At 42.0% G+C, this 230,520-nt stretch overlaps 2 protein-coding genes across 3 annotated transcripts; both read left to right on the top strand.

Annotated features, from left to right (window-relative positions):
- The first annotated feature begins 1,610 nt into the window (after positions 1-1,610).
- Positions 1,611-154,056, top strand: LOC137347995 (potassium voltage-gated channel subfamily H member 4-like). Its single transcript, XM_068013067.1, has 16 exons — positions 1,611-1,686; positions 51,056-51,289; positions 61,019-61,150; positions 68,538-68,668; positions 85,474-85,717; positions 88,536-88,693; positions 97,384-97,591; positions 103,530-103,724; positions 105,397-105,596; positions 107,357-107,606; positions 111,827-112,041; positions 123,440-123,478; positions 125,524-125,885; positions 134,267-134,373; positions 142,978-143,054; positions 153,067-154,056. Exons 1-16 carry the CDS (start codon positions 1,611-1,613, stop codon positions 154,054-154,056), a joined length of 3,618 nt encoding a protein of 1,205 aa, XP_067869168.1.
- A 29,832-nt stretch (positions 154,057-183,888) lies between these two features.
- LOC137348156 (ras-related protein Rab-5C) lies at positions 183,889-223,655 on the top strand. 2 transcript variants are annotated; one of them, XM_068013435.1, is made up of 7 exons: positions 183,889-184,040; positions 185,140-185,240; positions 208,969-209,239; positions 215,623-215,774; positions 217,130-217,252; positions 217,489-217,582; positions 222,057-223,655. In XM_068013435.1, exons 3-7 carry the CDS (start codon positions 209,074-209,076, stop codon positions 222,170-222,172), a joined length of 651 nt encoding a protein of 216 aa, XP_067869536.1. In that variant the 5' UTR covers positions 183,889-184,040; positions 185,140-185,240; positions 208,969-209,073; the 3' UTR covers positions 222,173-223,655. The 2 variants fall into 2 exon arrangements, with proteins under 2 accessions (XP_067869536.1, XP_067869535.1); XM_068013434.1 differs by lacking the exon at positions 185,140-185,240.
- The last annotated feature ends 6,865 nt before the right edge of the window (positions 223,656-230,520 follow it).

Genomic DNA, 230,520 nt, shown 5'->3' on the forward strand with positions numbered 1-230,520 from the left:
TGAGAGCAATAACATTTCTTCATGTGGAGATGGCAGTGAAACATTGGACTTAATCTCCACTAGCAACACAGCAATCAACGTGACCCATAACATGCTTGGAGCTATTTAACACAGTCGTTGGTCCATTTATTTTAAATAGATTAAGGGCAGTGTTCTAGAAGCGCAGGGGGGGAAATGTAAACTAGTTAAACCAGTATAAGACCAGAACCCTCGCCATTTCACAACCCGACCTGATGTGCCCTCGTACATTATGTTATCACGATAAAGTAACGCACGATCCTTTGCCAAAATGGTGAAACTGCGCCTTTGCAAAGAAACAAGTCCATGCTAAGCTGAAATTCCAGAAATTGGCACAAACTGCTAATTTCTGATGACTCCGGAGTGATTACGGTTCTAATGCCGTCTGAGATTTTCAATTAATTGAAACATTTCCGCATTTTATAGCGCCAGTTACCTTCACAACATTCAAAAGAAGATCAGGAAATATGTTGTTCATACGCTATTTTTACAAAATCCCCAGGCTCGAGCAAGCCCCAAAAAATGTACGATTGCGGGAAGCACTGACAACTTGGCTGCCTGTTTAAAAGTGGTTGTGTGGATATCTTCACTTACTTTAACAAAGGTTGAGAAATGTCGATTGAACCGCCTTTAAATTGGAAGTTGCAGGTTTACTGGGATAGTAAAGTACTTTTCTGCCAGTTATGCGTCTCGGGCACCATCTATAGATTTCAACCCTCTCTCTATTTCAGGCCATTCCGATTCCCCCCACCCCCGCGATGATCAACCCATAGATTACACCCAACTTCTCCGAAAGTTCACTAACTTGCATTTCATTGTAGGAAAACGGGTTTCAGCAGACGCACACCGGTTGTGATGTTGGATCTGATGGTGCAAATATATGAAGCTTGTCCCAATCCCTCAGTTTTATTATTAACAATTGTTCTGCCTCCAATCTCATCGTATATATTGCCTCTGAAAATAAGACGAGACTTTCGCTCAAAACTTTGCATACAAATCACATTGGGGCAACTCTTTTTTTTTTTAGTAATTTCACCTCACGAAACTTCATAGAAAATCCTTCTGTCTAAAATAAATCTTGATTTTTGTTTCCTTGCCCACCTGAAGTCAGGAAGTGCTGGGTTCAGGAGGAGGAGAAAGATTCCTAATGGTATAGAGCAGCCGGGTTAGAGTATGTGTTTGTGCAGTCCCCACTGTGCCACACTGTCATCGGGCAGATGCTCCGATTTATATGATTCGTGGCTGGTAGAGGGAGTGCGAGAGATTGCAGCACTGCCTGATGGACCGAATGAAGAGCTTCAGTGGAAATGTAAGAGTGAGAGATGGAGATGGGAAGAGCTCTGAATTATTGCGCCGAGGGGCAGCAAACGACTAATTGTAATGATAGATATCGAAGAGAAACATGTGATGTGGTAGATCAGTCACAACAATTGCACTGGTATCTCCGAACAAGGCTGTGACTGGGAGACGTGAGTTTGCACTACCTTACCGTGTGGATCCGCACAAAGTTCAGGGCTGTCGATTGAGGCAAACTTCCATCACCTACCATGGCATAGTTGTAAAGTGAGAAACTCTTAATCAACGGCGGGAAAATGCCTGTTATGAAAGGCTTGTTAGCGCCTCAGAATACCTTTTTGGACACCATAGCAACGCGGTTTGATGGAACACGTAAGTCTGAAAGAGACAGAACATTGTAAGGGACTGAATTTCTGGTTTTCCATAGGTTTGGGGTATTAGGTTAAGTTTATAAAGGCTGACCGGCAATGCCTTAGCATCAAGCTAAAAACGCGAACACCCTTCATTTCCAATGTTTTCATTTTTTTCAACTTGAAATTATGACTTTTCATGTGGGAGAGGGGACCATTATAAGCTGTATTTCTGACCCAGCCATGTCATGTAAAGTCTACAGCATCAGGTGAAATCTCGGGTAGGTGTGATACACTGAGGTCAGAAACTGGAAAAATAACCTGGCTTTGTTTGTTGGTTGGTTGTGGTCTCCAGGGAGACAGGAGGTGGTAAACATCCCAGAGCTCAGGGCTTCTGAGATATTCAAGGTTGCCTTTTTAAAGTTACATTTAGAAGGAACTCTTTAACGTTTTAACCTACAAAATTATCGGATGAACGCGACATAATCGTTCACAAAATATAACAGGAAACATTGGGTAAAATATGTTCTATCCCCCGCTCCACCCAGGGCCTCCCCTACTGAGCTGACAGATGTAGGGATTATAAATCCATGAAAGGTGGAGAGGAGGCTAAGGTATTTTCCAGGTCATTCCGCTCCTTCTCCGTGGTGTGAGGTTGACTGGATTCGTCCACGGACCTTTCGCACAATGTGGAGTGAGATGCGCCGTTTCAGCACCATGGACAACACAGCCTCTTTACAGTAAATGCGCTAGCCCGAAACTCATTCAAGCGAATCGAAGGAGCTTAATTAACAGTAATATGCCCCCAAAAATTATTTCTGTAAGATTTGCCTTCAGAATTCCCTTAATTCTTCTAGTTTCTATTTTTTTTTTGCATAATAAATAAACTTTGAAACCTCGTCCAGACACAAACACAAAAACTGCAACAGTTCGAGGCTCGGCAATTAAAGTCATTGAAAGTAACAATCACACTTGTTTCGGAGGCGCTAAAAAAAAAACTTATGGTTATATAAAATAGCACAACGTGGCTACTTATGGATCCAGTAAACTTTGCACATACTACTTTTTGTATCCAACATAATTTTTTTGTGCTTGAGATCCTTGCTGCAGGAGAGAGATATTGAGGTTCTAGTGTTGGTGAAAAATTTCAAAGGTACTTAACATAAATTAAATTTTCGTTCATGTTTCTAGCTGAAGGACAATTTTTTTTTTGCACTTCACGTGGGCTGACTCACAGGATTCGTTTTTTTTCCATCTGGAAAAAAAAAGCACATTGTCTGTGCTTCCTTCCAGAATCCTGTTGGGTTCAGGATTAGGCATCATAAAAATGATGGCACAGAAGAGGTTATTTTCCTCGTTGTGCCTCATCTTCTGGGGCTATCTAAGCTCATTTGATGTTGCTGCTTTTTCCCCCGTAGCTGTTATAGTAGGAATCAGGTCTATTGCATGTTGCTCTTCCATCACTAGTTCTCTTTCCAGTTTTAGTCCCTGCTCATCTTTCCCGAAGGCATTGACGACCTTTAGAGTATACTTCCATGCATATTTGTTGTCCTCTGATACCTCACCCAGGTGGTCAATATTCATAAGTTAGCCTTAATAATTCGTGTTATCAGGTGATTACGAACAATGGAAAACTCAACAAGACATTGTCTTGACTTTACAGGCAGACTCAAGTTGTAACTTCCACATATATATTGCATAAAGGTAACATGTGGGTCAGCGTATGTTGTAAACCAAGAATCCATGAGGAGTTCAGATGACATCTGGGAGGTGTGATGACGTGCTTTCTAGCTCAATACTAACGCTACAGAATACTTAGACATAGGTTCATGCCTGTAATTTTTGCATGTTCTCATTCTGCAAAATCTAGAAGGGGAAAAAATAAGGCCAGAATCATTTGGGGGTGGGTAGTGGTGGTGATGTGGTGGGGAGGGGGGATGGTGGGAATGGAGGGGGGGGGGGGGGGTAAGAAAGCTACATATATACAAAAACAAGCTGAGCCACAAAACAGAAGTTGAGTGGCTTATTAATGATCTGAACCCTGACATGCATTTGTTCTTTCGTTGGTATTCTTTATAATTTGTAGACAAATTTTGCAATTTTTACTTACATTTCATTCCAATGGCAGGCTCCAGCAGTTCAATTATATGACCTGAACTGAAGTGATAATCTACCAAATCATTCGCACTGCAGTGTTGTTTTACTTTGTGTTGTTGAAGTGATATTGAGTTGTATTTCATAGCTTGCTGCAGGAGAATAGTTAGGCATAGACTGTGTATCTTTCAGAGAATTAGCTTATACTGGAGTTACCTGCATAAATGTATTTAAAGTCTCTTTTGACTCACAATCTTGTCTTCATCAATGTTCATTGTGTTTTTTGGAAATTTAATTTGGATATTTTGAACAGGCAGCCCTTGGAAAATTAATTATAATTTTATCAAATTGTCTTTTAGTTGCAGTCACTGGAAAGGTTACTATTGTACTTTGCAGAATAAATTCTGATGGACCCAAGAGAGCAGGTTGTCAACTGTGTGAAACAATTCAGTCAAGGAATAACAGTCGATCCTGTTGACATCTAGCCCAAAAGTAACTCTAATTAATATGTCAATGTTCTTCTAACCCCTATTACAGTAACAGTACTTTATTTTGGTTTTACTTATCAACATCATGGGGGTTACCATTGACCAGAAACTGAACTGGAGTAGCCATATAAATACAACAGCTACAAGAGCAGATCAGAGGCTAGGAATCCTGTGGCAAGTAACTCACCTCTTGACTCCCCAAAGCCCGTTCACCATCTACAAGGCAGATGTCAGGAGTGTGATGGAATACACTCCACTTGCCTGGATGGGTGCAGCTCCAACAACACTCAAGAAGCTCGACATCATCCAGGACAAAGCAGCCTGCTTAATTGGCACCCCATCCACGAACATTCACTTCTTCCGCCACCGACGCACAGTGGAAGCAATGTGTACCATCTACAAGGTGCACTGCAGCAATGCACCAAGGCTCCTCAGACAGCACCTTCCAAACCCGTGACCTCTACCGCCTAGAAGGACAAGAGCAGCAGTTACATGGGTGCACCGCCCCCTACACATTCCCCTTCAAGCCACAAACCATCCTGACTTGGAACTATATCACCGTTCCTTCACTGTCGCTGGGTCAAAATCCTGGAATTCCCTTCCTAACAACACTGTGGGTGTACCTACCCCACATGGACTGCAGAAGTTCAAGAAGGCTGCTCACCATCACCTTCTCAAGGGCAATTAGGGATGGGCAATAAATGCTGTCCTAGTTAGCGATGCCCATATCCCATGAATGAATAAAAAAACTAATGATTCCAGGATACATCTAGCTAATCTAGGAATGGATTTATATAATACCAATGAAATTTCCATTAACTCCAGCATAAACAGTTCTTGAGCCAAACATGCAATAATGCTTCAAGTGCATCGGTAACTTTTTCACTAGATCTGTAATAGTTTCCTCTATTATGCAGGTGAGTTTCTGTGGTGTTAGACCTACATATCACAGCTTTGTGTACTTAGTCCCTTTAGAATTTGTGGGGGGAAAAAACTGGGTGAGGGAAGCATTATGAAAGGGCAGTAAAATGGAATTGGGACCTGTAAGTAAACAATCATCTCATAATAAACAGCGAAGCTTCGAAAAATGGGACTCCAGTTCTGTGTGTTCAGTTTCAATATTTTCACAAATTTACTAAATGAATAGAATATAGCTCCATGTTTAATAAACAACTCACCCTATTCTCCATTTTGTTTTAGAAAAATTGGCATCTGTGTATAATGCATCCCTTTCCTCATTTTGACTTTCAGACTGTTAATATAAATTATTTGACTTTGTACTGTTGCAAGTGCTGCAATGCAGTGGAAGATGTCGTTTGTTCAGTACATCAAAGTGCAATAAAGCCACTTAATGCAAGTTCCAGGTGTATGTAGTGAACATGCAAATTTAGCAAGTTTACAAGAAAACCTAGAGCACATCCTGCAAAGAAACATGACTGAATGTAGTCAGACAGCAGTATTTCTTGAGTTGAAGGATAGCTTACTGGTACGGGTCAATGAAAGGATTGATGAGGCAAATAGAAAAGAATATTAGTCAGTGAATTCCCAACTAGAGACATAAATTTAAGATCGGCATCAAAAGAACAAGGTGAGAAATTAAGGGAAAAATTATGCAGAGGATTGTTAGGATATGCAATGTCCAATGATGGAAACAGAATCCATAATATCGCTTAAAAGAAAAGTGAATAAATATTTGGAAATGGGTCTTTTTAAAAAAAAACGATTTGGGGACAGGGCAGTGAACTGGGACTAAGTGGATTGCTCTTTTAGACAGCCAGTTTAGGTATAATGGGTCAAAGGGCTTTCTTTTATGTTGTTATATTCTATGGTTGAAGAAGGAATTGGGTCCAACTTGACAAAATTCAGAGTCAGTTATGTCTCTGCCTAACAGGGCATATTATTCAAGGCATCCATGGACTGGAAGAGAAATTCCTGCAGTATGATAATCTGTTAGGTGATGCTCTAACACCCTGCTGACTTTGCTGCTGACTTTGAAGAGAACTTTAATCCAGTTTCCTATTGGATCAATGCATTGGAAAGTGTTATCTATGGTGTGGTTATCTGGCAATCATACGGTTATCCCTGCTAACACATTTTCCCCATTTTCCAAAAGAGAAGGGAATGACATCCACAACTCATTAGGCATAGAACAAGTGCCACCCAGTGATTGGACTGTATAAGGAAGCACCCAGTAATACAGGTAGTCAGGCATTCACATAGTGATGCCATCAGGACTGCTGTCCCAGCTTCCTTTTGGAAAAGATGCTTCAGTCTGGACTAATTGTCTGACAAAGTGGAGAATGTTCATCTCTGTCCACAGATGCGGGTGTGCAGGATGAGACGGGTTAGCAGAGAGAATCTCTTGTGCAGCCTCACCTATGTAGCAGCCATCTGTAGCTTCTCCTCCTCTTTGCACACACATCATCACTAGGAGGATTCTTATTGAGAAACCCTTTAGTGCCAGTAATGATTTATGAAGAAGCAAATAATTTGTGATGGTTTGCAAAAGGTCTCATGAGTACACGAGTGCCAAGAGCTGGAAAAATAAAGAGAAAGTGGTTAAAAATGCTTACCATTATTTTGATGTGTCCTTTCCATGGTCTCCCAGGATACGCATGTTGCCTAGATACCTATTTGAAATAGGTGATCTTTACAGTTGGTGTTCTGCGTATCGGAATGGCAGGAAATGGTGTGAAGGACTGACATGCTCACAAATCTATATATAAATGAGGCTTCTGCCCTTGCTGATCCCACTCATGGGAATGAAAACCTGGAGATTTCTGATGGGGAAGGACTTTCATGCATTTCTGATTCCAGCCACTGAAAACCACCCATATCTAGCAATATTTATGGGAAGGTACCGACTAGTGTGGTGCTCGGCTCTCTTCCCATAAAAACATAAATCAGACCTCTGTATGTGTATACATACGGGCAATTACTTAGCAATTTATCTCCGTTCTTGGTACATACTGGTATCAGTTTAGCTATTCTGGTTATGTGCAAGTTAGGTTTAATTTTATTATCCATCTAGAGCTAATGTACAGAATACAATTTTACTACTTCCACTGAAACTGTAACCTTATCCATTAAATTGATTTGGTAATCTCTATATCTTGTGCTGAAAAGAAAACATGTTTTACATGTAATTTTTGAGTAATATTACCTAATATCAAACTTGAAGTTATCTGATTTTCATTTTATATTAGATCCTGCATGCCTCTGTGCTCACCAACTTCTATTGACTTCCTATCTCATAGAGTATCAACTTAAAAATCCTTGTTTTTGTTTTCAAATTCCTCTGGGACCTTGCTCCACTGTACCTATACAATCTTTTCCACCTAGACCCAGCATCAAGCCTCAGCTGTTCAGACTCTAGTCTTCTGTGTTTCTCTCTTTCCCTACCCAATGCTTCATTCCTCCATCAGTGGCACAGACATGCAGCCACCATTCCTTTATAACCTGTGACTCTTGCCCTATATCCCTCTTATTGTACCAACTCTCTCCTTACTTTCAAAAGCCTAATTCTTCAACCAAACCTCTGGTCATTTTTGTAAATTCTCTCCCATTTCCTGCTCATTGCTCTCAACAACAACAACTCGCATTTAAATAGCACCATTAATGTAGTAAAACGTTCCAAGGCACATCACAGGAGCATTATCAAACAAAATTTGACCCTTTGCCACATAAGGTGATATTAGGGCAGATGACCAAAAACTTGGTCAAAGAAACAGTGTCTTAAAGGAGGAGAGAGAGGTAGAGAGGCAGAGAGGTTCAGGGAAGGAAGTCCAGAGCTTAAGACCTAGGTCACTGAATACAGAGAAGAAGTGGAAACTGATAGAGCTGGAAAAAAGATGTCTGACCATCCTCTCAAGAAGACAATGGTGTGAGGTGTGGTGCAAGCTGAGGATTAAAAACATAAAAAATGCATCACTACCAAAAAACTTGACTTGGCTTGGTTGATATTTGACTAGTCAGCCTTACACACTGTTGGAATCTGGAGGAATATATTTGTCAATGGTGGGGTTCTTCCCTTTCAGCTGAAGATAGCTCTGCAAACCAATATCCTAATGGTAGGGTGTTCTTTGCTGTTGATGCAGTAGGAAGCTTACCAGTACATTGGAATGCTACCTGGCTTTAGGTGACTAAATTCTAGCAGTCTCCTGTGCACACTTGATTGTTTTTAAATCTTGGCTCTGCCAACCTGCACCCAAGCTCTCTGAATTTAGGCAGATGGAGTGTTTCTCTGTAAGCAGAGCATATGCATACCCTATTAGGTAAACAAATTCATTACTCAATGGCTTGATATGCAAACATCTTGTTGACCAAATAAGTCAACTTTTTTGTATTTAATCTCTTGTATTTAACCCCCAATCTCCTGTAAATCAGCTTTGACTGTTTAGTTATGTGGAAGCCTCTATTTAAGTGTGGCTGTTTGATATTGCATAGTCTTCCATCTCGGAGGCCGTGTTAAATCACATCAAGTTTAAGTTACACTGGACTTCATAAAGCCGCAAGGACTTTCAGTAATTTGACTACAAGAAATTCAGGCATAGGAAAGGTGATGACATCACATGTGACTGGTTTCTTTATTGTTGTCCCAGTGGGGGAGGTGCTGAGCTCCTTTATCTCAAACCAGGAGTGCCATTTGACACATTTTTCCATAACAAACACCCTGCTTAGAGAAACTGGAGAAATGCTTGATGAATGTACAGTAAAATGAAAAAAAAACCCTGTAGTAAAATAAAATAAAAAATGACATTTTCAAATCAGTTGTTTACTAAGTTAACTACAGCTCGAATCAGACTCTAACTGCACATCCAATTATATTGTGTTCATCTGTATCCACAGGATTGCCTTCTAACTATAAATTGTACTGCAACAAGTTTTTTACTTTCTGTGCCTGATATTCATTTAGTGCAGGAAATATAATTTATGTTTGCCTTTAATAATATAATGGGAGTAATTGCACTGAAAAATATTTTGATCAAAAAACATCAATCTGACATAAAAAAAACTTTCTTCATCGAGGTTAAGCGACGTAATGGCAAAAGAAAGGAGCTCTACATTCATTTATAATCTACACAGAAAACTCTGGTAAATACTGTAAGATCCAGTGCTTCAACCATAGGTTTTATAAAACCACAATCCTTGTAAGGTGCATTTAATCTTTTAGCACCCTGGCATAAAGGTCCCTTGTGTGACGTTGCAATAAAATTATGTGCAGTTGGTCAAAAATGACTTCTATATTGACATTCCTGGTGCCTGGTGACTTATTTTAGCCTGAACCATCAAGAAGTATGACAGATGCAGCTATGGGCAGGAGGGAGATGAAAGTGGAATCTGCAGATCTTGTAAATGAACCTGAACAGAATGAACTAGATGGGTTCCATGGCACTTTTTGTTGTTGTCATTTTTATTGTGGTTTGACTAACTACAGTCAACCTGTAGTTACTTTACTGGTACATTATTGTAAGATGAGCTGAATTTCAAATCTAAGAAGGAAAGGACAGTGATCCAGAAACTACTGAAGTTTATGCAGACCACCCAATGCAACATAATTTCCATTATTTTTAAATTTTTTTATTGAGAAAGAAAGGTGAAGGATAAAAAAACACTGGAAAACAGGACTCATCAATGTTGAAAAGAGTAAAAGAGATGATGTAAACCAAGAAGTAGTGATTAAGTGACACCAAGCTTGGGTTTTAAGAAACAGGCAGGAAAGCGTAGGGAAGGTAAGAAATTCCCCAGTTTGGCGGCTTTGGGAAAGAATGAGTTTCAAAAGGGAACTGAATGGTGAGCCTTGAATTCATTAAAAGGCTCAATGTAGGGAACAAGAGACACCTGTGGGATGAGGTGTTATAACTTTAAAAGACATAATCCCGTCTTTGATACATCAAAAGTAAATATGACACCTGGCTTTAACATGTAGTTTGAGAGATCGTGTAGGCAAAAAAGTAGTTAAAAATTGAGTTGAATTTACAGAAGTCATGGACCGTTAATTATCAATTATATTTAATTAGAGTTTAGATAAAGTAAATAAAGAGAAACTGTTTTACAATGGTTAAAGGGTAAACAACCAGAGAGCACAGATTTAAGATGATTTGCAAAAGAACCAGAGGCAACATTACGCTAAACCTTTCTGATACAATGAACAGTTAGGATTTGGAATGCACCGTCTGATAGGACATGGGGAAAGAGCAGGGATGTGGGACTAACTGGATATTCTATGATTCTTGTTAGATCATGGGAACTAGAAAACAAGACCTGATTTTGAAATGGAAAGTTCTTAAACTAGATGTATAGCGAGACGATTAGGTGACAATTGCAGGATAATAAGAACTAGGTCCAACCACAACGTTATGTTAAAAAAGCCAAGATGCTGAAAAGAGAGGGAATAAATGTCAATAGGTGGTAGTAGTGGTCACTACGATTAATAAAATTAAAGTGTTTTACTATTCATATAAGGAGTACCAGAGACCAGACTATAGTGGAGTCTGGATGAGAAAATGAATATATTTGGACACAAGATCTTGCTGAAAGAAGAAGTTGGAGAGGAAGTGTGCCTCAATGAGTAAACACACCATCTGTTGTGGCACTGAGCCTAACAAATAAGGAAGTTCCAGATTCAATGCCAGAGTGGTGATAATGGCTTATAATTAGTCTCAGTAATGCAGGAAAGGAAGGGGAAAAATTAAACAGATTCTGATCACTATTGAGTGATCTCCGGAGGAAAGTGTGGACCATGTATGAAAATTACTGTGATTTCTCCCTGCTCCCCCTTTCCATGGTTTAACAAGCTGCTGACACTCATTTTCTAGGTTGATGCATAAAGAATGATCATAAGAGCTACCAAGCACGCATAAAACTGCATCTTGGAATGAATTACTATCTTTGGGTCAAAAGAAGAGAAAGGGAAATTTAAAATTAGGAGGAGGGCATGGCTAGTAAAGAAAGCTGCAGAAGATTATCAACAGGAAATGTAACTTTAAGAGAATTGAATCAATTTAAATGGAAGCCTGACACTGGAGGAGTTTATTATTCACTAGGAATGGGTATTGAACAACAAGACAAAAAAATAAATTAGTATGGAAGTCCTTGGCCAAATAAAATGTGCATTAGGGTAAGGAAGGATACCAATTATGGAAGGATTTTAATTATCCTGAGCTGAAGTGCACTGAAGGAACAGATCCAATAAGAACAAAAAAATGGAAATAGTACAGTATTGCTTTATGTTGAGCTTGTTAAAAGGAGGAGCAGGGGACAGGGAACAGGGCATACATAGTACAATGTTTAGTAATGAGCTTGAGGTAATGGAAGGTGTGAAGAAAAGATTTGATTATCAGTGATTATAATATAATTGGATTTAAATCTGTCATGTACTACCAGCCCACCAGTCCCTCAACCAAGTGAGCATTCTTCAGTGAGAGTTGGCAGACTGGCAGCGTATTGCAGCTGAGCCCAACCTGTAATCACCCATGCAAAGTTTCTCACAGGAGCAATTGGATAGCGACAGAAGCTGGCATCTTTTATCCCACTTTCCGCCATCGCCCCCATCCCCAACCAACTCCAACCCAGTGACACTATAGCCAATTATAGCTCCTCCACTACTGCTGTAGCTGCGAACAGGTCAGCCAGCACAGACTAATTATAGAACCTGGAGCTTTCCTTGGCTATGTGGCTCAGCAACAGACTGAACACCACACTTCCCCAGCCTTCCCACACCTATCGTCGTGAGCACGAGTACAATATTCCCTTGTGTACTTGGGCTTGATATTCCGAAAGGTATTGATACATGAGTACAAAGTGCATTTAGAGTTGTCTTGAGTGGAGGGTTAGATTTATTTTGATGCTGTTAGTTGTTAAAGGGTCACTGTGTTTGATAAACATTTTTGTTTAATTTTGTGCCAATGTCATTTTTAGTGACATGATGTCATATGATTCACATCATTATGTTTATTTACCAACAAAAGAGGCGAAGGGTTGACCAAATATATTTTCATTAAGTTGGTGCTCCTTCAATATACAAAACACTAATAAATTTGACACACATACCTATCCAGTTAAATAATATTATTCCACTGGCCATTGACCAGGTGGCATTCTTGGGTGTGACTTTGACCTGGAGCAGACAATAATTAATGAACGTTTGCCTCATACACCTGGGTTCCACTCTAGGGCTTTGTGCATTTCTTCTAGTACACATGAGAATTAGCCAAATCTGTGTGTGTTTTTATTTCAAAACAAAACCTTCTTACCCATATGAAACATATTGCGCTTCACACTTGCAGACTAACACTACTGGTTAATGCATGGTTTTTGTCCAAGGCTTTCTGATGGAGGTGCATCTCTGACCGGTAGGGTTCGTGCCCAACAAGTAGATCTCATCTACCTCTTGTCAGACACTAATGGTTTGACCAAAAATATTAACGTCTTGCTGAGGCTTGAACAAATCACCATCATACCTTGAAAGGCAGAGGACTGTTTGTTGTGAAAACCATTGGTTTCTGTTTAAACTTACTGAATGGTAGTATTCTGCAATAATTGTGTTTTCCCAGCCAGTGCTATCAAATTGAACAAAGCCATAGTGTTCAGAGATGAAACATCTGTGTTTAAAATGGGTTAACAGACCTTGAGAATTGACAAATTCTGACCATTTCAGCTGAGACACTAACAACCAGCAATGGCTGGTGGGCTAACGATACAAACTTATTTGGAAGAATGCCAACACAGCCAAGTCCAGCCGAACATCAGGGGGTAAGGAACCAGCCCTAGCACTGACAAATATGGAAACTTACTTAAGGAAGTTTCAAGAACAATGACACTGCCAGGGCATGCTTTTTCCAGGGCATGTGATTTTGCCAGGGTATTTTGGCCTGAAACAAATACTAATTGGGCTATAGGCCATTGTCAGTATAATATCTTGTAACTCCCCAAGCCCACCCTGAGAATTAAAGTATAAAAGGAACTGTTAAAGAAACTTTGGTGTTGCAACCAAAGGGAAGGAGTAACTTGGTTAGTTACTAGAGAGCTACAACCAACATGAAGTCGACTACTGTTGGGTGATTAGAGGTATTTCGCTTGCATCATATTTTGAACAATTTATTGTTCGTGCCAAGTGGTCCATAGTAGTGTATAGGTTCTTATTACATGTTTTGATATATTGTGGGTGAACCTAATTACGTTGGATAATTAATCCAGAGGTTTGAGTTCACTCCACTATTTCCTGTAATTCTCGTGTATGAACCAGAATAAGTAGACTAAAAGTTCTACTCTCTGGCTGATCTTCTGGTCATTAGCATGCCAGAGCTGAGCTCCTGCCCTCCACCAATGAATCACACTGATGCGGGCTAAAAACTTGCCACAGCAGGCTTTGGAGATGAAGGCAGCTTCTGCACTGTATGAAAAACTGATGCTTCTGCTTCTGGCACTGTGTACAACCATTGTATAACAGCGACTGCCCAGGCTTTTCCATGAAGAAATCTCTGAGGCCCCTCTGCACAACTCAGAGTGCTGGATGCCAAGGTCTAACCAGGGTCCAGTGTTTAAAGGAAAAAAGAAAATGGTGGGAAACATGATGGAGGCCCTGTTTCCCTCTTTTTTTATTCGTTCCTGGGATGTGGGCATCGCTGGCTGGACCAGCATTTATTGCCCATCCCTAATTGTCCTGGATGGTGTTGAGCGTCTTGAGTGTTGTTGGAGCTGCACACATCCAGGCAAGTGGAGAGTATTCCATCACACTCCTGACTTGTGCCTTGTAGATGGTAGACAGGCTTTGGCGAGTCAGGAGGTGAATTACCCGCCGCAGAATTCCTAGCCTCTGACTTGCTCTTGTAGCCACGGTATTTATATGGCTACTTCCAGTTCAGTTTCTGGTCAAAGGGAACTCCCAGGATGTTGATAGTGGGGGATTCAGTGATCATAATGTCATTGAATGTCAAGGGGAGATGGTTAGATTCTCTCTTGCTTTTCAACATGGATGAGTACTGATTCATCAGCTGAGAGGGGAGGCAGTAAGTGGTAATCAGCAGGAGGTTTCCTTGTCCATGTTTGACCTGATGCCATGAGACTTCATGGGATCTGGAGTTAATGTGGAGGAGTCCCAGTGCAACTGCCTCCTGACTCTATACCACTGTGCCGCCACTTCTGCTGGGTCTGTCCTGCGGTGGGACAGGACATACCGGGGATGGAAATGATGGTGCCTGGGACATTGTCTGTAAGGTATGTTTCCGTGAGAATGACTATGTCAGGCTGTTGCTTGACTAGTCTGCGGGGCAGCTCTTCCAACTTTGGCACAAGCCCCCAGATGTTACTAAGGAGAACTTTGCAGGGTCAACAGGGCTGAGCTTGCTGTTGTCGTTTCCGGTGCCTAGGTCAATGCCAGGTGGTCCGTCCAGTTTAATTCCTATTGACTTCAATGCGGTTAGATACAACTGAGTGGCTTGATAGGCCATTTCAGAGGGCATGTAAGAGTCAACCATATTGCTGTGGGTCTGGAGTCACATGTAGGCCAGACCAGGTAAGAACAGCAGATTTCCTTCCCTAAAGGGCATTAGTGAACCAAATGTGTTTTTACAACATCGGCAATGTTTTCATGGCCATCATTAGACCAGTTTTTTTTTAGTTCCAGATTTTTATTAATTGAATTCAAGTTCCACCTTCTGCCGTGGTAGAATTCGAACCCATGTCCCCAGAGCAATATCCTGGGTTTCTGGGTTACTAGTCCAGTGACAATACCACTACATCACTGCCTCCTCCATCTGATTTGCATGTGTCAGTCCCCATTTGAGTGGACGGATTGTGTGCTTCGAGACCCGACTTCCAGAGATGAAGGGAAAAAGAGTGCTTCCCACGCTCTCTTCTCAAATAATCCACCCCAAATCTACTGGAAAAGAGACTGGAAACTTTAGGCCTTTGTCTCTAATCACAAAGTAAGAGGTTGTATGTGCACTCGTAATGAAGGGCGTGCTTTCCCATTGCTCCCTGAGGAATAATCAAAAGTCTTTGAAATCTGGTTTTACACAGATGATGTAGCAGTACCCTAGGCATGGAAATGAAATAAAGCTAGCAAATATCAACAGAAAAATGATCTGGTATATTCACCAAGGAAAGGAGATGAAATCCAAATAACAAAACGAGCTGTCTATTCCAAACTGGCCTGGACAGACATGACATTGCCAGCAGTCATTAAGGATAGAGTGGCTCTTATATTTTGTACTGTAGAATTATTCCAGACTGCCCTTGAGGACATTGGCCACATACAGCAATGAGCTTCCCATACAAGATAAAACAAGTGACCCTCAAAAATAACCTGTAGCTACATGAGACAGCAGTACTGCTTTAAACAGTGGCAGACTTCCAGGAAGTGCAGGCAATTATGGATTGCATACATGTGGTCCGACATAGTCCCTCACAAAATGGCAATACCTGCATGAATCACAAAGGTTTCCATTCTATGAATGTTCAGGTCATTTCTAACCATCAGCTCTGGATAATGTAAGTCAGTATTTGCTTCCCAGTTGGCTGTTATGATGTCTTCATTTTAAGACGGTTCGGTTTCCAAACAATTTTTGACCCACAAAGGCAGGTGCCAATATAAGTCCTGAGTTATTTTTTGGGGCCATGGTTCATGGCACCTCAGCAATGTCCAAAGTCAGCAGCTTAAATTTTGGTAAAATGGGTATCATGAGGTCCCTAGAACAATTGTACAACATACCAATGGTGTGCTGAAGTAGTGTTATGAAGGTGCTCCGTTCTTAAGATGTTTTGAGGACTTGTGATAAAGATTATGGACATTGGTTCATTTGGTAAACTGAAAAGATTCCATGTTTTTTCCTACAAGGTTCACTGGGAAGACACTTGAGGTTTTGTTTGAAAACAAACCTTTACTGGATGTCACATGTCTTAAGCTAAATAAACAACCGAAGCCTTGGTGACTTAGGGGAGATGTTTACACAGAAGTGACATGTCAAGATTTCTGGTGGTCAGGAGGTTTTGACTTGCTGTTAGGTTGTGAACTGTTTTGAAGTCAGTTAGGTTTGTAACCTGCTGAAAGAAACACCCAGCTCATCTTTCTTCACCTCTCTAAAGAAATCTGTGAATCCAGTGTGATAGTTGAAACCCCTGATGCTGTATTTCTTCTGGAAAGCTTACACGACTAATTCTCGACATCTCCAGAATGAGCTGTTTCTGAAAAGATCCCAGTGACCCATCTCCGTGTACCTGGACGCCAGACCAAAGCACAACTGATATCCTTCCATATCTGCTCTGTTTCCTTCAAGAATTAACAAGTATTTGGCCAAAGTTTTTTTGTGTAAAACAACTGTGCAGTGAAAATGTCTTTATTTTATTATCTAACCGGTATGTGTGTGTATATGTGTGTTGGGTATCTAGAAGGGAATATCTGTTTACATTCATATTTCAATCTGTGTTAATGCTTTGCATCTTTACTAGATAAGTCTTGTTTTATAATGAACTAATAATTTTGTTGTTTATGAAAGAAACCTGGTTGGTGTATTTTATTCCGGGATAAAGGGTGGCACAGTGGCGCAGTGGTTAGCACCGCAGCCTCACAGCTCCAGCGACCCGGGTTCAATTCTGGATACTGCCTGTGTGGAGTTTGTAAGTTCTCCCTGTGTCTGCATGGGTTTCCTCCGGGTGCTCCGGTTTCCTCCCACATGCCAAAGACTTGCAGGTTGATAAGTAAATTGGCCATTATAAATTGACCCTAGTATAGGTAGGTGGTAGGGAAATATAGGGGCAGGTGGGGATGTGGTAGGAATATGGAGTTAGTGTAGGATTAGTATAAATGGGTGGTTGATGGTCGGCACAGACTCGGTGGGCCGAAGGGCCTCTTTTAGTGCTGTATCTCTAAACTAAACTAAACTAAAGAATAAGGTATATGATTGACTGTATCGGTACCTGGGTAAACATTTAAATATATGTTGTAATCTGTGGAGAAGTGAAACTAGAGAGACAGTGCACTCCTCCCACCATGTTCGTGACAGTAGAAAACTCTTTTTCAGGCATTCTTTCAAAGCAGGAAGTCTGGCTACATCATACTCATATGGCTGATCCATAACCAGAAATATGGTTTTAGAGCTGTTGTGCATCCTTGCCTGAGCTGCATGTCCGATCATAAGATCAACCCTATGGTTTCTGTTATAACAATACGTTGCCATGGTAGTAGTGTTTGGGTTCAGATTCCAGAACAGATTGGTTCAGTAGTTCTGAGAATTTCTCAAAAAATCATCTTAGTTCCTAGAAATATTGGGAAATTTTTGTAACACAATATGAATTTTAATATAACATTTGCATTTCTGCAGCACCTTTAAGGTAGCAGAACAAGCCAACGTTTTTCAAAAAGGCATAATCAAAAGCTTTTAGAACACACTTATGTCCACATATGTCACTCGATTAGCTTCTGTCATGGAGGAGGGGGAGTCATCAATATAATGTATTTTCCCTGATCTTAAAGAGATGTGATTCAACTCAGATACATATATAATTTGTTTATGGATGTTATGCTTGAATCAATATTTCACTTTTTTTAAAAACATCTTTCATGCCATACCCTCACATCCCATGAAAGATGTAAAAAAATGAATTGTTCTCCTCAGCTAGAAATGCCATTTGGTAGCTTCCCATTTGTAGCTATATGAAAACTGTCTTTCCCTGCAGTTATTTTCCTCCTTTCAATGGGCATCTGTCTACCCTAACACAGCAGCTTCCTAAAATCTGAATCTAGGACTAAAAAGAGAATCAGCTTTGTGAGGAATTGTGGGCTTGTCTACCATTCTGCAGTGCCACTCATTAGTGCCAGCACCAGACTGCGAGCTGCATCAGAAATTTCATAAACCTATGGATCGAAATAGCCAGCATGCCAAGCTTTCAATCATAACCTTTAATCACGGATTCAGGTATTCAATCTAAAGAAAAATGACAGGAAGCACTGAACCAAAAGCCTTACAGTGAAGCCTTTATTATGGGCACTCTCAATTATCCATAAAAACTTAAATTATTGTAAACCAGCTAAAATGTAGGTGACAGTTTTTGATTTCTTGCAGATTCTGGTGTCTTGATCTGACAGGAGAAGTAGTTTTTATTTGGGTGTCGAGTACCTGGAAGTATTTGCCATCCATGCCATTCTTGTGTTTAACTGCAGGTCTGCAAAACCAAACCAGAGTGGCCGACAGCAAATTTTTTCAATCTTTCCTATTTTAAAATATGGGATTCATCTGCATGTACTGGAAACCTGAAGAAATCTAAATAGAATAGGCAGCAACTGAAAGCTCACTGTGTCAGACAAAACAGAGAGGACCTCAATTATTAGTGGAGGGAGGGAGGGAGGCTCCCTCCATTATGATGCATAATTGAAATTCCACTTTAAACAACCATGCTGCCGTCTGTCTCTGGGCAGAATTTGCACTGCTTGGTTATATTTAGTTTTCTGAGCATTAGGCAATGGTAGAACACGTTGTGCTTGGATGAGAGTTCACATTACATAGTGTGCTTGAATCAGGAATTTTCATAGTTAGGAAGGAAATGTTGATAATTTGAAAGTGAATGCCAGAATCCTTTAATAGATTTTTGGCATGTATATTTTAAACAGTCTGTTTTACTGGAAGGCTTGGTAATCCTAGCCATTGCTCTTAAATTCTAACCAGCACTATTTGCTCAAAGTATAAACATATGCTTATTACAATATGGTATATGTTCTAGATCAGAAGGTATAGTAGTGCTGCAAGAGACTTTTGGGAATCTGCTGAAGTTCTCTATAGGTGTGGAATCTAATGTTAAACATCAGTCCATGTAAAGATAACCCAATTCACTAAAACCTAATTTATCATTCATTTAAATGCTTATGTTTTATGTTGTCCTATTTCTAAATTAGCCAGATCCATAAAGATCATAGCTTTGGGTCCTTTTTTTAAATAAAATGCTACTCAATATCAAAGGTTGCTTTGTGTCTTTCCAGCCTCCTCCACACATTCTACTAAGTTTAAAAAAAAGTCACAGCAATACAATGGATGATAAAAAAGATCTTCACATTATCAAAGCGACACTCTAACTACCCCTTTTAAGGATAGCATTATCACAGCAGACAAATTTCAAGCTGTACTGCATGCAATTATCTTTCTCTCCATATATCTGTTTTCCAGCATTAGCAGAAGCTCTTAATCATAATTAGTGCCCTGCTTTAATTGCAATTCATAATACTGGGCTGGCCATTGTGAAGAATGAAGACGAACTGCGAGGGCTTTTAGTTGAGTTCTTTAAAGAGCGAAAAGCAATCAGTAGGTCAAAGGCCCAGCGAGGATTTTGACTTCTCCCCAGTGGGTTTTATTTCAGTGGAATAACTAACAGCCTTTTTGTAGTGCAGGTGAGAGTTCAGACAAACATATCGTAATGATTTCCCAGTGTTGCATCAGGTCCCATCTTTCTAAGAGTAATTGGGGTAATTTTGTGAAGATATATTTAACCCTTTCACAACGGAGTGGTTTAACTGAAAGAGCAGAACACAATGGAGATGAGCAACATACTCTTACGCTGTGTCCTATACTGGATCACAAAGATACAGGAAACACAAAGTAGAAGACGTGCTACTGTTATCTCATGCTGTTATCTTTAAGTTGGGTTCAAACACATTCCCATCTTTCATGATTATGGTTTTTCTACTAAATACCCTGTGCCAATCTAGTTAATGTGTAATCAATGAAAAATCAGAAAATATTTTGAAAGAGAAAGCAATCTGAGTGAGAGCAATTTGTATTTACCAAATTCAGAACTCAAGAATAATACGGTTTCATATCCCTTTGTGAGCATGACATTCACTTGTATCCAGGTTAGGAATCATCGATGTTCTAATTCATGCATTTCTGACAACCTCTATTTTATATGCATTTTAGACATTTAAAAATGGAGCTCAATGAAATCTTACACCCTAAATTATTTTAAATATTCAGTGCAAAAATAAATTAAGTTGCATTATAAAAGATAACTTCATATAAGTGGGTTGTTTCGTATTCTTAATGAAGGTCACCCTTTTGGGATTAAGGAGCCTTGTTCCCAGCAAATCTATTGTATTTGACATTTGGAAAAAATTTGACAAAATCATGGGAATGGAGGAACCCAGTTGAATTCAGTAGGGACTCGATCGCAATACTATGGCATAAATGGAGTTTCCACTTTCAATTTCTGTTTTGTGCTCCAATCATATTTTTGCAGTTTTATAGGTTGTAGCTTCCTACATAAATTCTAAGTCAAGTGCTGGTTGTTGATGTGTACCAGTCTGTTCCACCCACAGTGTAACACAACACTGTCAGGCTAAAGGAGGCAACTAGTCTAAGCTATATAGTGTAGGATGTAAGTTTGGACTAGTATTCCAGAGTTTGGTTTGATTTACATTCGGAGAGTTTGGGAAGAAACTTTGGAAAACATTTTCTCAGGAGATCAAGTGAATTGGGATAGAGTCCATAACAGAAAGAAAGACTTGCATTTATATAGCACCTTTCACAATTTCAGGACATCCCAAAGCATTTTACAGCCAATGAGATAGTTTTGAAGCATAGGCACTGTTGCAATGTAGGAAACACAGCAGGGTCCAACAAACAGCAAAATGATACTGATCACATTATCTGTTTTAGTGATATTGATTGAGGGATAAATATTGGCCAGGATACCTCCCTGCTCCTCTTCAAAATAATGCCATGGGATCTTTTCACATCCATCTTAGGGAGAGCAGACTGGGTTTAACATCTCCAAGACGAGCAGCACCAACAGTGCACTACTAACTGGAGTGTCAGTCTTGATTTTGGCCTGGAGTGGGATTTGAACCTGCAAATCTTCTGACTAGGTGACATGAGTGCTACCAACTGAGCCATGGCTGACTGTACCTAGCATATGGAAGGAGCAGCACTGATAGGCTGAATGTCTTTTCCTTGTTTTGTGCTTTCTTTCCTACACACTCAGAACGAAATGTTCTCAAATTGCTTCAATCTGCACGCCGTCTAAATCTGAATGTGGACAAGACAATTGATACATTTCACATTAACTTCACCTTTGAATGCTCCTTTGGGGAAAATTGCCCCAAATTGGCTGATGCATTATTTTTTCACCTTTTCAATAACAGATTCAGAAAAACATAAATTTGACTTATTTTAGTGTAAGTGTAAAAGGATTAACACTGAGCTAGAGGCATGCATAATGTGTTAAATGGAGTAGAAGACAATTCGTGGAAATCAGTTTATTGAACAAAAGCCACATTGCGTCTGAATCAGTAATGCAGATTTGCAGTATCACAACCCACAGGGCTATGCAAGAGTGTTGCTACATTCTCCAGGCTTCAAAGAAAAGTCTCATATTTTATAACCTTTGCCCTCCCAGCACACATGGTTCCTTGAGAGTGTCTATCAACCAGTTAATTTCCTCTGCAACTGTAAGGCAGAAATTAGGATTGGCCCTGTTTGTTAAATGACTACTTAATGCACCCACTATCAAATTCTGTTTTTACTGGGTCTTCTCAATGTTACTTTCGGGTTTTGGCCAGCTATTTGGCACCTAAACATCAGTAGCTTGTACGATGAGCATGGGTCTTGATATAATGTAAAGGCAGCTTTACTCCAGATTGCGCGTTCCAGAATGTCTCATTCATTGGTTGTGACTATAGCACATTCTGGGTAGAATCATAGAATTTTACAGTACAATAGGAGGCCATTCAGCCCATCATGTCTGCACTGGCTCTTTGAAAGAGCTATCCAATTATTTCCACTCGCCTGCTCCTTCCCATAACCTCGTGGCAATGTGTTTACAATGTCAGTACAAAGAGGAATCAGAGGTGTGTTATCATGCTCACGAGAAGTGCAGTGATGAAAATACAGAACTAAACTGAAGAGTTATTTTAAAAAATTGACTTTTCCTTTAAAAAGTGGACAATGTGTTACAAAATGGCCATGATAGGTCATCTGACTTGGCCTGTATATTTGAACTGTCTCACTGTCTGTTAAGGACAAAAGGATACAATCCAGGCTAGCAGGTGTCAATTACATGCATTCTGAAATCAAGAGACATTCCTGAATTGAATGGGTTCCTCTGAAACAAAGAAGATGTGAAGTAGCCACTGGGCCATTGTGTGTTCACAAAAGTGAGGGGGCTATGCGTCTCCTAACAGAGGCTAATGTGAGATTTTTACCTTAAAAGGTAGCTCTCTGGAGCGAGAGAAAGAGAGATTACGAAAACATCACAGAAAGGAAATCCAATCAGTGGCTTTGGAAAGGCCAGCCAAAATGAGAACGGAGCCCTGCTGTGAATTCTATACTTCAACTTGGTGCAGCTGAGAACTGAAAGTGACCACCACCTGGAGTCTGAAGTCTTAACCACCAGAAAACTACAAACACCCAGGCCTCCAATTTCAAAAAAAAACTGTCCACTGAGAAGATTCAACAAGTGTACTGTGAACCCTGAATAGTTACCTCACTTCAAACTACCCTTTTCCTCTCTATTCTTGTGTATGTGTGTGTGAGAGTGAATGCGTGTGTGGGTGCAGTTGCAACCATTTTGGGAATGAATATTGTTCAATAAATAGTTAATCTTCTGTTTTAAACCTACAAGGAAACCTGTCACTGTCTGTTTATTTGACAAAGAAAACACAAGGGGTTAAAACCCGAGTATCAAAAACACTTGCTGTGGTCAGTTGGGAGGTGAACAGTGGGAACAAGTGACGCCATCACCCACCTGGCCGTAACCATGTACTCTTTCATACTCTCTTGCTTTATCTATCTCTCCCTCCTCTTCATTTAAATGGATTTACAATGTATGACCCTCTTACCTAAATCTTAGGTCTTAAAGGAAGAAAGAGAAGTAGAGTGGCAGAGAAGTATTGGGAGGGAATGCCAGAGCTTCAGGCCTCGGCAGCTGAAGGCATGGCTGCCAATGGTGGAGTCATTAAATTTGGGGATGATCAACAGGCTGGAATTAGAGGAGCGCAGATATCCCACAGGGTTGTGCAGCTGGAGTAGATTACAGTGTTTGGGAGGGGCAAGGTGATGGAGGGATTTGAAAACAAGGATTTTAACATCAAGGTTTGGCTTAACAGGAAGCCAGTGTAGGTCAGCAAGCCACAGGAGTAATGGATGAACGGGTCTTGGTGTGAGTTAGGGCACAGGCAACAGAGTTTTGGATGACCTCAAGTTTACAGATAGTAAAATGTGGGAGGCCAGCCAGGAGTGCATTGGAGTAGTCACGTCTAGAGGTAACAAAGGCACGGATGAGGGTTTCAGCAGCAGATAAGCAGGGATGGAGTCAGCTGATGTTACAGAGGTGGAAATAGGCGGTCTTAGTGTGGCAAGTCTTGACTACAATGCCCTATTCCTCTTATTCCTCCCACCCCTACCTCCCCTACCACCACCCATCACACAGTCACCATAAATAAACCTGGATGGTATGTATTGGCAAGATAATTAAAAATGAATGTTCAGAAAGCATATCAGAGAGGTGTTGATACCTGAGGAATTATAGGTCACTATGAGTGAACACCTTCTAGTGAAGAGAGAAGAAAATTGATATGGAATAAATGAGAAAATCAATTTCTCAAGATTTGTGCAAGACTGGACCTTATGTAACTATCACTGTTTCCTTTCACAAACACATGACGGCAGCAAAGAAAGTGAAATGGCAGAAGAGTCATGAAAGGTCACTGACCTGAAATGTTAACTCTGCTTCTCTCTCCACAGATGCTGACTGACCTGCTGAGTATTTCCAGCACTTTCTGTTTTAATATCATTCTGGATATTGGGCAAATCATAGCTGGTTATCAATAGAGTTTGTTTTAGATAAATTTGGAGTAATTGTGGAATATTTCCAAGGACTTTATGCAGAAGGTGGTTCAAATTGTTCTTTCAATACCCGTAATTAAAATAAATTAAATTACATCGGTCGTGAATATTTCAAACGGAATACATGTAGTTCCATTGAGATGTGAGTCAGCCTGCGAGACAATGGAAGTGCTCAGGCCCCAATACAGACAGATTTTTAAAAAATCTTGCACTTGTGATTGTACATAAAAATTGAGTATTTCTGTTTTTTCTGTGTTCAGCCTGGTAGGCTAGATGGATGGCTTTTAAACTCTGGGGCCTGGGTTTAATTTAGCCCACGCTAATGGGCTGACTCTCATCTTCTCTTTTTTGCTTGTAAAGTGTATTGGAGCAGACTCGCTTCCACATAAGTGAGTTAACAACATACTATTGTTTGTAGTCTGGTACTAATTGGTACTGATTTTAAGGTTATAAGTGTGGCTATTATTGAAATTGGAGAAAGTGACATTGGTGCCACAGGGACAACTCTACTGAGGTGAGCCACTGGAACTACCTTAAACATTCACTTTCCTCCACCACAGCATTCAGTGGCAGCACCTTCGACAGTACCTTCCAAACCTACAACCTCTACCACTAAGAACAAAGGCAGCTGGTGCATGGGAACACCATGGCCTGCAAGTTTCCCTCCAAGCCACACACCATCCTGACTTGGAAGTTTATCGCCATTCCTTCACTGTTGCTGGATCAAAATCCTGGAACTCCCCTTCTGCAGCACTGTGGGTGTACCTACCCGACATGGACTGCAGCAGTTCAAGAAGGTGGTTCACCACCCCCTTCGCAGTAACAATTAGGGATGGGCAATAAATGCTGGCTTTGCCAGTGATGCTCACATCACATGAACAAATAAATAAATCGCCTTGCGCTTAACCAATGCAATAGGTAACTTTGGGACTGCTCAGCAGATGCCAATTATAGAAAAATAATCCACTCCCTTGCATTGAGTTTCCTTGATTTGAGTTTTTAAAACATCTTTTAAAAACTATTTTCAGCCTGCTGAAGTTGTACTCATCCACACGCTACTTCTCCAGGTTGTGCTTGAGAGAAGCTAAGGTTAATGATCTGCGAGTTCACTCCTTTCCCTTCATTTGAAATGCTTAGCTTCCACTCTGAGCCTTCCTGTTGGTATGGTCAAAGCAGAAAGATGGGGAAGGAAACCAAATGTAGACATGATGGATTACAAATACTCTGTTGCAACATCTTCATTCTCTTATGCAACTTCAAATGCCAAATATTGTCTATATTGTCTATTGGTTGGAGGGCAAAGTATCTCATTACTGTATGATATAATTTCTGTAATGAGCTAGGCAATTATGGAGACAAATGCTACAGTGGTTTTCAAGACTGCTTTAATCAGTTTCAAATTTGTTAAGATTACCTTGAATAAGCTATGAAAATCTCAGCAATTTAATAAACATTGTACGGATCAGTGCAGACACAAACTAGCAGGTGTGTGGGTGGACAGTTTGCTGTGGTTTTAAACCTGGGTCAGAACGCTGTTTATTGGGGCAACAGTTATTCCCATATAATAATTCTGTAAGTAATGCATTTAAAGTTCTGCATTAGATATAATAACCAAGTTAAATTGACATTTTTCATTTATTTTAAAGGGCTGATCTGTCACAAGACAATGCCAGGAAAGTCAATTTCAAGGCTAGTCATATGATGGCAGTTTAGTAAACTCCTCCTCTGCTCTAGTTAGCCCTCAACTGCACAAGTGGGACATTTCTGTCCTGATTGCCCAGTAAGTGGGCCCCATAGTGAAGGACATTGCCAAGGTTGAAAAGAGAAGGTGAAATGTATCAAATAGTAGTGATTAGAAGATGCCAAATTTGGGATGAAGACCCTGTAGACTGTTAGAAGAAATGAAGACTGAGGAAGTTAATAAGGGGTTTCAGAAATTTGAATAGGATGCAGAATTGCTGGGATTCTTATGTTATGAATTCATGAAATAAGAACCTAAGAAATAGGAGCAGGAGTAGGCCATTCAGCTCCTCAAGCCTGCCCTGTCATTCAATGAGATCATGGCTGATCAGCCCCAGACATCAACTCCTCTTTCATGCCAGCTCCTCATAGCCCTCAACTCCCCGATATTTCAAAAATCTATCTACCTCCTCTTTCAATACTTTCAGTGATCTAGCCTCCACAACTGTCTGGGGTAGAGAATTCCAGACATTCACTACCCTCTGAGAGAAGAAATTCCTTCGCATCGCTGTTTTAAATGAGTGTCCCCTTATTCTGTAACTACGTCTGCTCGTTTGAGATTCCCCCACTAGTGGAAACATCTTCTCAACATCTACCCTGTCAAGCCCCCTCAAAATCTTGTATGTTTCAATAAGATCACCCCTCATTCTTCTAAACTGATGTAGAGAAGCTTAGTTACTGCTGTGCAAAATTAAGGTATTTTATGACCTTTTCACAGTCAGTTAATTCCCTGTTCAAGAAATGTCAGGACGCCTTGTTCAGACACCTCCACTCCAAACAATGTAGAATATCTTCTTCTGTTCAGGAGGGACAAATGAACAGTTATAGTGAAGAACATGGTTGGAATTGTATGCCTCCCTGCACCGGCACCCCACAGGAGCGGGCGGGCGGCGGTGGAGGGGCGGGGGTGTAAAATTGAATGGGAGGATGGGGGGGAGGCGGGGGGGGGTGCGGGGGAGGCGTTCCCAAAGCCTTCACGCCCCACTGCAATTTTACCGGGGTGGCGGTGGTGAGAAAAAGCCCGCCCGGCCCAGGCCAATCAAGGCCCTTAAGTGGCAAATTAACTGCCATTTAAGGGCCTTCTTCCGTCTCCACTGGTATCTTACTAGGTAAAACCTAGCGGCCTCCTTGCGGGCTGGGGGCGGGTGGGGGGCACCCTCCTGATCGGGCACCCTGTGACCCACGGAGGGCCCCCCGAGCCCCAACCGGCCCTGCTAAAATAACAACCCCCCTTCCAACCTACCCCCTTGACTCACCGGGGTCTGGCCAATTGACCCCAAGGAGGCCCCAAAACTTTTCTTTCTTCCAGGGCCGGCATCTCACTTGTTGCCAATGCTAGGTGCAGTTCCAGCAGTGGCCACCACTCCTAGTGGCACTGCTGGGACTAAGTGCTGCTGGCCCGCTGATTGGCCGGCAGCCCTAGGGAGGTAGAAGTCCCGCCCAAGTCCAATTAAGGGCCCAAGATGCGTAAAATCCTGGCATGTCTCCCAGGCCCAGTAGAGGCTGGTCCCCCACCCACCGTAAAATTCTGGCCCATGTCTTTTTTGAGAGAAATAATAAATGAGTGCCAGAACAAGTTTAGTTTAGTTTAGAGATACATCACTGAAACAGGCCCTTCGGCCCACCGACTCTGTGCCGACCATCAACCACCCATTTATACCAATCCTACACTAATTCCATACTCCTACCACATCCCCATCTGTCCCTATATTTCCCTACCACGTACCTATACTAGGGGCAATTGCTAATAGCCAATTTACCTATCAACCTGCAAGTCTTTGGCATGTGGGAGGAAACCGGAGCACCCGGAGAAAACCCACGCGCTAGCATTCATCTGGAAGACTGAAAATTAATAGCAACGTATGAAAAGGGGGAGGCATTTAGCCCCTTGAGACTGTTCTGCCATTCAATTAGATCATGGCTGATCTGCAACCTAACTTCATATCCCTTAATACGTTTGGTAACAAAAATCTATTAATCTCAGATTTAGAATTAACATTTGATCTAGTATCAATGGCTGTTTGTGGAAGAGAGTTTCAAACATCTACCACCTTTTGTCTTTCCTAACTTCACTCCTGAAAGGTCCGACTCTAATTTTTATACTATATTATTTTCTTGTTTATCAAATACGTTTTTTTCTTGAAGAAAATCACATTACATTTGAGAGAAAAGAGGGAAAGTGACGTTAAAGCTCTGCACAAAGTCTTCCAGGAAGCGTGAGAAATGATAGATAATCATTTATTCATTTTGATTTGATTCATTTCATTTATTGTAACTTGCTCAATATTACAGTAGATAATGTAACTGAAGGATATGAGTCCTGGTTACTCATCAATTAAGAACTGGAACAGTAAGACAATCACTTCTAGTAAATGTTCACTTTTCAAAAATTATCTTCTACATTCATGGCCAAAATGAATCATAAGTGAGACAAACTACATCTTAATGTAGCTAAATGAAGGGAAGCAAGATTCGGAGAGGTAGCAAAGGAAACAAAGAAAAAGACAAATAAAAGCAAAATACTGCAGATGCAAATCTGAAATAAAAGCAGAAAGCGCTGGAAATACTCAGCAGGTCAGGCAGCATCTGTGGAGAAAGAAGAAGAGTTAATGTTTCAGGTCTGTGACCTTTCATCATCCTATCCAGCATGCTCTAAGGCAGCTAAAGATAAGCGTAGAACGTTCTGAAGTAAGCTAACAGACATGTCGAAGCTTGTGGTTGGGGATATGTGACCATTAGACTAGACTGTCAAACAAGAATAGATAAAAGAAGAACAGATATAGGGAATGAACAGTGGTTATTGTAAACAAGTGTGGACTTCTGTCCAGGTGGCTAGTATGGCTAATGCTTGCCAAAGATAATGCTTGAAGATTTGTGCAAAACAAGATCATGTGAGTCATGGGTTGAGCAAGGAACCTTCAAAGAATATATAAGGATTAACACTTGAGGGTATGCTCAGCGAGAACCCGGGAACAACTCTCGAAGGCAGGACCCTGAGTCTGGAGGCTCAGTGATCAACCGTGACAAGAGACTGATCACCTCTGTGTTGACAGGTAGTATCTTGTACAAGAAGTGAGACTTGTACTTATTTGATGTCTAAATAAAACTGTTGTAAGCATTTGCATGCTTTAAGTGATCTTAGTACTAATAAAGTGGTTATACGAGACTTTGGTTTCAGTGTATCTTTGTTTGTCACATCAGTTGATACCCTACAGAGAAAAAGGGTCAATAAAAGAAACAGGATTGGAGCAAATGTGTTTGTCCTTCTGTGTGCATGTTGATTAGTTATGTTTCTCATCTCACAAATAAGCTAATTACCTTTCCTCAAGGTAGTTGACAAATGAGAAAACTGAAAATAGAATATTGCTTACCTTTCATTATTTATTCTTTAAGTTGTCAGCCCTGGCTCAGTGAGCGCTCTTGACTCTGAGTCAAAACATTGTGGGTTCAAGCCCCATACTGGAGACTTGAATACATAATCCAGATTATGATCTAGATCATAATTCTGAAGGGGGGTCAAGATCAGAGGGACCTGGATGTATGTGTGCATAAGTCATTGAAGGTGGCAGGACAGGCTGAGAGAGCAGTTAATAAAGCATACAGTATCCTGGGCTTTATTAATAGGGGCATAGAGTACAAGAGCAAGGAAGTTATGTTCAACTTGTACAAGACACTAGTTCGGCCTCAGCTGGAGTATTGCATCCAGTTCTGGGTGCCACGCTTTTGGAAAGATGTGAGGGCATTGAAGAGAGGACAGAAAAGATTCACGAGAATGGTTCCAGGGATGAGGAACTTCAGTTATGAAGATAGATTGGAGAAGTTAGGACTGTTTTCCTTGGAGAAGAGAAGGCTGAGAGGTGATTTGATAGAGGTATTCAAAATCATGAGGGGTCTGAGATAGAGAGAAACTGTTCCCGCTCATGAAAGAATCAAGAACGAGAGGGCACAGATTTAAAGTAATGGGTAAGAGAAGCAAAAGTGATATGAGTAAAAACTTTTTCACACAACGAGTGATTAAGGTCTGGAATGCACTGCCTGAGAGTGTGGTGGAGGCAGGTTCAATTGAAGCATTCAAAAGGGAATCAGACTGTTTTACAAAAAGGAAGAATGTGCAGGGTTATGGGGAGAAAGCGAGGGAATGGCACTCAGTAAATTTCTGTTTCGGAGAGCTGGTGTGGACACGATGGGCCGAATGGCCTCTTTCTATGCGGTAACAATTCAGTGATTCTGTGATCCTGTGATCTAGGCTGATATTCCAATCTGGCACTAAGGGAGTCCTTTACTATTAGAGGTGCTGTTATACTGAGACCCCATATGCCATCTCAGGTGATATACAAGGTCCTTTGGTCGAATACCAAGAAGTCAAGGCAGTTGTTCTTGTCAATATTTATCCCTCAATCATTGCACTTAAAAGGATTGTATAATCTTTTATCTCATTGCTGTGTGAGGGAAACTTGCTGTGTGCAAATTAGCTACTGCATTTCCCTGTGTTGCTTTACGCCTGGTCATAAATCTAGTGGATCGGTGGAATGTTATAGAAACTAACCGATTTTATTTATTTTAATTTTAACAATCCGCCAGTTTTACATATGGTTGGCAAGTTGAAAATCTACCCCAATACTTCAAAAAGTACTTCATTGCTCATGAAATACTTTGGGACATCTTGCAGTTGTGAAAGATGCCATGCAAATGCAATGCTTCTTTTATTGGTAACTCGTTAGCTTTTGATGTGTTTGGTACAGTGTAAGAGTAGTAGGAAGAGTTTAGCATGGTGTAGTGTTTTTTTTTTCACCTCATTTTGTAGTGATATGCAGAATGGTCCTGTTGAAATTTGCAGTCAATATATATGGAAAGGAGTGTGAAAGGGAACAGAAGATCGGCATTATCAGTGGCTGTTGCATGTGAGGATTGAGGAAAATTTTGGAAAATTAAACCTTTAGGTTTTTGGGGATTGTTAGTTCAATTTTATTTCGAGAAATTGCAAGTCGTACAATTCCTAGACTGATTATTTGCCAGTTCTGGCTGATAATACATCTCGAGGCTTTAAGTATTGCCACGTAAAATAATGCAAGGTGTACTAAGTAGCTGAAAGTACCTGAGAGTTACATTAGACCTTACAAGGGAGCTCAGATTAGTTGTTTTGAACAGCAACTACCAAAGCGGGAGTTGATCTAGCTTTTTTGTAATTTGTTTCGTTCAATGCAAAAAAACTTGTCCTGCATTGATAGCTGATGTGGGAATTGAAATAGCATGTTGGGGATTTTACCAGGAGCTTGTGGAGATTACACAATGGAGGGAGTTTGTTTTTAAAAATATCTTTTTCCTACTTTCTTCCCTCTTTTTTGATTCCTTGAAGGAGTTGAATTTTGCTGCTATACATTTTATGGCCAATGGCAACCCTTTGGTTGTTCTTATCAAAGGAGCCGTCCTTCGTACACAAGCCTAGTGGTGAGTGTTGCTGAATATTTGACTGTGGAAGGCATCATAGCATTTATCACATTTGCAATTTTCAGAGGGGGCAATGGATAGCAATTAGCAGTGAGAATTTGTGGCTCTTCTTCCACCAACCCCCTCCTCAATTGATGAAGCCCCCCGCAAATGTCAGCTGGTGGTATTAGCCAACTAGGCACAGATCAGGAAATGAACTTGGAACTTTCCTAATATAAAATAAAAACAAGAAATGCTGGAACCACTCAGCAGGTCTAGCAGCATCTGTGAAAAGAGAAGCAGAGTTAACGTTTCGGGTCAGTGACCCTTCATCGGAACACAACTTTCCTAGTCTGCCTCGTTCAGTATTAACAGCAGTCAGTGCACTTACCTACTGATTCATTGAGGGAATTCTACTGTACATCTAATACAAACATGATCATGAGTGTGACCAGGTCAGCATCTGCTCCATAATCGAACACAACTTGGTTAAATTCTAAAATAAAAACAGAGAAGTGCTGGAAAAACTCAGCAGGTCTGGCAGCATCTGTGTAGAGAGAAGCAGAATTAACGTTTCAGGTCAGTGACCCTTCTTCAGAACAGTTAACTCTGTTTCTCTCTCCACAGATGCTGCCAGACCTGCTGAGTTTTTCCAGCACTTCTCTGTTTTTATTTCAGATTTCCAGCATCCGCAGTATTTTGCTTTTATTTTATGGGTTAAATTCTACTTTGTTTATAACTCTGTCATGCCAACTTTAAATAATTGCATTTAATCTTCGCGTGAATATTGCCTTGCCTTGATCTGTATTGTGGAAAGTTTAAAGACTAATTCTCAAATTATAATCGCAATGGAATTGAAGCAAATTTGTACAGAGAAGAGTCTATGGGAAAATGTTTTAACACTCCATTGATGGGGCTGGTGGCAATGGTGCAGTGGGTTATAATATTCCTCTATTTTGTTTAGCTCTGTGACCTTGCCTTTAATGCAAACTGAACCGATGGGAAGAGGAGGCTCCTCCCACTGATAGTTGGCATAATGAGTTTGAACAGTTTCACATCTAGTTTCCAGTGATCAGGGCATATTGAGATGTTTACAATGGCGCTAACTGGCAATTTAACAAACAGGTTCAGAGAGTTGAAAAGATACAGAAGATCGGAAATTAAAATGTTCTGCTGTGATTACAATGTGGGTCATTGGGTTTATGTATCTGGGCTAGGTAATATAGACCGTGCCTGCATTACACCTTGCCCAGAGTAAATTTAACCAAGAAGTGCTTGATGCTCTCGCTGAGTGTAAAGTGGAAAAACATTGTATTCCCCAGAGCTCATTCTTTTTATTGTGATAATCACACCTGTACAAGAAAAATACATTTAAATTGCTTTCTAAATATAAACCAGCCACAGTAGGAACTGTGTATTTTTGCCAGATGTCTTTTTTCCCTTCATTCCTGGATGTGGGAATTTTATTGACGGCAAGAACCATTCAAATAAATGAACAGTAAAAATAAATTCAGCCAGTATTAAACAGCTTAAAGAAATTACTGACAAACAGCTTCTAGAGATGTTTCGCCAGACATCAATCCAACACGACCTACTCGAGTAATACATAGCACAACGCCCAGTGACTTTTTTTCTAACTGTATTGAGTGACCGTGACCATAACACTATGTCTGCTTATGATAGCTGGCCATGGGCGCAAATATTCATGATAGCATGTTCTACAAAATCTACTGCAAAGCTGGTTCCCTATTCCTTATGACTATATATGATGGAAAAAACATTTGGACAGATTTGGGAGTCAGCAAAATTCAGTAACATAGGAACAGGAGTAGGCCATTCAGCTCGTCGAGCTTGCGGTGCCATTCAATTAGATCATAGCTGATCATCTATCTCAATGTCACTTACCCGTGTTATCCCCATATCCCTTGATGTCATTAGTATCTAGATATCTATTGATTTCTGTCTTGAACATGCTCAATGACTGAGGTTCCACAGCCCTCTGGGGTAGAGAATTCCAAAAATTCATCACCCTCTGAGTGAAGAAATACCTTCTCGACTCAGTCTTAAATGGCCTGCCCCTTATTCTGAGACTATGTCCCCTGGTTCTAGACTCACCAGTCAGGGGAAACATCCTATCTACATCCACCCTGTTATGCCCTGTAAGAATTATGTAAGTTTCAATGAGATCACCTCTCATTCTTCAAAACTCTCGAGAGTACAAGCCCAGTTTCCTCAATCTCTCCTCATAAGACAATGAGTTGGTAAATGAAAGAGCCAGCAGAATTATGTGTATAATCATTTGTAAAACATTTTGTCACAGGATCATACATTTAAGAATAGACAGGTTGGCGGAATCAATGCAGTCTGCGTTGGGGCTGCTGAACCTGAGAGAAAGAATATGTTTTCCAGATAATAAGTTGTCGCTATAATCTGTCAGAAAGATCAAACCCAGTGTCACTTTTATCCCATTGCTAATGCGGCATGTGTTTTGATATTGACATTGACCTGATCTAGTTTTGCCTCATTCAGTGGTAAGTATCTGGAGAACTGCTGAAACTTGCTCACTATTACCAAACCATTTCCATTCTCTATAATGATGTGAACAGCACAGTAGGACGCCTGACTCTCAGGAATGTCCCTCCTTCCTTGAGTGACTTGTGTAAAATAACCTACCAATGATATCATACTCATTATCCTTTCATTGTCTGGGCTTTTTTCATGCACAGTTACTTTCTGTTGGATAATCTCCTTGTACAAGCATCTCTTCACTTGTAGCGAGGATATGAAAGTAATGTTAATGCAACCTCTTGGGGCTCTGCCAAGCTGGTGTAAATTGTGGCTTAGTTGTTAAGCTTTTAAGATGTTTGGTTCATGACTTTCCTGGAAACATTACTTTGCTGAGAGGCTAGTTGTTAATGGAGCAGCAAAATTGGAAAAGACCCTTGAAGAGAAAAACACTGCATATGATAGCCAGGACAGTGAGCAAGTTGGCTAAATGGACCTATTGAGGCAGATTTTGTCCTTCAGTGCAAGGGCATAATAGCTTGAAGTACCTCCAGCAAATTCAGCCAGGCTGCTTACGATTTTCTGGCTATAAACCTTAATATAAAAATCATGGAGAGCTTGTTGCCCAGATTTGTGATAAGACCCCAGGACCTGTCACAGCAGGAAAAAGAGGCAGCCAACATAATGCCTGTACAAAATATTTTTCTGATATCTTAAAATGTCTTCCTTTTGCGGTGGAGTCTGTGCAAAGCAGCACTCGGAAACCACTTGGACATGCCTGTTTTCTCTATTTGGCCTGAGACTCCCTCCACATCATGGGAACACATGGAAGTATTCTCGAGCCGCCAATCCATTCTTTCTGATGGAAAGACGTAGCAGCACTCTCATTTTCTGCAACGTCTGATATCCTACAGCATCTGTATTAGTCATGGTTTCCTTGTCAATCAAGCCGTATGAAAACAGCATATCTATAATGTGTCTCTTTGCTCTAATGTGTTTCATATAAAGTTTCAAAAACAATATTACAAAAAGAATTAGTTGTATTATTGCATAACATTTGCTTCAGAGGAAAATAGGCCGGGTGTAAGATGAACTGAAAGTTTTAAATAATTTCTCTCCAAAAAATCAGAAGAGAATGAGCAGGATTGAGATTCAGTTCTGAAAAGCATAATCTGCCCCATTGGTTTTATACTCTGAACCTTTAATTGACCCATGGAGATACGTATTCAGGTTCTTGAAGTTGCTTGAATTTTGCCTTCCACAGACACCGTAGTGCACAAGTGCATCATGTACCATTCCCAATCAGGAGGAAAGCAAGTGATTTGTTCCTGGATCTCTGTACCAACAAGACTATCTCTTCAGCTGCTACTGTCCTCAATGAGAACAGTTCAGAGCAAATTACCTTTGAATTCTGCTGAATTCATCTCTGTTCATCCAATGAATCAGAAATTGTCTTTCAGATTACTAAATTTCAAATTCAGATTTTGACATTTTGAAAAATATTTTGTACATTGCTCCATAATGTTACAGTATTTTATAACAGATTCCAGGATTTATCTTTCACATATACGGAGTACTACATTTTCCTCAAAAGTGCAGAGTTGAAAGTTAATTGACCAATTTCAGACCTTTGGATGCATCAATAATCCTGATTCTGGTTGTGGTGATTTCATCTGGGTTTGAATTTCTGTGTACAAGGGGATGAGGTTAAAGCAGTGGCCCTGTCTAGAAAAGATTTCTTAACAGAAGTAGAGTACAAAACTTTGCTGCTAGTACTTTGTGTGGACTACTGGCATATTCCCAACTCCCAACACCAAACACAGAACTCTGCTGTTCTGCAATGTTTGCAGTAGGAGAGAAGCCAAAAGATCCTCAACTTGGCAATCTTAAATTTCGACATAAATAAAAAATGGTAATTGGAGATATCTGAAATCCTGTAGAGCTCTCTGGGATGTGGGGGAGGGACGAAGAGAGGATAGCTCAATGTCAATTTGGTGTGATTCAGAAACAGAATTGGCTTTCAACAGGAGCAGAGACAATGTCACAAAGTGAGACCACTACTTGGGAAATAACCAATGTGCATCTCACTTTTTGGAATTACATGAATTGTTGTGTGACTTTGTTGGGGGAATTCATTGTTGCAATATTTTTAGCTTTTTCTACTGATTTTAGGGCAGTGCTGAGATTCAGAGATGAATCAGCTAATGAACTACTCAACAGGAATGCTGACAGAAACTAAACCTGTAAAACATCTCCAAGTAGTCCAGAGATTTATTTTTAGACCTTTTTGTTTTCCAAAAATACACAACGAAGCAAATAGCCGTGTTTAAATTGTCTTTTAAAAAAATCCTAATTGAGAAAAATCTAAGAGCCAGTCTGGTTGCACTCCTGTCTTAGAAGTTTGTGGGTTTAAGACCCACTCCAGTACCTGTGCACATGAGCTAGATGGGACCTCAGTGCAGAACTGAGCAAGCACTTCACTGTTGGAGATTTTGTCTTTTGAGGAAACATTAAACCAAGTCTATCTACCTGTCCAGGAGGACATTAAAGACACTATTTGAAGATGAGCAGAAGCATTCTTCCAGTATCCTGGCCAACATTTACCTCTCAAACAACAGCAATGAATCAAATTAACTGGTTATTGTGGACCTTGCTGTATGCAAGATGTTTGCCAATGTAACAGCAATAGATATATTCCCCACATTTGTCTGCAAAGCGCTTTGAGAGATCTTCAAGATGTGAAAAATCCTATAAAGTACAAGTCCTTTATAACATTAGTAAACTTAAGGACAAAGAGCCTCTGCCAGTGCAGCACTCTCTTAACACTGCACTGAAGTGTCAGCCTGGATGATGTGCTTAAGTCCTAGAGCAGGGCATCAATCCATGATCTTCTGATTCTGTTACTAATGACACAAGATTTATAAATAAAGGTTTAAATATATAGTTATACTTTCTTTAAAAAAAAACAAGGAGCTATATGTTAATTTTAAACCAAAACTTCTGAAGAAAGTCATTTTTAGTATTGTTACGACCTGGTGAGAAAGGGGTCTAGGGGTTCCATCTTAGCCTTTGCATGGTAACAGGGTTTAATTTTTTCAAAACACCATGTTTTTAGCTCCCCGTCAGTGGATCCTTGTTCACTGCTCTCCAATTGTAAGAAATCAACCAGACAGATTTTCTTAGATTTAAACAAGAAAGGTGGAAGTTTATTGACTTTAAACTCTAATTCGGTTAACGACTACGAATACGCAACGCGACCACACTAGCATGCATACGCGATAAACACACATGGAGATAGAGACAGAAAAGTAGAAAGAATAAAGGGGGAAAGATTGAGGCAATAGCTGGGATTTATTTACGGTCCTTTGAGTTCGATGTAGAGTCTATTAGAGAGGATTATTCGGGACAGGATTTACTCCCATTTGGAAACAAACGAACTTATTAGCGATTGACAGCATGGTTTTGTGAAGGGGAGGTCATGTTTTACTAATTTGATTGAGTTTTTTGAGGAAGTGACGAAGATGATTGATGAAGGAAGGGCAGTGGATGTTATCTATATGGACTTTAGTAAAGCCTTTGACAAGGTCCCGCAGGGCAGACTGGTACAAAAGGTGAAGTCACACGAGATCAGAGGTGAGCTGGCAAGATGGATACAGAACTGGCTCTGTCATAGAAGACAGAGAGTATCAGTAGATGGGTGTTTTTCTGAATGGAGGAATGTGACTAGTGGTGTTCCACAGGGATCAGTGCTGGGACCTTTGCTGTTTGTAGTATATATAAATGACTTGGAGGAAAATGTAGCTGGTCTGATTAGTAAGTTTGTGGACGACACAAAGGTTGGTGGAGTTGCGGATAATGATGAGGATTGTTAGAGGATACAGCAGGATATAGATCGGTTGGAGACTTGGGCGGAGAAATGGCAGATGGAGTTTCTTTTGGGCCTCCTTATCTCGAGAGACAATGGATACGCGCCTGGAGGTGGTCAGTGGAGTGACCTCTCCATGGCGCATGCCTGGGCAAATTTATGGAGGTTGAGAGTTGCCCAGTCGTCAAAACCCCCCTCTCGGCCTTTCTGGTGGGGTCCAAAGGAGTGCAGGACACGACGTTTGGCACCAGTATGGCTGCAGGAACTGCCGGAAACATGCCAAAGGTGACACATGACCGCCTACGGGGTTCCGCTCCGGATTTTCTGTTAGGGTTTACTCCCTTAGCCTTGGTCTCTCCCGAGACGCCCACAAGGCAGTGGGGTTGTTGGGGCCCCTACACAGGTGTAGGATGGTGCCGGTGGGAGGAGGGGATGCAAGGGGGAGGGGTAGAGGGAGGGGGTGGGGGGGGGGTGCAGGGGAAGGGGGTGCGGGGTGAAGATGGTGCGAGGGGGGGCGGGCTGGGACGGGGTTGTGAGGGGGTGAGCTGAGAGGGTGGAGCAGGGAAGGGGACGGGGGTGGGGGGGGGTGGAAGGGGGGTAAAGGGGGGGTGGAAGGGGGGTAAAGGGGGGCGGAGGGGGGGTGGAAGCTGGTGCAGATGGAGTTTAATCCGGACAAATGTGAGGTAATGCATTTTGGAAGGTCTAATGCAGGTGGGAGGTATACAGTAAATGACAGAACCCTTAGGAGTATTGACAGGCAGAGAGATCTGGGCGTACAGGTCCACAGGTCACTGAAAGTGGCAATGCAGGTGGATAAGGTAGTCAAGAAGGCATACGGCATGCTTGCCTTCATCGGTCGGGGCATAGAGTATAAAAATTGGCAAGTCATGTTGCAGCTGTACAGAACCTTAGTTAGGCCACACTTAGAATATTGCGTGCAATTCTGGTCGCCACACTACCAGAAGGACGTGGAGGCTTCGGAGAGGGTACAGAGGAGGTTTACCAGGATGTTGCCTGGTCTGGAGGGCATTAGCTATGAGGAGAGGTTGGAAAAACTCGGATTGTTTTCACTGGAACGACGGAGGTGGAGGGGCAACATGATAGAGGTTTACAAAGTTATGAGCGGCATGGACAGAGTGGATAGTCAGAAGCTTTTTCCCAGGGTGGAAGAGTCAGTTACTAGGGGACATAGGTTTAAGGTGCGAGGGGCAAAGTTTAGAGGGGATGTGCGAGGCAAGTTTTTTACACAGAGGGTGGTGAGTGCCTGGAACTTGCTGCCAGGGGAGGTGGTGGAAGCAGATACGATAGCGACGTTTAAGAGACATCTTGACAAATACATGAATAGGAAGGGAATAGAGGGATATGGGCCCCGGAAGTGCAGAAGGTGTTAGTTTAGGCAGGCATCAAGATCGGCGCAGACGTGGAGGGCCGAATGGCCTGTTCCTGTGCTGTACTGTTCTTTGTTCTTTGATTGCCAGTAAGTCTTGCAGTTTCGTTAGGGCCCAGTGTATGCTTTAAAACTTGTTTCAATGTAGGAGTCTTTTCCCTCTTGAGGTTTAAGTGACTTCAATGGATCCGGAGATTCGTGAGAGTGAGAGAGAGCTAGCCAGGAGACAGGCTCTCTTCTTCCAAGTTCAGTTGCAATCTGACCCAAACTGTCCTGTGAGCAGTTCAAAACCAAAAACCTGGGCCAGCAGGTCAGTCATGTGACTAGTTTTTTTTTAACAAACTCCTGCATTTGTGGATTCTCCATCTTAGCAGACACCCTGAAATGCTGGATTTCTGTTGGTGTTCTGATGAAAGGTTATTGACCTGAAACATTAACTCTGTTTCTCTCTCCATGGATGCTGCCTGACCTGTTGGGTATTTTCAGCATTTTCTGTTTTTATTCCAGATTTTTAGCATCTGCGGTATTTTGCTTCTCATTTTGTACTCGTACCCACGTTTATGGAGGCATTTCACTTTGGAGCCCCCATCCCCCCTTCCCAAATGACTGAATCGGTAAATGTATCACATCTTTACAAGTCCAGCAGTCGATCCAAGTTTGTTGCTTCACCTGTGCTGCATTAGCAATGCTCAACCTCAACAGCTGCGGGGATAATGTCCTTGGTCTGTCCATTGTTGGGTTAGTGAATAGAAATTTCATCCAGACATTCCACTCTCAAACATTATCTAAAGATTTAAAGGCTAATTTTGGAAAATGTACATGTGTGAAGGCTCCGATATAAACATTAACATTAACCAGTAAGGCAAAGCACTTGAGAATTACTCGCTTGTGTAATGTCATATCACAGCATGGTCTGTGGCTACAGGAGAGGGGAAGAAAAAATAAGAGGAGGGAGCACAAAAAAGATTACATTTATCCTCATTATGATCATTTATTTTCCTTTGAATGTTGAAGCATTTAAGTCGCCTTATCACAGGTTCTATTATGTTTCTATGGGAGAAGGACATTGGGATGTACTTGGGGTATGTGAGTGAATTTAGTTTGCCTATTGATGTTGTGGGTAACAATCTTCTGCTAGCTTTACTAATGCCTGTGGAACAAGATGCACCCCTTTTATTATTGTATGCTCATATTATGTGGTGTCAGGTACAGTGATGGACATACTGGTGAGTTAATCTTAAAGAAAGGAAGGCCTTACATTTATATAACAGCTTTTACGACCTCAGGATGTCCTAAAGCACTTTACAGCCGTAGAAGTACCTTTGAAGTGGTGTCACTGTTGCTTCCATTTCTGGACTATGTGCGGTTAGGGTATTAACGGCCAGTCTGTCAGGGAGGAATGAACAATTGGACCTTACAACCTTCTAGAAATGCAATGTTATCACTCTGAGTTTGAGTTTTTAATTCTATAAAAAGTGGTAGAATGTAGACAGTTTCTATTGGAAATATTTCCACAAAGGTAGAAGTAACTTTGAAATCAATAGAAAATGCTGTTTTAAGTTCAGCTTATGAAGACTGTTATGACTCAGTGGTTTAAATGAAGTAGGAATTTGACATATGCTAATGCCGATGTTAATGCAGACGGCTGTGTATTACTCACTGTGCATTAGAAGGTCCTTGTGCCATCTATTTTCTGAACATTATCTCAAGCACCTGTCAGGAGGAGTATGTTAATGTTCTCCTGAGATCCCAATCTGACACTCAGTTCTGAAAAACAGCTGCGTCTGAGCTGTTGAACATGAATGCATATCCTAGTTTATTGCAGGTTCAGATGTGTGAAAGATGTCCCATCAAATACTAAATAATCGTTCTTTTGTCCTTTTTCAGGAATATCTTAGCATCTCTGCAGCATTTGTTGTTTGATAAAGTCCTTTCGTTTCTCATTGGGATAAACAGATGGTGTCTGTGTGTATCTTTTTTGTGCTTTATTCCAGTTAATTTATTTTAACTAGGATACACCCACACACTTAATGTACCTTGAGCTGTGTACAGTTCTGTGGTGGGAGCATTATAACAGCCCCATCATTAGGAATAAGCACCAGAAGTTGGGCATTTGGAGTAATAGTATGGGAGAGTAAAGTGTAGGGACAGAGGTTTAATCATTGATTCCTTGAGGTCTAGATCTTGTCGTGATAATGAACAGTAAGTGAAGGGGAGCAGTATCCCCACACAAGGGAAAAACTGGATGAGACCTGTCAACGAGGCTGCTTTCATGCTTCTTGTGCAGCACCCAATGTCAATATTGAGGACATCCTGTCAGATATGAAGCAACCTTAGGTTTTTCTACTCAGTTCTAGCTTAACTCACTGTTCCATTAATTTAGCATTTCAGTTTCCTGCTGTGGACTCAGTTTAATGCAGGCTGGCTTCTTATTGCCTAATTTCACGTATGAGCTTGTGCCATCAAAAACAATTCAGAACAAAATTCAGTTTCATCAAGAAGACTGCCACAAAAGGATTGTCTTAACCACCATGCTCTGAGGTACTAATTGAAGAATTTATTACTGTTTGGGAAAAAAAAAGACTTGCATTTCTATAACACATTTCAAGACCACTGGACATCCCAAAGAGCTTTACAGCCAAAGTGTAATTGCTGTTGTAGTGTAGGAACCGTAGCAACCAATTTGTACAAAGAAAGCTCCCATAAACAGCAGTGTGATAATGACCAGATAATTTTTTTGTGCTGTTGAGTGAAGGATAAATATTGCCCCAGATAACTCCCCTGCTGATCTTCAAAATAATTAGAGATACAGCACTGAAACAGGCCCTTCGGCCCACCATGTCTGTGCCGAACATCAACACCCATTTATACTAATCCTACACTAATCCCATATTCCCAACAAACATCCCCACCTGTCCCTATATTTCCCTACCACCTACCTATACTGGTGACAATTTATAATGGCCAATTTACCTATCAACCTGCAAGTCTTTTGGCTTGTGGGAGGAAACCGGAGCACCCGGAGAAAACCCACGCAGACACAGGGAGAACTTGCAAACTCCACACAGGCAGTACCCGGAATCGAACCCGGGTCCCTGGAGCTGTGAGGCTGCGGTGCTAACCACTGCGCCACTGTGCCGCCCTAATGTCTTGGAATCTTTTACATCTCCCTGAGAGGGCAGATGGGGCCTCAATTCAACATCTCATCAGAAAGATAGTGCAGCACTCCCTTACTGGAGTGTCAGCTTTCATTTTTGTGCTCAAGTCCTGAGTGGTAATTGAACCCACAACAATTAGGCTTAGAAGGGCAAGTACTACCAACTGAGCTACAGCTGACGCTTTTTTTCCCCTTTTTTTATTACTGCTTGGGCTTGCTCACTATTAAATTGTGTTCATAGCAAGAAGACAGATTCGATAAGCAGACCCATGTCTCCTATGAATCAGAATCTACTAATAATAACCCTTTGATATGGTTTATTGGACTAGAGATCATGTTTGATACTCGACCTGTTTATCATGCTATCAGAACATGGCTAAAACGAATCAATCATTGAATAGAACTACCAGGATTGGAGAGGATTCCTAACTCTGCTCAACTCATTGCTATCCAAAGAGAGATCATCCAATTCCATTTTCATCAGATGGGAGAGCACTTTATGGTGAATGACCACGATGTTACTTTTATACTAAAAAGATGGAGCGTACCTCTTATTTTAAGTTTTTGAAGTGTGTCTGCCCAGCGTTCTTTAGATTAACGCATTGTTCCGCTTCAAGTGAGCAAGCTAAGAGCCTGTGGCAGCTGCAAGTCATGGGTTAGCCCCAAAAGAACCATTTCACAATGAAGGCTAATTTACTTCAGATAGGATAATCATTAATCATTCAAGTCTCTACAATGGTCAAGTCACAAATAAAATAAAAAAATCTGCAACTCTGAAATAGAAGCATGGAAGTGCTGGGAAAAACAGGTCCATCAGCATTTGGCAAAGAGAAATGACAGACTAATATTTTTGAGTATATAAACCTTTGTTCAAATTAAAATCTGAGAGATAACCATGAGGTTGGAGGGGGGAATAACAGATACGCTGATTGCAAAAAGCAAGTTAATGAATTGATTCACCCGCAAACTGCAGGAATCTGATGAATAATGTAAAAGAGCAACTCATGAAGCAATGGAAAAGTATTAAAAGAACAAATCAATATGGAAAAAGCTAAGGTGTCAATAAAGCAAAGGTGAGATTCACAAAAGGCAAAAAGTAAAGGTGAGGAATTGAGAAAATAGTTAAAGATGCAGGTCTGAAATGAGAGCAGAGATTGATAAGAGCAAACAATAGGTTCCAGCAGTCCTAAAAAGCAAAAGAATACATAAGCCAGTGCCATGGGCATAGACCCATCTCCCTCACCAGAACTGTATTCTGATGAAGGATCCACACTTAAAATGTTACTAAAATCAATACTCAGCCCAGAGGGCTGCAGAATGCACAGAAGACAGATTAGCTATTGTTCCTGGACCCTGCATTTAACATGGTTTGAAAAGCTGAGGAGGTTAAACATGGAGAGGTGAGAACAGGAATGGGAAGGCAAGTTAAAATCGCAAGCCACAGGGAGGTCAGGTTCACACCTGCAGACAGAATGGAGGTTTTTGGCAAAGCATTTATCAAATCTGTGTTTGGTGTCCCACACCTTGAGCAGAGAAGACAGGATACTAGATGAGAGGAAATTTGTTTTCTCACAGGAGAGGAGTGTGTGAACCCCTGTACAATCATGAACAGCTGTTGCAACTGGAACGGAAAATTCCAAGGGAAGGGAAGCTGGAATGGTGGAAGAATGAAAAAGTATTTCTCGGAAGGAATGAGTTCTCCATAAAGTAGAGTGAAGGAAGGGATGATGTCCTTGATTCCTGCTGTAGGTGGTAGAAATAGTGACTGGTGATCTGGGTGAATCCAAATGCTGGTGGGGTGGAAGATTGTTGAGAGGATGGTAACAGCAAAGGCAAAGAAAATTGTACCAATATGACCAAGTGTCTTATTGACCACAGCCAGGGAGAAAACTTTGGATGATGAAAGAGGACATTTCCGAAGCTCTGCTACTGAAGTTAGAGTCATCAGATCAAAAATGTCAGGGGCAGAGAAATTGGGTGAAGGAACAGAGTCCTTTGAAGAAGAGGTGTGCACATAAGTATAAGCTAAATAATTGTGAGAGTTGATGCTCTTTCAGCAGATGTCTGTGACAGAAGAAAAGGTCAAAAATGGGACTTGTGTAGGATTAGGACAAAACCTACACATCTTCCAAAATGGCAGACTTAGCTGGAACCCAAAATAAAAACAGAAAATGCTGGAAATACTCAGCAGGTCTAGTAGCATCAGTGGAGAGAAAACTGAGTTAATATTTCAGCTTGGTGAAGGGTCATCGATCTGAAATGTTAACTCTGTTTCTCTCTCCACAGAGGCTGCCAGACCTGCTGAATATCTCCAATATTTTCTGTTTTCATTTCAGATTTCCAGCATCTGAAGTATTTTGCTTTTGTATAGCAGGAACCCACATGGGTTCCCATAGCAACATCTATTTGGAAGAAATATGTGGAGTTAAGAGAGGTTGTTTAAAAATAGAACACGTTCAGGCAGGTGGAGGAGGTTAGTGCTAGATCTGGACTGAGTGGGCCACTGTTAATGGAAGATGTGGAGGAGAGTCTGGAGACTGTCCTGGTTGGGGAGGGGGCGGGGCAGTGAAGACATAGGGGGACATTATGAAAAAGAGATGATGGAGGCTGGAGAACTCGTAATCATCAAAGCAGCAGAGGCCATCAGAACATTTATGGATCTAGGTGGGCAGAGAATGGACAAGGCAGAGAACAGAGATCAATATTGAAATAAATTAAAAGCAAAATACTGCGGATGCTGGAAATCTGAAACAAAAACAAGAAATGCTGGAATCACTCAGCAGGTCTGGCAGCATCTGTGGAAAAAATTGAAACATTTAGTCTAACAGGCCTTTTTAGGGATTGGGTATAAATGGGCTGTATGGGCTTGGGAAACTTAAGTTAGAGGCAGCAGGGGAAAGTTACCTTCGGAGAACAGTCAAAGAAATGGCAGTTTGGTGTTCGGTAGTGGGATCGCAGTCACAGACAATTCAATCGCCTCTGATATCTGAATAGATATTGTGCAAAAAAAGGACTTCATAAACATCAGAGTGGAACAAGCCCTTACAAGTGTGGTGAGATACAGATGAGAAAATCAATAGGACTTGCCTTCTATAGAAATCAAATGCCTTTTTGTCCGTCATAACAAATTGAAAATAAGAGAGACATCAAACTAATGGGACAATTTCTAGAAATCACCACTGCAACAGGAATAGGAGGATTAGTGCATAAGCTGCAAAGACACCATGTGTGTGTGAATGAATATCTGCACTAATATGCAATACACTATTGAAGTATATAATAGCACTTTTACGTCAAACCCAAAAATAGAATCTTGCAAGTTGATTATAATTCTAAATTGTAACAGCATAGACATAGCAGAACATAAGAATTGATGGAGAAGCAAAGCTGCCTAATGTATTGATGCTGCAGATATGTTGTCTCAGGCCTATACATTCTGGTGAAATGGTGAGCATTCCTGTGAGCAGGGCTTGCCAATGCAATACCTTAGCACCATACCTCTAAATAACAACAACTTGCATTTATACAGCACTTTGGAAGTAGTAAAACTTCCCAGAGCGATCCACAGGAGCCTTGTTGAATAAAATTTGTCACCCAACCATATAAGGAGATAGGAGGACAGGTGGCCAAAAGTTTGGTCAAAGAGGTTGGTTTTAAGGACCATCTTAAAGGAGGAAAGAGAGAGTTAGGGAGGGAATTCCAGATCTTAGGCCCTCAGAGTGGCTGCCAATGGTGGAGAGATTAAAATAAAGGATGAGCAAGAGGCCAGAACGGGAGGAGTGCAGATATCTCGCAGTGTTGTAGGTCTGGAGGAGATTAAAGAGATGGGGAGGGCTGAGGCTATGGAGGCGTTGCTCAACTGAGAGCCAAGGTAGATCAGTGAGCACAGGGTGATGAGTGAATGGGACTTGGGCCGGAATTTTACGCCACCCACAACAAGCGGGATGGTGGTGAGGGGGTGGCATAAAATGGAGTGGGAGGCACCAGGAGACCCTCCCCACCCGCTCGCTGCCTCCATCGTCACTTTACGCAGGGTGGCAGCAGCATAAAACGGCCCGCACCCACCCCCCAGGCCAATCAAGGCCCTTAAGTGGCCACTTAACAGCCACTTAAGGGCCTTCATCCACTTCCACGCGGATTTTACGCGTGGCAAGCGGGTGTCCTGGAGCCAGGAGGCAGGCGGCTTATGAGTGTCCTGGGGTGGCCCTTGTGATCGGGCACCCTGTGCCCGATGGAGGGCTGCCCCCGCTACCCCAACCACTCCCAAGACCCAACATGCCCCCTTCCCCCCACCAATCGACCACGCTTGCCTCGCTGGGGACTAACCAATTACCCCCCACGAGGCAACTAAAACTTACCTTCTCTCCCGGCTCCCAGATATCTTGTCTTCCTGCTGGGCTGCAGTCCCAGCAGTGGCCACCGCTCCCAATGGTGCTGCTGGGACTAAGCGCTGTCGGCCCGCTGATTGGCCGGCAGTTCTATTAGGCGGGACTTCCTACCTCAAGCAGCTGGATGTCCGCCTCACATCAATTGAAGCCCAGGGACCCGCAAAATATGGGTCAGATCCCCAGGTGAGGCAGAAGCGGGTTCGCCTCCGTCTTTTCAGTTGGTGGCCGGCTCCTAAGCACCCACCATAAAATTCCAGCCTTGGTGTGAGTTAGGATAGGGCAACAGAGTTTTGGATGAGTTTAAGTTTATGGCAGGTGGAAGATGGGAGTTTCAACCTGCATATCTTCATTCCATTTCTCTGCTTTCTTGGTTACCTGCCAAAACTTTTGTGGGACACAACTTTCCATTGCACCATTGCACAGCCAGTAACATCAATCTCTTCCTGTCTGACCTAATTTTTTTTTTGTTTTGAGTGTTTTTCTATTGTGTGGATTTTGTTTGAATGATTTTATTTGAATGCTGCTGACCTCATTGGAGAAACCATTTGGAGGTGATGCTGAACCCAGCTGCGTAAAAGCTGAATAATCATTTACCTGGAGTGCGTCAGTGGCATTTATCACTTTAACTGAGTGTGCTCATTCACCTCCCACATGCTCACAGGCTGAGTAATCAGGCTAAGCTCGTTCCACGTTTATGTCATTATTCAAATTCTGAAAGTGTTCAAAAATGTTAACAAAAATCCTGAAAGGAATCTAAAAGAATTAACTGCTCTTTACCCATTTTGACACTTTTTTCTGAGGGATACTGATTACTGAACTAAATATATTTGATAAAGCAACCTCCACAGCACTTGGCTCCTGTTTAATACCCTTGCAGTGTGATATTGGTCATGAATGCAGGTTTACCATGTTGCTGCAATGCTGTTCTCTGCCAGATACTTTGCAGTGGGTGGGGGAGGGAGTGGGGAGAGATTCTCCTCGGGTGTTGGGCGCTGCAATTTAGTAACAAGTGTGTTAATAGAGGTGATTTCGGCAGCCATGCTGACCCTGCCCCTTTCTCAATGTGAATGCAAACTATGAGCCCGGATTCCAAATGGAGTATAGTGGTGATGTACCCTCCAACTAAAAAAAAAACCTTGCATTTATATAGCACCTTTTCCCGTGACTAGTGGACATCCCAAACTGCTTTATAGCCAATGAAGTGCCTTTGAAGTGTCATCGCTGTTGTCATGTTGGAAACATGGCAGCCAATTTGTGTAGGTAAGCTCCCACAAACAGCAATGTGATAATGACCAAATAATCTGTTACGGTGATGTTGATTGAGGGATAAATATTAAGCAGGACACTAGGGAGAACTCCCCTGCTCTTCTCCAAAGTATTCCAATGGAATATCCACCTGAGAGAGCAGATGGGGCCTCAGTTTAACATTTCATCTGAAATGGCAGCACCTCTGACACTGCAGCACTCCCTCAGTACTACATTGAAGTGTCAGCCTTGATTTTTGTGCTCAAGTTCTGGAGTGGGGCTTGAAGTCACAACCTTTTGACTCAAGCAAGAGTGCTACCCACTGAGTCATGGCTGACGTTGAACAGTTGGCAGCTTGCTGACGTCTTGTTACACATGACCATTATAGAATTTGAAGATCAATGCTGAGTACTGTATTTCCAATTTTAAATTTAACGGACTGCTAAACTCAATGAACATTTTAATATTATAAGTATCTAATATAATGTTTGCATTTGTATATTATGTCAAAGCATCTCTAAAGTGTGTTGTACAATGAATTACTTTCTGGAGTGCCGACAATTCCCACACATAGCCATGTCCCACACAGTGAGACTACAAATCTGTGTTTTATTTGTGGTATTGTTGAATGAAGAATGGTGATTAGGACACTGAGAGAGCTCTCCCAGCTCTTGAACTAATCTCTGGACTGTGAACCTGATACAGGTCCAATCTTAATCTTTAGTTTTGTGCAGGATCTAAAAAAGAGCATCTACATGTAACAGTGATCCTTTAAGACAGGTTTGCTATTTTCAATAGTTTGACCGTAATTTTACACCCCTCCAAAAGAGCGGGATGGTGGCGGGGGAGGGGGGTAAAATGGAGTGGGAGGCTCAAAGGGGCTGGAGGAGGCCACCTCGTCGTGCTGCAGGAGCACCTCTCTGTTCATTGTCATTTCCCTGCGCCTCCTCTTCCTCCTCCTCTCTAACCTCCTGCTCCTCCCCCGATGAGCTGTCTCCTTCCAGGGCCTCACTTTCCTCAAGGTACACACCTCTCTGGAGGGTCATGTAATGGAGAGCGCAGCAGACCACCAGAATGACTGGGACCCTTGCAGGAGCGTATTGGAGGGCACCACCCAACTGACCAGGCATCGGAATCACATCTTCAGAAGCCCGATGGCCTGCTCAACTTCTGTCCTACCAAGCAGATGGCATTGGTTGTATTGCCTCTGTCTCAGGCTCCCGTAGAGAGGTCAGTAGCCATATCTTCAAGGGATATCCCTTCTCCTATTGATTCCATTCACACACTTTGGGGGTTGGAGTAAAGACTTAGGCAGCCTGAACTGACAGAGGATGAAGAATTCATGGCAGCTGCCAGGAAAGCCAATGTACACATGGAGGAAGCTTTTGTTGTGGTCACAGACCAGTTGGATGTTGAGGGAGTGGAAGCCCTTCCTGTTTGATGGACCGCACTATGTGCCTTGATGGCCACATGGTGCAATTGATGATGTCCTGAACCTGGGGGAATCCAATGCCCTCTGTCCCTCCGAGCTCATGTCTGTCATTAAAAGAATGTGATATCTAACTCTGGCAAAGAGGGCATCAGTGGCCAGCGAGATGCACTGGTGTGCAGCCATTTTTGAGATGTCACTGAGGTCCACAGCTGATCTTAGGAAGGAGGCAGAAGCAAAGAAGTCCATGGCCACAGTGACTTAGATGGTGACTGGCAGGGCATGGTGCCCAGTGCTGATAGGTGCAAGGTCTTCGGAGTGAGAGCACAGATGTCAGTGACCATCTGCCTGGAGAGTCGCATTCTCCTGCAGCACTGGTTCTTGGTCATCTCCAGGTAGCTCCATCTTCGGCAGTCGATCCTGTGCTGAGGGTTTGGCCTCTGTTGCCTTCCTGCCCCTCTTTCCTCTCTTATGCCCTCCTAATTACTGGGGTTCTGCCACTCCTGTGGAGGGTGGTGCCCCTCATTGCCACTAGGCCCAAAATCTGACTGTTGTGCCCCCATTACCAGCTGCAGCCTTCCTTCTGGGTAGGTGTCTGCCCAACTGTCCTTGGCAGCCTTGCCCCTGCTCTTCTGCCCCCCTGATGCTAAGGGGTGCCAACCCCATTCAAAGCCCAGGCGCTGGGTGCCCACTCTCCCTGTCACCTGTGCAGCACCAAGGGCACCCCTTACTAAGTACCAAGTCCTCCTTTGCCCTGCTGACCCTCTTATGGGGCTGGGGTGATGCCCTGGGGCAGCCAGTCATGACTGCCCACTGCATACCCGCCTTCCTCCAGATGATCTGCTTCTGAAGGCATGGGTAAACTATGCGCCCTTTAAACATTTCAACATCAAACCTTACCAAGCGCTGAATGAACTTTTAAACAACTTTAATTGGCCTTAGTTGGGAGGAGAGCAGGATTCTTGTTCTGCCCTGGTGATTACTGCCAGCGCCGGAATCAGCATCTGGAAACTGTCATGCCGCTCAGCGCTGGGATTTTTGGGTGCCCCCCACCCCCCCCCCCCGCCACTGCTTCTGTGGGGATGGTTGGCTGCAAGGGGGGGAAGTGGTTAAAAGGAGTGGGAGAAAGAGTTTAGTCATTATGCTCCTGCCACCATATTGTGGGTCAGTCTTGATGGATCGGCTGGTCTTTCCCTGGCCTGTCAATATCATGCCTATCTATAATAAAAGCAAAATACTGCGGATGCTGGAAATCTGAAAAAAAAAAACAAGAAATGCTGGAAATACTCAGCAGGTCTGGCAGCATCTGTGGAGAGAGAAGCAGAGTTAACGTTTCAGGCCAGTGACCCTTCCGTTAACTCTGCTTCTCGCTCCACAGATGCTGCCAGACCTGCTGAGTATTTCCAGCATTTCTTGTTTTTATTTCATGCGTATTTATGCTGTGATCAGTTTTCTTCGGTGAAAAGCAGTCAAACCAGCGGCCTTTAAAAGGACCTCTGCCAGTAAAACGCTAAGTAAATAAAGTTGTACTTACCTGAATGCGGAGCCAGGAGAAGTATAGTTTTATGTACAGTTGTCAGTGAATTTAGCATCAACTTGTGTGTATAGACCCATGGTCATGCTCACTAATAAAAATATTAATATTTGTGATAAACCAGCAGAGTTGTATTTTTCTTTTAATTTCATTAACTTGAACATTCTAGCACAGTAAGATTGAATGGGTGTTTATTAATTAGCCAACAATGTGATTTTAGGACGTTAAAGTTGGCATTGTCATGAATATTATAAGTTGGAACATTTCCAATTGGTGTCTTCCTTTTACTTTTCAAATTTGCAGACAGCAATTTTATCCTTGCGAATGCTCAAGTATACCAGGGCTTTCCCATTGTCTACTGCTCGGATGGATTCTGTGACCTTACTGGCTATGCTCGCACTGAAGTCATGCAGAAGAATTGTGGGTGCCGATTCCTGCATGGAGCAGAGACTAATGACCAGGTTTCCGTGCAGATTGACAAAGCACTTGACAGCAAGCAGGAGTTTCAAGGGGAAGTACAATTCTACAAGAAATCTGGTAAGATGTTCAGTGTTGACGAGCGTTGTGTGCCCATGTACACCCATTTCATGATTTGTGATAAACTTGTTCCATGTTTTGTTAACCAGCCAAGATCATTTATAAAGGCAGCGTCCAAAGAAAGTATAAACTGGAGAGTGCGTGGTGAAATACACCTGGGCCATCTTTCATGGCCAATGCAATGGAAGCATTTTATTGGTGTCTACATTTTTAAACCATCATTCATGTCTTGCCAGAATGTGCAACCTTTGTTTCATGTTCCAAATATACTGGAGACAGTGTTCAGTTTTCTTGAGATCTAAACTGCTGTCTTTTGAGGCAGGTTTGCTGGCAATCTAAACTGTGTAATCCTTATTGCACTCATCCTCTTCACCAATGGTGGTTGGAGCAGTGCCCACTCTATCACATGTCCACAGATCCTGGTTCATGTCTCTGTGCTAGTTTTTTTTTAGTTCTTTAATTCTTGACCATCACATATTCCCACTTGCCCTCATTCCTAAACAGCCTTTGCAAAAGCTCAAAACCAATATGAAACATTTTTGAGCCTTTTGAAAAGCACCAACATTTTTACTGCTGCATGTAGCCACTTACATCTCAATGGGTGCACCTCTTTAAAGGCTGAATGCTTATGATGTTTTGTGGGGCTCTCTTAATCAAGCTCCCTGTGCAAGACTCCAGCAGTAGCAGCATAGCATTTAAATGATATTGGTGAACAGCATCTGGTAAGGCCAGTTCATTGTTCTTCCAGCACACAACTTTAGGCAGAATTGCTGAATTGACTCTAATCAAGCCCACTCTGTCCAGTATCTATGTTTTATCATCCTATTATGGACTCATTTCCCTTCATGACATTCCATCACCAATACCTGTTCAGCCCCCTATAAGGAACATCAGCTTTCATTCCCTACTTCCCTGAAAAATATCAACCAGAGCTTTCAGTTTCCCAATAATCTTCAGACCCCTTTCTCAATAGATATCGATCCAACTCCCTTTTAAAGATGTCAAACGACTTGAATCAAATTCCTTCTCCAGGAGTCCGTTGCAGTGAAAATAATTAATTTCATTCACTGAGCCTTTCTTGATCACTTAGTTCTCTAATGTTTGGGATCATCTTAACCCCTTTTGAATGCATCTGTGTCGTTTTCATGTCGGGGTGACCAAAACTATCGGACATACTACAGAACTGACCTCAACATTGATCTATAAAATGTAGCTTGTGAATTCTTTTGCCATCCAGTATTTCTGTTCCCTCCAAAAGACTTTGATATGCTGTTTCATGCATCTTTCAGAGGTATTCTCTCTATGAAGTATACGACAGAGAAAAACTGTTAAATGAATGATTGACTTTATTTGACTTAATTGCACAAGTAAATCGCTGCAGATGCTGGTACTCTGAAATTAAGAACAGAAAATCCTGAAAATACTCAACAGGTCAGGCTGCATCTGTGGAGAGAGAAACAGAGTTAACATTTCATGTCAATGATCTTTTGCCAGAATTTCTGCCTAATCTAAGTACTTTCAGCATTTTCTGTTTTTAATTTCAGATTTCCAGCATCTGCAGTGATTTGCTTGTGCAATTAAGACAATAAAATTTTTCAACAAAATCATTCATTTAACAGTTTTTCTCTGTCGCTTAAATCATACAGAGAATAGCTCTCTGGCATCTTTGAAAGAGCAAAAAGCAAATTGCATGAATACTTTGTTTTCCATTAAAATTGTACAACTTTTTTTTTTAAATAGTACCATAATTGCAACCCAGGTAGCTTTCCATTGTTAGATTCTGATGAAACTTGACGCCACAATTAAAATGGATAAAAGAATAGAACAGTTAAATCAATAATAAAAACAAAAATCCTGAAAATACTCAACAGGTCAGGCAGCATCTGTGGAGAGAGAAACAGAATTAACATTTCAGGTCAATGACCTTTCGCCAGAATTTCTGCCTAATCTAAGTACTTTCAGCATTTTCACGTTTTTATTATTGACTTAACTGTTCTATTCTTTTATCCATTTTAATTGTTGCGCCAAGTTTGGTCAGAATTAACAATGCAAGGCAACCTGGATTGCAATTACGGTACTTTAAAAAAAAAAGTTGTACAGTTTTCATGGAAAACAAAGTCTTTATGTCATTTGCTTCTTTCCAAAATACACATTCAGTGTGTGAAGCAGAGAATTCGTTCTCCCTTCCCCGCGGTAATCAGACGAGACAGAAGTTTCTTCCTCGACCGGTTTATTCAAGCATATGCAGGGGAACAGTAGCTCATTCAGAGACCTCACCAACTGTTCCCCAATCGTTAACAGACATGGGTTTAAGTATACATTGAAATAAATTGCTAAAACTCTATTCACCAATCCGGTGCAAACATCGTCTTATCAATATCCAATCATGGTGATCGGTTTACAGCATTGCTTGCAAAAATTACAATCCTTCAATCACTGTGCACGTACATTGTGGTTATACAATTCTGAAAATAGGCAGGACTTATCCTGTCAGGAGTTAAATTTTAGTCCGTGGTTTCCTGTAACTACGGTTAGTTCTTCTTTAATACTTATCAGATGTCTCCTGTCTCCTGTTTCTCGGTTACATATTTCCTATATTTATACATACTAGACATTGTCTCATTGTCCTGTTTCTGCTGAATGAGCATTCTATAGCATCTCCTGTCCATAGCCCTTTGCCTTTCCATTGTATGTTTTTACTGTTAAGGACATCTGCTAATCTCAGTTCTGTATTCTTGTTTTTGTAGGAGTTATTTCATACGACCCTTATGTTTTCTGCCTACATCCCATGTTTCTTCTATAGATGAGACCCTTGTGTGTTTTTGCCTAAGTCTCTCATTCAACCTATACTAAACTTTTCAGTCCTCAGGTTCCCTTTCAATCCCCCCTTTCAGCCCTTGGCTGATGCCCTTGGTTGCCAAACTCATTGAAGATTCCCCTTAGGATCCTTCGGGTGGCCAGTCCTCCAGATCTGGGCAATCCTAAATGATAGGATGTAATTTTGTATACCCATGTTTATCCATATTTTGATCTTTCCTCCGTTCATACATCCTCTTAACCTCAGTAATTAGTCATTTGAGTTTCTAAATAAGAAAAGCCACATACAGCACCATGGGACATAAGGCTATTATCAGGGCATAGAAGATAATTCTGAACCAAGAGTGGATTTGCACATTCAATCCCTAGTTCCACAGATCTTCCCACCAGTAGTATCACTTATCTATTTCTTTTTGTAGTTCATCCGACCATTATTCCAGGGTGTAGTATATCCTGGAAATTGCTTCCAGGTGTTCTCTTTCTCACTAGGTGGTTGGCAGGGGTGATATACTATAGTCGAACTCTCTGAGTACTGTGTCAAGTTTTACTTTATACCTTCAGTCACCTGTGATGTTTCAGCATTCCTTTTGTGGATAGAAGCATACCGTGGTGTTGTTTATTGGACATCTCTTATCATGTCCATATTGATACTCCTGTTATGTGGTGGTCGGACAGTCTCTCCCTTTTCCCATTTATGCCACATGGGTTGGCTCAGCGGACGCCCTTATGGCCTCCATGGTGCAGTTAACTGTGGCATTAAATCCACATTTTGATTCTCCAGTTTTATATATTGGATGAGGACATATGACACCAGGTTCTCCTTACTACACCCAGTCAGTTTTGTCCCTATGATTTCCCCATCCATTTCTACTGCATAGGGTGGTATGTAATGGTATCTTATATAATGGTCTCTTCTTATCACTCTTATGTTTTCTACTTTGTACAATATTTTCCCTCGGCTGTCTTCTGGAATCACAGGTATCGCCAGCACTAATCCAATTAGCATGGTACCCTTTATGACACAATTCTCAGTTTTCGAAACCCTGATTAATTTCCTGAGTTGACACGGGGTAATACCTTTAGCTTTGTGGCTAACTAAACTTGCCAGTTTGGTATTGGTTATCCAACTAGGGGTCTTCCCATCATCAACTTGTCTCAAGTTTTCCCTTGTTTGTTCCAGCATCCATGAACCGTAGGTGCTGCAAACACTTTCGTTATTTGAGATGTCATGGATGTCTTTCAATTCTTCACTTACCTGATTGATTGCCTGGGCATGATTCTCTAATACCTTTCTAGGTCCCTTCGCCCCCGAGCTGTTAACTCTTGTCCAGATGCGGCTAGGTCACTCTGCCCTTCTTGATTTCTATTCAAAATATGATTTACCAAATTGCTTAAAGTTCTGACCTTCTGGTCAACATTTTCTCGATCTGTAGAATTTACAATTGAGGTTCCCGTATTGAATACATTGGTTATAACGTTTACCAGACCACGTTTACGCCTCGTCCTTATATAATTCTTGTCCCAGTAATTGTTGTCGTAGTACCTTGTACAACTCTCGGTTCTTCTCAGGGCACCAGCCAGGTAGCTGGATAACTGAGATATTCTATATTGCTGGTACCAACTCATCCGAGTTATCATATACAATCTTATTAGTTTTTATTATCACAAGTCCATTTTCTGGTCCTGCGGTTAATGCTGGGCAAGGCGGAGGGGTGGGGGGGGTCCATTAATTGTGTCCTTGGCGTCGGTGTTCTGCTCGTTGATCCCTAGGGTCTTGAGGTCTGTTGAGCTATTGTGGTATGATCCGCTTGTCGCTTGGCGGGTTGAATCCACCAATTCCCAGTCTCAGGAGCATCAGTATTGTGGAAACCATTCAGTAAGATATAATGAGCCTTCCAGTTGTCACTGGTCAGCCGTGATTAAATTCTGCAAAACAAAACCAGTCACTTACATGTTTCAGCTGCGTCTGGTGTTTCCAGTGTCCCTTCCTTCTGATGTCCACACAGGCACAGGTGTCGCTGGTCATTATTACCTCGTAGGGTCCTATCCACCTAGGAGCAAATCCTGGTTTCTCAGGCATTACTTTTACCATTACTTTGTCTCCCACAACAGGCACCTTTGCCTGTTTCTCTTTCACGTCCATTTCTATATAACCTCCCGCCTCAGCTCCTGCAATTGTCTGCACAGCTCCTTCACAAATCTTTTAACCCTTTCTCTCCCGGGTCCTACGTCCTCACTACCTGCTACGACATACCTTGACAGTCTCATTACCCTTCCTGTCATTAGTTCAGTTGCTCTACATGTAACAAATCACATCTGCACACTTACATATCACACTTCAGTATCACAATATCATGCCACACATTCTCAATTCTCAGGTGATCTTATCAAAAGATCAAAATGTCGGGGGGGAGCTGGTGGTGTCTGTCTGAGATGTATCAGTTGCCTCCCCCTGCAGGGTCCTGATGTCTCGAGTGTCAGACTTTCAAATGTAGCTCTCTTTGAAAACTCATAGGCAAGGATACAAATATTTCCAACAGAAAACTATCAAAGTACCAGACTCATCTACACATTCCTGATTTTCACAGGAAAGTTCTAGGCTTCTTGGAACTTCTACACTATATTAATTTAATGGTTTGAATTCTAATTTCACCATTCTTTATTCCCAGAATTTCTTTATTAGCTCTTGCATCAGCCAGATCTAATTGCCAATTCCCATTAATTATATTTCTATTTCATTTTGAGCTCTAGAGAACCCTTACAGTCCAATATTCATACAGAAATTAAAACAGAAATCAAACATTCCCATTTGATTCCAGGCATTACTATATTTTGTTTGTTTTTTTTCCCTCGATCTTCCCATTTCTTTGTTTCACTGTCCAAGTCCCATTCATCGTTACCCACCATAGGAGCAGATTCTGTAGTGACCGGGGGCTCCTGGACGGGTTTCTGTTTTATTTTAATCTCTTGTAGATACAGGCTCAGAATTATTACGGCAGCTTTGCCACTGTTCTGTTCTGTCTGAGCTTCCCACCATTTCCTACTGGCGTTGGTGGGTCCTCTGCCTGCCACTCTTGTTGCATCTTATTTATAAGTTTCCCATGTTTCCGGGTGAGGTACAGGGACACACTGCCTTCCCCTCCCCATTGTTCCGCGAAGTCCAGCTCCACTTTCTCGGCTGCAGCCATCATTGTGCACTTATCTCCCTTAAGTGGCGCACCAGAAGACGCCTTGCCTCCCTTAATCTGCGCACACCAGCGCACCGGAGATCCCCTTACCTCCCTCAATCTGCGCACACCAAAGAACCCGTCATCTCTAGGTTACCACTCAAATCTGCCTTTTAACCCATCCTTACTTCACACGGACGAACCTTTAGGAGTACTTTTCAAAAACTTGAAATAATACTCACCAAAGTTTCATCCCGTCTTCTGAAGGGTTGGCAGATCCTGCCGACTATGCCAAACTGAAGCGGAGAATTCGTTCTCCCTTCCCCGCGGCAATCAGACGAGACAGAAGTTTCTTCCTCGACCGGTTTATTCAAGCATATGCAGGGGAACAGTAGCTCATTCAGAGACCTCATCAACTGTTCCCCAATCGTTAACAGACATGGGTTTAAGTATACATTGAAATAAATTGCTAAAACTCTATTCACCAATCCAGTACAAACATCGTCTTATCAATATCCAATCATGGTGATCGGTTTACAGCATTGCTTGCAAAAATTATAATCCTTCAATCACTGTGCACGTACATTGTGGTTATACAATTCTGAAAATAGGCAGGACTTATCCTGTCAGGAGTTAAATTTTAGTCCGTGGTTTCCTGTAACTACGGTTAGTTCTTCTTTAATACTTATCAGATGTCTCCTGTCTCCTGTTTCTCGGTTACATATTTCCTATATTTATACATACTAGACATTGTCTCATTGTCCTGTTTCTGCTGAATGAACATTCTATAGCATCTCCTGTCCATAGCCCTTTGCCTTTCCATTGTATGTTTTTACTGTTAAGGACAACTGCTAATCTCAGTTCTGCATTATTGTTTTTGTAGGAGTTATTTCATACGACCCTTATGTTTTCTGCTGACTTCCCATGTTTCTTCTATAGATGAGACCCTTGCGTGTTTTTGCCTAAGTCTCTCATTCAACCTATACTAAATTTTTCAGTCCTCAGGTTCCCTTTCAGTGTGACACAACAAATTCCTTTTTAAAAATGGCTGAAATGCACCAAATTGTTTAGCAATTTCACTCCGGAATCTGGGAGACTTTTGATCCTTTCAGCAACACAATTACTTTCACTTTATCAGCAGGAGAAAGGATGGCCTTCTTTTGAGGTAATGTATCCATTATTCACAGTAACGAGTTTCTGCTACAGCTTGTTGCCAAGAAGGTTTGTGCACCACTAAAATATGGGTAAGTTTTAAGTATCACAAAGCTTGAACATCAGTGCCTGATGAGGCAGTTTCACACCAAAACAGAAGCACTCTATATTGATTGCAAGAAAGACTCAGGCCCCAACACCCAATGAGATGATAAAGACAGAAACATCACTGAATCGGTTACTAGACGATTTTCACACCTGGACTTGTAAAAATAGCTCAATATATTGATTGGCAAAAGGAACTTTAGTGAGGCAGTACAACAGTTAAATGAATAAATCCAGACTTTTGCAATTCATGCAAACATTTTATTCATTGTGAAAGGGATATGTGCATGGAGATTTTATTCTCAAACATTTTATTCTTCATCATTAATACATTTTAAGTAGGCTTGACTGTACAACCTATATTTGTCTCTCCCATAAAGGAAATCTGGTATTTAAAATAGTGATGGTCATATTATGCTATATGCCTTAAAGCCCAACATCATTCTAATCCATCGCACCCAATTACCTGTAATGTTCATGAACAATTAAAAATACTGCCCCTTAAATATTAAAAAAAATTTAAAAGCTGGAATAAACAATGTCTGCTTCTGACCTGAGGTTAATATAAGTGATAAGAAACAGAACAAATGTGAGTTTCCAATGTGAGTTATCAATGCGGTGTGAGCCACCATGTGTTTTAAGTTTTTTTTCAAACACTGAAGTACCTCCTGTCTGTCTGTGCTATGCAGTATTATTGAGGGGTTATTTTTTCACTCCAAGTTTTGACATTTGAATTTGATGAGTTGGATTTGCAATGAGGATTTTTTTAATGTTGTCTGATGCAACATAAATGAAATGCATTTATAAACAAGTTTATTAAACAGCTAACACATAGAATACAGCTGACCATTACAGGAACAGAGTGAGGCAGGCATGTAGTCACATGACTACATCCTGGTACTTGGCTCATTAGCATACTAAGATCTTAAAGGGATTCTTATTGAGCCAATCTAAACAAAGCAACCAAACTTTAACAGGCCTGTGTCTATGCTAGCTGTTTTCCATAGCACAGAGGAAGGCCATTCAGCCTATCAGGTCTGTGCTGTTCCTTTGCTAGAGCAATCTAGAACTAATCCCACTGCCCTGCTTTCTCTCCTTATCTACTTCAAATACTTATACAATTTTTTCCTTAAATAAAATGGTCTGTACCTCAATCTTTCCCCATGGCAAAGAATTCCATGCTCCAACAACCCTCTACAGAAAGAAATTCATTCTAAACCCTTTTCTAACTCTGGTAGTGGCAATTTTAATTGATGATCCTTTCTCATTCACTTGGCAGACAGAGGAAATAATCTTTGCTTATTCAATCTTTCAGCCATCTTCCTAATTTTAAAACACTCTTTTTCAGTCTTCTGTTAGCATTCTCTATCTCTTTGGAAACAGTCCCTGTATCAGGAGGCTGCTGCTGGGAACTTAAGGAAAAGTCAGCAGCATTCAGATATGTCACCAGGAAGGGGGTTGTGTGGGCCTTGTGATCAGGGGAGGAGAGGAAGCCCATGGTAAACAGATGTCTAAACCTTCCTTGTGGTAAAGGCCTGCTCGGGTCTGCAAATGAGACCCGACCCAAGCCGGACAGAACCCCATCTGACCCCGAGCCCGACCCGGCCCGAGTCCTTCCATTATTTCCCGTACCCGACCCGACCATCAGTTAACCTACCTTCTGTTTTTCACTTTGTTCCTTAACTGCATGAGCTTAAAATAACTGTAGCAAAACCACCTTTAAAGTCCAAAAAGTAAATTAACATTAAAGTCACTTACCTGAGGTGGTGATAGAGTGTGTCCACCCTGGCCCGACCCGACTCGAGCCCGAATGCCTGACCCGGAAGTGTCGCCTGACCCAACCCGAACCCGACACATGTCATCGGGTCCCGTCGGGTTTGGGTCGGGTAGCAGGCCTTTACCTTGTGGGGCCTGGAGGAGCACGCCAGCCTCTCCTGATCCCACCAGGAAAGTCAAAACATTACCATTTTCATGCCTCTCCAAGACCTGAGTCCTCTTCCTACTAAGTTGAATTGGTGGGAAAGCCACAATGACTTCCCCACACAAGTCTCTGGTTAAAACAGCAGTCGGGCCCTGATGACCATTGGATCTTGATCTGCATATTTAAAGAAGGACCCCGCTGTTTTCCAGTGGATTTCCTTTCTGCCTGCTCCGAAGAGTAGACGACAAAGCAGGACATTGGTGTAACTAATTGAACCTGCTTAAAGCCCTGATACAAAGCGACAATAAACTCAACATCTGGAATGACCTTCACAGTTATATTTATGTGTAACCTATGCTAAACCATTCAATATATTATAATTAAGGGATAAATAACACTTCTGGAAGGAATAATTCAGACAATATTTCTACATGATCCATTATTGTAAAAGACTTTAACAGATGTTTGTTGACATATCCCTTGCTGAGATTGCCAAATCAGTTTTGTCGTCTTCTGAATGCAATGTCCCACTAACCTGCTCATTGTACTCTTCGCTGCTCTTCACAGGAGCTGCATTCTGGTGTTTGCTTGACATTGTACCCATTAAAAATGAGAAGGGGGAGGTTGTGCTGTTCCTAGTCTCCTTTAAGGATGTCACGGATACCCGAGGCAAAAACCACCAGGGAGACGGAAAGGAAGGTAAAAGCATTAATGGAGTTTGATATGATTACATGCTGTTTCTCTGATTTCATACAAAGACTTTCACTTCTGTCCAATTTTACAGCAATCAGTTCAATGGTCCCAGGAACTTACTTTGTTTCTTGGTAAAGTTTCAGTGATTAGATTGTTATCACTTTAGTACAGATATAATCAGTAGAGATTGTACTGAATGTCACTGTCAACGATACAGGACTGAAACCCAAACAGAGCTTCATATTATATATTATGTATTTATATCTCTGACTTGATAATGTTGTTATTTCTGCAGTCCATTGTAGTTAACAGTTTTGTAATGTTACAGCTAAATATCTCTCTCATGCATTAGATAGTGTTTGAGTGTGGTCGAGTCTCTCATTCTGTAATTGTGATGCTCCAAATATTAATATTTTTATAAAGTTGTTTTTCTTTAAGTTTATTTTTTGAAGGGATTTTTATTCTTTCCTATTCAACACATTTTTAACAGTGCTACAATTATCATCTTTAATTTCATACAAAATGCTGGGACCAATTTGGACCTATCACTTCTAAGAAGATACAGATTCTGGAAGACTGCAGCACAAAATCAATTACATTGAGACTGCACAGTACTTCTGAAGCAATTCTCCACTCCTAACATCAGCAAGCAGTGCTATGATGTGATATATCATCAATTATCACATCCTAGGAATTAATAATAGGCTCTGATGGTCAAAGGGTAATGCCATATGATGGAGTGTTATGAATAAAATCTAATGTTCTTGCTCTTTTCATGACATCTTGAATGTTTATTTATCTTTGACTCTTGGGGGAGTAAAATTGTGCTTTAGGTTATTAGCTTTGAGCATTTAATGAGTTTATAAGAATTTATCCATTATTATAATCTGTTTAACATGCAAATGTTAGTATCTCCATTAAAATATCAAATAAAGGAATTTGATATGAATGTTATTTGCTAATATTGCAAGGAGTAATTTCACCCCATCAGTGGCTGTTGGTATTTTCTGTTATGATGTAGCAGTTCAACGTGGATAGAGCTGCAATAGTATGGAGATTACTATGAGCAGCCGAGGGTGGATGTTACTCTTTGTACCACTCAATTTGCAGGTAGTACTGGGGCAGCTGTGGGTGGAAAATAGAGTGGAGACCCATGCACAGGCATACTTAAATGAAATGATAATGATATGGAGGTATGATCAGCCCTATTTTCTCTCAGTTACTCCCGGACTGAACTCTCACGTGTATTCAAAAACATCCAGTGCTGCTAGCCACTGCAGAAAAGGCAGAAGTAAATTTAAAGATACATATTAAAAATAAAATTGTAAAATGCTTATTTTTGCACTTGAACTCTGACAATTTTTCCCAACTTGATAATCCTGCCTGCCAACATGAAAAGTTTGGTGATGATGTCATTTTCTGTACCCCATCCTCCAGTGTTAAACTCCCAATCAGAGGTGTGATTACTTCCAGGTGCCTAGGTTAATTATTTTCCATAGTACTAAGCCTACTTCCATTCAGATTATAATTACTGCTGTTTTCTTTTAACAAAGTGAATCACCTCATAAAATAATTGACATTGAATTTTACCTGTCACTTTATAGCCTCTTTGCCCAATTTATCAATATCCCATTACAGTTTCCTTTTAGATGTTAGCTCAGTGGTTGTACTTTCACATCTGTGCTAGAAGTTTGTGGGTTCAAATCCCACTCCAGGACCTTAAACCAAGGCCGTGTCTGCCCTCTCAGGTGGACATAAATTATCCCATGCTACTATTTTGAAGAAGAGCAGGAGAGTTATCTCTGGTGTACTGGCCAATATTCATCCCTCAATCAACATTGCAAAAACATATATTTGGTCGCTATCACATTGTACTTTGTGGGAGCTTGTTGTGTGTGAATTGGCTGCCGTGTTTCCTACATTTCAACAGCAGCTACACTTTAGTACATCATTGGCAATAAAGTGCTTTGAGATGTCTGGTGAAAGGTGTTGTAGAAATGCAAGTCTTGCGTTCAGTCTTCTAAAGAATTAACTTTGCCTCCAATGTTGGTTTCATTTGCAACTTTTGCAACCTCTTGGCCTGTAACCTGAAATTTTCATTAGAATTCGGTTTTGCAATGGTGAACTTAGCTTTGCATTTTCGCCACACATCAACGGCTTGCAGACAGAACATCTCCCAGATCTGAAGCATTTTTATTCAGTATTTGATTAAAATCCATGATTTAAGGGATAAGTAGTGGAAAAATATGGTGTGTGGGCTTAGTTTTGATTTCAGAAAAATATCAATTAACTCACTTAAACATGACCTAACACTTGCCACTTATAGTGAAAGAGAAAGCAGTTCTGATTCTAAGGATTTGGCTGATAGTTTGTTTGAAGTATAAACACCCTCCACTTTGGCATTTTTGGTTTTATAAGGAACTTAGGTATTGCATTTAATTTATAGCTTAACTAGTTAAACTACAGATAACAGTTGAGTGTTATTTCTAAACTTGAAACCTAATTAGTTAAATAAAACACAATAAAGATGGCAGGGCAGGTGATGTGTTGCAGCTGTAGCATGTGGAAGCTGGTGGACATCAGTGTGATTTATGATAACCACCTCTGTAGTAAGTGTCTGCGGCTCGAGGAGTTTCGGCTCAGATTAGATGAGCTGGAGTCCGAGCTTCGGACACGGCACTGCATCAGGGAGGGGGAAAGTTACCTGGACACTTTGGTCCAGGAGGCAGTCACACCCCTTAGGCTAGGTACTTCAGGTCTAGTCTGCGGTCAGGGACAGAACGGTGTGACTATGAGTGAGGCAGGTATGGGGACCCAAAAGGTAGCAATGGAGGAGCCTCAGCCCTTGCAATTGTCCAACAGGTTGGAAGTTCTTTCAGCTTGTGTGGACAAGAGCAGACACTGCAGGGTGGATGAGCAAACTGACCACAGTACCGTGGTGCAGGAGGCCATTCAAGTGGGGGGAGTAAAAAGGAATGTAGTTGTAGTAGGGAACAGCATAGTTAGGGGAAAAATACTGTTCTCTGCAGCTGAGAGTGAGAGTCCCGAAGGCTGTGTTGCCTGCCCAGTGTCAGGGTTAAAGACATCCCTTGGGGCTGGAGAGGAACTTGGAGTGGAAGAGGAAAGATCCAGTTTTTGTGGTTCACATAGGTACCAACAACATAGGTAGGACTAAGAAAGAGTTCTGCTAAGGGAGTATGAGCAGCTGAGGGGTAAATTAAAAAGCAGAACCACAAAAGTAACAATCTCTGGATTACTGCCTGAGCCACAAGCAAATTGGTGTAGGGTAAATAGGTTAGAGAGTTAAATGTGCGGCTCAAAGGTTGGTGTGGGAGAAATGTGTTTTGATTCATCGAGCACTGGCACCAATACTGAGGAAAGAGGGAGATGTACCATTGGGATGGTCTTCACCTGAACCCCGCAGGCACCAGTGTCCTGGTGAATTGTATAACTAAGGCTGTAGAGAGGGCTTTGAACTAAATAGTTGGGGGTGGGGGTTCATGTGAGGGTAGATTTGGAAAGTTAAAGAGAAAGGACAAGGCAATAGTGCAGGGTAGCAATATCGATAACAGTAACCAGAGTGTGACGGGAATGGACAGAGCGAATAAATATAAGAGTGTACCAGCAAATATGGTCAGAGTAGGGAAAGAGGGCTTTAAATTAACAAAGAGGGATGAAGGTTGGGTGAAAGGAGATTTGGAAATCCAAAGATAATTGTTGAGGCAATAGAAAAGAACATTGATGGGGGTAAAGACAAGCTGAGTGGGACAGGAAGGGACAGAGAGTTTAATGGTAATACTGTATCAGAGAGTAAGTGGGTACATGCTGGGAATAGTAGTAAAAAAATAGAATTGAAGTCACTATCAGAATGCACACAGCATCCACAATAAGATAGATGAACTTGTGGCACAAATAGAGATAAATGGTTTAGATCTAATCGCCATTACAGAGACATGGTTACAAGGTGACCAAGGTTGAGAAATAAATATTCCAGGGTACACAGCCCTTTGAAAAGGCAGGCAGAATTGCAAAGGAGGAGGAGTAGCCCTGATGCTAAAGGATGACATAAGGATGTTAGTGAGAAAGGATCTTGGCTCAGAAAATCAGGAAGTAGAATCACTATGGGTGGAGATTAGGAATAACAAGGGTCAGAAAACTCTGGTAGGAGTAGTTTATAGGCCCCCTAACAGTAGTTATACCATTGGATAGAGCATTAAAAAAGAAATTATTGGTGCTTGTAACAAAAGTGATGTCATAGTTGTGGGGGACTTCAATCTTCATATAGACTGGACTAATCAAATTGGAAAAAGTGGTCTGTAAGATGTGTTTATAGAATGCATTTGTGACAGTTTCCTGGAGAAATATGTTGTGGAACCAACTAGGGATAAAGCTATTTTAGATGTAGTATTGTGCAATGAGGCAGGATTAATCAGTAATATCATAGTAAAAGATCCACTGGCAAACAGTGATCATAATACAACTGAATTCCACATTAAATTTGAAAATGACATACTCCAATCACAAACAAGAATCTTAAACTTAAGCAAAGCCAATCACATAGGTATGAGGGGAGAGCTGGCTAAGGTTGATTGGGTAAATAGACTAAAAGGTATGGTGGTAAATAAACAGAGGGAAATATTTAAAGAAGCAATTCAAGATGTTCAACAAAAATACATTCCATTGAAAAACAAAAACTCAGTGAGAAAGATCCATCTGTGGCTTACTAAGGAGGTTAAGGATAGTATTAGATTAAAAGAAGAGGCTTATAATTTTGCAAAGAATAGTAGTAAGTCTGAGGATTGGGAATGTTTTAGAAACCAGCAAATGGCTGCCACCAAGTTGATAAAAAGGGAAAAAATAGGATGAGTAAACTAACCAGGAATATAAAAACTGATTGTAAGAGCTTTTACCTGCAAGTATATAAAAAGGAAGAGAGTAGCTAAAGTAAATGTTGGTCCCTTGGGAGCAGAGACAGGAGAAATTTTCATGGGGAATAAGGAAATGGCAGAGACATTGAACAAATATTTTGTGCCTTTCTTCACAGTCGAAGATATAAGTTATATACCAGAAAGAGGGTAACATGGGGGCTAATAAGAGTGAGGAAATTGAGGGAAAAAGTACTGGAGAAACTCAAGGGACTAAAATCCGACAAATCCCTGGGACCTGATGACCTACATCCTGGGGTTCTAAAATATATAGCTGCAGAGACAGTGGATGCGCTGGCTATGATTTTCCAAAATTCCCTAGATTCTGGAAAAGTCCCAGCAGATTGGAAGTTAGCAAGTGTAACAACGCTATTCAAGAAAGGAGGGAGAGAGAAAACAGTTAACTACAAAAAAGTGCTGGAATCTATTATTAAGGAAGTCTTAACAATGCACTTAGAAAAGCATGGTTTGATTAGAACAAGTCTATATGGTTTTAGGAAAGGGAAATCCTGTTTGACAGATTTATTAGAGTTTTTTGAGGATGTTATGAATAGGGTAGATAAAGGGGTACTAGTAGATGCAGTATACTTGGATTTCCAAAAGGCATTCAACAAGGTGCCACACAAGATAAGGGCTCATGGAGTTGGCGGTGAAATATTAGCGTAGATAAAGGATTGGTTAACGGACAGGAAGCAGAGAATAGGGATAAATGGGGCATTTTCAAGTTGGCAAGCTGTGACAAGTAGAATGCCAAAAGGATCAGTGCTAGGGCCTCAGCTATTTACAATCTATATTCGTGGCTTAGACAAAGAGACTGAGAGTAATGTATCTAAGTTTGCTGATGATATAAAGCTAGGTGGGAATTCAAGCTGTGAGGAGGACACAAAGAGGCCGCAAAGAGATATAGACAGGTTAAGTGAGTGGGCAACAAGATGGCAGATAGAGTATAATGTGGCGAAGTGTGAGGTTATTAACTCTGGTTGTAAGAATAGAAAAACAGAATATTTTTTTAAAAGGTGTGAAGCTTGTAAATATTGATGTTCAGAGAGACTTTGGGTGTACTCGCACAAGGAGCATAAAAAGTTAGCATGCAGGTACAGCAAGCAATTAGGAAGACAAACGGCATGTTGGCCTTTATTGCAAGGAGATTGGAATACAAGAATATAGAAGTCTTGCTACAATTGTATGGGGCTTTGGTGAGACCTGGAATACGGTGTGCAATTTTGGTCTCCATTTTTAAGAAAAGATATACTTGCATTGGAAGCAGTACATTGAAGCTTCAATAGATTGGTCCCTGGGATGAGAAGGTTGTCCTATGATGAGAGGCTGAGTAAATTGGGTCTATATTATCTGGAATCTTGAAGAATGAGAGGTGATCTCATTGAAACATTCAAGATTATGAAGGGGCTTGAGAGTGTAGATATTGAGATGTTGTTTCCCCTGGCTAGGGAATCTAGAGCATGGGGGCTCAGTCTCAGGATAAGGGGCCGATCATTTAGGACTGAGATGAGGAGAAATCTCTTCACTCAAAGGATTGTGAATCTTTGGAATTCTCTACCCCAGAGGGTTGTGGATGCTCCATCATTGAATATATTTAAGGCTGGGATAGGCAGAATTTTGCTCTCTCAGTGAATTAAAGGATATGGGAAGAGAATAGGAAAGTGGAGTCAAAACCCAAGATCAGCCATGATCATATTGAATGGCGGAGCAGGCTCGACAGTCTGTTTGGTCTACTCCTGCTTCGAATACTTATGTTCTGACCGATAAATGTTTTGAAACATCTCCTTCATATCTAAAAGCTTGAATTTTGTTCTTGGAATGAACATCAGTTATGAATACCACATTCAGATTTGTTGATGGTTTAGTCACACTGCGACATGAATATTCATGTCTGATTTGCTTTGATAATTCTGTTTGTGTTACCTTGAGACACATATAGAAAATTCATTACTGACAAGCACATGGCAAGCTTAAATCAATTAGCATCAAAGAACGGATGTGAGGAAACATCAGAAAAGGCAACTGAGAGGTACATAAGGTATGAAAGGGTGTAGAGAAGGTAACCAAACTGCTTCAGTGATAGTAGAATAAGGTGCATTGTTCAGACAAGTTAAAGGTAACTTTAGGACTGGTGCCAAGAAGCTCGTCATCACACAATAGACTGCTAGGTAAGGTAGTGGAGGTGAAACACTGAAATCAATTAAGAACAGTTAATGTCATGATGTGGGTATGCAGGGCCTTTTTGAAGGGACGAGCTAAGAGAGCCTATGGCTTCCCTCATTCTTATCTATCTTGTAAACCTGTAGCACTTCCTCAAGCTATTTCAGATGACCTCACAAATAGAGAACAATAGCTTAGGAGATCCTAAAGATCTAGTGGCAAGGATGTCTTTTTTATTGTCTCCCCTTGAAATGCATTTGTAGTGGATGAGTTTAGTTTTAATTATTTTCTTCCATTGTTCACAACAGAGGAAAAGCGCAAGAACAAAAAGACTAGTGGGTCCCATTTTAGTGTTGCACGTAGACAGGGCCGAACGGTTCTCTACCATCTGACCAGCCATCTTCAAAAAGGAGACAAAAATAAAGTTACGCTGAATAACGTGAGTATGCCCCTTTTCTTTGAATTTGCCTACTTTATTGTGTGGTATATTACCATTACAAGCTGAGGGTGACAGTGTCTTCCACTTCTTTCCCCAACATGACGTTTGATAGTGTAGTTGTTTATATCCTAAAGTCACACTGATCTCAGTTGGGCTGGACAAAAAGGTAAAAAGTTGGTGAGGATCCTAAGACTGGCCCTGATACTTCACATTGCGGTGAATATTAATATAGTGACATACAGCGCCTTCAAGTACAGGGTGCAGAAAGCATCCTCTACTAGACATATAGTACAGGTCACTGGAGGGAGAGGCGAAGGAGGTGCCATGTCTGTTCCTGATGCTGGTTTCCTGGCTAAATTTTATTCGAGTGGCACAGAGCTCCTTGAAATCAGGTACTGAATGTATACTTCCCCTGAATGTATTGTGCAGGGTATAGATAACCGCTGGGCAGTAAAGTAAATATGCAGGCATTTGGGCCAGTAGCATGTGGTGAACGGAATTGAATGTCCTATTAGACTCTGAACTGCAAAGTGGGCCAGCTCTCATGAATAGTGAAATCAGTCATGGCATTCTTGAGAAACTTTATCATCGGTTCATCTTCCAACCAAGTATTGTGCAACACTGTACAATTATTCAACAAAAGTCAGTGATTCTCTGAATGTTCCTTACTTGTGTCAGGAATGTTTTACAACAGTGACTACACTTCAAAAATACTTCATTGGTTGTAAAGAGCTTTGGGACGTCTGGTGGTTGTGAAAGACGCTATGTAAATAAAAGCCCATTGTTTGGACACCCCTTTAAACTCTCCAATACTGGGTTATGGTGATGTCAACTGAGATTCAAAGCGAGTCCCACTGTATTGAAATAGTCAAAATAAACTGCCTTGAGTCAGAGAGAAAGCTCGGCTGGCCATTCTTTCCCTTAACCTTTACCTTACTTAAGGTTCCCTTTAACTTGTAAAGCTGTAAAGATTCTGTGTTTCTGACAAAACACTTTGTGCTGAGTTCATTCCTGTTAGACTTTGACAGATTGCATTAGTAGGTTGTATAGGGAAGTATAATTCTCCGTCAGCTTGAATCAGAGGGAACTAAATTGAAGCAGACAATATGTGATTAAAAGCAACTGTTTTCATTAACAGGCTGAGGCTTGAGTGGCCTTTTCTCCTGCAGTTTACGTTTCTGTGATCTGACTGTACTTGAATTGTTTAATTTTCTGACCATCTCTAGATAGGGGGATATTTCAAGAGGAAATTTGATTTTAATAAATTTAATTTATTTTAGGATTATACCTGTCTCAATCCAAAATTACAATTTTAAAAAGTGCCCCTCATTTTAGCAATTTTGTAGAATTAAATACATCGAATGTTAATCAATGATCTTTCTATCTCAGATCTTGCACAAACTAGAGATAATTTATCATTTTCTTTTTCCTTATCAAGATTTTGGAATAATCTACCGCTTCCTAAAGGCCAGCTCGGGTCTGCAAATGAAACCCGACCCGAGCCCGACAGAACCACATCTGACCAGAGCCCGACCCGGCCAGAATCCTTTCATTTTTTCCCACGCCCGACCCGACCCGACCCGACCCGACCATCAGTTAACCTACCTTTCCATTTTTCACTTTGTTACTTATCTGCACAAGCTTAAAGAAACTATAACTAAACAACCTTTCTAGTCCAAAAAGTGCATTAACATTGGAGCCACTTACCGGAGGTGGTGATACAGTGTGTCCGACCCAGCACGACCCAACCTGAGCCCAATATGCCAGACCTGGAAGAGCAACCTGACCCAACCTGAAGCCGATACATGTCATCGGGTCCCGTCGGGTTCGGGTTCGGGTCGGGTAGCCATGCTCTGCCACTTCCTATCAAACCAAAAATAATGAGTTTCCTGTTTTACATATGTTCTGCCAGTAACTGCCTAAAGAAGGCTTTAGAAGCAAATCAAGTTTCTAGAAGCTGTGATATCCCCTCTATCACCAAGTTAATTAATCCTGATATGATTTCTGTCTGACTATCTGCTATAGTTTCGCATCACACTTACATAGGGAAAATAGTAAAGCTGGGAGGTAGGCATGTGTGAGTGTTAGGTTTGGCATTGGTTGACACTTGAAAAGGGAAAATCTTCTAACTTGCCAGGCAGGAAATGCATGCGGTCACAAATAACACCAGTTTTATACCCTGCCCAGTGTTACTCTCTACTGACTTCACTGAAGAGTAAAATCAGGCAGGATGTGAAACCAGCATTGTGTCCGATCCAGTCCATTTCCCGATGGATAGGTTGGGTTAAAGTTGCCCCTTTGTTGTCTAAATTAAACCCATAAAATAGCTGCTTTGTTGAGGTGTCCAGGAGCTACAGCTGCTTGTGAATCCTTTCCCAGACTGACCAGAGGACAAGGAGCAAAAACATTTTGCTGCGGGTGTGGGGGAAGTGGGAGAGGAACGAAGGGGAAATAAAAAATGGAAAAGTTTTAGCATAGATTATTATTCACAGCAATGTTTAGCAAGTTCTAGAGTATATTCTAAGGCAGTGACACGTCTGAAATGAGACAATGTTGTTAAACAACACTTTGCCATCTATATTGCTTAATATATAAGTCCCTTATAAACACACTGCAGATTCTGTATGAGCCAGTTGCTGCCTTCTGATAAATAATACAGGATTATATTCATATATGTAGTAAATTCAGCATTTCTTTGTGTTGCGAGCTTCAGAACAATTTTAATGAACTAGTTTAATGCTGAACAATCAGTAGTTACTGTACTTGAGAGGAGGCTCCCTCCCCAAGGCTTTGGTCTGTTACAGTTCAGAGGAGCCTGTCCAGCCAGTTAACCATATGAGTGGCTGAAGCATACAAACAAAATCTCAGGTTGATCTGCATTCTATGTTTAATTAGCTAATGTCAGACAAGGCATCAGTTGAGGCATTACCATAGAAATCTTGTGTGAAGTGGGACAAATAAGCCAGTTCTGGACAGTATTGGATTTCATGGTGATGCCCTCTGCAGTCAAATAGACTTTAACTACACTTACACGTGAATAATGGCCACTCGGGCAAAGTACTGGAGGGTGCCTAGGGCCCATGAAGCTGTATTTCTGTGTGAGTCCACGACTTCATAAAAGGAGGAGGCATAGAGTCATAAGCAGAATTTAATTCCCTCCTTGGGAGTGGGCTGGGAGTCAGGGTGGAGCTGTAGAATCGGGAGGGAAAGCAGGGGGGTGGAGTGCCCATCACCTTGCTGACTCCCCCAGATTAAGTCAGGGGAGGGAAAGGTCGGGGGCAGCCTTCATGCCCAGAGGTCAATTGAGGCCCTTAAGTGGTCAATTAATTCCCACTTAAGGGCTTTATCCCACTGCTGGCATTTAACCACCAGCAGGGGGAGCCCTCCACCAGGTGGGGAGGCCGCTCATTAAAACCAGGCAGCCTTCCTGTGGGCTGGTGGGGTGGGGACCCACCTGCTTGGGCAATCTGTGGCTCACAGAGGGCCCCCAGCTACAAAGACTGCCCCTGCACCAACACCTCACCGCTGCCCTCAACAGCCCCTCCCCCATCCCCTGACCGGGGTTGCCTGACTGGTCCTGGTTAGCCAGCCCCAACTTACCTGCAGTCTGAGACTCCATGTCTGCTCCTTGTGTGGTGACTGCTGCAGTACCAACAGTGGCCACCTCTCCCAGTGACGCTGCTGGGACTGCTGAGCTGCCGGCCCTCTGACTGGCCAGCGGCTCGGAGGCAGGACTCCAGTCCTTAAAGGGGCACGATCCTGGCGCCAGGCAGTTAATTGCCTGAATGTTGTTAAATGCAGCTAGGGGACCTCCAAACAGCCAAGGCAGAGTTCCCCTCACCTTTTTGGCCTGGCATCGGGACCCCTGCCAGCTGCATAAAATCCAGCCCATTGAGTCATACCAACTCAGAAGGAGGCCATTTGGTCCATCGGAACCATGCCAGCTCTCTGTAGAGCAATCAATCAGTTCCATTTCCCCACTCTACCCCTGTAGCCCTGCAAGTTTATTTCCCTGAAGTGCCCATTCAATTTCCTTTTGAAATCATTTATCGCCTCCGCTTCCAGCACCCTCCTAGGCAGTGAGTTCTAGATCATTACCACTAGTTGCATAAAAAAAGTTCTACCTAACATTCCCCCCCCCCCTCCCCCGTATCTCTTGCACAAAACTTTAAATCTGTGTCCCTAGTCCTTGTACCATTAACTAATGGGAACAGTTTTTCTTTGTCTACCTTATCTAAGCCTGTCATAATCTTGTACACCTCTGTTAAATCTCCCCTCAATCTCCTTTGCTCCAAGGAGACAACCCCAGCTTCTCTAACCTAACCTGGTTGCTAAAATCTCTCACCCCTGGAACCATTCTGTAAATCTCCTCTGCACCCTCTTAAGGAACCTCTCATCCTTCCTAACGTGTGGTGACCAGAACTGGATGCAACTCTAGTTGTGGCCTAACCAGAACCTTAATGAAGGTCCGACATAACTTCCATCCTTTTGTACTCAATACTTCTATTTATGAAGTGCAAGATCCCACATGCTTTGCTAACTACTCCCTTGATATGTCCTGCCATTTTCAAAGATCTATGAACATGAACCCCCACCACCGCCGTCCACCCCGCCCCCCCCCCCCCAATTCCCTCTGTTCCTGCACATTCTTAAGAACGGTGCAATAGTCTATATTGTCTCTCCCTATCCCTTCTGCCAAAATGCATCATTTCACACTTATCTATATTAAATTTCATCTGCCCATTCTGCTAGCCTATATATGTCAATTGGTATCATGCTCACTGTCTGCCACACCTCCAAATTTGGTATCATTGAAAAATTTTGAAATGTTACTCTGTATTCCAAGATTAAAGTCATTTATATACAGCAAAAACAGCAGTGGTTCCCGCACTGACCCTTGGGGAACACAACTGTCTACCATTCTCCAGTCTGAAAAACAACCATTTACCCCGACTCGCTGTTTTCTATCCTTAAGCCTGTCCTTTATCCTATTCCATGAACCTCAATTTTGTTCAGCAGCCTTTTATGTGTCAAACGCTTTCTTAAAATCCATACAGACAACGTCCATTGCTTTCAACCTTCTCTGTTACTTCATCAAAACATTCAATTAGACTAGTCAAGCACGATTTCTCTTTTACATGCTGGCTATCCTTAATTACACAGAACTCTCCAAGTGCTAGTTAATTTTGTCCCGGATTATTGTTCCTAAAACCGAACCCACCACTGATGTTAAACTGACTGGCCTGTAGTTACTAGGAATGTTCTTGCACACTTTCTAGAATACGGGTGTCTCTTGCCACTCTCCAATCGTCTGGCACCTCCCCCATATCCAGGGAAGATTGGAAGGTTATGGCAAGCCCTTCCATTATCTCCACTCCCACTTCCTTCAGCAACCTGGGATGCAAGCCATCCGGACCAAGTGAATTATCCACTGTAAACATAGACCGCCTTTCCAGGAAAACCTTCCTATCAATTTTCACCTTATCCATTACCTCCACCATCTTCGCTTCTACTGATATTTTGTCAGCATGCTCTTCCTTAGCAAACACCGATATAAAGTAATCATTTAGTATTCTAACCTTGCCCTGCACCTCTAAACATATAGCACCCTATTTGTCTCTAGTAGACCCCACCCTGCCTCTTTACATGCCGATAGAAGATTTTTGTGTTCCCTTTAATGTTAACTGCCATTTTATTTTCACGCTCTGTCTTTGCCAGTCTTATTTTTCTCTTCACTTCTGCTCTCAAATTATTGTGTTTGTCCTGGTTCTCGCTTGAAGAAGTCACCTGACCTGCTTCATACACCTTCTTTTCTTTGTTTCATCATATTGTCTATCTCCCTCATCATCCAAGGAGCCCTGGCTTTGGTCACTTACCTTTCGCCCTTCTTGGAATGTATCTAGCCTGTAGATGAAACAGCTCCTTCGTAAAGGTAAAAGCAAAATACTGCGGATGCTGGAAATCTGAAATAAAAACAAGAAATTCTGGAACCACTCAGCTGGTCTGGCAGCATCTGTGGAAAGAGAAGCAGAGTTAACGTTTCGGGTCAGTTCCGAAGAAGGGTCACTGACCCGAAACGTTAACTCTGCTTCTCTTTCCACAGATGCTGCCAGACCTGCTGAGTGGTTCCAGCATTTCTTGTTTCTATTCCTTCTTAAAGATGATCCATTCTTCTGTTACAGTTTTTCCTGTCAATCTTTGTTTCCATTGTACTCTTGTGAGATCCCCTCTCATCACATTGACATTCGCCCTCTTCCAATTTAGAAGTTCTACTTTAGATTGTTCCTTGCTCTTCTCCATTATTAATCTAAATCTTGTGATACAATGGGCAGGATTTTATTCTGGCGATGGGGGTCTCGATGCCCAGAAAAAGCGACGCCAAGATCCTTGTGTTTCCTCTTCCCCAAAAGGCTCGAATCTAGTGCCAATCAAGTGCTTAAGTGGACAGCAGTGGGCCTTCTATGGAATCAAGAACCCTGTCACCGGAAGTCCTGTCCTTGGAGATCTGCCATCCAATCAGAGGCTAGCAGCTACAGTGCCACCACGGAGGCAGGAGGGGTCTCGCAGGGTGGGGGTCGCAGGGGAGTAGGGGGAAGGGGGTCACTAGTAAGTGCAGGTGAGTTGGCTCTCAGTGCCCCCCCTTCCCGATGCCGGGTCCCTCATTCAGGCACTAAGTGCCTTTTAATGAGGAACCACACTGCCCCCCACTCCCCCACCCCCCACCACCCCCCACACCCACCATTCTCCGAACCGGGAAGCAGCCCGCACAGTTTTTTTGTGCCGTGCTTCCCCTCTGAGTGGAGAAATTTGGTGAAAAATGGGGAGGAGAAATGTTAAAAAAAAGAGTTGAAGGGCATTGACCACACTTGTTACACCAGCCTGGTTTTGAGGTGTTGTCATTCCATAGCAGCATCCGAGTACATGATATATGTGATTTGGGGAAGTGCACATACTTCAGTACAGTGTGTCACTGCCAAAACCATCAAATAATGTCTATAAATACTCACTGAACGTTCTGTCCAATCAACTGTCACTCAAACTGATGGATGGATCTGGGAAGATTCAGCATGTCTCTCAAGGAAAATTCATTTAGACCTGGTTGAATAATAAAAACCCTTTATGTCTTTCCTTGTCTCTCGCTGGCTCCATTCTATTCATTCTTTATGTGTCTCCTCTTTATTTAAAAAAAAACACATTTATTTGAACAAGCAAATGAGGAGGAATTTCAGTCATGCAGGGGACTTGCAAATACTTTCTCAAATATACAGAAAGCAGATGCTGGAAATCTAAAACAAATAAAGAAAGAAACACTGGGGGAGTCTGGGGGATAAAACTCAGCAGGTCAGTAAGCATCTGTGGAGAAAACAGATGAGTTAACTTTTCAGGCGTGGACCCTGTGTCCAAACACCAGAGTCATCAACTCATCTCTTCTCTCCGCAGATGTTGACTCACCTTCTGATTCCAACATTTTCTCCTTTCCAGAAAATGCCTGCACAGATTTCACCAGTTAGTCACACAACACTGTCTGGTTCCCATCTTTCCCAGAACTCCATGATTGAATCCCTCCAATCAGGTTTCCGCCCCTGTCACAGTACCGAAGCAGCTCTTATCAAAGTGACAAATTACATCCTATGTGACTGTGACAAAGGTAAACTTTCCCTCCTCATCCTTCTTGATCTGTCTGCAGCCTTTGATATGGTTGACCACACCATCCTCCTCCAACGCCTCTCCACTGTCATCCAGCTGGGTGGGACTGCTCTCACCTGCTTCCAGTCTTATCTATCTAATCGTAACCAGAGTCTCTTCCTGCTCCTGCACTGTGCCCCTGGTATTCCCAAGGATCTATCCTTGGCCCCCTCCTGTTACTGATCTACTCACTGCCCCTCGGCGACATCATCCAAAAGCACAACATGAATTTTCACATATACGCTGACAACACCCAGCTCTACGTCACCACTACCTCTCTCGACTTCTCCACTGTTGCTAAATTATCAGACTGCTTGTCTGATATCCAGTACTGGATGAGTAGAAATTTCCTCCAATTAAATATTGGGAAGACTGAAGCCATTGTTTTTGGTCCCCACTCCAAACTCCGTTCCCGAGCTACCAACACCATCCCTCTCCCTACAACAGTCTGAGATTAAACCAGTCTGTTTGCAACCTTGGTGTCACATTTGACCCTGCGATGAACTTCCAACCTCATTTGCACCATCACTAAAAACCACCCCCCCACCCATTTCCAACTCCATAACATCGCCTAACTTCACCCTCGTCTCAACTCGTCTGCTGCTGAAATGCTTATTCGTGCTTTTTTTACTTCTAGACTTGACGATTCCAATGCACTTCCAGCTGCTTTCCCACATTCTATCATCCATAAACTTGAGGTCATCCAAACTCTGCTGCCCGTGTTTTAACTTGTACCAAGTCCCGTCCCTCTATCACTCCTGTGCTCGCTGACCTACATTGGCTCCCGGTCAAGCAACGTCTTTGTTTTAAAATTCTCTTCCTTGTTTTCAAATACCTGCATGGCCCTCACCTCTCCCTACCTCTGTAATTTCGTCCTGTCCTACAACGCTCTGAGACATCTGCACTCCTCTATTTCTGGCCTCTTGAGCATCTGTGATTTTAATCGTTCCACCATTGGTGACAGCACCTTCAGTTGCCTGAGCCCCAAACTCTGGAATACCCTCCCTACACCTCTCTGCCTCTCTACCTTGCTTTCCTCCTTTAAGACACTCCTTAAAACCTACCTGTTTGACCAGGCTTTTGTCATCTGACTCAACTTCTTACGTGGCTCAATGTCAAATTTTGTTTTATAACGCACCTGTGAAGTGCCTCTGGGTGTTTTATTACGTTAAAGGCGTTATTTAAATGTACGTTGTTATTGTTGGTATGACTAAAGTACTGGTGGCAATCATTCAAAGCTCTTGTTTTTCCATGAGTTGTTAGGAGCAGGGTTTCCTGTTGAGAAGGAAAAGAGTAAATCCCTCAATCACTCACTGACGCCACCTACTGGTAATGAGTTTTAGTTGGATGTTTCTGGTCTTGGATCCTTCTCTGGTAGGACAAAGTGATGTACCTATTTCAGAAACATTAAGATAAAATCCTTTCTGCAGACATAAGTACAGTGTTGGAGTCTTTGTTCCTGTATAGAAAAGAATTAGATAATTACATATTGACACACTCATCAAATAAATGAAATGAAAGTATAATTTTCTAGTACTTTCTTAGTATATTAACTGCAATGGTTCAGCGTTAATTGAGAGAGGGTTTCAGTTCTTCACCACTCCCCTAATCTTCTCTGGAAAAGGCCTGGCAATGTCACAATTTTATTGGGATCGGTATATGAATATGGATCCTTGTAGAATCATCAGAAGTGTTCTGTTGCTGTTTCTTTCTCTGTCCTGGCTGTTCGCTGTTGATGTAGTGTTGCTGAGTGACTCCTGTTGGTCGCTGTTGGTTCCTTATTCTCCCTTTATTATTGCTCCATTTGCCTGTATTCAATGGCCAGGAAACTGAAAGCTCCCAGTTGGGAATTTTTATAAGTAAAATTGATCATATATTGTAAGCTGCTACCTATCTCTAATGCTGCTATTGACAATTTGCTGCAAAAATCATGACTTCATAGTTAGGGAGCATAAAAATATATTTAAAATGTAGCTTCTAGACTGGATTTTGTAGTAAGACACTAACTCTGGTTATTCAATAGGTTGCGGCACCAGTGTAAAAATATGTTTACATGTGACAGATAAGAGAACAAGATGCACCACAACAATCCGGAATATAAGAGATCTCTGCTTATAATTTGCTTCTCAATTTTTACTGGTATTCTGGTATAAAATCTAAGATTTTGCACTGGTGCACTAGTTTCCCCCTCAGATATAAAACAACTTCAGTATCAATGCAAGACGATTTCCATTTTGCAGTACAGTACCACTGCAGTGTGACTCCAGAGTCGGTGCCCTGTCATTAGAACCCCCTGGAGTGATCAGATGCACACCTGCATAGGGTGTAACATTGTACTTTGCTAAAACTAATTTAGAAAGTGCTTAGGGATGTCCTGGACACTTTTAAGTTTAGCTCGATTTAAATATTTGAGGAATACAGCTTCTTCTGCCCATACTCCAACACCATTCCATTGTAACCACTGGGAGGGGGGGGCTTTATGCATATGTGTCAGCCATGGCTGAGGTGGAAGCACTCTCGACTGAGTCAGAAGGTGGTGAGGTCAAGTTCCACTCCAGAACTTCAGCTCAAAAGTCTAGGCTGACACTCCAGTGCACTACTGAGGGAGTGCTGTACTGTCAGAGGTGCCATCTTTCAGCTGAGATGCTAAACCTGTCTGCCCTCTCGGGTGAACATAAAAGATCGCATGCTACTATTTCAAAGAGCATGGGAGTAATCCTGGCCAATATTTATCCCTCAACCAACATCACAAAAAAATAGATTATCTGGTCATTATCACATTACTGTTTGAGAGAGCTTGCTGTGTGCAAATTGGGTGCCACGTTTCCTACATCACAACAATGACTACACTTCAAAAGCGCTTCATTGGCTGCTTTGAGACATCCAGGGCGGCACAGTGGTCCACTGGTTAGCACCGCAGCCTCACAGCTCCAGCGACCCGGGTTCAGTTCTGGGTACTGCCTGTGCGGAGTTTGCAAGTTCTCCCTGTGACCGTGTGGGTTTTCGCCGGGTGCTCCGGTTTCCTCCCACAGCCAAAGACTTGCAGGTGATAGGTAAATTGGCCATTATAAATTGCCCCTAGTATAGGTAGGTGGTAGGGGAATTGAGGGAAGTTGGGGATGTGGTAGGAATATGGGATTAATGTAGGATTAGTATAAATGGGTGGTTGATGGTCGGCACAGACTCGGTGGGCCGAAGGGCCTGTTTCAGTGCTGTATCTCTAAATAAATAAATAAAATAAAGGTGCTTTATAATTGCAAGTCATTTTCTTTTTTTATATGTGCTTGCACCTATGCCCTGGGCAGGAGAATTGTGATCAACAACAAATAGTAGAAATGAGGTAATGCCTGTTATAGCTCAGCATTTGAGTTATCTACTCTAATCCCAATTCCCTGCTCTATCCCTCCACCAGTATTTTTCCTCAACTGTTTATCTAACTTATTTGTGAATGTTGAGTAGCTTTAATTGAATAGCCACTTGTTGAAATGCCTTCAAAATTTGAAAGTCCTTTGTGTGACTCTTTTTTGGGAATGGTGCAAATGCTTCTTGTACAATATATTCTACATTCCTCTAGACAGGAAAAGATGGGGTGTCTCAACAATTCACTGGTATCAGGAAAGCTGCTTATATCTGAATTGTTAATTTTATGGATTTTGTTGTGTTCTTTTGGTGTCGCTTTAAACTGATATTTTCATTGTCCATTATTGGACAATGCCCCAGAACATATATTTTTTTTTATTCATTCATGGGATGTGGGTGTCGCTGGCCAGGACAGCATTTATTGCCCATCCCTAATAGCCCTTGAGAAGGTGGTGGTGAGCTGCCTTCTTGAACCGCTGCAGTCCATGTGGGGTAGGTACACCCACAGTGCTGTTAGGTAGGGATTGCAGGGGTTTGACCCAGCGACAGTGAAGGAACGGCGATATAGTTTCAAGTCAGGATGGTGTGTGACTTGGAGGGGAACTTGCAGGTGGTGGTGCTCCCATGCATTTGCTGCCCTTGTCCTTCTAGTTGGTAGAGGTTGCGGGTTTGGAAGGTGTTGTCTAAGGAGCCTTGGTGCATTGCTGCAGTGCATCTTGTAGATGGTACACACTGCTGCCACTGTGCATTGGTGGTGGAGGGAGTTAATGTTTGTGGATGGGGTGCCAATCAAGCAGGCTGCTTTGTCCTGGATTGTGTCGAGCTTCTTGAGTGTTGTTGGAGCTGCACCCATCCAAGCAAATGGAGAGTATTCCATCACACTCCTGACCTATGCCTTGTAGATGGTGGACAGGCTTTGGGGAGTCAAGAGGTGACTCCACAGGATTCCTAGCCTCTGACCTGCTCTTGTAGCCACGGTATTTATGTGGCTGGTCCAGTTCAGTTTCTGGTCAATGGTAGCCCCCAGGATGTTGATAGTGGAGGATTCAGCGATGGTAATGCCATTGAATGTCAAGGGGAGATGGTTAGATTCTCTTTTGTTGGAGATGGTCATTGCCTGGCACTTGTGTGGTGGAAATGTTACTTGCCACTTATCAGCCCAAGCCTGGATATTGTCCAGGTCTTGCTGCATTTCTACATATATCTTAATGTTAGCCAATGGGCCACTCTTCTAGCACCTCAGCTCTCAGTGTACATACTGCTCCCCGTGTCTCTAGATGTTAATTCAGTGCCTGCCAACTTGGAATGTTGCTGGTTAGAGAGGTAGAGCACTTTTAATGAAGTAAGTGTCAAGAAGTGAGTTGCTTGTTATAGCAACACCCCTTCAATCTGTCTTTACAAAGTGCAGGAAATGAAATAGTAATCAAAGCTGCTAACTCCACATTAGAAGATTTGAACCCATACCAAATAAAGCTCCTGTAAAAATATTTGCTGCCTAAAACTGCATGTGCTGTCTATCTATAAGCTAAGATGGTGGCTGATTTGTAGCAACGACTGTGACTTTCTATAATTGAATAGAGACCAGATATGGTGCATCTTGCTATGCTGGCTCAATTGGGTTATGTCACAGGAAAGAATGTATTGACATTTCTAATATGGATCACACTGGCAAGTTGCTCCTCAGCAAAACAGTCACAATTTTGTTAAATTTTACCTGGTTTATGAGTTGCAATGTTTCTACAGTCATGTACTCTACTGTTAAAAAAAAAAATCCCTTGCACAGATACAGAAAGGAATATGAGGAAGGCTGGGTCGAGGACAGAATGGTTACCAGTTGCAAAAATCAAGATGGGCAGATCTGAAGATGTACCAGCCAACTTTGAAAGAGCAAAATTCATGTTTGCAACCCATTGGGGAAGTGAATTTTGTGCAGTAATGAGGTGCACCAGTCTCAGCTGATATACTTAGGAAGTTACAAGGAAGAAAGGAAGTCAAACTGAATTTTTTCATCCAGGGGTACGAAAGTTTGGAAGTAAGTTGCCAGTTAATGGCATTTCAAGCAGAAAGATAAATAGTTTCAAGAAGCAATTAGAGGCATTTCTGGAAAGAGAAGGAATTGTGTGCTGATTTTGTTGTTAAAAGGGATAGGTTTTTTGGACTCGAAGGACCTTTCCTGCTCCTGGGGAAAAAAAATCATGCATCTTTTATTTGTTTCATGCATTCCTTAATGCATTTTCACTCCAAAGATGCATAAAGAAATGTGCAACACGATAAAGGAGCAAAAACAAATGTCAGCTGCTGACAAGGAAGTAAGCCCAAATATAACTGCTCTCATCTGTCTCCAAATCAGTCATTTCACAAAGAACATTGCATCTATTAGTGAGTGAAAAATATCCCAACATTTCTAGATAAATGCATTTGGCAGCAGCTCTTTTTGAGAGCTCTCCTCTGTTGTACAAGCCATTCCTTTCTAGCTGAGGAAAGGGAGAATATGTTGGAGAAATATATGCCCAACTGATGAAGATTTAGACAAGAAACCCATGCTACCTGAATAACAGAACTTAGCAAACTGGTTCTCTGTGCCTTAAAGGTCAAAAGGGGCAATTTCCCTGGGGTTAGCATGAAAATAGTTCCTGAAAAATTGGCAATATGCACAAGAAAAATGGGTGATAATCCTTTGCCTCATTTACGTCCGCCTCATAACTTCCTGAATGGCTTTGCAGATGGTTGCACTAGACTGCATCTGAAGGGGTGTGCCAATGTAAATGAGATAAGCATTAGAACTAGGTCAGATGTCAGGAGGTGTGTCAGAGGATCATCCCCCTTTGGAGCAAGTTGCTAGTTCATGCAGCAAGTGTGTATTTACTGAATGGGTTCAAAAGGCGACTGGATAGGTTCCTAGTTGTGGCTGACATCACAGTGTACAAAAAGTAGGTGAGATGTTGGACTATGCTTTTCGTGCTCACTGCTATTTTCCAGAACTTGTTTTCGATCACCTTAAAAAAAAAAATGGTTGGAGAAAGACATTCCGAGAATTTCTCCTCTGAATCAGGCTGGGTTCTCTTTTTTTTGCCTCTCTCAAGGAATTACATGGCTACGGTTGGATGGAGTCGAGGGGGGGGGGGTGGGGGTGGTTTATGAGGTTAGCATGCTTAATTGCCCCATGATATTATGGGACAGGCTCGATGTACTTTCCTGTCTTACATACAAGTGAATGTCAGAATTGGCACCCAGCTTTTCTGCTTCATGCCAGCTTGAATTCAGGAGCAATTTGCTTCCCCCACAAAACCTGGCACTATAGGTTCCTGAGCTGCTACTGAGGGAAAAGACTGCTCTTGCAAAGAAAATACTTTATTTTTTTGACTTTTTAAACAAAAAGATAAGCTTTCAGCCTTGGAAGCTCTTGTAGATTGCCGTAACTCTTTTTCACTCACTAATGAATGCCATGTTTGGTCGCTCCCCGTTCTTTGTGAGATGACTGATTTGGAGGTAGAGGGGTCTGAATATTAGTGACTGTGTGAACACATTCATATGAAATTCTTTTGTGCTGTATTTTAACCTGTGTTTAAGTATTAGACGCTGGAATTTTATATGAATATCTCAAATCCTACAGCAAAACCTTCAAGTCCTACATATGTTTTGAAGAAGTGCCTGTCAATCACTGCTAGACATGATGGCAGAAACCCTTAAATATGAAGACAGACAAAGATTTGGCACATTAATGTATAGATGCTAAGAATTAATATAAAAGCCCACATACTTGGAAGTGTTGTGTACTGTGAGAAGGATAGTGATAAACCTCAAGAGACGTAGACAGGCTGGTGGAATGGGCGGTCAAGGGGCAGATGAAATTTGATGCAGAAAAGTGTGAAGTCATTTATTTTGGTGGAGGAATGAGGAGAGGCAATATAAATTGAAGGGTACAATTCTAAAAGGGGTGCAGGAATAGAGGGACCTGGGGGCATATCTGTACAAATCATTGAAGGTTGCAGGGCAGGTTGAGAAAACAGTTCATAAAGCATACAGGATTCTGGGCTTTTAAAATAGAATCATGTAATACAAGAACAAGGGATGGTATCATAAACCGGTAAAAACACTGGTTTGGCTTCAACTGGAGTATTGTGTCCAGTACTAGGCAGCACACTTTAGGAAGGACGAGAAGGCATTCAAGAGCGTGCAGAAAAGATTCACGAGAATGTTTCCAGAGGTGAGGAACATCGGTTGCGTGAATAGGTTAGAGAAGCTGGGGCTGTTCTCCTTGGAGAAGAGAAGGTCGAGAGGAGATTTGATCGAGCTGTTCAAAATGGTGAGGCGTCTGGACAGAGTAGATAGGGAGAAACTCTTCCCATTGGCTGAAAGATCGGCACAGTGGCGCAGTGGTTAGCACCGCAGCCTCACAGCTCCAGCGACCCGGGTTCAATTCTGGGTACTGCCTGTGCGGAGTTTGCAAGATCTGCGTGGGTTTCCTCCGGGTGCTCCGGTTTCCTCCCACATGCCAAAGACTTGCAGATTGATAGGTAAATTGGCCATTATAAATTGCCCCTAGTATAGGTAGGTGGTAGGGAAATATAGGGACAAGTGGGGATGTGGTAGGAATATGGAATTAGTGTAGGATTAGTATAAAATGGGTGGTTGATGGTCGGCACAGACTCGGTGGGCCGAAGGGCCTGTTTCAGTGCTGTATCTCTAAACTAAACTAAACTAAACTAAAAGAACCAGAGGACATTGATTTAAGGTGATTGGCAAAAGAAGCAACGGCGACATGAGGAAAACCTTTTTTACACAGAGAGTGGTTCGGATCTGGAATGCACTGAGAGTGTGGTGGAGGCAGGTTCAATCGAGGCCTTCAAAAGGGAATTGGACAATTATCTGGAGAAAAAGTTTGCAGGGTTACAGGAGAAAAGGCAGGGGAGTGGGACTAGATCAGTTGCTCTTGCATTGAGCTGGCATGGACACAATGGGCTGAATGGCCTCCTTCTGTGCTGTAACCATTCTATGATTCTGTGCTTTGTATGGTGCCTTAGTCTTAAAAGAGACAAAGGTTTCCAAATAATTGGTATAAAAGCAAAATACTGCTAATGCTGGAAATCTGAATTTAAAACGGAAAATGCTGGAAATATTCAGTAGGTCAGGCAGTATCTATGGAGCAAGAAACAGAATGGATATTTCAGGTCAGTGATCTTTCATTAGAACTGGAAAAAGTTACAGATGGAACAGGTTTTAAGCAAGTACAGAGGCGGGGGAGGTGGAAGACAAAAGGGAAGGTCTGTGATAGGGTGGAAGCCGGGAGAGATTAAATGACGAAAGGGAGGATGGTGTAAGGTAAAAGGAGATGAAAATCGGACAAGTAAAGAAACAAAAGATTGGTCTAAAGAGGTGTAAATGGGAATTGCAGGATCATCATATCCCATCCAAAAAAAGGGAACAGAGTTAATGATCTGAAAGTGTTGACCTCAATGTTGTGTCTGGTAGGATGTAAAGTGCAAAGAATTGGTACTATCCACCTGTAGATGCTGAGAGGCTGTTTCCCCTGGTTGGAGAGTCTCGAACTGGAGATAGGGCGGTGAAGCGGATTTGATGTAGTTCAGACACAATCTTATTGAATAGTGCAGCAGACACAAGGAACCATGTGGCCTACTCCTGCTCCTATTTCTCATGGACAACTGAAAGATTGGTCAGAAATTATAGAACAATTTATTTTCATTTTATGAGAGGCCTATTGCTGTTGTGTGTAACTGCTTGTCTTTCTTCTTTGGCAGAACATGTTTGGGAATAAGCCCTCCCTCCCAGAGTATAAAGTGGCGTCTATCCAGAAATCCCGCTTCATCCTCATGCACTACAGCATGTTCAAAGCCGGCTGGGATTGGCTGATCTTACTGGCCACGTTTTATGTTGCTGTGACCGTCCCTTATAACGTTTGCTTCACCGAAAGTGACGACAGCTCCTCCACTTCCCGCAGCACGACTGTGAGCGATATTGCTGTGGAAATGCTTTTCATTTTTGGTAAGCCAAAAATTTACTCTGTCAGTCCTCCATCACAGAACACAACGGAGCAGAGTTTCTTCAGGCAGTGACAGTGGCCTCCCGCAGTGGTACTCTGGGGCAGGTAGGTGTGCATTAGGAATGAAGACTTCAACGTATCAGTGAAAGAAGACAATGAGGAAAAACAGCTGCGCAAAAGTCTCTCGTGACTATTCGTACTTTAACTGTGGAATCGGAGTGAAGCAGTTTCAATTTGTACCAACGCTCGTGTAGCCTGAATCAGGGCAGTCAGGGTCTGAGTTAATACCATAGTGGAGAGGTGTGAGGGAGGGAGACTCTCACTCCACTTTGCTTCAGAATCAATTCGGGCCTTGCCACCTGATTTAAACCAACATTCGGATTGCTGCCGAGCCAAAATCATATTGCACTAGCTTGAGGTGTAACTTGTAGTGTAAGTATATCATTAAATGATGGAATTACTTCTATATCACTGCTCCACTCTGTGGGTTATGCGATTTTGTATTATCTGTGCAGCCCCTGACATCATCCAGTGGAGCATCTCCTGTGAAAAGTTGGGATAACATCACTTTAGCTTTACAGTATAAGATATAAACTCAGAATGCACACCATTTGAACACTAGTTTTTAGCAATGAGTTCCATTTGCTCAAACGTTTTATTGAACAGTTTCTTATGCTTATTAAACTAATTCTTCATCTTGTCTGTTTCATCACCCTTTTCTGGCTTTTCTGATTATTTCTGTGTTTGATACTTCTGTTTCCAATACTCGTCTTGGGCAGTATCATTCACTTGCTTATTCTTTTCCCAATAATTCTGTTTCCCTAGTTCTTTAGCTGAATTACTAGTATTATTCCAGTCCGTAGTAATACTTATAATTAGAACAAAGAACAAAGAACAGTACAGCACAGGAACAGGCCATTCGGCCCTCCAGGCCTGCGCCGATCTTGATGCCTGCCTAAACTAAAACCTTCTGCACTTCCGGGGACCGTATCCCTCTATTCCCATCCTATTCATGTATTTGTCAAGATGCCTCTTAAACGTCGCTATCGTACCTGCTTCCACCACCTCCCCCGGCAGCAAGTTCCAGGCACTCACCACCCTCTGTGTAAAGAACTTGCCTCGCACATCCCCTCTAAACTTTGCCCCTCGCACCTTAAACCTATGTCCCCTAGTAACTGACTCTTCCACCCTGGGAAAAAGCTTCTGACTATCCACTCTGTCCATGCCGCTCATAACTTTGTAAACCTCTATCATGTCGCCCCTCCACCTCCGTCGTTCCAGTGAAAACAATCCGAGTTTATCCAACCTCTCCTCATAGCTAATGCCCTCCAGACCGGAAGTTAATTGAAGGATTACCAAAAGCTTCAGCATACTCTTGATCACTGTAAATCTCCTGATGATGTTTATAATATTCAATAATACTTTATGGAACATGGTCAGGCCACTGGAAAATTACACGCTGTCTTTAACACAAAATTCAAAAATAATCAGTCCTCTCTAGTCCCCAGAGTTGCCCCTCACCACCATGTCCAGCATGATTTGATACTGATGTTAATACAGATGTTGTTACTGTAGGTGATCAAACCCCACTGTATATTATAAGTGGGCTTTCGTAATGAGGCCAGCTGTACTGCCTCCATTGCAACATTGGCTGAGAACCATCAACTTAGCATAGCCTGATGATTGAACCTTTATTCTGTATGCCTCAGTTATATGCTGTCTGTACCACTTTCCCCATCAGGGAACTGAAACACATTGTTCCTCAAATATCTTTCAAACTGCAACTAATTTCTTTAACTTCGATTCTGTCTCGTGAGTCTTATTTGATGAATGTGATATGGTTACATTTTTAGTTTGATCTATACTTGTGTATTTGAAACGTCCTTTTTGGCTCTGCAAACGTCTCGTTCCTGTTTTATATTTAAAATGAAACAAATTATGCCAAGTAATGTTTGCAGATCTGTGTCTAAGGGGGGAAAAAAACTATATTAAAATATGAAAAGTTCTTTGCTGCACCAACAATCTGACAATTTTTTTTGTGAAGTTAATTTCCGGCTGATTTTACTTTTTATTTTAAATTGAGACCAAGCTGCTGGTCTCAATTTGCAAAGGCTGAGCAGTCTGGAGCTGTAAGTTGCAACCATCAGTATCTGTGTCTTTTCAACAGACTGCTGTATGTAGTAGATTCACTGCCATGCCTCTGATTGCAGTTGATCAGTAGTAGGCTGACAGGGTTAATGGGACACTCGGAAAAAATTATTTTTCCTCATCTCCTGTCCCTCAGTGTCACCTTCCATGTGTGAAGGTGCTGATATATACTGGAGAATGGCTCTGTTGCGTCTGCTACATTGATGCTTCACCTGAGGGGCTACACTTTGCATCCCTGCCAAGATAGTGGCTGAGCAAGGACACCTAGCTGAGCCCCATCTTGCCTCATCCAACATCCACATACATGGATTTTATAGCAGAGGTTGATGGAGAGTAATCAGGAGTGGAAAACCTGCCCTTTTAGCTGCCACTCCTGAGCCCAGTGTTACTGTGCTCAATTGTAGATCAGCAAACCTAGGACAGAGCAGGATGTTCCCAGGCTCCCCTTGTTCCATATAAGTCAGTACCACACTGGCTAATGCATTTAGCAACATGAGTTATCAGTACAGAACTTTTCAGTAATGCTCTCCATAGGAGTGAAATTGCTTTTTATTCTGCACTCAAGAATATCGGCAGTAAAGTACATTTTTCCATTAAGTCACTTGCTACTATGAAGGCTATTTTTACTTTTTTTCTTTGTAATGCTCCTTTCTCTTTTTTTTTGTCCAACAGATATTATCCTGAACTTTCGTACCACGTATGTCAGTCAGTCAGGTCAAGTGGTTTATGATGCTCGATCCATCTGCATCCATTATGGAACCACATGGTTTATCGTGGATCTAATAGCTGCATTGCCATTTGACCTTCTTTACGCCTTTAACATTACTGTGGTAAGTGTACATTTAACACCATTTTCCTTTTAACGGGCGTGCCATTCTGTTGACGAGCTTCATGGATACATTCGTTCCTGAAATGAGGGGACTAAGATCTTTCCGAATGGATAAACATGATGTGTAGAATGGCCTTTCTTATCTCATCTTTGGTTTCAGCCCAGTTGGTAACATTCTCACCTCTGAGTCAGAAGCTTATGGGTTTAAGTCCCATTCCTGGATTTGAGCACGCAAGTCAAGGCTGACACTCCAGTGGGGTAATGAGGGAGTACTGCACTGCCGTAGGTGCCATCTTTTGGATGAGATGTTAAACTGAGGTCCCATCTGCCCTTTCAGATGGACATAAAAGATCCCAGGGCACTGTTTTGAAGAAGAGCAGGAGAGTTGTCTCCAGTGTCCTGGCCAATATTTATCCCTCGATCAAAACCACAAAAACAGATTGGTCATTATCACATTGCTGTTTGTGGGAGCTTGCTGTGTGTAAATTGGCTGCTGTGTTTCCTACATTGCAACAGTGAGGACAGTTCAAAAGTATTTCATTGGCTGCAAAGTGCTTTGGGATGGCCCGTGCTATATAAATGCAAGTCTTTTTTCTGTATCTATCATTTATACACAACTCCTTTCAGATTTTAAGCCTCTTGGAAGGAAGGGAGGGTGGGACTGAAAAAGAAACAGAAGGTACAAACAACACAAAAGCATTGTGCATAGATCCCAGGAGCAGACACTATTGCTGCGTAATATTGATAATTTCGCAGTCCACACATATATAGCTCAAAATGGTGATTCACTTGTGAAATAACAGTCAACAGCTACATCTGGTGCTGCTCCACAATTCATATCAAGACATGTTTAGGGTTGTACCATCTTGCTACGAGCTTAGCAATAATAGTTAACGCCACTTGAGTGAAAGAACATCATGAGCCATTTGGGACTGCAATACTTCTAATCGGGCTGCCAGTGCTCCTTCTGCCAATAAGAAATGCCCTGTTTATTAAGCTTACTCTGAATTAAAAAGTTTCTCCAATTCCAATGTCTAATGGAAAGATAATGCTTATCGTTAATCAAATATGATTTTATCTGATTCATGTGAACTTCTGGCAGTTGATACCCAATTGGATTATTTCAGTAATTAGTTGATGGAACTGACTGTTATGAATCCAAGATCTGTTAAACGGAGAAGTGTATAATTAACAAATTTTCAATATAATTATTCTGTAACCACTTAGTTGCATATTAAACAGAGAAGCCTGTGTTGTTTTTCCACATTCTCCCAGGCCAGGACCTATTTGGCAAGCTAGTGTGTACTAATAACTAATATGAATAAAGAAAGATGGGATTTTTTTTAATATTAGACAGTAAAGGTGTAGTATCAAGTCAGTCACTGGTAGAAATTGCTTTGTATCAGTCTTCCCAACTCGGATATCCAGAGGTGACAGAGGCCAGGATTTTCTTCTTGGTTGGAAACCTAGACCATCTTCTTGAGATCTCCTGACACCAGCTGAATTCCCTGGGTGGGGTAATTGGCATATTTTAGGTTGACTCCTGGCAAATTCCCACCTTCATGGACACCCTGCTAGGGCTGGACATAAAATGGCTACAACAGGCCTTAGACCGTTGCCATAACACTGCACCGTGTCCATGGGGGGACGGCATTTTGAATTTTTAAAAATTGTGGTTGAATTTCACTTCAGCTTATACAATTGATCACTTGCATAGGCTAAGCAGCCATTTCATTTTTACATCCCTACCCACTCCCCACCACCATAGAAATGGTGAATGCCAGGAACATACAGGTGCCCTAGTGCTCAGTCTTTTGTGGCCTGCATTCTTCCCTGCTTGAATTGGAATTAAATCTTTGAGTCGTTCCATTGAGGGTTCTTGTCCTCCCACAATATTGAACAACACTAATCAAATACATGACTGTGGTGCATTATCCCTCCTCATCCTCTTTGGCCTATGCACACGGTTGATCACACCATCCTCCTGGAAGTCCTCTCCTCTGTTATCCAGTTCAGTGAGCTTGCCCTCACTTGTTTTCACTTTCCCCTGTCCAATCATAGCCAAAGCATCTCTAGTAATGGCTTCTGTTCACACCCACATTGTCGCCATGGGAATTCCTCAAGAATCCATCCCTACCTCTCACTTGTTCCTTGCCTCTATGTCACCTCTTGGTGACATCTTCTACAGCTAAGGAGTCAGTTTCCACATGTGCACTGATGACACACAGCTGACTCTCAAACCCTCTGTTCTATCAGACTGTTTGTCCAACAACCAGCATTAGATGAGTCATCGTTTTCTCCAGCATTTCAGAAGACTAACATCAAAGACTTTGACTGTCGGCAAAAATTCCATCCCCTCAGCACTATCCCAGGCCGAACCAAACATTGGCGGCCGGTTCAACTGTGAACTGAATTCTGACTTCTATCCTGTCCGTTCACAAGGATCACTTACTTCCACCTCCACCCTGTTTCCTCTCTTAGTTCAGCCCATCTGACATTGAAACTCCATTCTTGCTTTTGTCAGAACCAGATTTAATTACTCCAATGCTCTCCTGGCTAGCCTGCTATTCTCCAACCCCCCCAAAAATTCAGCTCATCCAAAACTCTGCTGTCATTCCCATCTTCCCAAACAAGTCCCACTGGCCCATCACCCCTGACCTCGATGACCTTTGGCTTGCCCCAGCTTCTACAGATTTAAAAAGTCACATCCTTTTGCTTAAATCCCTCCATGTTTCTCCTCTGTAAGAGTCCTACAACAACCTCAAGCTCTCTAGTCACCTGACTCCAGCCTATTGTGTATCCCCTTCCCTATAGGCCATCATTGGTGCTTTTGGCCATCAAGGCCCCATATTCTTGAATTCACTCTCTGAACTTCTCCAACTCTCCACTCTCTTTCCTCCTTTAAAACCCTCCTTAAAAACCATCTCTTTGGCTAAGCTCTTGGTCACCCTTTTTTAGCTCTGTGTCTATTTTACCTTGAGCCTCTGTAAAGTGTATTGGGGTGTTAAATATGCTATATAAATGGAAGCTGTTCAATTGCCTCTGACACTTGGCTTACACTCGATTCTCTGTGACTGCTTTCCTGCTAATTCAGGTTGCTCCAAAGTCCAAATGTGAAAAAAGGTGACTGTTGGTCTCCTGTAATTTTTTTAATCCTTAAACCTGTGTTCCATGTTGGGAGTGACCTGTTGTTAAGGATGATTTAAAGTGAGTTATAAAGTCACACAAGGAGAACATCAACCTTCTGAAGTTACTTCTAGTTTTGGGCAGTTTTCATGGTGATCCAAAGTGCTGACCCAGGACAATGCAGCCTTTCCTACCATGCCTTGAGGGAGTAGGCATGCCAGCTCTGGTTGGATGTATTCCTGGAGGTTTCTTCACATGTCCCTCCTGTTTCCAACCGCCCCGCCCCCGTGCTCCCGTCTAACTCATCCACCCTCAATTGGGAAACAAACGCAATCTTTACCCGATTGGACGATTCTTGACTCTCAGTCAAAACAGTCTTTTCTCCCATCTCCAATATATTTATAACTAATAAGGAAACAGTTCAAAGACAGTGGAAAACGAGCACTTTTTTTAACGCCCCTTTGATATTTCTTCTTGGTTGCTTGGAGCCGTGTCCTTGGGATTCATGTTTAATTCCTAGAGACTCCAGGTTGATCCTGAAGGGTTGGGAGCCTAATGAAAATTTAAGGTGAGAGTCAGCCTTCATTAAGCTATAGAAAGAATTCAGAGGTTGAGACAAAGTAAACTCAGAATATCTTTTAAACCAGAAAAATCTTTGCGGAGAATAAAAATTTAAATTGGTAAATATAAACGCAATATTAGGAAGAATAAACACTTGGAATGAATGGCCAGGCAGAATCGTGGAGCCAAAAATATTCGAAATACCGCTGGAAGCATTACAACAGGAGAGGGATGAGCTCCACTGAATGGACTTTTCTCACGCTCAGCTCTCTTATATTCTTGTGGCTTTCATTTTCAGTGATTACAGCTATTTTAACTATCAGAATTAAACCAGAAGGAAATAAAAGACAATTGCCTTGAATTTTCCCGACTCTGCAAAGACAGTGAAGTCCAGAAAACACATGGCACCGAGGTAGATTAGCTTTAAGAGATCTTGTGAAATGATTTACAAAATTCCAAAGTGTAATTTTAGGCGCTAAAAGAGCTGTGGAAAATAGGTAGCACATTATTAGAAAAGGCCACCTAATGATTGTTGAAAGTATGCCAATGGCTCACAGTATATCACTGGATAAAAAGAAAGAATGCAGCACATCAACCTGCCAAAGAGGAAGGTTTCAATGTTGGGAAATGAAGAAAGGCCAAATATTTCACCTCGTGGAATGACACCTCCTTTGGGTCCTCTAATTCTGGTGAGTGTTGCATTACTCTATCAAGACACATGTTACAATCTTGGCTATTATCATTACACATTGTATATCATGGGCGTTGTAGCAATTTACCTCCAAGTGCTCTGAGTAAAACATATTTAAATATTTCTGCTCCATTCTCAGACACTTTTGTGTAATGCCAACGTTTTTTGCTAAATTTTATGATCATCATTGTAAGGGATGGCAGCTCTGGAAAACCGATTGTTTTCCCATTTCATGCACTCGCACAGTGTCGATATCAAGCACTCCAAAGCCAGGTATGGAATGGCTAGAGGCAATTAAAGTCAGTAAGCTCTTCCTCCATGGTGTGATTCACCCTCAACCTCCTAAGAGCAACTAATGCTGAACTTTAATGTACCTTTTTTTTCCCAGTTCCTATATCAGCTATATGATTGCCTCGCTGAATGGGATTCCCAATTATAATGATGAATTAAGGCAGTTCTGTGCTCTTGGACCCATATCCACTAAGAACTGTATTGAGGCTGATCAACCTCACTTCACGTAGACCCTTGCAGCCAAGAGATAGAGGAGGCTTTCAAGCATCTACCTAGACTTGGTTGGCACCCATGTCCCACAGGTATAGGGGATATTTTTAATTCTTTGTAGTACCCCTTCCCAAAAAATTAACACCTTTATCTTGATGGTAAGAGTTCTTGCAATCCTTTTGTGATATAGTTCTTCAATTTATGCAGAGTCCAATTCGAATGAACATACTCTTTCTTATATCTCAAAAGATAACTCTACATCTTTGGGCTCACTGACAAGGTTATCAGCCTAGCATGACAATGCTGGTATAGCAGGAAAAGGCATATTTGTAAAGACGCAATGAACTTGTAGGCTGTGAAGGGAGGGCATCCTCTATTATGTAATCATAAATAACAGAGCACCTTGTAGGTGCTGTCCTTTCATCTCTTCCATCACAATTCCAGGTTAGCCAAGAGGAAAATCCTATCTCCCATATTGTTCGACAATAGTTACAAATGAGGGCATTATGCAATCTGGTTCAATCATAGCCAAAGGGTAACAAGTACAATACAAATTGTTTTGCAATATCCTTGGGGCTAGTTATTGTTGCATGTAACCTCTCTGCTTGATCTGATGTACAAGTTCTTATGATGTCCACAGCTCTAACCATTGCTGCACTGGGAAGCTACCAGTCAGCTGAAGATCTTCCTCTGGGAAGTTGGGGCATCATTTGGTGGCAGAGGCTGATGTGCAACTCTGTCCTAAGGATGACTATGTGGAGGGTATCTTAATTGAAGATTTTCCACCTGGGTCTCTTCAAACATAAGTATCTGAATTCTGTAAATTGAAATATAGCTGCTCTTAATGACACCACATTTTTACAGGATCATTTGATTTTGATTTAGATTTAGAGATACAGCACTGAAACAGGCCCTTCGGCCCACCGAGTCTGTGCCGACCATTAACCACCCATTTATACTAATCCTACACTAATCCCATATTCCTACCACATCCTCATCTGTCCCTATATTCCCCTACCACCTACCTATACTAGGGGCAATTTATAATGGCCAATTTACCTATCAACCTGCAAGTCTTTTGGCTGTGGGAGGAAACCGGAGCACCCGGAGGAAACCCACACAGACACAGGGAGAACTTGCAAACTCCACACAGGCAGTACGCAGAATTGAACCCGGGTCGCTGGAGCTGTGAGGCTGCGGTGCTAACCACTGCGCCACTGTGCCGCCCATAACTCAAAAAAAACGGTTTGTTGTTGTTTTCAGTTAATAATTTGAAATGTGATACATTGACTTATATTACACTTTAAAGAAACTGCTAATGTTTTAAAGAATTGATTGTTAATATATATTCTTAGGTTAAATTATGCAGCAAATTTAACTTTTGAGGATATATTTTCTTCCATTTTCCATCACCTTAAAACTCCTACCATATAGTGGGGCCAACTTTTTCAATAACATTAGTAAAGTGATCAATATGTGGCTTAAATATCCAGATCTTGTTTTGCTTGCCGCAGATGATGTTGTTTGTTGCTGGGAATAAAAGCTTTGCATTGACTGCTCCTTTTTACTTATGCCTTCTTTCTTCACTCACATTTTACATAAATGTTGGACACAAAACACAATTTGGTAGCATAACCTGCGCTAAGTGATATTGAAGAATTTCATTATTACGAGACACACCTTCACTAACATATTAACACAGCATGTGGTTTGGATTGTATCATTTTATAAGTGCAGCTAAATCAGTTGTTAACCATAAATTTTCACAAATGCATTTTGCAAAGATACGTTTCCATGTAATATTAGTCTATTGCTGGCAATATTTGCATTACAAAATTTTAGCACTCTGCAATATGTTCAAGTGTCATTAGTTTTTTGTTGTATTTGTATTGAGAAACAAATTGTATGATTATTTATCTTTACAAATATATTAGAATTATAAATTGTGGTAATAATACTTGATATGAATTTCATCTGTAGCAGGAAGTCTAAAGTCAAAAAATCCTGCAATTCAAAGATGATGGGATCTGTCTTGACAATCGGTTAAATTGGTGCATTTCATGTCTGTGGAAAAGTTATACAACTCAAATCGGCATTAGTGAACGTTGCAAACTGGAGAAAAACTCTTTTAAGTCTAGAATTCCCCCAAATATGAATCAATTGGCTGGTTCTATGATGATTTGATGATTAAAGGTACCACTCGGTTTAGTACTGAGTCATATAGACCTGAAGAGCTTGGTTCAATTCCCAGTGTTGGTGTCAGCTCCGGCAGTCTATGAGACTTGTTAATAACCCCTGGGACATCAAAGGGAAAAAGATAGTCAAGGTTCATGCTCCTAATCACTGTTGATTTACCCCTGCTAGAAATTGGATAGTGGCAAGAACAGGCTTGAATTGATAACTGCCACAGTTAATAGCTTACCAACCTTCATTGTCCAGGCTCCACATGAAGGATGGACACAGTTGAGGTACTACAGAGTTGTCTCTCTCAGGATTCTGTACCTCAGCAAGATTTTCCATCTTCAGGAGAGAGGACATAATTTCTTTTTAAAATCCAGTGTGTGGAAATTGAGCATGGGCTATAACAGGTGAAAACTCCCCTTTGTTTACATGTTTGTCTTAAAGACGCTTTACAATAAGAATTATTCTTTGTCAGACACTGGTAGCATGGAATAGGCATGTTACAATGCGTTAAACCCTGGAGTGAACCTACAATTTCCCACAAGGTGGCTTCTATCTCAGCCATATCATGATGCCAATATTGCCAAGGTTCTTTGTCAGAGGGTGAGAGGGGTAAAAATGGAATAAAAACAATAAGTACTGGAAATATTCAGCAGGTCAGGCAGCATCTGTGGAGAGAGAAGCAGAGTTAAAGTTTCAGGTCTGTGACCTTTCAACGGAACAGGGTAAAAATAGAAACTGAACCATATGGGTTCACTGTCACTCAGGTCCTTGCAGTTTGCAAGAAACAGGAATATGGTCAGGAGCCTGAAATCAAGTAGCTGACTCGACATCTCAGATCAAATGAGGTTTGGGGTGAGAAGATTACAAAGAGGAAGCAAAGCATATTGTAACATTAGAAGTCTATTACATGGAAATTTCATTTCTACCAGTAGCCTAATCAGCAGCATCCCACTAAATTTTGAATGTTTTTGCCTCCACTGTCTTATTTTTAAAAATTCTTTCTAATACCTGTTTTAAGTTTACCTTTCACTAATTTAAATTTAAATCCTTGGGTCCTATTCCCCTGCTTTATTCAGAATACAAAATATTTAATGGAATGAGATAAAAAAAACTTCAAGTGATGCCCCTTATAGTCAATGAATAGCAATGACATTTGGATATGGGGTATGTGCAATGCAAATGTTAAAGGAAGATATCCTTTGTCTACTATGTTTAACAAAATTTTATGGAGAACAGCTTTACATTAAATCTAAAACAATAGTTTCAGATACACCAGGGCAGTAGGGCAAGATGATTCAGGGTCGTGGTTATAAATGAGAGTGTAGCTGTGGCCTACATATTAGGCTTTTTTTTCCCCCTTTTATGGTTGTGGTGGTAAGGTGATTAATATTCTGGAAAGATGGGCTGAAGGGAACCCATCTTATGATGTTGTAAAAAATAGTGCACAGAGGAAATCTTTCCTCCTCTTGATTGTTCTGTTTTTGTTGACTATATCAAGTTATTGATCATTTAATTACTCGGAGTGCCCGCTAACAGTGTAGCGATCACTTTAAGTGTTGTCCCTCCCAGAAAAATTCAGTGACACCAGACAAACAACGTAACTGCTGTTGTTCTAATTTGTTTTCCAGACCTCTCTGGTTCACTTGTTGAAAACCGTACGCCTGTTGCGGCTGTTACGTTTGTTACAAAAGCTCGACCGATACTCCCAGTACAGCGCTATGGTCCTCACACTTCTCATGTCAATGTTTGCACTGCTCGCTCACTGGATGGCCTGCATTTGGTACGTGATTGGCAGGAGGGAGATGGAAATGAATGATCCACACACGTGGGACATTGGTAAGACTAGACAAATGTTTGACTCACATGGTTCGATCATGGTTGATTATTGGTTGGAAGTGGGGCCTATATTCATGATGGCATTATCCATGTCTCAATGTCCAGAAGCACTATGAATGCCGATTTGGGGATATATCATCTTGAATATTGGTTCCAGTTTAGTCCACTGCAGGAAGCTTCATTTAAAATATGAGTAGATCGTTGATGCCATTGTCATTGATGTTCAATGGTATTACCATCACTGATTCCCCTTCTATCAACATCCTGGGGTTAACATTGACCAGATACTGAACTGGACTAGCCACATAAATACTGTGTTTACAAGAGCAGGTCAGAGGCTAGGAATTCTACAACGAGTAACTCGCCTCCTGACTCCCCAATATCTGTTCACCAACTACAAGGCAGAAGTCAGGAGTGTGATGGAATGCTCTTCACTTGCCTGGATGGGTGCAGCTCCAACAACACAAGAAGCTCAACACCATCCAGGACAAAGCAGCCCACTTGATTGGCACCCCATCCACCACCTTCAACATTCACTCCTCCCACCACCGACACACAGTGGATGCAGTGTGTACCATCTACAATATGCACTGCAGCAACTCACACAGCACCTTCCAAACCCACGACCTCTACCACCAAGAAAGACAAGGGCAGCAGATGCATGGGAACACCACCACCTGTAAGTTCCCCTCCAAGCTGCACATCATCCTAACCTGGAACTATATTGCTGTTCCATCACCATCGCTGGGTCAAAATCCTGGAACTCCCTTCGTAACAGCACTGTTGGTGCACCTACACCCCACGGACTGCAGCAGTTCAAGAAGGCAGCTCATCGCCATCTTCTCAAGGGCAATTAGGGATGGGCAATAAATGCTAGCCCAGCCAGCGACGCCCACATCCCACGAATGAATATAAAATAAAGTCATGTTATGTATAATGAATTACTACCTTGCTAAGATGCTGTTGTATATGACCATCTGTATAACCTTTAAAGCCAAAAGGTCCAGTTGCTATTTCTTCCTGAGGTCAATTAAAGATTTTTAGCAAGACCCTGAGGTCACAGAGAGGTCAGAAGAAACCAACTGGAAACAAACCTGGTTTTCTTTACTTAGAACACAACTGTGACACAGACATTTGCTCATGTGGCATCTGCCTTTGCACTGTTGGCGCCCAGATTTTGCTATTGGTGATACTTCAACTTTAGTGACAACATATTTATTTTAAACAGATTGAAATCATATCAGTTGGAAAATCTAGGTTTGTATAGCTAATTATTATCCATTACCAAAGCCCTAATGAGTCAACACAACCTCATTCTGTGCTATTTTTTCAATTACTTATTTTGGTGAGGTTTTGTTGTCTTGCCAAGGGTTAATATCCTAACTCTGAGAGAGCAATGGCAGGGCAATAATCCAAGTGTAGTGTTAAACCTATTCAAAGTCATAGTATGGCACTGCCAAGACTGTTAGCTACATTCTGTCTCCTCCAGCAATCAAATTTCAAACCGGAAAAATGAAAATTGATTGGGCATAAAAGGCAGAAGCAATAAATTAGGCCAAGATGTTCCTTCTAACAATGATTGTACAATTATGCCCTTGTACCATATTGTGCCAAGCATCAACATCACGTTTAACACCATTAAAATTTCATTAAATTGAATTGAAAACATGAAAATGAATTTGCTCAGCTGTGTCAACATGACAGGAAATGTTGGCACATTGCATCTAAAGTTACTGAAGCATGTTACACACAATAATTCTCATTGTTTGATTTTCTAAGGACCATATTCTATACTTGTGTGTGCTATTGGAATGTGTCGGCTTCTCACAGCAGATAGATATGCACGGGTCTCATGCTCAACTATGCGTAGAGAATACTCAATTTCTAACAGAGTAACTCTTAATGCATGACAAGTTCATGAACTAGAAATAGTTAATTGTAGCCAACACTTTTTTTTGTGATAAATGAAAACTCACCCAGTTATTCCAAAGTTATTACTTGGGCTGCTGCTGCAAATCTAAAGATATATCAATCCATTTATTTATCTATCATCCGCCGGGTGCAAAGCTTGTATCCCCTGGTTGGAGGACGAGGGTTCATGATCTCAGAATAAGGAGTCATCCATTTAGGACTGAGATGAGGAGAGATTTCTTCACTCAGGGTTGTAGATCTTTGGAATTCTCCACCCCAGTGGCCTCTGAATGTTCAGTCTTTGAATATAATTCAAGACTGAAATTGATACATTTTTGGAAACAAAGGGAATTGAGGGTTATGGGGATAGGATGAGAAAGTGGCATTGAGGTAGAAGATCAGTCATGATCTTATTGAATGATGGAGCAGACTTAAGGGGCCCTATTGCCTACTTCTATTCCTATTTCTTATGTTCTTAAAATGTCCGAAGTATTAAATAAAAAGGAAAGAAAGCAAGTTGGGTTTTTTTCTGACTTTGATGCTGGAGATTTACAAGCTTCTCACAATCTACATACTTTCCTCACCAAGTAGCAATCAATTTCTGACCTTGTGATCAATTCTGATGGATTCTCCACCATAGCACAGTGGTGTTAAAGGAGCAGGTCAGTTTTGCATCGAAACACCATGCTCCGATCCCAATAACAACGTATATTTATATAGCTCCTTTAACATAATTAAACGTCCCAAGGTGCTTCACAGGAGCATTATAAAACAAAGTATGACACCAAGCCAAAAATGAGATATCAGGTCAGATGAACAAACGCTTGGTCAAAGAGATAGGTGTTAAGGAGTGCCTTAAATGAGGAAAGTGAGGTGGAGAGGTGTAGGAAGGGTATTCCAGAGCTTGGGGCCTAGGCAACGGAAGGCACGGCCACCGATGGTGGAGCAATTAAAATCAGGGACGCACAAAAGGCCAGAATTAGAGCAGGGCAGATATCTTGGACGGTTGTAGGGCTGGAGGAGATAGGGAGGGACGAGGCCATGGAGGGATTGAAAACAAGGATGAGAATTTTAAGAATCAAGACATTGCTTGACTGGGAGCCAATGTAGGTCAACGAGCAAAGGGGTGATAGAGGAACAGACTTGGTGCGAGTTAAGACATAGGCAGGAGAGTTTTGGATGACCTCAAGTTTACAGAGGAGACCAGCCAGGAGTGCGTTGGAATAGTCAAGCTAGAGGTAACAAAGGCATGAATGAGGGTTTCAGCAGCAGATGAGCTGAAACAGGGGCGAAGTCGGGCGATGTTCTGGAGTGGAAGCAGGCGGCCTCGGTAATGGCACGAATATGATGTCGGAAGCTAAACTCGGGATCAACCGTAACACCAAAGTTGCAAACAGACTGGCTTAATTTTAGAATGTTGCCAGGGTAAGGATGGAGTCAGTAGCTGAGGAGTTTGGAGCGAGGATCCTGCAGGGACACCAGAGGTAATGATGCAGGAGCTGGAAGAGAAGCCATTGCAGGTGATTCTTTGGTTACGATTAAATAGATAAGAATGGAACCAGGTGTGAGCAGTCCTACCCGGCTGGATGACAGTAGAGAGCTATTGGAGGAGGATGGTGTGGTCAACCGTGTTGAAGGCTGCAGACAGATCGAGAAGGATGAGGAAGGATAGTTTACCTTTGTCACAATCAGATTGGATGTCATTTGTGATTTTAATAAGAGCCGTTTCAGCGCTGTGGCAGGGGAGGAAACCTGATTGGAGGGATTCAACCATGGAGTTCTGGGAAAGACGGGAATGGATTTGGAAAGCGACAACACGTGCAAGGACTTTGGAGAGGAAAGGGAGGTTGGAGATGGGATGGTAGTTGCAAGGGCAGTGTGGTCAAACATTTTTTGAGTAGAAGGGTGATGAGCTTAGGCTACCTGTGAGCAACACCACATGAGATCAGATATTTATATAGCTTTTTAAATATAAATAATACTAGTAGATCTCCTGTGCCCATGGAATGTCAGGACAAAGCGAATTTCCTTCAAGAGTGGATTAATGATGCTGTAGCTCATATTACAGTAATCTGCAGTTTCTGAAGCTCCAACTAATGGTAGAAGTATGCAACTGTAGGTGTTTATTATCAATTCATTCTCAGCATATGTGAGTAAGGCCAGCATTTATTGCCCATCCCTAGTTGTCCTGAACTGAGTGATTTTCTTGTCCACTGTGACATGAGTGAACCAGTTGGGTTTTTACAACAATTCACATCCAGATATTTCTGGATACTGTGATTGAGTGTCACAGAATGGAGCTGCACAAATATGGAACGTGCAACATAGGCAGCAGATTTAATATATTATAGATTGCATCCAGGTCACATCCATGACAATCCAGATGTCACATCTAGTGTATACCCACTGCACCTAAAGCCCTTATCCCCACATTCGCCACCTTCAGACGTCATTTCTCCAGTGCCACCCTTGCTGCCCCTCCACCCAGTTCTACCCAAAAGCTTCAACTTGTTTAAAATCCCTGCTACCTGTCCCTTATTGCTGTTAGACCAATAGGATTCAGGCTAAAAACAATAGATCAGTTTATTTACAGTTAGCACAATTACACAGATGCAGGCAAACACAGCAGAAAACGAACAGCACAATATCTGAATTATAACATAAACTTTTTCAAAACAGTAAAAGAGCACAAACCCTTTAAAAATTCATTCCAGTAACTTTTAGCATATCATGGAAATAGGTACTCAAAGCAGGAAATGTAAAATCCGAGGACTACAATGCAGATTGTTCATTCTTTGATATGGGGGGTGGGGGGCAGGTTTCTTTGAAAAACAAACAGATTCTTTAATCAATATAATTTTTCGTTTTCTCAAGTAGATATTTTTGTTCTTAGACCCCTCCCTGATCTGCATATACATACAATCCACTTCTAAGGTATTATAATTAGTAATTTTATGAAATACTCCCGCCAACATTTTTTATCCTTTCCGATTCCTTAGCTTTATCCACAGCGATTCCGCCAGCTATATTCACTTATATTTTGCAATCCTTCCCAGATAGAGCCAGGCATTGGTAATTATTGTCACATCAAACCCCTCCAGTTCGATTTGTGCTTCCAGTTTTTCTATTCTATTTGTAGTATTTCTAGCACTGGTATAAAGCTTTCCAATTCATAGGGCTGGATGTTACCAAACCCTCAACGTTGGGATCCGTGGTGATGGGACTACAATTTAAATATGCAAATTAATAAAATTAATGAATTTACATACACTTACCTCCAATGTTGAAGGCCTGCCGCGATCTTCGGTGAAGCGGCCGGCACTCCCACGCCTTCAGATTCCCGTCTGGGGAAACACGGCACCACACTGGCGGGGAGGGGGGAGGAGGTAAGTTTGTTAGTGGGGGAGGGGGAGGCAGTGGGTGGTGAACGGGGTCACATAAACGTAATGGGGGTAGGGGATGGTGGGAAAGGGGCTGCAGAAATTTATTTATTTAAGATTGGGGAGTAGGACTTTAAAAATTTTAATTGGACAGCAGGGCTGACTGCCCTTGAAAAGTGGCACCAGCACCTCCGCACAGGCAGCTGAGGTCATTGCCGGGGATGAACAGCCTGCCCCCTCCACGCGATTGGTGGGGGCAGACTGCCTTGGCTATTTAAATGAGCCGCCGTGCTTGAGATTGCGGTGGCTCTTTGGCGTGCGGCCCTTTGAGCTCGCCACCGAGATCAGCAGGTGGGCTCTTAAAATCCAGCCCATTGCTTTCACATCTGTTACTTTACTAATTTGCTTCGCCTAAGGTGGTTTCTTTCATAAAGTAACTGCTGTAGTTGTGCATCTCATGGATGACAAAACGTAATTTAGAATAAATATTTTGTGTGTATTTAGCTTCGATTTTGTAACTTTAAATGCAGTGGCCTGCGTGTCTAGTTTTCTGTTAGTCTAAATGCAGGTTTGTGAACATGTCCTGCCTATACGGGGTTTTGTACATTTTAACACCATTTTTGAACTTTTGATTATCCTTTCCCCAGGGTGGTTGAATGAGCTGGGAAAACGGTTAGAGACGCCATACACGAACAACTCTGTTGGTGGTCCCTCTGTCAGAAGTGCCTATATTGCTGCCCTCTACTTCACCCTGAGCAGTCTAACCAGCGTGGGCTTTGGAAATGTTTCGGCAAACACAGATGCAGAGAAGATATTCTCGATTTGCACCATGCTTATAGGGGGTAAGTAACTTAGTCCAGCCATGTTCCATTACAGAAATAACAGGCAGGAAAGGACTATTTGGTCCATCAAGCCAGTCCCATAGATGCAACATCTAGCCAAGATACTTCAGCTACTTCCAAAACCCCCACCTACCATCTCGCCAGCCATTATTCTCTTGAGAGAGGCGAGAAAAAGAGGAGAACCCAGGGACAACTGGGGGGGGTGGGGAGGAGAACCATTTCTGGGAAATTCCTCTCTGACCCACTCAAGTGATCAAGAGCAGTTCAGGAGGTCACATGGATGATGCGCCCCTTATGCATTAATTTACTTACCTTCTATAAGATCTGGTCTCTGCTCCAACTAAGAACCGGTCCAGCTCCTTCTTGAAGGCACACAGAGGGTCAGCACCCACTACTACACCAGATAGAATGAGAGCAACAAGGTGAACTGTCTTGCAAGACATTTTACTTTGTTTGTAAAGAGGGGGCAAACTCCTCTGTATTCAAGTATGTAATGACCTCATCTTTTCAGTTATGCAAGACACGACTGCTTTATTATTTTAAGTAGTTTTCATAAAATACAAAGAATGTTTTGAAGAAGCTGCTGCTGGGGGACCTGTTGCAGCAGTTTTTGTGGCAAAATGGCAGCAGCAGAGCTTCCCAAGGAGTCGCTTTCTGGAGATCAGCTGTCTGATGATGGCATAAAAAACATAAGGAATAGGAAATACGAACCTTCGAGCTAGCTACACCATTCAATAAGATCATGACTAAACTTCTACATCAACCCCACTTTCCCGAATCCTCTATCCCCATATCCTTTACTTCCCTGAGTGTCCAAAAATCTATTGATCTCTGTGTTGAATATACTCATCAATTGAGCATCCACAGCCCTCTTAGGCAGAGAATTCTAAAAGAGTCACAAGCCCCTGAGTGAAGAAATGTCACCTCATCTCAGTCCTAAATGGCCAACTCCTTTATGCTGGGACTATGGCACCTACTTCTAAACATTCCAGCTGGGGAAACTGCCTCAACATCTACCCTGTCAAGGCCTCTCATCATCGATAGCCTTGAGCTCATCTAAAGCTCTGCTACCGTATCCTAACTTGCACCAAATCCTGTTCGCCCATCACCCATGTGTTCACTGACACCATTGGCAGCATCCCTTTAGCTGGCTAAGCCCTAAGCTCTGGAATTCCCTCCCTTAGCCTCTTTGTGGTCCTTTAAAGCTCTCCTTAAAGCTTACCTATTTGACCAAGCTTTTAGTTACCTCTCCTAATATCTCTTTCTTTGGCTCAGTGTCATTTTGTGTCTGATTATGCTTTGTGAAGCAACTTGGAATATTTTACTGCATTAAAGGTGCTATATAATTGCAGGTTGTTATCGTAGACATCCTGTCGACATGGTAAGACCATGAATAATTTATATATTATTCAAGACAGGCTAAAAGCATCAACTGTCCAAAAAACTCTACACTTTCTGACTGAAAGCAATGTTAAAACACAGGCCAACGTAGTGACCACAATGGATGACTATCACACCAATTAGATAATTCATCTATTGAACTTGCAGCTCACAAAGACATTGGGGAAAAGAATAGTCACGTAACTATGAACTGATTTTTGTACGGTGCTTATACGTCAGATTTTAATTTTCCTGCCTTTCACAGTTCTATCTATTTCATCTTTCTTTCCAGCTCTGATGCATGCCGTTGTTTTTGGGAATGTTACTGCCATCATCCAGCGCATGTACTCCAGGCGCTCACTCTACCACACTCGAATGAAGGACCTGAAAGACTTTATTCGAGTTCACCACCTTCCCCAGCATCTCAAACAGCGAATGCTTGAATATTTCCAGACAACATGGTCAGTGAATAATGGGATTGATGCCAACGAGGTAAAATATCCTGGACTTCTGCTTTTACATTCATCTAGTTTGATCTATGAACTTTTGATTTATCCAAAAGCTTCCATAAGTGGAAAAACTTTCAACGCGCTGATGAACCCAAATGTCCTGTTCACCAGTCTTGCTTATAGTCTCTATGATACAAATAGTGAATTCCAGTCTATCATTACTATTATGTCTCAATTCCTATGTTAGTGCAGCATTCCGGTGTGGTATTTCCATTCACACTCTCTATAGGGAAGGAGACAGTACCTGAGGAGCAACATCAGCTAACATGGGGGCCAGGAATGGAAGCTGGGTTGTCAGTGTTTTAGAGAGAATATAGTCAAGCAAGCACATGGATGAGATAGGCTCAGAAATATTCTGGGGAGATGAGAGTTCAGGGCTAAGGTAGAGATGAGCCTTGGAGGGGATGGGGGAAATGTTTGACTTAGAGGTCAAAGGGAAGAAGGTGATGCTGCAGAGGCAACTGTACAGATAGTCTTGATCTTAGTAACAATGATGTTTGTGAGTGCTTCAGATTTGAGGGTTGAAGGAGCAGTGGAGAGGGGTTTAAGATGATGAGTGGTAGTGAAGAAAAGAGGCTGGGGTTATTTTTGCCCTTTAGGATGTTGTTAGAATGATGAGGTCCAGTAGCATTTATTGTTTTCCATCCAGATCTGGTGATCGATGGCCAGTAATTGAATTCAGACTAGTCATATCAACAGCACTATTACTTGAACTCGGACTAGCACTATCTACCACACTAGTACTTGAAGTTAAACTAGTGCTACCTACTGCACTAGTACATTTCATGTTCTCACTGTTGTTGTGGAGACTGAGAAAGAAAATAAGTGTTGAAAGGTCTCCTGAGTACTGAAAGGGTCCAGTATAGGTTAGTTGCTAACTCATTTGCACTGAGAAATAGATTAACCTCGCAAAACACATTTGATTTGTGATTCTCAGTTAAAGGACAAGACCTTTGTCTAGACTGGATTCAAATTTGAAGTGAAAGGAAGTTGATGTAGTATGGGACTTCACTCCTTATTGATTACTTTACTGCTGCAATATGGAGATGTGGCCAGTAAAATTCCATCTTAATGGAGATTATTTTAAGGAAAGTCGAATCTCTTTTTCTTGGTATGAGTAAACTCTAATCGAAAACTGTCGAATCCATTTGGCATTATAAAATCCATTAAGTTATTTTTGATAATGCAGATATATTGGGCCGAATTTTCTCGATAGGTAAGTAGCCCCCTACCTCACTGGAAATGAAAGCAGGACCGAGCCTGAGCGGGTGGGCAGCGGGACCCTGGGTAGCAATTTACCAGCAGCGGCCAATTAAGAGGCCGCCCCCAGGACCTCTGTCCAATTAACAATGGTAGCTCGCCTCCCAGAGCTGCCGGAATTGTAAGCCTAAACCTGTATCACTTTGTGATGTTGCATGTTGGTGGTCTAAGTTGGGCTCAACAATGTAAAATCTGTGTGGGCTCTTTGGTTATCCAACTTCAGTGTAATGTTATACCGGTTAGCCTGCTAAAGAGTAAAAGACAATTAGTGTCTTAGGACTATTCTCCACTGGCATCAAATGTTTGAGGTCTATGAAAGGTACTCATGTCTTTGATAGGAACGGTCAAGTTGGAACACACCCCAAAAAGCCCTCTTAACTTCAAATTATGCCTTACATTTTCGCTACTGAGAATGTGTATTGAGTTCTGTACTGAAGCACATCCTGGGATTTTAAGTTCAAATCTTCGCTTTATGTTTTGCAGCTTTTACGAGATTTTCCAGACGAGCTACGTGCCGACATTGCCATGCACCTCAACAAGGAGATTCTGCAGTTACCCCTCTTTATATCGGCCAGTCGTGGGTGCCTGAGATCGCTGTCCCTCCATATCAAAACCTCTTTCTGTGCCCCAGGAGAGTACCTCATCAGACAGGGTGATGCACTGCAGGCAAACTACTTTGTGTGTTCAGGTTCAATGGAAGTTCTGAAAGATAACATGGTACTGGCAATTCTTGGTAAGAGCTAACAGAATTTGAGCTTCACTTGACATAGTTGACTATCATTTAAATATTGTGTTTTATGCCTCTTGACATATTCTTCACTTGGATGTGGTCCAAACATGGGGTCAAAGAGGTTGGTTTTAAGGACTATCTTAAAGGAAAAGAGAGAGTTAGAGAGGTTGAGGGAGGAAATTCCGGAGCTTAAGACCTTTGCAACTGAAGGCATGGCCACCAAAGTATACATTTATAGAACAAAAAGTAGTTTCCATTCATTTCTTTGACCTGGTTCTGGCTTATTAAGCTCAGGTGTTCTTCAGTGCATAGATCAGTTTTGTATTTCTCTGTATTTCAGCTTTAAGCAAACAGCTACTTAAATCAGTCTGGCATACATGCCAACTCATCTCGTTTTGGGAAGATATTCAGTGTTTTACACCTGGTGTCCATACTTGTAAGTAAGAATCAGCTGGGATTTAAATTTCATCCATTACAATAAGAATGGTCCATCACAGTTCAGATATCATGGTCCCACTTTAACTCCTGTTTCAATCTGATTCTTCAGATGCTGTGGATTGAATTATGGGTGATGAGGGTGGTCGTGGATGACCTATTTTCCTGCAATAAACTTCCGTGGATCTAGTTTTGGAATTTCCGCCCAGATATTGAATCATAAGATGTTACAGCACAAAAACAGCAAGCCTGTGCCAGGATTCTTCTCCACATGAGCTGCCGAATCTAATCACACTCTCGTGCTCACTGCCCATATCTTTTAATATTTGCTTTTTGGCCTTATTTTCTTTGAAGGACAGTTTGAGATGTTCATGTTTAGGGATGACATAAGGAATTGGATTCCTAAGCAAAGCAGCAGTGGGCAGAACCAGACAAAATGGGTGAAGAGGATTGATTCTGTGAACTGAGGGAAATGTGGGAAAGAGTTTCAATGAATGAGGGAAGAAGAATGTTTCTAATAACTAGGGGCTTGGCAGGGGTGCAGTTGAAGGGACGTGCAGGTATAGAGCATATACCCACTTTAAAGTTTTAGAGGCAAGCTTTCTTTTGGGTTGTTACAAATATCTTCATATGCCTCAAACACCTACCCAATGGAATTCCTCCCTTGCTGCCGAAGTGACAGAATGTGCAGCACAAGATGTATAGCTAGAGAATGGGTAGCAATAGAAGGGATTCAAAATTAGGAGAAGGGGTGTGTGAGGTACAGTTGATTTTTCGTATAATGCCCACTTACTGCTGCCTCTCTTACCTCTTCTTCCTTCGCCTGCTCCTCATCGGCTGCCTTTCTCACTGCTGCCGGTTCCTAGTTGAAGATGATGCCATTGCCTTTCCCACTCCTTTGGTTTTCCCACTGACAATTACTCTCCTGCTGCTGATTCTGTCAGTACATCTCCCATTCCTGTTACCTTTCCCACTGAATCGCCCTCTCCCACTGATGTTAGATTTCCTGCTCCCAATTCATTTACTGCAGTAACCTGGCGAACCAAACTGTACTATTCCCATTGTGCTATGGGGAGGGCTAGCTGTCTAGTGGTGGTGGCTGGTTAGCTTCTAGTGGTTACCCATTGGTTGTGGTTAAGCAGCAAATAGCAAATGAAATGAACAAACAACTTAAAAAATAAAGTCCCTACTGAAACAGTCCCTACTTAGCTAGCAAATAGTCTCATGGGATCTTTTACATCCACCTGAATAGTCTACAACTCCCAACAATGTCACACTTCTTCAGTATTGCCTTGAAGTGTCAGCCTCGGTTAAATGCTCAACTCCTGGCGTGGGGCTTGAACCCACAAACGTGTGACTCCAAGATGGAAATGCTACTAATTGAGCCAAGCTGACAACTATGAAGTGGGGGAAAAGAATGAGGCAAATTATTACTTGTTAACCATAAACTTAACGTCCACTAGTTTGTAAGAAGTAATCTGTACATAATAATATTTTATTGCTGCGGTGTGAAAATTGATGGAAATTTCCAGCTCTTGCTATTTTAATTTCGATTTCTAACTTTCATGGTTTTTCTTTATATCAGATTCTGAATGCAGTGTCCTTAAAATAATACCGTCTCATTTTGAACAACAATGACCCTGGAATAGGTTTAATTTCTACCAAAGCACCAATCAGTTTACTTTGTTTATGTACTGAAACACCAAATTGATATTGCTGCTGTTGCTAAGCTACAGGTTTATATAATATGAGTAGGAGGGAGTTCTTTCATTGAGGCTGTTTATGTAATATGCATTGCGAAAGTGAGAACTGTTTGCAAATTTTTTTGTAAACTAGTAGACAACCCCCTTCTCCAACTCAAATTCAATTGTGAGACAATTTGCCTCATTCTTTCCTTTCATCCTCTATGCCATTATTAAAATAACAGTGGCAAGCAGCTGATTACCAGGGGGTTTTGACTGAGAGGGTTATTCTGAAGAACGTCCTAATGATTCAAGAACTGCATCAGGCAAACAGCGCTCCTGATAGCCCTGCATGACTTTACAGCACTCAAAAAAAGATTGAAGTGAGATAAAATATTCTCCCCATGTTATCATTTGCAGCTCTCGTGGATGATGGGATTTTCTGTAAGATACTGTGTTCAATCAGATTTTTTAGAAATAGACCAGTTCTTCATATATTCACAATATCCCCTAGGTGTTTGAAGTCTGTAAACTCTAGAAACAGTAAATTAATTTACAAAAGAAATCATGTTTGATATTTACAGTGAAAAGGGAGTATAGTGGAACTCAAAGACATCAGCTTCAGTGGACAGTAAATACGTTAAACTGATCGGTTTAGATAAAGAACTTAAAAGATTCATATTTGCAGAAGTAAAAACTGGAGTGACAAAAGCAACTTACCAACCCAAATTAATAACTTCAAACATCCTTCTTAAAATGATTTTGAACATATAACTTCAATTTTATTGCTGTCCTCTCTGGTCTCGATGGATTGATCCATTGTTCAACCACAGAAATAGCAAATGTTGAAACAGCAATTGTCAACCAGTACTGGTGATGGAAAATTGCATCCATTAGGATGTAGTTTAGGGCTCAGTTAATGCAGGACCCTTTCAACCCATCAGTCTGGGCTGGATTTGAAAATCAGGCTCCCGTTGTGAAGAGACACTGATGTAACCCAAATGCCCAGTGCTCAATCAGAAGCGTTTCTGAAGAAATCTTAGTTTCAAAGGTATAAACTTTTTAACTAATCAACCATATGCAGTTTATCAGTAAGCTTATTGATCGAACTTGTGTAGACAAAATGAAAAGGTAGTTTTATGGATTCAAAGCATGCTAAGCAGAAAATATGTTTGTGCAGTCTGGAAAAACAAAGTGTAGGAAAATTGGAGATAATTATCTTAAGGTCAAATGTTCATGATTACCTAGTCTGAGGGGTGGTAGTTGGTGTTAGATTGGGGGAGAAGAATTAAAGGTATTATCAAGGGAGATAATCTAAAGACTGTCCTTGGTGTATCTATACAGAAAAAATGTGGGAATTGTCGAATTAAATCTCCATTTTCGAGGGAAGTTCAAATCTCCTGCCTTAGGTCTTCCATACCATATCTCACTAAACAGTCAGGCTCTCAGGCTTCAACAGTGGTATTTTGAAACTGGCCATTGATAGGTGCATCATATAATGCCTCGTGGCTTTGATTTACTGTAAGAAATACTGTGAGGAAGTGCTGGGTCACTACTCAGTCCCTCCTCTAATAGCAAGACTGAGACTGGAATTTCACCACATGGAGAGATCACTTGTCTAATGACTTGTGTTGGTGCTCCAAAGATCTGTTCCATTGTGCTGTCTAATCTCAGTGATTTTGACCAAGTGGAAAAATGAACTTTGAATTTTGATTGAACGGGATATGGATTCTTAAAAAGGCATATCCAGTTCTCACTTTCCTTAATATATATTGAGCAGAAATGTTTGTAATATATTTTGATTACATACGTAGAATTTGCAGCACAGAAACAGGTCATTCAGCCCAACCAGTCCAAGCCAGTATTTATGCTTCACACAAGCCTCCTTCCACCTTATTTCATCTAACTGCATCAGTGTAACCTTCTGAATGCGGTTCTGCCTTGTATAGACTGCCCATTTTCATTCCTGTTTTAGGTCCCTGCATACCATAAGTCAACCTCTGCTCATGATTACTTTCCCTAATTCCCATCCACCAAAAAGATTTGGATTTGGAATGAATTGATGTTACAGATACAAAAAGATTCTCTGTGTTGTTTTCCATGCAGGCAAAGGGGACCTGATTGGTGCAGATCTTTCGACCAAGGGCCGGGTGATTAAAACAAATGCTGATGTCAAAGCATTAACTTACTGTGACCTGCAATACATCAGTCTGAGGGGCCTATCTGAGGTACTGGAGCTTTATCCTGAATACTCAAGCAAATTCCTAGCTGACATCCACCGTGATCTGACCTTTAACCTTGAAGAAGGACGTGAAGCATTGGTAAGAGCAGACCTCTGAAAATATTTGACTTTTAGAAATCATACTTTTGAAGCACAATTGTCTGTTTGCATGCTTGAGCTCAGATACGATGGTTCGGAGTTTCTTCTGCATTTGCAGCCAGAGACCCATGTAATTTGGGCACAAACTAATCCCTGAAAAGATCTCCAAATTTTGGCATAAGTGCATTAAACATGTATTTACAATACTCCAAGTCTCCTTGATCTTTTACAACTGTCCATTTACCCCTCCATCCAAATTAGTCGTTGCCCACAAAACTGGCCACACCCCCAACTGATACATTCAAGTACCCCCAATGGTACTTAGAACATTGGAACATAGGAAATTGGAGCAGTAGTAGCCCATTCAGCCCATCGAGCCTACTCCGCCATTCAAACACATCATCTACCTCTACGTCAATTTTCCCACTATCCCCATATCCCTTGATGTCATTTGCATCCAGAAATCTATTGACTTCTGTCATGAACATGGAGAAAACAGTCATTATTCTGGCGGTTTATTGCAGTTTTTTTGAGTGTTTTTTTAATTACTCACTGAGACCTATTCTGTATTTTGTTTCTTTGAATGCATTGTATGGCATAAATATAAATTATATGAAAATTTGTAAATTTTCCTTGATTGTAGGTTCTTGATCATGCTCTGCCTGATGTGTAAAAATGATGGGTAAAAAGAAGTTTAAACTTAAATTTTCATACTTAAAAAAATATATATATTGTGTGGGTTTGGCATTTCCTTGGGTCCTGATTATTTACACTGATTTTCACCCATTTTACATTTTAAATTTGGGCATGTTCTAATGAGATTGGCAGGATACTTGAATATAACTTGACATCAGCAAAATGGTTGCATTTTCAGGTCTAATTTCTGGATTATGCCCATGAAGTAAACTCTTGGCCAATGTATCTGACTCTTTGCAGTACATTTCCAGAAGTGAACACAATTATCAATAGCAAATGTTCTTTTCTTCCAACAAAACTAATTAGAATCCAACCTAGAATGATGAGAATAAAGACAAAACAAAGACTGAATAGTAGTGAGTCATTAAAGTTATCAGAATGCATCATCACCAAATGTGTCACCCCATGTGTATTAATCCACTGATTTGAGTATCTCGCTGAAAATTTGGTTTACACTCTATATCCAGATGCATTTCTAATCAGTCTATGGTAAAACTGCCTAAATCCAAATGTGTCCTGATAATTCTGAAAAAATACATTGACCGGTCTTGGAAATTTATCCAATTATTCCAGCCCAAATATACTATATGGAGAATCATATGGTATTGGGGGGAAAAAGGTAGATTAAGAACACTGCTGCAACTAAATACACGTAAAAGATAAATTTACAGAATAAAATCATAGAATGGTTACAGCACAGAGGGAGGCCATTCAGCCCACCGTGTCCATACTGGCTCTCTGAAAAAGCTACTTATCTGGTCCCACTCCCCAGCTAGGACAGATGTCAGGAAGTTCTTTTTCACACAGAAAGTGATCACCACATAGAATGAATTTCTGCTTAGGGTAGTGAAGGCAGCCATTCTGGAACCATTGGAGGATGTGATGGGGGAATTATAGGATAATTCTGGATGGATGAGCTAAAAATGGCCAAATAACGTTCCCAACCATATCTATCTTGTGTTCTTATATGACTGCATGTCAGGCTCAGTAAATTGCCCATTAAGCCCCACGAGAAGCCATCTTATTTACAGTTTGCAGGTCAGAGATTTTGTTCATTTGTTAGTGAATCGTCTAGTCAATTTAATGCCAAACTGCTACTAATTAAAACAAGATTGGGAAAGACACCTGATGATCAATGAACGAGATAGGACCATCATCACAACACAGCATTGTGTTAAAGTCATCACATCTGGTATTCAACTGCAGGCATCCTTGCCGCATCATCTCACTGAAATTTCCTTTATCATGTGCTTACTCTTAATTGGATATTTCATTAAAGATATTACTTGCCAGATTACCTAGAAAACATGAGGATATTGAGCATATACTTGGATTTGGGGAATAATTCCAGATCCGGAATTCAGTGTGAAGAAACACTAAACTAAATGCAATCTTAGTCAATTTCTATGCAAATCTTTTTTTTTTAACCAAATATCAAAATGATGTTGCCTCACGGCCATTTTTGTCTGAGTGGGAGGGAGGGGGTAGGAGAACTGAGTTTCAATTGTATGATAAATTCAAATTCCAGCTGTTCCTGTTTGGTGTTGCAGAAGGAGAGCACAATCAATAACAAAAAGAGGTAAGTAACACTGTCTGAGCTCAAGTAAATGACAACCAGTCTTAATAAGTCACTAAATCCACGACTGCAGCAATGTATGTTTTGTGGCAACTGTGAAAAATGGCAATTAGTTTTATGGTTTTTAACTCCACCCTCAGCTTGTGTATAGAGACATAAAAAGCCGATTAATCAATGGATCATGGGAAAAGCATGGTCAACTTATCAGTAATTTTAAAAAGAAAGTTTGTGCCTGTACGATTGAAGGATCTTTGCTGCCTACATGCTGCACACTGATCAATCATCGTGCAAAACCACTAACAGAAAGCAGCCATAAGTTACCAATATAGGGACTGGTAACAAAGCACTTTTGACACTTGGCCAGTGGTAGCATGGGACCTCAACCCAAGTGATAACAGCAGGAGATCAGTGAGTGGAAGAGCAGGGGCTAAGTGTCCTGGCCCTGAGAGCATCATGAACAGAGAATTTTTTTTAAAATTCTTTCATGTGATGTGAGCATCGCTGGCTACACCAGCATTTGTTGCCCATCCCTTGCCCTTGAGAAGGTGGTGGTGAGCCACCACCTTGGACGGCTGCAGTCCATGTGGCGTAGGTACACCCACAGTATTGCTAGAGGGGGAGTTCCAGGTTTTTGACCCAGCGACAGTGAAAGAATGGCAAAATAGGACCAAGTCAGGATGATGTGTGACTTGGAGAGGAACTTGCAGGTGATGGTATTCCCATGCATCTGCCGTCCTTCTTCTCCAGACCCCTGGAATAACTGTGAGCAACATCACAGGAGACCGAAAAATATATATAAAAGAGAATCATACTTGCATCTTCGCACTGGCAAAATATAAAGGCCTCATTGCTGCATTAAATATCATTGGGCTGGATGCTAAAGTGACCACCCAATGGTTTTTCTTGAAGTCCACCAGCATTTTCTTTGGCAGCTAGTGTCAGCATTAAGCATTCACAGGTCAGGGACTTCACTAATTAGTTATGTCAAAAAATGCCCTTTACTTTATCCCTGCGATGTCCATCTTCAGAAGAGGAACCCCTACTGCACCAATGTGAACCTTTCCTATTTTCTACAGCAGTCATTCTTATGATCTCGCTGATTGATATTCATGGTTTGTTATCAGTTTGTGATCTACCATTTGTACTGTGAATGCATCCCCATGAGAAATCAGGTTGGGTTGCCTGATGGCTATTTCACATAGTAATATCATCTGGGCTTACGAAAATAAGAACATAAGAAAGAGGAGCAGGAGTAGACCATATGGCCCCGTCAAGCCTGCTTCGCCATTCAATACAATTATGGCTGATCTTGGGTTTCAACAACACCCTTACTACCTGTTCTCCATATCCCTGGAATCCCTGAGAGACCAAAAATCTGTATATCTCAGCCTTAGATATATTCAATGACAGAGCATCCACAATCCTCTGGGGGTAGAGAATTCCTAAGATTCACTATCTTTTGAGTGAAGAAATTCCTCCTCATCTCAGCCCTAAATATTTGGTCCCTTATCCTGAGACTGTGCCCCCTTGTTCTAGATTCCCCAGCCAGTGGAAACAACCTTTCAGCACCTATCCTGTCAAGCCCCTTCAGAATCCTGTATGATTCAATGAGATCACCTTTCATTCATATAGATTCCAGAGAATATAGACCCAATTTACTCAGCCTCTCATCATAGGATAACCCTCTCATCCTAGGGACCAATCTAGTGAACCTTCACTGTACCGCCTCCAAGGCAAGTATATCCTTCCTTAAATATGGAGACCAGAACTGCACACAGTATTCCAGGTGTGGTCTAAGCAAAGCTCTGTAAAATTGTAGTGGACTTCTTGTACTCCAATCCCCTTGCAATAAAGGCTATCATGCCATTTTCTTTTCAAATTTCTTGCTGTACCTTCATGCTAACTTTCTGTGTTCCTTGTACGAGTACACCCAGTCTCTCTGAACATCAACATTTACAAGTTTCACGCCTTTCAAAAAATATTCTGCTTTTCTATTCTTACCACCAAAGTGAATAACCTCACACTTCCCCACAGTATACTCCATCTACCATCTTGTTGCCCCCTCACTTAATCTGCCTACATTTCTTCGCAGCCACTTTGTGTCCTCCTCACAGCTTACCTTTCCACCTAGATTTGTATCGTCAGCAAACTTAGATACATTATTCTCTGTCTCTTCATCTTAGTCATTAACATAGATTGTAAATATGAGGCCCCAGTACTGATCCTTGCAGCACTCCACTTGTTATAGCCTGCCAACTTGAAGATGCCCGTTTATCCCTACCCTTTGCTTCCTGTCCGTTAACCAATCCTCTATCCATGCTAATATATCACCCCCAAAATCCATGAGCACTTATCTTGCATGTTAACCTCTTGTGTGGCACCTTATTGAGTGCCTTTTGGAAATCCAAGTATACTACATCTACTGGTTCCCCTTTATCTACCCTACTACTAACATACTCAAAAAAACTCTAATACATTTGTTTAACATGATTTTCCTTTTATAAAACCATGTTGACGTTGTCTGATCATACATAGCTTATAGAAGGGAATTGCTTGGTGCAGGAGGGTTTTACATACATCTAATTGGATCAGAAATTCTCTCTTTCTGTCTCAATAACAACAACTTATACTTGTATAGTTCCTTTAACATAATAAAATATCCCAGGAGCATTATAAAACCATTTATGACACTGAACCACATAAGGAGATATTGGGTCAGAAGCTTAGTCAAAGAGGTTGGTTTTAAGGAGTGTCTTAAAGGTAATAAGTGAGGTAGAGAGGCAGAGAGGTGTAGGGAAAATATTCTAGAGCTTGGGGCCTGGGCACATGAATGCGGGGCAACCACTGGTGGAACAATTAAAATCGGGGATGCTCAAGAGGCGAGAATTGTAGACTCTGGTTGTAAGTGGGTAATGCGGCTGGATACTTGGGGAGGGACAATTAAAGTATTACAATAACGGCAGAATTGTCTTCCTCAGTACTAGATCCATTTTCCAGAAAAAAACTAACTTGAAAAGTTATTGCATTAACAGACTTGTAAAAATCCCTTTTAGGGCATGTGTTTCTGTGGACTTCTGATGAGAGCCATCTGTTTATAGATGCATCGCACTGTGGCCTACTTACCTAAGTCAACAGCAGAAATCAGATTCAGAACATTTCACATGGGGCACTATTTTTATTAAGGAATCATCTCATGGGTATAATAATCTGGAGTACATTATAGAAAACTGTGCTTTTAACATTTGTTATCATGACGGGCTGAGAGCAGTGTGCATGCAAGATCGAAGGTTGTTGGGAGGTGATGCCTTCATCACAAAGCTTTCACCGCTTTTCAAAATATGTCTAAAAATCTAAACTGGTTGTATTTATTTGAATGTAAAAGGAATTGTTAAACTTAATCCACAAGATTATTCCAAGTTGCCAGGATAGATTAAAATTCATCATTTTATTATAAAAAGGATCAGAAGCACGATTAGAAATCTGATTGTGAGTGGATATGTGTGTGTGTGAGTGCATATGTAAGTACTTGTATTGATGGGGCTAAATTTTATCAACCCTCTAGGGATGGATTGGGAGGAGGTGGGGGGGCCCAAAAATGGCGACGGAAGGCGGGAGTGGAGTGTCCATTGCCTTCTCGTGCCATTGAACTTTGTCAGGGGCGGGGAAGGCCGAGGATGACCATCCCACCCAGATGCCAATTGAGGCTCTTAAGTGGCAAACTAATGGCCACTTAAGGGCCCCTTCCCACCACGATTGGCATTTAATCAGCAGCAGGGGGTCCCTCTGCAATGTAGAGAGGCCACCCAGTAGAACCAGCGGCCTCCCTATGGGTTGGGGGGGGGGTGCCCTCCTGCTTGGGCAATCTATGGCCCATGGAGGGCCTCCATGGCAAAGGTCACCCCCATGCCAACACATCCCCCAACTCCTGCCCTCACCAACCAAGCCCCACCCCTCATCGTGGACTGCCTGACTGGCCCCAGCGAGCCCGCCCCCACTTACCTGCAACCCAAGGCTCTATGGCTGCTCCTGGTCCCGGGCCTACTGCTGTCTCAGCAATGGGCACTGCAATCTGTGATTGGCCAGCAGCTCTTGGAGGCATGGTCCTGTCCTTAAAGGAATGGGAACCCAGACGACGGGCAGTTAACTGCCTGAGCACTGTAAAATGCAGCTGGGGATCTCCCAAATGGCCAAGGCGGGATTCCCCTCACCTTTCTGGCCCATCTTCGGGACCCCTGGTTCCTGCATAAAATTCAGCCTTTTGTGACACCTCCAAAGGCTTTGCAGCCCTGGAAGTAGTTTTTTGAATTATTAGTCAGATCTCTGGATTACTATTCCAGTAACATAATCACTGCACTACCATACCAAATGGCTTTATATATTACCTTTCTATTACTTTTCATAATAGTAATAGTTAACATTAAGTATTAAGTCCAGTGGTGGCTCTGTGGCATCCAGGTCTGTCCACGATTTTTGTTCTGTTACAACAAATACAATTTTAAAAAGCTCCAACTAACTATAAGCAAAATCGTGGGGTGGCGCAGTGGTTAGCACCGCAGCCTCACAGCTCCAGCGACCGGGTTCAGTTCTGGGTACTGCCTGTGTGGAATTTGCAAGTTCTCCCTGTGACCGTGTGGGTTTCCGCCGGGTACTCCTGTTTCCTCCCACAGCCAAAGACTTGCAGGTTGATAGGTAAATTGGCCATTGTAAATTGCCCCTAGTGGAGGTAGGTGGTAGGAGGATTGAAGGACGGTGGGGATGTGGTAGGGAGTATGGGATTAAATGTAAGATTAGTATAGATGGGTGGTTGTTGGTCGGCACAGACTCGGTGGGCCGAAGGGCCTGTTTCAGTGCTGTATCTCTATGACTATATATATATATATATATATATATATAATATTCAACATGTCTAGGAACTTAACTGTCTTTTCTTATACTATTGCAGTTTTTATTCAACTGCACAATGTGGCAAAAGTGCTTAGTTTCCTACAGAAAGGACCACCTTGCCTTACATGGTGTCAATCATGCCAGAATTCATCAAGCATGGGCTCTGCATGAACCATAGAGGATTGTGGAGTTTTGTCTCACTATCATGGAAATGCAGCCCTTTACATTTCACACTGGTATGAGTTCAGAGGCACTGGAGCATAGAACACATGGGCAGATTCAAGCTGGCATCTCTATTCCAGCATTTCTTCTTCTGATTCCCTGGAAACCAGAGACGCTACCAATACTTGTAAACTGGCATCCTGCCACACGTACCACATTCAAGTGTGCATTTGCTGCTGCAAACAGTAGCAGTAATGCTGCATGGTAATGATGGTGTAAGTGTTTCAGCATGATTTCAGCATTTAATATGGCTTTTCAATGATGGAATTGCAACTGGGCCAAATGTAAGTTTACTTGTCCAAATTTATTGCACAGCAATGGCACTTTGTGCCAGTTCATAGCTAGCTAAGCAGGAGATTACGTAAGCCTGCTCGTTACTAAGTCCTACTACTGTGCTGGACGCTTACAAGCTTGTTACTCTCCGGGGTTCAGAATGTTGGTAAGCTTGATGTGATCAAGGGTGGTTGACAGTTTGGAGGATTAGATGGAGAGATTGTTCTGGGCTCAATATTAGTAAAACATTTCTTTTGGTAGGATTACATGCGCTCACCTAGCCTCATAATTCCTCTGTGCCTACCAGTAAGAGCTAGCAGCCTATTGCTCATGGGAAGATTATGTTAATCAGACACAGAATGGGGAAAATTTCCATGTTAAAAATTGTGGTGATTAAGAAGCAGCTGTTCTCATCACACAATGTAATAAAATCAAATATATGTATACATTTCTGAATTCCCTCAGAACAGCTGGTAAGGAGAAGGACTTGAGCTGTTCAATTTCCGCTTTGCGCTTTGGTTATATTGTTTGTGATAAATTAATGTTTGTCCTATTTTAAAACAGTTGTTAACTGAAATGAAACTCCCAGATGTGTTTCACACTTTGCAGCAACGATAACCCCAAAAACAGTGTTTATATAAAATGCCAGAATATTCCGAGTGAGAAATTTTAACGTGTAAATGGGTTACTTACTGTTGTTATTAGGAAGCCATCACTCTGTCCCTTCACAGTTAAACCCTATCAACTTCCCACAGCACAATATTCTCCCATTTCTCCAGGAAAGGAAGTAGCCAGGCTTGTTGGAGATGACCTTTCCCATTCGGATGCTGCAGGTGGACAGGACAGTATTGACCATGAGGTTGTAGCATGCAATATTATTAATAAGGTTCAAGACATTATTTATGGATAGGTGATGGGTGGATTGATTTTAGTGCTTTTACTAGAAGAACAATATTGTCATGGTATTGTGTAATGAAGCAGGGTTAATAAGCAATGTCATCGTAAAAGATCCACTGGGAAATAGTAATCATAATAACATTGAATTTCATGTGAAGTTTGAAAGTGACACATTTCAATCACGAACAAGAATCTTAAACTTAAACAAAGCCAATTACGAAGGTATGAGGGGAGAACTGGCTAAGGTTAACTGGGTAAATAGACTGGAAGGTATGGCGGTAAATGAACAGTGGAAACATTTAAAGAAACAATTCAAAGGGTTCAACAAAAGTACATTCTGTTCAAAAACAAAAAACTCATCAATAAAGCCCCATCCGTGGCTCAGTCAGGAAGGTAATGAGAGTATTAGACTAAAAGAAAAGGCTTACAATGTTGCAAAAAGAGTAGCAAGTCTGAGGATTGGGAATGTTTTAGAAACCAGCAAAGGGCCGCCACAAAGTTGATAAAAAGAGAAAAATAGAATATGAGAGTAAAGTAGTCAGCAATATAAAAACAGATTGTAAGAGCTTTTATAAGTACATAAAAAGGAAGAGAGTAGCTAAAGTAGACGTTGGTCCCTTAGAGGCAGAGACAGGAGAAATCATCCTGGGGAATGAGGAAATGGCAGAGGCATTGAACAAATATTTTGTGTCTGTCTTCACAGTAGAAGACACAAGTTCAATACCAGTAACCTAGGAGCTAAAAGGAGTGACAAAATTAAGGATATTGATATCAGCCGAGAAAAAGTGTTGGAGAAACTTGAGGGACTAAAATCTGGCAAGTCCCTGGGACCAGATGGTCTACGTTCAAGGGTTCTAAAAGAGATAGCTGCCAAGATAGTGGATGCGCTGGCTATGATTTTCCATAATTCCTTAGATTCAGAAATGGTCCCGTCAGATTGGAAGTTGGCAAATGTTATGCCACTTTTAAAGAAAGGAGGTAGAGAGGAAACAGGGAACTACAGGCCAGTTAAACTAACATCAGTCATTGGGAAGATGCTGGAAACTATTATTAAAGAAGTCTTAACATTTCACTTGGAAAAGCGTGGTATGATTAGAACAAGTCAGCATGGTTTAACTAAAGGGAGATCCTGTTTGAGAAATGTATTAGAGATTTTTGAGGTTGTAAATAGTAGGGTAGATAAAGGAGAACCAATAGATGTAGTATACCTGGATTTTCAAAAGGCTTTCAATAAGGTGCCACATAAATATTAATGGGCAAGATAAGGGCTCATGATATTGAGGGTAATATATTAGCATGGATAGAGGATTGGTTAACAGACAGGAAGCAGAGAGTGGGCATAAATGGGGCATTTTCAAGTTGGCAGGCAGTGTATTGTGGGGTGCCACAAGGATCAGTGCTGGGGCCTCAGCTATTTACACTCTATATTAATGACTTGGATGAAAAGACAGAGAGTAATGTATCTACGTTTGCTGATGATACAAAGCTTGGTAGAAAGGTAAGCTACAGGGAGGATGTAGAGAGGCTGCAAAGAGATATAGACAGGTTAAGTGAGTGGGCAACAAGGTGGCACAAGGAATATAATGTAGAGAAGTGTGAAGTTTTTCACTTTGGTCGTAAAAAAAGAAAAGCAGAATTTTTTTTAAAAGGTGTAAAACTGGTAAGTTGATATTCAGAGAGACTTGGGGATACTCGTACAAGGAACGCACAAAGTTAACATGCAGGCGCAGCAGGCTATTAGGAAGGAAAACAGCATGTTGGCCTTTATTGCAAGGGGATTGGAGTACAGGAATAAAGAAGTCTTAATAAAATTGTACCAGGGCTTTGATAAGACTGCACCTGGAATACTGTGTGCCATTTTGGTCTCCATATTTAAGAAAAGATATACTTGCAATGGATGTAATGCAGCAAAGGTTTACTAAATTGGTCTCTGGGATGAGGGGGTTGTCCTATGATGAGAGGCTGAGTAAATTGGGCCTATATTCTCTGGAGTTTAGAAGAATGAGAGGCTATCTAATTGAGACATACAAGATTATAAAAGGCCTTGATAGGGTAGAAGCTGAGAGATTGTTCCTACTGGTCAGGGAATCTAGAACACAGGGACACCGTCACAGGACTGAGATGAGGAGACATTACTGAACTCAAATGGTTGTGAATCTTTGGAATTCTGTACCCCAGAGAGTTGTGGCTGCTCCATCATTGAATATATTTAAGGCTGGGATAGGTAGATGTTTGGTCTCACAGGGAATCAAGGGATATGGGAGTGGGCAGGAAAGTGGAATTGAAGCCCAAGAGCAGCCAAGATCGTATTGAATGCTCGATGGGCCATATGGTCTACTTCTGCTCCTATTTCATGTGTTCTTGTATGGTAAATTGTATTGCTCATTGTGACATTCCCATTTCCCACAGCAACCACGCTTATGGACTATTGGAGTCAGACTCCCAATTAGGCTGATATCTAGACATATTTGTACTGCAAGCTTACTCCACCCGGACCTGGGTTGAATCTGCTTAAGCTAATTTTAGATAACATCTGGCAGCAAGAGGAGACCTTCCTCCCACCTTTTTGGACAGAACCTGAACCCATGTGCTGGGGTTTGAAAGTACACATTGCCATTCAGTTTTTAACCAGTTAAAATCAAGGGTTATGATAATAAACCTATTACCTTCCTGTCCACCCCAATCAGCTTTAAGTACATTTCCAATACCAGTTACTTCAGATATTCTGGCTGCACCAGAATTATCACTGCTAGATCCTCTAAATATAGACTCAAATACAATTCACTCTCATGGAGCTGCTGATCTGTTCTAACTGATTGCACAATGTTAATTACATCTATTGTTTTCACAGGGAATCTCAAAGTTTGCCAAATCCCCAAGACTCTCTCAGGTAAGGTGGCTAGAATATTAGTGTAGAATGTTATTTATTGTGGTGTAACCTTGGGATGGTGATGAGTAATAAACTGAACTGGGAAACAAAGGGAATCATTTGACAATCCCGATAAAATTCTGGGAAATCTCATTCTGTATTTATATTGGAGCTATCAGTCTGAGATTTGCAGTTATCGTATTATCTCATTAGAACTATCTGGCTTCAACTGCAATTCTACCTCAGAGTGTGTTCTCAGTATTTGTGGTTCCACCTATTCACAAAGCTCCCCAGAATTCACAAAACAAATTAGTATTAATTAGCTCCATTAGTATGAAAAAGATTCCTTGTCAGCTCTAAACAGCTTTAAAACCTCGATTCTGGGGGTTCCCTCAACTCTTTGTACTCCTGGTTTGACAGGACACTGGCATTATACTTCATACAGTGACAAACCCCATATATTGGTTTAAGACTGACTTCTCACATAGACCCATTCCAGAGTCAAGTCAAGACCCGACTCCAGAGTTGACATGGCATTGTAACTCAAAGCCCTTCACTCCTTCTCTCACTTCAGCGCACTTCGCCAACAGGCTGTGGAGACATTCATCTCCTCAATCTGGACTGGATTTGAACCCAAGTGTTAGAATCAAAAAGATGGCGGGAGCATTTTTGCAGGGGGTCCTCATAATGCCTCACTGCAACTTTGGCAACAGATCAGCAGACACCTTGAAGGCACTGCGTAAATTGTTGCTTGTGGCCTTTATCAGCCATTTACTCTGTTCCTCTGGGACTTCCACTGATCAACTGCCAAAGTAGGGCAGTAAATTGGGAGAACGCCCACAGAAATTTCAGTCGAAGGATCCTAACCCACTGTGCCACACAGTTCCAATGCCCTAAATATTTTTATCACAAAGACCTAAGAAGTATTTCAGTTGACTTTTGAAGAAAGGTCCTTTTTTTCCCTCAGTCTAACCATCCAGAAAGCTTGACCACATCTTTGCTATATATTTTGGAACTACCTGCTTTACTCTTCCTTTATCGAGGCTGAACCATTCTTGTATTTCTTATCATTGTGGTCAGTTTTGCAAGACCACAAGCTGTACAATTGGAGATGAGTGATGTATCCTGTGAATTACCATCGGTTCAGGTGGATATTATGAGACCTCCAGGCTGAAAAGAGTTAAATATGTCTTCTGAATACATTAGCAACAACACCTCAAATTCACCCTCCAGTCCAGCAGTTTCATGTTTCTGAAACTGTCATGGCTCACATTCTGTCATGGCTCACATTCCTCTGTCAAGTTGCCCATCCAGGCAGTGAGTGTTTTTTTTTAATGTAATTGCTGAAGGTATTCAATAATTGGCTCAGTTAATTCAATCTCACTTTTATTCTGTCTGCTGACCACCCAGATCAGTGCTGGGTCAGAAAGGTCAGGAAGGGCCCAGGGCTAATTGTTGTTCCCTGCTGAGGTAGCTGATCTCAGCTGAGGAAGCTGTAGAGATGCTGCATTTGGTTCAGCGTTTCAGAGGGTAAAAGTCAGCTGGAACATAACCATATGTGGAAGTTGGGTGAGGAAAGGTTAGAGTTAATGCTCAAATAGTCTGCTTACATACTCAGACCAGTGTCACACAAGAAGAATGGCTACTTATTGGGATACTAGAGGACAGCCACTGCCTAAGCAACCATACCTCAACGTCAGTCAGGAACTCCAAGCGAGGAGGGAAGAAAGTAGGTGACTAAGATCATTTTCACCACAATATTTTTATGAATAATCTTTCTCCTCCCTTAAAAAGACTGCTGACACCCAATGCCAGAAATGTAGGTGCTTTTCCTACATTGAAATAATAAACAGATGTAAGTTGACTAGAAAGTCACACTGGGACTGCTTCACTCCAGTTCACCTCAACTTGGAGGTCAGCTCAGCAGAAAATGAGAAAACTTGTGAAACCCATCTGCGGGGGAGTTGGTGGACCAAATTCTTCAAAAGTGAAAGGCTTGGAGTCCTTACATTCCTCACTAAAAGAAATGCACAGACTAATGAGACAATTGTATTTATTTTTTTTAGAGTCGTTTGGAGAGCAGTGACAATTCGAATAAGAAACTGCCCTCCATTTTGGAAACTGAGGATGAACCAAATGAATATTCACACCTCTCACCAGCAACAAAGAGTCGGAGGAAACTCACGTTGCCTGGTTTGAACAGCCCGATCCGGCGAGGGTCACTTGGTAGCTTGCTCGGAGATGACCTCAAACATTTTTCGACAGTAAGGCTTGGCAGTCGGTCACCAGGGAAATGCAGAAGGGGAAGAAGCCCCCAACGCAAAAAGGAAGACACTGCATCCAATGGTGGAAATGGTAATGCACGAAAGCCAGCAAAACTACTTCTACCATCTCTAAACTGCTGTGGACCTCCTGACCTAAGTCCTAGGTATGACTCCAACAAAATGTTATGACAATGGGATATCTCAATATGCATTATCATGCTACACTTAAGATGAGAACTGCACTACACTGGTATACTTCCAACAACCCTATTTAGACAAGACCATGGGTGGGAGTTTCTCTGCCAGCTTCAGAACCCCAATGGGCGTCAAAAGCCCAAACTGATTTTCCCCGAATCGGTCAAATAATGGCCAGAGAGCGGGCTCGCCATCCAATTAAGGATGGTGGGTGGCCTCTCGAAGCTGGAAAGCCAATAGGAGGCCTTTGAATAGTTGAGTTGGCTACCCGGTGTTAAACTTCAGAAAGCTGGTTGTGGAAGGATAATGCTGGAGACTATATTTATTTAGTTTCACATTTATTGTGCAGATTACAAACATGAAGCTCCTCATTCAAAACCCTCCACCAGTCTCAGTGAGTGTCTGCTTATAAGTGCTCAACTAAGACCCCAATTAGCACCCTTCACCTGCGTATAATCAAACCATTGAAATACAATTAACAGAGTCACGGCCAGCACTTGCAGGTGAGTAGCCCTGCCGCCCACACCCCTATCCTACCTCCAGGAAAATGGCCCCAGGACGAGATGGGATTGGGGGGCTGGCACGCTGGCCAGCGGGGCAAAATTTGGTGCCTACTCGCCTCCATGCCCACCCCCATGATGGGCCTAAAGTTTCGGTCCGATGTGTTTTAATGGTAAATTTGGGTGTTGATCAGTTCAAATGTTGTGGATTGTTTTTAGCATTTCATCAATAGGATTGTAGCAAATTCCACAAACTAATTTATAGATCTGTGCCAGGATGAGTCTAAAATGTTCTTCTAGGATTTACAATGTTGATGAATGATGGAAATTAATCACTAAATGAACTGGCAGGCTCTGATTGAGACAGACTTTGGTCGATGCATTTTCCATCACAACAGACGTCAGGGAAGTTGTGGAATAAAATTTGGGGGTGAAATTTGTCTTTTTTAAAAATGGGGAGCTTACCTGATCTCTATAATTGTAGCAATGTGCAGTTTCAAAATGCAGAGTTTCTGAGCTGATTTCATTTGAGAGTTACCAATACAGAAAAAAGATTCCTTGTTTCTCTTGTTACGACCAAGGTGGGAGGAGTGCACTGTCTTTCTCCAGTTCCACTTCTCCACAGGTCACAAAATATATTTAAGTGTTTACCCAGTAATCGATGCGGCCAATTATATATTCTTTCTATTTTAGTTTCAGAATAAAATCCACCAACCAGGTTCCTTTAATAAACAACAAAAGTATTAATTTATTATAAAACAAGACTTAGTCAATAAAGATTCAAAGCTTTAACACACAGTTTGAAATATGGTGGCAAATATATACATTCCCTTCTAAATACCCAACACCCACACGCACACACATACCGGTTAAAGGAAAAATAAAGATGCTTTAGAGTATTTCCAGCACTTTGTGTTTTTATTTCAGATTTCCAGCATCTGCGGTATTTTGCTTTTATTTTACACTTTTTGAAAATCTGGTTTCAGTGTATAATTTTGGTCCTAATTGCTGATTACCATAAGAAGCTGCTAAACCAGACACCTGCAAGTTTAACTCGAGCACTGATTAGGCTGGGCAGCTGTGGTGCAGTTGATATGACTTTTACCTCTGAATTCCAAGGTTCCAGGTGCAAGTCCCACTCGGACTTGAACACACAAAAAAAAATCAAAGCTGACACTCCAGTGCAGTACTGAAGGAGTGTTGCACTCTCAGCAATGCTGTCTTTCAGGTGAGATGTTAAACCAAGGTCCCACCTGCCTTCTCTGGTTGATGCAAAAGATCCCATGGCACTACTAGTAATCTAGAGGCCCAAGCTAATGCCCTGAGACACTCGTTCAAATCCCACCAGAGCAGCTGGTGGAATTTAAATTCAATTAATTAATTTTTAAAAATCTGAAATTGAAAGCTAGTCTCAGTAATGGTGCCATGAAGCTATCATCGAGGGTCGTTAAAAAATCATCTGGTTCACTAATGTGCTTTAGGAAAGGAAATCTGCTGTCCTTACCTGGTCTGGCCTCTGTGTGACTCTTAACTGCCCTTTGAAATGGCCCAACAAGATTAAAGGATATTAATGAGCCAGATGGGCTTTATGACAGTGCAGTAGTTTCATAGTCATTGTTACTGATACTAGCTTTTTATTCCAAATTTATTTAATTACATTAAAATTCCCATTTTCCATGGTGGGATTTGAACTCATAATTCTGGATCATTAGTCCAGGCCCCTGGATTACTAGTCTAGTGATATAGCCACTATGCTACTGTACTTTATCTTATGTGGCACCAACCATCCGCTTCCATTGAAGGTGTGGAGGGGCTAGCACACATTGGTGAATTTCAGGATGACTCAGGGACTGACTGAAAGGATGCACAGGTTCTTGAATGGAGCACTGGAGATCCTGGTGAAGGAGGACCAGAGGAGGAGGAATGTCCTGTACCTGCAGGGGAAAATAGTCCATCTCACCTTCCTGTACCACCAGTCCCTCTATCCTGCAGCAGCTGGTGCTTCTCAACTGGCCTCATGTCCTCTTCCCATTCCTCCTGCAGACCAAGCAGGACCCCTAGCAAGATGTCAATGACAAAGCACTCCCTTTCTCCTGGTAACTCCTAAAACGTGTCCAATAAAGTAGAATAGTACAGTACTTACTCTTTTTAGGTGAAGACATCAGAGAATTTTGAATAAATGTTGATAGAGTGTTGGTGAAGTCTTGATAATGTGTCCCAGAAAGTCTCCTGATGTATTCCAAAAGTCCTCAAATCTCCAGGGGCAAGTGAATAGTTAAATGTGATACGCCTTTAAGTAGCACTTGAAATCCTCTGCAATGACATATTTACTCCCAATCAGCTGGCGGCTATTAGGAGAGAGTGTTTGGTCAAGTACTGTTCACCAAAATATCGTACAACCTCTTTAATGAGCACTAGCAGGCAATATAAATGGCAATCAGTTCCTTAACGATCCTCCATGCGGCCATTCTGAATGCCTTTACCAAGATGGAATCTAGTGCTAAACTAGCTTTCAGACCATGGTTACGTCAGAGGCTCTTAAGCACCTAGAGTATCTGGGGATAATCGCCCATTTTGCCTCTAAAGCAAAGAGAACACTGTGAACCTTACAAGTGGCAAAATCTCTAAGTGATACACAGGGTGTTATAAATACACAGAGGTAGCGACTGCATCATCAAAATACAGTGGGAGGAAAATGGGTGCCGGGAGGAAAGAAGTAGCAGAGATTAAAAATGGTGATTGAATGCCAAGGAAAGGAACAAAGCCTTATAATGCAGGATGTAAAACTATTCGGTGTTCTGAATGTTATATTGATTTTTGAGATGGAGCAAGGTAGAATCTTGGAGAACTTTTCCTCAAAAGATTTAATGGAGAGAGACGGGCAATGCTGCCAGTCTTTACAACAAAGAGGATAAGGTGACTGGAAGCTTAGCTCAGGATCAGATAGGAAGCTGAGATGGCTGAGATTCTGGTTCAACCTCAGACAGTGGCCAATGAGTGGGATGAAATAGGTGGCAAGGGACAGCTGTCAAGACATACACAGGAGTATCCCTGCCAATTTACTCCATGATTTTGTTTTTCTTTTCCTTGCTTTCTTTGGGGAAATCACCTGGGCTTGCCCTCCCTATCTGACAGCCTGACTGACATCAAAAGCTCGCTGTGTGGTGAAGCATGGAGGCATGACCCAGATTTCCACAGCTCAGCGCAGTAATGTTATTTGACACTTAAATAAATGTCTCAGTGTTAGGGGAAAGATGGAACTGTTCCCTCTGACTGTAATTATCAGATATCATTGTTGCAGAATCATCCGTTTAGAAACAGAGGAGAGATTGTCCGGGTTCTCCTCTGCCCCTTTACTCTAAAAGCAAGGAGACATCACTCCCACCATCACTTTGGGAGCACTTCAAACTGACCAAACTCTTTAATGGTGAATTCAATAATTGATAATTTTGCGATCTGAATGCTGCCTAATTGCCCAACGACCACAAGTTTACCAATAGTGAAAAATCATTGTTGCCAAATAAGAGACTTGGATCCCTTTGAGAGGGATGATCAACCATTTTAGTAATTTGTCACTTCCCCCCATCAATTTAATAATCTTCACTATTTTGCATCATTTTCTGCACGGTAAGAAAACTGGAACACAAGCAAGGACTGCAGGCCTGCTACATTGTTCAGAATGTACAGACCCTGCTAGCTGATCCCCAGCCAGATTAGCAGTTCCTCATTAATGTACCTATTTTGACATGCATCACTAAACTAAGCACAGCTTGATTTTATTTAATTGATATTGTAATCTGCGTCACTTTAACTGATCATAAATCTCACCAATCTTGTCAGTTCTAAAAATAATAAATCATGAACTTGCACTCTGAGCTACAATCCAACACATATCAGCAACGCCTCATACTGAAAAAAAAATGAAGTGCAGCAAGGTTTTACATAGGAATAGAGAGAAGTGAGTTTTTGGGGCAACAAATTACACATACCTGCCCTTTGCTTTTTCCTTTGCTAATCCTGAAAAAAGCATGGAATGCGGGTTAGAAAACTGCGTGAGTCACTGTCAGAGGAAGGTGTAAATATAAAATAAGCAAACTGCTAATTATATTTAATTATCTGGTGCTTAAGTTGCAAGGAAAACTAAGGTGACACTATAGACAAGGGCAGATATTAAAAACCATGCTAAAGTACAATTACTAATGTATAGGTGTGAATTTACATGTGTTTTTGCTTTGTTGCCTTTCTAGAACTCATCAGTGTGTCTTCACACTACAACAATAGCATTGGCCTGATCTGACTCCAAAGCAAAGTGAAAGTGTAGTGTAAGAGTTAGGAATGGTACATCCATTATCAATTTGCAGCCAGCCATTCTACACACACATCTTGGGCTAGCATGCTTCTGCCCAGTGGCTGATGGAGAAGTGTATAAATACATTTATAAATGTCAAATGGAAATTGGAATGGGAAAGAGCAGAACCGAATGTGAATATGAATGGGCAGGGGGGTGGGGGAAAGAGCCGAATGGGGATGGAATGTAAATGGAGGAGAGGAGGACTGACTAGGAATGCAAATGACGGGGAGCGGCCCGAAAGCTTATTCCAAAACTGGGACTGAAATGGAAAAGCACCTTTTAAATTAGTTACTAACTTCCTTTTCACCAAAATTGAAGACATGTATTATACAAGGCCAAAACTAATTCAGTCCACCTCCTGTAATATAGATTCCCCACATCAATTCTTGAATGTGTGAACTTACAAATAAATGACATCTACTCCATCAAAACAAAAGCAAAATGCTGCAGATGCTGGAAATATGACATCAAAACAGAAAATACTGGAAATACTCAGCAGGTCTGTCAGCATCTGTGCAGAAGGAAACAGAGTTATGTTTCAGGTCGATGCCCGTTCAGCAGAACCTCTATTCCATGTTGGTCACAAGAGATAGGGCAGCAGTGCTTGGACGCTGAACTCCCAACCCTAAATCCTGAGTTTCAATGCCAATTTCACTTGGGCCTCCAGTAAATGAGCTTTGTTGGTCCTAGTTGGTTCATCTAATTTGAGGTAAGCACAACATCCTATGCAAGTATTAACAGAATGAGCAGATATATTCTGTGATCTCACACTTCAGCAGATAGACCGCAGTCAAAGGGAGCACGAGGTGGAGATAAGAGTACAAACTGAATTCAATGCAGGGAATTTAATCTGTCTGGACAAAAAAATAAAAATGTTTTTAAATTTGCAAGAATATTGGTTAAAAGCACTGAATTTATCCTGGCATTGGCAATGTCTATGTACATGGGGATATTTCTTTCCCTAGGATTGATATTCACCCTAAATCTTGATGAGGCCAAACCTGATTTAACAAAAAGCAACAAAGGATTGTATTGGGCTTCACAAGTTGGATATGGCTGAATTCATTTAGAGGAAGATGAGGGCAGCACTTGTCGGACTGAGATATTTTAATACTTTAGAGGGCAACAGGGAAGCAGCAGGTCTAGAGATGTGGCATTGGATGACTTGTGACGATCCTAATTGTCTGAGGTGCTAGTGGATAATGGAAGGTGTGGAATCAGGCAGCAGAAAAGAGGGGCGTGTGAAGGAAACATGCTGAATCATTCATAGTGAGGGGAAGATAATAGTGAAAGAGTGGAGAACCTTGTGGCAGAAATTAGGAAACTGCGTGTGCAAAATAGAAGCTAAGGGCTGGATGTTGTGCAGAAGGCAGGGCTCCCAGCGCCGGGCTGAAAAGTCGGGGGCGGGGGGGGACCCCGCCTCTGCATTTTTTCAGCCCCTCCAGAGCGATCCTCCAGTCTTTTGCTGTCAAAGTTTAAGGAGGCGGGATCCCCATTCCTTTAAAGACTTTATAGGGATGGGGATCCCACTCCCAAGAGCTGTTGGCCAATCACAGGGCCGACAGCACAACAGTATTGGCAACGCTACCAGGAGTGTTGGCCACTGCCAATACTGCACAGTTCTCAGACCCAGGCCCAGCGGTAGAACCTCAGGGAAGAGGTAAGTGAGGCAGGGTCGCTGGGGCCAGTCTGGAAGGCCCCGAGGCTAGGGGGTGGGGTGGACATTCGGTCCAGGGGGCGGGGGTCCCAGGAAGTACAGTTGTTCCCAGTGGGGGACCTCCATGGGCCACAAATTGTCCACGAAGGAGGGACCCAATCCCAGCCCGCAGGGAGTGTGCCTCATTTTCCAAGGCATCCTCCCCATGTGGCAGTGGCCCCCTCACCACACTGCTGGTAAGATCCCAGCGGCGGTGGGAGGAGGCCCTTAAGTAGCCAGCAATAGGCCACTTACAGGCCTCAATTGGCCTTTGGGAGGGAAGGCTATTGTCAGCCTATCCCGCCCCGGGAGAATCAGAACCGGGATTCCCGGTGTTGAGTTCCTTGGCAGGTGATTCAGCCCTGATTCTCCGGCCCCCTCCTCTTTGCTCCCGCCACGAAACCTGCAGTCAGCTTGAGAACAAGATCCGGCCCGAAGAGCTGAGAGGAAGGTGTAGGCCTGGTAGGAGCTATTGGTGGAGTTTGGGCTCCTTACCCACTGGACTGTGCAGCTTCAGGATGGTCAGCTCCTGGTTGCCGTCTGTAAAGAATTTGTGATGTGTACTCAGAGTCTCCAGTATTCTCTGATTCTACAACCACTGAATTTGTCCTCACTACAGAATTTCTCCCCTCCTGCAGAATTGGCAGCAAGAGAGAATTGGGAATGAGAGAAACAGAACAGCTTTTGCAATAAACCAGTTAATCCAGAAGTCTTACTGAAAGGCCAAGAATTTTTTTTTATTGACTGATGGGTTTACTATGAAAACTGACGATATATATCATGTTTCAGTCATTCTCAATTCTCATCTTTCTGCACCTGCCAGGTCGCCTCTCCCACTCTGTTGTTGTTCCTGGCGATGATCTCACTGCTCCAGTTCCATAACCTGATCCCTCCTCTTTCTGAGAGTCAACCTTGGCTCAGTGGATTACACCTTTGCTTCTGAGTCAGAAGATTGTGGGTTCAAGTCCAACTCTGGAGACTTGAACACATGAGACAGGTTATACTTCAGTGCTGTACTGAGGGAGTGCTGCATTTTATGGAGGTGCTGTCTTTGAAATAACATATTAACATAAATTATCTGCCTTCTGAGGTGGATGTAAAAGATCCTGTGGCACTTTTGTGAAGAAGAGTAGGGTGTGCTGGCTAATATTTATCCTACAAACAACATCACTAAAACAGATAACATGGTTATTTATTTCATTGCTGTTTGTGGGAGCTTGCTCTGGACAAATTGGCTGCCGTGCTTCGTACAATACAACAGTGACTGCACTTCAAAAGTGCATCATTGGCTGTAAAACACTTTGGAACATCCTGAGGTCATGAAAGGCGCTATAGAAATGCAAATTGTTCTCGATCTCTTTTTCTCTTTCTCTTGTTCTTTTTCTCATTCCTTTTTTCTCTTTTTCTCTTGCAAGGCTGGCACAAGGCAATGTCAGTTGTGCAGCATATTTCCAGCTGGTCTATGCATTTTAAGAAAAGTATTACAGCAGCAATTTTTAGATTTAAAAAAAGCAAAAGTTTAGTGTAGGGCACTGCAAACCCTGTGGTACTGAGAGAGATGGAGCAGCAGTACAGCAGGAGCTGTCGTATCAAATGCAGCTCTAAAGATGAACCTGTTACTTGCTCCATGTCAAGGTGTCAGCCAGGAATACTCAGTCAAATCAGTTCCTGATATAATGAGGTGGCAATGGTGCAGTCACCAGTTAAAAGCCTCTGCTGTGTGTAACTGTATGAAATATGTGATAGATATTCATCACATTAACAAAATGTTTACATTTTAATCCTGCTCATTTATTTTTGCAGGATTGTTGATGGGATTGAAGATGATGGCAAGGCATATGAAACATCAAAATTTCACTTTAATGTTGATCAGAATTTTCAGAAATCCACCAAATTCTCTCCAAAGAAAGGTAATTCACCTCATTTACATTACATTGGGGAAGTTCATCCAAACTAGGAAAGCTTGAATGAGAGTTGAGAAACAGCTGTTCATTAAAAAGTTTGACTAGCATTGCAAACGTCGATTCTGAACAATATGTAGAGGCTACTGGATGATACATTGCTGAATTGATGTGCCCACTGGTGCCCTCCAGTGTCAGAATTTGCAGGATCACTGGGTAGGATGCAGTTCGTTTACATCAGGCTGGTGACCTCAAGTGCCATCAAAGGCCTTTCTCCAGTGCCCACCTCCACCATGTGGCTCAAAAATCTGACACCCACTCTGGGAAGATTGTGGTTGCCCAGGTCCCCAAAACTGGCCACATCCTCTGGCCCCCTAGGTAAGAATAATTAATCTTTGGGAGTTCGGGATATTTCCTGGCCAACAAGCAGGGCCCACCTTTGCCCCACGTCAGGTCCTGACAGAGCCAGGTCAGTGGGAACTCTTGGCATCGGGGTCCCTTTCTCTGACTCTGCCCTCAACAACAAAGGTAAGGAAGTCCTAGTCCTTACAAGTCAGAAATTCCTGAAAAGAGCAGAGCCCCAATACAGGCATGACTCCACTATTTTCTTGGTAGATTGGTAGAATCCCAGTGTTGAACCCACTTGTACAGATGCATGCAACACTGCTGCTGTTATTTTGTGCAGCACCACTCAGGAACGTGATAAGTTTTACATTCAGCAACTTGCAAGCAATGTAGTACAAAAGTAAGCTAATCTATAACTAAACATATTTCACTGACTAGAAGCCATCCTCATTTTGCTTCTCTTGCACAGTTACACCCAGCTTGCTGTATGAGGAATGAACTTGGGAACACTTCCCTGTGAGCAGCATTTAGTTCTAAGGTCATATACCCATGATTTTTAATTGAGATTTCAGTGACAGTAATTCAAAGAGCTACAAACAACGTTCCCTCTAATTTTTCTGTGTTGCGCACAGCCTGCTTACTGCACTACACGATACATTAAAAAGTGTTACATTGACCACACACTGTGCTGCTTAGAGGGAATATTGGCTATAACTGAAATAAAAAAACTATTGAGATTGATTATGTTCTGTGCTGTGACCAAAGCTCCAGCTGAATACATTATACAAATCAGATTATTTAAGAAAAGTGAATAGCTTACTGCAATGCAATGGCCAGCCAGCTTGTTAAGCCTGTTCTACCATCCAATTAGACTATATGTGATCTATCTATACCTCAACTCCCTTCAACTGCCGTTGCATCATAACCATTAATACTCTTACCCAACAAAACTTTATTGATTTCAGCCCTGAAAATTTCAATTGACACGACTGTTTGAGAGAGTCCCAGAGGGAGTTTGGAAAAAGTCTTTCCTCACTTTATTTCTGAATGGCCTAGCTCTAATTTTAACATTATGCCTCATTGTTCTGGATTCCCTCACCAGAGAAAATAGTTTCTCTGTATTTACCCAATTGAAACCCATTATATCTTTAATTCCTCCACCTTTGTGATGTAAAATGATATTTTAATTTACAAAACTATTATCAGTAAATAAAGCCTAAACATATCAGGACCAACATTTACAGCAACAAAGATTATGCTGAATTTTACAGTTGGCTTTGAGACCCCAATGTTGGAACAAAAAGCTGGTCCTGAGCCTGCATTTGCCAGCAGGGGGACCTGCTTCGCAATTTTACCACAGGTGGCCTCCTAATTGGCCGTCTGTGGGCCCGCCATCCAATTAAGGACAGCGGGCGGACTCTCTATGCTGCCCGCCCAATCAGAGGCCAGCAGCTCTGAAGCCTCAGCAGCACTGCTGGCTGAGATGGGCGCTGCTATGGTTGGCAGGAGACCCTGGGGCGCCTGCAGGTAAAAAATTCTGGGAACCGAGGTCGGAAGGGAAAGCCCTCCAGGGGGATCATTGGGGCCGCAGGGGCTGCCTTCCCCGCTCATGGCCCCCTCTTTGGGCCGTGATGGTCCCCCCATGCTGCCGTTAGGAAGCTGCCTCCATTAAGCTTGCAGCCTCCCCACACAGCAGTGGGGGCGGGCAGATGGGGTGGGGGTGGGAAAGAGGTTACCCCGCCATTGACAAAGTGCTGGCGGACCTGTAAAATGGCCTGTAATTGAACCTTTAATTATGCAAATCAGATGCCCGCCTACAAAGAGCTGGCAGACCATATGCCTTGTAGCCCGCCGCAGCTTCCCCGAGGGCAGGACTGCATCAAGGAGCCCCCCCAGGCAGTTTCCCAATATTTTCCCGGCCCTGCCCACCACCGCCTCCCCGCTCCCCCCCCCCACCCCCCCCTCAACCTCCAACGGCTGGAAAAATTCTGCCCAATGTAACTCTGAACAATATATAGATGATTCAGAGAATTATAGATATTTCTGGATAAAAGCAAGTAAGGCAAATAGAAAACCTTCACCGATAAATACAATGAGCTTTCTGTGTCTTGTACAGGCAAGGATTTGAAAAATATAATGGCTGTGCCAGGGCTAATTTGGAGTTTTAATGATTGTGGGGAAATGAAACTTGAGATTAAAAGCATGTTGAATTTAGAAATGACCAACTCCTGGCCCTAAAATGAATTTGCAGACCCCAAATAAGTTTTATTAACTTTTCGTATTTTATTTTGGATGAAACGGTCAACTGAAGCCCCATCTGCCCTCTCAGATAGACGTAAAAGATCGTATGGCATTATTTCGGAAAAGAGCAGAGAGTTCCTCTGGTATTCTGGCCAATATTTATCCCTCGACTAACATCCCTGAAAACAGATAAATAAATGCAAAATACTGCAGGTGCTGGAAATTTGAAATAAAACAAAAAATGCTTGGAAATACTCAGCAGGTCTGACAGCATCTGTGGACAGAGAAGCAGAGTTAACGTTTCAGGTCAGTTCTGATGAAAGTTAACTGGCCTGAAAAATGGACCCTGTTTCTCCCTCCACAGATGCTGCCAGACCTGCTGAGTATTTCCAGCATTTTTTGTTTTTAATCAGTGAAACAGATACCTGGTCATTATCACAATTGTTGTTTATGGGAGTTTGCTGTGCGCAAATTGGCTTCCGCATTTCCTGCATTACAACAGTGACTACACTTCAAAAGTACTTTATTGGCTGTAAAGTATTTTGAGTCTTTGTTTTTAAGATTTAGTTTTGAGCTTCTGCTTTTCATTCATTGTCTTTTTATCAACATTGGAGATCAATTTCCAAGGGAATGGTTTCCACAGGAACAGCCTTTGCTGGAGTGAGATCAGTCCCCCGTCTTTTGCCACCAGATGATGCTACACTGTTAGCTAAAGTAAATTGAGTGCCTGGTCTGAATCTTGGTCTGTGCTGAGTGGGCTGATCTCAGATGAGGCAGCACTGGAGACATCAAACTGGCTTCCATAACTTGGCCTGGGGAGAGAATAATTATCCAGGTTTCCTGAATATTATCCAGTGATTCCCCTCCCCCCCCCCCCCGGGAAGGAATGTATGGAGAAAGGATGAGGACGGGATCAAACTCCGCTGTGATGTTCAGCGCCAAATAGTTCACTAATTCTTACAGCCTGGCTTCACTTGGACGGTTATTGGAAAGTTGCTAGTCCCAATGCAACTGCATCCAGCATATGTCAAGAGAGGAACAGTGAAAAGGGGTGACAATATGCAAAAACTGGAAATGTTGACATTGGTGGGCATTTTTTTTTTAAACTAGGGTTTGTAAAAATAGAATTTTTACCAGTGAGTAAAGAGTTTTTGTGTGCTTTTTGGAGTGCTGGAGGCTTCCTTTGAGCACTGGATGTAAGAAGTCATTGTGGCTGGTGGTGGGGAGGAACAGGACGGGGCCTAGGACTTGTGTTGACCCACTCACCTGGTGAATAATGTGGGGAATAGCTGGGAAGAAAATTTTGTTTTTTTAAATAATTAATATACAAAGATATTAAAACAAATTTAAGATAATTGGGAAAGGAACCAGAGGAGGAAAGGAAGTGAATTTCTATCATGCGATGAGTTGTTGTGATCTGGAATGCGCTACCTGAAAGGGCAGTGAAAGCAGATTCAATAATAACTTTCAAAAGAAAATTGGATATAGACTTGAAAAGGAAAGATTTTTGCAGGGCTCTGGGGAAAGAGCAGGGGAGTGAGGGATTGCTCTTTCAAAAAGCCGGTACAGGCACAAAGGGCCAAATGGCCTCTTTCTGTGCTGTAAAATTCTCTGATAAATGCATTCATGAATACACTATCTTATTATTTCACTGCACTGAGCAGTCAGAGGAAATCTTCATCTTTATTTAATGAGCAAAACTGCTCACAATACACAGAACTTCTAGATCTGTGTATAATCTCAACAAAGAGCAAGACGTTGTGACAAGAAGAGCTGCTAATGTCCTCTAGGCTGCTAATTCTCTGCAAGAATGGATGGCTGCTCAGTAAAGGGAAGCATCCACTTTGAAAGTTGTTAGCAGTGTCTCGATGAACTGATAAATTTAATTAGTGCTGGGAAGCAGATAGTGGAAGAGTACTCTGTGTATGAAGCAGAAATTAATTGGAGCCAACAGCTGTCCTTTAAGAGTATTGTAGGTGGGCATATTCCACTGTGTTTTGAAGTGTGGAACACTTTCAAAGTTGCCTTTTCCTGGCAACTTATAGATCGCCAATCTATTATGTTTAAAATCGATAAGAATAAAAATACAAACAAATGCTTGGCTCAATTTGCAGTTATGTTGCCATTTTTGTGTTGAAGCAAAATGATTTTGAGTGTGAATTGATGCAAAACCTATCAGTATTACAGATATCTCGACCTGATCTGATGATCAATTGTAGTAAAGGGCCACAGCATGTCTTTTGAGTTTGTACCTGGTGTAAAAATGACAGACCTGCATTTATATAGGGCCTTTCATGACCACAGGACAACCCAAAGTGCTTTGCAGCCAACGAAGTACTTTTGAAGTGCAGTCACTGCTGTAACGTAGGAAAAGCAGCAGCCAATTTCTGCCCAGCAAGCTCCCATAAATAGCAAAGTGATAATGACCAGATAATCTGTTTGTGATGATTCACGGAAAAACATTGAACAGACACCAAGGATAACTCTCCTGCTCCTCTTGAAAATAGTGCCAAAGGATCTTTTACGCCCACCTGAGAGGGCACAGGGCTTCAGTTTAATGTCTCATCCAAAAGATGGCAGCTCTGACAGTGCAGCACTCCATCAGTACTGCACCGGAGAGTCAGCCTAGATTTTTGTGCTCAAGTCTAGAAGTGGTACTTGAACTGACAAACTTCTGACTCAGAGGCAAGAGTGTAGGATAGCAATAGTACGAAGTCTCACTTTAAGAGTGCCCATTGTACCTTCTGGGAACTTTTAACACATATTATGAAAACCTTTTAAAAGAGTGCATTATTCTCCCAGTCAAGGGAGCATAGTGCAACACTGTGCTGCGCATGTAACAATTGCTGCATGCAAACACTACCATTTTCATTCAATGTCATCATTAGAGAGGTGGAGGGGTTAGAAGTCCAAATTGGTGTGCTTTCCAATACAGGTCACTGGTTAGCAACTGAGAGCAGGAATCTTGGCATACTTGTCTCTTCCCTATCCTGGGCAACAGCCAATTGTAGCAGCTCGGCAGCTACCCCAGCCAAATCAGCCAGGATAACAATCCCATGACCTCGTTCTCTCTGTACTTAGGAGCTACACCCATTATGCTAACAGGGCAGTAAAAATATATTAATTTAATTTGAATGTGGCAATTGAAATGCAGCATTCTGGTAAACTGAGTTGATTTGACTGAGGATTTTGAGGCCTAATTAAGCATGTGACAAGACATCAAAAGACACCCACTTCAGCACAATTGAGAAGCGCATGTTACAGTCTGACATCAGTAATTTTTGAAAGCTGCAGAAGAACCAGAAAAACAAAGCAATGGCTCAGACTGATACATCTCTTTAATGCTCTGCCCTCCTTTAAGACGCTCCTTGAAACCGACCTCTGACCAAGCTTTTGGCCACCTTGTGCTGATGTGATCTTCTTTGGCTCAGTGTCAATTTTTGTTTGATTACAGTCCTGTGAAGTGCCTGGGGACATTTTGTTATGTTAACAGTGCTATATAAATGCAAGTTGTTGTTGTTTATGTTCCCATCCTCCATTCCAGGACACATTAGTTATTTTACATCATCCATTAAAACAATTAAGATTGTCCTTATGGAATCACTTGCAGGACATGTAAATGGCAAGCAGATTTATAGAGTGCTGTGAATATAAATTCTAATGGTTGGAAGAAAATGATTACAAATAATAAAAATCATAAATCATGTTATGAGAAAGCAAAGCATATTGTTTTCTGAAGACAGGTGCTATTTTACTCAAAAGATTGATGTAAAGTACATTGCCTGTTACTTTACACCGTGTTTCTTGTACTTAATGTTCTAGGAATTAAACAAATCCATTCATTTGTCTCATATGCTATTAGTATAAAAATGGGAGGAGAAACATAAGACAGGAGGAATAATGTGCTATCCACCATGTACCTGATCCAGTTGGCAATGATCTGCAATGTTTTACTCTTTTTGAGGCTCTTAACTTTTACAGTCCAATAATTCTGAAAGCAATATCGGACAAAAAACCGGAGCACCCGGCGAAAACCCACACGGTCACAGGGAGAACTTGCAAACTCCGCACAGGCAGTACCCAGAATCGAACCCAGGTCCCTGGAGCTGTGAGGCTGCGGTGCTAACCACTGCGCCACTGTGCTGCCCTTTTTGTCTAACTCAATCAGCATAACACTCTATTTTCAACTCCCTCATATGCTTCACTGCTAGGTGAGTAATGAGGGCCTTGCATATTGTCTTTTCCTCAATGTTTTCTTTCTCGTCTTGACACCTTCACTCCTTTCTACACCTCTTCCTGACAATCGAGCTGAAAGTAGGAACGTGTCCTGTGGGGAGTCACAACCAATGATTAGGTTTTGCCCACATTGTCCCCTCTCTATTAAATCTCCCAGCGGTGATGATAGAATGATCTCTGTTGCTGCTGTCGATGCTGCTTTGCAATCTGCTAGCAGGCAACATGAATTTGAATTTTTTCCTCTTAATATGGAACTCTAAAAGCCCCAACTGCTGCCTCTGGTTAGCAGGCTAAGAACATAAGAACAAGGAGCTGGAGTCGGCCATTTGGCCCTCCAAGCCTCCACCACCAGTCAGTAAGATCATAGCTGATCGTCTACCTCAACTCCACCTTCCTGCAGTATTCCCTTACCCCTTGATTCCTTTAGTATCCAAAAATCTATCGATCTCTTGTCTTGAGTATACTCAATGACTAAGCCTCCACAGCCCTCTGGGATAGAGAATTCCAAACATTCACAAACCTCTGAGCGAAGAAAGTTTAGTTTAGTTTAGAGATACAGCACTGAAACAGGCCCTTCGGCCCACCGAGTCTGTGCCGAACATCAACCACCCATTTATACTAATCCTACACTAATTCCATATTCCTACCACATCCCCACCTGTCCCCTATATTTCCCTACCACCTACCTATACTAGGGGCAATTTATAATGGCCAATTTACCTATCAACCTGCAAGTCTTTGGCATGTGGGAGGAAACCGGAGCACCCGGAGGAAACCCACGCAGACACAGGGAGAACTTGCAAACTCCACAAAGTTCTCCTCATTTTGGTCCTAAATGGCCATCCTCTTATTCAGAGACTGTGACCCCTAGTTCTAGACTCACCAGACAGGAGTAACATCCTCCCAGCATCTACCCCATCAAGCCTCTGGTAAGTGATGACACATGTCTACTATCCACATAATTTAAGTAGAGAGTCCAATGCTCTGTTGCCAGTGTTACTGGCTGGCTTTATATTTGATCAACCCCTGAATTCAGTAAGAAAATACCACTCTAATCCTTGGCTGGATAAGCATTCTTCCTTAAATCTTAAGTTGCAGTTATCACCAAAACCTGACATAACACCTCACAAAACTTGTATCGGAGTCTTCCCTTCCTAGCTCCTTAATACAACCAGGCAAATTGCATTGAAATGTATTTTTCCAGTAGTTTAGCCTGAAAATCACTGTTCAAGATAGTTGCATTTGTAAGTCCATGATTTCAGTAGAGGCATTAAAACAGCATGCAGAAGAATCTTATTTCAAAACACAATGCATTTGTATATCATCAGCAATGCTTTCTTTGCTTTATTTCTCAGTATTCCAGCCTCTGGTTCCCACTCTCTTCTGTGGCCCTGGCAACATTCCAGTAGGGCTTTGGTCTCTTTTGGCAACCATACAAAATGCTGCTAGAAGTGGGGACAGGCACTTCTCATGCTTGCCCCCTTCTGTGCAGACGTCACAGAAAGATGATGAACTGTTGGGATGATGTCATCCACCAGGTTCCTAGCCAGTTCCCCTTTCTCGCCTCTGCGCCCGCAATGGTGCACCTGTGACTAAGTCAGCCACCAAAGGTGGCTTTTCTCTAGAAATAAAGACACCAAACTGCAAATTCGCCCAAATTAAAATCGATAATCTCCAGTTTTCTCAGACAATTATGCTATATCTTCCAGCCTCCTCTGTGGCCCCTCTCTAATTCTTTTTTCCCCATTTCTCTTCAGTCCCTTTTAATAATACCATCTTTTTTGTTGACAGCTGCATCTCAGGTGAATCTAGCTGCAGCAGCTGAGGCACAGGAAATAAAACAGAATATCTGCAGACTTAACCACGAGGTAAAGTATGTGGAAAACTCTTATGTCATTGCATTTTATCACTGCTGAATTATCTGTAATAAGTTGTTTACTGTGCCATTTGACTGTTAGTACCCCAATATTGAGTCCCTTGTTACTTCAAGATGCACTGCATGAAAATGACTGTAGTCATAAATGGACCAAACCTTCAAGCTGCTCTTAAAAAATAAATACAGGTTGCTCTTTGACGCCTGAGTCCTTGGGCCGGATTTTCAAAGCCCATTGGGAGCGGAAGTAGGTCCGCGCGAGGTTTGAAGATCACGTCCTTGGAGGTCAGCGCAGGGTCCCACCGCCTCCGGATCTTGAAGCTATTTTTAAAGGGAGGCCAGGTGGGAGGGAACAGCAAGCCCGCACATCTCCAGCTAACCATCTGTTGAGCTCATTAACAGGCTTTTCAGCAGCAGTTTGGGATTTCAAAGGAAGGGCACTGGGAGAACGCCATGTCTGGAATACGGCAGGGTGTAGAAGCTGTGAATAATGCAGAGGGACATGAGGGCAATGGGGGCTGATTAACATGATGCAGAGGCACAAAATAAAGCTCAGTTGCTCCAAAAGTGCCACAGAGTAGCCATTACTGGAGCTGTAAGACATGCTTTTCTCAGTGGTGAGTGGTAGGAATCTGGAGAGGGATGTGAGCCCACTGGTATCATTGTGGCAGCTGGGATTGGCAGGGGAAGGCCTGATGAACATACAAAGCCCACCTGAAGGAGTTCAGATGGGAACAGGCTATTTTGACATTGGACAGAGCGGCTAGGATGAGCTTCAGCAGAAAGTCAAAGGAACACAGCAGGAGGCTGCAAGGGGAAGAAGGCACTACCCAAGACATCAGGTCTACTGCCCAAGAGTAAGCTAACTGCAAATGACAGAGCACCTGTGCCGTAGGAGGCGGCACCTATCCAGGCAGATAATCTCGGGCCTTTGTGCTCTGATCAACAATGACCTGAGGCCTCACTGACTCCATGGCAGTCTCTTACCTGCAGCTGTCAAGGTCTCTGTCGCTCTGAATTTCTATGCAGCCGTGTCATTCCAGAGATTAACTGCGGACCTAGATGGCATTTCGCAGCCAGCAGTTCATCACGCCATCAGGCAAGTCACGGATGCCATAGTCAGGTGGGCGGAGAACTACATCCACTTTGACGCAGATGGGCCTGCACAGGAACAGAGGGCATTGGGTTTTGACTCCATTGCTGGATTCCCCAGGTGCAGGGCATCAATTGCACCCATGTGGTCATCAAGGCTCCCAGTGACCAGCCAGTGAGATCCATCAACAGGAAGGTCTTCCACTCCCTCAACGTCCAGTTGTCTGCAAACACAAGAGCTACCTCCATGTGTGCGCTCGCTTTCCTGGCAGCTGCCATGCCACCTTCATCCTCCACCAATCCAAGCTACAGGTGAGGTCCCAGAGGACTGGAGAATAGCCAATGTTGTTCCTTTGTTTAAGAAGGGTAGCAAGGATAATCCAGGAAATTATAGGCCGGTGAGCCTTACGTCAGTGGTAGGGAAATTAATCGAGAGGATTCTTCGGGACAGGATTTACTCCAATTTGGCAACAAACAAACTTATTAGCGAGAGGCAGCATGGTTTTGTGAAGGGGAGGTCGTGTCTCACTAACTTGATTGAGTTTGTTGAGGAAGTGACGAAGATGATTGATGAAGGAAGGGCAGTGGATGTTATCTATATGGACTTCAGTAAAGCCTTTGACAAGGTCCCTCATGGCAGACTGGTACAAAAGGTGAAGTCACATGGGATCAGAGATGAGCTGGCAAGATGGATATGGCTCGGTCATAGAAGAGAGAGGGTAGCAGTGGAAGGGTGCTTTTCTGAATGGAGGGATGTGACCAGTGGTGTTCTGCATGGATCAGTGCTGGGACCTTTGCTGTTAGTAGTAAATATAAATGATTTGGAGGAAAATGTAGCTGGTCTGATTAGTAAGTTTGCGGACGACACAAAGGTTGGTGGAGTTGCGGATAGTGATGAGGATTGTCAGAGGATACAGCAGGATATAGATCGGTTGGAGACTTGGGCGGAGTAACGGCAGATGGAGTTTAATCCGGACAAATGTGAGGTAATGCATTTTGGAAGGTCTAATGCAGGTGGGAGGTATACAGTAAATGGCAGAACCCTTAGGAGTATTGACAGGCAGAGAGATCTGGGCGTACAGGTCCACAGGTCACTGAAAATGGCAACGCAGGTGGATAGGGTAGTCAAGAAGGCATAGGGCATGCTTGCCTTCATCAGTCGGGGCATAGAGTATAAAAATTGGCAAGTCATGCTGCAGAGGTTGGATAAACTTGGATTGTTTTCACTGGAACGATGGAGGTGGAGGGGCGACATGATAGAGGTTCACAAAGTTATGAGTTGCATGGACAGAGTGGATAGTCAGAAGCTTTTTCCCAGGGTGGAAGAGTCAGTTACTAGGGGACATAGGTTTAAGGTACGAGGGGCAAAGTTTAGAGGGGATGTGCAAGGCAAGTTCTTTACACAGAGGGTGGTGAGTGCCTGGAACTTGCTGCCGGGGGAGGTGGTGGAAGCAGGTACGATAGCGACGTTTAAGAGGCATCTTGACAAATACATGAATAGGATGGGAATAGAGGGATACGGTCCCCGGAAGTGCAGAAGGTTTTAGTTTCGGCAGGCATCAAGATCGGCGCAGGCTTGGAGGGCCGAATGGCCTGTTCCTGTGCTGTACTGTTCTTTGTCTCAGATATTCACTCCATCCCCCAAAGTGCATGGATGGATCCAAGGGAAATCTCTTGAAAATGTGGCTACTGACCCCTCTATGGGAGCCCTAGACAGAAGCACAGAAGTGATGCAACCAATGCCACCTGCTTAGCATGCCAATCATTGAGCATGCAGGTCATCGGGCTTCTGAAGAAGCAATTGCGGTGCCTGGACCGATCGGGTGGTGCCCTCTGCGCTCTGCATAACCTGGCCCTCGAGAGGTGTGGACCTTGAGGACAGTGAGGCCCTGGAAGGAGACAGAAGCTCATCGAGGCAGAGGGGGATAACATTGAACAGAGAGGTGCCCCGACTGCACGACAAGGTGGCCTCCTCCTGCCACCCTCTGGGAACACTATCTTCTTCACAGCCCCAAGCGTTAGATTCAGGTCGGCATTGATAAAGCGAGGGTCAGGCCTCCTGTAACATCTCAATTCTCTGCTGTGCAGTGAAAGGCTTTGGCACAAACCACAGATCTCTCCCTCAGGACAACCGGCAGCCTCAGTGGTGGTTGCTTTGGGGTATCTACATGAGTCCCACACTTAATCTGAACTACCTCCATTCCCAGCCCCACTGCCTTTAAGTGAACAGGAAATTCGACTCCATACCAATTAAGGGCTTACCCATTTGAAAATCTGAACCTGAATCAGTTTCCCACTGGAGGAGGGTTTCTGACCCAAAACCAGACCCAGCTTCTATTTCCTGCTTCTGTAACGAATATTCAGCCCCTTGAGTATGGAGATCATTCTACACTGTAAATATAGGAAGACAGAGTATCTGGGGAACCTTTAACCCTGATAAACAGGCGGCTTTAGGTTGAGTGGGAGATTAAAGTGTTAATCTGAATCCTGATCCCAACCCGCCCACTTTCGGTCTTAATGGAGGCAGGACAGGGATGGGTGGGGCAGTGAGAAGACAACTTGTATGCAGAAGGATCGTTGATTTTTAAAAGATTATCTTTCATGGTATGTGGATGTCACTGGCCAGGCCAACATTTATTGCCCATGCCTAATTGCCCTTGAGAAGGTGGTGGTGTGCTGCCTTCTTGAACCGCTGCAGTCCACGTGGTGTACTGACGGGTGTTGGGGCGGTAGGTGTAATCAGCAGGAGGTTTTCGTGCCCATGTTTGACCTGATGCCGGGTGGTCCATCCAGTTTCATTCCTTTTCGACTTTTCTCTAGCAGTTTGGTACAGCTGAGTGGCTTGCTGGGCCATTTCAGAGGGCATTTAAGAGTCAACCACATTGCTGTGGGTCTGGAGTCACATGTAGGCCAGACCAGGTAAGGAGGGCAGATTTCCTTCCCAAAAGGACATTAGTGAACCAGATGGGTTTTTACGACAATCGACAATGGTGTCTTGGTCACCATTACTGAGGTTGTTGAATCCACACCTTTGCACTTACCTGTTGCATTCAGCTTACCCACCTTGTCAAGCCCCTGTGATGGACACTCAACCTTCCCCGCAGCTCCCCCCCCCCCCCCCCCCCCCGCCCCTCCCCACCCTTCTGATCCTTCAGGTCTCTGATTCTGAAACATCTCCCCATCCCACCCCCTGCCACCTGGAACCTCTTCCCCCCCCCATCCCCCACCACTCCCCCCCGCCCCCCACACCCTGGTATCAGACCCACCCCTCTTTTCGCACCCCCACCACCCCCCCCCCGCCCCCACAACCCTACCCGGAGGTTGGGGATCGGATCTACCTACCCAGCCCTGTAGCCTCTCCTCCAGTGTTCCCAGCCTGACTGGAAACCAAGACTGTCAATCAGACTGACTTCCAGGCAGGGAACCTGTCAGTGAGTTAAAACTCCACAATTTGCAGGGAAACTGACTTTCAGATTTCCCAAGCACGCCAGGTCCCATTGCTCCCTTGCCCCCTCCCCCCATCCCCAATCCACCCCAATGGGTCAAAAAGTTAAAACTCCCCCCTATTAATTAGAAGAAAACAGTAATTCATGAGTTCCAAACGGATGAGGATCTTGCTGCTGCTTAACTTCCCACCAACCAATGGACAATAGTTACACTTGAAAACATCCTTCGATTATTGTGCAATCTTGTGGATGCAGCATCAAGCCTCCACTCACTTCATCTCCTGATGGTATGACCAAGATTATAGGGAGCCCACCTTTTGGGGAATTATGACAGCAAGTCTATATTCCATCACTCCAAAAATGTAGGAGTTCTCAACATCAATGAATTGCACCATTTCATAGACCATATTGGGTAAAGAATGCATGGTCCACGTATACTTGGAAGTGTAGAGTATACTTCAGTGTCAACTCATCTATGGAAGAACCAACACTTAGTTCTGGAAGGCGTCAGTAAACATGGGGAAACTATTGACTGGATGGTTGTGTTTCATTGATAACAGACATTCCTGGATTACAATTCAGAGCTGTGACATGAAATGCTGTAAAGCACCTTACAATTCCTTAAGGTGAATTGATAGAGTTCTGGGAAATGTCTCTACCATTTCTGATGTGGGAAACAAAACCCAAAAGCAAGAATTGTGTTTTCAAAAAGAGTGAATTTTATTTTTAATTTAATTGATAAATAATCTAAAATGTGGCCTAATCCTGGGTTCCCACTTCTGCTTGCTAGCCACTAATTTCTGCAGCAAAGCACACACACCTGTATTCATGCATGTATGTGAGGACATCAAGTTAGAACAGGATTGGGCTCAGCTGTGATGCTTTCCATAGTCGAATGGGTTATGAACAGTCAAAGAACAAAGAACAGTACAGCACAGGAACAGGCCATTCGGCCCTCCAAGCCTGCACCGATCTTGATGCCTGTCTAAACTAAAACCTTCTGCACTTCCGGGGTCCATATCCCTCTATTCCCATCCTATTCGCTTTCCAATTTCACATCTGAGGAACAATCACTGTTAGTGAGGTACCAAAGGGTTGGAGCCACCAATGGAATTATACCAGGCAACACATGGTAGTTTCTAGGAAAAGGAGAGAAAGATGGGGAAGACAGTTGGAGAATAAATGACCTTTTATTGTAAGCCAGTATCAGATTACATAAGATCACTTGTCTCCTTAATGTGTGAAACTATCATATTTTTGTGGTTCAGCTGCTGTGCAATTGGATTTCACAAATTTGTAGCCTCTGAGCTTATAAAGAATTCCTAAAATATCACTAATTCCCTGGAATTCAGTCACTCAAAGTCATAAAATATTCCTAGCAGTCAAAAAGCATATCTTTCTCATCAATACACAATTATTCTCTAATTCTATGCTCCCAATAACCATTTGGTTAAGGTTGCCCTCAGCTCCACCCTGTTGTCCTTCCTAATATTTATATAAAATGAAATTTTTTTTAACCTCATATCCTACTCCTTGTATTTTAGTTAAAGTGTAACTCCAAAACTGCCCCAAACCTAGAAACTCCCTTCAACTTTCTCATCAACAATTTGCCTTTATATAGTGCCGTTAATGTGATAAAACATCCCAAGGCCCTTCACAGGAGCAATATAAAACAAAACTTGGCACCGAGCCACATAAAGAGATATTAGAGCAGGTGGAAACAATTAAAATTGGGGCAGCTCAAGATGCTAGAATCAGAGGAATACAAATATCTCTGAGGGTTGTGGGGCTGGAGGAGATTAGAGATAGGGAGGGATGAGGCCATGGATGGATTTGAAAACAAGGATGAGAATTTTAAAATCAAGATGTTGATTAACTAGGAGCCAATGTAGCTCAGCAACACAGGGGTGATGGGTCAATGGGACTTGGTGTGAGTAAGGACAAGGACACCAAGTTTTGGATGACCTAAGTTTACAGACGGTAAAAGGTGTGAGGCCAGCCAGGAGTGTGTTGAAATAGTCAGAGGTAACAGAAGCATGGATGAGAGTTTTAGCAGCAGATGAGCTGAAGCAGGGGTGACTTCATGCAATGTTACAAAGGTAGCAATAGGCAGTCTCGATGGCGCAGATATGTGGCTAGGAGCTCATCTTGGGGTCAGTTAGGAGACCAAAGTTGCGATCAGTCTGGTTCTCAAGATATATTTTATTTATATATAACAAAATTGGTTTTCAACTTAAAAACCTCTAACCAGAGAAAGCTATTAAACGGTTTTGAGATGTTGCAAAATTGTAACTTACCAGTGCAAATATTGTGTATATCAGTGGTGGCTCATTGATAGCCTTCTCATCTCTTAAGTCAGAAAGTTGCAGATTCAAGCCCCATTCCAAGACTAAAGCACGTAGCTTAGGGGGACACTTCTAGTACTGAGGCAGTCGCACTGTCAAAGGTGTCGTCCTCCAGATGACATTAAACTGAGGCCCCTGGGCTGCCTCCTCAGACGGATGTAAAAGAAAATCCTATAGCACAATTCTAAGAGCAGAGGAGTTTTCCCCAGGGACCTAGATAATAGTTTTTCCTCAACCAACATCACTGAAGATGATCAACTAGTCATTCATCTTACTGCTGTCTGTGTGTTGCTATGTGCAAATTGGCTGCTATATTTTCCTACAATAGAAACAGAAAATGCTGAAACTACTTGGTATGCCAGACAGCATCTGTCGAGAGAACTGGTTAACGTTTCAGATCGATGACCTGTCATCAGAACTCTCTTCTGAGGCTGAGTTACGACTGAGGTATAGTGTGAAACAAGTTCTTCATTGCAACTAGGCTGAACGATGCCTGATCTGAGAATGGTTAATATAGAAAGTGGGCACAAAGTAAAAGCTGGTTTCACTTTCCAGTATTATCTGTTTTATATATTATCCTTTTCTTGCCAATTTATTTTCAAAGGCATTGACTACTTGCTGGATACAGTTCCATATCACTCGTAGCTGCCCTGCCCAGGCATTAATTATGTTTCAGTATATAACGTGAATGTCAGCAGGCGATTTCAACAAAGGGGTATCACTGTTGGGCCTGATCCTGTTCCATCCTCACCTAATATTCACACACTTCCAGGCAAAGTCATAATGATCAGGGTGGTCACTTTTCCCTCAGGGCTCTAAGGCAAAATTGTAGCAATCTCTGCTTTTGCCTGCATGAGGTCAGTTAACTTGTCACGGAAAGGGAATGAATCCTAGGGCTTTCCTGGTCTGTCTGACTCACTGCTCCATTAGACTAATTCGCTAAGCTAATAGGAGAGCCTTTATCCTTTACCTTTGAAAAATGGTGCACAAAACCTCACTTGCACGGGCATTTATTTTGCCAACTTTGACAAGGCACTCAATCAGTATTTCCCCCACAGTGATGCTCACTTATGGTGACAGGAGATGGCAGAATGCCTTAAAGGGAAAAGATGAAAAGAACTTAAATGAACAGTATCCTCCAGTATCTAGCTTACTACACTAATTACATTTAACAATTACACCCACACAGTGAAAACAAGTAGAAAACTTGACATTTTCCACTTGTTTGATAGCAGCTCTACATCTGAAGTCCTGTGGAGAAATCATTAGCTGGATTTACATGGAAAAGCATGCCTGGACTGATGCTTGCTGAATTCTCCAAAATAGATAGGGGAACTAGGAGCTCAATATATTCTAGTTTGTGTGTAGGGAGGAGATTATCCCCAGCTGTTTCTTAATTTTTGGACAATATCTCTGCTGTTTAGTTGCTATGAAAAAAGAAATGTATTTTGTATGACATGCCATAAATGTATTATTAACCTGTTCTTGGCAATTTTCTCTCCTCCTCTCCTGAAGATATTCCTTTCTTCAGTGGGACTGTCCTGCAGATACTATTAGATATTGAGTGCTGTCAGACGACTTGACTGTGTTGCCAGTTCTAATTTACCACGTTATTTTAGCCAAAAGAGTCAAGTTATTCAAGTAAAGAAGCGTGTACTTTAGAGGAAAGATATGTGAATTTAACTAATCTCAGAACTGCATCTATGCTGTTTCTGAAAGCATTCATGTTTTCCAATCATCCCACTGTCCCAACTGGAGGGCACTGGTAGTGAGCCTCTTAGCAAAAGTCTAGGGCATGAATATGAAGAAAGCAAATAAAAGCATACAAAAACTTTCTTTTTAATTCATTCATGGGATGTGGGTGTCGCTGGCTAAGCCAGCATTTATTGCCCATCCCTAATTGCCCTTGAGAAGGTGGTGGTGAGCTGCCTTCTTGAACCGCTGCAGTCCATCTGGGGTAGGTACGCCCACAGTGCTGTTAGGAAGGGAGTTCCAGGATTTTGACCCAGCAACAGTAAAGGTATGGTGATATAGTTCTAAGTCAGGATGGTGTGTGGCTTGGAGGGGAACTTGCAGGTGGTGGTGTTCCCAAGCATCTGCTGCCCTTGTCCTTCTAGGTGGTAGAGGTCACGGGTTTGGAAGGTGCTGTCTAAGGAGCCTTGGTGCATTGCTGCAGTGCATCTTGTAGATGGTACATACTGCTGCCACTGTGCGTCAGTGGTAGAGGGAGTGAATGTTTGTGGATGTGGTGCCAATCAAGCAGGTCACTTTGTCCTTGATGGTGTCGAGCTTCTTCAGTGTTGTTGGAGCTGCACCCATCCAGGCAAGTGGAGAGTATTCCATCATACTCCTGACTTATGCTTCATAGATGGTGGACAGGCACTGGGTGTTAAACAGGCAGACATCCAGTCACCAAAATGAAGAAGCCGATGACAGTCTCTGATCCACAACTGTTTGACTGGCAATTCATAGTTCAGTCCAAACATCAGTTCCCACTCTTTCCTGCTGGACTAACTCTCTGTCCAGAGGCCACTCCCCAACTGGGCAAAAACCCAGCCCTTAAATACAAAACTATAATGAACATCAGCTGCTCTCTGTTAACACTGAAAGAAGTCCTGTTTTATTAAAGGGACCAGCATTGTCAATATTGTCACTGGGGAGTCAGGAGGTGAGTTACTCGCTGCAGGATTCCCAGCCTCTGATCTGCTCTTGTAGCCACAGTATTTATGTGGCTACTCCAGTTCAGTTTCTGGTCAATGGTAACCCCCAGGATGTTGATACTGATTGATTGATATGGTGACCTATCGTGTATTAAATTTGCTGTATTTGTACAACACCATTCTGGGTGACAGTTATGCCTGTAGCTGCACATTTTACAACTAGATAGATCTGCAGAAGCTCCAGAAGCTGCAAGTCTTCACACTTGTACCTACAACATTCCTGCTGCACTCTGATGCACAGGAGATCCACCAGCCTAGTTTAATTTTACTCTGGGATTTTGTTGAACCTAAATCTACATTAATATTTCAATAACATCTGTTACTGCAGAAATTACAATGCAATCTTTGAAATAAATGCAACAAAAATCATTTGGCAGCTAAGAACATGTCTTGTCTATTTGCAGATGAATGGTCTGAATCAGGAGGTATCTCAGCTTGCCAAAGAGCTTCATCATATGATGCACCTTCTTCAAAGGCAACTGTCTGCTCAGCAGTACACCCCTACAATGAACTGCTCCCCATATGTTGTCTCCATGGTTTCTTCCTCAACTCCTTCTGTCAACAGCAGTGGGAATGAATGGCAACCAAGATGCTCATATGCTTTACAGCCATCTGCTTTACATGTACAGCCTGGGACAATTGCTGGAGCTCAGATCAGCCAAAGCACGAGAACTCCCAATTCCTGGAATTTCAACAATCCTTCAACCACAGCATGCTATCCAGGGAGCTCTGTGAGGGCAACAGTATCATGCCAAAGGACAGCAGATGTAGAACTTCATCAACCAATGGTGGACTGTTTCCATACAGTCTCAAGTCCTGTGACATCATTTCATTACCAAATACCTCTGGGTGATCAGAGAAAGAGCCCAGTGCAGCATTCAGACTTGAATCAAAATCCTACTCAATCTGTGGCAGTGTCTCCAAATATTGCGCGGTCAGCCTCACTGAACAGTGGTTGCTCTGTTGCTTCCTCTCCCTCTGGACGGCGTACATTAATGTCCCAGAACCTCAGTCTTGCAATATCTCCAAACCCTTGTCACACTCTATGTCCACCTATAAGTCCTAACAACTCTCCTTTGACTACTGCAAGTCCAGATCGATCTATTTTGAGAACTTCAAGCTCCGTGCAGTCTGTTCACAACACTTCAAACTCTGTACATTCTGTCCCAACCACCAGCCCACTTATTTCAATCATCCCAACGCCTTACCAGCCTGAAACTGCCTCGCTAAACATGTGTCAGACCTTCTCAGTAATTCCCAATCCCAGCCACTCCATGTTTGGCTCACCAAGCTCCAATCAGTGTTTTCCATCCTCTGCTGTTTCTGGCTTGAACTCTATGGAGGATTTGATGGGTTTGAACCCTAGGGGCACAAGTGATGAATGTACATCTTGAGATCAAGAGGATTCAGTATTGATTCAGAGACCCAGTTAATACACTACAAAGGAACCTCGTGGTTGGACTTAATTTCCTTAACTTTGTGTTACTTTTATCTATTAAACAAAATGATGCATTTAGGGAAATTAATACTAAAGTGATTACCTGGGCTCCCAGGTTGTCTAGTTTCAGGGCTAGATTTCTTTGGGCATGCAACAGTTGTTCACCAGGAATTAATTTGAAAGTAGTGCAATTCCAAGGCAGGTGTTAAAAACTGGGAGAGTCAATTGTGACTCATCTGCCTCCTTGCAAGCCTACATGAAAATAAAATACACCATGAGACAATTAATGAAAATAATTATCCTTAGGATAAGGAAGCCTTTTGCAGAGTTAATATTGCAACAACCTGAGAAACTAATCACAGCTTAATTTACAGAATAGGTCAATTGACTGAAGCTGAAGGAATTTGGTCCAAACTCTTACAGCCAGAAAGATCTATAATTTTAAAAAAAACTATTAACAAAGGGTGTTTGAAGACGAACTTGTGCCACAGTACAGTGTTGTTCCAATGTGCTGTGCCATGGAGATGTAGGGGATGGATCAGCACCCTGTTCCAGTCAGGCAACCAGAAGAGGTGCCAATGTATGATGAGCCGTTTATCCACAGGGAGAGATATAACATCGGAGAACAACTCAGCCCAAGCTGCTCTTGCTGGGTGGGTACAAAGCCACGTTGGTAGAGAATTGAGAACAGGCCATCTGCTTATCTTGATTCACAAATGGTGCTGGATGGCCATAAAGAGATGGAGGAAAGGAGACAAAATGAAACAGCAGGCGGCACACAAGTTGAATCCAACATAAAAACCTTTCTAAAAGGGGTGAACAAACCACAAGCTAAAATCAAGAAAGTGTAAATCTCAGGGGGACTTAGATTATCTGTTTATTTTGAACCAAATTGACAATTAACACCTGGATATTATATATTTCCCATATATAAACCCATGCCACAGTTAGGTTCAGTTCAGTTCAACTGGTTTCTGCATTAACTGGTATTCAGGTGCATCTTGCCATTATAGACAGTATAGACAGACCTGCTGAACCCTGCCCATCGCTGCTGAGGAATGGAGAATACCTCACAGATGGGCTGACTGGATCCAAGAAGCTTGGGTAGGAAGACTGAGGAATGTCAGTGTCTATTAGATGGTAAATCTGTGGTAATCCAGAGACCCTGGCTCAGCACATTGCCCCATTGAAATTACATTATCGTCGGACTCCACCTCTAAACCAAATGATGCACATGACATTTTCTGTTTACCCAGTTGATATGAAAAGAATGTGAACAATCAAGGTGGAATTTCTTTGAAAGATACTAAGCACTGAAGGAGGAACAATGCAAAGCTTTCTTTCATGATGAAGACAGTTGAATGTACATTTTAATGTATTTTTAAAATATGCCTGTGTGTTTTATTTGAGTTATGTTCATCTACTGTAAAGGGAAGGGCATAGGATCCTTCCGTCCAGACTGCAGGAATGAAACAGTACATTGTCACAACGTCATCATTCTACTTGCATGTTAATACATTTGAGATTTCTTGCTTAAACTTCTGAAAATTGCATTCTATACAAGGTTATCTTTATATAAATTCCTTTGAAATCCAATTAGTGTTTTTCACTATATGCAGAAGGTTAAATACCCTACATTTCTATTTCATTAGATAGATTTTTTGGTTACTTTACACCCATATTAATTTACAGAATGGCATTCTTGTTGCTACAGAACAAAGGAATTCTGTTTATATTATCAAAGTGCAAAATAAATCCAGAGCTTGCTGGGTTAAAGGGGCTGTGTTGTCATTTTAGGCTAATTTCCCACAGCATAAAAATTACAATGGTTGCTATTGGAGAAAAGGAAATAATGCAATAGTTTGCAATACAGAGCTTTACCAAATGAATTTTCTAGAACTATCCACTAAAATTAAGAAAAGGAAGCATCTAGCATGCATCTCCTGTCTGCAACAGTTTAATGTCACACTGAAATTACTTTGTCACATTATTCAAGAAGGGAAGGAAGGATAAACTAGGTAACGAGAAAGCAGTTAGTCTAATATCAGCTGTGGAAAAACTCTTAGAATCTAGAATTCAGGATAAATTAATGATACTTAGAGATGCATGGGGTAATTAAAGAGAACAGCGCTGAATTGTTGCAGGCAAGTCAGATTTGAAAATGTAGAGCTTTATGAAGAAATTATTGTACAGATAAAGGGAATGCAGTTGATGTGGTGTTCATGGATTTTCAGAAAGTTTACAAAAATGGATGCATTGTGTGTTACATAACATGATACTATCCTTGTGACACTGTGTGCCCTCTGACTCACTGTAAGCAATGTCATAAGAGATCCACTGGTATCTTACAAGAAACAATAATAGGTACTTCAGAAATTGCTATGTTGTATTGTGATGGAGTGATTGCAAAAGTGGCATGGGAAGGAGATCAGGACAAAATGGTACTGAAACTAACAAGGAGACAAAGAAGACGAAGATAAAATGATTGTGAGCATAGAAAGTGGAGAGAAAGAGTTTGAGACCAACATAGTCTTTGTTTGAAATTTTATCAGGTGATAGAGTTTCATATTTTCTCAGATAGTCTAAGTCACAGTGAGAGCAAGAATGAAAATCTGCAGTGATGGCAGGATGAACAAAAACCAGGGAAAGAATGGTCATAAAGGCTGAGTGAGAAAGGAGGAATCATGAGAAAGATAGAGTACGCATCAAGGCATACAAATCCTTAAGATGGTAGAGAAAGAGAGTCAGAGCAACATGTAAGAATAGTTAAGTGGCTGAAAAAAAGGGGAATAAAGCAACATGGGAACAGTGCTGACAAATGCGATTAAAACTACTGCTTATGTGGAGAATAATGGGTAAGTGATGGGCCAAATGGCATGCATCCCTGTTGTAATTTCTCTGCAATGCTATGTACATTGAGTGACTGTGACAGTAATGAAGGTAGTAGATAGGCAATGAAAGACTTGGAACAGAGCAGTGCCGCAGAATCATGCACACATTCACAGAAAGAAAAAGAGTTGTCACCTTATTGGAGATTTGAGAGACAGGCTGAATGTTAACATAGGACAACCAGGAAGCATTGCCTTCAAAATGTCCACTTGTACTTTGTTATGTTGGCCTCAGCTGTTTGCCAACAAATACATTCACAGTGGTTCTTAATACATTTACAGCAGCAGGCACAGTTAATAAGGTGTTAGCAATCATGCCATTGTGTTACCTCCATTTATAGACTGGTACAATGTCCTGCAAGATACTTTACTAATTGGTGGCTCCCATTAATTCATGCTACTGTGGATTTACAATTTAGTTATTGTTCTTTCTTTAATTATAATTTAGGTAACTGCAACTCTCTGTGATTCATTTCAATTAGTATTTATAGCCAAATAGTCCACTTATCTTGAATTTACTAATTAATGGCCATTAGTCAGATGATGATTATAATGGCTGCAGGGAACGTGGAGTTTGGCTTGCATTCTATTATTCAAATATGCACCAAAATTATATGGCAATAGATTAATCACAAAATGTTTTTTCATCCTCTTCAATGTTTCAGTCATAACATGGTGCTCATTTTCTAACCTTGCATTGGCCCAGCCTACGGCTGACCTGGGAGTACATAATGGCAACATAGGGTTTCCAAAGTGAAAAAATTATTTGGTTGCCCATCACTGAGGTCCCTCATTTTGATGACAACAAAAGCATTTTTTTTTTAAGTGATTCAGCCCAAAACTGATACTGTGATGGCCATTTCCTAACTGTGCTAGAAGCTGTTATATATTGACAATTCCATAACAGCTTTTCCCCGGATGGTTATCACAATTACACACGGGAGGTCTCGGACCTCTCTTCACGCTACAGAATTCCAGCCAGCAGGGACTGAGGTACGTGCAGAACTATAAAAGCTATTGCTAATGAGGGATTGAATTAAAAGGCAGCAGCATCAACAACATGTAAAAGACAGGAAAATATTGCTGTGGTTGGGGATTGCATGATTCTTGGAGTTGAATGTCTATAGATTGCTTCTAAGAAATGAACCTTTCATTCCCATTCAAATGTCTGTATTGTGAATTGTTATTTAACAAATCATTTTCCTTTTAAAATTTCAGGCTTTATTTTTAGTTCTTTGATTGCTTTTGTATATTGGCAAACCTAGGTGAAGGGCTATGAGCCACGGTATAGGACATCACCACAAGGAAAGACATTAGAAGAGATTTGCTAAATCAGAAAGCAGTGGTTACAACATATCAAGCTTGGGTTTCAAAAGCAAAGCAAGTAAGGAATACTGCAGGAAGTAAATAGTTCTGTGGTTTTTGAGGTCCACAGACAAACTTGCATTTATATAGCACCTTTCACAACCATCAGACATCTCAAAGCGCTTTACAGCCAATGAAGTACTTCTTGAAATGTAGTCATTGTTGTAATGTAAGAAACACACACAGCAAATTCCCACAAGCAGCAATGTGATAATGACCAGATAATCTGTTTTTGTGATGTTGATTGAGGGATTAATATTGGCCAGGACACCGAGGATAACTCCCCTGCTCTTCTTAGAAATAGTGCCATTGGATCTTCTACACCCACCCGAACAAGCAAATGGGGCCTAGGTTTAGCGTCTCATCGGAAGGACAGCATGGGAACAATGAGATAGAGCAGGAGACAGGGAAACGAGTCTTTGGCCGGAATTTTAAGTGAAGGCAGTGGCCCCACCTACTGGCTGGATCGGCTAGGCCCCAACGGTGAGGGGTGAGGGTGGATGTTCAACGGGGGTGACCCGTGCTGCTCAGGGGGAGTGCTCCATGGGACAAATACCAGTGGTGGTGGGAAGAGGCTCTTAAGTGGCCATTAATTGGTCTAAGGCCAGGTGGATCTCCTGTCACCTCCCCCACCACTGGTAAGGTATCAGTGGAGGCAGGTAGGTGACGTGCACAGCACCCCTGCATTCCTACACGATTTTATGCCCTCCCCCTGCCTCCTAGACCGATCCCAGGGGGTAGTGGGGGCGGGGTTGCATAAAATTCCAGCCTTTGTTTTAAAACATTGAGTTTGCAAGGAGGAGAAGAAGTGTGTGTAGGATGAGGCGTTATATCATATTTGCTCGTGTTATGTGCTGAGTGGAACGTTCACATTATAAAACATTTGATAGGACTTCTAATTTTTAGAATGAATGCTTATCAACTAAGCAAAAGTACAGGATGTTCTTCATAATGTGAAAGCATTGCTTTTTTAGGTCATTAGCTATTATTTCCAGTTAGGTAACAAACAGCATATGGTAATTTTGCAAATGAGTGACAGGCATTGTGTGAGAATCACAGATCTATACTTACGAGATCAATCACATCATTGAGGGTTGACTATTGCTAGTAATGTTACAGTATTCCTTTACAGTATTGCTTTTAATATTACAGTATTGGATGCTTTCGACTTACTTTTGAATTTAACCACCATTCCAGAATATGAATATCTATCTGAATGGTGTTTCCAGGTCCTTGTTTGCTTCCAATTCTTCTCAATCATTGTCAATGTCAAGGTCATAAGAACACAAGGAATAGGAGCAGGTGTAGACCATATTGCTCATCGAGCCTGTGCCGCCATTCAATATGATCATGGCTGATCTTGGGCTTCAACTCCACTTTCCCACCCACTCCCCACATCCCTTCATTCCCTGAGAGACCAAAGATCTGTCTTTTCCAGCCTCAAATGTATTCAATGATGGAGCATCCACAACCCTCTGGAGTAGAGAATACCAAAGATTCACAACCTTTCGAGTGAAGTCATTTCTCCTCATCTCAGTCCTAAATGATCGGCCTCTTTTCCTGAGACTGAGCCTCCTGCTTTAGATACCCTGACCAGCAGAAAGAATCTCTCAGCATCTATCCTGTCAAGCTCGGTGAAAATTTTGTATGTTTCAATGAGATCGCCTCTCATTTTGCTGAACTCCAGAGAATATAAACCCAGTTTACTCAGCCTCTCATCATAGGACAACCCTCTCATCGCAGGGACCAATCTAGTGAACCTTTGCTGTAATGCCTCCAATGTAAGTATATTCTTTCTTACAATGGATACCAAAACTACATACAGTATTCCAGATGTCATCTCACCAAACCCCTGTACAATTGCAGCAAGACTTTGTTATTCCTGTACTTCAATGCCCTTTGAATAAAGGCCAACATGCCATTTGCCTTCCTAATTGCTTGCTGTACCTACATGCTAATTTTCTGCATTCCTTGTATGAGCAAGCCCAAGTGTCTCTGAACATCAACATTTAAAAGTTTCACACCTTTCAAAAAATATTCTGCTTTTCTATTCTTACAACCAAAGTGAATAACTTAACACTTCCCTACATTATACTCCATCTGCCATCTTGTTGCCCACTCATTTAACCTCTCTGTACCTCATAGCTTGCATTCCCACCTAGCTTTGTATCGTCAGCAAACCTAGATACATTACTTACTGTCTCTTCATCTAAGTCATTAACATGGATTGTAAATAGCTGAGGCCCCAACACTGATCCTTGTGGCACTCCACTAGCCACAGCCTGCCAAATTGAAAATGCCCTGCTTATTCCCATTCTTTGCTTCCGGCCCATTAATCAATCCTCTATCCATGCTAATATATTACCCTAACTCCATGAGCCTTTCTCTTGCCTATTAGCCTTTTGTGTGCCACTTTATCAAATGTCTTTTGGAAATCCAGTTATACTACATCTACTGGTTCCTCTTTATCTATCCTACTAGTTATGCTCTCAAAAAACTCCAATAAATTTGTCAAACAGGATTTTCCTTTCGTAAAACCATGTTGACTTGTTCTAATCATACAATGCTTTTCTAAATGCATTGTTAAGACTCATGAAATGTATTGTCAGAAATCTATGAATGGAACCCATATGGAAAGAAGGCCTTGGTTGGGCAAGTGGAAACTTCAATCAAGAAGCATTTTCTTGAAAATACCTTTAAGCACAGTCCACTTACCTCTCAAAATATTTAGATCATTTTGAAATTTATACAGTTTCAGTTAAAACACTAATCGGACGATTAATGAAAATTAAAGTTACATCCTGAAATCAGTGACCTCCAGAATTGACTATTCCAATGCTCTCCTAACTGGCCTCCAATCTTCCATGCTCCACAAACTTCAGCTCATTGAATACTCTGCTGCTCATATCCTAACCTCAAAGTCCCACTCATCCATCACCCCTGTGCTCACTGGCCAACGTTGGATCTCAGTCCACCAATGCCTCGAATTTAAAATTCTCTTCCTCATGTTCAAATCCTATCATGGCCTCGTCCCTCCATATCTCTGTAACCTCCTCCAACCCTACAACTCTACAAAAGTTTTGCGATCTTCCTGCCCTGGCCTCTTGTGCATCCCCACTCCCTTTACCCTACGATTGGCAGTCGTGCGTTCAGCTGTCCAGGCCGTAAGCTGTGGAATTCCCTCACTAAACCTCTCCACCTCTCTCTTTTCCTTTAAGACCCTCCTCTTGACCAAGGCTTTCGACATCCTCCTAATATTTCCTTTGGCTCAGTGTCAATTTTTTCTAATTGCACTTCTGTGAAGCACCCTGTAATGATTGTCAATGTTAAACGCATTATACAAGTGCAAATTGTTATTATGTCTGTTTACTTTATTATAAATTATTATTGCATTGGAATCCAATTATATTGCTGATTTGGACAGTAGCCCAAATGATCAGGTAGATCAGAGAGTTACAACCTGCTATGCACCACCAGTTCCGTGGTGTTCCCGTGTTGTTCCTCCATTACAGAGCAATTCTGCTCAGCACTCACTGGATCTTCAAGCAGGTGATTAACTAGCAGCTCAGTCTCCCCTCTGCATCATACTGCTCAGCCTGTCAGTGCGGTAAAGTGATCGCCAGTGCTGTTATTCGGTTCCATTCATTGCTCTCAAACCAAAATTCTCCATTTTGAGTGCTTGTGAGGGTTCAGAAGCACTGGTCAGCAATGTGTTCCTTAGCTAAAGCTAAATGATATCCTAAAGGTAAATGAATTATTGCCAGTGAGAAGACTAACATCATTATTCATTCGCATTATATGCAAATAAACAATATTATGATTGAGACAATTGACATTCAATGGCAGGGAACTGCCCCTAATATGATCACTGCAACCAAACTGGAGTGATCACTGAATGACTGCTAGAAGATAGTATCAGCTAGTTTGTGGTTTTGGAAACAAATTTTGGTTATTATAAGAGAACAGTCTCTAGAAACAGATTTCCACCATGAAATATAGCAACTTTGAATTTTTTTGCTTGCAGCTTATCAGTGAATTTTATTTTTTATCAAGGTGGGCGACATCAGCATTCAGCACCCTCAAGTCATATATCACAAACAAGGTAATGTTGTACATTCTACCCCAATTCACTGTCATCCCAAGTCCCGAACAAAGCCTCCACTTAACATTGTGTGACATTTTCATTTTCCAAATCAGTCACTCTTTTAACCACTGTGAATGAGACGATCAATTTAGCAACAAATTATGGGTGCTTTTGTGCGGTAGACTAGTGCCCATTAGGAGCTGGATTGAGACAGCGCAAAAAATGTTTTGGCTTGTTACACCTATTAAAAAGACATTTTTATGCCTTCTTTCTGGGATAGTTTCCTACCATTTCCCCCACACATACATTTATCTATTGCTCATGTTACATTAGATGTGCCCAAGCCCAGAAAGGTCATCAACTTCACATTAAAATAATTAATTTCAGCCCGCCCCTGAAGGGATGATTTTGTGCTGTCATCAGCTTAATGCGAGGATGCTGCATTTCCAACATCCCCTATAATTGTAGGACAGGCACGGGCACAGCTGATGAACTGACAGAACAGAAAGTACTCAAGATGGGGATGAAAACAGGTCAAAGCTCAGATATATGCCACAAAATAAACAGCAGTAGGTGACTCACCCAAGCCTGTTAAAAATAGAATTGAACTTATACACAACCAAGAACATAGAATAAAGCAAGAAAGAGCTGAATAAAAAGGGGTTAAATTAAGAAGAAAAACTGCAAATGGTGGAAATCTGAATACAGACAGGTAGAAATACTAGAAATACACGCAAATGTAAGGTTTTGGGTGCCTATCCTTCAGCAGAACTGAGAGCTGAAAGATAGGCAGGCATTTTAGTAAGATCGGAAATAAAAAAGAATAAAATGGAAGGAGGGGAAGAGAACCATTAGATTCACCGGTCACAGAGCTGGATTTTGTATTCCCACCACTGGGAGCAGCAGTGGGTGTGGAACATGATGGCCACCCCCCATGGGTCCAGCGCCGTCTCGCTGCCGCGATTACGCAGCAGACGGCCACTTTACATATTGACCGCAGCCGCCCTCCCACATCAGGTTGAAGGAGCAGGTGCTGGGTGCCATTTTTAAAAGGCTGCCAGCCCTGCAAACAGTGCACCATAACGTAGCGTTCACCCGCTTCCCACCCGCATACCCATCAGAGTGCAGAGTTCACCCTTTCCCCACCTCGGCGGCGCCAGCTATTCCTGGCCAGGAAAGTGGAGGCGCGTGAGTACCGTGCGTTGCGCTGAAGTTCGGGAACTGAAGGTAAGATCACTGCAGTTCACATTTTAATTCAAGCAAATACGCAATTTAAATATGCTAACTCGGGTCCTGTTGCAGAGCAGTGGAGGGACCGCCACGGAGCTGCCTCGCCGCCGGGAAGATCGGGCCCAGCCATCCTGGCGCGGATTCCGTGGCGGCTGCTGCCCCTCCGGTTTTTCCGGACCCCCCTCCCACCACATCGGGCTGGGAACAAAATCCAGCCCATTGAGTGTGGGGGCATAAAAGTGCCTACAAATCACTGAATAGAAAATAAATATATGATATAAACGATCATCAGTGAGATGATGCAGAGGTATAAAAGGGGTAAGACATACAAATAATGGAGAGAGAGGATGATGGTGAGGGTGAGTACAAGGATGAGGGCGAGTATGTACAGATAATTCTTTACTTCAGAAACTTAGCATTTCATAGTTTGAGTGCGGAGGTTAAACGTTCCTTTCACAATCTGTCTCTGACAATGTTTCAATTAGGCAATCAGTTTGAAGCAGGTTGCAGTAGACAGGTCTGCAAGTTGAAATTTGTTTACAGAGACAGAGGGCTGGAGTTTCGCTCCGGGGGTGGGAAACCGGAGTCGGGACCGTTTCCAGGTCCCGAACCTGCCCCAGGGGGAAAACGGTCACTCTTTGGGATTTTCACTGGGGTGACTCCTTAATTGGCATGGAGACAGTTTTTCTGTCCAATTTAGAGTGGCAGGTGGATTCTTGAAGCTGGAGGGCCAATCAGAGGCCTTCAAGCCTGAGAGGAGCAGCAGGCTGTAGTACAGAGTAAGTAACAAAGTGGGTACTTCACATGAGGGCGCCCTCACACCAACTTTTTAAAACTTAGTTAAAAAGCAGAAAAAGCAGCCAGGCACCACCACTGTGGGGAGTGGGAATACCTCAACAGGGAGGCTTTAGGCTGCACTGGCACCTAGGCAGACAGGGAGGGCCTGTAGGCCTTCCCAGGAGTACTGCACCACTGCCCCCCACCCACCCCCAGCCTGCCACTGGGTGCCCCCCTCCAGCTAGTTAAACTGTCCCTCATTGTGTCAGGAAGCTGGAGGCCAACTGGAAAATCCCAGTCACCTTCCTTTGACAGTGCTTAATGAGGCTCTTAATGAGCCTAAGTGGCTACCTGCCTTGTGGGAGTAGGTATCCCTGCTGGGCCCCAAACCTGCCTTGGCAAAAAATGATCAGTACTGGGAATGGGGTTGTGAAACCAACACACTGGTTGGCGCTAGTATTTTCAGGCCCTGTCCACCTCCTTTACCGAGCTCGGTGGGGCCTGAAAATTCTGCCCAGAGAGTGTGCTCTTGTATATAAAGCTGTTTCAAAACCTGTGTTGCAGACAGGTGGTAAATGGTATGGGTGGTTCCCACTTTTCATCTTCCAATTGACCACAAATAGTGTTTTGTTAAAAATGGTGTGTTAGTTCCTGAGTGTTTTTAGGGTCAAATAAACTGACAAATGACAGGTTTTCTTATAAGTTAAAAAAAGAAAGATAACTAGTATTAAACAATTCCTGAAATGGTCGCAACCTCACCCACACACGCATTCACAAACACATGCATACACAAGAATAGATAGATAGAAAAGGGTAGGATGCAACTTAAGTCCAAATTACTATACAAGAGTCTGTTGCTTAAAGAACCTTCAGAGTTTCTTTCAGGAGGAAACTTTATAACGGTGTTACAGGCCTGAATGTTCCTTGACTTGGCATTTCTGAATTGTTGTAGACTTCTGTGGTTAAAACTCAGTCCAAAGTTGGTGAATTTGGTTCACTTTCACAGATGGAGAGTCTCAAAGTCACCTTGCAATTTCTCTGCTGCAGTGGTTGTTTAAGTTATTATTCAGCAGGGTTTTTTTTTTGCTGAGCTGGACTGTGTCTCACAGCCTCTGGCTGGAACTGGCTTTCTGTGATCGTTTGTTGATCTCCCCTTTCTCTCCAGAGCTATCTTTTAAAATAACAATCCATCACATTTGAATCTCCGTCAGGTGACACAGGGCCCTCTCCCCAGTACGACCACACAATGGTCCAGGATATGGAAACCATTGCTATCTGTTGGCGTCTGGATGGGGACTATTCTGTTACAATGATGCAACTTCATAGCTCTGCATCTTGGTTTGGACTATGGTGTCAGTTTGTCTACAGAACCATTGTCAGTCCTATTCCTGTAGATAAGAGTCGTTAACGTGAAATAGCTTCTTTCCATTTCAATGTGTTTTCCCCAAAGCTAACTCAGATGCAGTTAATGCGAGTTATCTTTGCAGACAGGCTTGTTTCGGGAGGGGTCACCTGATCTCTACTCCATTTTGTCTGTGGTACAAACGTGCCCATTTTCTTGTAGTTCAGTTCAACAGTTATCTTTTATTTCATAATTCCTCCAGTTCGTTGTTTATTTCATCACTGCTCATTCTGGGCATGACACGTAAATAAAGTTATTCATTTCATCAACTTTGGATTCTGACAAATCCGTAAACGTATGCAAAACAAGAACTCTGGCCAAGTGCTAACTGAAGTTCCAACTAAAATAAATGCCAACTTACAGCAAGTCTCTACTCTCCTTGATACTTTTCAAGATCATTGATTAAAAAATAATAACCATGGTCAGCACTTACTTTATTAAGAGGGATAGGACCTCATTCTGCTAGTGAATAAGAGGAGTGATGGTTGGATGGTATCAGATGCCTGTGTCTATTGAAGCTTAGTGTTCTGAAGGTGCAATGTCACCCACTTTGTTAGTACTTGAGGCCAGATGGGGGTTGGAATTAAAAAGGCAGTGTAGACATTATTCTTATAAGGCCTGGATTTTGGTGGTGTTGTCGTGTTTTGAAATTGCATTGTGCATTGTGTACTCTAGAGGCTGCTGTAGAACACACATGCTAGCAAAGTGAAACAAAAACAGACAAAATAAAAGGAGAAGCCTTTATGTTCAGCTGCTGCAGACTTTGTCTCTCTGTCTTTGCCTCAATCCTGTACCAAACTCGGCTAAACCTCACTCAAGCCCTGAGGACATCACAGTTTTTAATTCCTTTTTTTTAATCAGTTTTCTACATTTTTGTTTCCTAGGTATTTAATTTTTTTTTACTTAATCGCAAAGCCTTCTTTCAAGAAAATATTTCAAATCATTCACCTTTCATTCTTTCATCCTTCTAGTTTCAGGTACTATCACATACTGATCTTGAGGTCAGCAATTTTCACTCATGCCCTTTAAATTTCAATTAATTTTGGTAGGTGTGCCCTGATGTGAAGCATTGGTAGTCCAAACCAGGAGTGTATACCATCTTTAATGTGTTCCTGCTGCAGCCTAAATGCATTAATAGCTCGCCCATCACTTTCATACAGAAAACTTATTGAAGCAATAGATTCAAGGTTATTCCATTAAACAGTATTCCTTGATGTATTTAAGAGCAGTAATCTGGTGTCATTTTATTAAGACAGCTGTAAATGTGTTTATCTCCAAAAATAAGCATTTTGAGTAAGGCTGTCCAGTACTCCACTTGTAAATAACCAAATTAAAATCACTGAAGATTTCTTTAAAAAAAAACTATACTGAAAAATTTAATAGATTCATTGGTGAACACTTCTCAGTTTCTTCAGAAGTTAAATATTTTGTGATAAGAAAAGCTTTTAAAATGCGCCTAAGAAAACGAGCACAATTTGATGAGCTTTCGTAACCAGCGCAATCAGCAAAATCTCACAATTTCGACCTGGGGCATGGCCAACTTTGCAGGTAAATTGAATCTTGAGCCAGCATAAAAGATCATGGAAAATATGGGTGTAACTTACTTATGTTTAAAATTCTCCCAATCTTTTGTGCTGGTTGGGCCAATTCCACGCGGGTCGCGCAGATATGACTCGTGGAAACTTGACCCCTACATGACTAACTTAAGGCAAATGTTTTACCTCTCTCACAATACTGCAAAGTACAGGCTACACACAAAATATTTGTAAAACTATGAACTTATCACTTTAATCCAATTTTCTTATGAAAAAAAAGAAAGACTTACATTTATATAGTGCCTTTCATAACCTCAAGACGTCTGAAATGCTGTACAGCCAGAAAAGTATTACATGATGCCGTCAGCAAGGTGGGCAACATGACATTGATCTCTTTGCTCAGGCCAACTGGCTGATGAGGCCTGAGGATCAATGGACACCTGGTTAGAGCGCATGCTGGTCAAGCAGCACCAAGTCTGGGTCCGCAACAGGCCAGAACCAAAATCTACCCCAATGTGTCTACATCAGCTGGAGATTAGCAGCCTTCAAGCAGAGGTGAAATTTTCAACTCGAGGTCTAAGGTTCAGAAAGAAGGATAAGGCCGATGCAAAAACATCTTGCAGACATTTCTAACTGATTAATTTTATTGTTTGTTTTCAGAATTATTTTTATGTGTTTATTTGTGGCTGTGTGGAATCAGTTGAGTGTAGAAGAAAATGGAAGAGAAAAACAACGTGAGACTACGTCATTTCAGCAATTTAAATAGTCGTTCTTTTGGTACTGTGTCTGCTTGCTTCAGTGGGAACACTGGCACATCTGAATAAGAGGATTGAGGGTTTCAGCTGCACTCACATGATTTGAGCACACCATCTAGGCTGATGCTTCAGTGTGGTACAGAGGGAGTGCTGCAATGCCAGAGTTGCCAACTTTCAGAGGAGATGTTAAACGAATCCATGACACTATTGCAAAAAGAGCCGGGAAGTTCTCACGATGTCTTGGCCAGCATTGATTCCCTCAGTCGGCACCACCAGAAACAAACAATCTGGTCATTTGAAATAAAGACAGAAAATGCTGGAAATACTCAGCGGGTCCAGTAGTGTCTGTGGAGAGAGAAGCAGAGTTAACATTTAAGGTCTGTGAGCTTTCATCAGAACTGGGAAAAGTTAGAAATGTAACAAGTTTTTAGTAGGTGACATGGGGGAGGGTGGGACAAAGAACAAAAGGGAAGATCTGTGATTGGGTGGAAGACGGCAGAGAGTTGTGCAGGGCCAATGGGAGTTGTAATAGGGCAAGAAACAAAGAAATAAAAGACGTGCCGAGAGCAGGCATGCAGAAACATGCAAAGATTATGGTCTGAAACTGTTGAAGTCAATAGTGAGACCAGAAGGCTATCAAGTGCCTAATTGAAAGAGGAGATGTTGTTCCTCGAGCTTACATTGAATTTCATTGGAACACTGCAGGAAGCCAAGGACAGAGAGGTCAGCATGAGAGCAAGTGGAGAATTAAAATAATAGGTGACTGGTAGCTCAGGGTCACGCTTGCACACTAAACAAAGGTGTTCGGTAAAGCAGTCACCTAATCTGTGTTTGGTCTCTCCAGTGTAGAGCAGACAGCATTGTGAGCAGAAAATAGAGTATACTAAATTGAAAGAAGTAATAAGTAAATTGCTGTTTCACATGGAAGGACTTTTCTTGATATATATTAATGACCTCGACTTGGATGTACAGAGCACAATATCAAAATCTGCGGATGGCACAAACTTGGAAGTATTGTGAACTGTGAGGAGGATAGTAATAAACTTCAAGAGGACCTAGGGAAGCTGGTGGAATGGGCGGACAAGTGACAGATGAAATTTAATGCAGAAAAGTGTGGAGTGATTGATTTTGCTAGGAAGAAAGAGGAGAGGAAATATAACCTAAAGAGTGCAATTCTAAAGGTGGGGCAGGAGCAGAGGGACCTGGGGGTATATGTGCACAAATCATTGAAGGTTGCAGGGCAGGTTGAGAAAACAGATAATAAGGCATATGGGATCTGTAGTATAAGGATGTAAAGAATTAATGCTGAAGACAGTGAGAGCAACCCCTCCCACTGTAACAGTGATGATGAGGTTAACCTGGAGAGAAGAGAGAGCAGCACAAAGGATGCTAGCTTAGGAGACTTGATGAGAGTGTATATAGTATTATGTAAATAATAAACAGTTCTTAGTTGAACTTATCCTAAGTCTGAGACTTTCTCCAGAACATCCCCGTTACGCTACTAAATACAACAACAACGCACAACAGAATCCTGGGCTTTATAAATAGGGGCAAAGAGAACAAGAACAAGGAAGTTATGATAAACCTGTATAAAACATTGGCTCGGCCTCAACTGGACCATTGTGACTAGGGTGTCATGGAGGGAATGGTCCCTTCGGAATGTTGAAAGGGGAGAAGATGAGTTTGGTGGCATCACGCTGGAGGTGGTGGAAATGGCAGAGGATGATCCATTGAATACGAAGGCTCGTGTGGTGGAAGGTGAGAACAATGGTTCCCCATCATGGTTCTGGGTGGGAGGGAAGGTGTGAGAGAAGAAGTGCAGGAAATTGATGGACATGGTTGAGGGCCCTGTCAACCATGAAGAGGGGAGTCCTCAGTTGAGGAAAAAGGAAGACATATCAGAAGCGCTGGAGGGTTGCAAAATCAGAACAGATATGACAGAGACGGAGAAACTGGGAGAACGGAATGGAGCTCTTACAGGAAGTAGGGTGTGAGGGAATGTAGTCGTGGTTGTTGTGGGAGTCAGTGGGCTTATAGTGAATATTTGTCGATAGCCTAGCTCCAGAAATGGAGACTGAGAAGTCGAGGAAGGAAAGAGTCGGAAATGGACCATGTGAAGGTGAGAGAAGGATGGTCATTTATCTCGTTGCTGGAACCTCGCAATGTGCTAATTGTTGTTTGTTGACATACCAACAGTGATTGCACTTCAAAAGCAATTCATTAGCTGTGAAGCACTTTGGGATGTTCTGCGGCCATTAAAAGTGCTATATAATTGCAAGTTCTTTTTTCCATCTTTATTTGTTACTTTATTTGTTCTTTATTTGTTCTACTTTCCACTTGCACCACATAGGGACAGTTTGATTTTTGATTTGTTAATGTTTAGCCGATCAGATATTTGATTGTTAACTTAAATGTTTTCAGCCAATACTACGTTTTGGCAATGTGACATCAAAAATGTGCAGCTGACAGGCGTGTTGGATAGGACACACACACACACACCTTCCGTGGCGTTGTGCATGGTGAGTCAGAGAATACACAACCAGTAAGCATATTATCAACAGGGTGTGGCAAGAGCAGTAAACAATCAGGTGGTGGAATGTAAAATAGAAGTCAATTGGTATTGGATTTTCGAGGAAAAAATGGGTGGAATCAGAGAACATAATCCCCATAACACTCCAGTAATCCCATTTAATCAAAAGAAATGTACTTATTCAGCCATCGTAATCCAGTGGCCCATTAACAATCCATTTGTTCACACCTGCAATTTAATCAAAACAGTGACCACTGAGAAATAGCATCCCCTGGGCATTTTTAAAATTTATTTTCATGGGATGTGGGGTTGCTGGCAATGTCAGCATTTGTTGCCCATCATTAATTGCCTTTGAGAAAGTGGTGGTGAGCTGCCTTCTTGAACCGCTGCAGTGTGGGTACATCCACAGTGCTCTTAGGGAGGGAATTCCAGGATTTTGATCCAGTGACAGTGAAGGAACGGCAATATATTTCCAAGTCAGGATGGTGTGCGACTTGGAGGGGAACTTGCAGGTGGTGGATATCCCATGCATCTGCTGCCCTTGTCCTACTAGGTGGAAGAGGTTGCAGATTTGGAAGGTGCTGTGGAAAGAGCCTTAGCAAGTTGCTGCAGTGCATCTTGTACATGGTACACATCCCTGCTACTGTGCATCGATGGTGGAGGGAGTGAATGTTTAAAGTGGTGAATGGGATGCTGATCAAGTGGGCTGCTTTGTTCTGGATAGTGTAGATCTTCCTGAGTCTTGTTGGAGCTACATTCATCCAGGTAAGTGCAAAGTATTCTATCACACTCCTGGGACTTGCATCTTGTAGATGGCAGACAGGCCTTGGGGAGTCAGGAGGTGGGTTACTCGCTGCAGAATTCCCAGCCTCTGGCCTGCTCTTGTAGCCAGAGTATTTATGTGGCTGCTCCAGATCAATTTTTGGTCAATGGTAACCCCAGGATGTTGATAGTGGGGAATTCAGCGATGGTAATGCTGTTTGTTGAATGTCAAGGGGAGATGGTTAGATACCCTCTGTTGGAGATATTATCATATCAAATATAAGAAAGTCAGTAAAAAGGCTGCAATCTAATCTTGGAGTTGCATAATAAACTGCTTAAACTTTGCATTTAATATTTTTTCAAAAGGTCTGAGTCCATCAATCAGATTGCAGTCTTGTGACTTGCTCCTAGGCGTCTGAAGATGTGAGAGTCATTGTTATTTCTCCATCTGAGGTTGTTGATTGTACATCCTTTGCAGCTGTAGCAATTATTCATCTGCATTTCTTAAATGTGAAACAGAACCTTTTACAATCAATAGCCTGATATACAAAGAGAGTCTGTTGATTTTGATTCAATCTGCGCTAATTACCAATTCAATTAAATCCGTCACCATTCAGTTGCTGTGTGTACTGGGAGTGCAATTTACATTGAAAACTTTAGAACACATTCCAGCTATTAGTTGAATGTGGAGTAAACCGGTTTCATTATTGATCTGCTCATGGGGAATGGTGTTCCCTCACTGCATTTCGAGAAAAGAAAATCTCTTTTGCACATTTAAACACAAAAGAAAACAAACATTTTGGACAGAAAAATACATAAATTGACACTGATCTAACTAAAACCTCCCCGGAGAAGCTCCTGCTCCACAGCTGGAACTTTTGAAATATACTTATATGAATGAAAATTGAGTGCTTGTGCAGTAAATATAGTGCATCAAGAGGATTTTTAAAATACCTTCTCCATCACTCCCCAACCAGTTCCCTAGTGCCCTCCCAACCTTGTCACATGAAGGTGCTCTACACTCAACACTGCACAACCCAATGGGCACCCTAACCAAGAGATCCCAAGCCTGGCCTAAAATTGGGCCTCGGACCTCATTAACATTTTAAGCACAAGCTGCCAGCAGTCGTCGTGCTTCCACAGGCAGGCTCGCCCATCGAGGGTGCCGAATGTCGGGCTACTTGCCTCCTGGAAGTGGGCCAGAGATAAGTTCCAGTAGGGAACAGTCAGACCAGGCAATGGTGGGGGTCGTGGGGAGTGGCCATGACGACTATAAACTCCTCCTCCTGCTGGCTTCACAGGAAGGTCTCTGTAAAAATTAGAATGAAGGAAAATTACTTTTAGTTGGCAGCTGTAGTGGCCGCTGATGACTCCTGAGCAGCATAAACCTGATGCCCAGTTTCACCGAGGCTGGCCTCAAACAGGTTTTAGGCCCCGCATTGACATATTCAAAGTACCTAATGCCTGTTTTAGGCAGCTGTCAGAGACATCTAAAAAAAAATGACCCAATCCAATTACAGGTCGTTGATTTTTCAGGCATCCCTGGGGGTGCAGGACATTGGTGGTGGGTGTAGCTCATTTCATACATGATCCACAGTCCTGATGCCTTTGTTTTGTCTGTTAAACTCTGGCACTCTCACCCCCTCAGCACAATAATAAGGAAAACAGTTACAGTGGAGCAGAATGTGCTCCTGAATGTTCACACCAGTTATGTATCTGCTGGTAAACAACACCAAGGCAACCAAATCTCTCAGGCACTTGCAGTGAACTGTTGCTTCAAATTTATTCTGATTCCACTTTGTAGTTAAATGTGGAAATAAAATACTGACAAAATTAAGGCTTATTTTGATCTCTGCTTTTTCCTTTAGCAAAAATTTACATAAAATCCAGACCACTTTCTCCCATTAATATAAATCTTAGGGCAACTGGAGTACTGCATTCATTAGACTGTCTGCTACTTTAGTAATGATAATAGTTAAGTGTTGCAATTTGGATGCAATTATTATATTCGTGTGTACAATGTTGAGGAAGAGATCCATTAGCACCCAGAATAGAAAACAAAATAACATAATAAAGGAGGATTGTCATACCAACAGATTTTTTTTTAGGCGGTAAAGGTTCCTGTTATTAAGGTACAGTAATAATCCATTCTGAAGAGGTACTAAGGAAGATGGCTCAATAGGACCATTTGTCCAACTCATTCCTCTCTGATCTTCTTAACACATTGGCGGGTTTTCTACGCCTGCATTTAGAAGCTTGTGCGTTTCTGTGCATCATGGTCCATTGCCTCCAAATGGTTCCATTTGTCACCAGTCACTCTCTGCTCCCCTGCCCATGTGGCTATTCTTCATGTAGAAGAGGTGAGCTTTAATAGTAAGTGCTGGCGGGCTATTCAAGTGTGGGAGATATAACAGTCGCACATATGTACTTTGTAATAAGGGTCACAAGATCGCAAACAAGAGTGGCACCTCCCCACCTTACCCAAAGGCCACAGAGACCTTGATTCCATCTAGAGTAAGAGCAGATCATTCCACAGAAACTGCGAATTAAACAGTGGACCTTCTGATCTCCATGGCAGTCTTTATCTGCTGACCTCTTCTTTTCCTGCTTTAGTGTGTGACATCTAATATTTAATTATCTGTTTATCCCCCTTCCCAAGAAAGTGGTGCCTTATGCTGTTGTTTAGCAGAAACAACATGGCTGTTGTTTGGGTACAAATAAATTGGTGTATTCTTCCCTCCTACCATTACCATTGACACAATTTGTGTCTTGCCACAGTATGAGCATGCAGGCTAAGAAATCAAAGGTATTCGAAGTATTGCATGAGACAGCAGTCAATGTGCAACAGAGTGAGGTAGCATTTTGTGGTGTGTATACTTTATCTATTTGATATAAATTATTGATGGTAGCCTTACTTTGGCTGATATTTTCAAACTCATAAGCTTTGTATTTACATATGTAAGATCCTCTGGGTGTTGCATATATCTTCCTAGGAACGCTGGATTGCTGTACTGTGGATAGGATGGCCTGCAGCATCAGAGGGCAATCTTCCTTTCCCCCACTGCTGCATCTGCAACACTGGGAATGTATTATTTCTACATATTTTATAAAGACAGTACAAAATGCACAAGAACTTTTGCAAACTATTTCGTTGCAGAAACCGTCCCTTTATATGGCTGCTGCTGCAGCCCTATAAATGCCCTCAGCAGCACAGATAATCTGACCGTAAATTTATGATTACCAGTGACTGCTGATGGCAGCTCAATGAAAATTGGTAACTAAAGCTAACACAGAAAGATTGCCCTGATTTGGTGGAGAGTTAATCGGAATGGCGCAACGCTCGTGCTGCAATGTCCCTGCCACATTATCACCAATCCTATGACATAACCTTCAAAAGCTTACCGAACATTCAAATGTTTGTTTTTATTTTCAAAGTGGTCTAAATTTAGAACATTCCTTATTTCTGAAAACGAATCATCAAATTGTGGAGGGGATTGTTCTGTTTATTGTTTGGTTTTCTGTGGGTTGGATTAAGATAGATGACAGCACCCTCTACAGGAATTGAAGAGGATTCTGCCGCTGACAAATTACCAAGAACTAGATGTAGACTGGATATTATTTCTTTGTGTGTCAGAGCTGGTAGCTCTCAAACTTTTGTTCACTGGATTCAAGGCAGTATTATTTTATCTGCAATCTCACTTCGCCTGGCCGAGTAAATGCAGAACTCATAAATTATTTGAATGAAACAACAGACACACCTTGCTGAACTGTGAGGACAGAGATTTTCTTCCTGCAATCTCACTTCATTCAAATAATTTATGAGTTCTGCATTTACTCGGCCAGGCGAAGTGAGGTTGCAGGAAGAAAATCTCTGTCCTCACACAGTTCAGCAAGGTGTGTCTGTTGTTTTTAGTCGTGTATCAAGATTTAGGAAGTCTTCTCAAAAGTGTCCACTGATATAAATATATAGACTCCAAAGATTTGCCAAATCCCTTATATTTTTCCCCCGATTATCTCTCCTCTCCCGAAGGTGGTGATGCATACTAAAGTATAATTCTAGAGATGATATTAACCTTCGGTGCCTCACCCAAACACCCATTCTTTATGTGTAAGTGTTGGCAGCCTGTTCAATCATAGATGATATCAGAGTCAGACGTGATCCTGATCTCATCCTCACTTGATGTTCACATGCTTGCACCTCTGAGCACAGTGGGAAACCTGCCTGATTTTCTTTCTCCTCCTGAGCCCAGGGGCACAGAGGCTAGTGTACACACTTCAACTGGCACTCTTGCATAGCAATTCAATAGAGCAGCACAGGTAGGTAAGGTGGTTAGGAAGGCATATGGGATACTTGCCTTTATTAGCCGAGGCATAGAATGTAAGAGCAGGGAGGTTATGATGGAGCTGTATAAAACGTTAGTTATACCACAGCTGGAGTACTGTGTACAGTTCTGGTCGCCACACTGTAGGAAGGATGTGATTGTACTGGAGAGGGTGCAGAGGAGATTCACCAGGATGTTGCCTGGGCTGGAGCATTTCAGCTATGAAGAGAGACTGGATAGGCTAGGGTTGTTTTCCTTAGAGCAGAGAAGGCTGAGGGGGGACCTGATAGAGGTATACAAAATTGTGAAGGGCATATTTAGGGTAGATAGGAAGAAACTGTTTCCCTTAGTGGAGGTGTCAATAACCAGGGGGCATAGATTTAAGGTAAGGGGCAGGAGGTTTAGAGGGGATTTGAAGAAAAACTTTTTCACCCAGACAGTGGTTGGAATCTGGAACACACTGCCTGAAGGGGTGGTAGAGGCAGGAACCCTCAAAACATTTAGGAAGTATTTAGATGGGCACTTGAAACGCCATAGTATACAAGGCTACGGGCCAAGTGCTGGAAAATGGGATTAGAATAGACAGGTGCTTGATGGCTGGCATGGACATGATGGACCAAAGGGCCTGTTTCTGTGTTGTATAACTCTATGACTCTATGTGAATGGGGATAGAAACTGACCTTTTCTGGCTCGTATAGCTCAGTACCATACTGGATGGTGTAATGCCATTAGAGGAGCTCCCTCGGTCATTTTCAAGACGTGTCTTTATGTTGTGTTAAGGCTGGTGCTTACCTGGTCATCAGTCCACCAATGCGAGCAAATTCACAGCAGGTTTACTTTCAAGTTGTAACTGATTGCATGGGACCTGTGCATTGGGCACTGATTCCATTATCTTTTTTTTTATTAGTTCATGGGATGTGGGCATGGCTGGCTAGGTCAGTATTTATTGCCCATTCTTAATTGCCCTTGAGAAGGTGGTGGTGAGCTGCCTTGTTGCACCGCTGCTGTCCATGTGGTGTAGGTACACCCACAGTGCTGTTAGGAAGGGAGTTCCAGGATTTTGACCCAGCGACAATGAAGGAACAGTGATATAGTTCCAAGTCAGGATGATGTGGGGAACTTGCAGATGGTGGTGTTCCCATGCATTTGCTGCCTTTATCCTTCTAGGTGGTAGAAGTCGCTGGTTTGGAAGGTGCTGTCTAAGGAGCTTTGGTGCATTGCTGCAGTGCATCTTGTAGATGGCACACACTGCTCCCACTGTTCATGGCGGTGGAGGGAGTGAATGTTCGTGAATGGGGTTCCAATCAAACGGGCTGCTTTGTCCTGGATGGTGTCGAGCTTCTTGAGTGTTGTTTCAGCTGCACCCATCCAGGTAAGTGGAGAGTATTCCATCACACTCCTGTCTTGTGCCTTGTAGATGGTGGACAAGCTTTGGGGAGTCAGGAAGTGAGTTACTCGCCGCAGGATTCCTAGCCTCTGACCTGCTCTGGTAGCCACGGTATTTATATGGTTGTTTATATTCATAGGTTTGCAAGAACTACAAAAGCAATTTAAAAAACACAGAATGTGGGTGTTGCAAACAATGTTATTACACCATATGTCCACTATTCAAGGTGGAATACTGTAAGCCAGGCTCCCAGATATCAAGAATAAAGTCTTGCTTAATACTTGCTCTGCACCATTGTTGGTCCCATTCGGTCCTCCTTCAACTGATGCCAAACCAGCAATCTATTAGAACTGGCCTCAATCAGCAGGGTGCCATATCTTCCGGTTTTAATGAATTGTGAATTATAATTTTCTGCAAAATATGCAACCATTCCTTGTTACTTGATAAAATAGCACTGTGGTTGCAATATTTCCAGAATCTTTTAGACTATGTTTCATTTTGACTTTACACAGGAAAGCAGGCAGGAAGATATTTTAATGCTACGTAGGAAAACTCCGTTGAAAGATGAATGAGGAACTGGGAGGCCCAGTCATGGGACTTGTTCCTGCTGTCCCTTTGCATCCTGCCTGTAAGCTCTAGAAAGCAAAAGTGAATTTGGCCATTAACTCAAAAAACAGCTGAATAGAACAAAATATTTCCAACATCTGAAGTTTTATTTTATTTTTATGTGAATAGTGCTTTCTTTTGTTTCTGCAACCTGGCCATTGAAGGCCGTTACTGCTGAGATCATCAGCTTCAACTTCCCCCTCTACCCCAACTCCTCCTCACAAACACGCACATTGTGCTGCTCCTGCACAACAGGTTATTTATCATGTGCCCAGCTTGCCAGATGAACCAACACTTCCAAGGCTCACTCATGCACCAAAAATTGCATTTTCCTATTTTCTTCCTTTTCGCTATGATATTTTTGGAAAGATGCCAGTCAGATCTTTCCTGCTCTGTCTGTGCGCCAGTGAGTCATGTCCGTTTGAATCACAGCAGAAACGTGTAAAGATAAGCTAATTCAATTACATTAAAGAAATAAATATTTGCAGTGACGTAGTTGTAATGTCACAGGACTAGCAATGCAGAGGTCCAGGCTACTGCCCTGGGGACATGGGTTCAAATCCCACCATGGCAGATGGTGAAATTTGAATTCAATTAATAAGTCTGGAATTTAAAAAGTAGTCTAATAGTGACCATTGTCGATTGTTGTAAAAACCTATCTGGTTCACTAATGTCCTTTAGGGAAGGAAATCTGTCGTCCTTACCTGGTCTGGCCTACATATGACTCCAGACCCACAGCAATGTGGTTGACACTTAAATGCCCTCTGAAATGGCCTAGCAAGCACTCAGTTCAAGAGCAATTATGGACAGGTAATAAATGCTGGTCTAGTTAGCGACGTCCACATCCCATGAACAAAAAAAAATTATATAACACTTTGCACGACCTCAGGATGTCTCAAAAAGCTTTACAGCCATGAGTATTTCTGAATCTGGGCTTGGCCTAGTTGTGTCAGGAAAATAGACCATCATAAGACAGCTCATAAATTATTTTGACGTCTTACCTATGGATGGATTGATTGATTTACTGTCACTATTTAATTGCATACGGGGAAACGGGGCAGCCAATTTGCACAAAGCAAGGTCCCACAAACAGTGATTAAATAAATGACCCAAGAATCTGTTTTCAGTGTTGTTGGTTGAGGGATAAATGTTTGCCAGGACACTGGGAATAGTCCTCTGCTTTTCTTCAAAATGTGCCCTGGGATCTTTTTCGTCCACCTGAGAGGGCAGACAGGGACTCAGGTTAACATCTCATCTGAAAGATGGGACCTCTGACAGTGCAGCACTCCTTCAGTACTGCACTGAAGTGAAAAAGTAAAAGAATTATCCAATTTCATATTTGTGCAGCCAGCTTTCTTGCAGCTATGAAATCATGTTAGTTCTACACTAAGCCTCTCCTCAGGAAACAGGATTGCAAAGCAATAAAATGGTTCAAACCACATCAGAGCTCCATGAGATCTGGTGAAGTTTTTAAATGGTTGCTTGCACGTACGATCTGTGCCACATGTCTGGTCCTAGTCACTTTGTAGCCTCAGAACTATTGTCAGGATCTAATCGATCCATTCAGCCTTCATACTTGAATAAGCTTGGCACACACAGAAAGTGGATCTAGCATTAACTCTACTTAGGGCTTCTTGAGCAGAGTTTAATCACAGTCTACCTGTACAAATTGATACAGTCTGCAAGCTTAAACTCGACAAGGTAGAAATTTGTCTCGGGTGATGGCGCAAAGTAGGCAGTATGGATTGGCTGCATATTATATACTCCACAGATTATTTGTTCTAATGGCATTAAATATAGGCACTGCATATAACAGGCAGATAATCTGATAATGCCTGCTTTATGCAACATCCTGAGATGAGTTTCTACCTCTATAATTTGTACCCAGAGCATTGCAAACAGAGGGAACAAGAAGCTTAAAAAGTATTTGTCATAACATCCAAGACAAGCTAGCAGCTATCAAGGAAAGCACTCTGCACAAGTATGGTTGGGTTGTGTCCTTACACAGTTACATGGCTGCGAAAACCTCTTGTGACAGGTTGAAACGGATGCAAGGGATTTGACAAAAATACATGAAGCAGAAGATGGGAGATGTTTCTTTTCCAGCTCAGACAATGAAAACATCACAATCCTTTTAAAATCTTGGACCTAATCATTTGAATTTGCTGCTTAGGAAAAGTTTGTGCTGATTTGTGTGTAACAATCATGGCCACATGTTAATGAAATTTTCATACAAAAATCCCCGTGAAAAATGCACCTTTACGCCCATCCAACCAACATTTTTATCACAAAACTGGTGGCACCTTTACATGCTTTGCTTGATACTCCTGAGCTAGTTTGTAGTGTGGACATATGAATTTCTAATTTTGAAGTCCAAAACCCATGAAGAAAATTTCTCTTGAGCTCATAATTACTTTAATAATAACGCTTATTAAAAAGACTTATGTAAAGCTTTGCAATACTTTCTGGCAGTGGCGTGTACTACATTTATTTATTACAATGCTAAGGTTTCAATAGATCCATTGCATTACAACAAAGAATGTAACATGGAAAATCAATTCTAAATGGTATGTAGGCTAATTATTCTAAGGAGAACCATTACAGTCATGTTGAGGGAGTGTTTTCAATATAAACTACAATTTCCAACTTAGAATTTCATAGAAACATAGGAGCAGGAGTAGGCCATTCAGCCCATTGAGCCTGCTCCACCATTCAATACGATCATGCCTTTTTCCCACACTATCCCCATTCCCTTTATATCATTGGTATTTCGAAATCTGTTACTCTCTGCTTTAAACATACTCAATGACTGAGCTTCCACAGCCCTCTGGGGTAGAGAATTCAAAAGATTCACAACTTTCTGAGTGAAGAAATGTCTCTTCATCTCTGTCCTAAGTGGCTTCCCCCATATTTTGAAATTGTGTCTCCTGGTTCTAGATTCCCCAACCAGGGGAAACGTTTTACCTGCATATATCCTGTCTATCCCTTTAAATATTTTGTAGGGCTCAATGAGATCACCTCTCATTTTCAAAACGCTAGAGAATACAGGCCCAGTTTCCCCAATCTCTCTTCATAGGACAGACCCGCCATCCCGGGAACAAGTCTGGTGAACTTTTGTTGCACACTCTTTATGGCAATAATATCCTTCCGAAGGTAAGAGGACCAAAACTGCACACAGTATTCCAGGTGTTGTCTAACCAAGGTTCTATACAATTGAAGCAAGACTTCACTACTCCTGTACTCAAATCTTCTTGCAATAAAGGCTAACATACAATTAGCCTTCCTAATTGCTTGCTGCACCTGCATGTTAGCTTTCAGTGACTTATTGACGAGGACACCCAAGTACATCTACACTTTCTAATCTCTTACCATTTAAGAAATACTCTGCACATCTATTCCTCCTACCAAAGTGGATAACCTCACATTTTTCCACATTATATTCCATCTGCCATGTTCTTGCCCACTCACTAAGTCTGTCCAAATCCCCTTGAAGCTACTTTGCATCTTCCTCACAACATTCATTCCCACCTAGTTTTGTCATCTGCAAACTTGGAAATATTACATTTGGTCCCCACATCCAAATCATTGATATATATTGTGAACTGCTGGGGCCCAAGTACTGATCCTTGCAGTGCCCCACTAGTCACAGCCTGCCAACGCGAGAATGACCGTTCATTCCTACTCTCTGTTTTCTACCTGTTAACCAATCCTTAATCCATGCCAGTATATTACCTGAGTTCTGATGAAAGGTCCCAGACCTGAAACGTTAACTCTGTTTTTCTCTCCAGACCTGCTGAGTATTTCCAGCACTTTCTGGTTTTATTTCAGTATATCACCTCATTTTCCCAGGTGCTTTAATATTGCTAACCAACCTCCTGTAGGGGACTTTATCAGAAGCCTTCTGAACATCCAAGTATACTATGTCCACTGACACCCCTTTATCAATTCTATTTCCTGCTTGGGATGCTTCCTGATTTGAATCAGGATCAGTTGAACTGCCGGTCAGTGGGATTCACTGTGGAAATGCTTGCTGATGGGCTTTGTTACTGGTGATTGTGGAATTACTCTGAGCTGGAAGTAGAGAATCAAAATTAAGTGTGGTAAAAGAAATATGTAAATAGGAACATCTCCTAGAAGGTAGTACTTTGCACAGCTTGAGCACTTAAAATGGGGCCAGAAGCTCTAAGGTTCCAATTCCAATAGGTTTCACTTGCCAGGTACTCATGCACCTTGGAGTAAAATCAGTACATCTGGCAACAGAGAGGATATAGCATAGATTTATTAGGATGCTGCTCATCTGGGAGAGAACATACACGACGAAAAAGTTGAAAATTGGGGCTGTTTGCATTAGAACAGAGGAGATTATGGGTGACTTGAGAAAGGTGTTTAAAATTATAAAGGAATGGGATAGAGCAATAGAAACAGCTGCTCCCTGTAGTTGAGGCGTCTAGAACAACGGGGCATAGAAAATAAGACCAAATGTGAGAGAATTAGATGATTGTGAGTCTGTGGAATTTTCTTTTTATTCTTTCATGGGATGTGGGCATCGCTGGCGAGACCACTATTTGTTGCCCATCCCTAATTGTCCCTGAGAAGGAGGTGGTGAGCTGCCTTCTTGAACTGCTACAGTCCATCTGGTGTGGCTACACTCACAGAGGACATTGTGTGGAGGATATACATCAATATAGACTGGTTGGGTTGAACAGCCAGTTTCTGTCTTATAATTTCCATGTAATTCGATATACTTTATTTAGCTCATTTTACCCATATCAGAACTCTCTGCACTTAGGTAAATGGGGCAAATGTTATGAGAAATTATCAGGCAAACAGAAATGTTATCTCTGTGTATTGGTTTGGAGACTCTTAAATGTGGTAAGGAGTTTCCGTAAATGTTGGACACCCAGATGAACATTTACCAATTTTAACCCTTTTACTTTGAATATCAGGAATATTAAACCTGTGAGACAAACCAGAATAACTTGAACACTTTTGAAGCTGTATTTTTTTTTTTAGCAGTGAGACATATCAAAACAGACTTTGGGACGGCTGATCCAATATTGCCTACTTTGCCTCACTGACGGAGATGAATCTTTACTCCCTGAGATTCACGGGGAAAGGGCAGGGGAGTGGGACTAGCTTAAATTGCTCTGGCAGAGAGCCAGAACAGGCTCCACAGGCCGAATTGCCTCCTTCTTCTGTGCTGTAACCATGCTGTGATTCTGTTCCACTCCAATAAATGAAGTTTGAAAAAAACCTTTCATTTAAATAGCACCTTTCACAACCACCGGATGTCTTAAAGCACTTTACAGCCATTGAAGTTCTTTTTTGGAAGGGTAGTCACTGTTTTAATGCAGGAGACAGGAGCCATTATGTGCACAGCAAATTCCCATAAACAAAGCAATGTGATAATGACCAGATAATTTGTTTTTTGTGGTGTTGATTGAGGGATAAATTTGGCCAGGACACTGAGGATAACTCCCCTGCTCTTCTTTGTAACAGTGGAATGGGAGCTTTTACATCCACCTGAGCAAGCAAATGGAACCTCAGTTTTAACGTCTCATCTGAAAGACAGCACCCTCAGTACTGCACTAGCGTGCCAACCTTGATTTTTGTGCTCAGGCTCTGGAGTGGAACTTGAACCTGGAACCTTGTGACTCACAGGCAAAAGTGCTACCAACAGAGCCACAACTGACAGGCTTCCAAAAGATCCAATTGAAAATATGTTGTCACATATTCCAACATTTGCACCTGGGTAATACAAATGTTATTTTTCCAAATCACCACCCAGTGCTCTGCATTCCTGGACATAGAGCCCCAACCAACAGGGGACAAGCACTGTCAATCAGCCCTCACACCACCAAAAGCCGACAGGCCCTCCCTTGCTCTGCCCTCTGGGTATTGTAGTGTTTTCCCCGAAACCCATCCGCACAAAGCGACCACTGGAAGACTACAACTCCCGAGATGCACCAGCACCGCTCCGATTGGCCCGTCCCGGGCCAGCGCGGTCGCGCCATTGGTAGCCGGTCCTCACCCGACCGTGCGCGCTGGCCGACCTCTTCGCTGATGATTGGCCAAGAGCGATGTCAATCAAGGGGAAGCCCCTGTCACCTCCGCCCGCCCCCCGCTATTTGCGCAGTTCCGGAAGTGGGGAATGGGCGGGTCTGAGATGTGAAAGCGGAAGTGGAGGCCGAGGTTTGGGCCTGGAGTTTTCAATCTGAAGTGAAGTGGGGGATTGAAGAGAAGTGAAAATAAGAGTTGGAGGAAAGAAACTTCGCTTCTTATCTGCATTCTTGCCGAGTGAGTACCTGCTCTTGTGGTTTAATGGGAGATGAAAGTTCGGGTTATTGAGGTAAATTTGTTCGGTGTGTCCGCTGCCAGAGTCGGGCCAAGTTTAGCTGGCAGCGGAGTCGGGCATTTCCACCCTATAAACCCCGATCCGAACCCTTTCCTTCCCTCCTCGATGTTGTTGAGCAGTTTAATCGTGAGAATAAAAAGCCTTGCTGGTGGAAGCGAACTTTTCTTAAACATTCAAGGGACAGAGATTGGATTCAACTTACCAGGGAGTTAAGATGGTACATTGTTCCTGATTTTGTTTTTTTAAATTTGTCTTTGGATGTGTTACCATTTAAAAAAGAAATGTGTGTGTACAACAACACAAGCTTCTAATGAGTTCATCCTGGTTTCTGTACTGAGTCAGCTGCTTAAAAAAAGAGTTTATTGCGAAACAAATCCGGGGCACAGTGCACAGCTAGAGCTATATGTAAACTGCTTTTTTTTTTGTTAGGGATAAACTTTTACATTCAATTACCTCTCACCCTGGCTTTCCTTTTTTTCTTGTCTTTTAATGTATTTATTGCTATGCTTCAATCACCACCCACTCTTGAGATTCTGCTTTTAACGTTGTGAACTTTAAACTTGCCTTTTTTAATGTGTATACATTAAAGACATCACAAATGTTGTCACTTGGTTCAGAACAAGTAACATTTCTACCAGCAACTGTTATACAGATTGGTTAATTGCTCTGAAGCCATTGTCTGAAGAAGTAAATACTACAGTGCAGTTTGTGTATGTATGTATTTCATTGATATTGGGTCTGTGATAAAACAGGATGAATATGCTGAATTGAAGCTGGTAAACTATTTAAGAAAAACTTTTTGTACTGAATTGAATATTTACATGCGTGGACAGTGTTTTAAGCAAAACTGCACAGATGTAAAGCCACACATTCGGTGTAACATTGTTTAAAATGAAAGGTGAACTGCTTTTATAGGGACATTTCAGAGTTTGTACATGTTGAAGTAGAGATCCTTCTTGAAGCTCCTTTTGCTATTCTGTGGGTCTGTTAGTCTATAATTCCAGTAAAAAGTTGTAGAATTACATATGTCTCCATTTCCAGGGTATTGTAGTCCATTTTGCGTGAGCAAAGAACCACTATTCCACAATTCCCTTTCCAGCCTGTCAAATGAAACAAAAACAGGAAATACAACTGTACATTCTGTAAGTATTACATGAGTAGATTGGGTCCAAAAGTGATCCTAGTTATGTTGAAAATAATGAAGTACAAAGAGTCTGTTGTAGTTGTCAGTTATTCTTTATCGAGTAGTCTTAGAAATATTGGAAGAGATGATTGTTAAATATCTCATTTGTTGCTGTAACTTGTGCAGTTAAGTACACAGGCCTGCACAGATCTTGTGTGCCAGTGAATTCCTTTAAATCCTAGATGTGGTAGTGTTCTAACCTCCTGATTTCGAAAGACTTGAGTTTTAGCAGCTTTTCACTCTTCCAATATAATGTGTGTTTGTCCACATTGGAGCTAAGCAATGCAAGTTAGGTTATCCCAGAGCTAGTCTGTGCAGATATGAACTGTAAATTGTTAATACTGTAAAGTGAATATTTGTGATTGATTTTGACAGGCTAAAATCGTATGCAGTTGGACAGTATTACTCAAATTCTGTGTATATAAAGATATGGAATGATAGCAAGTGTATCCCTTTAAGATTGATATGCAGCTACATCAATACCTCATGCTTCATCAATGATGGGAACATCTATATATGTGTATATATCTGAACTGCTTTGCTTGTATATTGCAAGTGTATCTTTTATTAGCAAAATATGTTTGAAAATTGTAGCAAAAAGGTCAGCCTCTAGTTTGGAATGGATCAACAATAATCCTAATGAGGGTTCAAAATAGCCATGTCTCAGTGACCGCAGGTGTCAGCAGTTATAATCTAAAACTGAGGCACGTGACAAAATGCTAAATTCTTGGGTTGGGGGGAGGTGGTTGTGGTTTGAATTAGAGTTTGGTAGACATTTTCAAGGATAAACAGCTTTTCAGTTGGCTTTCAGGATAGTAACTTCATTTTACAGGGTGCAGGAAGTAATCTTCAGACTGATAAATGTTCTTGCCCACTAACCTTGCTAGCAAGGCAAGTTGATTTCAGTTCTTCACTCCGCTCTGGGTACAGGCCACCAAGTTTGGTTTCTTTTAAACTGCACTTTTTCAAAGCCAGTTTAGATGCGATAGGCCAAACGGCTGCCTCCTGTGCTGTATAATTCTATAAATTCCCAGTGTAGCTCAGTTAATAGCTGCTGAAGTTGAATTAATCTAGGTTTGATGTCCCTGTACCCAACCCTTTTCCCTCCAGATTTATTAGATAAAGGGAACAGAGCATAAATCTCAAGTGCTTCCCTTTTATTTTAACTTTGTCTGCTGAATATTTGTAATTGTTGCATAAATATAAAGTGGTCGTGATTGTGTGTGTTTGGTATGCATAGCTTGTGCTGGCTTTTAGAAATGTGCTTGATATAAATTCATCAGGATGGGGGAGGGGGGGAAATTTCCTAAAAACCAAGAACAGTTTAAAAAAAAAAGCACAGCTTCTACACTTCCTTTTATGTTTAGATTTAAGCAGTACTGAGATCATTCTTGAGTGGAAATGTGAACCATTCAAATGTTCAACAAAAAATTTGACCCATTTATATTTGTAGTAACAAGATTTTTATTTCTGCATTAGTACTATACATGTAACCTATATTTAACATTCGTTACCTATGTTTGCACTCAGTGCAGAGCTATTTGTGAAGTATCTTCTGCAGAATTTCCCCATTCTTGGGAGCAATGCTACTGGTGCAGAAGCACAACTTTATTGAGAGCTAGCTGAATGGGGTACTGATGAGTGGTGAGAGAAAATTTCTATCTTTAGACAGCCATTGGAGTATAACTTCTAAAGGGCCTACAGTTACCTTGTGGATCATTGGTTCTTGGGTTTTTCCAGTGGCCCGTGCTGTCGTCCTTTTAAAGCCTTCATTTCTCTAGTTTTAGATTTAACTTGCATCGCTAGATCTGTGATCGTATAAACTTTATCGTTTTATCATGACATATCTTTGAGGACCATTGATTATGAAACAAGACACGAGGTTTCAGGTGAGTTGGAAGGGACTATATTTGCAGGGTTTTGGTTTTTAATTTTTAACTTCAAACACCTGGTCTTGTACTGTGAAGTCCCCTTGAGTTAGTACATAACATCTGTGCTTTCATCATGGATTTTCTCTTGTATCAAGTTTAATCTGAATAATGGGCATTGTCTAGGCTCAACCATGAAGAAAGACCACTTATGCGAGGCACTGGAGGATCATCGGTATCCATGAATCTGTACTCTGATTCAATACCTTCAAGAATTTAAAAACAATATCATGGAATTTTTGTAGCACAGTGGACTAAACAAGAGCCTTGTATCTTTGGAATTCTGACTCAAATCCAGCCCATGCTGATAAGTAACACATCTCCTCAGTCTGTTGGCCATAGGCATCCTCAAGTGGATTTTAGGTAGTCTCCACCTGTGTGGATTTAGGTCCACCACTCACAACTAATCGCAAATGGATAAACCCTAATTTCCCTGAGTTTTCTGCACTTGTATCTGAGATCTGAAAACAAGTGGAAGGATTTCACCAGATTCCTCCAGATATTAGTACAGTTTGGTTCCTTTGCTGTTCTCCTCTTACATCCGATTGTGTTGGGTGTTGTCTTCCTTGCTGGAATTAAGTTGACTGATAAATGAGGCCCATTTTTTAATATAGCTCCCAATATGTGGAAATAGTGAGCATGTGCCAGGTGTAGCTTAAGGGCAGGGAGGAATTTAATTCTTGTTGTTCTGATCTGCCTAATTTTTCAATGCATACCATGACCTGATCCAACTTGATTTCAATGATATAGCAGAATGCCTTATTTTGGGGAACTGTTTATGGCTGTTGCTTCAAGTGTGTGTGTATATATAGGTTGGTTATGAATGACAAACTTCAAAATTTGCTTAGTCAGAAGTAATGTGCAATTCATTGAGTGAACAAACTTTGTATATACTTGATCAAAGCTTCCAGGATTTTTAACTTGTCCCTTAGTGTTTGTTACAGGACTTCCATTTTAATAATAGTTTATATCCTGTAACATTATGCAGAAAACCTAGATTCTATCTGCGCCCCCCTCACCCCAACAATAGTAAGCTCATTGAGATGTTGGTACTGGGGGGGCTTGGAGTTCTGTGCCTTTCAGACACTGTCGATATCAAGAACTCCCAGGCACAGTATGAGTAGATTGAATAATGTCTGAGGGACATTAGCAGAGGGAGCTTTTCTCTGAGTCCCCTATTGTATGAATTTTTTAAAATCTCCGTTTCAGTCTCCCATGGACTGTTAAGTGAAATTGCCATTTGGGACCAGTTTTGTGGTGGACCTAAATCCACACAGGTGGAAACTACCTAAATCCACTTCAGGGGATGTCCATGGCCAACAGACTGAGGAGACCTGTTGCCTATCAGTGTGGGCTTGATTTGTCAGAATTCCAGAGATGCAAGGCTCTTGTTTAGCCCACTGTGCTGCAAAAAATCAATATTTTTAAACTCCTGAAAGCATTGAATCATTAGTGGATTCATTGGATACTGATGATCCTCCAGTGCCTTGCATAAGTGGTCTTTGTTCATGGTTGAGCCTAGATGCCCATTGTGGGGGTGGGCATCATAGTTCAGCTGTGTCCTGTTCATTCTTGCAGTTAACAGCAAGTAACTGGATAGCAATGGCAAGTGGAACCCCAGCTCTCCTTCCTCATCCCCATCCTAAGGGTCCTGCAGACAATTGTAGCACTTCTGCAATTAGCTAACAGCACAGATTGAAAATTGATTTTAGGTGGAAATGAGTTTTTTTCAGCCTGCCTAACTTTATGCATTGCTTTCTCTTAAATGCTTATACTACCTTTAAATGTTCATATTGTAATCTGATTTCTATGGAGCAGCAATAGTTCAGCTCAAAATAATTCTCTTTACATTTTTCACAAGTCAACTTGAGCCCAATCACTATTTTTACTTGCAGTTTCTACTGTGAACAAGAAACTGCAAGTTCTGACATTTTCATTGCATTGTACTGAGCAATATAGGACCATCTCTGACATTGTCCTTCCCTTTTGTAATTTGATTTAAAAACTTGGAGACTCGGGCAAAGCCTGATACTGCAACCAGTTATGTTCTGCATGACCCAGCCAGATCTGTAATCTGATCTCAGTCTGTCAAAGGATCTTGGTGGTCGGAATTTTTTTTAATGGCATCTGTTAGCAGTGGGTTTGAATGTTCCCCTCCCCACCCTCAGCCAAAAATCTAGAGGTTTTAAATCATAAAAAAAAATAAACTGCTTTTTAAATGACTTGTTCCTGTGTGTCAGAATTATAATGCAGTGGGTAGAGACTAGCATCTAATCGTGTAGTTCAAGTAGCTAGTTTGAAAATTTGATTTAATAATGAATGTTACTTGCAGTGCCACCTTCATATGGACACAATGCAGCATAAAAGGTGGTTGAGTAGAGAGCTGTTTTTGTGCAGCCACAGAAATTAATTCCAGAAGGTTGAGTCTTGACAAACGTGCACAGTAATACTTGCAGTATCTCTATCTCCTCTTTGTGTTAAGTTGGTTTTATATTATTGTGAACAAAAGGATTGCATTGCCTAGACCATTTCTTGAAATTGGGCTAAATGGTCTAGCAGCTCAGTTGTTCTTGGACTGTTAACAGCAAGTGGAAGTATTTTGTTTAGCCTCTTCTCAGGAGAGGGATAAGTTGATATAGACTATCTTTTTGTCGTCTGGATATGGACAGTGCTGGCAAGGTCACATTGCCCATCTCCAGTCACCCTAAGATGATGAATGGAAGCAGTGGTTTGTGTGCTTAAAAAGCATCAATAGTCAATCATGTAATGTAAGCTAGACCAGGTAGCATTGGCAGATTCTGTTACCTAAAGCACATTAGCAAACCAGTTGGGTTTGATCTGGCCACTTGTGTTTTTTTGTTTCTCCTACCAACCCACAGATCAAACTTATTGACGACGAATCTGAATTCATGTTTTCTGGTTGCTGGACTGGCACCATAATCGCAATACCACTATAGTTGCTAGCTTGCTCCCTTTTTGGCAATGTGGAATGGTCTTGCTGCCAGAAACTGGAGGATCCTGTGACTCATTTATTACATTATCACCCAAAAGGGAGTTTGAAGAAGTGGTTAAAAATGTTAATGGTGGTTTAGTGGTATAGCTCACTGGAGCGCCAGTAGGCTGTGCCATAGAAGAGGAAGTGTTGTTGCGTCTTCAAATGTTTGAGTTAGCAGTCTATAGTTAGTTTAACAATGGTACTATCAGAGGGGCTAATTTTCTTGCACATGGAAGACTTGAGTGGACCTCTGCTATGTTTCTGCATTTTCCAACAGCTGGTTTGAGGGCAGCATTTTGAGTGGACCTTTTAACCTTGAGCTGTGGATGGTGTAGTGGGAAAATTGTACTAAATGAAAGCAAATTACTGAGCAGTTGTTGACTCTTTTGCAAACATTCATGCTGGTCGGGGGGAGGACTCCTGGTCAAAGAAGTGAGGACGGAGGCGGTGGAAGAAGAGCTCAGCGTCATGCGAGCGTGAAATTCATTGAGGTTCTCCCAGTTTCTCCGTCTCTGACGCATCTGCTCTGATGCTACCTTCCATGGCGGTGCTTCTGATATAACCTCCTTTTTCCTCAACCGAGGATTTCCCCCCACTGTTAGGGCCCTCAACTGTGTCCGGCCCAGTTCCCGCACCTCTACCCTCACCCCTCCCTCCCAGAACCGTGACAGGGTTCCCCTTGTCCTCACTTTCCACCCCATCAGCCTCCATATCAAAGGATCATCCTCCGCCATTTCCGCCATCTCCAGCGTGATGCCACTACCAAACGCATCTTCCCCGTCAGCATTCCGAAGGGATCGTTCCTTCCGCGACACCCTGGTCCTCTCCTCCATTACCCCCACCACCTCGTCCCCGTCCCATGGCACCTTCCCCTGCAATTGTAGGAGGTGTAATACCTGCCCATATACCTCTTCTCTCTCCTCACCTATCCCAGGCCCCAAACGCTCCTTTCAAGTGAAGCAGTGATTTACTTGTACTTTCAATGTAGTATACTGTATTCGCTGCTCACAATCTGGTCTCCTCTACAATGGGGAGACAAAACGTAGACTGGGTGACTGCTTTGCGGAACACCTCCGCTCAGTCCGCAAGCAGGACCCTGAGCTTCTGGTTGCTTGCCATTTCAACACTCCCCCCTGCTCTCATGCTCACATCTCTGTCCTGGGATTGCTGCAGTGTTCCAGTGAACATCAACGCAAGCTCGAGGAACAGCATCTCATTTACCGATTAGGCACACTACAGCCTGCCGGACTGAACATTGAGTTCAGTCATTTCAGAGCATGACGGGGGCCCCCCATTTTACTTTTATTTTTAGTTATTTTTTCATTTTTTACAATCTTTTTTTTTTGTTTCATTTCATCTTTGTTCAGTTTGCTTACCCACTCTTTTTTGTCATGTTTGTACTTGCTGCTGTTCAATCTTCAGTCCATTAACACCCAATCTGTACTAATGCAAGGGTCACTGACCCGAAACGTTAACTCTGCTTCTCTTTCCACAGATGCTGCCAGACCTGCTGAGTGAATCCAGCATTTCTTGTTTTTGTTTCAGATTTCCAGCACCCGCAGTATTTTGCTTTTATATTACTGTACTAATGCTTTGTCTTTCAACACACCATTAACATATTGTTTGCCTTCGCTCCATGACCTTTTGGTCAGCTATGTGGCCTTGTCCAATCTACACCTTCTCCTTTGTTACCTCTTGCCCCACCCCTGCCTCACTTGTTTATAACCTTTGACATTTCTAATATTTGCTAGTTCTGAAGAAGGGTCACTGACCCGAAACGTTAACTCCGCTTCTCTTTCCACAGATGCTGCCAGACCTGCTGAGTAGTTCCAGCATTTCTTGTTTTTTGGTCCATTTATAACTCGTGCGCTCTGCCCCCATCCACCAGGAGTGCAATCTGTTCGGGTATTAAGAACATAGCATCATGGACCAATTTAGGAAAAACATTCTGCGAAATGCTACTTCGATCTCCAAAGGCGATCAAACCAGTTCAAATACAACTGCAAATACTCCATATTTTACACTCATTCAGAAACTCTTCCAAATCCATCTTGAGTGCTTGCAGAAAATTCACGCTCTTTTACGCTGAAAACTAGTCTGAGATCACTGATTATTTGAGAAGTATCACCTCTGGACAGCTAATGTGGTTCTACACTTACATATCCACATGCCTTCTGGAGCTCCCTAATTTATTTAGATCAAATAACTTGAATCTAGACCAATGTTACAGACTAAATTATAACCAAGTAAAATAATTAGTTTCAGGGGTGGGAGAGAAGCTGAAAATGGAGTTTTATTTTCAGGTAGTCTGCCTGACTGTAGACCTGAAATCCTCTGCTTATTCCAGCTGATTGGGGAAAGATGCTGCATGTGCAGGTTTGTCTTTCTGCCTTTTTCTTCCATTCTATTTTTCCAGCTTACTATGATTTACCTTCAAAGCAGAAAGACTGTTTTAAAGGAAAAACTTTTTATTTTCTTTACCCCAATCGGCATGAAGAATTTTCACTGCTTCTGGAAAAGGAAATTTGAAAATTTACTGCAAGCACACAATTTCTATATCATAATTTTTACTGCGCAGGAGGAGGCCATTTAGCCCAACGTGTCTGCACCAGATCTGCAGATGAGCATTTCACCTAGTGCCACTACCTCCACCTTCTCTCCATAATGCTGCACATTCTTCCCTTTCATATAACTCTAATTACCTTTTGAATGCCTCGATTGAACCTGGCTCCACCACACTCGGGCATTCCAGACCTTTAACCACACGATACATGAAAAAGTTTTTCTTCATGTCACTTTTACTGCTTTAACCATTACTTTAAATCTGTGACCCCTCATTTTTGATCCTTTCACGAGCGGGAACTGTTTCTCCCTATCTACTCTGTCCAGACCCCTCATGATTTTAAATACCTCTGTCAAATCTCCTTTCAGCTGCCTTTTCTTGGAAAACAGTCCTAACTTCTCCAATCTTTGTCCGTAACTGAAGTTCCTCATCCCTGGAACCTTTCTTGTGAATCTTTTCTGTACCCTGTCTAATGCCTTCACATCCTTCCTAAAGTGTGGCACCCAGAACTGGATGCATTACTCCAGCTGAGGCCAAATTAGTGTCTTATATAAGTTCAACATAACCTCCTTGCTCTTGTATTCCATGCCCCTATTAATAAAGCCCAGGATACTGAATGCTTTATTAACCCGCTTCAGCTGGTCCTGCCACCTTCAATGATTTATGCACTCTTTAGAATTGTATCCTTTATTTTCTATTGTGATTCCATGTTTTTCCTATCAAAGTGAAGCACATCATATTTCTCTGCATTGAACTTCATCTGCCACTTGCCCACCCATTCCACCAACGTGTCCATGTCTTTTTGCAGTTCTATACGATTGTCAAGTTCACAATGTTTCCAAGTTTCATATCATCTACAAACTATGAAATGGTGCCCTGTACACGAAGGTATAGGTCATTCATGTATATCAGGAAAAGCAACGGTCCCAACATTGACCCATGTGGGGGATCTCCACTACAAACCGCCTTTAGACTCAAAGAATCCATGAACCACTATTTTGTTTCCTGTCACTCGGCCAATTCCATATCCATGTTGCTACTGTCCTTTTTATTCCATGAGCTATAACTTTTCTCACAAAGTCTCAGGCACTGTATCAAATGCCTTTTGGAAGTCCATAAACACCAGATCTGTTGCCCTCATCAACCCTCTCTGTTACGTCTTCAAAAAAAACAACTTGATTTTCCCTTTTTAAAAAAAAATAAATCCAGGCTGTCTTTCCTTAACCTGCATTTGTCCTTGTGACTAGTAATTTTGACCTGACTATTCGATTCTTGACATTTTCCTGCCACTGAAGTAAATCTAACTGGCCTGTAGTTGCTGGGCTTATCTTTAAGCCCTTTTTTGAACAAGGGTGTAATGTTTGCAATTTTCTAGTTCTCTGGCACCACCCTAAGGAAGACTGAAAAGTTATGTCCAGTGCCTCCATAATTTCCTCCCTCTCTCCCCTCCGTATCCTTGGATGTATCTCATCCACTTGAATTACAGACAGCCTATCCAATACCACCTTATCAATTTTAAACCTTTCTTGTGTCTGAATTATCTCCTCTTTCACCATTGTCTGGGTTGCATCATCTTCCATGGTAAAGACCGATGCAATACCTCAACTATTCCCCTGTCTTGATGCATAATTTTCCCCCTTTTGGTCCCTAATCCACCCCACTCCTCCTTTCGCCACCCTTTTACTGTTCATGTTTATAGAAAACTTTGGAATTCCCTTTTATATTAACTGCCAGTCACTTTTCATTCTCTTTTATTTGCTTTTTCACTTCCCCTCTGAACCTTCTCTATTCAGCCTGATTCTCAGTAGCATTTTCTATCTGGCATCTGTTGCAAGTACACTTTTTCTTAATAGCTATCTCTTTTCTCATCCAGGGAGCTCTGGATTTGTTTACCCTATCTCTCTCCTTCAAGGGACTATAACTTGACTGCCCGAACTATCTCCTCTTTAGAAGGTAACCCTTTGTTCAGCTGCCTTTTTTGTTTCACCCCCCCTTCCAACCTCTGACTCCAATTTATTCATCCCGTATCTGTTCTTGCCCCATTGAAATTGGCTTCCCCCGTTAATTAATCTTGCTCTGGATTGTTCTTTATCCTTTTCCACAGTCAGCCTAAACCTTGGGATACAATGATCACTGTCCCCTAAATGTTCTCCTACTGACATTTGATCCACTTGGCCCACCTCATTCTTAAGAACCAGGTCCAGCAGTGCCTCCTTTCTCAGACTAGGAATATATTGCTGTAGAAAATTTTTGTGAACACACACTAGGAACTCCTGTCCCTCACTGTCCTTTGCACTATTGCAGTCTGTTTGGATAATTAAAGCCCCCTATTATAACTACCCAATAATTTATAAATGGCAAGCAACAAAAATATTTCTCCATCCCTCCACCCACCCCACAGCTTTAAGTGCTCATGTTTCAATGAAGGCTATGCTTGCTGACAATGCAACCAGTAGGTGGCACAGAACTAGCACATGCACAAATGCAGCCTCTTCCACTGAAATGTCACTGTCTCCAATGTCTCGGGCAGCTGCCAGTAATAAAGATGGTGCTGCTCAATTTATCTCAACAAATTTAACCTGAAAATCCCCTCTATGTTTGCCATCACCGCCTCCATCCCACCCCCTTCAGTCCCCCACTCCTGCTGCCATTGTGCTTCTCTTTGCTTCTTGCTCCCTGCTGCCTTCCCTTAGCCATTTTCTCCTGGCTCGCTACTTACCCTCTTCCCCACTCTGCACCCCCACAGCCGCTTGCTCTAGGCTGCACCACTTCACTCCTCTCAGCCACTCGCTCCCACGTTTGATCGTTCTCTGCCGACCGAAGAAGCAAGGCGGGGGGACATGGGCGCGAGTAGCCAAAAGGACGGAAGCTGAGCAGCCAAAGGGGTGGTGGGGGGGGGGGGGCGGTGGGAGGAGAGAAAGATGTTGAAGGCGGGAGCAAATGGCTGAGGGCAGTGGGGTGTGGGTGAAGAGGAGTGGGGGGGGGGAGAGAGAGAGAGAGCGGGGAGGCCCGGAGCAAGTGGCCAAGGTGGGGGAGGGGGGCAGAGAGCAGCCAGTGGGGCTGGAGCAAGTAGCTGAGGGGGGAAGCAGCTGGGGACGGTGGCTGAGGGAAGGCAGTTGCATAGTGGAGAGCCAGTGATCAAGCGGGGTGAAGCGGCGATTGAAGCAAGAATGGTGGGAGGAGCAGGGTACCATTCGGGTGAAGACAACATTGTGTGGCGTCATACACTCATTCGTACTGACAAGCTAGCAAATATTTGCATGTACTAATGACGTTTGCGATTGCTGTCTTCATCGTCAGGAGTCACTTTGGATTAAACCTGGGTCAAGAATGGAATTTTTCTGACTTGTAGGGGTGGTATTTAATGAGCAGAATGAGAGAATGCAAAAATTAACCATTTAACTATCAGCAGTGGCATTATAAGGCCCACTGCCATTGAGAGAAGCTGGACCAAACACTGGGGTGTTTGTTTTCTCTTGGTTTTTAAGTTGTGTTTTTCTAAAGGTGCTGAGGTTTGTACTTCAAGAGGAATTCAGGAACCTACAAAATGAAGTCAGTTCAATGATGCCAGGAAGAGATGACATTAATTAGTTGAATGTGTAATGGGATGTTGGTTACTAACCTTCGTACTGTGGCCATATGGTATCCTTGTGTACAGTATGAGTGGTTGCAATGTATAAAGTTGTAAATTGTATAACACCTGGTTTTGGTGGATAATTAATTTTATTCAGTAATATGCTTATAATTTGGCCAAGACATTTTGCTGTTTCCTTGAGCAGGTTTTTATGTAGTGATTGGATGATTTGGCATCTGTGGAAGATGGTAGTGGAGCTGCTTAGTATTCTGGTCAGAGTTGAGTTTTTTTAAGTTGAAGATTTCTAGATTTGACAGCTGGTGCAATTGATGCTGCAGTTTGTGCAATGAAGTATTTACATTAGTGAAATGAGTATCGTTGATCACTTAAACTGCCTTTTTCTGTTTCTTGTGCTACCTTTTTTTTTAAAACCTGAATTTAAAATCAGATTGGTTAACAAAAATCTAAGGTATTAAGGACTGATGGGTATATGAAGTTCATTTGCAGATCAGTCATCTCATTGGTGGCGGAGCAGGCTTGAGGGGATAAATGGCTTAGTGCTGTTCCTATGTCCCTGAGTACTTCACCATTTTAGTTAACTTGTTTGACTCTTTAGCCAATATATTTTCTGTTTAAAAGGATAATTCCACTTCAGTTTTGAATTTGTAATTGGTCTGGAATTGCAGAGAAGAATATTTGAAAAATGGTTTGGAACTACTCTAACAGTTTGGTGTTTGACTTGTTTCCATGCTTTTAGACCTGCATGTCTTGATGTATTATTAGCACCATTGTAAGCAATCTTTTGGATATCGTGTTCAATCATAAAATTCCTTTTGTATTGAATAGGGTTACTGGAATATTAAATGGATCTGTGGGTTGGTTAACATCCTGTAACTACACAGCATATTACTGGGCTTCCATCCAACTTAATGTAAGATTACTTGGCAAGAAAATTTAGCCATAAGTATTTCCCATGATAGTGAGCAGCGTCATCTTTAATCCTGGTAGCTGCCTGAACGTTGCAGACACTGATCTTCCAGTTGAAGAGTCTGCATTTGAACATGTGCAAGTACTGCACCACCAAGTGGTTGCGTTGTCAGCAAATACAGCCTTATTTTTAACTATGCGAGCTGATTGCTTGTGGCATTGCTTATTTGATGTGGTGTTTTACAATAACTAAGCTGATAGTCATAGAATTACAGCACAGAAGGAGGCCATTCAGCCTATTGTGTCTGTGCCAGTTGAAAAAAACTAGCTGCCCAATCTAATTCCACCTTCCAGCACCTGGTCCATAACCTTGCCAGGTTACAGCACTGCAGGTGTATGTCCAGGTACCTTTTAAAAGAGCTGAGGGTTTCTGCCTCCACCATTCCAGGCAGTGAATTCCAGACACCCACCATCCATGTAATCATGTAATGGCCTGGAATTGGCTACAATGACTGTATTTGTGCCAAACTGTACAAGTTGAGCCATTCTACTGCCGGATTCTCCGGTGGTGATTTAAACCATAATTTACTGGAATAACAATAGGAATGTTCTGCAGCAAGCATAGCAGTGAATTGCAAGCAGTGTTACCAATGGCCAAAGCAAAAAAACCCATTGCAACGTGACACTACTGGAACCCAGAAGTGTTTTTAATGGTTGAACTGATGGGCCAAAATGAGCACTAATTCAAATTGCAGAAAGAGCTGATTTGTCTTGAGGACTTGTATCTGTCTGATTTCTTCATTTTAAATGCAACGCTGCTGTGAGCACCACCCCCCCCCCACCCACTCCTCCCCCCACTTTCCATTCATGGTTTACAAACAACATGGGAACCAGAGGCTTTAGTTGCTCAAGCTGTCTGTAATCCCTGTTATATTTGGTTTACGCCTTGGGTGTTAAGATATAAATGGGCAAATGATCAGTAATGACCGCATTCGCAATGCATGGGATTAACACTGAATTACGAAAGTCACATTGGAATAGTAGTTTCAAGGCTGGGAACTGGCAACTCATTCTCATCAGACATAATTTCTATTACATATAAAAGCAAATACTGTGGCTGCTAGAAATCTGAAAAGCAGAAAATGCTGGAAATATCCAAGTCAGGCAGCCTCTGTAGCGGTCTGTGACCTTACATTAGAATTTCCATTACTTTGCATTCGACACTGTCAGAACTGCAGGAGAGGTTCCAGCGGACTGGAGGAAAGCGAATGTGGTACCATTATTCAAGAAGGGTAGCAAGGATAAACCAGGTAATTACAGGCCAGTGAATCTAACATTAGTGGTAGGGAAACTATTGGAGAGGCAGGAATTAGTCAACATAGCTTTGTCAGTGGGAGATCATGTCTAACCAACTTGATTTGAATTTTTCGAGGATGTGTAGGTGAGGGTAGGGCAGTTGATGTAGTCTAAATGAACTTCAGTAAGGCTTTTAAGGTCCTGCATGGGAGATTGGTTATGAAAGTAATTGCCCATGGGATCCAGGGCAATTTGGCAAATTGGATCCAAAATTGCATTAGTGGCAGTGGGTGATGGTCGAGGGTTGTTTGTGCGAGTGGAAGCCTGTGACCAAAAGTGAACTGCAGGGATCGGTGCTGGTTGTAGTGTACATTAATGATTTTAGATGTGAATATAGGAGGTATGATAAGTACGTTCGCAGATGACATGAAAATTGGTGTTGTAAATAGTGAGGAGGAAAGCCTTAGATTACAAGACAATATAGATGGGCTGGTAAGATGGGCAGAGCAGTGGCAAATGGAATTTAATCCTCAGAAGTGTGAGGTGATGCATTTTGGGACGACTAACCAGGCAAGGGAATATACAATGGATGGAAGGACCCTAGGAAGTACAGAGGGACCTTGGTGTACTTGATCATAGGTCACTGAAGACTGCACAGGTAGTTAAGGTGGTTAGGAAGGCATATGGAATACTTGCCTTGATTAGCTGAGACATGGAATATAAGAGCAGGGTGGTATGATGGAGTTGTATAAAACACTATTTAAGCCACAGCTGAAGTACTGTGTACTGTTCCGGTCACACTGCTGCTATAGGAAGGATGAGGGTGCAGAGGAGATTCACCAGGATGTTGTCTGGGCTGGAGAATTTCAGCTATGAAGAGACTGGATAGGCTAGGGTTGTTTTCTTTAGAGTAGAGAAGGCTGAGCGGGGAGACCTGATTGAGGTATACAAAATTGAGGGGCATTGATAGTTTAGATAGGAAGAAACTTTTTCCCTTAGCGGAGGGATCAATAACTAGGGGGCATGGATTTAAGGTAAGGGGCAGGAGGTTTAGAGGAGATTTGAGGAAAAATTTTTTCACCCAAAGGGTGTTTGGAATCTGGAACACTGCCTGAAGAGATGGTTGAGGCAGGAACCTTCAACATTTAAGAAGTATTTAGATGAGCACTTGATACACCATAGCATACAAGACTATGGGCCGAGTGCGGGAGAATGGGATTAGAATAGATAGGTGCTTGATTGTTGGCACAGACACAGGCTGAAGGACCTGTTTCTGTGCTGCAAAACTGACTGTTATGACTTTAAAAGGCACATAATGAGGGCAGCACAATTATTATTTCTCAATTTAAGCAGTAAACTGATTCTTGTCATTGGGCCTGCTCCATAGTATTTTTGGTGCAAAGTCCTAGCAAATTATAACACCGTGTTTATAATGCCATGAGTTATTACCATCCCCAGAGGGGATGGTGGCATAGTGGTAGTCACTGGACTAGTAATCTAGAGGCTCTGACCAATCCTTTAGGACATGAGTTCAGATCTCATCATGGCAGCTGGTGGGATTTCAATTAATTAATAAATCTTGAATTCAAAGCTAGCCTCAGTAATGGTGACCATGAAATTGCCAGATTGTTGAGGGGGGGAAAAACCCATTTGGTTAACCAAATGTCCTTCTGTAGAGGGAAATCGGCTGTCTTTACCTGATCTGGCTATAATATGACCCAATCCCACAGCAAGGTGTTCGACTCTTAACTGCCCTCTGAAATGGCTGAGCAAGACACTCAGTTGTACCAAGCCGCTACAGAAAAGTCATACAATAAACAGGGTGGACAACGTGGCATCGTCCTAGGCACCAGAAACAACAGCACATTCTTCCAAGTCAACCCTGTAAAGTCCTTATTAACATCTGTGGACTTGTGCCAAACTTGGAACAGCTGTCCTGAAGACTAGTCAAGCAACAACCTGACGGTCATGCTCACCAAATCATACCTTAGAGCCAATGTCCCAGACTCCTCTATCACTATCCCTGAGTATGTCCTGTCCCACCAGAAGTGGTGGCACAGTGGTATACAGTGAGGAAGGAGTTGTCCTGGGAGTCCTCAACATTGACTCCTGACCCCATGAAGTCTCTTGGAATCAGGTCACACATGGGCAAGGAAACCACCTGCTGATTACTACTTATCACTCCCCCTCGGCTGATGAACCAGTGCTTCTCCATGTTGCACACAAATTGGAGGATGGCTGAGCGTAGCAACGGCACACTGAACTCTGGGTGGGGGACTTCAATGTCTATGGCCAAGGTTGATTCAGTAGCACCACTACTAACACAGCTGGCTGAATCCCAAAGGACATATCTGCCAGACTGGGCCTGTGGCAGGAGGTGAAGGAACCAATGAGGGGGAAAAACCTGCTCGACCTTGCCCTCACCAATCTACCCGTTGCTGATGCATGACCGTATTGGTAGGAGTGACCACCCCACAGTCCTTATGGAGATGAAGTCCCATCTTCATACTGAGGATATTGTCCATGTTTTGTGGCACTACCATGCTAAATGGGATAATTCAGCAGATTGAGCAGCTCAAAACTGGGCATCCATGAGGCGCTGTGGGTGCAGGACTGTACTCAACCACAATCTCTAAACTCATGGTCTGGCATATCTTACCCTCTACCATGACCCTCAAGCTGGGGGATCAGCCCTAGTTCAGTGAGTTCAGGAGAGCATGCCAGGAGCAGCACCAGACAAGCTTTAAAATGAGGTGCCAACACAGGACAACATGCATGTTAAACAGCAGAAGGAGCATGTGATCGAGCTAAGGATCCCACATCCAACAGATCATATCAAAGCTCTGCAGTGCTGCCACATCAGTCATGAATGGTGGTGGACAATTAAACAAACTGGAGGAGGAGTAACTCACAAACATCCCCATCCTCAATGATAGGGGAGTCCAGCCCCTTGCAAAAGACAAGGTTGAAGCATTTGCAACCATCTTCAATCAGAAGTGCTGTGGAGGACCCATCTTGGCGGCCTCCTCCTGAGGTCCCCAGCATCTCTCATGCCAGTCTTCAGCCAATTTGATTCACTCCACGTGATATCAAGAAATGGCTGAAGGCAGTGGATACAACAAAGGCTATGGGTCCTGACAACATCCCAGTCGTAATATTTAATATTTGTGCTCTAGAACTAGCCCTGCCCTTAGCCAAGCTGTTCTGGTGCAGCTACAACAGTGGCATCTACCTGACAGTGTGGACAATGCCCAGGGATGTCCTGACCACAAAGGACCAATCCAATCTGGCCAATTATTACCCCATCACTCTACACTCAATTATCTAAGTCATGTAAGGCATCATCGATAGCACTATTTAAGTGGCACTTGTACAGCAATAACCTGCTTACCAGCTCCTGACCTCATTACAGCCTTGGTTCAAACATGGACAAAAGAGCTGAACTCCAGAGGTGAAGTGAGTGTGACTGCCCTTGACATCAAGGCAGCATTTGACGGAGTATGGCATCAAGGAGCTCTCGCAAAACTGGAGTTAATGGGAATTGGGGGAAATCTCTCCACTGGTTGGAGTTATGCCTAGTGCAGAGGAAGATGGTTGTGGTTGTTGGTCAATCATCTCAGCCCCAGAACATCACTGCAGGAGTTCCTCAGCGTAGTGTCCTAGGCCCAGTCATCTTCAGCTGCTTCATCACTGACCATCCCTCCATCATATGGTCAAAAGTGGGGATGTTCACTGTGCAATGTTCAGTACCATTCACGACGACTCAGGTACTGAAGCAGTCCATGTCTAGATGCAGCAAGATTTGGACAACATTTTGGCTTGGGCTGATAAGTGGCAAGTAACATTTGTGTAACACAGGTGCCAGGCAATCGCCATCTCCACCGAGAATCTCCTCTCTCCTTAACATTCCATTTTATTAACGTCGCTGAATACCCCCACCATCACCATCCTGGAGGGGTTACCATTGATCAGAAACTTAATGTGGCTGGTCCAGTTGTGACGACAAGAGCAGGTGAGAGGCTGGGATTTCCTCCTGACTCAAAGCCTGTCCACCATCTGCAAGGCACAAGTCAGGAGTGTGCTGGAATACTGTCCAATTGCCTGGATGAGTGCAGCTCCAACAACAGTAAGGAAGCTCGACACCATCCAGGACACGGCAGCCCACTTGATCACCCCATTCATCACCTTAAACCTTCACTCCCTTCAACACTACAGTAGCAGCAGTGTGTACCGTAACCAAAATGCACTGCCGCAACTCACCAAGATTCTTTCTTCCGAACCTGTGACCCTTACCATCTAAAAGGACAAGGGCAGCAGACTCATCTGAAGACTGCAACCTGCAAGTTTCCTTCCAAGTCTCAACATCCTGACTTGGTGCTATATTGTCACTGGGTCAAAAATCTGGAGCAACTTTCTTTACAATGCTGAGTGTACCTACACCAGATGGACTGCAGCGGTTCAAGAAGGTGGCTCCTTCCTGTGAACAATTGGGAATGGGCAACAGATGCTGGCCTTGCCAGTGATGCTGAAATCATGTGAGAATAAAATGTCACTTGTGCCATAATGGCATGTGCCAGTGATGCATCATTACAATGACGTTCGTTTTGACAATTTCAGGCCGCACAATAAATTCTGGACTGTTCCTGAAGACTGCAGAGTCTGCTTAAGAGCAGCTCAGGTTATTTAGTTTGGGCAAGCAATTTTGCTTTTAACCTGCACATTTATAGTCTGAAACCAGCATTTGATATTGTTTTGCATTCATAACTGAAGTCTGGCATATGTATATCAGCATCAACTGGACCTCTTCTGGGGCATGAAGACAAAAACTTGCTTCACTTGTATTGGATTCAGAAGAGAAATAATCTCCAGTTATTTTCTTTTCCGCTTTGCCTTTTCTAAATGTTTTCACTTTTAATCTATTAAAAGCATGCTCAAATAAAATCTAATAGATTCCATTATGTAGTGCTGACAGGCTTTTGTGTAAATATCTGCATAACCTGACAGCAGAGAGATCTTGGACTGCTTTTAGTTGATGCCATGCCAGCAGAGGTACTCTGTATAGGTAGTGTTCTATACAGGTAATTACACTCAAGGGCCATTCTTAAATGTCAAGCTAATTAAAAGGTTAATCACAATTAAATGTTTCCCTTATTTCTGTAAGTGTGTGTGGTTAAGCCATGAGTGCTGATATAAAGACAACTTGCTGCAGGCAATGCTTCGTCTGGCTGAGTTAAACTGACATCCTAGTTAGTCACCATCAGACCTGAAAGATGCTATCACTTTAAGGAACTGTAGTTAGGTATCCTTTCTCCCCTCCCCAACAATCCATCTTAACAAGAGCAGATTCTGTGAGCAACCTCATGACTTTCTGTATTGTTGGGTCTTCTGTTTGCCATTGGTAAGAGTCTTCAGCTATCTTGCACTCAAACTCGGAAATTTTTTCCTAATCCCCTTGTTTAATGCATTGCTCCCCACTTTAAACCCTGCTTTGCAACCTACTTTAACCATCACCCCTTAATTTTCCTCTTGCTCCGGTTTGAGATGTTTTGCTGTTCAAAAATATTTCGGAAAGGCATTTCAGATGAGCAGCATTTGACATTGTTTCATGAACATAGAAAATGAAATCATGGCTTATAATCACCCTTAAACTACCATGTCATTTAGCAATGCTTTGACATACAACTGTGCTTTAGTTTGTGCTTTGTATCTGTACATTGGCAACAAAATCAATAATTGATATCTATGCTGCAGTCTTCCTTTTGGTTTGCTGTTGCTGTTGGATTGACCCATGTGTCAGCTTTCCTTTGGTGGTGGCACTCTTGCCTCAGGTCCAAGGTTCTAGCTTCAGGCAAGAATTGAGCACTAAGTATAGGCTTTCCATAATGCACACTCCCTCAGTACTGGATTGAAGATGGTACCTTTCAGATGAGACTTGTATCCACCTTAACATGCTATGGCAGTATTCAGAAATATCCTAAATTAACTTCACAAAAATATTAACTTATCTCATTGTGAGACCTTGCTGTCCAAATTGGCTGCTGTTTGCCCATATACAAGTGTCTTCAAAATTGGCTGTGAAATTTTCTTTCATGACAACCTGAAAATTATTGTATAAATTTAAAATGTCTTTTTCAGTGTCAAGTCTTTCCCTGTCTCTTGAGATGTCTTTATTTGCAGGGAGGAATTTTCTCAATCACTTTTTCCTCTCCTCCCTTTCCCCCCCCCCCCCACACACACACAATCCTGAAACCGGGCCAGTTTGTGACTTCGCTCAACTGGAGCCTCTCTAACCTGATGTGCTTCATGTCTTGGGGTAGTTTTTGTTTGCCTATATGTCAATTCAGAGACTTTGGAGACAGCAAGCTATTGCCAGCTGAGTACATAAGTATTCAGCCTCTAAATTATCTTCTCCGTCAGGCTCCTAATGCTGTCCAAGGGATTTGGGTTAATTTCTTGCCTGAATTGCTTTTCCAAATTGAATTGATATCTAGGGATACCATTAAACTGTTTGGAGTCAGAACAGTCAAGCTGGAACAGAATTTAAAATGGTACACTTGCAAAGTACAGGCATCAATTGAAACTGGACAGAATCTGGTAGATAAGCCATGATCTAGTTTTTTTTTTTATGCGTTCATGGGATGTGGGCATTGCTGGCTAAGCCAGCAATAATTGCCCTCGCGAAGGTGGTGAGCTGCCTCACCATACAGAAGTTCCTTGGGTATGCAGCTGTCTTTCATCCTGCAGACATGTCTGATCCACTGAAGCTGCCTTTTTGATTAGTGCCAACACACTTTGAAGCTCTGCCTTTGAGAGGACTGCTACATTTCTGATTTTTGTCCTATTGGGATATATCCATAATGTGCTGCAGACAGCGAAAATGGAAATTGATTTTGTTTTCCTGATAGCTGTATATCACCCATGTTTCACAGCCATACAGCAAGGTGCTGAGAATACAGGCTTTGTAAACTGTCAGCTTGGTGTTATCCCATGCGTGTTTCACAAGTCTGCCAAAGGTGGTAGCTGCTTTCCCTATGTGGGTATCGAGCTCTGCATCAAGGGACAGTTTGTCACTGGACCCAAGGTAGTGGAATTTGCTAACCCCTACCAATGGTGGGGGTGGGGAGTGTTTAGATCACGGCTGAAGGGCAACACCTTGTCCCATGACCACAGTTTTCTTGATCCTTACAGACAATGAGAACAAGTTATAGACATGGGAGAGACAGTCTTATGAGTCTTTGTAGCTGAATTTCTGTGAATGACTAGCACAACATCGGCGCAGAGGAGTTCTCTGATCAGGATGTGATGTCTTCGCTTTCAGCCTTGATAGATTGTGGAGCTTACCATCTGACCTAGTGTGCAAATACACTCCTTCCATATCTGCAGGGGAGGTGAAGGTCCAGAGTGTGTAGATGATGCTGCCAAACAGTGGGGACAAGGACACAACCTTGTTTCACCCCATTTTTTACTCTGAAATTGTTGCAAGTGGAGCCATCAAACTGTACAGCGCAGCACCTGTCATGGAAGGAGCAGATGAGACTGAGGAGCTTTGGTGGACAGCCAATTTTTCCCAAAATGTTGAGTGCTGCTCTGCTGACGCTGTCAAATGCCTTAATGAGATCTACAAAAGTTGAATGATGGAGCGGCCTCGAGGAGCTGAATGGCCTACTCCTACTTTCTATGTTCCTATATACCTGAAAATGTTTTGCTCGAACCAAGCAGAGCAACAATGACTGCAGGGTGAAATCCACTGTGCGCTCAATGGTTTTGGCAGACCACACTGAAAACTTCAATTTACAATTGCACTTTAAAGTGGATCTCCCCTTGCAAAAGGGCTATATTTCCATCATGGAAATCACGAAAACTCAAAACAAATACACGCACAATTGGAAAGCGCTATTGAAAATGCTGACCACCTTCAGGTTTGGTTTAAAATAATTGAAGTTCCTAAATTTCTGAATCTGACCTGCAAGAACATTGCTTAACTTTAGTATTTTAGGCACAAGCACTGAAAAGACTAACTTCAAATGGAGTAGAAACCAGCCACGAGTGCAGATTAAATCATTTCAGAAGTTCATGTCAACTCCCACTAGTTGCTTTTAACTGAGCACAACAATGACTTAACAGAACCTTGCGGTATGTGAGCTGGTAACATTTAGTGGCAGATTAGCAGTCACAACTTTTGGGTGCAACTGTACCAAACAGTTACTGAAGGAAGATGCAGCCCGAGATTCAGCATAGAAATATTTAGGGTACTGCAACTTTAGATTGCTTGTAATTGTGAGGAAATAAATTTCTATATTTTGTGTGCATTTGCATACTTTTTTTTTGAGTGCTATATATTGGTCTGACTTTTACATAGCCCTTGCTGTGAACTGCATGGGGTGCTGTAAAGCAGTGCAAAGAAATCTTGATAGCACTTTTCCCTTCAGTCAGTGCTTGATGACCTGTACAAAGCTACCCAATGCACTGATTTATTAATCAATTGTTTCTATAGTTGGGAGCTAAATTAATGGATTCGAATAACTGGTTGGATAGTTAACTTTTAAATATCGTATTCATTTGGTAGTACAGAACTTGAGTATTTCTGAAAACAGACTTTTTGACAAAGCTTTTTGTCTTGCACTTATCAGGACAAATCGCAAGAATACCAATGTAAGGGAAGCAACAAATTTATCGTGCTGATTGGCAAGTGGACTCTGGTAGAGATGTCACCATGGAGAATGCACTAGTTTATGGTGACTGACAGTTAACTACTAAGCTTTGTTTGAAATTTAAACCAGGCAGCTTGACTTTGGTTGAGGCAATGCCCTGAGGAATGAACCAGCTGTCACTTTATTTTGTTTAGCTAAAACAGGCAGTATACATGTTCTTTCTGTCTGCAAAGAACAGGGCCATGTGTATTAATATGTAGCTTCCAGTACGCACAAATGCGTCGCACTGGAAGCCTGACTATCTTAAATTGGTTGTCAGTGCAATTCTTTAGCACACTGAGGATTATTTCGCAAATGTTGTCCAATTGCAGAATCGTATCTAATGTTGAACACTGAGTTTTGCAAGCATAGGTGGTTGGGTATGGCCTGTACCTTGTCCGTCGTGGACAGAGGAAGGGGCATGTTTAATCCGCCTGTCTTTGGGACTTACGGCCTATATACCTGGCGTCACACTGGTATTGAAATTCATATATCACGTTAAGCATTTGTAATAGGCAGAATGTCTTTTTGGCTTGACTGCAGCATCCTTTTAGTGGCGAAACCACATGTTGCTACTGCACAGTAGCAGTGTGAAACAGCTAGCTTTACCTGTTCTAATTGTCCCTTCTGCGCACTCTTCTCATAGTATAAATTTGTTTTTGCTCCATATTCCTTGATGCACTTGTCTTAACTAAATTCTATCTTAAATACCTTTAATTAGGTCACCCTTTAGCCTTCTAAACTCTAGGGATTCTTGACTTTGAAGACTTGTGCTCCGCAGATAGTGGCGACTACAAGTAATCTTGTCCCACCTCCTCTGTAATAACCACCTAAAGCCACCTTTGCTCGTTTCCTGCTTGAAGCTGACCACTTGTTCCCTTGCCCCCTTTCCTTTTCCTCTCCAGCATTGGGAACTGATTTTTGAGTCATTTATGCTTTGAAAACCACATCCTCTTGCAACACCTTTTTTCCTGCTTTTTTTTATTTAAAAAAAAGTCTGTCTATTCCCCCTCCCATGTGTGTGCATATATTAGTTTCCCCTACACTCAATTCTTTGAAATGTGAACAAATGTACAATCTCTAAATATCACCCTTGGATGATCTCAAGATCATCATCTTGTAGATATGTTACATTATCACTGCACTGCTGTCTTGTACATTTACTATCTGTCCCAACCGTTATCATTTCCCAACAGATTTCTGCAATCCTGGCTAATATTGACCAAAACCAGTTGAGTCTGAAGAACTTAATGACACTTGTGATCTTGTCAGTTGGAGAAGCGGTTGGATTTGCAGTCATTAGCTGTGCTGTTTTAAGTTAATAAATTAAATATTTTGAGAAGCAAAACATTGAATTAAGGAGCTGATGTGCTGCCTTGTCAAAAGGTTGCAAATCAATTAAAATGAGAAAATATGGGGTAGTAACCTAATAGAAACAAATTAAAGTTACCCTAGAACACAGAACTATATACTAAAATAACTTGCCTTGTATATAAGCACTATATAACGTCTCAAATGTCAGCAAATTACTTTTGAAACATAGTGGACAGCAGATCCCACAAACGGTGAGTGACCAGTTGTTGGTTGTAAGTTTCGGCCTTAAAGTTTTTATTTTCTGTACATCCAGCTGCCCATTGAAGTATTGCAATTTGAGATGGCAGCTGTACAACTAATGCTTACCTGTGTAAGCTTAATTTTTGTTTTTGTTTTGCAGTTCTGAACTTGGTGATAGCAGCCTTTTTGGAGTCCAAACCTTGGCATCACGCTGCTTCTGCTGTTAAAACTTGTAACAGTTTTGAGAGTCTCTGCACTTTAGGCCATGGCGGGTCGGGGAGGCACGGCTCGATCCAATGGACCAGCCGCTGGAAACAAAATCTGTCAGTTTAAATTGGTTCTCCTGGGTGAGTCAGCAGTCGGAAAATCCAGCCTCGTATTGCGCTTTGTGAAGGGGCAGTTTCATGAATTCCAGGAAAGCACAATTGGAGGTAAGTGAAAATTGGCAGAAATATTGTGAATCTTTTAGTGAAGTAGCTCTGCCGTGTTAATATCAAACCTTTAGACATTGCTTTATGAACAAAGTGAGACTGTTAGCTGCATTTCAGGTTTCAGCCAGCCAGGACACTGTTTATACTGCTTGGTTTCCGCCTGGCTGCAACTTCAGTTCTCCTGCATGAAACGTTCTGTGCATGCCTGAATATGTATGAGCAGACTGTCTCCCCAAGTTGTTAAATTCTGAATATTCATTTGAGCAGGTGAGAGAGATCTCGCAACATTCAAATTAAGTTTGGGTATGTTCGCAAAGTCCAAAGGAGTCTCACTCTTAAACCAGATTTGATGCCACTTCGCATTATGTTAGTCAAGTCTGTGTGAAACTGTATGCTATAGGAAATTTCTCTGTTTTGGCCCAGACTTTAAATTAGCACGTTAGTTTAGTGTTGGTACTAAGCTCAAATAGCTTCATATTTATAGATTTAAGTGTAAGTGCACCTTAAATGATCAATTTACCTCACAGAACAATTTGGAAATGGCTTGTAAAACACCAGCATAAGTAACTTTGCAAATGTGGGGAAACCGTCCAGTGAGCATGAGCTTATATTGGTAAATGCGTTCATTTACGGTTGTCTTACTCCCATTGTGTGAAATGGAAAATCATAACTGTTGCAAAGATGTTTGATTTACACGTTAATAGATCAATTCAGGAAGGTTTCACTTTACGGGGATTTTGTTATTGTGTATTAGGAGCTTGTAGTGAGACCAATGCAATAATTTTTACAGCTGTATTCTCAGGTTTTCTTTTGTCTTGACCAAGTGAATTGTCTGGGGGCTTCATGTTTTAAAAGATTAAAAAATGGCTGGGCCATCAGTACAAGCTGTGCTTTACAAAAGTTGTTGAGCTGCATGTAGATGTGTAAACTTCAGCATAACTGCTGTTCAGTTTTATTAGCTTGGCTTATTTAGCACACTCTTCTGAGTCAGTTGCATGCTTTAGCCCCCCTCCTGAACCTCTCGGTTGACTTCATTGTACTGTTGATGCAGTAATGTATTTATTGGAGATACAGTACCTCAGATGAACATTAAACAGAGGCCCTGTCTGCCTGTTAAGCTGCATGTTAAAGGTCCCATGGCACTATTTGAAAGAGCAGGAAGATATCTCAATGTCCTAGCCAGTAGTCATCCTTCAATCAAAACCACTACAATAGATTAATTAATTGAGCAAACTGGTTTGTTATGCTCCAAAGTAGATAATTGATAAACATAGAAAATAAGAGCAGGAGTAGGCCATTTGGCCCTTTGAGCCTGCTCTGCCATTCATTATGATCATGGCTGATCATCCAACTCAGTAGCCTGTTCCCGCTTTCGCCTTATACCTTTTGATCCCTTTAGACACAAGAGCTATATGAAGCTCCTTCTTGAAAACATGTAATGTTTTGGCCTCAACTGCTTTCTGTGGTAGTGAATTCCACAGGCTCACTCTCTGGGTGAAGAAATTTCTTCTTATCTCAGTCCTGAAAGGTTTACCCTGTATCCTTAGACTATGACCCCAGTTCTGGACTCTCCCACCATCAGGAACATTCTTCCAGCATCTACCCTATCAAGTCCTGTTGGAATTTTATAGGTTTCTGAGATTCCCCCCCCCCCCCCCCCCCACTCTTGTAGATTCCAGCGAATATAATCCTAACTGACTCAATCTCTCCTGGGTCAGTCCTGCCATCCCAGGAATCAGTCTGGTAAACCTTCGCTGCACTCCCTCGATAGCAAGAACATCCTTCCTCAGATAGAGACCAAAACTCCACGCAATATTCTAGGTGTGGCCTCACCAAGGCCCTGTATAATTGCAGCAAGACATCCCTGCTTCTGTATTCAAATCCTCCCGCTATGAAGGCCAACATACCATTTGCCTTTTTTTTTAACCGCTTGTTGCACCTGCATGCTTACCTTCAGCGATTGGTGTACGAGAACACCCAGGTCTCGCTGCATATTCCCCTCACCCAGTTTATAGATGTTCAGATAATCTGCCTTCCTGTTTTTGCGACCAAAGTGGATAACCTCACATTTATCCACATTATACTGCATCTGCCATGCATTAGCCCATTCGCTCAACTTGTCCAAATCACCCTGAACGCATGAAACAAACCAAAGGTATCACAGAGCATATCCTAGCTGCTGGGTTATTTTTGCTTCAGTTCAAACATTTCAGCTGCATCATTGCTATTCAAGTTATTGGAGGGAGGTTACCTTACAGCATCATTGAGGTATGAGGATGTTTTAATAGAGAAGTGTGTGCAAGTGTGAAATATCCACTAAGATGGTTGCACCAGTCTTTGCGAATTGCACATTTTACAGCAGAGTGTTGGGTTCTCAAATGTTGCTTCATTGCCACTTTAATGCATGTACTTGGGTGCTGTAATTTGTGAAAGCAAAGGTGCAGTAAGGAAAGGGCATGACTTGGCAGCAGCTGGGACCAAGTAGATTATGAACAAACTCTGGACTGGTAGCAGCAATCAAATCAGAATAACAGTTGACTATTTTACTTTGGAAAAATAATTTTAGAAAAATGACTAAGGGGGATTTATGACTGATTATCCTGTGGCATTGCTCATGGTAAATGGGCTGTTGCTGTTTTTTTTATATAGTTCTTCCACTGTTATACCATATACAGTAAAAGCTTTGTTATCTGGCATGCACCAGACCTGAGAGGTGCTAGGTAATCAAAAATTCCAGTTAATCAAGAGTTGTACTACCAAGGCAGTACAATACTACAGTTGTTATTTTAAGGGAAATGCCTATGTGCCACATTAGTTTGACAGGAGTTTGTAAATCTCCAGCTTTAGCATGGAATGACTGCCATTACCTTTTTCTGGGAAAATAGACATTTCTGAGCTTTGATTTAGAATGTTAGAATGTAAGCTTGTTTTTCTTGTGCAAACTGCAAATGTGCATTTGGATCTATATATTTAGCATAGTACCAGAAACTCTCATGCCCTAAAGAATGTTTGCAGTGTAGGGGCTGCTCTCCTGAGTAATGGCTAGATGACTGGAGAACATAATTTTTCTACAGTTAAAAGCTTTACGTGAGCAGAATTGGGTCAAATATGCATTTAAGTGAATTTGTAAAGTCTGATCTTTGAAGTTCATGCATGAAATGTCAGTAAATAACAGTTAACTGAAAAAGTCTAGAACAGTCTTGATGCAGGTACGCTGGAAGAGATTGTGCCAAAATTAGGACTGAAGGTCACTTGAAAGAAAAAGGACAAACTTTCATTTTATGCAGTGCCTTTCAGTACTGCTAATGCCCCAGCATCCCACACTGAAGAGTGTCTGCAGAGACTCATCAAGATTGTGGCTGCCTGCAACGAATATGGCCTAACCATCAGCCTCAAGAAAATAAACATCATTGGGACAGGTGTCAAATGCTCCATCCATCAATATCGGCGACCATGCTCTGGAAGTGGTACAAGAGTTCACCTATCTAGGCTCAAATATCACCAGTAACCTGTCTGTCAATGCAGAAATCAACAAGTGCATGGGAAAGGTGTCTGCTGCTATGTCCAGACTGGCCAAGAGGGTGTGGAAAACTGGCGCACTGACACGGAGCACAAATCTGAGTGTATCAAGCCTGTGTCCTCCATATCTTGCTCTACAGCAGCGAGGCCTGGATTATATACGTCAGCCAAGAGTGACATATCAACTCATTCCAGCGAGCTCATCACTGGTATCAGACCCACTGGCCGTCCATGTCTCTGCTTTAAAGACATCTGCAAATGCGACATGAAGTCCTGTGACATTGACCACAAGTCGTGGGAGTCAGTTGCCAGCGTTCGCCAGAGCTGGTGTACAGCCATAAAGGTGGGGCTAAAGAGTGGCGAGTCAGAGACTTAGCAGTTGGCAGGAAAAAAGACAGAACCACAAGGGGAGAGCCAACTGTGTATTAGCCCCGACAACCAATTTTATCTGCAGCGCCTGTGGAAGAGTCTGTCACTCTAGAATTTGCCTTTATAGCCACTCCAGGCGCTGCTCCACAAACCACTGACCACCTCTAGGCACTTACAAGAGACGAGGAGGCCAAAGAAGAATACCCCAAGCACATTGCAGCCAATGAAGTACTTCAGGTACGCTTCAAAATCAAGGTAAATTTGGCAGCCACTCTGTATGAGCATCAGAAGTAAATGACCAGATAATCCGTTTCAGTGATACTGGGAGAGTTCCTCTTCAAACAGCATTACAGGATCTTTTGCACCCACCTAAGACAGCAGGATCTCTGTTTCATGTCTTGTTTGAAAAGTAGCACCTGCAACTACTGGACCTTCTGTACTGCACACAAGTGTCAGGCTACATTAATGTTCTGAAGTCACTGGAGTAGGGCTTGGATCTGTGACTGACTCAATTGAGCATGGCTGCATAGAGCAGATTCAGTCCCATAAGCTCAACAAAATGTACATTAACTGGTATGAGACTATTAAATACTATTGGAAAAATAAGGATACTTGTGTTCCCAGCTGGCTTATTTTCTACTGACAAAATTGCCAACTATGCAGCTTGGACTTTGTTTTTCTCCCTTTTTACCATCCCTTTGCCAAGATTGAATTAGAGTTCCAGAACTTTGCTCCTTCACTTATTCTGTGCATGCAATGCAGACTTTAATATAAACTGATCAGTTGAGATCCTGTTGTATATTCACTATAAAGCTGCACTGTTGCATCAGTTCACAGGCATAGCCGAATTTAAAACGGCAGGTGCCCTTAAAGTGCACAGTCCGGAGCACAATGCAACCCAGACCCAGACCAGTGGATTTGAATGTTCTAGAAAATATATGTACTTAACTTCCTATTACTTTGTCTTTTTACAAAAAAATCTTCCAGCATAATGGAAGAAAATGCATTTTGAAAGAACTGAAACTTATTAACTGCAGTACATCTGAAATAAACAGGGCTTCTTTTGGCAGTTTTTCAAAACCATTTCAATGATGCTGTAATTCCCAGTTGAATTTCAGGAGTCTCAAGTTGAAAATGAGCCAACAGACATCTTGCATGTATGCAGATATGACTTGTAGTTAGATCATTACAATACATTAAACTTAGAGAATGAAATGATGGAAATTCATTGGGAAAATGTCTAAGTTATTTGGATATAGAACTGCAAAATTACCTTGTAACTTTGCATATAATGAAATCATTGTTAAAATCAGCATACTTGCAGTTTGTCACGGGCACTAGTCTTAGTCTTTGGATTGGGAACTGTCAGCAGTTTTACAGCAGTAGTGTCTCAGGATATTAAGTGAAAATCGAAACTGAACTTTTAATCCTTTTTTTTTTGGGAAGGGGGAAAAGTGGGGTATGTATTCACAACCTAGGGTATAATATAACAAGTTTGCTTTTCGATAATCAAGATTTGTTTTTGCAGAAAAATAAGTGGAATAAGATTCAAAGCATCAGCTTTTTCTTAAATTTAGCTTGCCTATTTTTTTTTTAAACAATCTGTTGCCAAATACTCTGAACTTCCATATAAATCAATGGATTGACAGGTTGGCCACCATTATAATTTTGTTTGATAGGGGTCACTAAATAGCAATCTGAGGGGAGACGCTGGGATCTTGAATAGCATCCCAACCCCACTGAGGCTGTGATCATCCAACTATCTGTAACCCAGGAACAAAACCTGGCAAGCCCCTAATTTGCATGAACCAACAGCATGCCACTACTGGCATAATTGTTTTAAGGCTATGTTTGCTGACAACACCACTAGGTGGCGCTGCAATGGCACATGCACAAATGCAGCCTGTGCCACTAAAACGTCAGTCTGTGACGTCAGGCAGCTGCCAGGATTAAAGATGGCGCTGCTCAAATCACATGCTGGTAACCTAAACACATGGCAGCACACAATGGCCGGAGGGGAGGGAGCGGACAGGCGGGTGAGCCAGTGGTCAAGTGGTGGGTGGGGGGGGGTTGCCGTGAGCGAGCCGGGGGCTGAGGGAGTGGGGGGAAGGAGACCGCACCCGCCACCAGCAAGGTCTTCAGCCGCGCTGTCCCTGCTCCTGCTCTCTTTCCGCTGTCTGGCCGGGTTACACGATGACATCATCTGTGCACGCGCCAACCAGTCCTGGCACTGCGGAACGCAGCGGGTAGGAACTAATCTGCACATGCGCAGATTGGCGCAGTCAGATGACATAAGCTGCCGGCTGCGTTGTCAGTAATCACTGTTTTAAATGCTTCTGTGGGCTTGAGGTCAAACAAACAAGGTTGTACTTTTCCTTCTCAGCACCAGGTTTTGAACTTTTTAAAATCGTTTTAATAGATCAGACTGATGGAGGAAATCAAGTTTCCAATTCTTATTGCCTGAAATGAATACCTGTACCAAATTTTACTTTCAGCTGCCTTTCTAACGCAGACGGTCTGTTTGGATGATACAACAGTTAAGTTTGAGATCTGGGATACTGCTGGGCAAGAGAGATATCATAGCTTGGCACCAATGTACTACAGGGGAGCACAGGCTGCCATTGTGGTCTATGACATAACGAACTCAGTAAGTAACCCCTATTGCTTCCTTTTTGTTTCTGCCTGCACCACCGCATTTCTTGCTGACCCAAAAGGAAATACCCAATGTTTATTGAGGCATGCAATGATGTGCATACTGAGCCTCCTCTGATGAAATTGTGCATTTGCACTGATTTGCACTGAAGGCTAAACAAATGGCTTCAGCCAAAGGGCTTTCTGTTGATTTTAACATGGCTGAAGGCTGCTGTTATGCTCTTTGTCTATCAAAGAAACCAAGGGCTTTAACATAGAAAAATGACACATAGGAAAGGGTCTACTGGTCCATCCAGCCTGTCCTTGTGCATTCAAATACATGACACTCCCCACCCACCTGGATTCATGTAATTTTACTTTGTTCAATACCTGTATATAGTTTGGCAAAAAACTGATGAAACTCAAACGGGTGCTGAGTCTCAAATTCAATAATAGCAGGAATCTTGTCAGATTTTGCAACTGGTTGTCCAATTAACTTTCCCTAATCAAGTTGTGTAGTCTAGACACTAGAAGAAAACCAAATTGTGTGTTTAGTCTTGTCAGTTTGCACAATAAACGATTTGTCTTAAGTATGGGGAGCGGTTAAAAGGTATGTTAATATTGAACAATTCTCAACTTTAATAAAAAAAACAAATCTTTAATGCAAATGGAATACTATTACCATATTAAATACTTCATGCAAATCAAGTTTTATAGCTTAGGTTACTTCAGACTGCCATCAAATCCTGTTAGTTTCTCAGTGAATTCCACTAACTTTAAAAAAAAAGAGGGTTGGAACTGTTCACAAGGCTTATTGTAGATCTTATCTGATGGTTTTCCTCTGACGTTTAACCTTCATTTGGCGATGCTACCAAACTTCCTGTTATTTTCTTATTATTTTCTATTTCAAATTGACACATTAATCCAGACTGGGATCTTTTAAGTCTGTTTGGTGAGAACTTTCTAGTTGTAACTGAAACAATTGTCTTCACGTATGCAAGTGTATGTGTGCGCATTCAAGCTCTCCTGAGGTTTTGATCTGGTTGTGATGACATTAGTGGTGAGAATGTGGAACACTCTACCACAGGGAGTGATTGAAGTGAATAGTATAGATGCATTTAAGAGGAAGCTAGACCAGCATATGAGGGGGAAGGGAATAGAAAGTTAGTGATAGATTTAGATGAGAAAAAATGGGAGCAGTCTCAAGTGGAGCATAAACACCAGCATAGGCTGGTTGGGCTGAATGGCCTGTTTCTGTGCATTATGTCCTAGTATGTAATCCAGTTCCTAACAAGCTAGTGGGTGGTATATTAAATCTGTTGTGGATCTGCAGCGCTGCTGCAATAATGAATTTAACATTTATACTTAAAGGATACCTTTGCACGAGCCAAGAACTGGGTAAAAGAACTGCAGCGACAAGCCAGCCCAAATATAGTGATTGCATTAGCTGGTAACAAGGCTGACCTTGCAAATAAGAGAGCTGTAGAATTCCAGGTAAGCTATTGTACAAAATTGCTAAATATTAGTATGCTTCAGTTTCCTTTCTCTTTCTCATTTTTCCTTCCTTCACTGCCCCCGCCCCCACCCCCAGCAACTGTCCACCACCACCCCCTAGCCCCCATGCTCCATAAAATGTAGTTCTTGCAGCCCATTTATTTTGTAGTTAGATGTGTGACTGCACCAGACATGTGGGAGCTGCTGTTTAGAATTCAGATTACTTTGTCTTGCAGGAAGCACAAGCATATGCAGAAGACAACAGCTTGCTGTTCATGGAGACATCAGCAAAGACTGCAATGAATGTGAATGAAATATTTATGGCCATAGGTATGTGACTATTATTGTGCACAGATTCTTCTTGAAAATGTGTTTTCTAATCCTGTCATTTTTAGTTCTGCCTTTTGACAATTGCATGTATGCTGTCTTCTCTAGAACTGCTTTTTCTATAAGTTTTTAGGTTGGTTTAGCCCTTGTAGCCCTGTTGATTCATGGCACAAAGTTGGGCATTAATTTAAGTGTAATTGTTTTTCAATGCACTTAATGTTCATTTATCCTCCATATACATTGTTATTTTAATCATTGAAAGTAAATTGCTGGGCAGTATCCCTGCAGGAATTTTCTGGTATCTGAAGTTGCACATTATTTTATTAACACGATCTTGCTATTACTGTCCCTTAGGAGAAATATGGAATCACTTCTTTAGATAAGCTAATTACAAGTATTAAGTCTTTTGTGGTAGCCTCATCGTGCATTTATGCTAAACTAGTAAAAGCTACTGCAGAATAGCCAGGGCATGGGACTGACTGCATAGCTCCGTGGAGAGCTGGCATGGACTTTATGGGCCGAATGGGGGCCTCCTGTACAGTAAATGGCTGTTACAATCCAATAATCCCTGTGAAACCAAATAGTTTGGTCTTTCAGCGTACTTCAGGTGTGTGTCTGACATTCTTTGTTTTATTGAAAGAGAATTTTAAATCCATGAAAGTCTGAAGGGAAATAAGAATTTGTATAAAGTTTACAAAATGTTAATTTTTGATTTTCTTTGGATTTTACATATTTTGGCATCTACAGTGGACAGTTTTAAATCAAAAATTCAAGCATAAAGAAATGTGCTTAATTTTTTTGCAAACTGCTTGTCATTGAGAATGAATTGTGTACATTCCTTCCAGTCATTTGTCAGATGTGGTTGTTAGCATTCACTCCTGAGTCAGTAGGTTCTGGATTCAAGTCTCGCTCCAAAGATTTGAGCACAAAAATCAAGGCTGACGCTCCAGTGCTACGCTGAAGGAGTGCTGCACTATCGAAGGTGCCGTCTTTCAGATGACTGACTAAACCGAGGCCCCATCTACCCTTCTGGGTGGACATTAAAGATCCCAGAGACTATTTCAAAGAGGAGCAGGAGAGCTATCCCCAGTGTCCTAGCCAGTATTTATCCTTCAATCTATCTCAAAAACAGATTATCTGGTCCTTTATCACAGTGCTGTTTGTGGGAGCTTGTATGCAAGTTGATTGCTGTGTTTCCTATATTACAGTAGTGACAACACTCCAAAAAGTACCTTTATTGGCTTTAAATTGTTTTGGGAGGTTCTGTAGTCATGACAGGTGCTATATAAAAGTCTTTTTTTTTTCACATATGCCAATGTGTGCATTTCTAGGTGGTTCTTTTGGAAACTTTTGAAGGTGTATGCTGGTTCATTGTCAACCCATCTGGTTCACTCATGTCCTTTAGGGAAGGAAATCTGCCGTCATAATCCGGTCTGGCCTACATGTGATTCCAGAAACACAGCAATGTGGTTGATTCTTAACTGTTCTCTGAAATAGCCTAGCAAGTAACTCAGTTGTTGAGGGCAATCGAAGATGGGCACAAATGCTGGCCTTGCCAGCGAAGCCCACATCCCATGAAAGAATAAAATCAAATTTAGGCTTCACTGTTGCTAAATTTTTGATCTTAAACCCAAGTATCGTTTGATTTCTAATCGCTTGAATTGAACTTGGCACTTCACTGCCCTCCAACCCAGTTCAAGTTGGGATTCTTCTCTTTGCTACCTCTCAAGTTCAAGCACTCATCTCCCACACCACCTTGCTCCCCAACCCTGTCCACCTTTGATTAATGCTGATGCTTTGTTTCATCCCTCACCCAAAGTGCTGCTGTTGACTTCCTCTGCCCAGAACGCTGTTTGGCTATGGAACAGTAATCTGGTTTTGGGCAGAAAGCAATGAACGGAACCGAATTAAAGATCACTGATCAAAACAAAAATAAGCTTCCGGCACAGACGTGTCTTTAAAAAAAAATGTTTACATAGTGCCAGAGGTTTGGATGAACTAGAAATTTAAAGTTTAATTTTTGTTTCAATCAGATATTCAATTTAATGGCCACTTGTTTTAATTTTAAAATTGTGAAACTGGATGGAATTCCCACATTTCTCTGAGCAACTGTTGCTGAATGCATGTCTCCTAGAAGCTCAGATTCTTCAAATATTCTCTCAGGCTTCAGAATCTAAACATCCTTCAAAATCTCTGCAGTCCAATCAATTTTCATTACACTTAGGAAGCCTTAGCTCCTGGGTAGTTTGAAACTCTACATGACCTCCAGCTCTTCCTCAAAGCTGGTGGATTATCATAAAATGAGCACTGTATAAAAATCGTTCAGGATAGCTCAGTTTTTGAGCGAGACCAACTGAAGCTCAATCTTTAGTAAATGCATTCTTAGTATGTAGAAAATGATGCACACTAAAGATATGTAATATCAGGTAGAAACATTTTAGTTTGGATAATCTGAAAGTTTGCAGGGCTGCAGGAAAAAGGCAAGGGTGTGGGACTAGCTTAGCTCTTAGCCAACACAGTCACGACTGGCTAAATTATCTCCTGTGGTGTAACCATTCGATAAGATCCTTGTGTGGTGCCAAAAAAATCAAGACGCCATGTTTCTTGGCACCTAAAACTGAGTTCTTCCTGATGTTACGACCAGGTGAGAGAAAGGTCTTGGGGGTCCCTTTCAGCCTTCAACTGGTCTTATTGTAACAGGGTTTAAGTGTTTTGAGCTCCCTCTTGGTGAATCCTTATTCACTGCTTTTCAGGTATAAGGCAAAGAAACTAGCACAGGTTTTCATAGGTTTAAAGAAAAGTGAAATTTATCAAACTTAATCTTTTGTTTGGTTAATGCCTACGGATACACTCGCACGCCCACATTAGCATGCATACGCAATACGCACATGCAGATAGGGACAGAAAAGAGCAAAAGAAAAAATAAAGTGGAAAAGTTTGAGGCAATCTCTAAGGAGGGCTTTTTGTGACTGTGCTTCGTGCTCGCTGTAGAGTCCTTGATTGAAGATATAATCTTTCTTTTCGTTGGGGCCCAGTATTCTTAAACCTTGTTCACTGTAGGAGACTTTTCTCTCTCTCTCTTGGGATTCACATGTCTTCAGTGGGTTTTGGAGTACTGAGAAAGTGATGGGAGCAGGCAGGAGGCCTTCAGTCCAGGAGCATTCAGCTTTCTGCCAGTTCAAACACGCTCTCCAATTTAAAACTCGAGTTCAAACTCTGCAACAGCCAGTTAGCCATGTGATGAACTGGTCTGACCACATCTGTTTGTGGAGTGTCTACAAACCTGTCTGTTAATATGCAAAAATGTCTTTCCAGCCAACGGTCCTGGAAACCCCTTGCATCAGGCCTTCTCTTCCCAGCAACAGTTTGAAATTTAATGTCCAAGTGGTAAAATTAATATGCCCCATTCTTGGCAGGTGGGGGCCTGCATGACAATGCATTCCATGAGCGAGCATACTGTCTAGTGTTGAAGTTTGAGTCACAGAACAAACCTTTTACTCTACCCCATTCAACACCATTGTGACATTTTACCTGAACCTCATAGCCCAGTCTTTCTGTCCTCCACCCTGCCACAATCCTCTCCATTTGTATGCTTCAAACACTGGACACAGAAGCAGACTACTGGGTGGCACAGTGGTGCAGTGGTTAGCACTGCAGCCTCACAGCTCCAGGGACCCGGGTTCGATTCTGGGCACTGCCTGTGTGGAGTTTGCAAGTTCTCCCTGTGTCTGCGTGGGTTTTCTCCGGGTGCTCCGGTTTCCTCCCACAAGCCAAAAGACTTGAAGGTTGGTAGGTAAATTGGCCATTATAAATTGTCACTAGTATAGGTAGGTGGTAGGGAAATATAGGGACAGATGGGGATGTTTGGTAGGAATATGGGATTAGTGTAGGATTAGTATAAATGGGTGGTTGATGGTCGGCACAGACTCGGTGGGCCGAAGGGCCTGTTTCAGTGCTGTATCTCTAATCTAATCTAATCTACTAGACACCAGCGTTTAAAAGTTAATAGAGAGGGGACCTTGGCAAAAAAGGAATATTCTGAACACAGTAGTGAACAGACACTATCAGTTTTCTTGGAGTTTTAATGCCCTCTCTGGCCAGCTGCAGCAAGTCTTTACTCCTAACTGATATGGTGGAGGCCAATGAGTTGACCACCTGCATGTAAATATGTGGGGCTAGAAGTGCAGCCAGAGTCAGGTGGCTGGAAATCTGAAGATGTTCAATCTGAGGGTGGTAACAGGAAAAAGCCCAGAGCCATGTGTCTATGCTGTGATCTTAAAAAATTTCCTGAGGCCATTGCCCTAGCCTTAATTTCATACCTGCGTAAGAGTTTCGGGTTCAGTAAATGATGGCTACTAAAGGTCATCTGAAATATAGATCGAATCTCTCGATAAATTGTGCATGACTGAATTTTTTTTATTCTGAAAGCAGAGAAAGGTCTACAATAACGTGCATTTTGTTTAAAATCCCTTTACAGCCAAAAAGCTGCCGAAGAATGAACCTCAGAACGCAGGTGGAACCACAGGCCGAACCAGGGGCGTGGACCTCCAGGAAAGCAGTCCACAGAGTCGGAGCCAGTGCTGCAGTAACTAATCCAGTAACTGGCAGGTGTCTTCACAAAACCCCGACCGGAATCCCCTTTACCACTCGCACTTACCGCAAGAGCGGCCACAGATCGCTGCATTGATTCTTCGCACCACTCCGATCAGACTGGAGGAAATCCGCCAACAATTTTTCCATAAAATAAATTTTAAGTCTTAAATCACTTTTTTTAATATGAACCTTTGCTCTTCCTTTCTAATTGCGGTGGCGGATGCATGCACCAGTTATTTTGACCCAACTTTTTCTGGGCGATTCCTTCATTTTCAGACTCTGCAATCTTGTATAATATTCTGGAGAGAAAAGATTTTAATAAAAAAATTAGGTGTCTTTTTGTGAAAATCTTCCTAAAGAACGACTTAGTACACAACCCATCTAATAAATGTAACACATATTAATTTAACATGGGAATCAGCGGTTAAATGCTCGTGGTTTTGACCAAATTTCAATTATGAATTTTGAAAAGGGTTACTCTGTATTTGTAATGTAAGTTTCCTTTGCCATGTATTCAATCAGTAAGCCCATTATGTCTATACAGCACCTTCCAATATACCTATTTTGCTCTTCCTCTTTTTTGTGTTCAGAAAGCATGGAGTTTTCTTTTGGTTTCTAGTGTAATGCACTATTCTGTTAAGATGTTTGCAATAACTTGTAAATTTTTATGTCCTTGGAGGTGATGTGGTGTCACTAATGTCAGTAATTACAATCTTACATATTGCTCAGATTTGTGGAGCGTGTTCAGTCACACTGTGACTGTTGGCAGTGAAAGAACGAGCTTGCCTGTGAGAAGCACCCGTCTGTAATACAAAAATCTGTAATTTGACAAATAAAAATAGAGGGAGGTATCAATTAATTCCTGTTTGTATTTGTTGTATGTGTTTCCAACTTTTTTAATTAGCAACTCCCTTGGGGTTGCATTACTTGCTGTAATACAAGTGGCAATTAACCAACAGTACCTTTATGTATTGAAATATTAATTTGACAACTTTGCAAATGTGTATGGTGGAACTAATAACGTGGTATAAATATGCTTCAAGTACAGTATTGCACACTGGAAATGTTAATAGCATCAGCCATTGTTGCCAACTAGCTTGAGAGAAAATGCCTAATGTGAAAAATTTAGAATGTAAAGGGATGAGAATGGCTTTTTAAACTGGTAGTGATAATGAAACTGTGTTCTCCAACAGTGAGTGATTTCATTTTCACTAACTTCAGTAAGTTGTTCAAGATGACTTGTGCTGTGTACAATGCAGGACTCATCCTGTATCTGGTACCTTGCAATAATAATTGCATCATAATCTCATTCTGTAGTTTCCATAAGTGTATCCTACTGGTATCAAATGTGGACTTGTACACTACTGTGCAACAGCATTTAACATTCTGGAACTGAGGCACATTTTGATAGCCAAGCACTGGTGGTTTAGCAATCCACAAGCTAGTGCTAATTACTTCTAATAAACTGTCAAATTCAAAAAAATGGTTGTATCTAATTTCCTTTTGGTAATATTGTGAACTTGCAACAAACAAAACCACCCCAGTTCAAAGTAAGGTACTGTGGTTTCCTGAATCATCCGAGGTGATTAGGTTACTGTACTCTGTGCATTTAATGAGCTCTGAATTGCTTGTGTGAAAAGCTTGTAGCACTAGAAAGCATGTCATGATTATTTTTGTCACTTTTAGCACCTGGTGTGAATCTGGAGAAATTTTTAAGTCTGCAACTTTAATGGGTTTGGATCAGATCCGATTAGAAACCTAGCATTTGTGTGACATGAACTGGATTGAGAGTGCCAGGTCTCATGGGCAAAATTACTATTTAATCATAGCTGAGCTTTGTTCATCGACTCTATCTCCTATTTCTTTCCCCCTCTCTCTTTTCCCCCCCCCCCCTTTCTCTGTCTCTCTATAACTTATACAACAACAAATGAGCTCTTTCGAAAGTAAAGGGAGAATATTGCCAAATTACCATTTTATCAATAAAAATGGTTAATATTGACATCTAACTTCACAAGCAGCCATGATTAACTTTTTTACTCTTCATGTGGTAACACTGGCCAGAGGCTGATTGGGTTTTTCCATTTCTAAAGACCGTTGGGAGAAATGTAGAAATTTACATTATAGCTTTTTCACTACATTCTAACAAATTAGATACTAATTAAGAGATTTCAAAAGCAAAATACTGCAGATGCTGGAAATCTGAAATAAAAACAATGCTGGAAATACTCCGGGTCTGGTGGCATCTGTAGAGAGAAACAGTTAACGTTTCAGATCAGTGACCATTCATCACTCAATGCTATTTTACCACCCCTGCCTCTCAACCTGTTTCCAAAGGGCTGGTAAAATTCCAACCATGATGTTGTCTGACCAGACGTTGTGACATCCTCTGACTTGTATTCTATATATTATATAGTCAAAAGCAACTGTTGACTTTAGAGACAGTGCCTAGCTCCTGCAAGAACACTATATATAATTTAATACTTTCACATGTTGCTTAAATATGTTGTGTGTATACCAACACTCCTGGGCCAATTTTATCTTTCACTATTCTTGGATGATGTTTGTCATCCAACTGTCTTTCCTTTTGTGCAGTACTTTACCCTTGTCTCCATGAAATTTGAGGTGGCCTTTTTCTCTCAAGTTGCATATTTTGTTGAACTTGTTTTGTAATTTGAGTTGCCTCCTCTAGTTCTGCTGCCTTGCCTGGTTTGGAGAGGAGGAGGAGCATTGGTCATTAAACCAGGTCCTGTTGTAGTTAGGGTGTGGGATGGAGTTACTCAAATGTTTAATGTTACCCACTGGTGGCTCATTCCTTTCATCCTTTTGCTCCAGACCTTTTATGATTACTCAAAGTCGGGATTAGAAAACTGAGTATGTGAGGTAACAATATTTTTGAAGTTTGAGGCAAGGGTCTAGAAAACTTGATTTGCTGAAATCAAACCAGATTATAAGGTTTAAAATGTAAATATGGTGGTTCAGAATTCATTGGGTTAATGCAATATGTTGCCAGAAGACCGGAAAAGGTCAGTTTACCCAGTTAAAGCTCGTCCCTCCACTTCCCTAACGTGCACATTATGGCATCCAGCTGCATTTTCAATGTGTTTTGGTCTGTTGCCTGGTAGATTATTCCCTGGGTCTCAGTATTTTAGCTAATTAGATTTCTTGCTAAATATTAGTGCGGTAAAACTGAGTATTCTTTCAAAATGCTGGCAGTGGTAATTATCACATTTGCAATTTTGTATAGGCTGGATGTATAAGTATGGACCTTTTATCCAGGTTATGACCTATCTCTCAATTAATGTTACAAAATACAGCTTAATGTATGGTTTGCTCAATGTGCATTTCAACATTAAATTCTTAAGACTGATTTTGTAATTTACATGGGGAAAAATGGAAGGCAGGCACTATTTGTATATTGGGAATCTCTAATGTTGCTTTTTTTTTTAGCACGTCCAACTAGTTTGCAAATCTAATTTGAAGAAAAATGTATCCACTTTTCTCTCTTTTTGTTATCCTGCTAGCTTGAGAACCCAGGGATGAAAATTTGCTTTGAATTGCCGGTATTCCCATAATTGTAGCTTGCATTTTTCTGCTCAGTATGTGCCTCTTTTAGTTTGTAGAATGCGTACCTTTTTAAATCTGGCAGCAGAGATAGGGAGATAGTGTGGGGGTTGGGGGGGGGGCGGTTGGTAAATTGATCAAATGCAACAAGAAATTTTGTTTGTGAAGTTTCATTTTAACTAATTGTAAGTGAGGGTTTGCCTCCCCACTTTGGAATCTCTTCCTTTCTTCGGATGTCTTTTTATGCCATTCACCTACTATAAGTTGGATTCATTGCATGTACATGCAGTTTATCAATTTGTTTTTTGCTGAGTGTATTTGCCATTGTCTCATTTTGACTACTCTTAAAGTTTTGACTAGAGGGATGTTTCATGCATTGACACGTTGCACAATGCCTGAGTGTGGATAATTAATTGAGCTATTTGTAAGAAAGTTGCATTTGTGTTGTGCCTTTCATGTCTTCTGGAGTTAGATCAAATGTTGGAGCCTACTATAATGACAGTAACTGTAGATGAAAGCTACGATCCGTTACTAAGTTTAAATTTGCATAAGAAATAGGAGTAGGCCATTCAGCCCCTCAAGTCTGCCCTGCCATGGCTGATCTGCCCCAGCCCTCAAATCCCAATATTTCAGAAATCTATCTACCTCCTCTTTAAATACTTAGTGATCTAGCCTCCACAACTCTAAGGTAGAGAATTCCAGACATTCAGTACCCTCTGAGAGAAGAAAGTCCTTAGCATCTCAGTTTTGAATGTATGCCCCATTATTCTGTAACTATGTCCCCTAGTTTGAGATTCCCCCACTAGTGGAAACATCATCTCAACATCTACCCTGTCAAGTTCCCTCAGAATCTTGTGCGTTTCAATAAGATCACCCCTCATTCTTCTAAACTCTAATGAATAAAGGCCTAACCTGTTAAGCCGTTCTTGATAAGTCAAACCCTTCATCCCAGGAATCAGCCTAGTGAATCTCTTTTTTGAACTGCCTCCAATGCCCGTATATCCTTTCTTAAATACGGGAAACAAAACCACACAGTACTCCAGGTGCAGCCTCACCATCAACTTGCACAGTTGTAACAAGACTTCCCTATTTTTAAACTCCAACCCCCTAGCAATAAAGGCCAAAATTCCATTTGCTGCCTTAATTACTTGCTGCACCTGCATGCTAACTTTTTGTGTTTCATGTTACTGGTCAATGTCAAGAGCTGGATGATGGTTCAGTCACCTGGCCACTTCCAGCAAGAGGCAACGGCTTTGGGCAAATGAATACCTGGAGGAGGATGGTGGTTCCATTGGTGGAAGAAACACCATCAAAAGTCTGAGCCAATCCACAACCTGCAATCTCTGATACAGGTAGTGCATAAATCAATGAAAAAGTAACTATGGGGCAGTCCAAAACACACCACAATGGTTTATGTACCTGTCTTTCAAATGGTGGAAGTTAGTCAACCAATGATGATTTCATATCCTTTGGATATCCTAAAGTCTTTCACAGTCAATTACTTTTTTAGGTGTAATTGCTGTGTAGGCAAACATGGCAATCAATTTTATCAGGCAGCAAATTAGATAAATGACCAGTTAATTTGTTGGTAGAGTTGATTTCGGGATGAATGTTAGCCATGACACGGTGAATTCCCCTGTTCTCATTTGGTGCTATTGGATCTTGTACATTCGTCGGAATAGGCAGGCAGGTCCTCAGTTTAACATCACATCAGAAAGACACCACCTGACAATGCAGCACTCCATCAGTGCTGCACTGAAATGTCAACCTAAATTGTGTTGAAGTTCTGCAGTGAGGCGTGAATCCATGACCTCCTGACTCGAGCTCTACTGTGTGAAATGTTCATATTCATTATTGGTATTTTCTTCATTGTACTTTCACTGGTACTTTGGCTTGTGACTAAGCAAACACCCTAATGATCTCTTACCATCCCCACCCTCAAGACCACCTGCTAAAGAATTTTTTTTTTTAAATCAACATGCCCCATTGTTGGTGTTTGGGCTCACCTCCATAATGGCAATTGATAATTCAGAAACGCCATGTCATTTCCTCATCTCATTTTCAGAAGGCAAATGTGTGGTCAGTTTTTTTATTTGACTCACAAGGCGCTAAGTACTGCAGGTGATGCGGATGGGATGCTGCCTTTGTTTTCTCTCCATTTTTAGAATCACTATGCATCTTTTGAAAATTTGCAGGTATCTGCCATTACTGATTTTGTATTCTGGAAGTCACTCTTGTGAGGTATTGCAACTTGTACACTCACTACTATTCAATACCTGCCTAGTATTTTCAATCATTTTATCTGCTGTCATAATATAATAATGTAAGTGACAGCTCGTCCTAATTTGAAAATCTTCTCTCATTGCGAACTGCACTAGAGGTGAGGTGTTGACTGGTGGCGGTGCGGAGTGAGTCAAAAGCAACTATTGGCTTTAGAGATAGTGCCAAGCTCCTGCAAGAACACTATTGAATGAAAATTAATTTCTACCAAGTGCTATTAGTGCTCTAATTTCCATTTTTAAATGTAATTTAAATGTAGATAGATTTAATGTAGCTAGCAAATTGAGTTTAAAAGGACATTGTGTATTTTAAGACAGTAGCCTGGACAACGTATGCCAGCCAAGAGCGACGTCTCAATTCATTCCATCTTCGCTGCCTCCGGAGAATACTTGGCATCAGGTGGCAGGACTATATCTCCAACACAGAAGTCCTTGAAGCGGCCAACACCCCCAGCTTATACACACTACTGAGTCAGCGGCGCTTGAGATGGCTTGGCCATGTGAGCCGCATGGAAGATGGCAGGATCCCCAAAGACACATTGTACAGCGAGCTCGCCACTGGTATCAGACCCACCGGCCGTCCATGTCTCCGTTATAAAGACGTCTGCAAATGTGACATGAAATCGTGTGACATTGATCACAAGTCGTGGGAGTCAGTTGCCAGCATTCGCCAGAGCTGGCGGGCAGCCATAAAGACAGGGCTAAATTGTGGCGAGTCGAAGAGACTTAGTAGTTGGCAGGAAAAAAGACAGAGGCGCAAGGGGAGAGCCAACTGTGCAACAGCCCCAACAAACAAATTTCTCTGCAGCACCTGTGGAAGAGCCTGTCACTCCAGAATTGGCCTTTATAGCCACTCCAGGCGCTGCTTCGCAAACCACTGACCACCTCCAGGCGCATATCCATTGTCTCTCGAGATAAGGAGGCCCAAAAGAAAAAAAGAAGTCATTTAAGCTTTGAGTATTTTTAACCCCTTGAACTATGCATTTGACTAGATTTGTTCTGGAGTTTATTCAAGCTGTCCATACACTCATGTACAGTGATAACAGCATTGTAAATAAAACTCCCTGCAAAAGCCAGGAAGCTGTGAGGACAGGTTTGCCTCGGCCATGATCGTGGTATGTACCTTCGCAGGGTCAACTTGGATAAATATCATCCAGGTTACTTTGGGGACAGTTGATATGACACATTACTATCTAAAGCACCAGTTGTTCTGTCAGATCATAAACCTGGATAAGCTGTAGATGCTAGTCAGAACAGACAGACTGAATTATGTTACGAAACCTGAAAAACCAGTAAATATTATTCTTGCTGGGTACTGTAAAATTCTGGGAAAAGGAAGAAGGCCAAGTTCGTCAACAGGAGAGCTGAAGAGGAAGTTGGTGGGCCCCGAGTTTTGCTGTGACAACAACTGTCCATTTTATACAGCATGGTTAATGTAGTAAAATGTCCCAAGGCACTACAGGGCTGAGATCGGTCAGCGAGCACAGGGATGATGAATAAATGAGACTTGTTATGAGTTTGGATATGGGCAGCAAAGTTTTGGAGGAGCTCAAGTTTATGAAAAACATAAATTCTATGGGTGTTAAAAAAAAAATTACTATTTCTTTAAAAAATGACAAAATCAAAGCTTTTTCCCTTCATGAGTCTAAATCTCTGTCCTTGTGTCTGTTGATATTTATAAAAAATGTAGTCAGAGTTGTAGGAAATGTGAGGCGCAAATTGCACACAAGCTCCTACAACCAGCAATGTGATGATGACCGGATTTTCTGTTTTGTAGTCATGTTGCTTGAGTAATATACAGTAGCCAGGGCACTAGGTGAACTCCACTTTGCGGAGTGCCATAGGATCTTCTAACACCCCAGCTGAAACATTTATTGTCTCATCTGACACTGCAGTACCCTCTCAGTATTGTACTGAGTTGTCAGCCTAGAATATGTGCACCAGTCTCTGGAGTAGGACTTGAACCCACAACCTTCTTACTCAGATACCACAATGCTGTCACTGAGCCAAGGCTGATAAACTGATTTATGTATGTTGGGTTTTATTAAAAATATTTCTTTCCAGCTATAAATTCATTTTGCAAATGTGAAATTACACAACTAATTTGGAGGTTGCAGATGTAACTACTTTTTACAAAAACAAAACAATGTCAGACTGTTAGTTTCAGTTGTGGCTCATTCCATGAGACATCCAATGAGGAATTTACCGTGCAAATCCTTTTTCTTCATGAGGCCCATGACATCTGTAGCTTATGTACAGTTGGCTTTGCCATGAAACTGATGTGATCCATGTAGTTTTCTTGAAGGCTTTTAGTATTGCTACATTTTCCAGAAATACTGAAGGGAAATCTCCAGACAACATTGCACCCACATTCCACTATGACTCATTTTGACATTCAACAGATTTGACCACTGGTTCAGCACCATTGGAAGAACTGCTTTCAGTCGAGCATTTCCCATCTATTTTCAGAACTTTATAAACCAGTTGCGAAACATGTTTATTAAAGTC

Source organism: Heterodontus francisci, chromosome 33 (assembly GCF_036365525.1).
Source record: "Heterodontus francisci isolate sHetFra1 chromosome 33, sHetFra1.hap1, whole genome shotgun sequence".
NCBI lineage: Eukaryota > Metazoa > Chordata > Chondrichthyes > Heterodontiformes > Heterodontidae > Heterodontus > Heterodontus francisci.

Coding starts and splice junctions, on each gene's coding strand:
- LOC137348156 (XM_068013435.1), top strand. CDS start 209,074: ATGGCGGGTCGGGGAGGCACGGCTCGATCCAATGGACCAGCCGCTGGA. Junction 209,240..215,622: donor CCAGGAAAGCACAATTGGAG/GTAAGTGAAAAT, acceptor TTTTACTTTCAG/CTGCCTTTCTAACGCAGACG. Junction 217,253..217,488: donor AGAGAGCTGTAGAATTCCAG/GTAAGCTATTGT, acceptor TTTGTCTTGCAG/GAAGCACAAGCATATGCAGA.
- LOC137347995 (XM_068013067.1), top strand. CDS start 1,611: ATGCCTGTTATGAAAGGCTTGTTAGCGCCTCAGAATACCTTTTTGGAC. Junction 125,886..134,266: donor CCTCCTGACCTAAGTCCTAG/GTATGACTCCAA, acceptor TTATTTTTGCAG/GATTGTTGATGGGATTGAAG. Junction 134,374..142,977: donor CAAATTCTCTCCAAAGAAAG/GTAATTCACCTC, acceptor TTTTGTTGACAG/CTGCATCTCAGGTGAATCTA.